We start from the raw sequence: 288,358 nt of genomic DNA, 5'->3' as shown, positions 1-288,358 counted from the left end.
TCTTAAGTGATATGCAGCAGCTCTAATATGAGACTGGGGCATTTTTTTTTGTAACTAACAAATCAACTGCAGCAGCAGCACTTAAATGACATGTCTGTTAGCCAAGGCAGTATAACAGTGTTCCAATTTTCATCTGCTATGGGACTCATTTTAATATTAGTAAGGAGTTCTACTTATTGCTTACTTACCTTAGGTTCCAATTTCTTATTTTGGTATGGAAGAGATTTGTTAACAGGGCAACAATGTTCCAGTGTTTTTAGGTAGCTTAGGCATAAACGATTCTTCATTGAGCTTTGTTTATGTCATTCCCTATTTTATAACTTTCATTCTTTTAAATGCAAGCCTTTCTTGTCAAGCTGACAGGTATTTACAGTGGTGCAAAACGAAATGATGAAGGGATTGAGACAGATCATGGAGCAAAACTTTACATCATAGTTTGAGAAGTGTGGAATGTCTCAATCAATAAGCAGAAGCTTCATTGCTTGTCAATGACAAAGTTTTACTAACATTGAAACTAGGATTTGCTTTTGAAATCATTATCCTAATAAAAATATAGGCTATATATTCCTTATTCATTCATAAAAAGTATGGGAACTGGGAATGAAATAAAGCATAAATATTAGGTACTATATTCAGAATTTTATTCCAGCAAAAAAGCTTTTTTTGATCTGTTGTTATCCACTTTGTTGAACTGCTTGTTACAGGTATACAGAAAAATTATTACAATGTGACTTTTCAGTTAACTGCCTTTTTCACAAGATTGTGGAATTTAAAAATAACACAGTTCTATGTAAAAAAAATATTATATGAAATTGTAACAAAGTCCACATCATTGCTTGTTGAGAATGAAAGAAATGTCTCTGTCTCCTGACTGATACAAATGTAATACTATTTACAATTCCACATACATATGATTTATCATAGTGGTCTTGCATAAACCAGGAAAGTAGTCAAGCAAATAAACATAAGAAAATATGCAATCATTTATAAAATATGTCTTACTACAGATATAAACGTTGCGGGCTGTAGTTTCTGTACAACACATGGGTTACATTTCAATGGATTAGGGGAGAGACTGCTAGAAAATTTAGTGCCCAATGAAGCAGTGAAAAACCAATAATGCCCACCTGCGAACACTACTATCTCTCATTTTTTGAGAGTAAACCACTGTTGGACTAGATCACCAAAAAATATAATTTGTAATGACGCACAAGCTAAAACCATAACATACCACACAATGATAGGAATGTATTTCAATGTGACAAAAATGAGGCAACTCAAGCAATTGCAGAACCAGTACTGCATACTGGTATGGTGGAGTATCAATCACTTGGAAACGCTCTACATATAATGTAATTCCAAATGTTGGTTTGAGGAAGATATATTTGAAAGGTATTACACACACACACATACACACACAAAATTATAATTGTCTGACTCTATCACACACCAGGAACAAATTTTCATAGATACACTGAATATGCTAGTACTAATAGTTTTAAGATACAGACATCACAAACATTTTGTAGCTGGTTATAACAACATAGACATAACGGAAAAGGAAGAATGTGCATCATTTATTAATTACAATAAGGTTAGATTCCCAGTTTGCCTCAATATAATGAGTGCTTTATACAAGATGCCTCACACACTAGACCTCTGTGTACAAATATCAGTTACTGACCTATAAAGAGTACCAGTTTTGTATAGGTTGTCCTGATTTTATTTTCATGCAATACATCACTTATTCTCTTGGCTGCATGTTTTTGCCGTGTCAGGAGGTATCGTGTGGCAATTGCCTTAATCAGCAGTATCATATGATTGTCCAAGGGATGCTGATTTTTCATGTGGTCTGCTAACTCCTTAAACACTGGCTTGAATATGAATTCACTAAGCACCTCAGACACACATTTGGAAAACTGATATTTCAAAGGAATTTTAGAATTACCTGTAGTATAGCACCTGAACACTTTTTCTGCACACACACAGATGTCAACAACATCATTAAATGGTAAAACCAACCATCCCCTACTCTTTCTATGTGAGAGAGAGTAAGCAACATGGCTACCATCCCCTCTCAACACGGATAAACATGGTTCACATTTTAAGGTTTTCTCTAAGTGACACACCACAAATCCAGCTATATATACTACAATATGGACTGCCACTTCAGAGAGATAAATTCCAGTAGCAAAGTAATCGTGGTCGTTGCCAGTTGACGCTGCACTATTTTCCGTGCTTAGTAACTGCCACCGTTCCGAAGTGTTATTTATGTGATCTTCAACATCGGAACTGCTGAAAGTAAGAATGGGAATATCTTCCAAAGTTATACAATTTCCTCTTTCTGATCCACGGATCTCACTATGAATTAGTAGCCTCTTGTATGCTGCAACAAACTGGCGAGCAGTGGGGTTGTTATTCCAACCACCACGACTTCGGATGGCATTAAAAAACATTTCCAAGTGGTCCTGAGAACATTTGTAAAGAGGCAGAAACTTCAATAGAGGAGCATGAGTTTGTGTCCCCACTACTTTGCTATACATGTGTAAAACACTGGATATACACACCAGGAATCCAATAAACCCTGTCTTTCTATTTGAGTCAACAACTCTCATTGCTTGAGGATTTGGACCAACAGTGAGTTCCTTGATGTACCTCTGTGCCTTTAAAAAAAATTCCTCTACAGCACTAAAATTTGCTGTATTTAATGCCTACTTGAAACCACTTTGTAAAAGTGTTCTGGAATTGCAGACATCAAAGAGACAGTTGAAAATGCGTATAAATTTTACTGTTGCAGATGCCTGTTCAAAACCTGGGAGTTTCATATCACAACAGTACTGTATGGCATCTGCCACAGAATTGCTAAGCAGCTGAGTAGCCAGTTTCACCTTCATTTTATTTTTTAAAAAATTAAGGTGACTGGCAGTGATCTTGTTGCCTATGTGGAGCCCTTCCTTGACCTGTAATTTATGTAACAGTTCCAAAAAGTGCCAAGAAATGACACCACCTTGCTCATCCCAAAGAAATTTTTTATCTCCTAAAGCGTTGCGCACAAGTTTCAACATATGTGGAGGGTCTAGGAAAAATGACATTTCATGATCATTCCCTTCAACTGAAAACTGTTGTGTTCAGCAGACAACTTGAAATGCCTCCCATGTGCAAAGCTACAATTAATACACACTTATTGAAAAAATATAAACTTTGAACATGTAAAATATTTCTGCTGGGGTGTCTTGTTTAACTATCACACTGTATCGCTATGGGTGCTGTCAGTTAACAAGTTACTGGTCCAACAGTTAATGATATATAATTGTGTGTTATATCTAATTTTGCATTAGTGGTTGGTGCATATTCAATGTTCCACAGTTGTGGATAATGTTAACAAGAAGGTACTGCCAAAGCTTTTTAATCAATGATATCTTTCAATGGAGAATGTCAATGAATAGTGCATCAAACAAAAGAAATGTTCATTTGCTGTGCTTAACCCAAATACAGAGTTATATTTAACACAGCCCAAGTGTTGATTTCTGTGACTTCACTAAATAATTATACCAGACAAACTTGTTAGCTTCAGTAGTCTCATAATCTAAACAGCGAACCTGAATTTTCTTCTCAAATATTCTCTTGTGTGCAGAGGCTGATGCTCATCAAAAAGGAGTTTCATAAATTTGTTTCTACATGACAATGTGGAGAACCAGATTATCTCCTTATAACATACTGTGTAGCTGCAGAAACACTTCAGTGTTCCAGCACCTCCCCTCTTGAATCATTCCTAGGCAAAAGCTATGTGTAAGGACCTAATCAGGTGGAAAGTGAAATTAATGTATTCAAATGACCTGAAGGAATCCTCCCAAAATCAACATATATAAGTAAAACTAGAGCTGTATCAATTACTCCTAAAACATAACTGCCATTAACTAGCAAAGACAGTGCAATAAAAATGTTGTACAACACAGTAGACCAGACAAAGTGAGATGTTCACAAACTACTGCCTTAAATATTCACATAACTGATATAATTTACTTCACACGTGTATTCCATTACTTTCAGAGCTAGAGCTAAATAATAGAAACTGAAAACTAAGTTAGCTATACCCTCCCTCCAAAGCCCCATAAATACATTTTGTTTGTAATATGTACTGGGACATTTCAGTTACGTTACTCTACTGGGAAACATTGTTCATTACCACCAATATTTACTGAAATACGGTACATAGAATGGCAAATCTACACAGTGTACTGTTTAGGCCTATACTTTACGCCAGTTAATGTAGTGTTAGCTTTTAATTTGGTACATGATGAAGACAAAGTGAGTTACTCAACACTTCGATTATCGACGATACGTACGTATTATACTGAAATGTGAAGTTGAAAACTAAGAATTTAATTCTTTGAATTAACATACCTTTTGCAAATGTTTTGGGTGTGTAGGGAAAACTGATGGTACAGCATTTTCTCGGAGCCTTACTGTTGAAAGGGAAGTTCGGTCTATGTCCTCTTCTCGGAAATGCTGAGAACATATAGTGCTCCATTTAGACGCACGCCAATTCTTCCTCCTCATGGCATTCTCCCACAGAGCTTTCCGACTTTCATTTTTAGGAAATCTACAATCATACAGGAGAAAAACACGCTATAGTACAAGTACCGATGTAGCACACGTTCATTCACAATGAAGTTGTAAAATCACACTTAACGAGACAACTTACACATTAAATGTTATTCCCTTCGATTTCGCATCACAATCAGAACGATTCGTACATCCGAACACCACACAAGTCACCATAACAACGCAAAATTCTTCCAAAAGCGAGCGACAAGCCTATGCACACAAGCTTACAGCAGCAATGTTTTGGTCGGACTGAGATGGCTACCCTCGGCTTCACATAGCTTCACAGCTGTGACGTCACGGCGTCTCCCTCTATTCTTACCTCCATGGTTTGCCCACTCTCTGCTGCACCCGCCCCCCCCCCCCCCCCTCGCCAGTATTTTACCGGTCCGCCATCATGCGCGAAAGCGCTGTCCTAGGTGATACGGGCTTTACTTCACAATTCACCCGTCCAGGGGGAGCCATGAGCAAAATCTACATCTACATCTATACTCCGCGAGCCACCTTACGGTGTGTGGCGGAGGGTACTTATTGTACCATATGCCAGAAGTTTTCTTGGACTCTCTGATTCAGAGAACAAAGGATGGGCAAGACCCAGCTTGGAACAAAGGCGTCCGCTGAAATGATGTTTCTGACCCTGACCAGATTGCCTCCTGCAGTGCTTTCTATGGCCATCTCCAGACTCACAAGAATATTAGGAACCAGCTACATGTTTATCAGTGTAACTACAGTTAAACATTAGGATTTCTGCCACAGTCTGACACTGGGAAATGTACTGGAAATGCTCTGGATGACCATGGTTCTTGAACGAATCTCAATATCTATAGCTCACATAATTTTCCACGTAAGAAAAATCTTTCATTCCCCTTACGGCTATCGATATGCCGAATATATGCCTCCCTCATAACAGGAAACACAGTAGCGACCACCAGACACTCATACACATACCGCGAAGACTTTTGTACAAAGGCTGAGTCGGTTCTCGTCGGCACAAAGGCGTCACTGTTTCTAGCCCCCACCTCCTTGCTTGCTTTCTACACCCTTCTCCAGACTCTGAGATTACAAGAACACATGTGTTTTCATATGTTTTAGCAGAATATCATACCACTTACGCGATACTTCTCGATATCAAGCACATGTAATACCGGCTGCATGGCTGTATCGCTTGTACCATATAATTCTGGAGATAGAGACTGGAAATTATTTCTCCAGAAACATGAGAGGTGCCTCATACTGTAAACCACTGAATAACCAGAAACTTATCCCATCGTTCAAGATCTATCCGCGAAAACCCGTAAAAATGGAGGAAACCGATATTTCCTCTCGCGAATACCGATGTCGGTGATATAGCAGTTTCCAAATCATCCTTATTATTTACCAAGTCAACTAAGGTGTTTCTCATGTCTAGAGAACAAGCAAATATGTCTTCCACCCATCTTTCACGTGCTTTGCACACACACAATTGATGTTCTCTCAACCAAATAAAGGAAGGAAATGTGCAGAAGCAGTCAATTAACACACATCCATACTGAATCTTCCCAAGTATCCACGCGATCACGAAAGCAGTCCAACACACATGCTAAGTATTAGTTCGCTATTCAGTCATCTAGGGGACGACACGGTTAAGTCAGCTACATTCCTGCATCCCAACAGGCCTTTCCATTATGATGGCTCCTGCTGTTAGTGGGCATTGTGAATCATTCCCGCCGCAGGCCACCGGCGCCGCGCGCCACGCACTCCTAGAATGAATCGACGTAGGAAACCGGCCACATACGAGGGCAGTTCAATAAGTAATGCAACACATTTTTTTTTCTGAAACAGGGGTTGTTGTATTCAGCATTGAAATACACCAGGTTATTCCCCAATCTTTTAGCTACACAACACTATTTTTCAACGTAATCTCCATTCAATGCTACGGCCTTACGCCACCTTGAAATGAGAGCCTGTATGCCTGCACGGTACCATTCCACTGGTCGATGTCGGAGCCAACGTCGTACTGCATCAATAACTTCTTCATCATCCGCGTAGTGCCTCCCACGGATTGCGTCCTTCATTGGGCCAACCATATGGAAATCCGACGGTGCGAGATCGGGGCTGTAGGGTGCATGAGGAAGAACAGTCCACTGAAGTTTTGTGAGCTCCTCTCAGGTGTGAAGACTTGTGTGAGGTCTCGCGTTGTCATGAAGAAGGAGAAGTTCGTTCAGATTTTTGTGCCTACGAACACGCTGAAGTCGTTTCTTCAATTTCTGAAGAGTAGCACAATACACTTCAGAGTTGATCGTTTGACCATGAGGAAGGTCATTGAACAGAATAACCCCTTCAGCGTCCCAGAAGACTGTAACCATGACTTTACCGGCTGAGGGTATGGCTTTAAACTTTTTCTTGGTAGGGGAGTGGGTGCGGCGCCACTCCATTGATTGCCGTTTTGTTTCAGGTTCGAAGTGGTGAACCCATGTTTCATCGCCTGTAACAATCTTTGACAAGAAATTGTCACCCTCAGCCACATGACGAGCAAGCAATTCCGCACAGATGGTTCTCCTTTGCTCTTTATGGTGTTCGGTTAGACAACGAGGGACCCAGCGGGAACAAACCTTTGAATATCCCAACTGGTGAACAATTGTGACAGCACTACCAACAGAGATGTCAAGTTGAGCACTGAGTTGTTTGATGGTGATCCGTCGATCATCTCGAACGAGTGTGTTCGCACGCTCCGCCATTGCAGGAGTCACAGCTGTGCATGGCCGGCCCGCACGCGGGAGATCAGACAGTCTTGCTTGACCTTGCGGCGATGATGACACACGCTTTGCCCAACGACTCACCGTGCTTTTGTCCACTGCCAGATCACCGTAGACATTCTGCAAGCGCCTATAAATATCTGAGATGCCCTGGTTTTCTGCCAAAAGAAACTCGATCACTGCCCGTTGTTTGCAACGCACATCCGTTACAGACGCCATTTTAACAGCTCCGCACAGCGCTGCCACCTGTCGGAAGTCAATGAAACTATACGAGACGAAGCGGGAATGTTTGAAAATATTCCACAAGAAATTTCCGGTTTTTTCAACCAAAATTAGCCGAGAAAAAAAAATGTGTTGCATTACTTATTAAACTGCTCTCGTACATATTTGATCACTGTACCTACAATTGAACATTACGATCACAGTCTCTTATATTACATTCGACAATGGGCAAAGTATCGGAAATACGCCCTACTGACGGCAGTGGCTCTCAAATAGGTATCTGTATCATTATTATGACTTGATATACACTCCTGGAAATTGAAATAAGAACACCGTGAATTCATTGTCCCAGGAAGGGGAAACTTTATTGACACATTCATGGGGTCAGATACATCACATGATCACACTGACAGACCCACAGGCACATAGACACAGGCAACAGAGCATGCACAATGTCGGCACTAGTACAGTGTATATCCACCTTTCGCAGCAATGCAGGCTGCTATTCTCCCATGGAGACGATCGTAGAGATGCTGGATGTAGTCCTGTGGAACGGCTTGCCATGCCATTTCCACCTGGCGCCTCAGTTGGACCAGCGTTCGTACTGGACGTGCAGACCGCGTGAGACGACGCTTCATCCAGTCCCAAACATGCTCAATGGGGGAAAGATCCGGAGATCTTGCTGGCCAGGGTAGTTGACTTACACCTTCTAGAGCACGTTGGGTGGCATGGGACACATGCGGACGTGCATTGTCCTGTTGGAACAGCAAGTTCCCTTGCCGGTCTAGGAATGGTAGAACGATGGGTTCGATGACGGTTTGGATGTACCGTGCACTATTCAGTGTCCCCTCGACGATCAGTGGTGTACGGCCAGTGTAGGAGATCACTCCCCACACCATGATGCCGGGTGTTGGCCCTGTGTGCCTTGGTTGTATGCAGTCCTGATTGTGGCGCTCACCTGCACGGCGCCAAACACGCATACGACCATCATTGGCACCAAGGCAGAAGCGACTCTCATCGCTGAAGACGACACGTCTCCATTCGTCCCTCCATTCACGCCTGTCGCGACACCACTGGAGGCGGGCTGCACGATGTTGGGGCGTGAGCGGAAGACGGCCTAACGGTGTGCGGGACCGTAGCCCAGCTTCATGGAGACGGTTGCGAATGGTCCTCGCCGATACCCCAGGAGCAACAGCGTCCCTAATTTGCTGGGAAGTGGCGGTGCGGTCCCCTACGGCACTGCGTAGGATCCTACGGTCTTGGCGTGCATCCGTGCGTCGCTGCAGTCCGGTCCCAGGTCGACGGGCACGTGCACCTTCCGCCGACCACTGGCGACAACATCGATGTACTGTGGAGACCTCACGCCCCACGTGTGGAGCAATTCGGCGGTACGTCCACCCGGCCTCCCGCATGCCCACTATACGCCCTCGCTCAAAGTCCGTCAACTGCACATACGGTTCACGTCCACGCTGTCGCGGCATGCTACCAGTGTTAAAGACTGCGATGGAGCTCCGTATGCCACGGCAAACTGGCTGACACTGACGGCGGCGGTGCACAAATGCTGCGCAGCTAGCGCCATTCGACGGCCAACACCGCGGTTCCTGGTGTGTCCGCTGTGCCGTGCGTGTGATCATTGCTTGTACAGCCCTCTCGCAGTATCCGGAGCAAGTATGGTGGGTCTGACACACCGGTGTCAATGTGTTCTTTTTTCCATTTCCAGGAGTGTACTTTTACCTTTGCTGTCACAGTATTCCACGTCAAATCCCCAACTTCCTTACGATGGACGTAGTCATTTCCTTTATACGTGTTGAAATACACACACACACACACAAACACACACACATACTTCACAAACCTGATGCTCAAGGCGAACCTATCACGCATCCCCTACTACTAAGTACAATACTTCGCCAGTAACTGATTGCTGGCGCTACGAAACAATAATGGGCGAAAATCTGCGATGGGTGGACATGTCTCATAATTTTTTCCTGTGAGTGATACTACTGTGTCTTAGAAAGAGAGGTGTAGTCATCTCACAAAGATGTTAAAAAAACACGATCGCAACGACCATATTACTATCACAATCGGTCTTGGTTCTAGATTTGCACACAAGTATCCATGTTGAAAGCTATATTGGCTTTTTAAATCGAAGTACTGCATTACCTCCGAATGAAGTGTCTTTTCCATACAAATACCGTAACACTGAATATAGACGGTGATAAGCGGTGGTGTATATTATCAGACCAACAGTGCGATTACACGTCGCCAACAGTGCAACCTCGGAATGAAATTACCGAATTTAGAAAGTGATTCGGCTAAGAAATGTGGTATGAAGTCAGTATTTGCAACTCCCTCACGCCGCCGCTAGATATTTCTCCAGTATTTGTAACGCATTCTGTCTGTATGCCACCTCAGAGGTTCGGTGATATATCCACTGGGTTATAGGCGGTGGCTGATTGAGAAGGCTCTGCCTCGTGATGACTGGGTATTGTGTGCTGTCCTTAGGTTGGTTAGGTTTAAGTAGTTCTAAGTTCTAGGGGACTGATGACCATAGATGTTAAGTTCCATAGTGCTCAGAGCCATTTGAACCATCTGTGATTGAGAAGGATTGCAAACAGTAAACAGTGTGCTGATTGATGCCATAAGAAATGTACACTAGCTCGGTGGATATGGGAAAATGTTGTCGTAGCGCTGCCAACGATGTTCGATGTATAATGTCAGCCCCAAATGAAGCCTGTTCCTGCAACACAAGGTAGTATAAAAGACGGTGTCGGAAATGGGAGGAGGACGAAGATTTTGCTACTGCATTGTGGTGCGTCCTCAAATTTGATACAGCTACTGCAGTCCGAAGCAGATCCATGTCCCTCAGGGCCCACTCACGTCTGTCACCCCAACATGCTATTGCTAACTTAGAATCATCTTACTTACGAAGCAGAAGTCATGATTTTATACACAAGATGCGACAGGGGAGTCACATACATCGCATAAATCTTCGTTCTTTTAGAGGACTGTAACGAAACAGGATGGTTATGTTTCATCACACATGAGATGGAAGTCCTCTGATGACCGACAGGTTTGCTGATAATGATCACAAGTAGACAGTGCTCTAAGTCGCATACAGAATGCAGGCTATGTCACGTCACTGATTCATCTTGACAGAACAGCGGAAAAAATGGTCAAATGACCTGCAACAATATCGCCCTTCCTCTCTAGAATGCATCATCAGTCTGCCATTAAATCGCACTTCGTTACAGCTCCATCTCACTCGATTACTCCGTCCACTCTCTGTTATCCTTTAACGCAGATTCATGTACACTCCTGGAAATTGAAATAAGAACACCTTGAATTCATTGTCCCAGGAAGGGGAAACTTTATTGACACATTCATGGGGTCAGATACATCACATGATCACACTGACAGACCCACAGGCACATAGACACAGGCAACAGAGCATGCACAATGTCGGCACTAGTACAGTGTATATCCACCTTTCGCAGCAATGCAGGCTGCTATTCTCCCATGGAGACGATCGTAGAGATGCTGGATGTAGTCCTGTGGAACGGCTTGCCATGCCATTTCCACCTGGCGCCTCAGTTGGACCAGCGTGCGTGCTGGACGTGCAGACCGCGTGAGACGACGCTTCATCCAGTCCCAAACATGCTCAATGGGGGACAGATCCGGAGATCTTGCTGGCCAGGGTAGTTGACTTACACCTTCTAGAGCACGTTGGGTGGCACGGGATACATGCGGACGTGCATTGTCCTGTTGGAACAGCAAGTTCCCTTGCCGGTCTAGGAATGGTAGAACGATGGGTTCGATGACGGTTTGGATGTACCGTGCACTATTCAGTGTCCCCTCGACGATCACCAGTGGTGTACGGCCAGTGTAGGAGATCGCTCCCCACACCATGATGCCGGGTGTTGGCCCTGTGTGCCTCGGTCGTATGCAGACCTGATTGTGGCGCTCACCTGCACGGTGCCAAACACGCATACGACCATCATTGGCACCAAGGTAGAAGCGACTCTCATCACTGAAGACGACACATCTCCATTCGTCCCTCCATTCACGCCTGTCGCGACACCACTGGAGGCGGGCTGCACGATGTTGGGGCGTGAGCGGAAGACGGCCTAACGGTGTGCGGGACCGTTGCCCAGCTTCATGGAGACGGTTGCGAATGGTCCTCGCCGATACCCCAGGAGCAACAGTGTCCCTAATTTGCTGGGAAGTGGCGGTGCGGTCCCCTACGGCACTGCGTAGGATCCTACGGTCTTGGCGTGCATCCGTGCGTCGCTGCGGTCCGGTCCCAGGTCGACGGGCACGTGCACCTTCCGCCGACCACTGGCGACAACATCGATGTACTGTGGAGACCTCACGCCCCACGTGTTGAGCAATTCGGCGGTACGTCCACCCGGCCTCCCGCATGCCCACTATACGCCCTCGCTCAAAGTCCGTCAACTGCACATACGGTTCACGTCCACGCTGTCGCGGCATGCTACCAGTGTTAAAGACTGCGATGGAGCTCCGTATGCCACGGCAAACTGGCTGACACTGACGGCGGCGGTGCACAAATGCTGCGCAGCTAGCGCCATTCGACGGCCAACACCGCGGTTCCTGGTGTGTCCGCTGTGCTGTGCGTGTGATCATTGCTTGTACAGCCCGCTCGCAGTGTCCGGAGCAAGTATGGTGGGTCTGACACACCGGTGTCAATGTGTTCTTTTTTCCATTTCCAGGAGTGTAAGTTTAGAGGCAGATCGTTCTCAGTTTTCCTGAAAAGTGTCAAATACAATAGTCAACTCGCGTGTATCACATTTACCTAAATTGACATACAGTAGAATGGTGCCTGAACGGATATAGAAGTGACTGTTTCCATGGTTCCCTCCGCTTCCACGTCGACATTTTCTCGGATTCCTCTTGCTGTCGCATACTTGTTCCCATGCACAAATTGTTCTGCGCCAACCAGAAGACACGCAAGTACTTCCTCAATTTCCCCATATTTCCGTGTATATTCCTTCAATTTATACGTATATTCCGCCATTTTTCGCAATTCTATCGATTTTATGTCAGTTCTGCCCATGCGATCATGATATCAATTCTCTCTCAGTGTTCTAAAATTGCTTCTAAATATAGTACAGCTGCCAACAACTAGCTCAAGTGCACTATTTTTCTGATCAGGAGGCATAGTACAACACTGCATTCGATTGCATCCAGTCGCCTCCTCCCCACATATTCCACATTTGTAGTTCTTTTGCCCTGTTTCCTGTATGCCTGTGGATGGCTCCCAGGATCTGGTTCTCCCGCTGGTGGACCCAACTTCGAACATAGAAAAGACCTTCAGACATAACGCGTCTTTGGTCCACCTGCGAGTCCTATCTAAGACTGATGTGTGGTAGATCTGCCTCTGAACATCGGTCTGGATATATAGTTCACAGCAGATCCACACTCAAACACTAACTCGGGTCTACTGCAGGTCATGGGAGCCATCCGCGACACTTGCACATACACAGAATCGACATTTTAAGGAAGCAGTTTTTTTCTATTTTACAGTTTGTTACCTTAGTTTATCGTAGAGAAACCTACAAGAAGGATGTATGTCATGCTCTGGAAATATATTTCTTACGTTGGAATGTTAACCACACTGCATTCCACATGACTGATACGTCGGAAACTGAAGAGATCTAACATTATGGCCTGATTTTAGTGCAGAACCATGTAACGTTAGGAGTATGTGTGTATATGTTCTCTCTTATCGATACCCTCCTGGTACTGATCCCAGACACTAGAATAACACTTTTAAATTGATAGTGTAGTTGATTTATGAAAAATGCTTTGACCTCTATACGTCCGGGGCTCAATAAAAACCACCTGTTTCTTAATCTTCTGAACCGTCTGCTATTACATCACAACACTTTCAAATCTACTACTATACACCGATAATTGGTGCTAACCTCTTCGACATGGGCGCATCTAGAGAAATCTTGTGCACTTGGGTGGGTGAGGACCCCGCAAGCTCCATTCATTCACGAGACGGGGAATGTAGCGGTCTACTTCTGGTCAGCTGCAGATCAAATTCGTAACAGTACTGCAGGGTGGATCGGTCACAGACAGTGTAAGAGGGTCTTTAAGTCTTTAATTTTATCCTAAGACTGCGAGAATTTACTGTGACTCCCATCCACATAGAGATAGATCGTAAATTATGCACTATGCTCAATGCGTTACAAATATGGAGAGCACGGTCTAGTATACTTTGATGATGTATATGTTCGACAATTAACAATGAATGGATGTACTGCACAGTCATCTATCTACATTATCAATGATACTCGCAAAGTAGAGAAGGGGCGGTTTAGTAATTATACTGAAATTGGGAAACATGCTGTCGCATCATTGTTCAGTGTTGAAATTACTGTAAAATTGCTAAAATTGTTGCACTATCAACTGTAATTCTTATTTTTACAGTACATTGCGGTGTCTTTTCCATCCCATCCATCCACTGGTGTGCTGTTGGTTACCATATAACGATTAATTGACATCGCTTGTGTGAGATGGAGAAAGAGTTTTGTTGGAGGGGCAACACCTTCTGGGGATGGCTACCACCAAAACAGTGATAATGTTCATGACGGCATATGAGGAATCAGTCGAAACGGAATGCAGAGCCATCAGCTATTCTGTCACTGTGACAGATGAGTTTAAATGTAGAGGTTGTCAATCACCTTCGGACACCAGTTTGGAAACGCTCCACATCGCTGCCAAACTCTTCCAGTTTCCTTATGTCGTAACTGTCTTTCACTTAAAATCATCCAATGTGTGTGGTGTGTTATGGTAGCAGCAGCAACAACATGATTTACATCATGCAACATCTAGTTTCCTGTGAGAATCAATGGATCAGAACGTTTTAATGTCAGTTTAGAACCTGACACAGACCTCGAAGTCATGGTAGAAAAAACAAAACAACGACAGTGTCACAGGATGTGTCTCTTGCGACTTATAGTATAGTTTGCGGGATATGGTTATCCTCCGGCAGTACAGGCGATGCTACTTTACACTGGTCTGTGCAATGGGTCAATACCTGTATATTTAGTAGGATGGTCACATGTGCTTGATGCCAGCATGCAGATGGTATTTGTTTTCGATATATGGGAGGAGAGATATGGGGTAAAAATCTTATCAAGTTCTCTATCAGATGAGGTTAGTGGAGCTTTTACAATTTGTAATTTGGTACAGAACAACGATGATAGCATGTTGGGGTGATAGACTTGAATGGGCCCTGAGGGACGTGGATCTGCTTCGGACTGCAGTAGCTGTATCTAGTTTGAGGACGCACCACAATGCAGTAGCAAAATCTTCGTCCTCCTCCCAGTTCCCACACCGTCTTTTATACTATCTTGTGTTGCAGGAACAGGCTTCATTTGAGACAGACATAACACATCGTACATTGTTGACAGCGCTACGACAACGTGTTTCCATATCCACAAAGCTAATGTACATTTCTTATGGCATCAATCAGTACACCGTTTACTGTTTGCAATCCTTCTCAATCAGCCATCGCCTATAACCCAGGAGATATATCACCGAACCGCTGAGGTGGCATCCAGACAGAATACGTTACATATACTGGAGAAATATCTAGCGGCGGCGTGAGGGAGTTGCAAATACTGGCTTCATACCACATTTCTTAGCCGAATCACTTTCTAAATTCGGTAATTTCATTCCGAGGTTGCACTGTTGGCGACGTGTAATCGCACTGTTGGTATGATAATATACACCACAGCTTATCACCGTCTATATTCAGTGTTACGGTATTTGTATGGAAAAGACACTTCATTCGGAGGTAATGCAGTACTTCGATTTACAAAGCCAGTATAGCTTTCAACATGGATACTTGTGTGCACATCTAGAACCAAGACCGATTGTGATAGTAATATGGTCGTTGCGATGGTGTTTTTTTTAACATCTTTGTAAGATGTCCACCCATCGCAGATTTTCGCTCATTATTGTTTCGTAGCGCCAGCAATCAGTTACTGGCAAAGTATTGTACTTAGTAGTAGGGGATGCGTGATAGGTTCGCCTTGAGTATCAGGTTTGTGAAGTATGTGTGTGTGTGTGTGTGTGTGTGTGTGTGTGTGTGTGTGTGTGTGTATTCCAATTATGTATAAAGGAAATGACTACGTCCATTGTAAGGAAGTTGTGGATTTGACGTGGAATACTGTGACAGCAAAGGTAAAAGTATATCAAGTCATAATAATGATACAGATACCTATTTGAGAGCCACTGCCGTCAGTAGGACGTATTTCCGATACTTTGCCCATTGTCGAATGTAATATAAGAGACTGTGATCGTAATATTTAATTGTAAGTACAGTGATCAAATATGTATGTGGCCGGTTTCCTAGGTCGATTCATTCTAGGAGTGCGTGGCGCGCGGCGCCGGTGGCCTGTGGCGGGAATGATTCACAATGCCCACTAACAGCAGGAGCCATCATAATGGAAAGGCCTGTTGGGATGCAGGAATGTAGCTGACTTAACCGTGTCGTCCTCTAGATGGCTGAATAGCGAAATAATACTTAGCATGTGTGTTGGACTGCTTTCGTGATCGCGTGGATACTTGGGAAGATTCAGTATGGATGTGTGTTAATTGACTGCTTCTGCACATTTCCCTCCTTTATTTGGTTGAGAGAACATCGATTGTGGGTGTGCAAAGCACGTGAAAGATGGGTGGAAGACATATTTGCTTGTTCTCTAGACATGAGAAACACCTTAGTTGACTTGGTAAATAACAAGGATGATTTGGAAACTGCTATATCACCGACATCGGTATTCGCGAGAGGAAATATCGGTTTCCTCCATTTTTACGGGTTTTCACGGATAGATCTTGAACGATGGGATAAGTTTCTGGTTATTCAGTGGTTTACAGTATGAGGCACCTCTCATGTTTCTGGAGAAATAATTTCCAGTCTATATCTCCAGAATTATATGGTACAAGCGATACAGCCATGCAGCCGATATTACATGTGCTTGATATCGAGAAGTATCGCGTAAGTGGTATGATATTCTGCCAAAACATATGAATGAAAACACATGTGTTCTTGTAATCTCAGAGTCTGGGGAAAGGTGTAGAAAGCAAGCAAGGATGTGAGACCAGAAACAGTGACGCCTTTATGCCGACGGGAACTGACACAGCCTTTGTACAACAGTCTTTGCGAAGTGTGTACGAGTGTCTGGTAGTCGCTACTGTGTGTCCTGTCGTAAGGGAGGTGTAGATTCAGCATGTCGATAGCCGTAAAGGGAATGAATGATATTTCTTACGTGGAAAATTATGTGTGCTATAGATATTGAGGTTTGTTCCAGAACCATGGCCATCAAGAGGAGACATTTGCAGTACATTGCTCGGTGTCAAACTGTGGCAGTAATCCTTATATTTAATTGTAGTTCCACTGATAAATATGTACCTGGTTCCCAGTATTGTTGTAAGTTTGGAGATGGCTGCAGAAAGCGCAGCAGCAAGAAAGCAGGTCTTTGTGGGAAACCGCATCTCAGTGGACGCGTCCCTTCCGAGCTTGTGCTTGTCCATCCCTTGTACATCGGTTTAGTGAGTCCGAAAAAGCTTCTGTTTTATGATAATTTGGCTCGCAGCATACCCTGGATGGATGAATAGTGAACTAATACCAATGTTGCGTTGATTCTTCATTGGGACATCGTGTGTCGTGTGTATACTCTGCGGAAATTTGCGAAGATTCAGTACGACGAATGTTTAAACTGGCAGTACTGACAGCATTTGAACTCATACCACTCAGCTGCTCCTGGGGTGTGGGATCGTCCACGGTCGGCTAGCCCCTCTCTGGCTGGCGCGCTTTTCCGCAGCTGGAGCCATGCGCCGCGTTTACGGTTGCAGTTTCCTATTTCGACGCTGCAGTGGCACGGTGAGTATTTGACGATCTGTAGACCAGTTTTGCGGAGTTTAACTATCAGCGCAATATGGCGGTCTGTACAAAATAGTTTTGTCGCTGAAAGTCTGCAGAAAAAAAGTGGCAGACAGTGCTCCCACCCTGGCAGCATCAGTAATTTGGCGAGTAAATTCAGTAAGAGCCAATCGGAATACTCCATTGATTCACAAGACATCCTTTGTACTAGGTCATAGGAGCCTCTACAGAATGGTTCGAACAAGATGGAGGCAAGGTACCTACGGAAAGTTCCGAGAAAGCAAATGTTCAAAGACAAGTTGAAAGAGACCATCCATCTCTGGCGGGATGCTGTCATTCATCCGCCACTGTGGCATTAGGACATCTCCAGACCAGTAGCTGTAGAGCACAGAAAATTCCCGCCATTTCTCTCTTCTGTGAGACAGTGCTTCGAATTCTGTTTGCGTAATTATTCTGATTTGCCCTGTCTGTGCTTAGACAGTGGTCTCTTTCCAAACAACAAGAATGCTTTCATGATTAACGGTGTTTTCGTGAGCGTTCACAGACATGGTGAAGGCTATTAGCGGTGAGAACGTTTACCGTTTCTAAGACGTTTGTTGAAATAGGACTTCACGATTTCCAGGAAGGAAACACGTGATATCTCGTTAGGACCATAAGAAAGAATGTAATAGGTGTTATTCTAGGCTATTTTCGTAAACAGATTCTGTTAGGCAAGAATTTCAATGTAGACAAGCTGAGACATCACGAAAGCTCCTACACCAACTATAAAAGCGACTGCTAACTATTTCTCCTCCACTTTAAGATTTCCGAGAGGAAGACTTGGCTCTTATCTACATAGACATGTGACATCAGTGAACACTTACAACCTAATAGGTGCACTTGCGAGGGTGATCCGCTATGTAAACATCTCTCTCTGCTGTGTGTCATTGCGCTAGCAACGGTACCTAGGTGAACATATATTTCGACAGGTATTTGTCAGGTGTCACGTATGAAAGAGATGCCGCCGCCTCATCCTTGTGGGTCCCGAACTGACATCTGCCCGTGGTTCGGCAGATTACGGCCGCATCGTAGCTTCGCAGGAGCCGCCAGTGCATCCCCACTCCTGGGAGAGTGTGTGGTAGCGTCCTGTGCAGTCTAGTGGACAGGGGACAGTGGGCAGTGCGTGCTTTGTGATCGGAAGATTTTTAACTGTGTAAGTACGTGTGATGTGTGTTTCATGACGGTATTCCTTGCGCAATCGGAATAAAAACAGAAAAGCAATCGGTGTAATTACTTCTCACAAGACATGCATGTTTCCAAACAGCAGAGAATGAAGAGCAAGAGAAATCCAAGCCCCGCAAACTGATTTTTTTAAAATAAAAAAAAGCATTATACCCTTGAATTTCCCTTCGTGTGATCCTTCCTCTCCACCACAAAGCTGCCAATTTCCAGGTAGCGGAGTGTGGAGAGGGGAGGAGGCGAGGGGGCTGTGATGGGGTGGCAGGGGGGGGGGGAGATCAATTTCCTGAAATATTCTTCAAATAAATAAATAAACTATATTCCATATACTGCCTTGAATCCCCTAAATTGTTTAAATAAACAATATTCCACAATTTGTCTAAATTGTTTAAACAGTATTCCATACATAGCAATCGATTTCTGGACAAGTTCTTTAACTAAAAAAAAACTATATTCGATACACTGCCATAAATAATCAAACAATAGTTCATGCATTGTCTAAACTGTTTAAACAATATTCGAAACACTGCAATTGAATTCCCTCCAAATGACCGATCAACTGAGTCTTTTTCCCACCAATATCTGGAAAGGAGGGTGGGAGGGGAGGGTTCTTACCAGAGAGGGAGAGGTTAATTAACTGATCAATTTAATTAATTAGTCAATCAAATTGATAAGAATGAGAGGGGTATTCCAATAATTCTGACCTGAAAGGGTATCTGTAGCAGCGAGTGGGAGGGGTAATCAGTTGGAGGGTTCCTCAGGGGGGAGGGGAGTGGGAGAGGGTGGGGGAACAATAGGTTAAGGACAAGTCAATCAAAGGAGAACATTAGGTTAATGACCTGTCAATCAAAGGAGAACAATAGGTTTGCCCATGATTGCATATCTGCCCCTGATGTAGGCAACCCGCACTAAAAAAACGCACCAGAATGAACTTTGTCCTACTACTTATGTCTAGTCGTCAGGGAAGGATAGATTTGACGTGGTGAACTGTAATTTCAATGCACTGCGGAGTATATCCAAATGTATTGGATGATAGATTCATTTTGTAAACAGCTGAAGTACATAGCAATACAAGAGTTCAACTGGACCTGGTACAGTGTACAAACAGGATGGACAATATGGCTGTAACAAAAGTACCGCCATCAGCAGCCCTAAGTGTATACTACCATTTCCCTTGTTGTACTATTGACAGTGATGTTGATTACAGTACATCAACCTGTATCGGTAATGTCTTTCCAACCCTTTCGCCTGTGGGAGCATTGTTTATTACCACATAGTGCCGCATGCCTGTGCTTTGTAACACTTGTTTGAGAGAGTCTTGGCAGGGTGGATCACCTTCCGGAACTGCTGACATGAAAACTTAAATATCAGATAATTTTAGAGAACTGAAGAGAATCGTGTCACATAGCTGGTGTGAGTTAAGGCGCACCATAATATGTTCGGATGCTGTACACATGTAAACGATAACTGCACTGCTTGTCTGAAATGTGTATACATGTAGAAATTGACTGTGCATCCTGTCGTGAGGGAGGTAAGAATTTGACATCGAAAACTGCGATAGCCATAAGCGGAATGAAGGATTTTTTTTTTGTGTGGAAAGTTATCTGAGCTATGGATGTTGAGATCCGCCCCAGAACCGCTGACATCAAGGGGACACATTTCCACTACATTGCTCAGTGTCAGACTGCAGCAGCAATCCTATTTAATTGTAGTTACACTGATAAATATGTTCCTAGTTCCCAATATTCTAGTGAGTCCGGAGATTTTTTTAAAAAAAAAGCAATCTTTTTTCATCAAAACCAATATTATACATAATGACCCACCACCTAAAACATTAGTGGGTCCTAGTTACATACAAAGTACTGATTACCAAGCAACATTTACTATTCTTTTATCTTCTTAATATTAGTATTAACTACAGGATGGAAAGTTAGCTACTCTATGGGCAAGCCTACTATTTAACCTACTATACTATCTACTCTGGTAAGCTACATCCTGCAGCGTTACAAGTGTGCCAGCAGAATACAAACCTACTATCTCTTGGCCGTGATCACTGAGCTAATCCCAGTGGGCATGCCCATGGCACTGGGCTGGCCTTAACTGGAAATTGCTGCAGGTCTTTCAAGAGTATCCTAAGGGCTATATTCTACTAATGAATTCTAACTACTGGGTCATAATTAGTGTGTGGTGTCTAAGTTGGGTAAGTTCACACCCTCCCCATAATCCAGGACATGGTGGATCCCAATCGTCACAGCAGTCGGCCAGTCCATGCCCCAGCGGAATGGGATAGATGTGTAATGTCGTTTTATTGCAAGTCATTTATCTCCCTTTGGTATTCTCACAGGACCTTGACGGATACCTCGCTGGCAAGTCTGTCGATGATGTTAAAGGTAACCGGATTCCTGATCAAGTGAAAGGTGTCTGTGTTTGGTAGTTGGTTCCTTAAATCCGTGGCAACAGCATCAAACATGGGGTAATCATAGACCACGTGGTCCGGTATACCTATCCTGGCATCACAGTCACACGAGGGAGTGGCCCTTTTCCTGAACCGGCAAAGATATGACGGATATGGACCATGCTCAGTGAGGAAGTGCAGCAGTCCCTTACTAGGTTGAAAATATGTCATTTGTAGACGTTCCTGGATGTTTGGAAGTAACTGGTAGGTTTTTCTGCCTGTCTCGTCCCGATCCCAGAACTCTTACCATAATTCCTTCTCCCTTCTTCTAATCGATGGTTTATCCCCTACTCACACCCCCAAGATGCCCTGAGGTTTTTTCAATCTGTCCCCTTTTTGCCCAATACCATGCAGCCTGCTCCCTGACTTTTTCATCTAAGGGGCACAGCCCCATGAGAGTCAGCAGTGCTCCCCCTATGGATGTGCGGTAGGCTCCAATCGAATGCAATAGCATGTTGCGCTGCACCCTCCTCATAGCCACAGCAGGAACGATCCTCGTGAGCCTGTGAGCCCAGACTCCGGACCCGTAGCCCATGATGGAAGCGAGGATGGTGTTATGATACAATTTAATAAGTTGTGGAGGAAGATGAAACCGCCTATGCCCAATCATAATGAGATTGTTCAGGACCTCTAACGACCTGTGTGTTGCCACTTCAATATGCCGAGCGAAGCTCAATTTCTCATCCAGTGTAACTCCCAGGTATCATGCCTCTCGATGGCGTGTGACCAGTGTGCCCTCTATCCTAATGGTTGTGTTTCTTGCCAATTGGCCTTTTAAGAGCAAATAAGTTGACTTGTTTGGTGCAACTTTAAGTTTGGTCCTGTGGCACCATTGTGACAATATCGTCATAGTTCTTTCGATTTTAGGTTCAAGTTCCTCTCGACTACGGCCGCCAATCGACAGGAGGAGGTCGTAGGCGTAGGCTATCACCTCTAGCACATCAGCACTGTTCTCCAAGTTGTCTAGGAGAGGCTCCATATTAATACCCCAAAAGAGTGTCCCCAGGACAGAGCCCTGTGCACACCCAATCATTATCCTCTTGCCCACTCTTGCGGTAGGGGATGATAGCCAGACCTCTCTATCCATGCAATAGCTTCTAAGACATCCATATAGTGGCCCTGGACACTCTTTCTCCTGAGAGTGGGAGAAGAGCTCAGACCACCACAGGTTGTTGAAGGCGCCAATGATATCTACCATGATGTCAACTATGTACTTGTGTGGGGATGACCCGCAGACCTCAGCCGCCATGGCGATTTCGTCAGACACAGATCGCCCTGGCTTGAAGCCGAATTGCCTGCTGCTCATCCCACAGAGCACCCGGTGTGCCAGCAGCCTGTCAGCTAGCAACTGCTCCAGCAATTCCCCAAGCAGATCCAATAGACATATCGGTCTGTAGGACTTGACTTCTTTAGGATCTTTATCCTGCCCTTTCTTGATAATTACTACGTTGGTTTATTTCCAGATGGAGGGAAACGTTCTGAGGCTCAGGGCCTCATTGTATATTCTTGCTAGAGGTGTTACCAGTTGAGAAGCGAGGTATTGCACCACCTCCGCTATGATGCCATCTGGTCCCGGGGGTTTACGTCTTAATGTGCATCGCCACCTCGTTCTCAGAGAATGGGTAAACGACATTGTTATTTTGATATTCTTCCCGAAAAGCCCGCCTAATTAGGCCTTGTTCTTCAGTATCCTCCTCTTCCTTGCCGTTCGAGAGTAGGGACCGGAGGAGCACCTCGGCAGTTTCCTGCCAAGACCCTGTCATCCGGTTCCCATCCCTAACAGCTGAAAGTACCATTGGCGACCATATCTTTCCCCTAACTATTTTGTAGGGTATGCCCCAGGGGTCAATAGCCAGTTGGCTTTGGACATATTTTTCGGAGCTTTGGAGTCTGATGTTTTTGAGTTCCCTTTGGAGTTCTTCCTTGGTGTCCCTGTAAATTTGCAGCCATCGCTGTTTCTCTTCCCAGACGACACTTCGCTGGTAGTACCTCCTTGCCTTCCTGACAGACTGACGCATCTGCCCTAGTTCAGCGGACGATGGTGACGGAGAGGCCGCCGCGGCCCCCCTCCTGGTTGGTACTGCTGCCTTCACTGCTCTAGTAATCGCTCCGACTAGCTCTTCGGCATGCTTATCGACGTCTTCATCACCATCTGGCCATGTCGGGATAACAAACTCTCTTGCTAGGCGCTCCCAGTTAGTTTTGTTGTAGATGAACTGAACTTCCCACCCTATGTCCCAGTGACACACTCTGTCAGTAAGTGCGAAGGTGATTAGTTTATGATCACTGGTAGTGACTTGGTCTCTTACTATCCAGTTTTGCAGGTGGCAGCCAATATTTGGTGACACTAATGTTATGTCTATGTTTGTGCCTTCGCCTCCCCCACAAATATAGGTAGGGGGATTTCCAGCTGCCAGCCGGAGTGGCCGAGCAGTTCTAGGCGCTACAGTCTGGAACCACGCGACCGCTACGATCGCAAGTTCGAATCCTGCCTCGGGCATGGATGTGTGTGATGCCCTTAGGTTAGTTAGGTTTAACTAGTTTTAAGTTCTAGGGGACTGATGACCTCAGAAGTTAAGTCCCATAGCGCTCACAGCCATCTGAACCATTTCCAGCTCTGTTGGCAACAAGGTACTGCAGAGACATGATCGTTTCCTTCATTTTCTCCCCTCTTCCATCCCGAGTGCCACTGTGCCACAGGGGGGATTTCTTATTTACGTCTGCCACCACCACTATCCTTCGACCTCGTAGCGCCATGGTTACTTGTACAAGTTGGTTGAGGTACACTTCTGTATCATCACCATACTGGAAGTACATGTTCACCAGGTGTATGACTCTCACGGGCGTCTGGAGTACAGCAACAGTACAATGACTGTCTGAGAGATGTGCAAGCACCATGTCTCTTAAGGCTTTGTTTGTTATGATGATGGTGGCCTTTGGATCATTGTCAAAGCTTACTATTTGCCAGTTTACTGCAGCGAAAGCTATATTTCCCGCAAGAGAGTATGGCTCCTGTAGACAGAGTACGTCAAGACTCATCTTCTCCACCACCCTCCCGAGCTCCTGCATGTCCAGTTGAAAGGTGGCTACACTGAGCCACAGCGCCAGAGATTGCGCCAAAGAGTATTATTCCGCCGCCTCCACTGACAGTGCTTGTCGAGAACTCGTAGTAGTCAGTGCTTGCTGAGATGTCGTAGTGGAGAGTGCTTGTTGAGAGGTGGTAGCGAGTCGGTGTTGAGATGTTATAGTAGGGAGTGCTTGTTCCATGTTTTATGCAGTTGTTTGATGGGATAGACAGCAGATGTTGTTCTAATGTCACTTGTTGGTGTCTGCACCAACTCAACATTGCTGGGTGCCACTAATGGAACTGCTTCTACTGAAATGTTGTCACTTGTTGGTGTCTGCACCTGTTCAACAATGCTGGGTGCCACTGATGGACTGCTTCTATTGAAAAGATGTCACCTGTTGGTGTCTGCACTTGTTCAATATTGCTGGGTGCCACTGATGGACTGCATCTATTGACATAATGTCACTTGTTGGTGTCTGCACCTACTCAACATTGCTGGGTGCCACTAATGGAACTGGTTCTACTGAAATGTTGTCACTTGTTGGTGTCTGCACCTGTTCAACATTACTGGGTGCCACTGATGGACTGCTTCTACTGAAAAGATGTCACTTATTGGTGTCTGCACCTACTTAACATTACTGGGTGCCACTGATGAACTGCTTCTACTGAGATAATGTCACTTGTTGGTGTCTGCACCTGTTCAACATTGCTGGGTGCCACTGATGAACTGCTTCTACTGAAATAATGTCACTTGTTGGTGTCTGCGCCTACTCAACATTGCTGAGTGCCACTAATGGAACTGTTTCTGCTGAATGATGTCACTTGTTGGTGTCTGCACCTGTTCAACATTGCTGGGTGCCACTGTTGAAACTGTTTCTACTGAAATGATGTTACTTCTTGCTGTTTGCACCTGTTGACCATTGCTGGGTGATACTGCTGGAACTATCAACTACTTGTTTTTTTTTTTTTTTTTTTTTTTTTTGAATAATTAAAAGCATTTTATGTGAACATTTGTATAAACTGTTTTTTTTGTGTATTGTGTAAACTATTATGTAAAGTCACATGTATGAAAGAATTTGTATTGCTTACTGTATTTTATATATTAGGTTATTGAAAGGTCAGTGCAAAGCCAAAATTTTATCTAATTATGTGATATTTACGTATTAATATTATGTTTCATTTTTGTCTGTATTTTTGTGGACGAATTTGGTGGTATTTTCACCACCAATGCTGGCAAAAATACCATCAAATTCTGGCCCGTGGAGGAGGGGCATATGAAAGGTGGCTACACTGAGCCACAGAGCCAGAGATTGCGCCAAAGAGTATTATTCCGCCGATTCCACTGGCAGTGCTTGTCGAGAACTCGTAGTAGTCGGTGCTTGCTGAGATGTCGTAGTGGAGAGTGCTTGTTGAGAGGTGGTAGCGAGTCGGTGTTGAGATGTTGTAGTAGGGAGTGCTTGTTCCATGTCTTATGCAGTTGTTTGATGGGATAGACAGCAGATGTTGTTCTAATGGAGATGTTGTAATGATCAGAGTGCTTTTCGTCAATATATATGAAGGTAAAATATTCCCTGTTTTTTCATTATTTCAGTGTCTTAAATAATGCGTCATTACAGGTTCAGTCAACAAAGCATCTGGCTCGTGTTCTTGTATTAGAGTGTAATTCTGGTTTTCTTGCGCAATTACAGTATTTCTATTTTTTAATTACTTCAGTATAAATGATATTTAAAATTTCTTGTCTTATTGAAGAAGAACCGTGCCAGATGTGTACGTTGAATCACACTTCCACACACAGAACAGTTACACTTGTGCTTTGTTGTTGCGTTGGTTTTATAGCTGCTGGGGACTTAATTAATTAACTGTGTTAACGAAAATTTTCTTTCATTCTTTGTTGTTATTCTATGCAGTCAGATTGCGTACTAAAACTAGTCAGGGCCAACCGTTTACGAGACTTCGTAATCGGACATACAGCTACGAAAAATAAAAACTATTTTTATTTATATAATTAAGCCCCCATGCACAGTCTACTGTTATATGCGTTCAGTTGCCCCAGCTGAATCGTAGCAGTCATGGAAAATCCGTATGAACGTATGAATCTGGGAAGGTCTTCCTCCAGTCATATGCTATCCTACCGTTAGCTAGGACAGCCTGATTGTAGAGTTCATCAAGGTCAAATTTCCTTCTTTGAAATACCTTTTTGACGAGATCACACAGGGTGCCAAAGTCGGTGGGGAGATTGATGGTCTTCAACTGTATTCTATCAACAGCCACCATGGCCGAGAAGGTGACCTTACGTCCGTACTGATGCCCTACCCGCGCTATGTGCCTTAGTGCTGTGGTCAGGACAGCCAAGTCCTCCAGATGGGATAATTACAAAGCATATTCTAAATTGGGATAAATTCTTATGGGGTCAACCTCCAGACGTTTGACCAAGGGCTGATCTGGGATAGCTGTGGCATTTGTGCTACTAACTGCATTCGCATGCACTGGTTCTTCAGCTGTGGAGCTACTTTTCACAGATATTAGTTTGCCCAACACAGCAGGACACCTAGCTTGAAGTGCCCGATCTTCTGGCAGTCTCAGGTTCCAGGGGGAGGGAGAGGGGAGGCCACCTGTTCCCAGGGATCTGTCTGGACGCACACGTCCGCCATTCCCTTTCTCCGCGTTTTACCTTCTGCAACAAAGGTCAAGAATTGTTTGAATTTAACAGCCCTTGCCGCATCCCTGCGCCTCTTATCCGGGGACTTTCTTTTTGGCATCCTGCACACTAATGTGGCTTCAGCCATAATCGGTTCTTGAAATCAATCTTTGCTCCATCATCCTGTAGGTTGGGTAATTTCTCCCAGTGGCGTTGCATGTCTTCTTGCCTCTTTTAACGCAAGGAGTGCAAATTCCGGATCTCATGCAGTTTTTCTTGACATGGTCCTCTGCTCCACGTCTGGAGCAAGCCGGCTTCCAATCACAGTATTTGTGAATATGATCCAGGTCTACACAGATATGACAGCGAGGCACCACCAAGTAATCCCGCACGTTAACGGCATGGAATCTGACATATATCCTGCCCATGGATGTGAGCTTTTTCTACATAGATCCCGACACCTCTGCAACATGATTTACAACACTTCTCTCTCTCGGACCTGTCCTAAATCTTAGTCTAAATTCGCTTTTGAATTCTTCATCAGCCATATAATCAAAATTTTGCCTTTTTATTGTTTCGCAGAGTTCGTTGCTATCCATTGTGACAGGTAAATCGCACATAATCACAAGTGGGTTCCTGTTTTGGAAGGTTCGCACTTAACTGCTTTGCGTAAGTTCTGGTTGTTCAGAATTTTATTCCTACCTTCTTCTGTAGCAACGTCTCCGATAACAAGGTTTCTAGTTGTCTTTATCTTGTTTACCTTTATTTTCTCCTTAGTTGGATTGACCATTGTAGTGAAAATTTCCTGCACTTTCTTCCTGTCCTGACCGGGCAGAGGTCTTAGGAAGTCCACTGTGTCCGGTTTCTGTGACACTTTCGCGATGGTCTCTCTCGTGGTTTGAGTCTTGGGTGCAGCCTCAGCTACACCTGCCCATGCCTTGATCAGTTGTCTTCGTAGTCTAAAATTCTCTCTTTGAAGTTCTACAACTCGCCCCTCAAGCCTCGCGAGAGCAATAGCCCAGGAGGCGAGTTCGTTTTTCAGTGCTAATATCGCAGTTTGGCTAATCTTGCCATTTTTGACGTTGGACCACAATAACTGTGTGATTCTAGTATGCCTATCGCTAACGCTCTCCTCGATCTGCTCCATGCCCCCGATGGGTCGGGAGCAGGAGGCATTGAAGCCCTTGCAGACACACACGAGTCGCTTGTCTCTACATCAGCGATGATTAAACAAGCGAAAAAAGGGGATTGGGAGCCCGTCTCTAACCTCGGACCGGCTCCCCTGGCATGGGGGGGACTAACTGCAGCTCACCCACCAACCTCGTCCCTAGGTCAAGGGCACCCCTGAGCTGCTGGGTTCAGCACACCGTTGCCAATGTATTGGTACCCTTCAGTGGCCCCGTCATCGACGATTTCACTCAGTGTTCACCGGCAAGTGCACCCTGCAGTCTGGAAAAGCGGATGCACTCCTTGTCCTTCGCCACCCACTTGCCCGAGCTTCCACCTAACGGCCAAGGACCCGCTCCTGCTCAGGTGGCGGGCCGGTCACCCAGTCGTTCGACGATCTGGACGCAGCTAACCTGGCCCAGGCGATATCACCACCTCCTGGGTTTGACAGAACACGCCCCAGTTACCCACGAAGCACCCTTGCAGACTCGCGCCGAGGTCCCACGCCGACAAATGTGGTACCCGGCATGCAGAGCACCTGCTGGTCTGTGCTCTGCACGAAGAGAGGGAGGGAAGAGGCAACAGTCCAGCGCAGAGGGGTCGCACACGAAGTGAGTGATGTCCCCCGCAACCAAACAGCCCCACCCAACCCTCCCCCCAGGGACAGATCTTCAGTCCCAGGACACATCTGCCCCTGTGCCATGCACCCTTTGCTTTCACCTTGGGTTGGGGGCGTTTAACGTCGTACCTTGACGGGAGTTTAACGTCCTTCCTTGACACATGACAACCCTCACCGTTCCACAGCCCGGAGATGCTATGAAATTGTGATGATGTGATGATTGTGATGTTATGGCCCGGGTCTTATGTTGTGGAATTTGACATCATCGAGACGGTGTGGCACTCAGGGCCTCCACACATATCGGGGGATCATAGCCGACCATGTCTCACCCCCCACTTTTGATAATTCATGGTGAACCAGTTAAGGGCTAGCCTTTTAACGTCATGCATGGATGGCCCTTCCCGTGTTAGCTTCACCCCATCTGAGGGGGTTACATAGCTCTGGGGCCTCGTCAAGGCAATGGGATAAGACATTACGGTCCCTACCCCACTCAGGTTCCTCTGACCCTCAAGAGCGCTTCAGAGCAATCTGAAGATTTCCGGGTATCAGAGCGTCTCCTGGCGGTTTTAACCCAGTTGCAGAAGGCAAAACACCTGCCCCAGGTGGCGCCATGCAGACCGCTTTCCCGTGCGTGAGTCTGAAGATTGTGATAGAAAACGTAGCATCGCCCACCGTTTGTACACCAGTTCAGAGAGTCTGAGGAAGCTTCTCTCTTTATGACACTTTGGCTCACGGCTTTCTATGGAGGGGTAAATAGTGAACTGATACCCAGTTTACGTTGAATTGCCTTCGGGACCACATGTGTCCCGTGTATACTCTGCATTTGAGAAGATTCAATACTATGAGTGTTTGCGTTGGGGATATTGATAGCATTCGAACTGCTACCACTCTGGTCCTCCTGGGATGGGAGGTTGTTCACAGCCGGCTGGCCTCTCTGGCTGTCACACGCTTCCGGGGCTGTGGTCATAAGTCGCGTTTATGGCAGCAGTTTCCTCTGTCGGTACTGCACTGTGGCATGGTGAGTACGCTACATGTATTGACGACCTGTGGACCACTTTTGCAGGTTTAACTGTTAGTTCAATATGGCAACCTGTACAAAACATTTTTGCCACTGAAAGTCTCATCTGCAGGAAAAAACTGCGGGCAGTGCACCCACACTGGAAGCACTTTGGCGGGTAAATTCCATAAGAGCCAATCAGAAAGCTCCATTCATTCACAAGACATCCTTTGTGCTGGGACATAAGAGCCTCTACAGACTGGTTCGAACAAGATGGGGGCAAGGTAACTATGGAAACTCTTCCTTGTTGAAGTGTTCAAAGACAAGTTGAAGCAGACCATCCATCTCTGGCGTGATGCTGTCCCACATCTGCCATTGTTGCATTAGGACATCTCCAGACCAGCAGCTATAGACAACGAAAATTCCAGCCATTTTTCTCTTCTGTAGGACATTGCTTCGAATTCTGTGTACGTAATTGTTCTGATTTTCCCGTCTGTGCTTAGACAGTGCTCTCTTTCCACACAACAAGAATACTTTCATGATTAATGGTGTTTTTGCAAGCATACACAGTCCTGATGAAGGCTTTTAGCTGTAAGAACATGAGCTAACGTTAACCGAGATCTATGTTGAATGCAGGAAGTTACGATTTCTGAGAAGGGACTGATATGTAATAAAAGGGTTGTTCCGTTATGATCGCTAGGAAGAATGCAAACTATGTTATTCTGGGATATTTTCGTAAACACTTTCTGAAAGCATTGCAACAGATTTCTATAGTGAATTCACAGGAAGACTTGGTTGTTATTTACATATATATGAGACATTAGTATAAGACTGACAACCTTTTAGCTACAGCTGTGAGGGTGAGCCGCTCTGCAAACATCTCGCTTGGCTCTGGAGCCGCAAGTATGAAGGCTATGCATCAGCTGTGGGATTTTCTCAGGTGTCAAGTATGAAAGGGATCCAGCCCACTCAAGCTCACAGGATCTGATGGACACCTGCACATGGCTCGGCAGCTAACGTTCACATTGTCGCTTTGTGGGGTCCACCAGCTGGTGCCCCCCAATTCATGGCAGCGTGTGTGGTGGTGTTCTGTGCGGCATGCTTCGTGATCGAACTATTTTTAACTGTAAATTATGTCTGAGAGGTGTTTCGTGACAGTATTCCTTGTGCGATCTGAATGAAAAAAAGGCGTTCGACTCATTTACTTCTTAAAAGACCTGCCCTTTAGAAACAGCAGACAATGAATAGATAGAGAAATCCAACCCCTGCAAACCGATGTTTTTAGAAATAAACAATATACCCTTGAATTTCCCTTCATGAGATCCTTACTCTCCACCATGGAGCCACCAATTTCCTGGTATGGGTGGGTAGGGAGAGGGGTGGGTGAGGGATGGGGGGTATACCAGAGAAGGAGGGGTTGACTAACTGATCAATTTAATTAATTAGTCAATTAAATTTATAATGGTGGGAAGGGGCTATTCGAGTACCTCAGACCTAAAAGTATACCTGTATCTGCGATGGGGAGGCTTTGGGTTGGACATTTCCTGAGGGAATAGGGAAGAGGAGGAGGAGGAGGGTGGAGTAGGGGAGCAATAGGTTAAGAACCTGTCGATCAAAGGAGAACAACAGGTTTGCGCTGAGTGCATACCTGCCCCTGATGTAGGTTTAGCGGTTCATCTCACGCGATAATAAAAGATGCATGGTCGAACAAAATATTATGCGTACTTGCGCCCAACTGACTGTGAGAAGGCAGTATAATCGCTGACGCTCTCTCTATTCCTTGAACTAAGGGAGTTTTGGTTCGATGTTAACTATTGTGAAAAGATATACTCTAGTTACTGTTCTTAATGAGAAAAAACGAATGTATTACGGCTTAGAGAGAAGGCATTGTTGTGAGACCGCCATCTTTAATTGAAAGGCCTTTTCTGATTTTGTGCGAGAATAATAAGCCAATAAACCAATTTCTTAGCAGCATAAACAAGGTGTGTATCGCGTAAATTGTTCTCCGTCTTATGGTTTCACATTTTCAAATATTTGTGCATGTTTACGAGACATTTCTTTGGACTGTGGAAGCTCGAACATGCAAACACTATACAGTCATTAATTTAAAGACTTTTAAACCAATCCACTTCAATGGGCAGTCTTCCATAGAAAGGACAATTGGACCATAGTAAATGTAGACTAAGATTCCTGCAGATTCAGCACACAGTTTGATGACTGGCAAAATCAGTGAGTGCAGCATACAGTCTACATGCAGCAGCAGATCTCTGGTCTACCATGTGCAATCCCCTGAACATAAATGTCGTCTAGTGAGATCTGTTTAGTTATTTGTTCACTTCCAAGACCTTAACTGTTTTCATAGAGAGACCAGATACTAAAGAAATAAATCATTGAGTCAGTAATAATAATAATTAAATCAAAGTAGTAATTAATTTAATAATAATAATAATAATAATAATAATAATAGGCCTCCAGTATGTTCTGCCAGTCGTAAAAGGCGACGAAAAGAACAAACCACTAATAGGGTTAACCCCCCTTTTAGTGTGATTAGTTGGTTCAGGACAGAACTAATGTAGCCTCGGACAAGCGCTGTCATGGTCGGGAGCGACGCTTGAACCCTATGCCCGTCCACAATGGTAATGACACTGCTAGCCACACGGAAAACGATTTAAATCCAAATAGAGGTGTTTTGCAGGATATGCTTCCTGCAACCACTGTAGAAGGAAAACAAAGACAGAGGATGAGATGGTCAGATGAAGTTAACTGACACCTCATGTTCTGTTATTACGAAGCAACAAACTTAGGAACCAACACAACTGGATACAGATCACAAGTATACACAACATTTTTTGCCAGACACCCAGAATTAAAATTTTTAACAGAACAACAGCTGTCTGATCAGATTCGCGTAATAATAAAAAATAACGGGATACCCCAGTCAGAATTAGAAAACATCAAACAACAAGTACAACAAATACTGGAACAAAATAATGTGCAATCAGAAGAAGAAGAAAATACAGTAATAGACTCAAACATCCCAGAGCAAACAAACAAAGAACAACACGTGTCAATTAAACAATCAGAGGAAAACGAAATCTTAAGACAGCCAAGATGATACCACAAATGCCTGAAGTGATAATTTTGCAGCATGAAGTCACCCAAGCAATTAATTCTATGCACAATTGGAAAGCCCCTGGAAATGATAAAATAGCAAATTTCTGGCTAAAGAAGTTCACCTCAACACATTCACATCTAGCTAAACTGTTTAACAATTACATTGCAGACCCATACACAGTCCCTGATACACTTACACAAGGAATAACTTATCTGAAACCTAAAGATCAAGCAGACACAGCAAACCTAGCAAAATATCGCCCCATAACATGCCTACCAACAATCTACAAAATATTAACTTCAGTCATTACACAGAAATTAATGACACATACAACACAGAACAAAATTATAAATGAAGCACAAAAAGGTTGCTGCAAAGGAGCACGAGGATGTAAAGAGCAACTGATAATAGATACAGAGGTGACATATCAAGCTAAAACTAAACAAAGGTCGCTGCACTATGCATACATTGACTATTAAAAAGCTGTTGCTGTGTACCCCACTCATGGTTACTACAGATACTGGAAATATACAAAGTAGATCCTAAATTAATACAGTTCCTAAACATAGTAATGAAAAATTGGAAAACCACACTTAATATCCAAACAAATTCAAATAATATCACATCACAGCCAATACAGATTAAGCGTGGAATATACCAAGGAGACTCATTAAGTCCTTTCTGGTTCTGCCTTGCTCTGAACCCACTATCCAACATGCTAAATAATACAAATTATGGCTATAATATTACTGGAACATACCCACACAAAATCACACATTTTCTATACATGGATGAGCTAAAACTACTGGCAGCAACAAATCAACAACTCAACCAATTACTAAAGAAAACAGAAGCATTCAGCAATGATATAAATATGGCTTTTGGAACAGACAAATGTAAGAAAAATAGCATAGTCAAGGGAAAATACACTAAACAAGAAGATTACATATTGGATAACCACAGCGACTGCATAGAAGCGATGGAAGAAAACAGATGCCTATCAATATCTAGGATACAGACAAAACATAGGAATAGATAGTACAAATACTAAAGAAGAACTAAAAGAAAAATATAGACAAAGACTAACAAAAATACTGAAAACAGAATTGACAGCAAGAAACAAGACAAAGGTTATAAATACTTATGCTATACCATTATTGACCTACTCATTTGGAGTAGTGAAATGGAGTAACACAGACCTAGAAGCACTCAATACACTTACACGATCACAATGCCACAAATATAGAATACATCACATACATTCAGCAACAGAAAGATTCACATTAAGCAGAAAGGAAGGAGGAAGGGGATTTATCGACATAAAAAGCCTACATTATGGACAGGTAGACAATTTAAGAAAATTCTTTATAGAACGTGCAGAAACTACCAAAATACACAAAACAATCACTCATATAAATACATCGGCTACACCATTGCAATTTCATAACCACTTTACATCCTTTTAGATCACATAACATCAACAGATATGAAGAAAGTAAAATGGAAAAAGAAAACACTACATGGTAAGCACCCGTATCATCTAACACAGCCACACATCGATCAAGACGCATCCAACACATGGCTAAGAAAAGGCAATATATACAGTGAGACAGAAGGATTCATGATTGCAATACAGGATCAAACAATAAACACCAGATATTACAACAAACATATTATTAAAGATCCCAATACCACAATAGATAAATGCAGACTTTGCAAACAACAAATATAAATAGTAGACCACATCACAAGCGGATGTACAATACTAGCAAATACAGAATACCCCAGAAGACATGACAATGTAGCAAAAATAATACATCAACAGCTTGCCATACAACATAAACTAATAAAACAACATGTTCCCACATACAAGTATGCACCACAAAATGTACTGGAGAATGATGAATACAAATTATACTGGAACAGAACCATTATAACAGATAAAACAACACCACATAACAAACCCTTACATCATACTCACCAATAAAAAGAAGAAATTAACACAACTAATCGAAATATCCATACCCAATATAACAAATATACAGAAGAAAACAGGAGAAAAAATTGAAAAATACATCCAATTGGCTGAGGAAGTCAAGGACATGTGGCATCAGGATAAATTTGACATTATACCAATTATACTCCCCCCATGAACCATGGACCTTGCCGTTGGTGGGGAGGCTTGCGTGCCTCAGCGATACAGATAGCCGTACCGTAGGTGCAACCACAACGGAGGGGTATCTGTTGAGAGGCCAGACAAACGTGTGGTTCCTGAAGAGGGGCAGCAGCCTTTTCAGTAGTTGCAAGGGCAACAGTCTGGATGATTGACTGATCTGGCCTTGTAACAATAACCAAAACGGCCTTGCTGTGCTGGTACTGCGAACGGCTGAAAGCAAGGGGAAACTACAGCCGTAATTTTTCCCGAGGGCATGCAGCTTTACTGTATGATTACATGATGATGGCGTCCTCTTGGGTAAAATATTCCGGAGGTAAAATAGTCCCCCATTCGGATCTCCGGGCGGGGACTACTCAAGAGGATGTCGTTATCAGGAGAAAGAAAACTGGCGTTCTACGGATCGGAGCGTGGAATGTCAGATCCCTTAATCGGGCAGGTAGGTTAGAAAATTTAAAAAGGGAAATGGATAGGTTGAAGTTAGATATAGTGGGAATTAGTGAAGTTCGGTGGCAGGAGGAACAAGACTTCTGGTCAGGTGACTACAGGGTTATAAACACAAAATCAAATAGGGGTAATGCAGGTGTAGGTTTAATAATGAATAGGAAAATAGGAATGCGGGTAAGCTACTACAAACAGCATAGTGAACGCATTATTGTGGCCAAGATAGATACGAAGCCCACACCTACTACAGTAGTACAAGTTTATATGCCAACTAGCTCTGCGGATGACGAAGAAATTGAAGAAATGTATGATGAAATAAAAGAAATTATTCAGATTGTGAAGGGAGACGAAAATTTAATAGTCATGGGTGACTGGAATTCGAGTGTAGGAAAAGGGAGAGAAGGAAACATAGTAGGTGAATATGGATTGGGGGACAGAAATGAAAGAGGAAGCCGCCTGGTAGAATTTTGCACAGAGCACAACATAATAATAACTAACACTTGGTTTAAGAATCATGAAAGAAGGTTGTATACATGGAAGAACCCTGGAGATACTAAAAGGTATCAGATAGATTATATAATGGTAAGACAGAGATTTAGGAACCAGGTTCTAAATTGTAAGACATTTCCAGGGGCAGATGTGGACTCTGACCACAATCTATTGGTTATGACCTGTAGATTAAAACTGAAGAAACTGCAAAAAGGTGGGAATTTAAGGAGATGGGACCTGGATAAACTAAAAGAACCAGAGGTTGTACAGAGATTCAGGGAGAGCATAAGGGAGCAATTGACAGGAATGGGGGAAATAAGTACAGTAGAAGAAGAATGGGTAGCTTTGAGGGATGAAGTAGTGAAGGCAGCAGAGGATCAAGTAGGTAAAAAGACGAGGGCTAGTAGAAATCCTTGGGTAACAGAAGAAATATTGAATTTAATTGATGAAAGGAGAAAATACAAAAATGCAGTAAGTGAAACAGGCAAAAAGGAATACAAACGTCTCAAAAATGAGATCGACAGGAAGTGCAAAATGGCTAAGCAGGGATGGCTAGAGGACAAATGTAAGGATGTAGAGGCCTATCTCACTAGGGGTAAGATAGATACCGCCTACAGGAAAATTAAAGAGACCTTTGGAGATAAGAGAACGACTTGTATGAATATCAAGGGCTCAGATGGAAACCCAGTTCTAAGCAAAGAAGGGAAAGCAGAAAGGTGGAAGGAGTATATAGAGGGTCTATACAAGGGTGATGTACTTGAGGACAATATTATGGAAATGGAAGAGGATGTAGATGAAGATGAAATGGGAGATACGATACTGCGTGAAGAGTTTGACAGAGCACTGAAAGACCTGAGTCGAAACAAGGCCCCCGGAGTAGACAATATTCCATTGGAACTACTGACGGCCGTGGGAGAGCCAGTCCTGACAAAACTCTACCATCTGGTGAGCAAGATGTATGAAACAGGCGAAATACCCTCAGACTTCAAGAAGAATATAATAATTCCAATCCCAAAGAAAGCAGGTGTTGACAGATGTGAAAATTACCGAACTATCAGCTTAATAAGTCACAGCTGCAAAATACTAACACGAATTCTTTACAGACGAATGGAAAAACTAGTAGAAGCCAACCTCGGGGAAGATCAGTTTGGATTCCGTAGAAACACTGGAACACGTGAGGCAATACTGACCTTACGACTTATCTTAGAAGAAAGATTAAGGAAAGGCAAACCTACGTTTCTAGCATTTGTAGACTTAGAGAAAGCTTTTGACAATGTTGACTGGAATACTCTCTTTCAAATTCTAAAGGTGGCAGGGGTAAAATACAGGGAGCGAAAGGCTATTTACAATTTGTACAGAAACCAGATGGCAGTTATAAGAGTCGAGGGACATGAAAGGGAAGCAGTGGTTGGGAAGGGAGTAAGACAGGGTTGTAGCCTGTCCCCGATGTTGTTCAATCTGTATATTGAGCAAGCAGTAAAGGAAACAAAAGAAAAATTTGGAGTAGGTATTAAAATTCATGGAGAAGAAATAAAAACTTTGAGGTTCGCCGATGACATTGTAATTCTGTCAGAGACAGCAAAGGACTTGGAAGAGCAGTTGAATGGAATGGACAGTGTCTTGAAAGGAGGATATAAGATGAACATCAACAAAAGCAAAACAAGGATAATGGAATGTAGTCTAATTAAGTCGGGTGATGCAGAGGGAATTAGATTAGGAAATGAGGCACTTAAAGTAGTAAAGGAGTTTTGCTATTTGGGGAGCAAAATAACTGATGATGGTCGCAGTAGAGAGGATATAAAATGTAGACTGGCAATGGCAAGGAAAGCGTTTCTGAAGAAGAGAAATTTGTTAACATCCAGTATTGATTTAAGTGTCAGGAAGTCATTTCTGAAAGTATTTGTATGGAGTGTAGCCATGTATGGAAGTGAAACATGGACGATAAATAGTTTGGACAAGAAGAGAATAGAAGCTTTCGAAATGTGGTGCTACAGAAGAATGCTGAAGATTAGATGGGTAGATCACGTAACTAATGAGGAAGTATTGAATAGGATTGGGGAGAAGAGAAGTTTGTGGCACAACTTGACCAGAAGAAGGGATCGGTTGGTAGGACATGTTCTGAGGCATCAAGGGATCACCAATTTAGTATTGGAGGGCAGCGTGGAGGGTAAAAATCGTAGGGGGAGACCAAGAGATGACTACACTAAGCAGATTCAGAAGGATGTAGGTTGCAGTAGGTACTGGGAGATGAAAAAGCTTGCACAGGATAGAGTAGCATGGAGAGCTGCATCAAACCAGTCTCAGGACTGAAGACCACAACAACAACAACCAATTATACTATCAACTACAGGAGTCATACCACACAATATCCACCAGTACATCAACGCAATACAGCTACATCCAAATGTATATATACAACTACAGAAATCTGTAATTATTGATACATGCTCAATTACCCGAAAGTTCCTAAATGCAATGTAACATATACCGTACAGTTAAAAGGAAGTCACGCTTGATCAAGGTCCATGTCACTTTCCATTTTTAACCAGACATAACGTCTGAGAAAGGAAATAATAATAATAATGGTAAATGCATTTCATTGAAGTTACGTTTTGTCTCTGAAAGGAAATTTCGAACACAGATCTCCACACAATAACTGGGCTCACGGTGAAATAATTACTCCTCTCATGAATCATTACAACTTATTAAATTTATAACAATTTAACTTTCATATGAGAAGGAGTTACAATAGCCCCCTTTGTAACAGGACGTCTAGAAGTGGTGTGAGAACTGAAAAATTACTGAATTTTGACTTGTGGTAACTTTCTTCTTCTGAGTGACAAGAAGTAATCATGACGAAGATAAACTTGAAAGCTAATCAGATTAAATGACAAAAGTATTAGTATATGTGTCTTACGTTAAGTTTCTTTCATTTGTGCATGCATTACTATTATAATAGACTAATGAATGTGTGATTTGTTTCATGTCCTCCCACTACCAATATTTCCAGTTGGAGCAGGCAATATTCTTTGACTTTTCCCATCTTCACTTCTCATTGAAAGGCAAGATCAAAAAAAGACTTTGGCAATTCTCTTTCTGTGCGTTATCATAACAATCTTTAACTGACAGAATTTTTAGAACTGTAGACTTTCATTGGTCGAGGACAATAATTTCCTAGTACTTTGAAGTAGAACAGTACTTATTTATTTGAGATGTACTTGTGAGTTTCTATGAACATATTTTCAAAGTGAATAATTCGTTTGTAGAGATTATTGCATTGCATGTGTCTAAAGTTTACCTAAGGTGTCCAGTGCTTCTGTGCAAATATATGGTGTATTCTTTTTAATATTTGTGTGTATGTGTAATCGTGAAAGCCCATAGCAGTACAAAATGGAACAACAAAAGGATTAAGACAATTTTGAGACAGAATCGACTCAGAATGTGGTAGCTGTACATGGAGATGCAAGACCTGTCCATCGTGGACAGAATTCTGACTGAAGTGAACACTTCAATCGAAACAGAAAATGTACTGATGAGGGCAGTAGAAGATACTATCGCCTGAATGCTAATAGATTTTCAAAAATTACTGGTGTAAGGTATGAAGAACATGGAAGAAAATAACAGAAAAGAATTTAAAGAAGTATTGTCACAAATAAAGAATTTGGAAGAAGCTAATAGAAGAGAACTGAAAGAGGTATCATCACATCTGAAGAGTTTGAAGGAAGAAATAAAAGCAGAATTAAAGATTGTATCAAACAAAGTTCAAATCTAAAAGACTCAACAAGAAGATTTTGTCACACAAACGCAATCTTTATCAATAAATAATGAAACTATTACGAAAGAAGTCCAAGACTTGTACAAAACCGTTGCTGAAGCGAAACAGAAGCAAGAACAGCTACCTGTGAAGGATATACATCAGATGAGAAAAGAAATTAATGATATCACTGAAAAACAACAATAAGTACATGAAAAATTAGATACTTTGTCAACAGTAGTAACCGAAATTGCTTCAGGGTGTGAGAAATTCATTGCACACAAAATCAACGATAAACATACTGCTTATGAACAAAAATTAGGACAGTGGATACAAGGCAAAAAAGTTTCAGTAGGCACTGTAGTTGAAAAGAAAATAGAGGAAGGAATTAATTCTGGTATGGTCTACATCCCTCAGATCCAAAGAATAGTAACTAAAGGAATGGAAACAACGCAAAACAAATTTTTGGGTGAGCTTAACACTGTGAAAAACGACTTTTCGCACATGTCAGACGAGTTGAAGGAGATGGGCACATGTCATCTATGAATAATAGGCAGGAAAATGTATCGAAAATCCTTGGACAAATGTCACCACCAGCCCAGAAAGTAACAACAGATCCGCTTGCGTTCAGGAAGTCAGCAGAAAACGAGCACTTAATTTTGGACAAACTGCAACATATAATGAAGAGAGTAGGCCTACATGTAGTGAAGAAAAGCTACTAAAATACCATCAATTCCAAACATTATGTCCAGAAGAGAAGAGAATACATCTGGTGGTGTTCATAAGGACTTTTACTGACTTGTTAACAAGAGGTTGGAGCGAGTACCGAAAGACGCAGCATGTAGCAGGATACATGCACGGAGAAAGCAAAATGTGGGTCCTTGATGCCATAAAAACATGCACTATTTATGAACAGTTCGAGCGAGCATTCCTGTCGAAGTATTGGTCGTGGTGCACAAGAGAGGCTAATGAAAGAAGTACTAACCCAGAACCATTTACAGAGACGTCTGGAGGATTGTGTAAATATTTCGAAAAATATCTGAACAAAGCAAAGTACTGGGATAATCCGATGAGGAACGAAGATATCACCCAGATATTAAAATCAAAATTACCCACCACCACCAGAGAAAAGCTCATGACAGTCCCATAACATGACACTGAAGAATTTTTGGCAACATTGGGCACGTATGACAAATCCAAGAGGACGACAAAAAGCGTGCAGAGAATAATGGACAGACGACACTGAAGTATGTCAACGGCTTTAGACAAATGATCGGCGCGCAGTCCGTGGCAACAAATGAGGTGGGAGTGCAGCCACAGATGATAATGAATGGAAATAACCAAATACAATATGGCAGGGCGTCGCAGAAAGCTATGCACAGAAAGCAACGTGTTTTCTCAACTGTGCGCATGACGTCACGGTGGAAGCAGCTTTGCCAAACAGTACACAGTTCGAATTGTGTGTGGTTGTTTTTATTGTGTTGTTTTGTGTTTGAAGGGGTATTTTGATTGAGTTCTTTCTTCTGAGGTACTCAAGTCAACAGCGGAAACATTCGGAATTCGGGAGTGTTAACGGTTTTTGCTGTAATTGATATTTGATTCGGAACTGAAATAGTTAGCGATAGTGGACAGCGGGATCAACATTGTGTTCGCCAGCTCTATAAGCTCTATAATTTATGGTTCGTCCTGTGAAATTCTTATTGGAGAATCTACAAGTGAGTGAGAAAATTAAGTTCTACAATGCCAGGCTGTGCTGTTACGGGCTGCTTTTCCTACAACCGGAGCACAAAGGGAACTGACGTAATGTATCACAGTTTCCAGCCTAATGAAACATTACAAAAACTATGGTTGTAGAAATTTTGTAGGAAAGACAGTGTAGATGTTGCGCGTGCACGAATATGTTCTCGCCATTTCCCAGAAACAGATTACTTAAGGGATTTACAGTCTGAATTGCTTAATTTGCCCCGAAAAAGAATGCTCAAGCCAGATGCAGTTCCTTCGTGCAATTTGCCGTGCAGTGGTGCGACTGTCAATGTGTCACCCGCTACAGAAGACAGAACCAAACGGTATAAGAAACGAGAACTACATAAGAGATCTCTGGAAACTCTGGAAAAGCTGTCACCAAATAAGAAACATCATAATAAGAGCACATTTACAGATGACAGTTTTTTTCAGACACAGATAAAGTTACTTTGATGAATACTATAGCGGCTTTAGAAAGAAGGAATGCTGTTCTTACAAACAAGTGTGTGCAACTTCGAGCTCTTAAGTAAATTAATTTCAATGCGATTAAATGAATAGTTTCTGATTTATTTGGGCCGAGGTTTCGAATTTCAAGTGTGTGTCAGTGTGGTTGTGGTCTGATATTTTACCGATGCGTGAGGCATAAGCTGCGAAAGAATATAACTCATCAGTTTTAACTGTAATATTTTAGCAGCAGAATAGCAGTTTAGACGTGTCAATTCTGGTATAAACAAAATCTTCCGCCAAAAACTTGACGTAAACGCGCGTGCCGTGTCGTCTGCTTGTGAGCGCTTGCTTCCACACTGTTGTCACTAGCCCGGCCAATGGTAGAGCAAAGCGCTTACTGCCAAGCCTTATTATTTAGTAACCTTGCAATATGGTTACAAGCCAAATTATAGGCAGAACCGAGGTAGAAACGGAAGACCTGACACGAGATACGGGCCATGTTATGTATGGTACAACAGTGGAAATCAAACCTGGAACAATAACCAAGTAAACGTACAGGAACCAAGTACCAGTGTACCATAGAATGCGAATTCGACAGACTGGCGTCAGAATACGACTGTAATAACAGAAACGCGCGAAGATATAAACAGTAATACCAACAAAAATCAGGAAAACGCCTAAGATCCTGCACCAGCCCCAGTGTTGGGGTCGGAAAGAATTGGAGGGGCAGTGGTAGCAACTTGGCTCTGCTACGACACAACGGCGGGCATTTATTAAGAGATGAGTTACTCTCAGACCAGACAAGGTGTGGAGTTGAGGAGAGGCTGCCTCTAGTATAGGCAGTTAAGGGCAGAATTGAAAATAGTGAAGTAAAGATCAGTAAATGCGGTTTCAGCCAGTTTGTTTGACAAACTGAGCCAGGAAGCAAAGTTTCCGGTATACACAGTTAGTAATTGCAAGCTTATAGGTGCTTTAGGACCCAAGTCCAATCTCGTTAGGAGGCAGGCGCTTGTAATAGTTTATATGGGGAACCGAGCCTATAAGGGCGCATTTCTAATTGTTGAGGGATTAATTGTGGACTGCATCCTACGCTGAATTTTTTTAGGGAAACACTCGCAACCATAGATTTTGCACCTGGTATTTTGAGAATGGAGAGTATAGCATGAGATACTGAGGTACCGCTTTTGCAGACAGGAAATATACATGGAAATACTGTGAGGGAGCTCAAATACAGCTGGTAACAAGCTACAGATCCAAGCATGTCCAGAAGAAGAAAAAGTAACAGATGTGAATGAGTTATTTAACCATTTACAACAAAAAATTAATGAATCGCCCCAGCTGAGTCCTGAACAGACACACCAACTGAACAGATTGTTGTCTAGATCTACCAATGTTTTTAAGGAAAGACCCAGTGGAGTAAGTGGCTATGGGAGTAAATTAGATGTCAAACCGCACAAGACATAGTGCCAAAGTTATTACCCTGTCCCATGGAGGCTACAAGGACCTGTACCTCAAGGGTCAAGAGATACAAACAATGTTAAAGTGGGATATGATTGAACATTCCACAAGTCCATATTGCAGCCCTCTTTTGATAGTTCCCAAATTGGGAGGAAACGTTTGTCTTGCACTGGGTGCACGTGCAATCAGTACTACAGTATTACCAGTGTGAATGCATCTGGAGAGTAACGACAAATTAATTCAACAGTTCAAAGGAGTAACTTATTTTACCAACATTAACTTACAGGCCTCATACCGGCAAATAAAACTTCATGAAAGCTTGAGGAAGTACACCGCATCCATGTATGTCCGGTGAAGTTATCAATTTAAAGTTTTGCCCATTGGACTCAATGTAAGTGCATGAGTCTTTATTGCAGCTTTTGATTATGTCCTAGGACCTGAACTGAGAAGCAACCTAACTTTGTTTGTTGATGACATTTTAACTGCTATTAGATCATGGGATGGGCATATAAAAACTTTGGAAAGATTACTTATAAAATTTCTAAGAATCAGGAATCCCAGCTAATGTGCAGAAATCTCACTTCGGTTTGAATCGAATTCAATTTTTAGGCAATTTAATTGATGATAAGGCTGTTTTAACAGATGTGAATAAGATCATTGCAATAAAGGCTTTCCCTGTGGCACTTACAAAGAGACAGTTGAAAAGTTTTATGGGCCTAGTGTCATTTTTCTGCAAATTTGTATTTACTGAGGAAAAATGCACATTGGCAATGGACCATAGAATGTCAGAGAGACTTTGAGAAAATCAGAGAATCTTTGGTAAATGCACAATTATTGTATCATACTGATATGAATGTGGAATTTGGATTAATAACACATGCATCGAATATTGGTTGGGCGAATGCCAATTCCAAGTCGGAAAAACTGAAGGGCCCACAACATTCTGTATGATAGCATTTGCTAGTAGGACCTTAAGCAATTGTGAAAGAGCTTATACCACCACTCAGAAAGAAACATTGGCAATAATATGGGCATTTAAAAAATTTCACTATTACCTATACAATCTCAGACTAAAAAATTCTGTGATCATCAGGGATTACATTTCCTACAAACATGCAAGATACTACACACAATATTGAGTCTTTGGACAATGTTTCTCCAAGAGTACAATTTTATCCATTGAATTATTAATCGCGAAGATAACTTGATTGAGGATGTGTTGTCCAGGATGCTGGAATACTTTGAAGAGGATGTATGTGTAGGGAAAGCAGAACATGAACTTCAGATTTTGTTAATAAATGACATGGCACACAGAAGGTATTATTTAAAATTTGTGTAAGAGCATAGTGGCATTACAAGAGTAGGATCCATGTTGGAGTAAGATCAAATGGCTGCTGGAACAAAAGGGCGCCACCAATCTGGGACAATATTTCAAGCTAGTAGATGGAGTATTGTTTCACAGGGATAGTGAAAAGTCTGAGAAGTGGTGTGTGTGTATACCCAACGATAGAGTAGAAAATCTGATATGGTATATGCATTTAGCATGGGGCCATTTCGGTGCCTCTAAGTGTCCATTGAGGATTAGGCGATATTTCTACATACCTAACGGTAAAAGGAAAATAGCCAGGCTATTGAGGTCATGTGATTGGTGCCAAAAATCGAAGGATAATCATGAAGGCAGATAAGTGTGGTTGTATTTGATTTCACCTGATAGACCACTTTTTTTGGTATCAGTTGATGTTTGTGGCCCTCTTCTGAACTCGAGGGGTGGCTGTAAATATGTTGCTGCTTTTCTAGATGTATTTATGAAGTACGTGAAATTATACCTGATAAAGGCCACAGCGAGTTCAACCATAGTGAGAAAGCTAATATGAGAATACATTCCAAGTGTAGGAAAACCAGAGGCCATTATGTCTGACAATGCTTCTACCTTCACAAGTTTTACCCGTCAGAGAGCATTGTCAGAAGCAAAAATTACCCTGGTCCTTACTTTGTGCTACAATCCACAAGGGAGTCCAGTGGAGAGAATATTTAAAGAATTAAATCGTTTCATGTGGACATACTGTCTGGGAAAACAGTCAAGATGGATTGATTATTTGGATGTATTCGAGAGTATTTTAAACAACTTACTGCACATGACAACAGTTTTACACTGGCTGAATTAATGTTCAGTAACCTAGTGAAGAATGAGTGACTAAACTGTTTGCCAAGACATGCTGCAAAAGAGCAAGAATTGCAATAAAAACTGCGAGATGTGATAGTGAACATTACTGAAAAGACAAGGAAAAGGAAAATGAACTTTGACAAGAATTTAAAGAGAGTGTTTGAACACAAGATCGGAAACAAAGTTTTCTTGAGGACATACCCCCCAATCTTCATTATTAAAGAAAAAGAACAGGAAGTGGCAAAGACTGTATACAGGGCAATATAATTTAGCAAAGTACCAAATTGTGGTGTGTACATATTACAGAATGTAGGATAAGGGAAAGTAAAGGGGATGTCCTCCCATCAATATCTAACGCGTTATCATGAGTAGCAATTGATCAAGCAACACAGGAAAAAAAGGGGACTCCAACGTAAATGTCAATGTGAAATGTTGGGTATGAGTAATATGATAATTATTCAAAGTTAAAGATGGAGATGGTTTTTGATTTAGTCAATGAACATGTGATTTTTCAATGAAATTTATTTAGTTGTAAGTAATTACTAGTGTAATTACTAGTAGTATGTATTTGATGATCACTAGTATTTTCATGCATAGGAGGTCAAAAAATTAGCTAGTGGTAGAGAGGTTTACTTTGAATTTTCCCTTTTGATATTACTATTAACGGTAATTGTTAGTTGACACTAAAATAAATTGATTTACTGTCGAGTCAGGATTCAAAATAGATGGTTAGGTACTCCGAAAATTTGGTTAGAAAAAAATAAGGCTGTTGTTGTTGTGATCTTCAGTCCTGAGACTGGTTTGATGCAGCTCTCCATGCTACTCTATCCTGTGCAAGTTTCTTCATCTCCCAGTACCTACTGCAACCTACATCCTTCTGTATCTGCTTATTGTATTCATATCTTTGTCTCCCTCTACGATTTTTACCCTCCACGCTCCCCTCCAATACGAAATTGGTGATCCCTTGATGCCTCAGAACATGTCTTACCAACCGATCCCTTCTTCTGGTCAAGTTGTACCACAAACTTTTCTTCTCACCAATCCTATTCAATACTTCCTCATTAGTTATGTGATCTACCCATCTAATCTTCAGTATTCTTCTGTAGCACCACATTTCAAAAGCTTCTATTCTCTTCTTGTCCAAACTATTTATCGTCCATGTTTCACTTCCGTACATGGCTACACTCCATACAAATGCTTTCAGAAACGACTTTCTGACACTTAAATCAATACTTGATGTTAACAAATTTCTCTTCTTCAGAAACGCTTTCCTTGCCATTGCCAGTCTACATTTTATATCCTCTCTACTTCGACCATCATCAGTTATTTTGCTCCCCAAATAGCAAAACTCCTTTACTACTTTAAGTGTCTCATTTCCTAATCTCGTAATTCCCTCAGCATCACTCGACTTAATTCGACTACATTCCATTATTCTCGTTTTGCTTTTGTTGATGTTCATCTTATATCCTCCTTTCAAGACACTATCCATTCCGTTCAACAGCTCTTCCAAGTCCTTTGCTGTATCTGACAGAATTACAATGTCATCGGCAAACCTCAAAGTTTTTATTTCTTCTCTATGGATTTTAATACCTACTCTGAACATTTCTTTTGTTTCCTTTACTGGTTGCTCAATATATAGATTGAATAACACTGGAGAGAGACCACACCCCTGTCTCGCTCCCTTCCCAACCACTGTTTCCCTTGCATGTCCATCGACTCTTATAACTGCCATCTGGTTTCTGGACAAATTGTAAATAGCTTTTCGGTCCCTGTATTTTACCCCTGCCACCTTCAGAATTTGAAAGAGAGTATTCCAGTCAACATTGTCAAAAGCTTTCTCTAAGTCTACAAATGCTAGAAACGTAGGTTTGCCCCTCCTTAATCTAGCTTCTAAGATAAGTCATAAGGTCAGTATTGCCTGACGTGTTCCAACATTTCTATGGAATCCAAACTGATCTTCCCCGAGGTCGGCTTCTACCAGTTTTTCCATTCGTCTGTAAAGAATTCGCGTTAGTATTTTGCAGCTGTGACTTATTAAACTGCTAGTTCGGTAATTTTCACATCTGTCAACACCTGCTTTCTTTGGGATTGGAATAATTATATTCTTCTCGAAGTCTGAGGGTATTGCACCTGTTTCATACATCTTGTTCACCAGATGGTATATTTTTGTCAGGACTGGCTCTCCCAAGGCCGTCAGAAGTTACAATGGAATGTTGTCTACTCCGGGGGCCATGTTTCGACGCAGGTCTTTCAATGCTCTGTGAAACTCTTCACGCAGTATTGTATCTCCCATTTCATCTTCATCTACATCCTCTTCCATTTCCATAATACTGTCCTTAAGTACATCGGCCTTGTATAGACCCTCTATATACTCCTTCCACCTTTCTGCTTTTCCTTCTTTGCTTAGAACTGGGTTTCCATCTGAGTTCTTGATGTTCATACAAGTGGTTCTCTTTTCTCCAAAGGTCTCTTTAATTTTCCTGTAGGCAGTATCTATCTTACCCCTAGTGAGATAAGCCTCTACATCCTTACATTTGTCCTCTAGCCATCCCTGCTTAGCCATTTTGCACTTCCTGTCGATCTCATTTTCAGGGCGTTTGTATTCCTTTTTGCCTGCTTCCTTTACTGCATTTTTATAGTTTCTCCGTTCATCAGTTAAATTCAATATTTCTTCTGTTACCCAAGGATTTCTACTAGCCCTCGTCTTTTACCTACTTGATCCGCTGCTGCCTTCACAACTTCATCCCTCAAAGCTACCCATTGATCTTCTACTGTATTTCTTTCACCCATTCCTGTCAATTGTTCCCTTATGCTCTCCCTGAAACTCTGTACAACCTCTGGTTTAGTCAGTTTATCCAGGTTCCATCTCCTTAAATTCCCACCTTTTTGCAGTTTCTTCAGTTTTAATCTGCAGGTCATAACCAATAGATTGTGGTCAGAGTCCACATCTCCCCCTGGAAATTTCTTACAATTTAAAACCTGGTTTCTAAATCTCTGTCTTACCATTATATAATCTATCTGAAACCTGTCAGTATCTTCAGGCTTCTTCCATGTATACAACCTTCTTTTAAGATTCTTGAACCAAGTGTTAGCTATGATTAAGTTGTGCTCTGTGCAAAGTTCTACCAGGCAGCTTCCACTTTCATTTCTTAGCCCCAACCCATGTTCACCTACTACGTTTCCTTCTCTCCCTTTCCCTACTACCGAATTCCAGTCACCCATGACTATTAAATTTTCGTCACCCTTCACTATCTGAATAATTTCTTTTATTTCATCGTACATTTCTTCAATTTCTTCGTCATCTGCAGAGCTAGTTGGCATATTAACTTGTACTACTGTAGTAGGTGTGGGCTTCTTATTTATTTTGGCCACAATAATGCGTTCACTATGCTGTTTGTAGTAGCTCACCCGCTTTCCTATTTTCCTATTCATTATTAAACCTACTCCTGCATTACCCCTATTTGATTTTGTGTTTATAACCTTGTAGTCACCTGACCAGAAGTCTTGTTCCTCCTGCCACCGAACTTCACTAATTACCACTATATCTAACTTTAACCTATCCATTTCTCTTTTTAAATTTTCTAACCTACCTGCTCGATTAAGGGATCTGACATTCCACGCTCCAATCTGTAGAACGCCAGTTTTCTTTCTCCTGATAACGACGTCCTCCTGAGTAGTCCCCGCCCAGAGATCCGAATGGGGGACTATTTTACCTCCAGAATATTTTACCCAAGAGGATGTCATCATCATTTAACCATACAGTAAAGCTGCTTGCCCTCAGGAAAAATTACGGCCGTAGTTTCCCCATGCTTTCAGCCGTTCGCAGTACCAGCACAGCAAGGCCGTTTTGGTTAGTGTTACAAGGTCAGATCAGTCAATCATCCAGACTGTTGCCAACAGATACCCCTCCGTTGTGGTTGCACCTACGGTACAGCTATCTATATCACTGAGGCATGCAAGCCTCCCCACCAACGGCAAGGTCCATGGTTCATGAGGGGGAAAAATAAGGTACAGATTGAGATTGCTCAAGCTTTCTCTTGATAATTAGGACCTGTAACGTATTCTGTATAGTTACAATTTTTAGAAGGGTGGAGAGGAGTGGAGTAATGTGGAATAATGTGAGTTGGCAAGGGTATAGTACACTGGATATAATGAATGAATGAAGAACAAAGGTTTGTAAGTGAACATTAAACTGGAGACAATGTATGAGACAGTGACCATATGAGTAAACACGAGTGACTCTATGTGGAGCCTTAGTATGATAATATAAATCCATTCAAGTGACGGCAAGAAATTTCAATTTGAAGTATTGTGCATTCTTGGTGGATAGAACCGTGAAGGTAGTGAACATAGTAGATTGAATGATACGAGGAACTTAAGATGGGAGTCTTGTTAGTGCTCTCAGAATAACAGAACCTCACTGGTGAAGGAAAGAATTATGGGAGCTACAAAAGAATGACAGTGATTTTTTTCTTTTCCAATAAAATCATCATGGATGACAGTTGTTGGCAAGGTGTATTATTGCATTCAATTCTGAGGAAGATGCGAATCTGTGAAACGATATCATGAGTAGCAATTGATCAAACAACACATGAAAAAAAAAGAGGACTCGGATGAAAATATCAGTGTGAAATTTTGGCAATGAGTATTATTGTGTTCAATTCTGATGAAAATGTGGTTCTGTGAATAATCAATAATATCATCATGGATGACAGTTGTTGACATGGTGAATTATTGAGTTACTGTGAACTGAAATGTGTCCTTTTGGTAGCAGCAATAACAACATCATGGACAACAATAGTTGACTTGGTGTGTTATGGTTCACATATAAATCCGAAAGTGATGCTGGAATCTTTTTAATTGGAACCATACCATACCATATCAAAAGTGCTGCATCGTTACTAATGATGTGATTAATCAGTTCTTTTTAGCTTTGGTAAATCATTAATGCCCATTGACTTATGTTTCATGTAATCGTGATGAGGGCAGTACTTGAGGTCGAAATAATGGTTTCGAGAGAGGTCTACTGTTACCCACACATTCCATTCTCCTGCTGAGGGTTGTACATCTTCCTGCCTCTCCAACCACCTTCTGCTCCTGTAACCTCATAGCTCCACCACAAAGAACCTCATCTCCAACCATCTCTTCTCTAACAAGATTGTGCAAACAAAATTGTTTCTCGGTTGTGCATTCACAAAATGAACATTCAATTTTCGATAGTAACATTCAGATATTAAGTTAATTTCAATGAGTTACTTGTAAATTCAAAACACATGTCAATTTTTGTGCAACTGATGTATGTAAATTTTGTGAAGTTCTGTGAGATTTTTGTGAAACGTAGAAATGTAGGCAAGCTTAACTAAACACCGCGCCTTGCGTTTTCCCAGGTTTTCGTGGGGCCAGGAGCATCAACGAGGCGGCGAAAATTGCGAATATCCCAGGCTACATGAACTGATTCAACATACAGAGGCACTTTATTATAGACTAACCTTGTTCCCCAGTAGCATGCCAGCTAAGCTACTTGTCTTAAGATCATATAGTAACTGCAGTGTCCCTTGCAAAATTAAGAAATTTTTTTGACCAGGAGCGTTGCAGCAGTTCATGTCATCTGTGAGTAAAAGATAGAAGGCCAAACAAGATATTATTTGAAGTGTAGTCTCGCTCAATTGACTGTGAGATAGCAGCATTATCGGTAATGCTCTCTCTATTCCTTGAACTGAGAGGGCTTTGGTTCAATGTTAATTATTGTGAAAAGATATAGTCTAGCTTCTGATCTTAGTGAGTATGGACGAATGTGTTACGGCTTAAGAGAGAAGTCATTGTTGTGAGGCCGCCATCTTTAATTGAAAGGTCATTTCTGATTTTGTGCGAGAATAGTAAGCCAATAAACCAATTTCTTAGCAGCATAAACAAAATGTGTATTGCATAAATTGTTCTCCATCATATGGTTTCACATTTTCAAATAACTTTGCATGCCTATGAGACATTTCTTTGGACTGTGGAAGCTCGAACCTGCAAACTCTATATGGTCATTAATTTAAAGACATTTAAACAAATCCACTTCGATGGATAATCTTCCACAGAAAGGAGAATCGGACCATAGTTAACATAGACTAAGATTCCTACTGATTCAACACACAGTTCGACGACCGGCAGAGACTTCGAGTACAGCTTACAGTCAGTGTGCAGCAGCAGATCTCTAGTCTACCATGGACAATCCCCTGAACATAAACGTTGTCTAGTGAGATCTGTTTGCTTATTTGTTCATTTCAAAGACTTAAACTCTTTTCTTAGAGAGACCAAATACTAAAGAACTAATTCCTTGATCAGTAATGATAATAATAATTAAATCAAAGTAGTAATTAAATAAATAATAATAATAATAATAATGAAAGCATTTCATTGAATTACTTTTTGTCTCTGAAAGGAATTTTTTTAACACAGATCCCGATACAATAACTGGGTTCAGGATGAAATAGTGACTCCTCTCATGAATCATTACATCTCAGTAAAGCTATGAAAATTTACTTTTCACTTGAGAGGGAGTTACATAGGTAATCCGCACTAACAAAGTGCGCTGGTACTGTGATTGTCCACCTACTTACCCTGCAGTGAGAAAAGTCATGGGATGCTTCGTAATATCTCGTCGACTTCATGTTGCCCAGTGTAGTGCAACAACTCGACATGGTATGGACTCAACAAATCATTAGAAGTCCTCTGCAGAAACACTGAGCTGTGCTACCTTTATAGCAGTCCATAATTGCAAGTGTTGCTGGTGCAAGATTTTATGCACAAAATGATCTCTCGATTGTGTCCACGAATGATCTATGGGATTCATGCTAGTAGATAGGGGTGGCCAAATAATTCACTCGAATTCTCCAGAATGTACTTCAAATCAGTCGTGAACGATTGTGGCCCAGTGGGATAGTGTATTCTCATCCATAAAAATTCCACTGCTGTTTGGGAACATGAAGTCCATGAATGGCTGCAAATGGTCTCCAAGTAGCCAAACATAAGCATTTTCAGTCAATGATCGGTTCAGTTTGACCAGAGCAGCCAGTCCATTCCATGTAAACACAGCCCACATCATTCTGGGTGCACACCATTTTGCACAGTGCCTCGTTGACAACTTGGGTCCATTGACTTCTTGGGGTCTGTGCTACATTTGAACACTACCGTTGCTCTTACCAACTGAAATCGGGACTCATCTGACCAGGCCACGGTTTTCCGGTCACCTAGGGTCCAACTAATATGGTCAGGAGCCCAGGAGAGGCACTGCAGGCGATGCCATGCTGTCAGTAAAGGTACTCATGTCAGTCGTCTCCTGCTACAGCCCACCAAATTTCGCCACACTGTCCTAACGGATACGTTCGTCGTGCGTAGCACATTTCTGCGGTAATTTCATGCAGTGTTACTTGTCTGTTAGCGCAACAACTCTAAGCAAACGATGCTGCTCTCAGTCATTAAGAGAAGGCGACTGGTCACTGTTTAGTGCATGGTGAGAGGTAATGCCTGAAACTTGGTATTTCTGGCACACTCTTGACATTGTAAGTCTCAGAATGTTGAATTCCCTAACGATTTCCGGAATAGAATGTTCCATGTGTCTACTTCTAACTACTATTCAGCTTTCAAAGTATGTTAATTCTCTTTGTGCGGCCATAATCATGTCGGAAACCTGTTTGTATGTGTGGTGTCACCGCCAGACTCCACACTTGCTAGGTGGTAGCCTTTAAATCGGCCGCGGTCCGTTAGTGTACGTCGGACCCGCGTGTCGCCACTGTCAGTGATCGCAGACCGAGCGCCACCACACGGCAGGTCTAAAGAGACTTCCTAGCACTCGCCCCAGTTGTACAGCCGACTTTGCTAGGAAAGGTTCACTGACAAATACGCTCTCATTTGCCGAGACGATAGTTAGCATAGCCTTCAGCTACGTCATTTGCTACGACCTAGCAAGGCGCCATTACCAGTTTATATTGAGATTATAAAACATGTATAAACAAGAGCGATGTACACCAGTTATGGATTAAAGTTAAGTATTACATCAACTACGTACTTTATTTGCTACTATTAATTCCCTTAACTGTTCCAGACCTCACTCAAGTTTGCGTGAGCTTAAATGCGTGCCTTTCGGCTACCTCCGAGTGGCTTGGCTGTCTGGCCAAGTAACTACAGTATGAATCACCTGAGTACAAATGACAGCTTTGCCAATGCACTGCCCTTTTATACTTTATGTACGCGATACTACCACCATTATCTATGTGCATATTGCTATCCTATGACTTTCGTCACTTCAGTGTATACTCTACACCACAGACACCTGCATACTATATTCTTACTTGCTTGGTCATGAAATGAATTGTCATTATTGCCCAAGAGTGATAAAGCCTGTCTGTTAGACACATCAACATGTTCACAGACTACCTGGTGAATGGATACAGGTAGCATTACTTCTCAAGACCCATATCTCTCCAGCTCCTGGAATCATGGTGTTGGGAACTATTGGACAAGACAACAGAAATGTTCCTGAATGTAGGTGGAAACGACTGGAACAAGCAGGTTTTTCTCACTTACCCGGAGGAAGAATGGAACAGTCATATTTCTAGTTTGAATGGAACAGTCATATTTCTAGTTTAGTCTTTTGTAAACTTCTAGCTCAACAGCGAGATTGTAATCAATAAGGAACATGTTCTGAAGGTCGTAAGAGCATTAAAGGTATCAGAATAAAAGAAAATATCTTTCCTTACTGTCATCAACTGTATTCCACAGCATTTAACTTCGCTAATGTCTTATCATTGTGCACTGTGATGGTCTGCTGGCGAATCCTTGAGGTTCTATTTAAAAAAAAACAATGAAAAAAACACCCTCTCTTGACCTATCTGTATACATGAAGTCAAAATACTAATATATAAAATATTATATCTGAAAACTATGTTTTGATGCTTAGTTTAATCAAATTGCTCAACTTTAAAACACCTTTGGATGTCTTAAGAATCTATGATGACGCTTCTTTTGCCAATGATGTAAAACATTAATACTCACCACCTACTTCCAAAGCCTTGAAGAAAATAAATACCGACAACCGGAATCTTATTAATCATTATATTTGATTATCAGTTTCAGTGATTCACTGGCACCATTTTCAGGCCCATGTACACATAGCTAGATAAGTCATGCACATGTCTGTGCTATTATAGGAACCACTAATTTCAGCTAGTTTCCATAGAATTATAAACCTTCTTTGTAGATGTGGACTCTCCACAACTCTAACGACAACTCAAAAATGGTTAAAACTAAAAATATGCATGTGTCAGTGGCATCAGTTGCGAGTGTGGTATGCAGTACATTGGCCAGACAAAGCGTTACATCTCACAGGACTGTTCAGAATATGTGAGGAGCATTTGCCTCTGTCAGACTGACAAGTCTGCAGTGGAAAAGCACAGTATCAACCAAGGCCATGTGTTTGTTTTTGAACAGACAAAGGTGACGCTCCTTGCCAATTCATTATAGGATTCAGCTATCAAAATGGCATTGAAAGTAAGTGTATATGGCGATCTTGTCAATTGGGCCACCAGCTGAGCGCCACATGGGATGCGACATTACCAATAACTATGTCAGGAACGTTCCAATGTGAAAGCAACAGAATCAGTGGGCACAACAGACATGATACCTGAGTACCCCTCCACCCCGATAGGGCAAGTTACCACTGGCTGTGACATCCCTTCCATTGGCACGCAATTTGTCCAGCCATTGGGACGTGGGCGGAGTAGTCTGCAGTCCAACAGCTATAAGGAAACAGACATGAACCCAACACTTCACGTGAAGATGACGAGTGGGAAACTCGTCGAAACTTTGCGGCAGTGTGATGCTACGACTCCTCTGACCAGGAAGATCGCATCAAAAGGTATAACGTTCATGTAAACTTTATGCATAAAAAATGTTCCTCATAGATTTTAGAAACTCACATAAAATTAGGGGGTACAAAGATTACAATGCTTTTGGCACACATCATGTAATAAATACAGATATAGACGCGCAAGAAAAAAGCATATGCCGTCCTTTAGAAGCCTAAAAAACTTCAGTCTTACGCTTTGCTCTTCATAGTAGATGGCGCGGTGTTCGGCTGGATTTTTTAACGCTCTTACCAATAAAGCCAGTATATTTTATGAGTAAAGGGCTGTCGACCGTGTGTATTTCGGTTTTTATATTTCATTTTTATATTTACCATAAATAAAAGCTTAAAAACCAAAACACAGACAGTCGATGGACTTTTATTCACAAAATATATATCTTTCACTGTGTCTGGGAGCCAAATGAAGCCATTATGGAGTCTAAAAATTATATTTGTTTCGTCATGTATCGACTTTTGGTTTCTTAGGACATTGCCAGGTGACTTCTGTAAGATGTGACATGGCCATTAGCCTTAACTTTATTGTTACTACTTTTTCCCCCCTTAGGTCTTCATTTCATTTTTTGTTACTGATGTGGTGAATTCGGAATAGTTTAAGTATTTTTGAAAAATGATGGATAATAACATCCTCTTTTTCTGTCATGCTTGTGCGTCATGTTGTTGCAATGAATGACAGCAGAGTTACGCTTGCTCTTCTGTCTTTCACTGGCAATCCAGTTTTCACTAGAAAAGTAGCAACAACAACCTAAACCACAATGATGTACATGAGCCCATTACTGCTTAGAGATTGTATCTAGCGACAATGTCTAAGCTGTTGCCGTATCCCCCAGTGACGTCACAGCAGCCAGCCTTGACAGAAAAAGTTCCCCAAGGGAAGCCCGGATACAGCCCCCTGGAGGGTCAGCCGTTATGTGGTCAGACTCATCCAACCACCCTACAATCAAATCTATTTGTCAGTCGCCCACCAAGCCAACACACACATAATTTTTTGGTCGTTCCGCCAATAAATCGGAGTGTGAATATGGACCTTTAAACGAGAAAAAGTTGCATTTGAATGGAGAGCTCCAAAATAGTGGCTTGGAACTTTTCTCTGTTTGCCATCGTTGTTGCGAATGCATTTGTCTACATATACGTCCATACTCTGCAAACCACTATGAAGTGCATGTCAGAGGCTACTTCCCATTGTCCTAGTTATTAGTGCCTTAACCTGTTCCATTCACATGTGGAGTGCAGGAAGAATGTCTTTCTAAATGTCTCTGTTCACACTGCAATTTATCTACACTTGTTTTCGCGATCTCTGTGGGACTGATATTTCGGGGATTGTTCTATATTCCTAGAGTATTTATTGAAAGCCTGTTTTTGAAACTCTGTAAGTAGGCTATCTTTTGATAGTGTGCATCTATCTTCAAGTGTCTCCCAGTTCGGTTTTTTCAACATCTCTCTGACATTCTCCTATAGGTCAAAAAATAGTGACCATTCCCCTTCTTTGTATGTGTTCAATACCCCTTGTAGATTTGATTACGATGTCTGTAGCTGCTTGGTGGGATGTAAATGACAGATTTTGTCTGACACCATTTCCCCTACCAGCAGACAATAACGACCTTATATGCTGATCTTCTGTTTTCTGGACTGTGGAGACATCAGACTACGTTACTACGTTACGTAGAGAATTCTTTTGTCTAGGTAAATGACTTGATTAATGATGGGAACAATGGGAAACTATGGACCAGTAACAAGCAGACAACAGTAACTCGTCCAGATCCTAGAGAGAGTGGTAAATGGAAAAACAGATTAATTCTGAGAACTGAGAACGAGTGCAGTTAGCCATGAGGAGTCACATAATATGAGCACACAGACAGGTGCAGCATGATAAAGCTTGCCACTCCAACATCAGTGGGACAGTAATTGTGGACCAAATTGCCATGGATATCCTACCACACTACGTCTTGACTAAAGCTAACTGAATTTACACACAGTTGCTTCCAAGATGATGGAAGCCAAAATATATCAAAAATGGCGGAAACTACAGCACTAATGCTAGTCACGAAATGGGCTGACTAAGAGCTGCAATGAAGTGAGACAGAGACAGCGTCTCTCAATAGTTTTGCAATTTCTGTCTCCTCTGATGGAAAAAGGTCTCTTTAGCCAACTTGACTGGGGGAGGCAATGCATACCGTTCTCACTGCGTTTTCCAAGGGTGCCACTCAGCCATCTGACTCTCAGGTTGGTGACCCTGAGGTGGCGCCAGTTTTCTCACTGTGGGCAGGGTCAGTATTCCTACATGCCGACATTGTTGTGGCTTGAATTTCAAAGTAATGGCCCTGGAACTTCTGCCGATTTTCTCCACCTTGTTTATTTTAGGAATTAAGTGATTGGCTACTTTGAAAACTGACCAACTCCCACCATTCAACAGTCCTCTACCCACAGAAGCTATGGGTGGTTTCAGTTGGCTCTGGAAAATTTATTTTGATTCACAAATAGACATACTAATTTCTTTAATTGATTTATAGGCCCATGCCCATTGCCAATGAACTCATAAGGGGACTGGACACATACTGGAATTTCTCGTCATTCTCTATATGTCTCAGAAAGGTTTCACAATTACACCGTATTAGTCTTATTTTTTATATGTCCCACACACCTGAGCAATATTCTAAGATGTTGAAAAATGATTGTGAATAGTCTCCTTTGTAGACTGATTGCATTTCCCTAGTATTATGCCACTAAACAGAAATCTGCCACCTGTTTTACTTATTGGTAATCCTATGTTATCGTTCCATTTCATATCCCTACAAAGTGCTACAATCAAAAACACTTGGAATGTAGGAAAACAGAAAATATTAGTAAAGCATGTCTCCAGTTTCCCACTGTGTCATTGTTACAGCTGACATACCAATTGGATGAATCATGGATGAGAGTGCAAAAGTTAAATACATTGAGAAAGAATGCCAGTGTCATGATGCTTTGATTGACTAGGAGACTTAAAGAACAGTAATAAATATTGGTTTGAAAAGTAATTATGAAGGGTTATCAGGAACTGAGCACCATCACCGGTGGGGACTGGATGATAGCCTGACCAAGAAAAGTGACACAACTGAAGAATTTACAAGTTCTACTTCAGATGTTACGCAGCTACAATTTGTGGGTGAAATGTTTATACATTCCATTCACTTTGATTTTTTAAAATTGTTTAATTTCCTGTCATTTCACTGTAAAATAAAAGTTTTATACTGATTTGGACACCAACAAAATGTCTTATGCCTGTAGCACTGTAGTATAGAGTGTTCTGTCAGTGCTCATTCTCTCATGCACCCACACGTTTCAATAACCAGATATCAACATGCTCACATATAAATCGTAATGAGTCACATAATGAATAGCATATTATAGCCTAATTGCCTAAACGACTGTCAATGGCACTTTGGGAGTCTTTTGTTCAGCAAATGTTTGAATCACAGCATCAAGGTTGAATTGTCTCACCAAACTGGATTCAACTGCCAAAACTGTGAGACACTGTTGATGCAAAGTTAATCTGAGACAATTTTTGACTTGAGCCACAGCGCTGAATGAACTCTCTGCTGTCTCTAGGTCACTGGAAGATTGTAAAAGATATGCATAGCTACGTATATATCTGGAAATAAGCTTGAAACTTTAAGCTTGTACATCTTATTCAAAAGTTCTATGGTTCCAAAGTAATGTATTCGAGTCTGAAGTTAGAACTGTTTTCTAATATTTAACTTCTTCTAAATCTATTATGACGCGATTATGAAATTTCCTCGTAAATAACCTGCATGCTTCAGTGACCGGGTCATCAGACATCTTTGATTATTTCCATAAAACCCAAAATATTTTGCCTAAAATCTTCAGTGTTCCATATGGCGTTTCCAGGTTAGACATTAGATTGACAATAATGATGTAAAAAATTAATCTTGAGTAATTCTTATGTTTTCACATTTGTCACTTCATTTCTGGTTTCATCATGAAATGGTTTCCTCTCCTTAGAGCGCACCTTTATAAATTCAGGGCTAATATTACTCACACTGGCAACAACTTTGGATTCAGGGAGAATGATGTCCGAATTTTAACCCAAATGTTTTAAGTTATTTAATAAGCTGTCAAAGTGTCTTAAGCTGGGTTCACACAAGCGACAAAAGTATCGCCACAGTTAGTGGCATACTGCAGTTCCTTGTGTGAACTCCGAGTTTTCAGTGGCGCAACTTAAGAGACGCAACTTTCTTCATACCACAAAAAGTTCAGTTTGGTTGTACTTCGTTGCGTCACTTTCCTTCCTCCACTGCTCCCTCGTGATAGTATTTCGAAACACGAGCATATTGTGGCAGTTATTGTGGGGTTGTTGCTGCTGCACTGCATTCAGTTTCAGTGTGTTATCATTTTATTATTAAAAAAAATGAAAACAGTGGTCGCCAAATACACTTGTGCAGCTTCTGGAACTGCAAGAACAGCAACCTATGATTTATTTTGTGCATCAGTCATTAAGTGAGTGAGTGGGTCTGTGTGTGTGTGTGTGTGTGTGTGTGTGTGTGTGTGTGTGTGTGTGTGTGTGTGTGCAATATTTTCAAATCAATGACGTATCCCATAATATTAAAAGATTTTTAAATAATTAAATTTAATACATGTAACCAAAAAAGCGAGTTGTATAACCTTTGTGACTTGTGGGGTGAAACATTGAACAAATTGCGGATTTATACCCCAGAAATAGCTCCCGAGTGTGATATGACAGCTGTTATACTAAAAATTAGTTATTTGAAATGCCTATATCAATGAATACGATAAAATTCTAATATCTTGAATGGATGGCGTGTCTGTAGGTAATATTTACATGCCATCGGCTGGTTAGTTTGCACTGAAGATAGTAGTTTCACCTCAGAGTGTTATTTCTTTCATCATTGTGTTTGTGTCCCATGATTTATCCCTGTGCGAAATTATTTTCAGATCCAACATCTCGGTTTCGTCTTCCGTCATTCAGTAAACAGGGGGAGTCACTAACTATTGCCACCAAAAATAACTCTGAAGTATGACAGAAGCTGAAAATTTTGTGGGACAAAAGTTGCATGGAACAATGGGAGCCATAATACGATGTTAGTTTTTTGTTGCTAGGTGGGGTCGCGTCAGAAATATGAAGGTCAACTTTGTTTTTTTTTTTTTAAATGGGATGCTGTAGTTTGGTTAGCCGGCCGAAGTGGCCATGCGGTTAAAGGCGCTGTAGTCTGGAACCGCAAGACCGCTACGGTTGCAGGTTCGAATCCTGCCGCGGGCATGGATGTTTGTGATGTCCTTAGGTTAGTTAGGTTTAACTAGTTCTAAGTTCTAGGGGACTAATGACCTCAGCAGTTGAGTCCCATAGTGCTCAGAGCCATTTTTTTTTTTTGTAGTTTGGTTCTTATTTTCTGATAGCGGCTATCGAGACAAATCCAGTGGTGTGTAACAGTATGGTCTTTGAAGGTCAACGAAGGTCACAAAGGTGGCATGAACGTCCATTTACAGAAAGTGTTCGAAGTGATGACCATTGGTATCAATGTAGTGCTGCTATCTTGTTATCATAGATTGAGTGGTATCCTTCATCACTTCGGCACTCATCGAAGCACATGCTCTGACAGTTCTCTCTCGTATAGCGTGCAAGTAGTAAATATTCATATCTCTGATGCGACCCCACATAGCAAGAAAAAATCGACGTCATATTATGGCCCCTGTTGTCCCATGCAACTTTTGTTGAACAAAGTTTTCAGCTACTATCATCCTTTCGGAGCTATTCTCGATGGCAATAGTTAGCGACTCACCCTGTATATTCAAATGTCATACATTGGCAAATGTAATCAGCTTCCTCATTCACTGCCTCACGCTAGAATAGTTACATTGTGGTGCGACTGTTGCTTTTACTGTATATCTCTTTAATCTAAATTGAAAGTTCACAGTAGCAATATGTCACATTAACTGTGACTCTTGCATGTCTTCAGAGTCATGCGTATGCGATTTTCCAAATACATTGGATGGTTGTTCAAAGAAACAACAAACAGAATTACTAAGCTGTTCATAAAAATGGTTTGAGTTTAAAGTAAATCTAACTACAGCAAAACGAAAGTATTTTTCTGTATGCTGCACTATTTTAGACACTGCTACAGATGGGTGAAGCAGACCGCCTCTATAAACCTTCATAGTAAAGGCCACTGGGTTTTTCACAGGAGTTTTGCAGTAAGTGTAATCATTTGAGCACATGTAAGGAATGGTAATAATTTCTTTACACTCAACACAACTTAACACTTTCATAATCTTTCGGCACTACATGCCCTGATATATAATAAATAATATTCTCCTGGTATTCACTGAGTAGTTTAATAAAGTAACTAGTATCTCCACTATCATCAGTGGATTTCCACTTTGCTTCTTATGGCATATGAATTCATGAACTCTGAGAGAGTTCATTTTCTCACTGTCCTCTACATTACTCTTGTTACTCACAGCAACATTGTTCTTGAGCAACATTGTTCTCAGAGCAGACAGGAACTGTAATGTGATGGGATTATTGTTCCAACCAAACCTAGACCTGATGCAACAAAAAGGAGTTCTAGACAATCTTGTGAGAGTTTGTATGTTACAAATACTTTACAGTTTCAGTATCCCAAAACAGAAACTCCTGGGAGAGGCTTCTTGCACAATGTATGCACATTAAAAGTCCCAGCACATACGTTTTTCGTGGATGTACTAATGAACACACATCATCAATTCTTAATATTTGAAGGATGTTTTCTGTGCGACAAATAAATTCAGTAAAATAATTTACATTTTCAGTTCTCAGTGCAGTGGTTGTTTAAAGCCCTTAGCATGAATATTCCTAGAGTTGTACATATCAAACAGTTAATCAATAACTCTGACGAATTCTACAGGGACAGAGGTATCCTGAAAATCTGGTTGCTGGGAACGCCCTAGGAATTCAATGATGTCAGCAACACTGGAGCTCATTTCCTGGGCTGCTGAAGAGGTATTCATTTTCTCATTATAGAAATTCACATGTGAACCAGAGAGTGAACTGGCAAATTTTAAAGATTCATGTTCCTGCAGATAATGTAACGTCAATATTAAGTCCCACTTCACATCTCCACGGTTAACAATTTTTTCTTCAGATAAAGTATTATGAACTAATTTCAGCATATGGCATGGACCAAAAATTCCCTGAACATTACTGTCATTGGTAGGATGCTTGAAGTAACGAGCAAAATTTTCCAGATTCAGTGAGCACCCAAGATTTTTCAGTGACTGAATGTTGACAGCAACACCATCACATGTCACTGACCTCACAAGAAGACCTACAGAAAACAGTTTCAGTGTACAAAATCTCACAATTTCAGTAATTAGATGTGATGACAGTTTTATTCACAAAGAAATATGCAACTGGACATTTAAACTTTTCAGTATATAACATTATCTGAAAAACTAAAGCATCTATATTCACAATGTTGCCCAAACCAACAAAGCCTGCATACACTTTCTTGTCGTTGTTCCATACAAGCTGCTTCCTAATTGACGTACAGTCAAAAATAAGTACATACTCTTTAAGGCATTGTTTGCCACAGGTATTACGTTTTAGACTGCAAAACTAAAATTTAAAAAAAAACTCTTAAAGTTTCGCCTTTCTATTCTGTAGAAGAATATCTGTCACTGTAATGCATAAAAGATGGTGGTTAGGAATTACTAACTCACATCTGTATACTTTTTCTTATTTTTGTATAAAAGATACAAACTTAGCAATTTTCAGAATGTGACTAAATGTGCAAATTAATTTGCGATGTGAATGTAAAATGACTTGTTCCTCATATTTACGATCTATCGTGAAAAACGATCCATGGAACGTGTAAGTTACTAACTAACATCGACTGAGAAAGCTAATTTTGAGGGAAATAACGGTCAGTGGCCAATTTTGATCAGAAAACGTACATATAAAAGATTTGGTCTTATCACCTCTAAGTAAGTGAGAAATCATCTCCCACACAAATTTTTACTAAATGGTGAGCAAAACTTGTCCTTTTCTTTCAGTTTCAGGATTTATAATTGACAGGGTTGTGGCGAAGGTGGGTGATCGTTGTATATGATAAAGTTTCTTGCATCCAGTCAGGTGTGGAAGTACTTTACTGTAGCATACATGGCGAATAACTTGCGATCATACGTACTCCATCTTTGCTGCCCTGTCGTCATTTTACGTGTAAAGAACGCAAGAGGCTGCCATGTGTCACCGACAAATTGTTGAAGTGCTGCTCCGACTGTTTAACTGATATCTACAGCCAATGCCATGGGCACGTCTGTGGTAGGGTGTGCCAGGTGCGCAGCATCGGCATGAGTCTTCTTGGCTGCCTCTAATATATAGCTCACTGTTGGTGTCCAATTGCAGTAATGCTTTGCGCTTCACCTTGGGATCGAACAGTGCAGTCGTGAGTGGTTCCTGCACTTCAGCAGCATGTGGTAGTTGGCACCAATAAAAACTGAGCACGGCAAGAAATCTGAACAAGTGGTTTGCTGTAGCCAGTAATGGCATGTTTGCTAAAGCCTCGACTTTATCTAGTAATGGGCAAGAGCCTTCTGATGAAATATGATGTCCCAAGAAAGTCATCTCTGGTTTACCAAACACACATTATTACTCCTTTAGAACGATACCATAAATAGTGAGATGTCTGAAAACCTGAGTAAGGTGCCGCTGGGGTGATTCTGGCATTTATGAGAAGATAAGGACATCTTCGAGGTAAGCAAAACAATCTGACAATCCTTGGAGTACAGAATCAATGAACCTTTACCAGCTTTGTGTCGCATTCCTGAGCCCAAAAGTCATAATCATAAACCAATAGGTGTAGTTATTGCCATCTTGGGAATGTCTTTCTTGGGCACAGAAATCTGTGTATATGCTTTGGTGCAGTCAAGGACACTGAGCACTTCTTTCCTACTCAATGCACGGTTGTAATCTTTCAAGTGTGACACTGGGTAATGATGTGGTATAGTCCTAGTGTTCAAAGCGTGGTTGTCCGCGCATGACCACCATGCATCGTTCTTTTTGGGTACCGGGTGCAGTGATCTTGACCTTGCACCGCTGGATGAACATATTATCCCTTCTGCCAGCATAGTGCCATACTCAGCCTCCACTCTGGCATATCTGTCTGGGACCAACCGCCTGGACTTACACAAAATGGCATTCCTGCTGTGGGCCCCTGGAGGCCTGGTGAATATCAGGAACTGGTCAAGTAGCTTGGCAAACTCACCTGCCATCGATGGACGACTTGACATCACCGTTGTCCACACGACGTCGATATCCTGTCGCTGACAACCTGGTGGCCAGGCATTGGCAATGTCAGGCAGCAGGTGGTAGTGAGCTAGAAGATCCGCCTCGATGATCGGTTCCACGCGTCGATGACGACGAAAATTTTCATGTTGTTGCACGACACAGTCCCAGGTGTAACTCCACGTACTGTGTGCCGTATGTTCAAATATCGGAATCGTTGGCCGCTGTCAGCGTGAAGGTGGTGATCAGGCGATACATATGTTCCTTGTCGTGTGGCAGAAAATTAAATCTCAGTCTGTATCTATAAAGAATCTGCGTCCCAACTTTTTGTCGGTGAGATACAGGCGGGTAGAGGGACAGAGAGGCGCGTCGACTTCTCCTTAGTGTTTAACATTTCCGTGTTTACATGGCACATTAGACATATGGGCTTGATCCCCGAATCTCTGATGGTACCAGTAATTTAGCCAGCTGGAATATGTAATGCAGTTCTCGACCGACAGTGGGTCTGCTCTTCCATAGCATGAAAATGAAGCAAGATTATACAGCACATACATGTGCCCACTGACAATGTTCTGAAGGTCACTGAGAGATTCACCCACATCCACATGGACATAGTGAGACCCTTGTCACCATTAGAAGCACAGCGATACCTGTTAACACTTATCGACAGATTCACGCTTTGGCCTGAAGAAATCATGGTGGTCAGTACCTCTGCTAAGACACTGGCAGCATCATTTATGGCACAATGGGCCGCGCCATTTGGTTGTCCTCTACGTATAACACAGATGGAGGCCGCCAGTTTGAAACTGAACTTTTCACGCAGATATGAAAATTACGTGGCGCAACACACCATCTGACCACAAACTACCACCCAGCTTGCAATGGGATAATGGAGCACTGGCAACACTCCTTGAAAGCAGCACTCATGTGCTGCGATATGAATTGTAACATGGCCTTACTCCTCCCATGTGATGCGTCGCCAGCGGAGCTCTTGCATGGAAAGACACTTCGTCTACCAGAGGAAATTGTGCAGTCAAGAGCGGCTTTGGGAGACCTTTCACCTCAACCACAATTAATAACTCGACTCAGAGAAAACATCCCTCAAATGTGACCTCAACCAGCGTCACTACATGGTCCACGTCCTTCATTAGTGCATAAAGAATTAACAAACAGCACTCATGCCATGCTTCGACGAGATGGAGTTAAAGCACCTCCCACACTGTCTTATACCGGAGCTCATAGTGTCCTCACCTGCATGGATAAAACAATGGACATTCTGCTAAGAGTAAACGCAGCACCGTCTCCATCTATTGTGTCAAGCCCGCGTTTGTGTTGGATGACTCGTTTGAAGCAACCCCACCTTCTCCGACCAACCAACCGTATTCCCTGCCTTCTTCGATCTAACCGCCGTCTGATGAACCGCCGGTGCCTGAGCTGCCGCGCCAAACGCGGTCGGGCCAGCACGTGCATTTTCCGTCACAATTTCTCAACGGCGTCAGGGCTTATGGAAACAGACGACGCTCCGCTGCTCTGCGGGGAGCTGTGTGGAGACAGCGGAGATTGCGAGTCCCGCAGCGCAATTGCCAAGTTACGTCAACGAAGTTCGCAATCTCGCCACTTTTGGCGCCTATGTGCACGCTTATTCCATGCCTAAGAACAGACGCTATTGAACTCTCTGGTTTTAGTTTTTAATATAATTATTCCGTAGTTATTTATCACAGCGAAAAGTTTACTTTTCCGATAAATGCTCCTGTTTTCAACGTACATGACTTTCCTTTACGTAGTTGAGAGTGGAGAGTTTCTTTAAATACGGAAGAAAGAATAATGTTCACATTTGACGCGATCTGTATGCCCACATATAACATCCAATGTAGTGACCGTCTTACAGCTCTATAAAATTAGCTTCATGGTTACAAAATTGTGCCCATGATTTAGTTGAAAGCACTATATAGTCACAGTCTAACATAACAGTCGCGACACCATGGAGGTAGAATAAGGGGAGATGGCGCTACAGACTTGCGCTGTACGTTGTTTTGAAGCCAGTGGGCGGGGCCTGCCGCCATCTTGGATCCCCCAAAACATTAGCAGACGAGTGTTTACAATTGCTTCTTGTTCGTTATTTATGTCGTGTGCACGTGATATTTGTTTTATATAGTAAATGTTACTCGGTTTTAGCGAACAACACAGCATAAGGAACGCAACTTCAAACGTTTTTCTGGTCTTAAATGCGTATTCGATACAGTAATACGTAAAAATATTACGCTTCTTGCCTCAGTACTGTAATTCCTTTTTGTTTATACACTTAGAATAACCGAGAAGAGACGTATGTGCTATGAAAAGCGTGCTTTTGTAATCCATTTCTATTCACTTTCATTGTGTTTGTGTCGATAATTGATAAAGCCAGAACTCCAAAAACAATGATTGATAGTTTAGAGGCACCGATTTGTATTCGTTGCATTTTCAAGTCAAATGCAAATTTTAAATGTTCACGTTTGCAAGAAACTTACCTTATTTCCTTTGGTGTCCCATAGGTGTTTGCAGGGATGATATAAACAAGCCAGCTGTCATGTCAACAAAGTGAAAAATACGTTAAATTACGAAGGAACAGAACTGAATTTAAGATTGTCAGGCCCATTGCAATTTCTACATCTGCTTTCTTTTTAAATTGTACCTACCAAATGACATTCAGCGTGGTAAAGAACAGAAATTTACAGGGTAATACGACAACACAGTGATTAATGTAATGATCTAAGCCTGGACTTCGATAGGGAACTTTGCTTTAACAAATATGTAACCATTTAAGTACTTATAATTTAACCACTGTAACAGGTGTTCCACACATTTTACTGAAGATTTAATTAACTACATGTAGTTACATTAGTTTTATATTAAATTATTGCATTTTAAAACATTAGTCCCCATTTCCAGGATATTTCTTGCCAGGACTTTTCAGTTACTTCAGAATAACCACACAGTGAAAACCAAGTGTAATGCTCACTTCCAGACAGCTCTTCGCCTTGGATTGATAGAAATCTAAAGTTAAATCACAGAAATAAAACCATACTGTAAAACTTTACAGTGCATCAGAATTTCAAGTATATATAAGAAAATAGCGCTTAAATAAGTTCACTTACGAATGAAATGTGATTTGTTTAAACTTTAGACTACAATCAGAACGATTAGTACACCCGTGAGCGACGCAAGCCCGACATTTTTTTTATCAAAACACTTCACGACTACACGGAATCAAACCACCAGAAGCGAATGTTTTGGGGTAGCTAACATGGCGGACCTTCTCTTGGGTCGGCTTCAAGTTTGTGACGTCATGACAACTCCTCTTTTTTTTTCCTCCATGCGCGACACTCACTGCTGTGAAAGTTGTTGCCGTTTGACAGATGGAGAGACACTAGCGCTCCAAGCGGCAGGTAAGGTGAACGTCAGACGTGTTGTAAGCATAATGTTTGTTTACATCAATTTCCTACGTAATTTCCGAATTATTCGAGTTATTTTCTTGCCTCCAAGAGTTTGTTTAGTATCGGAAGGCATATATGTTTCTGTTAATGATTCTAAAGTAAGCGCAAGTGTGGACAAAAACCATGAATAGAGTGGCAAGCTACAACACATTCGTGAAGAAACACTTGTGACATTGGACAGAATTGCAGCTTACCACGTTGATATCAAAAGAATATAAACACACAGATTCACATGTAAGAAGCACAGACATGTACCTCTACATGCAAAAGCGATTGACAGCTCGTTTATCGCTCTGTTGGCCTACTGTGTGTGTCATTGTTGCCTGTTGCCACAAGCACGACCTTAATCTTTATATTATTCAAAGTGAGTAAAGCAACTGCCAAATAGTGGCAGAAATATGCTGAAAACATTATAATGAGCTGATTACATTATATTTCACGAAAAACCAAACATTTGAATAATTTTCAAACAATCTGTTTGTAGGCACTTTGCTTGTCCCGTAATAGTTTCGCTCGATCTGCACATTCTGACACTTCACACGCTTTTGTAAGACATGAACAGCTGCACTTAATCTAACTACTTTATCGTCAAAGCACGTCTGTGGTGACGATTCCCACGAATCTGGCACTGATAGATGGAGAGCTGAACTGGCTGCTTCTGTGTCATATGACTGTTTTACAGCTTTAGATTGACTGTCGAATCTTTGTGGCAGTTTCCTCTTCATCGTCAGTTGAGGTGGCTTATTTAATATGTCAAACAGTGTGGGTACTGCATTCCACACGAGTTTGTTATTGTCTGCGTTCATGAACTGGTTTCCTTCGAAATGTAGCGGACAAAACCTAATATTATTATACAGGTAAACTGGGTCTTTCTTCATAAGGTCTTCTCGTCTGCTATTAACAAGCCATTTTCTGCTCCTAAAACGATACATTCATCATTTATACACATATAGTTTGCAAGTGAATCCTGACGATACAGTTTAGTAACATGATGGTATATACCTCTCAGGATCCTTAGGAAACCTAAAACGAGACACCTGTGGTGTCTTCTTCCTGTTGTTGCTGCAATTTATTGCACTACAAACGCTCCCGATGGTAGAAACCATTGTATAAATCAAAATAATCAATCACTATTCGCTTCCACGATCGCGCCGCACTCACAGTTCAACCTACCAGCCGCTTGGGGCGCTGCTGGCGCTGTAGGCAACAAAATCGAGGCGAAGTGTCGCGACTGTTATGTTGGACTGTGATATAGTTATATAACGAATAATCGATACCACGAGCTCGATCGCTCAATCTATCGATTCCGGTTCGTAAATTCGAATCGTAGCAGCAATGTTGTAAATGTAAATTAAATTGTGTTTTTTGTTTGAAAAGTGAGGACATTGATATTAGTGATGCAGCCCGAAACTGAAAACGAAGAATGTGTTATATTTCAGCAATTGGACCTATTTTCTCAAGGGTTTCCTATTATGGAAGAAATTCGGCGGCAGGGTAAATTATGCGACGTGACGTTAAAGGTAGCGTAATTGTTTTGATGAGTAAACGGATGACAGCTAATGGGATAAATTGCTGCCGAAAAGCCATGGAAGTAGACAGATCCTAATAGTTATATTCTACAAATACAGGCGCACTTCACCTTTGCTGCTTTCGCATAAAAGGATCCACATTGTTTGATGACTTCAATGGTTAAGGGGAAAATATGTCAACTAATCAGTCTTTAATGAACCATTACAACTGACTTTACATATGTATGCAACAGTACACTGTTTTTATGCCATGCATTTCCCAATTTCTATACTTGATTTTTTTTCTGTTGAGGAAAAGACAGGAAAATCATAACTTTTCTTGCAGTGAGATTTTCATAATTGTAGCCTCTGCACGCACACTGCATAAAAACCTGGTAACTTATGGCGTGATTATTTGTCACCTTTTCTGTTCTCAATTTCCTGTGTTCTGAAACCTGTCAAAATTTAGCACAGATTTTCATGACAACTGCTTTAATATTCGTGAAGCCTCAGAAGCTGCTGATCCGTGTGGCTTCTATTATTCTACCTTGTTTTCATATTAATATAAAATAATGTGTTTTATATTAAGCTAATAATAATCTGACACTACCACTACCACTCATCGTATACAAATCAACAAATTTTCAGTGCAGGTCATAAGTGTAAGCTTTGACTGCTTTATCAAATGTTTAAAATACCTACTATGGAATGACGTACATATTTTTTCTTACTGTGTCAAATCCTAAATTGCATCTATTGAATAGAATTACATGTCACTCAGATATTCTTTTGTCTTTAAGTGCTGGTTTGCTGTGTCAGACTTTTAATGCTATTTGATAAATGACAAAAGAAGAACATCTTTAATAAGGAAAATGTCACAGAATTTCTTGACAGTTATGAATTAGCTTAGTGAGACAATAACGACCTGCATATTTTTGAGTTCTTTACTTGCTGAAGTGAATGGCACAGCTGAATGTGAACCAAGAAAACCAGAAAAAAATCAAACTGTTTTCAACTGTCATGAGACGTCTGCACCAGAAAAGCAAGCACAAGTGAAGGAAGCTTCACACTTGAAGATGTCTGCCTTAAAAAAACTGGGATAAGAAAAAAGGTAGAAATCATCGTTTACGAGGACACAGGGAAAGAAACTGAGTTGAACAGGAAACTTTCAAATGTTGGAGCAAAGTGGGCAAGTTTACGGAAAGTGCAGTCTGAGAAAACTTATGTGAATTAAATGTGAGGCTGGAAGAAAAGTTATATTTGATGAATCTTCTGGCTGATGTTATTTTAGATGACGAGTCTGATTGTGAGAAGAAATGTTATGGTAATTTTTTTTTTTTTGCTGTAATATAATGTTTGCTATATTGACAGGTGTGACATTAGGGTGGAATTCCAGAGCCAACAAATCTGTTGGATCTTCTCTAGCCATATTCACAACTACAGCCTTAGGCCTATATATAAAATTTCATTCAGTTACAGAGGGGAAAATGTAAAATTTAAACCAGAACATAGATCATTACTTCTAAGACAGTATTCTTTGGCTTTTGGTATACATGCTAAATTGATTAAAGAACTTCTGTTTACATTGTTTTGAATTTTACATCACTAATTTTTCTACATATATCCATACACATATTGTATGGGCATATTATACCAATTTTATATGGTTGCTGACTTTTTTTAGTAGTGGATATTCTTTTGAAAAACTCCCCACACTAAGGGTATGCCTCAACAGAAGCATGCGCCAACTGTAACATGTGTCATAGGAATAAATTATTATAGTCTGAAATTTGTTAAAATCTGCCCCCGGATATCAGCTGAGTGACAACGTTTTCTAGCAGGGAGATCCCATGGTGACTCGTGTTACATATTGAAATCTGTGTTTTATTATGTTGAATCTATAAACCCATATTTTCTTTTGTAAATCATCATCATCATATATTGTGCTATTGAGGCAAAGGTCTTAAGCAGGGAAGAGCATTAAAATTACAGAAAAGGAATGTAATTTATGTTGTGACTTATGTTACAAATTTGATAAAATCTATTCCTAATTTAAATTTTAGGTCAAAAGTGCCCTCAAACATTAGGAGTATGTATCTGGTTTTTATCACAGAAAATGCATATTAGGTTGGCATTCAAATGACACAGTTACAGATTTCTAAAAATATTTATGTCACTTTGAAATATTGTAATACATTGGGAAAAAAAAGCATGTGATCAATGTTACATGCGTCATGTTAATTGCTACTTATTGTTGGAAAAACTTTTTTCCTCCAAGCAGAGAAAAGAAAATATGACATTATGTACCAAGTAAGAGGAACTTAAAATCAACATTTCACTTTTTAAACATAACAAAAAATTATAGGAATTACACCTGGAAGATAAACTGTAAATTCAGGTAAAAGTCAGAGAATTGAAAATACCCTCTTGCATTGACAACATTAGGTGGTTTAATTTTCTGTATAATTTTGTCCTCTGTGTACAGTACTTCATCACATTTTACAGGTCATTTCCAGTAGTAACCAGCAAGCTCCATTGCACTGATTAGGTAAGAATTTTCAAAAAGTGCATGTACATCTCCAGCATTGAATTTAGAGTCATATTCTACTTTGTACCAGTCTCCGATTTTCACACTTTCTATAGTTTCTTTAGTATAATGATCTGCAGCAGAGAAATTCTTTGGAGACAGCAGATATGTACTCCTTCCTTGTAATGAAAGCGTTGAGTGCTTTTTATATTTGCTACTGAATATGCTGAAGAAAATATTTGAACCAGATTAAGTTTCACATTGATTCCTTGATTTTTTTTCATTTATTTACTGCATCCCACACTTGCCGTTCTGCAACTGCATGAATTTCATCTACGACTCCATTACCATGGAACATGGCAAATAACTTCCAGCAGATTTCCACGTTATGCAATGATTGAAACTGAAATACAGCAGCAGTAATATATTTGTTTTAAAATTGTGAGGAGGGTCTATCTGATCAGATTGTGAAACTACCTTAACATTTTAAGGTATAGCTGACAGTACTTTGCTAATGAATGCAATAGCAGTATCCTTGGAATGGGTTAAGTTGTCTGAAAGAAAACAGTTGGGTGGTGAGAACATGAATGTCACATTGACTCTGTGAAAATACTAACTTCTGCCCAATGTGCACTTTGCACCTCATCTTGATAAAACACAGATGTAATTTTCAACAAAATCAATGTGTAGCAGTGCAGAGCCCTTGGAACCTTGGCTCAGAACCATTTCTTTTTTATAATGCAGATTGAGCTGTCTTTGTATAACAATGAAGAGGAAACTGAGGAATTGTAGAAACTATGTATTTCACTTATCAGCTGTGGAGCCTTCTTCTTTGTTTTTAATCATTTTAGAGCCATTTTCTTCTATCTTCCAAACATACCATAATAAATTCACAATTTCTTGCGCATCAATTTGTAGGCTTTGTTGAAACCTCTAACATTCTGACACGTGTTACATTCATTCTGCCAACAAAAGCGCACTTCGTGGCTGACATATGATGGTTGATACAAATGTGATGCCATAATCTGGAATATTATCATGTGTCTTGTGAACGCTGCTGATGGCATTTATGAAATTTTAATGATATTTCACAATCATACGTTATGAGATAGTTAGCTGCTTAATCGAACATGTGGTGGGCGTACTTGCGCTAGCCTAGATTTGAGCTTCAGGGTGTTCCTTTGTGAATGCCTCACATGTTTCCATGATGGACATGACTAACTGATGAATATGAACTGTCTTTTTCTCATTATTTTCTCTAATTACTATTGTGTCGTTCCTGCTCGATGACTGTTGACTTAACATTGTGACGACAGTAGGAACCAACTATCAAGTCTCTAGTTTCAGAACTAAGATCTCAGTTTTGTGGATTACTCCCATGACTGGGTCTTTTGGACTTTCCACTTGATGAATTTCCACATAAGTTACTGAACAATTTACAGACAACTACGACTTTACTTCGTGGTGAAGATGGCAAGAATTGATTGGTTTGCACCGTAGCTTTATTCAGAGAACTATGTGACTTATACAGTGACAGACCAGCTTTACTAGGTTGCTGATCTTGCATCTTATGTTGCCCATGTTTTCTAACTCTCTCCCAAGTTTGAGCTCTTCTTTCTTCAAATAACAGTTGTTGCTTATGTTGACTCAATAGTAGGAACTTTTCTTTCTGCTCCTTTTTCTAGCTTTGTCCAGATGCTGCTTCTTAGTTTCTTAATATTTTCCTTCACTGTTTAACATTTCCCTCCTTCTGCTCTGTCTTTGCTGCTATTAAGGGCATCCTCTTCTTCTAACCTTAAAATAATACATCTGTGACTCAGATGATGTAACACATTTAACTTTTTGTTTTTACAATATTGGTTGAGATTGGGAAATCTTTAGTAGTGATATTAGTTACACATTCACACAAAGAAGTAAATTATTGAACAAGATAAAGTTAACTGTAGCATCCCTCTTGATATAAAAACTTAATTACATGAAAGTGTTTCATGCTACATGAAAGTTCATGATGATGTATTATATTATTTATCCTAACCGTTAATTAACCAGATTCATTATTGTACTCTTTATGCAATACATTTGGGTATGTAACTTTAATATAAATACTGATATGCTAATTCTTACCTGCCAATTAATTGATGTGAATGAACAAAATCTCCAATAATTCACTCTCTCATCACATGAAAAACATATGGCCTTATAAAAATGGCTACAAGTTATGGAGGGAAAGCAGTAATGGGGTAAAAAGTCCAGCCTTTTCAAACAATGTACAAAAGTACCAAATTTTAAACTTTTAAAAATCCTGAGTGTGTACTACTTTACATGGAATATCCAAGCAATGTTTAGAGTTTCCTACTCATCCTAACTGAGAAATTGCTTTGTGGGAATGCTGTTTCCTCAGCAAATTTCGTTCGTAAAATCTTCTCAGGATCAGTTGCAGGCCAGCATTGTATTCTGACAATGTTCCAATGAAATAATAATTTTGGTCACTCTCCTAGAGCTTCTGCTGAAGGAACTTTTCAGGAGTGTGGAATAGGTCCAGGAGTAATTAGGTATAGGCTACACATACTTCCTACCTGCTGCCTCTACCAGCTTATTTCACGAGCACTGAGTGTTTAGTTTTTTTGTCTTTTTTATTTATATGTTTGTATTCCCCCCCCCCCCCCCCCCCCCCAGTCTGGTAAAATGCATTTTATTAAGCTAATAAGAAGAAACTGAATGGTGAACATTACATTACCTTGCAGGTCATCCTTTCTCGTGTTCTTGTCAGTGTTTTCTGTATGTTCCTTTCTTTGTCAGTTCTGCAGAGAACCTCCTCATTACTTATAATCTTATCAGTACATCTGATTTCCAACATTCTTCTGTAGCACCACATCTCAGACACTTCAATTCTTTTCCATTCTGGTTTTCCCACTGCCCACGATTCACTACTATATGTTCTGTGCTCCAAAACTACAGCCTGAGAAATTTCTTCCTCAAATTAAGGGATATGTTTGATACCAGTAGACTTCTCTTGGCCAGGAAAGCCCCTTTTGCCAGTTTGCTAGTATGCTTCTTATGTCCTCCATAATGTGTTATTTTTCTTCCAAAGTAGAAGAAGTCATTTACTTCATCTACTTTGTGAACACCAGTTCTAATTTCTGTGGCTTCATGTTACTTGTGTCTTTTCCCAGTTTACTCTCAGCCCATATTCTGTACTCAGTTCGTTTAACACATCCAGTAATTCTTCTTCACTTCCACTCTGGATAGCAATGTCTTCAGCAAATCTTGTCATTGATATCCTTTCACCTTGAATTTTATTCTCACTTTTGATCCTCTTTTTTATTTCCACGATTGCTTCTGCGAGGTATGTATTAAACATAAGGGGGTGAAAGACTACAACCCTATCTTATAACCTATGGAACAGTCATTAGTGGGCAGCCTCTGGGGAAACTGCTGTACGTCAATCATGCAAGTGGGACTCTGTTAGAATGGACTGCTCATGTGTTCGAGATGGAACCTCAAAATTTTCTCTTCCACCTCCCAGTGGAATGAGGGCTGCTGGTAGGTGCCAACACCCCATTGCTCAAGAGGCATTTTATGATGAGTCCTCCAGATCCTGGACTTGTTCAGAGTAGTTCCATTTTTAGTAACAATGCATGCTGCAAGTCAGAATGGGTTTTAAAAGAAGAGAAGAAAGCTTTGTGAAAGTTTCCCCTTTCTACATTTAAAAGGGGTTAGAGGGTATAGCAAGAACATTAAAATATTAAAATTTGTTATCAGATACGCAGTGAGATACTATTAATAGAAACCTCTCTTTCTCAACAAGCAACAGACCTGCAGAAAGTGAAAAGCCTTGGAGAACATTAAAACTGAGCTCCACACCATCGTGAACTGTAACAAAAATGTCGTAATAGATGGGAATCTGGTGGACATTTCCAAAGATGAGCTGAAAATTGAATGGACTCAAGGAGGTACTGTTGATGTGCAGAATATCATGAAAAAGGTAGAAGGCGACCTGATCAAATATAATCAGACAATGGAAAATCCAGGATGGAATGTAACAATATTATGAAAAGGAAAGTTGCGACTCACCATATAGCGGAGATGCTGAGTTGTAGATAGGGACAACAAAAAGACTGTCACACACTTTCACACAAATGCAACTCACACACACATGACTGCAGTCTCAAGAGTGTGGCTACAGTTGCCTGAGACTGCAGTCGCGTGTGTGTGTGAGTTGCGTGCGTGCGTGTGTGTGTGTGTGTGTGTGTGTGTGTGTCTGTGTGTGTGTGTGTGTGTGTGTGTGTGTGTCATCTATTTTTGACAAAGGCCTTACAGGCTGAAAGCTTTCTTTGTGACAGTTATTTTGTTGTACCTCTCTGCAACTCAGCATCTCTGCTATATGGTGAGTGGCAGTTTTCCTTTTCATAATATTGTTACTGATCAAATATAACCCACTCATTCTCACTTTCGGTAGCACAAAGCCCTCGGAAGTTTGTCAGTGCAGGTTTTCTTCATTTTAATGTTCAGTCTTATGTCCCCAACCCAATGTGCTGTTTGAAACACCAGCACTTTGGACACACTAGTTTTGGATGTAAGGGAGAAGCCACTTCGGGCAAATGTGGTAAGGCCACCCGCAAAGGAGTCGTTTGTTCTCCTCCTTCAAAGTGTGTAAATTTCTCTGGGGATCACCTCATTTGGAGTAGGTCGTTTGTTCTCCTCCTTCAAAGTGTGTAAATTTCTCTGGGGATCACCTCATTTGGAGTAGGGACTGAAGCATATATTTTGAAGAATGAGAGATAAACAGAGGTTAAACTTATGAAGTACATATTGTATGATGTGGCCAAAAAGATTTACAAGGCCATGCTGCCCCCAACCTCCATTCCACGTTTGCTGCCTCCAAGGGGTAATTACTGTGTTTGTCAATAATGCCCATTACTCATCTGCACCCCCCCCCCCCCCCCCCCCTGCCTCCCATTCGGCTACTGACATTCAAAATGTTGCAGTTGAAATTCATATGTGTCAGAGGACCACTGTTTGCTCACTGTATTCACCTCCATCTCTCGCAGATCTTGTAGAACAACTCCCCCAACCATTTCTCCTGCTGGGAGACCTCAGGGCCTATCATGTATTGTGGGACTTGACCTCTTCTTGCCCTCAGGGTTGGGTTTTGTAGCCTGAACACAGCACTTCCACTCATTTATGTGCTGTGGCTGGGTCATCCTCAGCCAACAAGCCCTCTTTCTGCTCTCCAGCCCTGGTGAGCTCTGTTTAGTGGGAAGTCGCTGATGACCTTCATTCTGGTGATTTACATCCCACTCTGGATTCACCTACTGGATGGAACTCTCCCAGAAAGGACACAGCCACAATGGATGCTCAGCAGAGAAAGCTGGATGCTGTTCAGCCAGCTGACTGTGTTTGACAGCATCCAGCTTTCTCTGCTGAGCATCCATTGTGGCTGTGTCCTTTCTAGGAGAGTTCCATCCAATAGTCAGAGTGGGATGCAGGTCACCAGAATGAAGGTCATCAGCTGTTCAGCCAGCTGGCTGTGTTTGACAGCATCCAGGAGAGGGTGGACCACATCACACGAATTAATCCACCATCACACTGACTTCTCCACCCCAAAGTCATGAGGTCATCTTGAGAGGCATTCTGTCCCTTGGTGGACTGATTGAGTGGTGTTGACTAATCCAGATCGAATGTGCGGCTCTGCAAAGGTTTAAAGGATTGCCACAGGTTCTAGGAATCAGGAAATTTCAAACGTCAGGGAAATTTGAAAAAAACACTGGAAAAATCTCGATTTTTGTCTCATTAGATGAAATGATTTGTTTACTGATGTGTCATGCATGGTCACTGGCTGGATAAAACTGTGTACATGCACAGCTTCCATACTCCTTCATTACTACTACTTCTCCCCTTCCTACCACTCCCGTCAGCTTGCTGTCAGTGCTGCCACCACGTCTTGCCTCTAGCCTAGCAGCTGCCAACGAGAGGCTGGGAGGTGTGAGGAGTCATTTGTTTGGATCTGATTCTCAGAGACTGTAGACAGAGCAGCTGGAGACAGCAGTCATGTGTGTGTGAGATGTGTCTGAGTGATTGTGTGAATGTGTGTATGCTCTTGCTTTCTGATAAAAGCTATGGGTAAAAATTTAGTTGTAAGAATGATTGTGTTTCCTGCGTGCCGGTCTGTGGGTCAGTGGTCATCTTTACAGTGAGTTGCTACCTATCCTCATTATTATTGATTCTCAGAGTATTTGAAGAAGTTATCTGTTGTTGAATGGTTTGATCAACATGGTGTCGTTTCAACAACATGCTGTCTGTGACTCATGAATAGCTGGCCACACAAGTGGATTTCTGCGATGGGCCAAAACCGCAGGCAGTTTCTGCGGGTACCTCTAATGAATCGGGCCTGCGGGTCTGAAGCCCTTCTGTTCCCACTAATGTGCAGGTCCTGCCCATTAATCTAGTCTCACCGATCTGCCCACAGGCTGGATCTGTTTGTGTGTGGTGTAATTCAGCAGATTCTTGTGGGTCATCCATGGACCCAGAACGCGTTGCTCCTCAACGGGACAGAGGCCATGAACAATGGATTTCATCACAATACCTGTGAAATAATAGGTATAACACAGTGGGTAATAACTGAGAATAACAAACATTGTAGAACCAACATTTTATTGGTGGTCACCTACGGTGTCTGGTTACACAATTCTTTCGTGCCTTATACACTTCTTTCAAGAGGCCTACTTTTTTCTGAGGTTTATTTGTGAAATCAGTGAAGGTACTTTAAATCTGTCCTGCGACTCCAGGGTAATGTGTTTTGTTTTATTGAAATAAAATAACATCAGTGGTCTTAATGAAACACATACACCATTTGGCTTGCTTTCTCCATCTAAAAACAGTTCATTACAAAAGGTGTTGATGTTAATACTTCAGACTTTTGCGCACATCAGGAAACGCCGTCTGCATGCAAGGTTTTTTAGGTATTTCTTTGTTTGCACTATTGTTTTTTTTTTTGTACCATAGCTGCAAAGATGGATTGTCAACTTACGTCTTACCTTATCCTGGAGACCTCAAAATTTGTCAGGGAAAAATGCTAAAACTTACCTGGAAATCAGAGAAATATAAGAGAATTTCACTTGGGGAAACTATTGGCAATCCTGTTTAAGTGCTGTCCAATGATAGGAAACCTTGCAGCTTTTCCGTTGGCAAGGCCAAGGCTGCAACACATCATCAAGAAGATCAGAAAAGGTCGTGACAAGCATTCCTGGCCTCTGTCAGTCGTTCTGCTTGTTCAACAACAGTATGGGAAGATGTCAAGAGGATTTCCGGTAAAGGCAGTCAATTACCTATGGTGGCATCGTTGAAACAGGTGTGTCTCCAAACACCTGGACAATGGCAGAGCATTTTGCATTGACTGCCACCACTGCCTGCCAAGTATCTAGTGGTTGGTCGTTACTGTACCACCATGAAGGGGATCAAGTTGGACTTCCAGTCCATGAGTTTTGAGCCGTATAACTACCCCTTCTCCATGTGGACCTGTATCGGCACCGTCTGATGTTCATGTTACAGCATCCAATCTCGGTCAAGTCCAGTACAGCATGGTGCAGCACTTGCAACCAGTGTCAAAGGAAACCCTTTTACAGTGTTTTAATTCAATATAGCTGATAGATCAGTTTTCCGACTCTTGGTGACTTTGTAAGCATCTCACTTTTTTTATTGATTGTTATTATTATTATTATTATTATTATTATTGTTACTATTACTGTTACTATTAAATCCTTCTGAAAAATATGCATGTGCTGAAATGGTGTGTTGTCTGCTTGAATTTCAGGTTGATTCACAGTCCTACAGTGCCCACCGAATTGTTCTTGCGGCTACTATTCCCTATTTCAATGCGATGTTTACACATGATATGGTGGAAAGCAAGCAAAGAGAAATAACTATTCAAGGCATTGACTCATCGTAAGGCAACATTAAACTACAAAATTTTTGAAGTTTTTTACAGCATATGTTATGTATTTTTGTAATGTTGTTGTAAGATTACTGATTCAGCATATGCAATATCTCGCCTAGCTTATAACCATGTACAAGGTTTTTGTGTTGGTCTGATTTCATACTGATTTCAAGTGCCCTTCTTTAGCTGCAGAAGTTCGCTTAACTTAAGCACAAAAATAAAGATGGGCCATTATTCAAAAGTTGGGTGATGAGTGGTATGTACAGTGTGTGTTCCATAAGTAATTTGATCAGTTATTTTCTGACACAATGGTCCACCACAGTGTGTTGTAACCAGCTGGGCTAAGTGGAGGGGGAGTTAGCTTCAAAACACTCTTTGGCTTATTCGGCTGTGTGCTGCTGGAGAGTCAGGACATGCGTTTCCGTCAACCCCCTTTTGAGTTTATGTAACACGGCACAATGGATCATTCTGTAGAGCAATGGTACACTATCAAATTTTGCGTTAAACTTGGGAATTCCACCACCGAAACATTTCCATTACTTCAGCATGCCTTTGGGAATGATTGCTTGTCCAAATCACAAGTTTTCCTATGGCACAAGTCGTTCATGGAGGGCCGAGAGGAGATCACCAACGAACCTCGCAGTGGACGGCCATCAACCGCACGAGTTGACGAAAATGTGACGCGTGTGCGCGATTGTTTGAACTCTGACAGACGGCTGATCCTTCAATTGATAGCACAAACTCTAAACATGTCGAAAACAACCATTTTCCGCATTGTGACCGAAGATTTGAACATGAGAAAAGTGTGTGCCAAAATCATCCCAAAAGTGTTAACCGACGAACACAAGCACATAAGAGTGCTTCGGTGTCGAGAAATGCTGGAATGCCTCCCTACAAACCCTGTGTTCTCCCTTCTGGTACCTAGAGGTCTGGTCTTGTTATCCCTCGCTCCATGAAGGACATGGCTACGCAGACACGCAACCTAAAATTCACCTCTGAGGTTGTCAAATTGCCCAGTGTCAATGTAGCATCACCATTCTCCCATCCAGCTGTGCAACAAGCCATCAAACTCCCACTTCAAGGGGCGCGGCCACCAGCTACACAACTGGTAGGCCGGAAAGGACAGAAGGAGTACTCTCGTGAAGACTTCCTCCATCCCTCAAGTCAAACACCACCCGAGTCTTCCTCTAACTGGTTGGGCTCAAAAAAGTCCACCAAAGGCAAACAGTCTCGTCCTTTGCCAACACAGAGATCCTCATCGTCAGCGTCACCACGTGGTACCCTAACCTGGCCGGCCTCTGTATCGTCGGTGCGCACCACCAACCGTTTTTCAGTGTTGGACTCCACAGACTGATCGTACAAGCATGCCGATGCTTCTGTGGACCCCATGGAGCAGGATCCTCCTGCTCCTGTGCCCTGTAGTAGCATCTCTACACCGGCTGTCACTCAGCGGCCGCCGAGTTGACACCTTTACATCTCTTCCTCATCATTACTGTCCTCCAATGGAACATTGACGGCTTTCGGTCCCACAAAGAGGATTTACAGCTCCTTTTAGCATCACAGCATCCCGTTGTACTCTGCCTTCAGGAAACAAAATTGGACCTTCATGATTGCTTTGAGCTTTCACATTACTTCCCAATTCGTTTTGACCTTCACCCTGAGGTCGGCATTCCATCTCATGGGGGCATCGTGCTGCTCACACAGGATGACATCCAAAGTCAGCCCATCTCCCTGACTACCAATCTTCAAGCTGTTGCAGCTCACCTTTTCCTTCCCCACCTGACTTTTTCCCTCTGTACCATTTATGTCCCTCCATCATTCGATGTCACCCGGGCAGACTTCTTTCAGCTTATAGGGCAGCTGCCTTCCCCATTTTTGCTACTAGGTGACTTTAAAGCGCGTAATCCCCTTTGGGGTTCTCACAGGACCTGTCAGAGAGGTGCCCTCTTGGCTGACCTTCTTAACCAATTTAACCTCTTCTGCCTTAAGACTGGAGCACCCACTTTCCTTTCTGATTCCTCCCACACTTAGTCCCATGTGGACCCATTCTTTTGCACCGTCCAGCTTGCCCATCATCTTGAGTGGTCCGTTCTTTCTGACACCTACTTGTGCGGCCATTTCCTGTGTTCTATCCATTTGATGGCTCCTACCCCATCCCTGTTCATGCCCAAATGGCAGCTTACTAAGGCTGATTGGCAGCTTTACTCCTCCCTGGAGACCTTCGAAGAACAAGATTTCCTCAGTTGTGATGACCAGGTGGACTATCTCACCAATGTTATCCTTACTGCTGCAGAATATTCCATGCCTTGCACTTCCACTTTACCACGTCGTTTCCCCATCCCTTGGTGGACTGAGGCATGCCGCAATGCCATTCGCACAAGGAGATGTGCTCTCCGCATTTTTAACGGTCATCCTATGGTGGCAAACTGCATTCATTATAAACAGATGCGAGCAAAGCATCGCCGTGTTCTTTGGGATAGCAAACAAGCTTTCAGTATTTCATTCACAAGTTCTTTTAACAGTTCTATTCCTTCCTCTGACGTGTGGGGCAACCTCCGATGGCTGTCTGGTACCAAGATCCATTCTCCCGTTTCCGGCCTCAGTAGCTGACGATGTTATCGTGGACCCTGTTGCTATCTCCAACACCTTGGGCCATCATTATGCGAAAGTTTCGAGCTCTTCCCACTATCACCCTGCTTTCCTCCATCGGAAATGAGTGGAGGAGGCTCAGGCGATACCCCTCTCTTCTCAGAATCATGAGTACTACAATGCCGCTTTTACTATGAGGGAGCTCGATCATGCTCTCAGTTCATCCCGATCCTCCACCCTAGGGCTTGACACCATCCACATTCAGATGTTCCAGCACCTTTCTCTTGCGGGCAAGCACTTTCTGCTTGACACATACAACCGCATCTGGGCATAGGGCACATTTCCCCGGATGCTGGCGTGAAGCCCCCTTTATACCTACACATAGGCCCGGTAAGGACAAAAATCTTCCTTCTAGCTACTGCTCCATCTGTGTTACCAGCTGCATTTGCAAGGTGATGGCACGCATGATTCATGCCCAGCTGGTATGGTGGCTCAAGTCTTGAGAATTTAATGACTAATGCACAGTGAGGATTTCGAGCGCAGTGTTCTGCAGTTGACCATCTCATTTCTTTGTTGACCCATGTCATGAATGGTTTTTTGCGGCTGTGTGTTTCGATTTGGGGAAGGCCTGTGACACCCACTGGAGAACTGGTACCCTCCGTACTCTTTACACATGGGTCTTCCGTGGCCGTTTGCCCTGTTTCCTTCAGGCATTTTTACAAGATCGAGTTTTCAAGGTATTTGGGGTTCTGCCTTGTCGGACATCTTTATCCAGGAAAACGGGGTGCCTCAGGGTTCCGTCCTGAGTGCCGTCCTCTTTGCTATCACCATTAACCCTATCAAGGCCTGTCTCCCACCAGGCTTCATTTTTGTTGATGATTTTGCCATCTATTGCAGTTCTCCATGGACCTGTCTCATTGCGCAGCGCCTTCAGCAGTGTCTTGATCGTCTTTACTCCTGAGCGTCAACAATCGCTTTTGCTTTTCCACTGACAAAACCGTCTGTGTGAATATCTGGTGACACAAGTGGTTTCTTCCACCATCTTTACATCTTGGGCTTCTTGCCCTTCTGTTCATTGAAACTATGAAATTCCTGGGACTCATGCTTCATAGGAAACACTCTTGCTCCTCCCATGTGTCTTACCTGGCAGCCTTTTGTACATGGTTCTTCAGTGTCCTACGTATCCTCAATGGTACTTTCCAGATTGCTGATCAAACCACCCCCCTCCATTTGTACTGGTCCATTGTATGTTTGAAACTAAACTATGGGTGCTTTGTTTATGTATCTGCACACCCATCCTTCTTATGCCGTCTCAACACTAATCCACCATCGTGGCATTCGTTTGCCCATGGGCGCCTTTTACATCAGCCTAATTGAGAGTCTGTATGCTGAAGCTACTGAACTACCACTGTCCTACTACCGTGACTTTCTCCTCAGCAGGAATGCACACCGTTTGTCTGCCATGCGTGGCCACCGATTGTATGCCTTCTTCTTTGAAGATTCCTTTGATCGTCAGTATGGGGCTCATCCTTCTTATCTGTTACCTCCTGGAGTCTGCTTTCGGCACCTGCTAGAGCGGCTTAACTTTGCACTACCTGCATCTTTCCCTGTGGGTGTGAACTCTTTGCCACCTTGGCTTCGTGAAGTGGCCCATGCTAACCTTGGCCTTCATTCACTTCTTAAGGACACTACTCCAGCCTTGGTCTATCACCTTCAGTTTCACAACCTTTGCATGGAACTTCACAATAATACCTTTGTATACATTGATGGCTCTCGTACTGACCTTGGGGTCGGGTTCTTTCATCATTGCACCCAGATATAGGTTTCCGGCACACTCCTCAGTATTTACAGCTGAGCTCTTCGCTCTGTATCAGGCCACAGAGTACATTCAGCGACGCAGCCTTTTCAGTTGTGTCCTCTGCTCAGACTCAGTGCCTTACACAGTCTATGTGCACTATACACTGCCCATTCCTTAGTGCAGCGGGTCCAGGAAAACTGTCAACTGCTCACTCTTGGTGGAGCCAGTGTGATGTTTCTATGGGTTCCTGGTCATGTCAGTCTGCCAAGAAACGAGGCTACTGACACTGCTGCCAAAGCTGCAGTCTAGTACCTCAGCCCCCGAGTACCTATATTCCTTCTGATGATCTCTCTGTTGCCATCTGCCAAGAGATGGTGTTCCTTTAGCATCGCCAATGGTCCTCCCTTTATGGGAACAAGCTCTGGCTTATCAAGCCTGCTCAGTGGCGTGGAAGACTTCCTCTTGGCCCCTCCCGCCGGGAGGATGTTATTGTAACTCGGCTGCGTATTGGGTACTGCCCATTTAGCCATCGTCATTTGCTATGTGGTGCTACCGCACCACTTTGTACACATTGCACCCAAGTATTAACTGTCTGCCACTTCCTAATGGAATCTCCATTTTTTGACCTTCTACGTTCCTGTTTGGCTTTACCATCTGAGTTATTGGCCGTTTTAGCGAATGACATGTGGGCTGTTGACTGCGTTTTACTTTTTATCTGCCAAAGCAATATGGCGAAGGCCACATAAGTTTTATTTTTGGACCTCCGTTTCTTTATGGTGTCTTTTTTAGAACTTCTTCACATGCCTGTTTTGAGCTGTCTTCTGTTATGTCAGTTAGGATTGATGTATAGTCATTTTTTAATTCCTCTCTTTCTTAGAGTTCTATGGTTTTGACTTGGGCACGTATGACTGCAGTTGTTTTTGCACACCATTTCTGGTATCACATTTGAAGTTTCCCCACATCCTTTTCCTCAGTTAACTTCTTCCTCCATTAGTCATTCAAGTTTAGGTACAGTTGAACGTCGTAAGCAATGTGAAGGTGATTCTGCTGTGTTCAGTCACCTCATATTTATTCTTGTTCCCCATTTTAGAAATTCCTGTAGTGCTGCTGAGAATAATGTTGGTGCTGTGGGATCTCTTGCCTGACCTCTCTTCCCTATCTTAATATTCCACTACCATCCTTTTAAGGCTCATAGAAGCTGTTGCATTCATGTATACATCATTAATGGAGTACTGCCCTGATAACTTATCTTAGAAAGGGCAAAGAAAGGCAAACGCCCAGCTACTGTATTAGTAGACTTAGAAGAAGTTTCTACAATGTTGACTGAAATATACTTCTTGGAATTATAAAGTTATTGGGGATAAAACACAGGAAGCAAAAGATCAGATAGAATGTGCACAAAAACCAGAATCCAATAGAGGCAAAACAATACGCGATACAATGTGTTGCAGTGGAGAGCATATGATGCAACTGTTAGCTGTGTAACACTTGTGTTCCTGCAGAAATGATACAATAAGGAGTGAGACACAGCAGACACCAGTAGCCATGCATGTAGTACGTTGCTGCCAGCCTCATTGTGGACAACTTCAAAATATGTCGACTTAAAAGAGACTGGAGAGAAGTATGACCGTCCTTCCAGCGTTGAAAATGAATTCAATGTGTTAGCTCCATTTTAATACACAGCATTGTTTGACCTAAAATGCACCAAATGTAAACTGACCAGCGGCTGCATTCTTATTGCAGACTTTTCAAGATAGGCACCTTGTTTTATTTAATTTCGAAGTAGCACAAGAACCATGGACAACGGCAAAAAGAAAAGCAGTTCATTATCGAGCTGTGATATCAGATGATAAGATTTAAAAACAAAATCTTTTTTTTTTTTTTTAACTGAGTAATTTCTTCATAATCGAATTCCATAACAATAGTTGTTAATTTTTTTATATGAAAAATAAAAGTTTTCTGTGAATCTAATTGCAAAGAAGGCAGTAACATTACTTTATCTACCTCTTTATTTATTTTTACCAATGTGAGTTGGTTCAGTGTTGTATTGTTAGTTGTATAGCATATCATATTGCCTCAGTGTGATCTGGCCTAAGAGTCAGAGGACATGAAAGGGTGTCAGTAAATGAGAAGGGAGTGATAAGTTTGTAGCATATGCACCATGTTGTTCATTCTGTGCTCTGAGATACCAGTAACAGAAACAAAGGAGAAATTGAAAAAAAAAAAAAAAAAAGGAGAATTACAGTCCAGGGAGAAGAAATAAGAACATAACGGTTTTCTGACGATGTAGTAATTGTGTCAGAGATGCAAAGGACTTGGTAAAGCAGTTTAATGAAGGGGTAGTATCTTGGAAACAGGTTATAAGATGAATCTAAATTAAAATAAAGTAAATGTAATTGAGTGCAGTCAAATTAAATCAGATGATGATGAGAGAATAAGAATAGAAAATGATATGTTGAGAGTAGTAGAAAACTTAGACCACTTGAGTAGCAAAATAACTGATGACAGTTAAGCTAAGCAAGTAATCAGTTATAAACCAGTAAGAAAGAGAGACGTAGAGTGAGTGAGAAACAGAATGCTGTAGTGAAGCTGTAGACCTATTCCATGAAGTTAAGAAGAGCAGAAGAAGAAATTGATTACAGCAGAAGTAAAAAGTACGTAATTGTAGACTCAGAATAACAATAAATTTTTCCATAAAAAAGCTAAATATGTTAACGTCGAATAAAAATTTAAGTTTTAGGAAGTATTTTCTGAAAGTATTTGTTGGGAATGAGGTCTTGTTCAGAAGTGAAACTTGGACAATAAACAATACAGACAAGCCAATAATACATATTTTTGAAGTGCCACTGAACAATGCTGAAGATTAGATGGGTGGATAGAGTAACTGAAGAGGTATCTAATTGCATTGGACCAAGCAATGTGGTACCCATGTGTAGGGTTTCCGTGATGTGATTTCCCAAAATTGTTCCAGGCAAATACCAGGAAGGTTCCTTTGAAAGGGCACCATGATTTCTTTCCAATCCTTGAAATGATCCAAGGTTTTGCTCCGTCTCTAATGACCTTGATGTTGACATGTTGTTAAACTTGAATCTTCCTTCCTTCTTTCTTTAATCACTTGGGGGATAAAAGAGCTTTATGGCACAACCAGGCTATAAGAAATGGGGGATAAAATAAACAATGGAAAATCTGGGAGAAACATAATGACTAGGGGCACAAAATGAAACTGGGGGGGGGGTATTCTGTCATGTGTCATATTGTTACTAGAAAAGGAAGACAGGTTGAAAAGACACATCACCAAGGTACAAAGGAATAGTTGATTTGATAGTTGAAAATAGGGGGAAAATTGTAAAGGGAGACAAAGTGTTGAATACAATAAGCAGGTTGAAATGGATGTAGGCTGGAGAGCTGCACCAAAGCCTTGTTCAGACTAATGACTGCAACAGTAACAAACTGAAGCACTGCCTTGTGTAGTGTCTTTATGAAATAATTACAAATTACATTATAATCAAAATGAAAACTGACAATTAGGGCTTATAGTGGTCAAATCAGAGCATCAGTGTTATACGATACATGAGAGAATGTTGTATCTGTGACTCTTTGAATTACAAGCACTGAGAGCTATTACAAGTAAATGAAAAAGAGCATTCCTCTTACTCTTAATCATCAAAGAAATTGCAGGGAGAGACATCATGGCTAAGGGTGCATCAAATGGAACAATGGGGTATTCTGTGATATGTCCTATCCTAATGCTGTGACTGACAATCTGAGGGGAATGTGGAATTTGAATCATCTACAGTTTTGTGAATTAAACATCTCACTATCGTTGTGGCAGCCTTTCATGTAAATTGATTTGATGTAATGTGAGTAGATACTCAGAACTAAGGATAAGCAATGATGACAATTCATAAATGCTGATTTACGCTGAAGTGCCAAAGAAACTGGTATGGGCACGCATATTCAAATACAGAAACATGTAAACAGGCAGCATATGATGCAGCGGTTGGCAATGCCTATATAAGACAACAAGTGTCAGGCACAGTTATTAGATTGGTTACTGCTACTACAATGGTAGATTATCAAGATTTGAGCGAGTTTGAACGTGGTGTTATACTCAGCGCACAAGCAGTGGGACACATGATCTCTGAGGTAGTGATAAAGTGGGAATGTTCCCTTATGACCACTTCACAAGTATACCGTGAATATCAAGAATCCAGTAAAACATAAAATCTCTGACATCGCTGTGGCTGGAAAAAGATCCTGCAAGAACGGAACCAATGACGATGGAAGAGAATCTTTCAACGTAACGGAAATGCAACTCTTCCACAAATTGCTGCAGACTTCAGTGTTGGACCATCAACAAGTGTCAGCATGTGAGCCATTCAACAAACCATCATCAATATGGGCTTTTGTAGCCAAAGGCCCACTCGTGTACCCTTGATGACTGCACGACACAAAGCTTTACGCCCCGTCTAGGCCTGTCAACACCAACATTGGACTGTTGATGACTGGAAACGTGTTGCTTGGTCAGACAAGTCTCATTTCAAATTGTATCAAGAGGATGGACATGTATGGATATGGACCCTGTGTGTCAACAGGGGACTGTTCGAGCTGGTGGAAGCTCTGTAATGGTGTGGGGTGTGTGCAGTTGGAGTGTTATGGGATCCCTGACAAGTCTAGATACGACTCTGACAGGTGACACGTATGTAAGCATCCTGTCTGATCATCTGCATCCATTCATGTCCATTGTGCATTCCGATGGACTTGGGCAATTCCAGAAGGACAGTGTGACACCCCCTAAGTCCTGAACTGCTACAGAGTGGCTCCAGGAACACTCTTCTGAGTTTAAACACCTCCGCTGTCCTCTAGACACCCCAGATATGAACATTATTGAGCATATCTGGAATGCCTTGCAATGTGCTGTTCAGAAGAGTTCTCCACCTCCTCGTACTCTTGCAGATTTATGGGCAGCCCTGCAGGATTCATGCCTTCAGTTCCCTCCAATATTACTTCAGACGTTAGTCTTGTCCGTGTTTGCAGCACTTGTGCATGCTTGCGAGGTCCCTATATGATAGTAAGCAGTTGTACCAGTTTCTTTGGCTTTTCAGTGTAGATTTCATTATCAGCACTTAAACACTGATGGCCAGTAATAATCAAACACCAAACATTGACGCTTTTAATGCTGATGTTACATGATGAATTTATAGAGTGGCGTAAAAAGCAATATACAAATACATGTAATATTATATGTATTAATCGAATCGAACAATAATCAGTATTTCATATCCCACATCTTTTCATCTACAGACTATAAAAGTAACATTTTTGACTATAGTTTCCCCTTCAGTCGATTGTGTTGTGGACAGGGTGCTTATCCTGCTTTTGAAAACACTCAGAGAAGCTGACACTGTGGCTGTACAGCTCTAGTATTTACATACAAGTTATTGTAGCTTTGCAAATTATTCTTTTCTTTTGCTATTTTATAATGTTCAGTCCATAAAGCAAAGTTGGTTTTTCGTTTTCCCATAATATATCACCTTGTTGCCTACACTACTTAATGCCATGAAAATGTGGACTGAATGAACAATGAAAGGCATCAGCCAATGTTCCTGCCTAAGTTCATTCAAAAATGTCAAGCCCTTCCGCTTTTCCTCTGACCATGTTCTACAAGCTGCACTGCAAGCTTTTTCTAAAGATGCGTTCTTGCGCTTAGCTGGAAAATGCCTGATATGAGGTGTGACACACAGGAAGAGGACTTAATGATGCAGATCGATGCATTTACCTGCTGGCTGCATCCAAATTGGACAAAGTTGAGTTTACAATGATTCTACATTAGTTAATTGTATTTCTTATAACATTTGTTCCTCTTGTTTTTCATGAGGTTCCACTGGAGCTCTGCCATTTCTGCCTCCCAGTATAACACAGGGACAGGCATGTAGAAAATTGCTCATCTACTGCCTCTGAGCTGATCAGTTTTGAAGAAACTTTTCATAATGTAAGGACACAACTGAAAGTCAAGAAACAATCATGTATTGTTCTGCAATAAGAAATAGTCTTGTTGTAATGCAAACATTCTAGTTTGTTTTATATCAAGGCATATATTAGGCCAGTGCTATAGTCACATTGCAGTTAGTTTTGTGACTTAATGCTTTGCCACACAGGACATGGTGTGTGTGTGCCTGCCGTGATACATTTGTACAATGCATCACTGCATTACCCCTGTCACACGTGGGGCGGTACGTCACAGTGAAATGGTTTTGATTGCGGCGGTAGACGACATGTTTGTACAAAATCACAAAGTATCGTGTGGTCCAGGCAATTTACATCAGCTCGACAAGGGGTTTTTTCAAGTGGGAGATGAAACAGAATGGTTCATAGAACATGTGAGAAAGTACACATACTTGTACAACACACCAGCTGTACAAAAATGTAGTGAAAACAGCAGAAACATGGGCCGTGATTGCAGAGGAGCTGAATGTTACTAGTAAGTACGAATATGTTTTTATTTCACAAAATTATTTTATTATGTAGTTATTATTTATTATTAGGTACCCCATACAAGTATTACAAATAATGTCTGTTGAAGTTATTTCCGACTGACAAAATAACCAGTAAAAGTTCCGCAGACGTGAATTGCAGCATGGGTTGACCTCGGATTGGTAGCATATGTTGTTAACAGCATTTGCATAGGCTGCATGACTTCTTCACTTTGATCATTAGCTGAATGTTCACTGTCATTCTTCATTGTATTGAAGTTATGAAACAGCAAGCTGCTTTAACTATGCAGTCTGCTACTGACTTACCTGTATCTATGGTTCTCAGAAATACATGCCATTTCATAGCTAATATACTGAATGCGTTTTCAATGACACGACGTGCTCAAGAGAGCTGTGTACTGAAATTTTTTTTTTTTTTTTTTTTTTTTTTTTTTTTTTTTGTCTGGGATCAGAGATCATTCTGGCTTTTGGATATGGTCTCGTTAGGTGTGTTTGAAGTGCAAAGCCTTCGTCACCAACGATAATATGAGGAATGGGGACATGTGTGCCAGGCAGAGAGATTGGAGGTAGAACTGTTCTTCCAGCAATATATTGTTGGTAGAATGCTGAATTTTCAAAAATAGTACTGTCGCTATTTCGTCCATAACTTCACATGTCAACGACTGTAAACTTGTAGATTGGGTCCACCAATGCTAAATGAGTGAAAAATTGTTTTTATAATAATATTTCTCAGATCCATTATCCTTCAGACATTTTAATTTGATGTGTTTGCCATCTGTGCTCCCAAAAGAGTTTGGAAAAGCCCATCATGCTGATTCCGCATCTGTGACATGGGAGGAGACAAACAGATTGGCCATAAAATATTCCATATTTTTCTACAAACTTCACTCACTATCTTGGAAACAGTTGGAACGCCGCAAGCGGAAAGAAAAAGTGATGGTCTGGACACTGTTGCCTGTAACCAAATACCTGCAAAGATACTGAAATTTACAATCTATTAGACAGATGAAGAAAAAGGAAGAAGTGGAAAAAGGTGGCTACATATGTTGGTATATATTGTATACATTTTTTCACATTCAACATGAAAATATTTTGTTATATTAAAACATTTTTAAAGTTAAATCTGTGAAACCTGGTTTTTGGCTTCATGTTTAGGAATAAAGAAATATGTGTTAGGGAATGAAAGATTCTATGGAAATATCACCACTTAACCTCACAGGCATGGTTAACAAAAACCTTGATGGATTGTAAAATCTGTGTATTAATTTCCATCCTTTCTTTTTTTTAAAAAATCTTTATTATTGTAATTGTACATATCACTTGTTTCTGACCCATGCAATGGCTTAATAATAATAATCATATAATTTACATTCAAGTTTGTTTTAGATGATGAAGCCAAATTGAAATGGAAAAATTTATGAGACAGTTATTTGAGACACAATAAAAGCTTAAAAGGTGTAACAGGACAGGTCAGAAAGTATCACAAGTGGCCAAGGAGTGAAAGTATGCAATTTTTGAAAGATACACTTTGATCCCATTCTACAATCAGCAATATACCAAATGTCGATATTGAAGATTCTCGATCACTTGATAACGAAATTCCTGAATCTGAAAGTGAAAGTCAGCTATGTAAAATGCAAGTGGCTCCAGCCTTCCCCCCAAATGCCACCCCTGACTCCTGGGAAAAAAATGAAAGCTGGATCTACAGCCCCAGATGATCCATCCCAAAACTCTGCAGTTGACAAAGTCATAGTTTGATGGCATAGATCACTTGTTTCTCAGTTGTGCTGACATGTTCAGAAAATTCCAGCCAACAACACAAGCAATGCTGAAGATGGTGCTAGCTACACTCTTCCCAAGGACAGGAAGGAGAGAGCTTGACACACCAGTTCACTCAACTGGAGTATCAACACTCCACTCTCCCTTGCAGTTTGATAATTCTTCCTGTTCCTCAACGAACAATAACATGACCTTTGGCTCAGTAGATACCTCACCAGTTAATCACAGTATGAATCCCATTGCCTCATCAACCAATGATTTGTTTGAAAATGCACATCACTTCTATGACAATTACAGGTCCCATTATCAGTCACATTAGGTAATAGTATTTGTAGATAAATAACTACACTTTGTAATGTATATTACTTATTATTAAGTTTGTAATGTTATTTGACGTATTGAAATAGATTACTGTTCATACAGCATTGGTGAAAGTATATTTATGATTAACTTACCTCAAAGAAATGGCTAATCTTTCCCCAGTTTCAGTATGTCTTCGTCTGTTTGAGAAGATGACCATAATGTTCGTTTTGGTAAGTCATGTAGTTTCTTGAAACTTTGTCTTGACAAACAGTAATATATTAAACTGATTAGCTCAGAGGCAGTAGATGAGCAATTTTCTACATGCCTGTCCCTGTGTTATACTGGGAGGCAGAAATGGCAGAGCTCCAGTGGAACCTCATGAAAAACAAGAGGAACAAACGTTATAAGAAATGCAATTAACTAATGCAGAATCATTGTAAACTCAACTTTGTCCAATTTGGATGCAGTCAGTAGGTAAATGCATCGATCTGCATCATCAGGTCCTCTTCCTGTGTGTCACACCTCATATCAGACATTTTCCAGCTAAGCGCAAGGACGCATCTTAAGAAAAAGCTTGCAGTGCAACTTATCGAACATGGTCAGGGGAAAAGTAGAAGGGCTTAATATTTTTGAATGAACTTAGGCTGGAACATTGGCTGATGCCTTTCATTGTTCATTCAGTCCACATTTTCATGGCATTAAGCAGTGTGGGCAACAAGGTGATATATTATGGGAAAACGAAAAACCAAATTTGCTTTATGGATGGTGTGGCGGAGACTAGAGATGGGCAAACTTGTTCATCCTTGGGAACTAGTTCACTGGTGATCACCTTTTTTTGGGAACCATTCATTTTTACTTGTTCACCGTTCATTTGTGCATGGTATAAGGTTGTTATGAAAAATTGAAAATTAGTGACATAGGTGACTGAAGGATGGAACATGCCAAGAGGGGCACTTGCCTCCCACCTGGAGTACAGAGTTTTTATTCATTACAGAATTCTCACACACTTGTAGAAGCAATTTCCATGATTCTGCAAAACCTCTCATTTAGCCAACTGTAGCGTTATGTGACTGATTGTAGTGAAATAATATAAGGTGGCGGACGAAAAACTGGCCCCGAGTACAGACTGCTTGCCAATTACGCAGGATTTTTTGACCGCTATGAGCAGAATAGATAAACATGTAATAATTAGGCAGTGAAGAAATAAAAAATAAGCTAATGCAAACAACTACTTCAAAACAATAGATGACGATTGGTGGGTGACAGTGTGCAGTCTAGTACTCATGCCGGTTTTTCGTGTGCCACCCTTTACCACCGAAATAATACTGTTGAAGTTATCATATTCTCTTTACAAAATTGGAGACCAGACACTTGATTATCGAGTGGCGGCTTCATTTGGTTTTAAGTCGGTCTGCCTTCTATATCAATGAACATGCTGTTTTATCTTGGATCAAAAGGGGTGGAAAATGGCCACTCATGTGTGGCGTGTCTACTTCCTTTCCAATTGTAATAACAAAAAAACCTTGGCTTTTTATAACTATGTCTTCTGCTGTTTATCGAAGTAATGAAGTGAGCTGACATGCCATTTTGTTACCTGAAAAGATGCATGTATTACATACACCATAATTTTTACATAATTATAAAATACATTTTAATTACCTGTCGTGGATGCTGAATACAATACAGAAATAACCAAAAGTCCAGAGTTCAAGAAAGTTTTGAAACAGATCTAGAATGGGCGTGCACAGTGAATGAAACAAACGACTCGATACTGAACTAATTAGGAGCAGTTGGCAGTGGAACTGCGACAAGTGGCCACACAAAGAAGGGTGAGTCCGGCCAAGGGAGACCGAGACTTAGACAGATGGGAACGGGACTGAGGCTGGAACGAGGTCGACCAACATGCCAATGTGGGAACAAGATCGACCGTTTCCCGTTCCTGGGAACTATAAGTAGAAACCCGTGACCAAAGTGAACTATGAAAGACGTTTCTTAGAATACGTTCCTCGCTCCTTCCATTCATCTTGGTGAACCGTTCTTTTGGACCTGTTAGTTTGTGAATGACCCATCTCAAGCAGAGACACGTCGCTTTGTGATCGGCACCATGTCCATTTGTCACCACAAGTGGCACTCCAAAGGGACGCGTGACTCAGATGTCAAGTGGCCCACTGTTGTTTTCATTAATTTGAAGACATTTGATGTGCCTCTTAAAAAGTTGTTTTATATAGATGAAGCAAAGCTACATCCATCTCAAGCCACTATTTTGGGATTTGCTTGTGTTCTTCCCTATACAGTCTTTCTCCTTCAATTTTGGGGAACTTATTCGAGAAAAGAAATTGATTTTTCATTATTTTGTAGTCTGACATCACGGCTTGGTAGTAAACTGGTTTTATTTTCTTAATTGTCCACAGTTATTTTAATATTATGAAAAGTTTGCAGTGAAGTTGTTTATATGTACTTGTGGTGGGTATTAAGACATGGTTGCCGCATATGAAATACAGCGAACATATTGAAATTGTTTTTAGTGGTGGAAGGAGAGCAATATCTCTTCTCAGTCCTGAGTAAATAGGTGGTACACACCGTTTTGACATTTGGCCTCAGTGAACTATGACATGCAACAATCCTTGTTAGAGCTGCGCACTAAGCAGATTTGTGGTTCGTGTTTCTCTTTTGAGCATGGTTTATGAAGTCAGTTACCTAAGTTAATATTGCATTATGAGTTATTTTCATTTTAAAACTAGAGGTAGACAATCACAGGTCCAGTGGCAGAGTTACTATATACTGTATACGTAAATTTATCTTGTTTACACTAACAGTTTCATTCATGACACATTCAATAACTATTTTCTTTTGGATATTGTTAAACAAATGTTGTGTGTCCCAGCAAGCAATGAATGAGAAATGGGATTTTGCTGTTGATATAAGTAAAACATTGTGTTCTGGATGCTTTATGCTTACCTGTTTATCTACCTGTTTTTTTACTTACCCTTCCCCTCTTAATGCTGTCAGGTTATATGAAGTAAAACTCCATTTCACATATTTTTGCAATAATTATTACATAACTGTTTGTGTTATCTTTGAAAAAAACATATCTTTTTTTATTTTCCTGGACAAACAATGTTGAAACTGTGCGGTTACAATTGTGAGGTGCTGAAACCCACTGGTTTTTATGTGCAGAAATAGAAACCTTATATTGCAAAAATACAACAATACAAATCACTACATACAATGTTTACTGCAATACAAATCTGCACAACCAGCAGAAGATGTGGAAAACTTTTGACACCATTCCTCTCGCCATTATGCTAAACATGTACACCCAGCATTACATTTTGTGTCCTCATCAATGGGTTTTGCCAGACAGACGTGCATATTCAGTGTTCACTAGGTACTTGCTCATATAAACTCTGTTTTTCAGCTGGGATATACTGCCACATGTGAAGTACAGCTTTCTGCTTGGTACTTTTAACTGACAGAATTTTATCACACAAGTTAGGAAAACCTTTAATGTTATCTAGCAAAAGATTTCTTTTCCCAGCACCTCTCAGCTTCTTTGCAATGATTTGACAAATCCCCAGTTGCTGGATGTTATGAGTTTTTCTAGGTATTAGTGTAGTAGTGTTGTCAGATGGAATATGTAGACAGGTATGCTCAGTTATTTCGACTGAACTTCTGTGCAACTCAAGGTCTTTTGTGCTAAGATCCCTGAAATCCTTTGGGTCCACCTTGCACAGAAGGAGTCTGTTGTCCTTGGCATTGGCAATGATTTGAATCCAGTTTACTGGGTGAAAAGGTATTTTGTTCTTCTCTGTAAGGGCAAAATCTCTATTACAGTAGGAAACAATGCCCTATAATGAGTAATTTCTGCTTAACAGCAGCGAAATATTTATGGATAGTTAGATTATGGAGAAGAGTCACAATATTTTGAACATCTCTCACAAAATCAGCAATGTTTAGACTTACATTCAAATGAAAATCATATGAAAAATGGAAACAAGACACAAAGGAATTACAGACATTGGTTGGGAGTATGATTTAACTCAGTGAGAAAAGTTGAAAATTTGGGCCAGACCTGGATTCAAACCTGGTCTCCTGCTCTCTAGGCAGATGCTCTGATCACCAAGTCATCCAGACACAGTGGTTATCACAACTCCACAGACCACCCTAGCATGTCTCCCGTCTGACCCAAATTTTCAGCTTATCCACACACTACAGATCTAGTGTCCCTTGCCCATTATACTCATTACTCACGGCATTTCGTCAGTTTCCATAGGAGTTCAAGCCTGTTGTGCATCTGCATTGAAGAGATCATTGGCTGTTCTCACTTTAATTATATACACTGATAAGTCCTGCCCAATGTGATGTTGGATGCCACCTGGTATTGTTGTGGGTATGTGATGCGTCAACAAAAGTATATGAGGGGAGCAGACATGGATGGGAATCACCCTAATGAAGAAATGGGCTGCAGATGGGGAAATCCATTGAGATAAGCATCTTTGAGAAAGTACAGATTATTATTATGAAGAGCTTGTGAATGAGTGTCTTGAGAATGGCGAAGTTGATCAAATGTTAATGTGCTAACATCTTGAGCATGTATGGAAAGAGGTAGAAGGACAGTGAAACTACCACTGGGTACTAAATGGTTGGACGTCCTCAACTCTTCATAGAATGTGGGGTTGGGAGGTTTGTCTGCTCTGTAAAGTAGGATGGATGGTGATCTTTGGCAAGTAAGCTGAAAGAGAACAATGCTGGTGCACACGCAAGTGTTTCAGAGCACACCGTTCATTGTACATTGTTGAATGTAGTGCTCCACAATAAACCATCCCTACGTGTTCACATATTGACCTAATGACATCACAATTATGATTGCAATGGGCACAGGATCATTGGGATTCGACTGTTGATCATTGGAAATGTGTCGGCTCTTCAGGTGATCACAGTTTTGCTGCATTAGGTCCCTGGTTGTCTCCACAAATGCCATCGTCAAGATGAACGGTGGCTTGAAACGTGCAGCGTGCCAAGGATGCCAGCTGGTGGGAGCAGGATTACGCTATGGGAGACACTCTGCTCTGGTTGTGTGGAACTTGTGGCGGTAATCGAAGACACGGTGACAGCTGTGAACCACATGCATCTCTTCATGGATGTTGTCTTCCCCAACAATTATGTTATCTTTCACCAGTATAATTGTCCATCTCTCGGAGCCAGAATCATGCTACAGTGTTTTGAGCAGCATTGTAGTGAACTCATGTTTATGTCTCGGCAACTAAATTAGCCTGATGTAAATCATATGTAACCCATCTGGAGCGCTATCGGACACTATCACCACATACACACATCTTCAGCCTGTTATTTATGCGAACTACACAACTTGTGCCAGAATGAGATTTTCCCTCTGCAGCAGTGTGTGCGCTGATATGAAACTTCCTGACAGATTAAAACTGTGTACCGGACCGAGACTCGAACTCGGGACCTTTACACAACTTGTGCAAAGACATCTAATGCTACATACCTCCACAAACCTACCAACAAACTGTCGTCTCTCTGATCTGCAGACTCTGTGATGTATTTAATTCCAAAGATGGACAAACAAGTTGTGAAGCAGGTGGTCATAATGTTTTGGCTCATCAGTGTCTATGTGGTGTTAGTTCTTTCGGACATCTCCAAAAGAACAGACACCACATATATGTAAAAATGGGAATTATGGTCAAAACATTCAATTTCATTGCTTTTTTTCTGCAAACTATCCTTCACTTTGTGTAACGCAATACTGAAACTCCTCTGAGACATTCTGTAAAAACGCTGGAAATTATCGGGATACATGTTCTTTCATTATGTTGAATGTGACATATTTCTTTTTGAAACATAACAAATGTATCCAATATATTCTTTGCTGCTCAACATCTAAGAGTTATAAAAGATCCGTTGCATCTTTGCTTGATGAAAATGACATATTCTGACCCATTCATAGCATGACTGTCCCACGTCTCTCTGACAGTGCCATTTCAGTATGTGAATTTCTCATGTCCCATGTGTGCCACGTCCCTGACTTGACACTGCCAGTGTCTCCACCAGGCCATTTCTGTGTGTATTGGACATTAAGCATTCATGTTGTTTGCAGAACTGTAAATCTCTATTCCTTCTCTTCCTTTTCCATTAGCTAGAATGTTATTACAATCTACGATGTGCCTGCTGTGTGGAGCAGTTTCAATGAAAGACACAGGTTGTAAGGGCTAACAGTTAGAGCTAACATTGACTACCAGCTGTCACTACAGGGAGTTGCAACAAAATAGTACCTTAAATGAGAGTATTCCTAATCTGATAGAAAGTGATTTATTGACATAAGGTCCTGCATGATGATTTCTTCCCTTAACTACTATTACTACCTATTGCTTATCTAGATAAGCCACTTGTGAAGACTCACATATTATAGAAATATCTTGGTGACTAAAAGTCATCATTGGCTACATAGTACTTACACAGCCAGTGTTGACTTTCAGTCATAATGAAGTTGCTGAGATTCATGTGGGCTACAGAATACTGCATGTATAAAACATTCAAATGTTTTTATCAAAGAAACTGAACAGAGAGTTCTTTTCATTGCAAATGGTATTGTGCTGTTCCTGTCTGATAATTTATATGAGCTTCTTACAATGTAATGATACAGTATGTTAAGTTAGTGTTCAAAATCTTTGACGTATGTGTGATGACATTATCACTGATCCTCTATTTTGACCAATATACATCCTTAATTGTCAGTTCCCATTTTGATTATAGTGTAATTTGTAATTAATTCCTAATACACATAGTGTGTTTCAATCTGTTGTTGTTGCAGATATTAGCCTCAGATGGGTTTGGTGCAGCTCTCCACCCCCTACATACATTTGAACCTGCTTACTGTATTTTTTCACATTAAAGAGGGCTTTGACCTCTGATTTTTTATGTGGTGAAATGTCCCCTCTTTTACCCATTTTTGAAGGTTACAATTAGTAAAATCTGTCTGTTAAACAATCTGTTGTGAAGTTGATATTACGAAATTGATAATCAAAGCTTACTCGCGAGAACGCCACTGAACAGGTCCTTTCCTGTATGCTGTACTCTGCACATTGATACCTACGATAAGTGAACAATCCAGTGTCACGTAGCAACGATAGATACAAAATTCAACAACTTAATAAGTGACCTGAATAACTGTCAAAAATTTTCTGATTAATCACATTAAATATAGCACTCAACATGTAGTTGTTACCATGAACCATGGACGTTGGTGGGGAGGCTTGCGTGCCTCAATGATACAGGTAGCCGTACTGTAGGTGCAACCACAATGGAGGGGTATCTGTTAAGAGACCAGAAAAATGGGTGGTTCCTGAAGAGAGGCAGCAGCCTTTTCAGTAGTTGCAGGGGCAACAGTCTGGATGATTGACTGATCTGGCCTTGTAACACTAACCAAAACGGCCGTGCTGTGCTGGTACTTTGAATGGCTGAAAGCAAAGGGAAACTACAGCCATAATTTTTCCCAAGGGTATGCAACTTTATTGTATGGTTAAATGATTATGACATCCTCTTGGTTAAAATATTCTGGAGGTAAAATAGTCCCCCATTTGGATCTCTGGGTGGGGACTACTCAAGAGGACGTTGTTATCAGGAGAAAGAAAACTGCCATTCTAGGGGTCGGAGCATGGAATATCAGATCCCTTAATTGGGTAGGTAGGTTAGAAAATTTAAAAAGGCGAATACAGGGTTACAAAAACAATATCAAATAGGGGTAATGCAGGAGTACGTTTAATAATAATAATAATAATAATAATAATAATAATAACAAAAAGCGAATGCGGGTAAGCTACTACAAACAGCATAGTGAACGCATTATTGTGGCCAAGATAGATACGAAGCCCACGCCTACCACAGTAGCACAAGTTTATATGCCAACTAGCTCCCCAGATGATGAAAAGATTGATGAAATATATAATGAGATAAAAGAAATGATTCAGATAGTGAAGGGAGACAAAAATTTAATAGTCATGGGTGACTGGAATTCGATAGTAGGAAAAGAAAGAGAAGGAAACGTAGTAGGTGAATATGGAATGGAGATAAGGAATGAAAGAGGAAGCCGCCTGGTAGAATACTGCACAGAGCATAACTTCATCATAGCTAACACTTAGCTCAAGAATCATAAAAGAAGGTTGTATACATGGAAGAAGCCTGGAGATACTGAAAGGCTTCAGATAGATTATATAATGGTAAGACAGAGATTTAGGAACCTGGTTTTAAATTGTAAGACATTTCCAGGGGCAGATGTGGTCTCTGACAACAATCTATTGGTTATGAACTGTAGATTAAAACTAAAGAAACTGCAAAAAGGTGGGAATTTAAGGAGATGGGATCTGGATAAACTGACAGAACCAGAGGTTGTGGAGTGTTTCAGGGAGAGCATTAGGGAACGATTGACAAGAATGGGGGAAAGAAATACAGTAGAAGAACATTGGGTAGCTTTGAGAGATGAAGTAGTGAAGGCAGCAGAGGATATCAAGTAGGTAAAAAGATGACGGTTAATAGGAATCCTTGGGTAACAGAAGAGATACTGAATTTAATTGATGAAAGGAGAGAATACAAAAATGCAGTAAAGGAAGCAGGCAAAAAGGAATACAAATGTCTCAAAAATGAGATCAACAGGAAGTGCAAAATGGCTAAGCAGGGATGTCTAGGGGACAAATGTAAGGATGTAGAGGCATATATCACTAGGGGTAAGAGAGATACTGCCTACAGGAAAATTATATAGATATTTGGAGAAAAGAGAGCCACTTGCATGAAAATCAAGAGCTCAGATGGAAACCCAGTTCTAAGCAAAGAAGGGAAAGCAGAAAGGTGGAAGGAGTATATAGAGGGTCTATACAAGGGCGATGTTCTTGAGGATAATATTATGGAAATGGAAGAGGATGTAGATGAAGATGAAATGGGAGATATGATACTACATGAAGAGTTTGACAGAGCACTGAAAGACTTAAGTCGAAACAAGGCCCCGGGAGTAGACAACATTGCATTAGAACTGCTGACAGCCTTGGAAGAGCCATCACTGACAAAACTCTACCATCTGGTGAGCAAGATGTATGAGACAGGCGAAATACCCTCTGACTTCAAGAAGAATATAATAATTCCAATCCCAAAGAAAGCAGGTGTTGACAGATTTGAAAATTACCGAACTATCAGTTTAATAAGCCACGGCTGCAAAATACTAACACGAATTCTTTACAGACGAATGGAAAAACTGGTAGAAGCCAACCTCGGGGAAGATCAGTTTGGATTTCGTAGAAATGTTGGAACATGTGATGCAATACTGACCCTACAACTTATCTTAGAAAATAGATTAAGGAAAGGCGAACCTACATTTCTAGCATTTATAGACTTAGAGAAAACTTTTTGACAGTGTTGACTGGAATACTCTCTTTCAAATTCTGAAGGTGGCAGGGGTAAAATACAGGGAGCAAAAGGCTATTTACAATTTGTACAGAAACCAGATGGCCGGTCCAAGAGTCGAAGGGCATGAAAGGGAAGCAGTGGTTGGGAAGGGAGTGAGACAGGGTTGTAGCCTCTCCCTGATGTTATTCAATCTGTATATTGAGCAAGCAGTAAAGGAAACAAAAGAAAAATTCAGAGTAGGAATTAAAATCCAGGGAGAAGAAATAAAAACCTTGAGGTTTGCCGATGACATTGTAATTCTGTCAGATACAGCAAAGGACCTGGAAGAGAAGCTGAACGGAATGGACAGTGTCTTGAAAGGAGGATATAAGATGAACATCAACAAAAGCAAAACAAGGATAACGGAATGTAGTCGAATTAAATCGGGTGATGCTAAGGGTATTAGATTAGCAAATGAGACACTTAAAGTAGTAAAGGAGTTTTGCTATTTGGGGAGCAAAATAACTGATGACGGTGGAAGTAGAAAGGATATAAAATGTAGACTGGCAATGGCAAGGAAAGTGTTTCTGAAGAAGAGAAATTTGTTAACATCGAGTATAGATTTAAGTGTCAGGAAGTCTTTTCTGAAAGTATTTGTATGGAATATAGCCATGTATGGAAGTGAAACGTGGACGATAAATAGTTTAGACAAAAAGAGAATAGAAGCTTTTGAAATGTGGTGCTACAGAAGAATGCTGAAGATTAGATGGGTAGATCACGTAACTAATGAGGAGGTATTGAATAGGATTGGGGAGAAGAGAAGTTTGTGGCACAACTTGGCTAGAAGAAGGGATCGGTTGCTAGGACATATTCTGAGGCATCAAGGGATCACCAATTTAATATTGGAGGGCAGCGCGGAGTGTAAAAATCGTAGAGGGAGACCAAGAGATGAATACACTAAACAGATTCAGAAGGATGTAGGTTGCCAAAGGTACTGGGAGATGATGAAGCTTGCACAGGTTAGAGTAGCGTGGAGAGATGCGTTAAACCAGTCTCTGGACTGAAGACCACAACAACAACATTAAAAATGTGCAGTGCGTGTAATAATTTGGCCACGTACTGTAGTAGCATTTTTCATTTGGTTAAAGACTACGATCTGGTGGATACATTTTGTGCATAACCCCAAACATTGGTCTGCAATTTATCAACAATGTTTTTATGTCATACATTACCATACACTCAGCTCATAGAAGTCTTTATTAACTGGAAACCTTATGATGTCAAAAAGCATATTAAATTTACATTTACATGTACTGAGTGTTGTACACTAAGGTTGTGTAATACTTGAAGTGAAGTGACACCTTTAAATGCTACTTGTATATGTACAAATACCAAATGAATCTCTGTTGTTGGTATCCTGTTAATGTGGACTAGCCTTTCTATGGCAAGAAAATGAATATAAGTTTGCAGAGGGTCTGATTGTATTACTGTCTGAATAGTCAGAATTCACGATTCCATGGATTCTTTTACGTAGCAGAAGTGTTGGAATGAAAGTGTTATAATCTGCTGTGGATGACAGTACTTCCATTTGACTATCAAGATATGTTCAAAGCAATTAAAAAGTCTCATTTGATGGCATGACATAACAACTTTTCTGTGTACTGTGGCATATATTTGAAAAAAAGGAAAGTTGGTTACAAGTATTACACCCCATCAGCTAGGAATTCATCGTAGATGGAACATTAAAATGTCTTGGACAAGAATGAGGGAGTGGATTGGTTGTGACCTCAGCGAAGGAACTGCCAAAGGCCTTGCCACAGAAGTAACACTGGTTCCTTTCAGATCACCAAAGATAAGTGCTGTAAGGCTTGGCTGGTACTTGGATGGGTCACCATTTGGGTCTGCCAAGTGCTGTTGGCAAGTGGGGTGCACTGGGCTCTTGCGAGGCCAATTGAGGAGCTACTTGATTGAGAAGTTGTGTCACTTGTCACAAAAACTAACAACAGCTGGGAGAGTGGGTGCTGACCATATGACACTCCATGTCCTTATCAGATGATGCCTAAGGTCTGAGGATGACATGGCATATGATCAGTACCATTAGGCCTTCAAAGTCTGCTGAGATGTTGTTTCTTTTGTTTTAATGAATTAAGTATTAAGTATCAGCGAACTTACGTGCAACGATTTATGAAAAATGATAGGGTGACACTATGGGAGTTAGAACCTACCTGCTCTTAAGTATGACTTAACTGCTGTAACATCAGGCCTGATGATCTGTTGGTATAGAAGGTTCCTGGAAACCACGCACCACAGATTTTTTTCAGCCAGCCCTTAACCTAGTCTTCCCCTCGCAGCTATGCGAAGATTCACTAGAAATAACAAGTGGATCAGATTTCATTTCACTCTGTATGTCTCTTTTCGCCAGGGGATGGCTGCAGTATGTCAGGGTCACACAAGTTCCTCCCCCACCCCCTCTTCCTCCCCCACCCCCTCTTCCTCCCCCACCCCCTCTTCCTCCCCCGCCCCCTCTTCCTCCCCCGCCCCCTCTTCCTCCCCCGCCCCCTCTTCCTCCCCCGCCCCCTCTTCCTCCCCCGCCCCCTCTTCCTCCCCCGCCCCCTCTTCCTCCCCCGCCCCCTCTTCCTCCCCCGCCCCCTCTTCCTCCCCCGCCCCCTCTTCCTCCCCCGCCCCCTCTTCCTCCCCCGCCCCCTCTTCCTCCCCCGCCCCCTCTTCCTCCCCCGCCCCCTCTTCCTCCCCCGCCCCCTCTTCCTCCCCCGCCCCCTCTTCCTCCCCCGCCCCCTCTTCCTCCCCCGCCCCCTCTTCCTCCCCCGCCCCCTCTTCCTCCCCCGCCCCCTCTTCCTCCCCCGCCCCCTCATCTCCCCCCCCCCCCCCCGCCCCCTCATCACCCCCCGCACCCTCATCTCACCCCCCCGCCCACTCATCACCCCCCCCGCCCCCTCATCACCCCCCGCCCCTCTTCACACCCCCGCCCCTCTTCACCCCCCCCGCCCCTCTTCCTCCCCTTCCCCTCTTCCTCCCCCCGCCCCTCTTCCTCCCCCCGCCCCTCTTCCTCCCCCCGCCCCTCTTCCTCCCCCCGCCCCTCTTCCTCCCCCCGCCCCTCTTCATCCCCCCGCCCCTCTTCCTCCCCCCGCCCCTCTTCCTCCCCCCGCCCCTCTTCATCCCCCCGCCCCTCTTCCTCCCCCCGTCCCTCTCCCTCCCCCTGCCCCTCTCCCTCCCTTGCCCCTCTCCCTTCTCCCTGCCCCTCTCCTTGGCCCTCTGCCTGGCCCTCTCCCTCTCCCTCTGCTTTTCCCTCCCGCTCCCTCTCCCCCTCCCCTTCCCCCTCCCTGTCTACCCTCTCTCTATCCCCTCCCCTCAGCCTCGCCCTCTGCCTCTCCCCCTCCTACCTCCCTGTGCATACATGTGTTATCGATTTTTTCTTATGCTTGAAATGTGTTCTTTGCTTATAAAAGAATTGACAGTATTTATCTATTAATGATAGTTCCCTCTTTCAGGGCACTCGAGGCACTGGTTAATTTTGCATATAGTGGAAGAGTTGTCATTGACAGCAACAATGTGCAGTCTTTAATGGTTGGTGCATCTTTCCTTGCCCTGCACAAAGTCAGAGATGCATGTGCTGACTTCTTAAAACGGCGGTAAGTATTTATGTGAATGTGTGTTCATGTGGCGTACCTGTAGAAATAAGAAAATGGCAATACAGATATTGTCAATTCTGAAAATTGCTTTACAACTCATTTTTTTCTTTCTTCAAGTATATTTTGTATTGTATTCCATTAGAGCACCTATAAAGCAACATGTAGAATACTGGGTAAATAAGATGGCACCTGACCATTTCTCTGTGTTCTTGCAAATCTAATTCCTGTTTCATAACTTTTATAGAAAATCCATTCATACAAATCTATACTGGGAAGCTGTCCACCACTGTTCTTTGGTCTGGCACACACTTCCTGAAAACTTGAAAATTCAGTGTGAAATTTTGCACTGAATATTGAAACATAATATAGAAATGGCTTCAACCCTCCACAGATGTGTCAAGAAATCTCTGAATGACCTATAGAAAGAACGCACCATTGACCATCAAAAGGTGCATTAAAGATCAAAAGGTGCAAACCTGACTTTCCTAGCAAATTACTCAATATGTTGTTTGTGATAAGTAGCTGGTAAGTTCAAATTTGTGACAACGTGATTAATAAAGAAGAAATCAAGATTGAATTCTTTCAAGGAGTACTAGGAAACAAAGCAGTTGGAAGAGCATCTGTAAATTTAGATATTAATGAATGTAGATACGGAACTGCTGATTCTTTAGCTACAAGAAGTGTTCGAACAGTCACAGAAATAAAAGGGAATATATTTCATAACTTTGAACTGAAACTTTAGGTAATATATTGACTTCTTGAAAAGTTCAGGGGAATGCCTCTAGGTATAATTGTCAGTGACAGCTGATGTTTTACATACAAACTCTAACCATTCTAGAAGCACAATGATTATACCTTGTGAGTTTCTCAAACGTACTTCATAAATTCCTTGCCTGACTTTCATTTTGGGTTGTGCACAGTATCACTTTTTATCTGTAAAAGAATGAAAAGGAAATTGTTGACGAGCATTTAAAGAAGAAACATTAGCTACAAAACCCCTTTTTGAGAAATGCGTGTTGTAGGAAAAATATATGAAGGGAAACTACTCCATTTGTGCTGTTGTGTAAGGGAAATGGGAAAAATCTTTTATTGTAAAGAAACCGATGTATTGCATGCAGTACAAAAATCTCTTTTGAGTGTGTTTAACTTTTTTACTGCACATTCCACGAAACAATTTCAGTGGCTGTTACATCTAGAGAAGAGTATGTGGACAAGTTTAATCAGTAAGCATCAAAGAATGGGCTGTTACTGTCTCCTGGAAATGCTGCTGTTGTGAAATTGTTTGCTTTGCTTTGGCAGAAAAGTTTTACCTAGTCACCAAATCATGATTTCATTTCCAAATTACAGGAGATAAGTGTTGTTATTGTCAGTTGTAGTCTGTAAGAAAAGCTGTTGTCTGTTTAAATCTAATAGACTACTGGTTGCAGATAATTTCACCCTTCAGACAGATGTTTCAATAAGATAGACTTTTAAACGGTGGAACAGACATCAGTAACTAACATCCAAACTCTAACTACTCAAATACTAAACATTAAACTAAACATTAGCAATGCATTTTGTTTGGATTATTGAGGTCTGCTAAGCAGGTAAGGTGACAAGAATTTTTAACTGCAAGGAGAGGAAAAGCCAAAGGGTGTGGGAGATGTTAAAAGAGAGAGATAAATGTTACCTTGCATTAGTCTTCTTCCATCGATCCTGAGGAAAGGGATCTCTGGGCTGTGAAAAAGAAATCACATTAAGTGACATTAAACCTGGTCAGCAGCTGGCTGCCTCAGAGGGTAAGTCAGCACTGATTGTAACATGGAGCAAATAACATGGCCACTACTCTGTCTGGCTATCTGCAGAAAGTGGCAACATTGTATACTGTGGTAGTTCCTGGAGAAATCCCTTTCCCCTTTTTGCGTTTTCGTGCTATGTCTATGCCCCTGTTCTAGTGGTAAACAGCGTATCATCCGAGTGGAATGTCTTGCGGTCAGAACAGCTAGGTACCGAATTTTTTAGAGCACTTTTTGTCTGAGTGCTGTGAAGCCCTGAGTGTAGTGGTTTGCATAGCTACAATATCTTTCACTTTCTGTCACACCGATAATAACAGCTTGGTCCTATAACATTTTTGTGACAGATTTCTTAGCAGATCATCCGGTTTGAATGGCACATGTCAGACCTCTCTGGGATCCAAGAGCTGGCACCCAGCAGCGGATGAGGTAAGGGCACCGAGCGCCCCAGCCCTATATCCAAAGTGTCATCTACTACTCATCACTTTGGAAAGTATAAAATGCTGTACTGTTAAGTGATGCTCCACAAAGAATATCCATGATCTGCGTTTTACTGTCAGTGGGAACAGAGGCAGACAGCCTGTTGTTATATGTTGAGTATTCTATTACACTAATACGCAAGACATGAGTAGGGCTAAAAACTAATTTTATAATTTGTGATCCAATCAGAATATCTGATTGTGTCGCTAATGTTATTATTAATACTTCATATCTTGTTGCCTTTCAGTTTAGAAATGATTCTTCATGCAATTTTTCTTCAGGAATTCATAAGTTTTTGTCAAGTCATGATGAGTAACTGCGATGTAATAGATTTTCCTGTCATTTGATTTCTTGTTGTAAATGTACATGATATATAGTGTGAATACTTTGCTGTGCATTTTCTATAGCAACACAAGCATGCTGCACATTTTGATGTCCACGTATGGATTCGTGGAAGTTGCTAATGGCGATGTCCCCAAACATCTACTACTAGGGTGCCTAATTGCTGTTGCAGAGATTTAGCACAGAGGAACTACATCCACTTTGTAACTATTCCCCTGACATACGGATCCTATGTGATGAAAAAAACGCAAATTTGTGTCATTGGCATTCGAGTCAAAGTTCTTTGGAGATGTTTGCATGGGAAGAAGCTTGGTATTCACATTGCAGACATCTGTGACCATTCATTAACCCAGTTTATTGAATCTGGCTTCTGAGAAGAATTAATATGTAATGGTTGTCTTCAAATTTCGTTAAAGGATTCCTTGTACTAATTTGCAGCTCCGTTAAATAAAATGGATAGCATGAACCTAGAGTGCACTGGTCTGCATTGTGACTGGAACTGAAAACTCACACCGCCCTTGCATCATAAAACACATGTGGTACCACTGAGCTGACGAGATGCTGCTGGGAGCTGGTCTGTCTGACCACAATAATGGTTGCTGAGCCTTGTAATGCAACGTAATAGATAAGGACAGTTGTTACTTTTGTGAAGCATGGCATTCATGGATTGCAAAAATTAAATTGTCTCACATAAGGGTTATGCAGTGTAACTCATTGAAGTGGTAAGGGAACACCAAGTGATTTTAGCAGAACAATTCAGAACTCCATGCAAAGTAAATGCACTGTCACAGGGTTGCCAAATATTTGAAAGTGTGTTGCCAGGTCTTACCTGTGCTAGGGGCAGCTATGTAGCAAAATGCTTGTGCTCATCTTATACGGTCTCTCAGAGGGGAGATGCAAATGTATTTGGCTATGCTGCATTACCTTCTGATACTTTCAGGTACATCTGTATGTAAGGCATTCAATTATAGTTAATTTAGTGTTCTTCATTTTTTAAGCCATCCGATATGGATGGGGGTTGTTAATGCCGGTGTTGTATAATTTCAGCACAGTGGTAGCAAAGCAAGTGGTATTAGTTTCTACTTGTGCAGTATATTGCATGTGGAATATTGAGGTGCATAATACAACCCCACTTAGACAGCTTCCAACAAAAACTTATTTCAGTGGAATAAAAGGTAATTGGAAATCAACCTTCCCCCACATGCCATGAAACAGTAAGATCTAAAACACTTTGCACCTCAAAATTGATTGTGTCTACATGCAGTCTTATGCCACATACAAATAGAATTTCACAACTAGCACAAGAAGGCAGAAGCTTGTTGGTGGAGATGGAAGAAAGAAGAAATGAAGTTAACTAATTATTCAATGCCATGCAGTAATGAATTCATTTGAGAATTTAGAAGATAAGAAACTGAGAATTATGCTTATTAATACTGAAACTAAACTGTAGATGTGGGCAATGTGAAATTCTGTGCTTTCCTATGTTTTTCACCTTGAGATCTATAAATATAATGTATTTAACTAGCCTGTTCACTGTTTTGTAACATTCCTTTCTTGTCTGGTCCCTAAATTACTAAAAGAATTCAGATCCATGTCACTGAAGGTTCCTTTGTATCTTTCTAGTGACATTTTTTTGTGTGTCGTTGTGTGGTACCCGCAAAACAGACCACTATGCCTGCTCCCACGAGTATTGGATTGAGAGTACCAGAAGGTTTACAAATTGTATTCGAAATTGAATGTCAGAAGTGGGACACAGACTTGTAAACTCAGAATTTCCATGTTAGTTTACATAGCTGCGTAGATAAAAGCAAGAAGAAACTCTAATTTATCCATTGGTACAATTCATTAAAACAGTAGCAGAACAGTATTGTGAGACGTAATCTTCCATTTACAGTTGTAACACTATAACCAGTAGCTGAGCAAATGTTAAACCATGATTGTGGTCACAAATTTGTAGCTATCTGTACCAGTGGCAGGGTCCATACTATATATTCAATTGTTGAGTAATATACTGTGACATAAATTTATCTGTCTTCACAGTGTTAAATCAACAGAAATTGTTGCATGGTTCTGCCTGCATCACCGGCCTCCCATTGTCATTATTGGGCTTTTCCTGCTACCCTGGAAATGAGACGCCATTGTAAATGAGCTTCTTCTGCATGATGAAACATCCAGCATTCTATTCCTCTTGACTGACTGGTCATGTGCATTGGTACCAGGTAGGGATAGGAATGCTTTTGTGAGTGAATAAATAACAGTAATAATATTAACAATAACAGTCTAATAATGAATGGAATTTATTGCATTACAGGAGGAGGCTGGAGATTAAAAATAAATAAAAATAGGCTGATTGTCCAGTTGGCACAATGCAAAGGATTTTCCTCGCATTTTATTACTGAATTCCATTCTGGTTATTTGCAGAGAAAAAAGAAAAAAAATTGAAGCAATACACATTGGTAGCCCAACAAGATCTGAATCAGCAAACTACCCTTCTCTTAGGTCATGAGATCAGCATGACACCATGGAGGGGAAAGTGGGGAATGGAAAATGAGGGGAGCAATGAAGGGGAAAAGACCAGTTGGTGTGTTGGCAGAGTGTGACACACAATGATGGTTAGGGGACACAAAGTAAGAGGATGTGATAGGACAGAGGGGGCGGAAACTGTTTGTCAGAGGGTGTAGGGACAGTAGGTTACTGTAGCTTGGGGCCAGAATGATTCAGGGAGCAAAAAATGTGTTGTAAGGATAACTCCCATCTATGCATTTCAGGAAAGGTGTGGATAGAGGAGAGAATCCAGATGGATGAGTTTTGAGGCAGCCGTTGAACTCAGGCATGTTGTGATCAGCTGCATGTCGTGTCACAGAATGATCCACTGTACTCTTGGCCACTGTTCCCCAGTGGCCACTCGTCCTGGTGCATTACTGGTTGGTGGCCATACCAGTACAAAAGCTTGTGAAATGACTTTAGCAGAACTGGTATGTGGCATGGCTCTTTTCTCTGTTCGCTCAATCTCTTATAGGGAAGGATGAGCCTGTGACAAGACTGGGAAAGGAAGTGCTGCATGGGTGGATTGGGCATGTCTTGCACCTGGGTCTTCAATGGGGAAACGTTCCCTGTGGCAAGGGGCTGAGATTGGTAGTGGTGTGGGGATCAACCAGGATATTGTGTAGTCAGGTGGGCGACAGAACACCACTTTTGGAGGGGTGTGATGGATCTTTGGTAGGATGTCCCTAATTCCAGAGTTGATGATAGATAATCAAAGTTCCCGAGTTCGAGTCTCGGTCCAGCACACAGTTTTATTCTGTCAGGAAGTTTCATAGATAATCAAAACCCTGACAAAAGATATAGTTCAGTTATTCCAGTCCAGGTTGGTATCAGGTGATGAAGGGGTGCTCATTTGTAGCTGGTTCTTGGGGATGGTGGGAGGATTGGGGGTGTGTGGGGGATATGGCCCAGGAAATCTATTGGCAGACTAGATCTGGAGGATAGTGCTTGTCTGCGAAGGCCTTGTGAGACCTTCAGCATTCTGGGCGAGGATGTGTCTGTCACTGCAGATATGCCATCCCTGTGTGTAAAGGCTGTATGGGAGGGGTTTTTGGTGTGGAAGTGATGGAAACTATCAAAATGCAGGTACTGTTGTTGGTTGGTGCTCTTAATGGGGACAGAGGTGTGGATAGAGCATTCAGACAGGAGGCTGGATTGAGGAGGACCAGCTGAACCAGAGGGGAGAGAAGGCATTGAGGTTGTGAAGGAAAGAGGATAGGGCATCTTGGTTCTGAGTCCAGGTTACGAATGTACACTATGTGATCAAAAGTATCCGAACACTGCCAAAAACATATGTTTCTCATATTAGGTGCGTTGTGCTGCCACCTACTGCCAGGTATTCTATATCAGCGACCCCAGTAGTCATTAGACATTGTGAGAGAGTAGAATGGGATTAAACTAAACTAAACTCCGCAGGACTCACAGACTTCGAATGTGGTCAGGTGATCGGGTGTCACTTGTGTCATACGTCTGTACATGAGATTTCCACACTCCTAACATTCCTAGGTCCACTGTTTCTGATGTGATAGTGAAGTGGGAATGTGAAGGGACCCGTACAGCACAAAAGTGTACAGGCCGACTTCATCTGTTGATAGTCACGAGACAGCCGACAGTTGAAGAGGGTCGTAATGTGTAATAGGCACACAGCTATCCAGACCGTTACACAGGAATTCCAAACTGCACCAGGATCCAAGTCCTATGACAATTAGGCGAGAGGTAAGAAAACTTGGATTTCACGGTCGAGCGGCTACTCATAAGCTACACATCACGGCGGTAAATGCCAAATGACTCCTTGGTTGGTGTAAGCAGTGTAAACATTGGACGATTGAACAGTGGAAAAACCTTGTGTGGAGTGATGAAACACGGTACCCAATGGGGCTATCCGATGGCAGGATGTGGGTGTGGCGAACACCCGGTGAATGTCATCTGCCAGTGTGTGCAGTGCCAACAGTAAAATTCAGAGGCAATGGTGGTATGGTGTGGTTGTGTTTTTCATGGAGGTTGCTTGCAGCCCTTGTTCTTCCGCGTGACACTATCACAGCACGGCCCTACATTGATGTTTTAAGCACCTTCTTGTTTCCCCACTGTTGAAGAGCAATTCGGGGATGGCAGTTGCATCTTTCGACACAATTAAGCTCCTGTTAGTAATGCACGGCCTGTAGCGGAGTGGTTACATGACAATAACATCCTTGTAATGGACTGGCCCGCACAGATTTCTGACCTGAATCCTGTAGAACACCTGTGGGATGTTTTGGAACGCCGATTTCATGCCAGGCCTCACCGACCGACATCAGTACCTCTCCTCAGTGCAGCACTCGGTGAAGAATGCGCTACCATTCCCCAAGAAACTTTCCAGCACCTGATTTGAACGTATGCCTGTGAGAGTGGAAGCTGTCATCAAGGCAAAGGGTGGGCCAACACCGTATAGAATCCCATCATTATTCATGGAGGGCGCCATGAACTAGTGAGTCATTTTCAGCCAGGTGTCCGGATACTTTTGATCACGTGGTGTATCTTAAGTGAACATGAACCAGACCAGGGGTTTGGGGTTTTGGAAGGCCAGGAAGATTTCCTCTATACAGATCATAAACAGTCGTGTCATTTACCCACTCTACTGCAGTTATTGCACAGGTTTTTGTGTTGTTATCACCACCATCCAGCTCTCCACCATGATGAATGGTCACTGCCAAACGGTGGCTAAGAGCAAGGTGGACCAACCTGTGGCTCAACATGCAGCTAAATATAATATGTTTGATTTCAGTGGCTGTTAAACAACCTGGGCTATCTGGAACCTCCTCTCCATCATCAGCTTTTCTAACTGCACAGCCAGGAGTTATCCTTATAACACATTCACCACTCCTGAAATCATCCTGGCCTCAACTTATGGTACACCCTCACCCAACAGGTTCACCCTCTGTGTCCTGTCATCTCCCTCGTTGTGTGCTGCTCTCTGCCATTGCCTTCACCAGTCTGTTCCCCTTCCATGCTCATCTCCTTTTCTGCTCCCTGTTCCTCCCTCCCCACTCCCTCCCCCACAGTCTCACGACTCTGCACCTGCCAGCCATGTTCTGCCACCATGTAGTCCTGCACACTCAGCCAGACTGTGGTAACTGCCCCCCCCCCCCCCCCCCCCCACACACACACCTATACTCTAGCTGCCCTTCCCCCTTTGCCATCCTCTTCCAGATTCCTGCTTCCATACAACGTGACACAGTTGCTTCCTGGCAGAGTGGCCAGAGACAGCAGTCAAGTGTTCCCGTGGTGTGTTTGCTTTTAGAAATATGTGTTTTTCTGAAAAAGTCTTTGGCTGAAAGCTCAATGTGTAACAGTCTTTTCATTGTGCCCGTCTGCAACTCAATGTGTCATGTTTACAGTGAGCAGTAATCTTATTCATAATATTGTTTATATTCCATCCTGGATTTCCATTATTTAGACTAATAAATTAAGGATGCTTATTGGATTACAAAAGAAGGTAGACAAATAAATGAATGAAAATCGGCTTATTGTCCAGCTGGCACATTGCAAAGGTTTTCTTAGCTTTTTGTCACTTAATTCCATTCTGGCTATTTGCAGAGAAAATAGAAAAAAATCTGAAGTGATGAACATTGGCAGCCCAATGATATATGAACCGACAACTTCCCTTGCTTTACATTACGGACAAGCATGGGCTATTAAGCAAACGGGACACTGTTTTGTTTAGCTCTCACCATTGCACAGGCGGTAGTTAACACAGTTCACAACATGAAATACAAACCAGCTGAAATTTAAGTGTAGAATTATCTCTGTAAGGCCGAAGAATTAAATTTATGAACTGAATGACTATTCAGATTATTTCATCAGTATGAAAAGAGAACATTACAAAAATTTTGCAGGATCACTCAGCACTAGTCCAAAAGTGAGTGAATGATCACAAGGTGCCAAACATTGTCAGCAAAACTGCCAAGTGTCAGCTACACTAGCAATATGAAAACCTTCATGGACAGCTCACAGTCCCCTAACTGCAATCCACAACCTACTCCAAACAGCCTTGTGTGGGCTGATCTAAGGGATGGCTTCAGACAGACAGTACATTATGCCACTGAAAAAATACGAAGGAGTTGCACAGTTATCCTGTTTGGCTTGTGATGAAAGCTTTTTTGAACAAAACAAAAAAATCTGCAAATTGATATTTTCAGGAAGCTGTAAGGTACTGCGCACTATTGACCTCAAACTAACTATCTCTATGTACAGTCTTGTGTCACGCACAACTGAGATACCAGGAATACAGCCAAAATTAGGAGATACTATGGATAAAAGACTAATACATCAGTTACACAGAGTAATAAATCAAATTGTGGGTTCACGAGGAAATAATTAAATGTATGATTATTGAAGCAGAAACAAAACAGAAGAAACAGTCAAATCTGCAGTGGTGCACATTCATACACTTTTCATTTCTGGAACTGCTTTATGCAGTGCATAGTCACAGGCCTGTTCATTGCTTCTGTGATTTATCCTGTATTGTTTCATATTGACATAATGAAAAAAATGGATTCTTGTCACTGACAGTTGCTTCGAATTTGTTAAGAGACTTGCTCATGTTTTGTTGGTGATGTAAGTTTGTATTTGTGAAGCAAATGACTACGGCTGATCCTGTGAGGTTGCCATTAGATATACAACATGGAGGGTCAAGATTCGTCACTTACTTATGGCAGTTAGCAGCTCCGTTTAAGTAGTAGTAAAAGGAAGTGATAAGATACAGCTTTTGTAGCAAAAATGAAACTGATTTCGAAATCAGCAACTGTTTTAGAAAGTGTGCACTTTACAACTATGTAGACAAGGCACTGCTGCAGTAAATACTCTGTCATTACCAAGGTAGTTGAGGTAGCTAGCACACTACATGAAAGGTGAGGGTGGAGGTATCTCATATATGAAACATCCTTTTGGAATCAAGAAAGTTTATTATACTAACCCAACGTGTTTCCTTAACTGTGAATTACTGAGAATATTCTATCGAGTTGATGAGAAAAAGTCAAGAGAATGAGCAGTATCAATCAGTCCCACACTCACAAATCACTCTTATGAAAACAGAATCAGCAAGCAATGTGTATGATGTTGCAAAGTCTTGACTATGCTGGAGGCAAGAAGAATGCATTTTCATAGATGGAATCGTACATGATCAGATCTGGTGGGGTGTATTTTTCCCTCTTCTCCTGCTGATGTATATTTTGTAGGGTTTGTGGTGGGTCTTATACCAGCACTAGCGGGAAGTTACATCCCTGGCCGATATAACTGGGCAATATTTTGCCGACTCTAATACACCGCCAGATGAAATTAGTATTAACTTTATCCTCTCTTCTCAGATTAGTTTGTTGGTGATCTGGATCCTTCCGTGCCACCTCTCTGTCAATCCATCTGCGGTGAAGATTCCTGAAATGCTTCCGCAAGTTGTCTTTATTGTGCTACTAAATAAATAGCCACACTTCTCACAAACAGGGATATATTTTGCCCAACATTTTCACTATTTCTTTTACCAACACAACAAACAATTGCTACAGTAATAACACTCGCTTGAGTACGTTAAAAAACATCCATACATGCGTACTTTAGGACTTGAGAGAGCAAACAAAACACAGATAAAAAAACTACTGCTGTTCAAATGTTCATTACGCCCTTGCTGGTGCGTTGTTTACTCCATGGCTCTCGTATTCGGGCACATGCTGCACCATGGCCCAAATGACTCCCGGATGACCAGTGGTTGCAATACCTTTTTTACTGGTCCCCTTCTCACCGGCTCCACCACTGCTCCACATTAACTGCATACAAGAAAGGAAAACACACAGTTTTCCTTTCCCACTATGTTTATCCTTATTCAACTTACGAGCATCTCTTGTCAACGGGTTTCCAATGGTGTGTTGGAATGTTAACAAATATCTTGAAACACTACATATCCTGCCACTCAGACAAGAGATCTTGTGTTAAAGTCTCTAGCTACACAAACAATTTTTATTATTATCCTATTCTTACATCTTAAAGCTGCCTTTACATAATCTCTCCAACATAACTTTTTATAATCGATAATGATCACTCGTGACTATGTCCACTTAATTACTTAACTACTCTGTACCTGTTTGGCAGATTCATTCATTTTTTTCACACTTGTAATATTATTTCTCATATCTTATTATTTTCTTTAAAACTATGGCTAGCTTTTCGAGATCACCCGAAGTATCTGAGGAACATGCATGGCAATACAAACATATTACTTGTCACTATTGTTGTTCTTAAGTTCCTTTTAATTTGTGATCCTCTTGACCTCATAATCAATTAACCATTTTCGTTTTTGATTTAAGACAATTTTACGATCTATCTACTGAAGACTTGTGAGACATTTATTCTGATACTTGACATCATAGCAAAGCAATATTAACCTTCTTTACACAGATAGCTCATCTTTCATTATTATACTGATTATAAACTTTCTGAGTTTCCATTATATTAATATCTAACTCTTCTCTTTTTAGATAACTTAACTCCTTTAATATCCCACCTTCTAAGAGTACGGACTCGTATTGCAAAGCCTTTGCGTACAATAATGTGGAGGTATAAATTGTCTCCACCACTGCACTGAAATCCTTTCACCTCTCTACTATAAACCATTTGGAGAAACCTCTTGTTATTTATTACCAATTTTAAGAATAATCTATGAATTATCCTTTGAACAAAACTTATTCCCCCTTCCACCAAAGACCACTTCTGCGTCTCAGTACATTAAAATATATGTGCTTCATTCAGTGTGGTAGTGCCCCATATTAATTCCTATTCTACTATGGTACAGGTTAATCCCCTTCTTGGTGCACCTGCCCGCACGGTATAGGTTAGTCTTTCTTAGGTCCGACTATCTGCCTTTTATTTATCATTCCTAATTAGAGAGTATGATGCACATTTCAGATATACTTATATCTCCCATTACTGTTTCTTCTACTTTCTTCCATAATACTTTGAGGTTCTCTTTTGATTTCCATGTCTGCACTCTATTTCAGTTGTTAGGTCTTTTGATCACTACCTTCTCCATATCTTAACTCATTTATTGACAACACTGCATGTCTAAGTATTCTTAATTGCACTGTATTCTTTCTTTTGTTCTCTCTTTTCTTAAAACTAGAGCTCCAGTTAGATTACCAATTCAAAAACTTACTGTTTCTACTGCCATCTTCTGTTAATCCATTTTCTGTACCTGTACCCTATCTTTCTATTTGTCATCCTATTATTATAGTCATGTCAAATACTATTTAGTACTTGGTTGCTTGTCCTCTCACCTCTCCTAATTTATGACGTGACTAAATAGATAGATATATAAAACCTTTCTCATGACCAGTATGTGGGTCACTTAAATAGTATGCTTTCAGGTTTGGACTATCCATGATCTTAAATGGTCCTGCATATTTTGGAAAAAATTTCTGCTTTTCCATTTTAGATTTGAACTATGATGTTCTTCTTTTACCAACAGAAGATTGTTTATTTCAAATGTTGGGTTTATTGTTGACGTATTATAACTTTGTAATCTTTTATTATCTTATCTACACAATTGATTTTGTACTACTTTGTCTAAGTTAGCACATTCTTCCTGTTCTACCTCTGGCCATTTGAAGAATTTTAATAGTGGTTCCCCTATAAATTTTCTTCGTAGTATTTTTATGGTAGACAATCCCGTAGACATATGGGGTAGTTAATTCAAAACCGTTTGAAATTCTGGCACTAATTTGGTCCAAGTTGTATGTCTCAGTGAACAGTAAGTTCTGCATAAACGTTCTATCTCCTTCATAACTCTTTCACACAGATTTGATTTTGGATTATATTTTGATATTGTGACATGCCTTACATTCTCCTAAGCTAGAAACTCTTTAAATGATTGACTCACAAACTGTGAACAATTATCTGTTAATAATCTCTTAGGTTTTCCTACCTTTACAAAATATTTATGCATACAGTTTATAACTATCTCCGTGTTAGCTTGTTTAATTGGATATAATGTAATATATTTAGACCAACACTCTAATAGAATGTAAATATATCTGACACTTCCGTGACTTGATGGTAATTGTCAATAAAAATCTGAAGCTGTTAAATCATGTAAAGCTCTAGGTATTGTAGGATACATTGTGTAATGTGTTCCTTTATTATTTTCCTTCACCTTTTGACAGACTTGACATGTCTGTAGTAATCTGACAACTTTCTTACCTAGGTGTTTAAAATGGTAAAACTTTTATCATATGTTTCATACACTTCCTTATACCAAAATGCCCATAACCAGAACTGTGTGGTGGTTGTAGAACAGCCAAATCTGGCACTGAAGTTGAAGCCTACGTCTGCTCTCGTGCTGTGCGCTGCCGCTGACTGGAAAATACAGCACTCTGTACTCGCGCAACTGCTTGCCACTCTGCGTTGATAACTCTCGCCGGATCAATGTTTGCCATATGTGTCATCCCATCGAAACAATTTTTTCAAGTTTTGAACTTACTCTGTGCACTCACTGCTTGTAGTATGGGTGCACTTTCTGCTGCCACTGTCTTCTTCTTCTTCTTCTTCTTCTTCTTCTGTTTCAGATATCCAACAGTAAATTATAGTTTCCATTCATTGTGTGTTTACTAATCTTTCTCAGACAATTCATTCAAAAAAAGCTCTGAATTATTTCTCATTTCTTGTTACGTGCATTATAAGGCACTGTTGTTGATCGCTGGTTGTCAGGGGCAACTTCTTTGTCTTCTATTCTTTGGAGTTGTAATTCTAACTCAAATAAATTTTCTACACTTACTTGCTGCTGTTCGTGTTTTCCAAGGTCGCCACATGGGGTGTATTTTTCCCTCTTCTCCTGCTGATGTATATTTTGTAGGGTTTGTGGTGAGTCTTATACCAGCACTAGCGGGAAGTTGCATCCCTGGCCGATATAACTTGGCAGTATTTTGCCAACCCTAATACACTGCCAGATAAAAGTAGTATTACCTTTATCTCCTCTTCTCAGAGGAGTTTTTTGGTGGTCCAGATCTTTCCTTGCCACCTCTCTGTCAATCCAACTGCGGTGAAGATTTCTGGAATGCTTCTGCAAGTTCGCTCTACTGCGCTACTAAATAAATAGCCACACTTCTCACATACAGGGGTATATTTCTTTTAACAACACAACAAACAATTGCTACGGTAATACTACTCTCTTGAGTACATTCAAAAACATCTGTACATGCGTACTTTAGGACCTGAGAGGACAGGTAAAAAAACTAGTGCTGTTCAAATGTTCATTACGCCTTACTGGTGCGTTGTTTACTCCATGGCTCTCATATTCAGGCACATGCTGCACCATGACCCAAATGACTCCCACAATCAGTGGTTGCAATACCATTTTTACTGGTCCCCTTCTCCCCGGCTCCACCACTGCTCCACATTCACTGCATACAAGAAAGGAAAACACACAGTTTTCCTTTCCCACTACATTTATCCTTATTCAACTTACTCACGAGCATCTCTTGTTGACAGCTTTCCAATGGTGTGTTGGGATGCTTACGAATATCCCAAAAGACTACACTGGACATCCACTGTAGCACAATGTCTTGCACTATATTGGATGTTCGAATCCAATCATGCTCGATTGCGTCTATGCAAATCAATTCTTCTAGCACTGAAGTAGCCAAGACTTTGCCGTGTCATAGGCATTGTTTGCCAACTCCGTTGTCATAACAGTGATTTGAGGGTGTGGGAGTGATTGATCCTACTAAATTCGCTTGGCTTTTCCTTTAAGCTCAATAAAATATTCTCAATAATTTCCACCAAAGCTATCACACAGTGTTAGTAAAGTAAACTTTTATAATTCTAAAAAGATCATATCGGGCATAAACTACACCTACTCTCACCTTTCACATTGCAAGCTATTTACCTCAGATATAATTTTTATGGCAATCGGAGAGTATGTGCTGCAGAATTGCCTTGTCCGGATCGTTGTAGAGTGCTTACTTTCTAAAATGGTAGCTGATTCCTAAACCAGTTCCAACTTTGTTACAAAAGCTGTATCTTATCACTTCCTGTCGGTAGTACTTTAAGTGAGCTGGTAGCTCTCAAAGTAAGCAGTGAATCTTAAACCTCCTTGTCATATGTCTCCTGCCAACCTTGCAGAAATAGCCATAGTCACCTGCTTCACCAAACACCAAACTACATCATCAGCAAAACAAGAGAAAGTCTCTGATCAGACTCAAAGCAGCTGTCAGTGAGAGGAATCTATATTTTCTATTTTTTGTTTATCATCTCAGTATCAAACAAGACATGATGATGAATCGTGGAAGCAATGAATGAGCAAGTTACTGTGTATTGCATACGGTAGAAGGTGCATCATTTTAGAAGACAAAAATAAAATTTGATGATTTTTGTGAGTGAGGTGGTCCAAAAATGTGCCTCTTGATGTGTAATATCCTAATTTATAAGGTTTTTCTTAATTGATAAACATTTAGCTTGGTAAATTTGCACTTGATTATAATGCATATTTAAATTTTCAAGATAAGGGCTTAATTTAATATAAACTAAAGCAAAATTCGCTAAAAAATGGTAACAAACTCAAACAATTTTCCTTATCTTCTGTCTTTATTGTCAAACACTGAAAACACATTGTAAAAATGTAAAAAGCTTCAGTCAACAATATTCATCAAATCTTGCTTCAATTCATTCCTAGAAATCATTCTTCTGTGTGCTTCCTGGCTTTTAATATATTCTTCTCATTTCTCAGGAGTACACACTCTGCTGGTAGCCTTTGTTCCTTGTTGCACACACCTCTTTATGGACTGTCCATGAAGTGGCTGCTTTTGAATGGGGTACTGGCTCTTGAACAAACTTTTTTTTTTTGAACAAGAAAGTGAAGGTTCTTATACTTTCTCTGACCAGTCTAGTTGATAAGTTCCAAAAGTGAAGTTGTGTATGGTTTTACTATAGGTATCTTCCTAAGGGGAACATATAGCTCTTCTGATGTATCATTATCTTCATTCCTCAATTCAGTTATCCTCTGGATCCTAGGTTCTCTTTCTTCTTGGTCTTCTGTGCATAAAAGTGTCTGAAGCACCATTTCAGTACATGCGAACCATTATGAATGTTGGGTTGTTTGCAAAACTATATCTGCTACTGCCTTCTTCTGGGATTTCAGGAGCTTCAGTTGATACAGAATGCTGTGAGTTCCTTCCCTTCAACAGAATTTTGATATGATCATAAACCGCCAGGGATAGTAAACAGCAACAGTGTATTCCACAAGCAGTTGTAATGTCATGAAGTTGTTGCCTTTAAGGTCATGTTTCCAAAGCCGTGTGTGACAAATCCTATTTGCAGTTGTTAACCACTGAGAGCAGCTTACAGAACCAATCTCTGATACTGTCATTTAGTTGGAAGTGCACCTTTCCTTGGGGCCTGAGTTGTCACCTAACCATAAGCCTGATATGTAGAGAGATCCTTGAAAACAGTGTCGCTTATTGGAACCAGAAGCTCTGGAAAGGAAATTCTGAGAAACAAGAGATTGATTTCAAATTCTGCTGCACTATCAAGCACGTTGCCAAACTTACCACTCCACTTGCTGTGAGACAAAGTTTTTCCATCTAGCAGTTTGATTAAGTAGCTCAAAGAAGAGCACGAACCAACCAGATGAGTTTATGATTCAGTTTGTCTCAACCCAATGCATGACTACTCCTTTGCAACCAGTGTCAAAATTCATTCAGTCACCACCAATAGTCTGCAAGCTTTTACCAACGCTGTTTTTTCTTTAAAAATTCCACAAGATGGTTATCAATAACTTCAGCAGGTTTCCTTTCTGTTAAATCGTTCTCTGAAGTAAAGTTGCAAAGACACCCCTCGAGTAAAGTAGTGAAGATACCTTCCACCTGGCTGACTGTAAACTGTGTAATGTTCTTGTTTCACAGTACTTGGAAACTGATAACTTGTAACAGAACTTCAGTGGAATCTTGGGGTCCATCAAAGAAGATACATTCAATCTTAGCTATCCTGCATTGGTCGTGAAATTATTCATCAAGTAATTATGATACTCTCTTGGGCCCATTTTACTTTATTGTGACCAACTACAAGCCTCCAGTCACCTTCAGTAATTAATCCAGCATCCAGTATGTAGCTGTTGTAATGGCAGCTGTAGCATGTAGAATGAAACCATACCTAATACTTCGCAACGCATTGTTGCACAGTTATAATGTGTTATAATAACTTATACTTCAAACAGAGGGTACATCAGGATCATCACGATATCTGCCAAGGGTCTTCAGAATCTTCATTTTTAACATCAGCTGCCTCTTCACCTTTTTTTGGAGAAAAGAATTTCATCTAACTTTAATGTTAAGCATACCTTCATTTTCTGCTTATATTAAAAAATTCTTCTTAATTCATTTTGTTGCCTCTTCTGCTTTTTAATTTGTCTTCTGTGCTGGGGTAGATCTGGTAACCCCATGCGATGCCGTCCAACAGACCCATCTTTCTCTCTTTGACCTATAATAAACACCAGTTCTTTGACAGGGATCATCATGTCCTTAGAACAATAGAAAGAGATGTGCACCCCATGTTTAAAGTTAGCATCGCCTGGACATTGACCCTCAAGTTCTGAACATAGCTTAATCTCACACTTGCAAATAAGGATGTCAAGGTGCTTGTGTAAATTGCTGTGAAAGTCTCTTTCACTTACACATTTCCTCTGCCCAAGTGATTTGTTTTGGCCTTTTCCAAATTTTCTTCTACCCTCTTCAGGACTGTGACTCTAGAATTTAAACTGGGCACCACAAAAAACAATCTGCCAGCCACTACTTTTCAAGCATGTGTGGATAAATATACTTTACAAGAGAGGCTGCTGGGTGATTTCTGACATTTGGTCCACTCTGCTCTCTTAACGCAAGCGCATATCTTAGAGCATCATGCAGAGTTGGGAGCTCAGAAAGCAACATTTCTTGACCAGTTCCAATAAGCTACTCATATGGATGGTAGTTGCCAGCCTTGTCTTCTTTCTACTAACCATGGCTACGAATTTTCAGATTTGAAAGTGGAAGAAACTATTTGTGCTTGTAAAGAAAAATTCAAGAAATATCATGATTTGTGTGATATTAAGAAAAAGGTGCTCTGCCGCAAATGAGGATATTACAGATTTTTTTAGTGAATTCTAATCCTTAGAGCAGAATTACAGACAGAAATAATGATAAAAAGGCACTTTGGAAAGAAGACAGTTTGACTGAATTTTACATGAAATGTCAAAATGTCACAAAATTGAAGTAATTATTTACCAAGCAAAACAAGTAACTCACATTTCCTTTAAATATAATTGGGAATTGCTAAACAAAACACAACTTTATGACCCCTCTCATTTTTTGAAAAACGAAGTAAAAATATTTGACATGCCCTAGTATGGTAGATCTGGAAGTGAAAAATGTATGGAAGTAAACAAGTGCATGTTTGCCTATTTCTTCTGTTTTGTTTCTGATTCAGTAGTGACACATTTGATTTTTCCCTGTGTTTGATTTATTACTCTGTGTCGTTGATACATTAGTCTATTATCTGTAAGATCTCCACATTTTGGTGGTATTCTAGTTGTGTATGACACAATACAAAACATAGATACAATCTGGTTGAGGTCAATGATGCATAGTATCTTAGTGATTCTTGTCATGTTGGACAGTGTCATTTTGCACAGATTTTTACTTTTGTTAAAATAGTCATCTGATGCAAATCAGACAGCATAAATGTGCTACTCACTTGTATTATGGGATCGAAGCCGTCCCTAAGACTGGCATGTGGTACTGACCTCTGCTCGTACGTTCAGTGAAATGCTCTGAAAAATTCTCACTGTAGGTATCACACTGTGTTAGTAAAGTAAATTTTCTTCTTTCAAAAAAGGTCTTTTGTGCACGGACTACATCTACCGATGGCTGGTTGTGGAGCAGGCAGTGGATAGCAGTGAGAAAATTCTTTGAGTTGTCCATGAAATTCTTCACATTACTAGTGCAGTTGAGACTTCACAGTACTTCTAACAATGTTTTACATCTCTTGAATATTCACTTACTTTTATGGTTGGTGCTGAGTGATCATGCTACATTCTCATAATGTTCTGTTTTCATGTTGCTGTATGAATCTGAGTAGTCGTAGAGTTTATATGACAATGAGATTTTAAGTTTTTCTTTTTAATACTAGGAAGGTAATTATGATCTTAAATTTCAACTGGTTTTGTGTTCCATATTGTGAACTGTCTGCATTAACTAACATCAGAGCAATGTTATAGGGCTAAACGAAACAATATTTGCTCCTTGGTGCCACACTAATCTTGTGGTCTAAGGTAAGGGTAGTTGCTGGTTCAGATCTCATTGGGCTATTGATGTGTATCACTTCAGTTTCTCTCTCTCTCTCTCTCTCTCTCTCTCTCTCTCTCTCTCTCTCTCTCTTCCTCTCTCTCTCTTCAAGTAATCAGAATGGAATTCAGTAATAAAATGCTAAGAAAACTTTTGCATTGTGCCAACTGAACGATCAGCCTATTTTTATTTATTTTTAATCTTCAGCCTCCTTCTATAATGCAATAAATTTCATTAATTATTAGTTTATTATTGTTAATATTATTATTGTTACCGATTCACTCGCATAAACTTTCCTTTCCCTATTTGGTTCTGGTGCACGTGCCCAGTCCATCTGGAAGAATGTAATGTTGGATATTTTGCCAAGCAGGATACGCACATTTACCTTGGTATCTCGTTTCCAGGGCAGCAGGAAAAGCCCAATTACAAAAGAAGACAATGGGAGGCCGGTGATGCAGGCAGAGCTGTGGAACAGTTTCTGTTGATTTATCACCAGAAGGACTGGTAAATTTGTGTCACGGTATATTAGACAACAATCAAATTTGTAGTATGGACCTTGTCACTGGTACAGAACAATCTGAATTTCTGACCACAACCATGGTCTACCATTTGCTCGCCTGCCAGTACAGTATTATAACTTTAAATGGAAGATTATGTCTGACAATTTTGTTCTGCTGCTGTTTGAACGAGTTATACCAACAGATAAATTAGAGTTTCTTCTTGCTGTTATTCACATGGCTACGGAAACTGACATGGAAATTCCAGGTCTACAAGTCTATGTTCCACTTGTGACAATCAATTTCGAATACAATTTGTCTGCTCATGGGAGCAGACATAGTGGTCTGTTTTGCGAAGACCAAACGACGACATGCAAGAAAAGTCACTGGAAAGATTAAAAGGGACATTCAGTGACATTTATTTGAATTCTTTTAATCATTTAGGGACAAAACAAAAAGGGAACATTACAAAAGCAGTGAACATGCTAATTAATATGCATTATATTTATAGATCTCATAGTGAAAAACATATGAAGGCACAGAATTGCACATGGCCCGCATTTACAGTTAAGTTTCAGTGTTAATGAAGATAATTCTCAGTTTCTTCTCTTCTGAATTCTCAAATGAATTCTCTGCTGTGTGGTATCAAATAAGCAGTGAACTGTGGTACTTCCTGCTTTCATCCCCACCACCATACTTATGGATTCTCGTGCTGGTCATGCAATTCTTTGTATGTGCACAAGACATTACTGAGACACAGTTGATTTTGAGGTGCTGTAACACACCCCATAAAAAGAGTGAGAAGGTAATATGTTTTAGAATTTTTAAGAATTGAGAAAATTGCTTAGCTAGCATTTTTCTGAAACCTAATTGTTTGGACATTGGGATGTATCACAGTGAAAACCACAGAAATTAAATATGAAAAGCACGATTGAGTATAGTAATAACAGTGCACTATAACTTCTATTGCAAATTGTCTGATATAATCAAATGGATTACTTCTATCTTACTGATTCAGTTATCGGCGAGAGTGGCAGCCAGGTGCACCTTGGAAATATTGTGTGCAGATGACAGTTTGATCCAGCTGAAGACCCGACAAGAACTTCATGCCTAAATTGCTGCAGGCAAATTCTGGGATGATTCCTTTGAAAAGCATGACCACTTTCCTTCTCCATCCTTGACACTATCCGAACTTGTGCTCCGTCTTTAATTACCTTTATGTTGATGGAACATTAAACGCAATCTTCCTTCCTTCCTTTTCATAGACATTTGCTGATACCAGTGTTAGCAGCTTCCTTCCATTCTGTGTGGCTTCAGAAATGGGCAATTTTGTTGGTTTAATTTTAATTCAGTACCTTTAATTTCACTTTCAGTCAAAGTTAAGTTCTTTATGAATCCATATGTGGACCTCAAAATGTGGAGTGACAGTAAAACTCATTCCACCGCAGTTACTTACAGTTACTTGACAAAAACATATGAATTCCCGAAGAAAGATTGCATGAAGAATAGTTTTAAAATGAAGAGAAAGAAGGTGTAAAGTATTAATAACAACACTAAATTGTGTAATGAGATATTTGGATTGTATCACAAACTTTAATTTTGAGCCGTACTTGTGTCTTGCATATTAGTGTAATAGAACGCTCGACATATAAAAACGGGTTGTCTGTCTCCATGCTGTTGAGTGTGAAATGCAAATCATAGGAATTCTTTGTGTAGGGTCACGAAACAACAGTAAACCATTTTATAGTCTCCAAAGCAATGAGTGGTAGGTGATGCATGTGGTATTCAAAGACAGGCAGTCTACCTAGAAATTTGTCGCAAAAATGTTATAGGAGCGAACTATTATTATTGGTGTGCTAGAAAGTGAAATATATTGTAGATGCGCAACCATTACAGTCAGGGCTTCAGCATTCAGAGGAAAGGCATTGTAAAAAATGAGTAATGGGCGATTTCGACAGCGAGACGTTGCATTCAGGTAACATGCTGTTTACTGCAAGAGCATGGGCATAGAGGTTGCATGACAGTTCAAAAGTAAGACTAGGCTTCTACTAGGAACTGCTGTGGCCTAGAATATTGCCAGTTTGTGCAGATAGCTGGACTTACAGTTTTGTCAGCATGGCCACATTATTTGTCCCGTGTCACAGTCAATGAGGTTTTGGACTCCGAGGTAGCCGACCGCTTACTAAGTTTTATGTCGAAGAGTGTACATGCTATTGTTTTAAAAATTATGATAACACTTAATATCCTGGAAATAACCTAAAGGTAAAACTAAAAATGTTCTGTGGTGTTCAGCTACAGTAATGACTTTGGAACCATTTGCCACTCAAAATTATTCCCAGTGTCTTAGGTAAACTTCATGGTAAAAGGTGGTTATATTTAATATTGCCCTGAAACTTTCATGGCAGATAAGTGTCAAAAATTTCTTCAAAACTTGTGAATTGAATGCAGAATTTTATTTTTATTGTGCCTTTCACATGAATTTGAAAGTTGGACTCTTTAAATTTTCACTAAACAGTATTTGTGTTACTTCGCAGCTGAATATTGCCAGTTATAATTATAGACACAAGAAAACACTATCAAAATGCAGGAGGCATGATTTTTGCCAGTGATATACTGACCTCCTTTTGCAAGACATCGAAGAAAAGGCTGCTTTTATTTTCTGTACGAGTTTTTACTTTCTATCGTTTGTCTTGTGTATGTATATGGTGATTTTTCTTGAGTTCCTAAATTCACCATTGTGGTTTTTAGAAAAAATAAAATAAATTTTTATTGTTCATTTTTTGTAATACATATTTTCCTTCTAATTGAATCCACCTATTTTTAAATAGTTTTACAGTGTGAACAAACTGGTTTATACTATATCTGATCAGGCTGAAAACCTTTATGATCTGTAGATATGTTACACACTCTTGTGATTCTATCTTGGCAGATTTTGCTGTATTAATTCTGCCTTATAGTCTGTGAACTCTTGGGAATGATGATGATTAGCACAGGAAGCTTCCTTTCAGAAAATTAAATCTTTAAGTGCAGCAATATCACAATGGACAAGTGGTGAACATTATGGAATAAATTTGAAGGGGGCGTGAGGGGTATGTGTGCAACTGCTGACCTGGAAGTACAACTTTGAGAAGATGTGCTTTAGATAATGATCATCAGATTGTATTCAATAACACTTGTAGTCTCACATGAACAAACAAATTATGTGCTGTCTTGATTCAAAATCTATGAACTACACTGTGTAACAATTACAGGATTACTTTTTCAAAGCCCTATAAATGCCTCCAATTCCAAAGCATAAGTTTAAAATTTGCCGCAAAGACGCCTACAATGTTGCACTGTAATGGTGCAAAAGCACGGTGCTCTGCATCACCCTCGGGCTTGACAATTCTTCAAACAGCAAAGTGTTGTTACATGTGAAAAAAAGGCCAGAGCTCAGAAGTTCGTGTAATGTGTAAAGCGGGTTGATGATGTCACATTGTCACTAAATTTCACCACACTTCTGCCCAGTGCCACTGTGGACGTGTCACATGATGGCCTACAATCTTGCACTGTAATGGTGCAAAAGCACGGTGCTCTGCATCACCCTCGGGCTTGACAATTCTTCAAACAGCAAAGCGTCGTTACATGTGAAAAAAGGGTCAGAGCTCAGAAGTTCATGTAATGTGTGAAGCAGGTTGATAACGTCACATTGTCACTAAATTTCACCACACTTCTGCCCAGTGCCACTGTGGACGTGTCACATGATGGGAAGGTCATCACAGATCCACCTTTCCCATATTTCACCACTTCGTTTGGTGCATGTGTGATGGAGGTCAAAACTGTGACATTGTTGGGCTGCATTCCCATTGAAAATTATCACACCTCATTGGAGTGCTGTCATGTACTGGTTGGAATCACTAGTGCCATTCAAAACCATTTGATGAAATTTGAATGTGATCCAAGGCAGCAGAGGGTCCTTATGGTTTTTCATAGCTCAGCTTCATGCTCTCATGTGGCGTGATAATGGAGGGGTGCGACATTGACACATGCAAAAATAAAATAGCAAAGGATACCTCTAAGATTCCAAGATTCAGCAAAACCCTTGGTGGCACCTGCCTACATTTCTTTAGAATTTTAAAAATATATCTTTACAGAGAGAACCTGTTAAGTTGCCCTAAATGCCTCCCAGTGGGCAACCACTTGACACACCTCTGAGGCCATCTGCCTGCTTGCAAGTGCCTAGAATATTTCACAGGCTTTCACATGAAAGTCACAGTTTTAAGAGACTCATTAAATGTGAACGGGTGCCACCATGGATCTTAGAGGGAACCTTCGGTGTTTCATTCAAGGATGTGTTGATGTTGCACCCCTCCATGATCATGCCACAAGAGAGAATGAAACAGAAGCACTGAAACAGCATAAGGACCCTTTGCTGTTTCAGATCATGTTTGAATTTCATGAAATGGTCTTGAATGGTCCCTAGTGGTCCCACCCTGTACACCAGAGCAAAAATTTTGGTTACACTGCACTCCAAAGGGCCTCGATAGCATTCAGTGTGGTTTCAACCGCATGATGTCCATCAAGAAGGTATGAATTGCCCAGGAGGTGTCAACAGTGGCAAAAGTTGTCAAGGACATTGTCCTTTTGCTCATCACATTGCAAACTGTCGTTTTCGGCTGTGGAATGTGTGGGAATCAACATCCCAAGGTAATGAGATGGTTTCATTGACACCATTTATACCACTCCCCGAGGCCTTTTCATTTTGATTCTGAGTGGCAGTGTACCTGAAATGATTTCCATGGCCACCCATAAGAAAACCACATTCTTTTAATACTTTGCATCACAATTCTCATCTCCATCAGACAGGCATTAAAAGAAGGAATGAAAGATGGGTAAGAGGGTCTGTAAAGATCTTCCTAATGTGTGACAATTCCACAGTTGCATTGGGCAGAATTGTGGTGACATTTGATCCCAATGTGACGTCATGAACCTGCTTTACACACCAAACTTTTGAAATCTAGCCTTTTTTCTGCATGTGTCAACACCTTGTTGTTTGAAGCATCATCGAGCCCGACGGTGATTTCACAGGGTTCCATGCTTTTGCACCATTACAGAGGACAGTTGTAGGCACCTTAGAGCCAAATTTTAAACTTATGCTTCAGAATGGGAGACAATTGTGGGGTTTCAAAAAAGTGATCCTTTGATTATTTGTAGATCTGTGTAGCATGTCTTATCCTCTCACTATTCTTTCCCTCCCCCTATCCCCCCCCCCCCCCCCCTCCCCTCCCCTCCCTGGGGAACATGTCTGGGGTCTTTTTGGGAATGTTCTGCATTCTCTGTAGCTGAAATAAGAACAGTATCACCAGTGTTATTCATTCCTTCTTCCTTTCTTCATTCACCTTCTCCTATCCTTCATCCACTTCAGCATTTGAGGCCCTTCTTTTTTCTTCTTCCTCCTTGTGCACTCCTGAAGGCCAGCCCACCCGTCTGACGCATAACAGATGACTGGGTAATGCGTAATTCTCAGCCGCGGGTTGACAGGTAGGGTTTGCATGTGCCCACTGGTATAGGCCAGGTCCAGGGAGGGGTGAGTGCCCGAGCTGCTACCTTCCCAAATTGCCGATTGGTCCCTCTGTCAGGTGCTCGGGAGGTGTGACCTGAGGTGTGAACAGTCACCTAAGGCAAGTGCGCCTCCTTGTGAAGGGAGCTCTTAGTTGAAAGGAGCGCACCATTGGAGATGCTGGAAATCATGGGGGATTTTCTCACAAAGAGCCAATCATCATTTTCACAGTCCACGTCTAACAAACCTAAATGGAATGAAGCTCCCAACTCAGAGACCCTCCCAGCTGCACCACAGTTCTTCGTGCTTCTGTCCAAGATCAAAGCAGGCTATGAAGTTATCACATTCCAACCGTACATTCTGAACCTAATGGACTGCTACCAGTGCCATCATTTCAACCACGCTTAAGTGTCATGTTGACACTCGGCAAAATGTGTAATCTGTGGTAGGAATGCATACGAGGGTGATTGTCCGCCTCCTTCTCCCCGCTGTATCAACTGCAATGGCAGCCATGCCGCCTACTCTGAAGATTGTCGCATGTATCTCGATGAGCGGGCTATCCAGGAGATCTGGGTAAAGGGAAAAGCACCTTACCCAGCCACTCGCAAGTTATTGGCTAATCATAAACTCTGTGTTCTACCATCTGGCACTTACTGTAATGTCCTTGCTACACCCCTCTCCATGAAGGACTTGGCCACGCAGACATACCACCTCAATTTCAGCTCTGAGGTTGTGAAATCGCCCAGTGTCATGGTAGCATCACCGTCTCCTCATTCAGCTGTCCAACAAACCATCAGACTCTTGCCTCACAGGGCGATGTCATCAGCTACACAACTGGCAGGCTGGAAAGGACAAAAGGAATACTCCCAAGAAGACTTTCTACGTCCCTCCAGCCAACCGACACCTGAGTCTGCTAACCAGAAAGGCTCGAAGAAGTCAAAGGCAAACAGTCTTCTCCTTTGCTAACTCGAAGATCCTCTTCGACTGTGTCGCCATGTGATACCTTTGCCCGGCTGGCCTCTGTGTCGCCGGAGTGCTCCACCAACCATTTTTCTGCACTGGACTCCGCAGGCCGACAGCAAAAGAAAGTGGACATTTCTGTGGACCTCAAGGAGCAGGATTGTGCTGCCTCTGTGCCCTACAGCAGTGTGTCTTTGCAGGCTGGCACTCAGCAGCTGCCGAGGTGATACTCCTTTATTTTTTCCTCATCGTGACTCCCATCCAATGGAATATTCGTAGCCTCCGATCCAACAAAGAGGATTTATGGCTGCTTTTATAATCACAGCATCCAGTTGTTCTCTGCCTTCAAGAAACAAAATTGTGTCCTCGTGACTGCTTTGAGCTTTCATGTTTCTTCCCGTTCCATTTTGACCTTCCCCCTCGAGGTCGGCTTTCCGTCTCACAGGGGAGTCATGCTTCTCATGTGGGATGATGTTCATAGTCAACCCATCTCCCTGACTACCCATCTTCAAGCTGCTGTGGTTTGCCTTTTCCTTTCTCACTTACTTGATCTTTTTCCTTTGTACCGTTTACTCCCCTCCGCCATTCAATGTCAGCAGGGTAGGCTTCTTCCAGCTTATTGGGCAGCTACCTCAGCCCTTTTTGCTGCTTGGTGACTTTAATGCATGCCATCCCCTTTGGGGTTCTCCCAGAATCTATCTGAGAGGTGCCCTCTTGGCTGACCTTCTTAATCAACTTAACCTCTTCCGCCATAACACTGGAGCACCCATATTCCTTTCAGATTCCTAACACACCTATTGCCATTTGGACCTGTCCTTCTGCACTGTCCAGCTTTCCCATCATCTCAAGTGGTTCGTTCTCTCATGACACATACTCAAGTGACCATTTCCCGTGTGCTGTCCATTTGCTGACTCCTACCCCACCTACTTGCACATCCAAGTGGCCCTTACTAAGGCCGACTGGAAGCCTTACTCCTCCCTGGCGACCTTCGACAAACAAGATTTCTGCAGTTGTGATGACCAGGTGGAATATCTTACAAATGTTATCTTTACCACTGCTGAATGTTCCATTCCTTGCACTTCCTCTTTACCAATCCGTGTCCCGGTCCCTTGGTGGATTGAGGCATGCCGCGATGCAGTTCATGTGTGTAGACGTGCTCGCTGCATTTTTAACCATCATGCTACAATGGCAAACTGCATTCATTATAAGCAGGTGCGTGCACAGTGTCGTCACTTTCTTTGTAATAGCAGAAATGCTATCTGGATTTCATTTACTAGTTCTTTTAAGAGTTCCATTCCCTCTTCCGTCATTTGGGCCAACCTCTGATGGCTCTCTGGGACCGAGATCCATTCCCCCATTTTCCAGCCGGACAGTAGCAGACAGTTTCATCATGGACCCTATTGCTATCTCCAACATCTTGGGCTGCCATTTTGCGGAGATTTCAAGCTCCTCCCACTGTCACCCTGCCTTCCTCTATTGGAAATGAGCGGAGGAGGTTCGCGCGACACCCTTCTCTTTTCAGAATCGTGAGTGCTATGATGCTGCCTTTACCATGAGGGAACTAGATCATGCTCTCACTTCATCCCAATCCTCCACCCCAGGGCCAGACGCTGTTCGTTTGGATGTTGCAGCACCTTTCTCTTGTGGCCAATCACTTTCTGCTTAATACATACAACTGCATCTGGGCAGAGGGCACATTTCGCAAACGCTGACATGAAGCCATTGTCATACCCATACCTAAGCCTGGTAAGGATAAACATCTTCCTTGTAGCTAACGCCCCATTTCTCTCACCAGCTATGTTTGCAAGATTATGGAACGTATGATTCATGCCCAGATGGTATGGTGGCTCGAGTCTCACCATTTACTAACCACAGCATAATGTGGATTTCAAGCACACCATTCTGCAGTTGACCATCTCATCACTTTGTCCACCCATGTCACGAGTGGTTTCCTTTGGAAATCTCAGACTGTTTCCAGGTTTCTCAATTTGGAGAAAGCCTATGACACCTGCTGGAGGACTGGTATCGTCAATACTCTCTACACGTGGGGCTTCCATGGTCGCCTGCCCCTTTTCCTTCAGGAATTTTTAAAAGACTGAGTTTCCGGGGTGCGTGTGCGTTCTGCTTTGTCGGACACCTTTATCCAGGAAAATGGTGTGCCTCAGGGTTCTTTTCTAAGCGTCGTTCTCTTTTCTATCACCATTAATCCTATAATGGCCCGTCTTCCGCCATGCATCTCCAACTCCCTTTCTGTTGACGATTTTGCCATCTGTTGTAAGTCTCCACAGACTTGTCTCGTTGAGTAGCATCTTTAGCGGTGTCTCTACTCAAAGAGCATTAACAATGGCTTTCGTCTTTCTTCTGGCAAAAGTTTTTGTATGAATTTCTGCTGGCACAATTCGTTTCTTTCACAGTCTTTACATCTTGGGCCGGTTGCTCTTCCATTTGTCGAAACTACAAATTTCCTGGGGCTCATGCTCAATAGGAAACTTTCTTGGTCCTCCCACATGTCTTACGTGGCTTACTGTTTATGCAGTCCCTCAGTGTTCCATATGTCCTCAATGGTACTTCCTGGAGTGCAGATCGAACCACCTTTCTCTGTCTGTACCAGTCGCTTACCTGTTTGAAACTAGACTATAGGCATTTCGTTTATGCATCTGCAAATCTGTCTTTCTTATGCTGTCTCAGTACTGTCCACCATCATGGCATCCGTTTGGCCTCTGGTGCCTTTTACACTAGCCCGGTTGAGAGTCTGTGTGCAGAAGCTGCTGATGCTGAACTACCGCTGTGACTTTCTCCTCAGCAGGTGGCCACCCATCCTGTGCCTCCTTCTTCGATGACTCCTTTGATTGCCATATGGGGCGCATCCCTCTTCTGTGTTACTTCATGGAGTTCACTTTCGGCTCGTGTTCCAGCAGCTTAACTTCATAATCCCTGCAACTTTCCAATTGGGTGTGAACCCTTCAACACCTTAGCTTCATGCAGCAGTCTTTGTCCACCTTGGCCTTCATTCGCTTCCTAAGGACACTACTCCAGCCTCGTTCTCTTCAGTTTCAGGCTCTTCACATGGGGCTTCGCAGTAGTATCTTTGTATACCGTATTTACTCGAATCTAAGCCACACTATTTTTCCGGTTTTTGTAATCTAAAAATCCGCCTGCGGTTTAGAATCGAGTGCAAAGTAATCTGAAGTTCTGAAAAATGTTGGTAGGTGCCGCCACAACTAACTCCTGCCATCAAATATACGTAGCGCTACGCAGGCATGCTTTGCAGGCACAAAGATAAATACTGGCGCCGAAACCTCTGCTTCAGTAAATAAATTAAAAAAAAAGGTGGAAGACGAGCTTTTTTCTCCGCCTCGATTTTTGACCACTGCATTTTCATACATTATCCAACGAAGTAAATACAAATTCTGTATTGTTCATCTTCGAATGTAGCAGCATTTCAATGTACTACGAAAATCCGACTGGCAAGACTGTTTGGGATGTTTGTTAATATGGCCAACTCTATGTTCTTAATTTTTTCATAGCTGTGAGAAGAGATGGTTGCTAGTAGAAACTTTTATGAATTGTGAATCACATGCAGTATTCTCTTCACCATAAGAATAATATGAATATAAACATTTTGCCATGTAATCTTTCGTGTTGGTTGCTATCTCATTTAAATCCTGTCTGCCAAATAAACTACGAAACTAGAGTGAGACAACAGCAAACGCGGAAGAATATACATATCATGTCATGTTTATATTCGCGTTATTCTTATGCCTAATAGTGATACAGTCAGAAATGAAGCACGGCAATTCACTAGATCTTTAAATCTGAGATGACTCTAATTTCTGTGCAGAATGTAATGTAGTAAAGAGGCGTCTGCAAAGATTTTCAAACGGAGAAAAATTTTCGCTAAACTCTCATTCAGAACATCTATCATACGCAATCTATTATTTGGTTGTTGTTGATCATTATCAAAGAAAGCAGCAGTGTAAGTAACAACAAATAGCAGTCTCTTGCCATTGTTTCGCTAATAAGACTATTCATTTTTTTTTTTTTTTTTTTTTTTTTTTAAAAGCGGCGGTAACGCGCACAACAGCAAGCCATGCCGCGACCGGCGACAGGTTGTAAACACTCATTATCAGAATGCGACAAACAATGCATGACACAGTACAGCAATGCATTTTCAGCTTAGAGTGACGTAAACACCTATAACAAAGAGAACGGCACTTATCTGATCAAAGAAAAATAAGCAATCAATTCAAACCAGACGAAGCACGTGAAAAAGGAAGGGTACCCGTATAAATACAGACGGAGCACCTGACGCATAGCAATGGCTACCTGGTAAAGCTTAACTGCTAAGCTTATGACTCGAACCAAACTACTGTAGCTGTATCGTCATTCATTTGACCTAAATTATGTCTCATATTACAATGGACCAACTTTGTTTCGATTTGGAGATGCGGCCTAAAACTTTTCTCTCCCCTTGAATTTCGAGTCTCAAATTTCAGGTGCGGCTTAGATTCAGGAAAATTTTTTTTCCTTGATTTCGAGTCTCATTTTTCAGTTGTGGCTTAGATTCAAGTGTGGCGTAGATTCGAGTAAATACGGTACACTGATGGTTCTCAGACAGACCGTGGTGTCACATGTGCCTTCGTCATTGGCACCCATGTTTTTCGATATTGGCTTTGGAACACTGCTCAGTATTTACAGTAGAGCTCTTCATCCTGTATCAGACCATGCAGTACATCCGGCGACACACGCTTTTCAATTGCATCATCTGCTCCGACTCTCTCAGCGTGCTTCAATGTCTCTGTGTGCTATCACAATCCATCCCCTAGTGCAATGGGTCCTGGGAAGCTGTCACTTGCTCACTCTTGATGGAACCAATATGATGTTTATGTGGGTTCCTGGTCACATCAGTCTGACAGGAAATGAGGCTGATGACACTGCTGCCAAGGCTGCAGTCATTGTACCTCAGCCTGTTAGTTCTTACATTCCCTCTGATGATCTCAGTGTTGCCGTTTGTCAGCAGATGGTGTCACTTTGGCATCACCACTGGTCCTCCCTTTATGGGAACAAGCTCCAGTTTATTAAGCCTCTCCCAGCAGCTTGGACGACCTCCACTCGGCCCTCTTGCCGCAAGGAGGTCATTTTAACTAGGTTGCGTATTGGGCACTGCCTTTTTAGCCATTACCATTTGTTAAGTGGTGTTTCCCCATCACTTTGTGCACATTGCACCCAACTTTTAACTGTCCACCATTATCCGACAGAATGCCCTTTTTTTTTTTTACCGTTTGTGGTTGCTGTCTCAGTTATCAGTTTTTGCAAGTTGTCGACCGCGTTTTACTTTTTATCCGTCGTAGCAAAATGGCGAAGGCCATTTAATTTTTAGTTCAGGATCTCTGTTTCTCTATGACCTATTTTACAGACCTTTCTCCACATCCCTGTTTTTAGCTGTCTTATCTTCTGTCAGTTGGGATTAAGGTTTAGTCATTTTTAACTCCTCTCTTTGTCTTCATGTTTCTACAGTTTTGACAAGGGCGCATAGCCAGTTGGTATTATAATCCCTACCCACTCTGCCAGACAGCACTCCTCTCTCTCCCCATCCATACACTGCTATCTGCTATCCCTTCTTCATCCCTCCCCCTCATCCCACCCCCCTCTCCAATTGCTACTTCAACCCACGTGATGGTGGCATTCTGGCCTGAGCTGCCAGAATTGGCATTCAAGTGTGCATGAAGTGTACTTACTTGTGTGAATGAATGGTCTGGTTTCTCTTTTTCTTATGAAGGCTGTGTCCGAAAACTTACATGTAAGTGTCTTTTTGTTGCGCCTGTATGCAACTTAATGTGTCTTCTAGACAGTAAGTAACAATCTGACGTTTCCTGCATTGTTGATATTCCTAACTGGAGTTTACATTTTTTGTTTATAGCTATAATTACTTTACTCCATTGAAGTGTACCTTCACAGGTAATTTTTTAATTTTCCAGGCTGTAGCAGATACATATTATTGTATTGTGTTTCTTGATTTTAAATCATTGTATTGTATTCCATGTTAAATAAAAATTTACAGATTTGGACTCCTTTTCACATCTTAAAGAATCTTCTCTGTTGGATCCAAAAAATAAAATCCCTTTAATGTTAGAGTTGCAGCAACTGTATGCAGTGGCTGTAACATTGGACGGTGGTATACAGAATCCAACAGAATACTTGCCAGTGTTTAACTGCCTGTTTCACTGTTGTTAATTTGTGCTTTATGTGACTCCATTCACAAAACTTAAGATTTTGTTTTAAAGATGTGCCTCTAAGTTAGGATTGAATGTACTATCTCTAAACTTTTTTTATTAAACATTCAACTACTTGGTTCTGTATGAGTGGAAGTCTGAAAACTTTCTGTCATTATTTAGTTTCTAGCTATTGCCAACTTATGCAGACTGTAGTTGTCTAATAGAATTCTAATAGTCATTAAGAAGTCAAGCCAGAGCAACCTATCCCAGTTAGGTGACAAAATTATCATCCTGTCTATGGTTAAAATTATAAAGAAAAACAAATTTATATTAAAGGAGTTAAAACTAGCTGCTACTACATATTTCATTAATTTTGAATACAGCTTAAATTTTGTACTATATTGGCCGGGTAATAAAGTAATGGGAACATTGACTTGTACTTCCCGTGGTGTGAGAGCAACAGTATTTATTTTGTTATTCTTATTTTAAATTACAGTTTATTTTATTTCTTCACAGAGAAACCACACCCAGAGAGACAAATAATATTTTTTGAAGACACACGTAAATGTGTGTACTTTGCTTGCATGAAATAACTTTTTTAAAATTTATCAGTGTTGTTGTTCTAAATAATTTAGAAATAAAGTTGACCACTCACAAATAGCAGAAGTGTTGAGTTGTCAACAAGGACACACACATAAAAAGAAAGAAAACTTGCTAGAAGTGTGTGTGTGTGTGTGTGTGTGTGTGTGTGTGTTTGGGCACGCGCATGAGCACGTTTATGTACATGTGTGTAGTCCAACTCAGCGAAGGATTTATTTCAAAAGCTAGCAGGTTTTCTTCCTCTTCTGTGTGTGTCTGTCAATGACTCCACACATCTGCTACATGGTGAGTGGTCTCCTTTACCCCTAAATTATTTGTATTCCACCAGAACTTTCCTACTATGTTGTTGATTTATAATTGTTTCATTAAATGCATCTGAAACTCAATAAGTTCCACCTATAGCTCCTCTGCCACATGAACTTCATCAGCATCCACCAAACAAGCAAATATAGAGAATGTGAAAGGTATAAGTCTGCATCAATTGAAGCAGCCTTGGGTGTTCTTGAATTTAGCATGTTAATATTCAATCCAAAGTATTGTCCAAAAATATTCCTGGCCTGAGAAACAAGAGTACCAAAGTGGCACCTTGGTTAACATTTTTTAGTTGAAAACTTTGTACAACTCTGTAATGGTTGCTTTTATGTAGTTTCAAAGATAGTAATTTTCTTATAAATTCTATCATTTGGAAATATGTGCCCCAAATCCTTTTGCTGAAGTTGTCACATTTTTTGAATTGAAACTTTGTGTTTGGAAATGTGTGCCCCAAATCCTGTTACTGTAGCTATTTCATTCAATTAAATTGAGAAGACAATTTGAATAGTCAAGGTGGATACACCTTTCTGCAAGAATCCTTGCTATATCTATTTCACTCACTGTTTTTAGTCATAAAATCTGTGTAATATAAACAGTGGCTGGAGTAAATATAGATTGTTCTCCCACAGTTCAGCTGTGTTGCTGGAGCTCCTTGTTCGTCACCTCAGCTGCCCTATTTGTCTCCCCAACAATCAGCATGGAGTGAGAACAAGTGAACAGAGCCTAGTTTCTCGTTGTACAACAAAGTGATCTAGGGAATATATGAAAATTCTAATAAACAGTATCAGAGCTTTATCAGGGTGGAGTCCCCGTATGAGTTTTCTTAAGACCATCTCTCACAAAGGACTACTAGATTAGTTTTTGTAACAGTATGCATTAAAGTAGAACAGTAATCCATTTGTAGATGCAAAAATACCACATTTGTCAAACAGATGTAATTGATTAGATAAAAAATAAATTACTCACCAAGTGACAACAGCAAAACACACATATAAAGAAGGGTTTCGTTTATGCAGGCTTTCGGAGCCAGTGGCTCCATCTTCTGGTAGAAGGGTTGAAGGGGAATGAAGAGGGGTGAAGAGAAAGGAACTGGAGAGGTGTAGGAAAAGGAGTAGAGTTTGGAAAAGTCATCCTGAACCTTGGATCATGGAAGACTTACCCGAAAGGATGAGATGGAAAGACTGACTGTTGGGAGTTTAAAGTTCAAAGACAGGGTAATATGCAAGACAGAGATTACTGCTAAAACGTTATGCATGAGTTAATAAGAGTGAGAAGCTAAGTGCATGGTACAGCACGGATGTTGGAGGGGGACGGTGAAAAATAGACATGTCAGAAAATGAAAGATGTAGAAAACTAAAATTGAGTGAGTTATGAGAGACTGGTGTCAATGGGAAGAATTCAGATGGTGCGGATGGTAAAACAGGCACAGTTTTGCAGCACAGACAATAACGGGTAGGTGTTATAGGTTAGCGAGATAGATGCAGAAGGAGCATAGCATCTTGACAAGAATATTGCGGAGATTTGGATGTGATTTTAGGAAATCATGGCCTTGTCGAAGTAGCTGATTAATACATTCAAGACCAGGATAATACTGAATGACAAGTGGTGTGCTCTGAAGTTGTTTTTTGAAGAGATTGGCACTACCAGGATTGTATGTGATGGCCCAGGATATCTGCTTTTGAACTAGGGTGGTGAGGTAATTACGTCCAGTGAAAGCTGTGGTGAGAATGGTGGTGTGTTGCTGTAAAGTGTCTTCATCTGAACGAATATGTTTGCCTTGAATGACAAGGCCGCGTGGGAGGGAATGTTTGACGTGGAAAGAATGACAACTGTTAAAATGTAGGTCCTGTTCTTTGCAAGTAGATGTAATGTGCCCAGAAATTTGTAGCTGGTTTTCTGTGAGGATGAGATCGACATCGAGGAACACTTTCCTTGATGTTGATCTCATCCTCATAGAAAACCAGGATTAGGAATAGGACCATGTGAAATTTAATTAGGACAAGGTACTTAGTAATCCCAGGAATTTTAATTGGTCAGCCTCCCCATGAGTCCATATGGCAAAGATGTCATCAATGTATCAAAACTAGACTAGGGTCTGAAAGCTTACGGATCCCCAGAAAGCCCCCTCCAAGTGATCCCTGAAAAGATTATCATAGGAAGGAGGCATCTTGGTTCTCATGGCTGTACCCCTGATCTGTTTGTATGTCTGCCCCTCGAAGGTGAAGTAGTTGTTGGTTGGATTAAAGGTGATTAAGGTGAGAAGGAAGGATGTCAGAGGTTTGGAATTACATGGTTACTTGCTGAGGAGGAAATATTCAGCAACAGAAAGAGCATGTATATGGCGGGTTGTTGGTATAGAGCAGTGGTTCCCAATCCTTCTTAGACCATTACCCCTGAGTGCAATCAGACATTACTGAGTACTCCGCCCCCCCTCCCCCCACCCCCTCTCCCATCGTCTGTTACCCCCTCCCCAACGTTATCACCAACTTTAGCTCTTTAACAATCAACATTGATTGTAGGCACTTGTTATAAAACATTCTTCCCCTGCATTACTCTCCTCCATTGCGGCACTTGCAACTTCATTTAAAATCAACCAGGTTAAAATGTGTACTATTCATAAATTACTTGATTGCTGCACTCTGTACTTCTGAATTGGCAGAAGTTGGAAGACTTCAGGATGTTAATGCTTTGTATCTGACCACAGCCACTAATAGTAGTAATACTGTGAACAGTCTTATGTAGTTACTGCTGTATTGTGCTGTCAATTAATTCATTTATCTGCCTCAAAGCAAGTAGTAGAACAATTTCTGGAATACTACAAGTACCATCTACAACTTGTAGAAGACATTTTCTTGAGATATTTAGCATTTGTTACATGTATTATGTCTCATGTTTATCATCAGCAAAGTACAGGACAAAGTACAACTTATGTTTAGTGGGTGGACTATGTGAGGGACCTTTAACCTCCGTCACATTGTAACTGTAGTAATTGAGAAAAAGTAATTATCGATAACTTACATTATCAATATTAGAGTCTTGAAAAATTGTGATAATAGTAATGGATCTTTTGAAAATAATTTTGTTTTGTGACTGAAACAGAATCAAATCATTTAGTTTGGTTTTTACCCCTCAGAAAATTTCATTTTACCCCTCAGCAGAAAATTTCATTTTACCCCTCAGGGGTAAATACACCCAGGTTGGAAACCACTGGTATAAAGGGAGAGGGCATCAATAGTGACAAGCAAGGTGTGTGGTGAAAGTGTTACATACAGTGCACTTGGCTTTTCACTCTTATTGACTCATCCACAGTGTTTTAGTAGTAATCTCTGGCTTAAATATTACCCTGACTTCCACATTTAAGCTCTCAGGTTTTTAAATGTCATTTGGTGCAATCCCCAGCAATCAGTCTTTCCTTCTCATCCTGTCCGGTAAGTCTTCCCTGGCCCAGGGTTCTTTTTGAGTTTTTCGTTTTCCGAACTCTACCCCTTTTCCTAAACCTCACCAGTTCCTTTCCCTTCACACCTCTTCCTTCCCCTTCAACCTTTCTGCTGGAAGAAGGAGCCACTGGCTCTGAAAGCTTGCATAAGTAAAACCTGTTTTTATATGTGTGTTTCCTTGCTGCCATGGTGAGTAGATTTTCTATCTATCCAATTACATTACATTGTCAAAAATTGGTTATTTTGATTGTCACACATTTATCAACCATAAGGATAAAGAACATGCAGTCCTTTGGTAATACTTGTACTAATTGTACTAAACAGATGTTCAGTATTTGTTTATGTGACCAAATGATCCATGATAAGTTTGAGAATGAGTTTTAGACTCTAGAAACTGCTCATGGGAAAAAATATCCAAGTGGTGGTTGTGGAAAAATGATTATATTTCTTACAGAATTATTTCTGCCATTGTACCCTCATAAGCATTATTATGGTAAACTAAACCTTGCGTCTGTAGTTTTGTTGATCTTTCACGAACCATTCATATAGATTTCCTCCATGAACCAACCACTGCAGCGATTTCTATTTACATGATTCTGTAGGGAGATTAGTGCATCTTCAACAAGTAGGGCTGAGAATTTTTTCTGAGTGAGTTAGCTTTTCTTCCTGATCCTATAGCTTCTGCTTCACAGATAGTTACTATAAAGTACACCACGCAGATGTGTTCTAGAGGAAACGTGGTGTACTGATATAAATTCTCCCACTGTACTATTCTGATTGCAGATGGTTCATAGGAGGAATAATCTGTTTACCCATCTATATGAACTGAATGTCTCTAAATGTTAGTGCAATATTCATTATGCACAATGTTGATTGAGGCAAGTACAAGGAGTGTTCAGTAGTTAATGGAACACACTTTTTTCTCAGCCGGTTTCACTTGGAAAAATGTGGAACTTGTTGTGGGACATTGTGGAATATTCTCTCTTCAGCCCCAGTAGTTTCATGAAGTTCTGATAGGTGGGAATGCTAAATGTAGCCCCAAGAATGGTATCTGTAATGGAGGTACATTCCATGCAGAGTGCTATCATTCAACTTCTTTTGGCGTAAAACCAGAGCAACGCAGATACTCATAGCTGCTTGCAGAATGTCTGTGGAGACCTGGAAATTGGTAAAAAAAACAGTGAGCCATTGGGGAGGCGTCTGCATCATTGCAACGAGATCGTGCAAACCCATCCAGTCTTCTGCATGCCGACTGGCTGCACACAGCTATGATTCCTGAAATGTTGGAACATTCAGACACTCTTATTCGAGGTGATCAACAGTTCACAATCTCAAATATTCTGACTTCCACCTGTTCCGCCCAATGAATGATGCTCTCCATGTGAAGCAGGACGTGGATGATGGGGAGGTTACTGATACAGCAGGACATTGGCTCTGATGTCGACCAGTAGAGTGATACCATGCAGGTATACAGGCTGTCCAAGTAAAGTAGCATAAGGCTGTCACAGTGAATAGAGACCGTTGTAAAATAGGGTTTTGTAGCCAAAAGAGGGGATAGTAGTATGGTGTATTGGGATCCTGAATAAAACCAACCTGTTCTCAGAAAAAAAGTGTCTTATTACTTATTGAATGCTGGGTAACTTATTTCTTGTAACGTCTCCTACCGCAATTTTTTGAGCATTTCTGTGTTCTGTCACACTGACTGAATGGATTTCTGATTAATTGTGTAGCTTCCCTTTCAATCTTTTTCATCCGTTCTGTTAATCCTATGTGATAAGTATCCAAGATTGATATACTGTACTCAAGAATTGTTCAAGTGAGGGTTCTATAAGCAAATTCTCTAATGCGGAAGTAGGAGTCTTCCAGTAGACCTGAGCCTGTGATGGTCCTCCCTTACATAGATTAATGTGGTTGTTCCGCCTTAAACAGCTCCAGACAGAAACTCCCAGATACTTGAAGGTTATGATTAATTTCAGTGACTGAAACTTCCTGGCAGATTAAAACTGTCTGTTGGATTGAGACTCGAACTCGGGACCTTTGCCTTTCGTGGGCATGTGCTCTACTGACTGATCTACCCAAGCATGACTCATGACCCATACTCACAGCTTCACTTCTGCCAGTGCCTCTTCACCTACCTTCCAAACTTCACAGAAACTCTCATGTGAACTTTGGAAGACTAGCACTCCTGGAAAAAAGGGTATTGTGGAGACATGGCTTAGCCACAGCCTGGGGATGTTTCCAGAATGAAATTTTACTCTACAGTGGAGTTCTACCGTATCTTCCTTCGCCGTCGGCGTTGTCGTGGTTACCGTGAGAGACCGTTATACCAAGAGGAAAGGCGTGTCGATCTTAGAGCATGAGATATGATGACCTTAAGCCATAGACAACACACAACGGTCATGGTAGCACCTGATTACAGAATAGCTGCAGTAGTTAAGATCTACGAACTATCCCCTGTTGACCAGGTCCCCAAAACTTAACTCGTAACGAGATCCCTTCAAAGCAAATTGTCATAACGATCGTCTATAAAGGCTTCGTACAACGAGAATAAATGTTACGGTTTATGGAATAATAACAGATACGACCAAACTGTCTTGTCTCTTATGCTTTATTTGACATGACTTCATTCACAGTTTCATTTCGCATTCACCACTCATTCACCGAAACCCTTTGATGAACAGTTTTGGTTGCTTAACACCAACAGTCAATGATAATGATACAGCTTTTCTCCTTTTTATAAATTGAAGCCCGCTCTCCGTGATATAATAAAAAAAAAAACGGTCTCAATACCGCGTGCCTCGTGAGACGCGAATAGACTTATCCTGGAATTGACCGCCCTGTAGGTGTACTCAATTTAATGACCACACTTCACTGTCGGCTATTTCACGCAACTGAATGTCCATTTGTTAATCTGATTATACACTGTAGCTATTTAAAATTCGCCCCTATATTTTTCACAACGCACAATTAGCACTTCGTTACTTGTTTTCTTTTTTTTCTTCTAAGAGTAATCGGAAAAAAAAGACGCCGTATCATCGGCTTAGTCGATATAAAGCAAAACACCTTAATATGCCCAATTTTACCTCTTTTTATAGGATCGGCTACCTTACTCATTAATTTATTACATATTATTTCCAATAACGCTAAACAGGTATCGCCGTTATATTTTAATTGTATTCAAAAGCATGTTACTACTATTATGACCGACCAAATCATAACAAATCGCGCGGCGTGCGTTTTTAACGATAACTTTACGCTATTCAAGTTCCGTTACAGCTGTCTTGACTCGTAATGTTACATGGCCCCCCAGACTGTGATGTCTTGAAGAGGGTTCCAGACAGAACAGGCTTATTTTTTTTTGTGTACTGTGACAGGAGAGGGTATTTGTTTCGGCGAATACACTCACTCTCAGATTCACTCAACAAGTCAGTACATACATTCTACAATATTTAAGTTGAGTTAATGGGCCTAGACAAAATGCCCTTAACTAAATTCCACATTTGTTTATAGGTTGTCTTAGAAGCACTTCGCACTAATCACTTCATATTCACACCACATTTTTTTTTCTTGGATGAAGCCCTCAGTTCTTCAACCGACTGTGCAAGGCAGGGATCACAGCCGGGTTCGACGATTGGCATCCTAGGCCAAAACCCTTATCAGGCCACTTGTTTGACCAGAGAGGATTTGGTCCTTTTCTTTTCCTCTTAATTCCACTTTTAAATCATCCATCCTCGCTGTTCAGCGTCGTCATTGTTGCTGATACCAAGAAGGTATCTCATGGAAATCGTCGGTACATTCTTTAATTTTCTTTGTAAGTTAGTATAAGTACGTATTTATCCATTGGTGCTTTTATTTAGTCCACTGAGTGTAGTCTTGGTATCATTCAGTGTTTCTTGAATCTATATTTTGCTCATTATTGATAATACTTCTTCAGGTCTATGTGAGCGAACAAGCCTTTAATTACATCAGTATCGCAATCTGCCAGGAGGTAGCTCCCTTCATGAGGTATTTTCATTATTTTATGTGGACCTGTATATAAATATTGCCATTTCTTATTCAGTCTTTTCCTGGTTGATGCTTTTGGGTGATTTCTCAATAAAATTTTTTCCCCTACATCATATGGGACTACTTTCTTCACATTTTTATCAAAACGGGTTTTTCTCAATTGTGCTAGATGCTTCAGGTTTTCGTAGACCTTCTTCACCACATCTTCTTTCTTGGTAATCTTTTGTTCTATTGCAGGTAATTTCTTCATTCATTCTAGCACAATACTTTCACCAAATACTATTTGGTTAGGTGAATAACCTGTCGATAAGTGTGGTAAGTCATTATACACTTTCTCAAATTCATAAATCCAATCGATCTATTTATAATGTTGTTTGGGTATGTACGTCCGTAAAAATCAGTTCAACTCTCGGAAGATTCTTTCAACCGGATTTCCACAAGGGTAAAATCTTGAGATGTAAATGTGCTGGATTCCTTGTTCTTTCATAGTGTCTCTCCATACTTTGCTTGTATAATAAGCAGCGTTGTCTGTCAAGATCATTATAGGTTTGCCAAGCTCAGTTATATAGTTGTTGATAAATTTGCGTAACATGGGTCGAACGTGGAGATTTTTCAAAGGGTATAATTTCACATATTTTGAAAAGAGATCATAGAAAGCCAATACATATTTGATCCGTCCACGTGTCATGGGACATGGCCCACAGACATCACATGACACCAACATTAAAGGTTGTTGTGGGATGATAGGATGTAATTCTATCTTCTGACAATAGTTTATGGGTTTCGCCTTCTGACATATTTTGCACTTCTTAATAATATTTGTAGCTATACGTCCCAAATTTGGATGATAGCAGTATTGTGCTATTTTGGCTGTACATTTAGCGGCACCAAAATGACCCCAATTCAAGTGAGTGTACCATACTAGTGATTCTAAATATTTATTTGGAACACAAACTTTCCAAACATCTTCTTCATCCTTCCTCCGATACAATATTCCGGATTTTAATTGATACTGTTCTTGAGAGTGACTTAGCGTTTTGCTTTCAACAGCATGCCTAATGGCTTTCCACAACTTATCATCTTCTTGCAGTTGTGGAAGACTTTGAGATAGCTGTGAAATCTGCCTCTCACAATATTGCCTTGATAAATTCATGACTTTAAAGTCAATAGTCCGTTCTTCACACTCGTCAGCATTCTTTCTTTTCGGTAATCTTGAAAGAGCATCGGCTATGATGTTGTCTTTCCTTCTGATGTATTTGAGCATAATATCATATTCTTGCAGTAGCAAGGCCCACCGGGTTAAACGTGAATGGAACATCCTTCCTGTTAAAATAAAAGATAAAGCTTTGTGGTCGCAGAATACAATGATCTTCTTTCCATATACAAAATAACGAAACTTTCTAAGTGACCAGACCACGGCCAGTACTTCCAATTCAGTAGTACAATATGCACGTTCACAGCTAGAGAGTGTTCTGCTGGCAAACCCAATTATCTTGATGGTACTGATATCTTCTGGATTGTCCATCTGGAAAAGAGTGGCACCCAATCCTGTTTCAGAAGCATCCGCAGCAATATAAAAATCTTGATCAAGTCTCGGATGATGTAACAGTGGAGCATTAGTCAAAGCATTGCGGATGTTATCAAAAGCTTGCGTGCATTTGGAATTCCACTCCCGCATGACATTTTTTCTTAACAGCCGTAACAAACAGTCTTGGCTTCCTAACTGATTGGGTAAAAATCGTCGAAAAAATGAAACTAAGCCGATAAATGACTTTAATTCCGCTCTATTCTTTGGATAAGCACATCTGTTAATCGCATCCATCTTTTTAGGATTTGGTTTTATCCCTTCAGGAGTGATTATGTGTCCAAGAAATTTCAATTGGTTATGAGCAAACTTGGATTTGCTCAAATTTATAGTAACTCCGTATTCCAAAAATTTCGCAAAAACTCTTCTTAATAAGTCCAAATGTTCCTCCCAAGTTTCAGAAGCAATTAGCAAATCATCCACATATAAAGTAACTTCATTCAAAAGGTCTCTGCCCAGTACGGTATCTAATGCCGATATGAAAACACCACCGCTTATTTTCAACCCAAATGGCATGACAGTAAACTGGTAACTTTGACCCAGAAAAACGAATGCAGTATATTTTCTAGATTCTTTCGATATTCTAGTTTGCCAATATGAACTACACATATCCAAAGAAGTTAAGAAGCGGGCACCATAAAACTTTTGTACTAACTCTTCTAGGTCCTCCGGTCGCGTTTGTACAGGTATAATGATCTTATTGATCTCTCTGGCATCCAACACCAATCTGATGTCACCATTGGGTTTAATTACCGCCACAAGAGGGTTACAATATTCAGAATCTGAGGGCTCAATAATACCCCATTCTAACATTTTATTGATTTCCTTTCTGACTACTTCTTTCTTTGTCCATGGGATAGAATAGGAAGTACGACAAAAGGGTTTATGTGCATACGTCTTTATATGGTATTCAAAGTCTTTTATTATACCCAGACGTTTACTAAAAATTGACTGATATGCTTCCAACATTCACCGAAACCCTTTGATGAACAGTTTTGGTTGCTTAACACCAACAGTCAATGATAATGATACAGCTTTTCTCCTTTTTATAAATTGAAGCCCGCTCTCCGTGATATAATAAAAAAAAAAACGGTCTCAATACCGCGTGCCTCGTGAGACGCGAATAGACTTATCCTGGAATTGACCGCCCTGTAGGTGTACTCAATTTAATGACCACACTTCACTGTCGGCTATTTCGCGTAACTGAATGTCCATTTGTTAATCTGATTATACACTGTAGCTATTTAAAATTCGCCCCTATATTTTTCACAACGCACAATTAGCACTTCGTTACTTGTTTTCTTTTATTTCTTCTAAGAGTAAACAGAAAAAAAAGACGCCGTATCATCGGCTTAGTCGATATAAAGCAAAACACCTTAATATGCCCAATTTTACCTCTTCTTATAGGATCGGCTACCTTACTCATTAATTTATTACATATTATTTCCAATAACGCTAAACAGGTATCGCCGTTATATTTTAATTGTATTCAAAAGCATGTTACTACTATTATGACCGACCAAATCATAACAAATCGCGCGGCGTGCGTTTTTAACGATAACTTTACGCTATTCAAGTTCCATTACAGCTGTCTTGACTCGTAATGTTACAGAGTGAGAACTAAGTATGGGTCATGAGTCAGTAGAACACTTGCCTGCGAAAGGCAAAAGTACCTAATTCGATTCTCAGCCCGGCACACAGTTTTAATCTGCCAGGAAGTTTCATTCAGCACACACTCAACTGCAGAGTGGAAATATTCTGGAAACATCCCCCAGGATGTCGCTAAGCCATGTTTCTGCAATATCCTTTCTTCCAGGAGTTCTAGACTTGCAAGGTTCACAGCAGAGCTTCTGGGGTACTGGTGGACGCAAAGCGTTAAGAATGGGTCGTGAGTCGTGCTTGGGTAGCTTAGTCAATAGAGCACTTGCCCGCAAAAGGCAAAGGTCCTGATTTCGAGTATCGGTCTGGCACACAGTTTTAATCAGCCAGAAAGTTTAATATCAGCACACACTCAACCCCAGACTGAAAATTTCATTCTATAATGACTGTTTGTCAGTAATGTAATCAAGCATTAAACACTCATATGGGTTCTGTCATCTTTGGGCACTAAAGCTTTAGCATCCAGAGATGGCACTGGTCGTCTCAGTTTGCTAAGGCCTTAGTGCCTGAGACAACAGTGCCAATATGAAATGTGTGTGTTTTGTCCATATCTGATGAAGGATTTAGTTCGATAGTTAAATGATGTTTAACACTCAATAGTCAGTGTGCCCATCTGCTGTACAGTACCTCCTCCATGTTCTGAGTAGTGCTCCTTCCTTTTCATGTTGTTATACCATCCTGGCTTTTCCATTGTTTGCTTGTTCTCACTTTTTAAACCTGTGGTTTATCAGCATTGATCAGTTATACTGTAACATCCATGTAGTTGCTGATTTCAGTCTCTAAATTAATTGAATCAAAACATTTCAGCCTGCTTGTTGTCAACAGAACCAACATGCTCTCCTCTTTGCAGACTGCTTCACTAACCGCGCAAAACAATTATCGGAAATGCATGCTGTTACTGTTAATGAGTGACAGCAACTCTGGAATCTGAACTGTTGGTTACTCCACTTTGTAATAGCTACAGATGACCTGCATATTGCTGCTACTATGCATGAGGAAAAGCATCTCTTTGCAACATCCCTCTCCCCATTACTGTGCTGTTTGCCTAATTTACTTCCTCCAATTTCCACATTCCTGTCTGTATTGACAATTAAGAGGAAAATTAAAAGTGATACACCTACTTTAGCAAATAAAACAAAAAATTAAATTGAGTAGGGTATATTTTCATTTGCTAAGCCGCAGTAAATACATGCATGAACCAAAATATTTACTTTCAAGTAACTTTCTATCAAACTTCCTGAAAGATTAAAACTGTGTCCCGAACCAAGACTCGAACTCAGGACCTTTGCCTTTCACTGGCAAGTGCTCTACTAACTGAGCTACCCAAGCACGACTCACGACCCATCCTCACAGCCTCAATTCTGCCAGTACCTCGTCTCCTACCTTCCAAACTTCACAGAAGCTCTTCTGCAAACCTTGCAGAACTAGCATTCCGGGAAGAAAGGATATTGCATAGACGTGGCTTAGCCACAGCCTAGGGTATGTTTCCAGAATGAGATTTTCACTGTGCAGCGGAGTGTGCTCTGATATGAAACTTTCTGATAGATTAAAACTGTGTGCCGGACCGAGACTTGAACTTTCTATAGTAGCTAATCAGACGTATAAGGAATTTCTTTCTCTAATTCTCTTTCTAAACTCATCTAAGGTTCTTCTCGCTGTACAATCAATCCTGACTATAGGGATATGAAAGAGACTGTCTTAACAACTGCCTAGGACCATTCCATAATGAGTGGCTGTGTCCTAGTCTGGCACATAGTTTGTAATCTCTCAGAAAAATTCCTTATTTTGCAACAATATACGAAGTGATTATAATTAAAGTTAAACTTTCAAACCACTGTAGAAATAACACTACTGGTCATAATGATGTCAAATTGCAACAGAATATTATCAGGGAAGGGGGAAAATGGGCGGCAGAAGAAAAATAAATAGTTACAAAATGTAGCAATAGATGGCACTGTAAGCATCATAATTTAATAGTGGTCAAATACAAATGAATCATACAACAGTGCCAAAGGTGTAAATTTGATGTTAAACAATATGTACTACTCAGTATGCATGGGTAAACAGGTGTGATACTGGTTGTTATGTAAGCCCATCAACCACGGCAAGGTCATATCACGTCGGATGGGCAAAATCGGTTTTTAATTGTCCTGTGGCAAAAAACCTCATAAATAGCATCAATCATCAGTTGTTAATTGTCCTGAGGCCAGAAACTGCATAAAAATCATAAATCAAAATCAAATCGGATTATTAATTTGCATGTGACTGGCACAAAACGTGTTCAGTATGCTGTCCACTGTTTCCTGCAACAGGTTGAAATCAAGAAACAGCATCTTCCACAACTGATCGAAGTGTTTCTGGGGTCATGTTCAGAATGGGTTGTGCAATACGTGCCTTCAATGCAGCTAAGTTTGCAATCAGAACTCTGAACACAGCACCTTTCAGATAATCCCACAGCCAGAAGTCACACGGATTAAGATCAGGTGATCGGGATGGCCAAGCTGTAGAGAAATGGCTGCTGATAATTCTAGCGTTTCCGGAATGCCGCTTCATCAGCTGCATAGCTGGATTTGCAATGTGTGGAGGTGCGCCATCTTGTAGAAGAATGATCCCATCCACACTGTTGGAGAGCTGGAATGACTTGGTTGCGCAAAAGACACTCACAGCACTTAACCGGTGAAGGTACAAGTAACAGTATGGCTCTATGGTAAATGATGCTGTTAACCCGCAACACACAGTGACCTTTTCAGGATGAAGTGGTGCTGGTTGATTTGCATGTGGATTTTCCGTTGTCCATACTTGACAGTTTTGTGTATTAACCTATCCTGTCAGATGGAAGTGGGCTTCGTCTGTCCACAAAATCTTCCACGGCCAATTGTTGTCCACTTCCATGCGAGCAAGAAATTCTAAAGCGAAGGTCTCTCTTGCTGGCAGGTCAACAGGAAGGAACTCGTGCACATGGGTAATTTTGAATGGATAGCAAAGAAGGATGCTTCGTAGGATTTTACGGACCATGCTCATGGGTATGTCCAATGTTCAGGAAATTCTCCATGCACTACATGCTTGCACACCACCACTTGTCTCCTCCTTCATTGCTGTGGCCACTGCCTCCACTGATGTCGAATCAATTCTTTTCCTCCCTCTACTGGGTTGCACACCAAAAGAACCCATCTTTTCAAATTTCTGAATCATTTTCTCCAGACCCACGGCAGTTATTGGACCATCCAACGCCTTTTTTCAAGCCCCATTGGTGCCCGGAACTTCTGCAGGGTGATGTATGCAGAGTCTTCTTTCTTGTAATACAGATTTACATGCAAAGCGCAATCCTGCATTGAAACAGTCATGGCAAATGTCACTGACACAGGAGGAGGAAAAGCCGTTGTTTATAAATATACCTGTTGATGAGACAGGAGACATCATCAAAAATGGCGAATGTGAGGGAAAAAAAATGTGAAAATTAATTCTCGCCCATAATAATCTAACATTTAACAAGAAAATTTAGTAACTGAGAGAGATCCTATGTTTTTGTAACACTGTTTCAGCATACTGATAAATGAACTGTGTTGGTCTGAATATAAACCACACTTTTCCTTATATTTTGCCATGCACAAATAGGATGTAACTTATTTGCCTGACCAAAAAAATACTGAATTTTTTTTTCTGCATAGTAGAAACTTCAGTTTTAGTGTTCATTCATTAATTCAGACTAGAGCTACAGTGTGGTTAGAGTTTTGAAATTGCTTTGTATTGAGGAACAGAGTAACTGTCTTAAGTTGTTGTTTAATTTAGGTAGTGACCATTATCATGCTTACAGCTCCAGTATTTTACAAAACAAGATGGGTACAGTATTCCTCCAACTAAAGAGTAAAATTAGTCTTTACCAGTGAATAATAATGATGAAAGGAAATTACAACAAACTTCAGAATTCAGCACAGTTATAATGCAGATTTCAAACCCCTCAGCTATTATGTGATGAGCACATATAATACAGGAGCTGGAAAAAACTATGAATTGGATTGTCTAATGTGTCTGTGTGGCACTGGATTGCTTTGCAGAATAAGCTGCAAACTGTTGTTTTATCAAGAAAATCCTGCAGATGGCCAAAACCTGGGAAGTATCCTGAACTTGAAACTAAGGTTCTTTCCTTTGTTCAAGATAAAACAAAATATTGAATACTAGTGCCAATAATAATTTTGGTCATTGGAATTGTGAATGCATTAACATACAGCAACAATATAAGGAAAAGATAGTGTGCTACTTACTTTAAAGATGACACGTCAAGTTGCAGTCAAGCACAATATAAAGACATTTACACATTAGCTTTCACCTAAAGCCTTAATCAGAAAAGCAAAACACACACACACACACACACACACACACACACACACATGCGACAGCCATTTCTGGCAGCTCGGATCAGAATGGGCATTCCGGTCCGAACTGCTGGATATGGTGGTCATGTGTGCAGGAAGTGTACTTGCTTGTATGAATAAATATGAATGTGTGTGTGTTTCCTTTTCTGACAAAGGCTTTTGCCAAAAGCTTATGTGTGTCTTTTCATTGTGCCTGTTTGCAACTTAATGTGTCACCTTAACAGCGTAGCAATCTACCTTTTCCTTATATTGTTGATATTCCAACTTGGAGATTCCATTGTTAAACATACAGAGACAGAATTCCGTGGAAATATTGGTTTGTGCTGCTGGTTTAAATGCAGAAGTGCCACCTCTATCTGACTATGTACTTCACTACCACAGAGACTACCCGGAGGTTTTACTGAGAAACTCCAGAGGCACACAGTCCATATGCGGCAGTGACACTCTTACCCTCTATATCAATTTGGTAATGCTGATGAAATGCCTGCCTTTCGGGACATGCCTAGTAATAAAACAGTAGGCCATAAAGGGGCAAAAAGTAACATTAAGAACAAATGGAAACAAAAAAATAAAGAATTACTCTGCTCTTAGCAGTTGCAATTGAGGGAGAAAAGTTTCCTCTCCCTTCTCCCTTCACCCATATTTTTCTGGAATGTGAAACTTTTCTCAAAGAAATTTTCACTGAGTGGTCCGTGATTGTTACAAAGCAAAAGGTTAGATGAGAACAGCTACTAAGTGTTGCTTGGAATCAGACCTGGTGCCCCCCTCATTAAGAGAGCAGTTCTAGTCCATCTGAAGTGAAGAGTACAGTTGCTACATTGAAGTTATCCTAGTCGTTATGCCTGAAGGCATAGCTTCAGGGGCTTTTTGTTGTGGTAAACAAGCCATTTAAAGACCATCTTCGAAAACACTATTCTGGTGGGTTTTTAGAAAGGGCATGCAATCACTCCATTTGGCAAGATTAGCACCTTAACATAAAGTTTTGAGTTAGCTAGTTCTTATTATTTTGACGGAAACTTAAAATCCTAAGTATACTCAGGAAACTGAAGAACAGACGTTGCAAAAGTAAAACCTTGTTTAAATTTGTTTCAGCATGGATAGTTAAATTTTCAATCACTAGAGAGCATCCAGTTGTACATTTGCTGTCGCATTTTGGTTGAGGCAGTTGCCTGTAGTTTTTGCCTTTACTGCGTTCAGCTGCAGATACGCAGTAGTAAAATGTGCACTTTTTGCCTCTGTCCTACATTACGGCCTAGGTAATGTTTCTGGGAATGGATGACTGTCCTGATCGTAATTTTGACATTGAATTTAGTGCCTGAGAAAGTGAAGAAGAATGTGATGTTACTTTATCATAGACTGGAAAGTGACGACAACTCATCATGTGACTGACAAGTGCTGTGTTCCAGCCAGCTTCAAGTTTTCCACTCACAGGAAACCATTGTGAAATACATGGTTCAACTTCAAATCTACACAGAAACTAAAAAATTAATTTTTGGGGTACTTAAGTCAAAGTCCAGGCATGAATATACTTAGGCTTTAGAAGGTATGTGTCATTAATATATATAGACGCGCGCATACACACACACACACACACACACACACACACACACACACTAAGGAGATATGTAAGTGCCTGTGTTAGGAGATATGTAAGTGCCTGTGTTGTTTGGAGTGTGGTGACTACAACCATTATGATTTCATAATATATTTGCAGTTGCAGCTGTATAATGGAAAGATGACAATGAAATTTTGTGCTGGGTAAGGACTTGAACCCAGATTTCCCACTTATCAAGAGTTTGGCTATCCAAGCATGACTCATGGACTCAAATTTCCACATGTCGTCAATCATGTGTATACATCCTCTACTTGTGCATCAGTTATGTATATTCCTGTATGGGGGTGGCATTTTACTTGAAAGTCACTTGCCCGGTGTCAGCGCATAAATATGATACTGCAGTTCCTGTGTTATTCGGAATTACATGCAGTGTACCTTCGGACAGACATGTGGTCTGGCACAAATTTTCGTTCTCGTCATTCAGTTGTACAGCTGATGATTGTCCATATTGACAACTGCAAATAAGTTTCACAGCGGCTGCAGTCGTCGCAGTGCCTGTTCCTTTGGACATGCATATCCGAAAATACATTGCATCATAATTCCGAATAACACAGGCACTACAATGTTGTACTTAACTGCCAACACTGGGTGAGCAACTTTCAAGTAAAATGTCTTCCTTGTACCGGAATATACATAATGGATGTATGAGTACAGGTTGTATACACATAGTTGATGACATTTGGAAGTTTGGGTCTGGCTAATGAGTTGTGCTTGGCGAGCCAAATGGTAAAGTGACCACTTGCAGTATGTAGGAAATCTGGGTTGGAATCCTGGTCTGGCACAAATTCTCATTTTCATCATTCCATTATACAGCTGCAAATACATTTCAGTATGTTACGGGGTTAAAAGCCATTAGTTAGCCTCATGTGTGAGTGGATTCTTACCAGGTGCACAATATCACCAGATTCTGTCATCAGAGGATTCAAGAAGTGCCGAATGTCCAATCCCCTGGTTGGTAGTGGTGACAGTTTAGTTTGCCAGGAGAGTGGCAGTGATGAGAGAAATTCAGTAACATCTTCTAAAACAGTGCAAGTATCTCTTTGTAATTTATCTGCGTTACCACATAAAAAAAAAAAACTGATTAAGAGTGACCATATTGTGTGCAATTTTTGTAAATGAGTGATGGGACAAATTATTCTCCACTGAGTTTCTTTCTACCTCATCCTCAAAATTAAGGGTCCAGCTCATATTTGGGCCAATACAGTAGACCTAGATATTAAGGGGTGATTCTTTTTCGGTATAAAAGTGGACTTGCTGAAAAGATCCACATTTAGAAAATATGTGACTATGTTTTGTTGTTATTGTTCTTAGCAGAAATGCTGTAAATTGGAGAAACTAATCAAAACATTTCACTCTCTCCTCAAAGAACTTAAGTTTACTATGGAACATGAAGAACTTACTGTGGCTACATTGTTTACAGTATGCTACACTGACCTAACACATAAAAACATGTTACATTTTGGACCATGCTGTAGAGAGTGCATGCATTACCATTAACAGACCACTTGCCGATAAGAAGTAAATGTTGTCAAAGACTAATTGTTACACAACATAAATTGCTAATCTATTGAAATCAACTCAGAAAAATGTCAGAAATAATAACTATGTGAGATACGGCCTAGTAATCCGCATTCACACCATTTTCACATGTTATTCCTCAAAAAGTTTCTAATTTTCTCTGAATATGAAAAGTGCATTTTTTTCCTCCATCAGCAATCGACTACATATGATTTTTGAAGTTTTCTTTGCATGGCTGACTTTATAGTATGTTTCTGGGTTTCCAGTTTTGTCAACAGTTTCATTCTTGTGCACATTATTTAAATGTTCGACTTAAGTTATACTACTGCTTGGAGCATCTGTAGAAGATGATATAAGTCAGCATAATCTTATGGGGGGAAAAAAAGGTAACTGCCACCTTAGCTGAAAATTCAGAAACGTACCATTGACGCATTATCTTGAAGAACGCACGTTTGAATTGCACACTTGTAACTGACCATAACAACATGTACTTGGTAAACTGCAGGTAGTGTTGTAAATACTCCATCAGTCAAACTAGAACTTTAGGCTTAAAGATAAAGAAACTTCTACCACAGCATAACTTACAAATACTTGAGTCATGCTTCACATAGAAAAAGAATGGGAAATTTGAATTCTTAGTTCTTAATTCTTAGTTATTAGGTGAAGGAGTAAAAAATTACAGTTCCTCTTATTAATTAAAACTACCTTCAGTGTACAATAGAATACATGATTCCAGCAACTGAAAAACAATGATCCAATGATCACTACTTAAAAAATATAGGAAAATGAAAATGTAAACACAGCTGAACATATATTTGATTACTAGTCATGTTGATCAAGGCATGAATAAAAGACAGGAAACAGAGATGAAGTGCAAGGGAATCATCGCAACAGGATTTCAGCTAGTACATATTGCACAGCAGAGAAAAATTATTAAAGACACGTAATAGCTACAGAAGAGAGAACAATGGGTATAGTTTTAATTGATAAACTATTATATGGCTCCATCTCATGAAAGAACACGGTATACCAGTTTTCAGGAACGGTCTCGATGAAGACATTGACAGTCATTTGTGGGTGGAGAGTAAAGGCTTACCGACAGCTTACAATTGACCATTGTAGAATTTTAGTCACTATAGATAAAAATCAAATGAGAGTGATATTTTGGGTTCTCCAGTTACATGTTTACGTTTCAAAACCATGGAAAAAATTAATTACGCTGAAAATGAACACAATTCTGATGTAGGAATATTTTCAAATTATTGAGTTCGTGAAATACATCCTTTCTTTCACATGATGCGCAATATTACACAACGGTGGATCCTGGCTTGTGCTTTTTTTAGAAGGGTATAGAATCAATATATTTTGTGGTTTCAGTACTACACTCCTGGAAATGGAAAAAAGAACACATTGACACCGGTGTGTCAGACCCACCATACTTGCTCCGGACACTGCGAGAGGGCTGTACAAGCAATGATCACACGCACGGCACAGCGGACACACCAGGAACCGCGGTGTTGGCCGTCGAATGGCGCTAGCTGCGCAGCATTTGTGCACCGCCGCCGTCAGTGTCAGCCAGTTTGCCGTGGCATACGGAGCTCCATCGCAGTCTTTAACACTGGTAGCATGCCGCGACAGTGTGGACGTGAACCGTATGTGCAGTTGACGGACATTGAGCGAGGGCGTATAGTGGGCATGCGGGAGGCCGGGTGGACGTACCGCCGAATTGCTCAACACGTGGGACGTGAGGTCTCCACAGTACATCGATGTTGTCGCCAGTGGTCGGCGGAAGGTGCACGTGCCCGTCGACCTGGGACCGGACCGCAGCGACGCACGGATGCACGCCAAGACCGTAGGATCCTACGCAGTGCCGTAGGGGACCGCACCGCCACTTCCCAGCAAATTAGGGACACTGTTGCTCCTGGGGTATCGGCGAGGACCATTCGCAACCGTCTCCATGAAGCTGGGCTATGGTCCCGCACACCGTTAGGCCGTCTTCCGCTCACGCCCCAACATCGTGCAGCCCGCCTCCAGTGGTGTCGCGACAGGCGTGAATGGAGGGACGAATGGAGACGTGTCGTCTTCAGCGATGAGAGTCGCTTCTGCCTTGGTGCCAATGATGGTCGTATGCGTGTTTGGCGCCGTGCAGGTGAGCGCCACAATCAGGACTGCATACGACCGAGGCACACAGGGCCAACACCCGGCATCATGGTGTGGGGAGCGAACTCCTACACTGGCCGTACACCACTGGTGATCGTCGAGGGGACACTGAATAGTGCACGGTACATCCAAACCGTCATCGAACCCATCGTTCTACCATTCCTAGACCGGCAAGGGAACTTGCTGTTCCAACAGGACAATGCACGTCCGCATGTATCCCGTGCCACCCAACGTGCTCTAGAAGGTGTAAGTCAACTACCCTGGCCAGCAAGATCTCCGGATCTGTCCCCCATTGAGCATGTTTGGGACTGGATGAAGCGTCGTCTCACGCGGTCTGCACGTCCAGCACGAACGCTGGTCCAACTGAGGCGCCAGGTGGAAATGGCATGGCAAGCCGTTCCACAGGACTACATCCAGCATCTCTACGATCGTCTCCATGGGAGAATAGCAGCCTGCATTGCTGCGAAAGGTGGATATGCACTGTACTAGTGCCGACATTGTGCATGCTCTGTTGCCTGTGTCTATGTGCCTGTAGTTCTGTCAGTGTGATCATGTGATGTATCTGACCGCAGGAATGTGTCAATAAAGTTTCCCCTTCCTGGGACAATGAATTCACGGTGTTCTTATTTCAATTTCCAGGAGTGTATATTCGAGGCCAGCAACATGTTCAAAATATCATATATCATGTTCTTTCCAATATTTTTGGCAAACAAATGGGTAGTTGCTACTCACCATATAGCGGAAATGCTGAGTCGCAGATAGACACAACAAAAAGACTAAAAGACTGTCAGAAAGTGAGCCTTTGGCCAACAAGGCCTCTTTAAAAAAAAACCACACACACACACACACACACACACACACACACACACACACACACACACACACACACACACGGGCACACAGCTATTTCTGAAGCAGGCCTCATTGGCTGAATCTCACTTTCTGACAGTCATTTTGGTGTGCCTATTTACGACTCAGCATCTCTGCTTTATGGTGAGTAGCAACTATCCTTTTCATAACATTGTTACATTCCATCCTGGATTTTCCATTGTTTGGCAATCAAAAGTTATAAAAACAATTCCATTAACAATATCAAAGCAATTTTTGACTAAGATAATCAGCTAAAAGGCTCTCATGTCAAAATCCACTTTTCTTCTTCTCCATCTCTACTACTATAGAATTTACACAAGATAAAAGTTGCCTGGATATGTTCTCCCATAAAAAGAGTATTTGATTTTTGTTGTGTGCTGATTTTTCTTTCTGATCCTGAATAAATCAGTATTATCATTTTCTTTTTATAATATTACTGGTGTTTCTCTTCTCATTGGTGATAAGTGCATGTTTGTGTTCTGGTAGTTATAAGGGGCAATCAAAATGTTTCTGTTCCCGGGCCGTACAGTCCAGAATTGGTACACCAATCAGGCAAAATTGCCGTGAGTATTGAGGCAATCATTAAGCCGACACACTAGGTTGAATATACCTGTTTGGTAAAACACCGTGTCCTGTGGCGTGAAGAAGTTCGTAACTGCCTGCTGCACATTCTCGTCCGCCAAGAATTGTCAACCCTTCAAGGCCCATTTTAAGAGACCGAAGGTGTGATAACCACATGGGGAGAGATCAGGACTATAGGGCGGTTGTTCCAGTGTTCCTACTTGAGATGACGTAACTTCTGTGTTGAGACGTTAGCGATATGGGGTCATGCGTTATCGTGAAGCTGCAGCACGCAGAACTTGGTGCACCATTCCACCATGGTGGTTTTCAACAGGCATGTTGCATCATGCAGATTCTTCATTCTCTGATGGAGGTCTACCTGTGTCTGTCTTCTGTTAGCGAACAAAAGAATGACAGCACGTTGGTCTTGTTTGGATGTGTTTGGTAATTATGTCGCCATAGTTCACTTTTCCGCATTTATCGCACACATTTCGGAAAGGCACAAATGGCACACTAATCCCTTGTTTACATGTCGGGGCTTATATACCTGAATTGGACTTGGATTAAGTTGCATATACACTTCAGCAACACTCTCAAACAGAAAATTTTTGTTTGACCTTTATATGTGACATTACAAATGCTACTCAGTGCAGTAATAAATTTAAGACTTAGTAATACCAAGTTTTTTACATTGTATAAGACACATGCATTGTCAGATTGAAAGTTTCCAAAAAGGTGTTAATGATAGTTGTATCCACATTTTGCCTTTATGATGGCTTTAACTCTGCTGGGGTCTCTTTCAATAAAGTGTGTGGATGTCTGGAGTAATTACAGCCTGTTCTTTCTTAAGAGCCGAAACCAGAGAAAGTACTGATGTTAGATGCCAGGGTCTGGAGCAAAATCATCATTCTAACTCATCCCAAAGGTGTTCCATTGGGTTCAGGTCAGGAGTCAGGTCTGGCCAGTCCATTTCAGGAATGTTATTGTCCACAACCATTGCCTCACAGATGCTTCTTTATGGCTGGATGTAGTCATGCTGATACGAACAATTATCATCTCTGAACTGTTCCTCTGCTGTATGCATTGCACAAGGTTGTAAAATGTATTCAAATCCTTCTGCATTGAAAAGTGTATTTGTAAGCAAAATAAGGGACCACAACCTGACAACAAAAAACACCCCCATATCGCAACACAGCATCCTCCGTACATCATTAATTGCACCACACATGATGGCAGGTAATGTTCTCCAGACTCTTGTCAAATCCTTCGATTGGATTGCCACAGGTTATAGCATGATTCATCACTGTAAATCACTTGTTTCCAGTCACCCAGAGTCTAGTGGCGTTACTCTTTATGCTATCCTAAGTGTTGCTTTGCACTGACTATAAAAATGTGTGGCTTTTGAGGAGCCGCTTGACCATTGTATCTCCCCCCCCCCCCCCTCCCGCCCCCCCCCCCCACCTCTCCCTCGTCCCACAGTCAAAGTACCAACTGGACTGCGGCTATCTCTTTGGAACTTGCATGTTATTATTCCATCCACTGATTTCTCGCAATTTTTTGCAACCACTCTCTGCAATGCTCAATTGTACCTTGTCCGTTAGAACATAAGGTCTCTCTGGGCTTGGTTTAGCTGTAATTGTTCCTTCACATTTCCACTTCACAATGACATTGCCAAAACTCGAATAGGGCAGCATTTGAAGGGTTGAACTGTTCCTGTTGGATTTGTTACTCAGGTGACATCCAATGAATAGTACACATTATGCACCACCACCCTTTATACTGGCGTTCTATCTTGTGTGACATGTCCTTCTCAATTCCATTTTTCCCAGGGTTGATTGAATACTTTGGATGAGAAAGTCTACTTTTCCATACTGAATTTGTTTAGTTATAACAGCAACGATAAATCACATTGTGTTAATTTTGATGTAGCCTGTCTTGTCAGATCCTCAGAATTTATATGCTAAAAAAAATAAATGCACAGTTTATAGTGGGCAAACTTTCTGTTATGTGTAAAATCAAAATAATGCATTAGTCTGATCATGAGAAGTTAATGCCTATTGGTCCCAAACATAATATTGGGAAACCATGCAATTTTAGAGGAATTTTTTTGATGATATGGATGAGGCTACAAGATTGTAAAAATAGTACTCACTGAACAATGATTGTACAAATGATAGAAATGAAGAGTTAAGAGCTATTTTCTCAAATAACTATAATTGATATTTATCAATAATGTGCTTATTGATTTGTATTTCGACAGGTTTCATCCAAATAATGTTCTTGGTATAAGATCATTTGCAGACACATTATGCTGCTCGCCACTTGTTGAAGCTGCAGACAAGTATGTGCAACAGTATTTCAATGATGTTTCTTTGTGTGATGAATTTCTATCGTTATCACAGAATGAACTGATTGATATTGTTAGAAGAGATGAACTACATGTTATCTCAGAGGAACAGGTAAATCATTTTTGCCACGTCTCCTTGTAGTTATGCTTCAATCTTTGTTGTAATTCATGTTTCTGAATTTGTGCTGTTCATGCAACACTTATTATTTTGTTTGTTGTTTCACTCAATATTGTGTGTATGTATAAAGCAGAATCCCAGATTAAAATGTCAGTTTGCACCAACCTGTTTCCACAGGTCTTTGAGGCTGTTATGAGGTGGGTTAAGAGAGATCCTGAAGGCCGCAAGAAAAATTTGCCACAACTTCTTGCCAAAGTTCGTTTACCTCTTTTGCCTCCACACTACTTGGCTGACCGGGTGGCCACAGAAGAATTAATCAGATCGTCTCATGAATGTCGGTATGTGACAGTTTTTTTTTAGACTACTCGTTAATGGGGACATTGCATATCCTATGCCGCCAATGTTAAATTATCGAATTTTGTGACCCATTATCTTGGAAACTTTCTACGACACCAACTTACAATTTTCCATAATTATTCAATGCACCTTTGTAGATACACTGAACTAGAATTATTACTAACATTGTATTGTGGGGCATGTTATCTTTTTTTTCAAACACTCAATTTTTTGACAGAATTTTGTAAATAATTGAACATAAAAACAAAACAACTCAGGATATTTTAATTATTCTAGTTCCATGTGCATTGAATCTCACACTTGGCAGGTGGTGAAAATTTCATGTCTCTACCATCAGTACTTGTTTAGAAAACGGGTCATTTATTGCAAAAAATGTAGTTCAGAGATATTGTGGTTCAAAACTTTTTTATTACAAATTCTTGTACAGACCTACATTTCTGTGTCTTTTATGCACTAGAATTGCCCTGGCCCATAGTCTGTCTCCTTCAGTGTCACAACAGCCCAGTGCTTGCCCCCTCCTTTTCTTTCTTGCTTCTTTTATCACTTGCTGAGCAGCTAACTCTGCTTCACGTACACAAAGCTAATTCAGTTCCCGCAGTCCTTTAACTGTGTTCTGTCCAAATCTTACCCCTAACTTCTCCAGAACCTTAAATCTTTCATAGTTCCCACCATTAAAAGTTATTACAACATCAGACACTGCTAACTTTAGAGTCATAAGGTGAACAAATATATTTTTAGACACAAGGCGCCACACAACATTATTGAAGGACTCACTCACATTCTGAGTCTTCCTATGTAAACACTTCTTTAGTAGCTCAGGAACTGCCAAATCTCTGTAAATAGGTTTGACTGCTTCCATTACTGCCAAAGGAAGAGAATGTTTATGAGTAAATTGATGCAGGGTGCCACAAAATCCAGTTTGCCTATATTTACACCAAGTGTTTGTTGGAGGTGGACACAAAACATGACATGGCTTTTCATCAGCTGGTATTCGATGAAAGAAAGTGCTCCACACAGCTCTTTTCATCGTCTCTAAATTCTCAGTTATTTTTATGCTAAGTCATTTTATTTACATATAAAAAGCAATAGAAGTAAACTTACTACAAAAATAGCTGATTAGCATACTGCTTTCAGCGAAAACCGGTATCAGAAACAAATGACTGATTTGTTTATTTGTAATGCCAACTTCTGAGACGTAGCAGTAGGCACAAAACAAAGCAGTTCACAGCTTTCTGGAGTGTGTAGTTCCCAAGATATGACTGCTCAACTTTGGCAGTATATGTATAGCCACGAAATTTGACAGTCACACATCAACATTCGAAATATTATTTGAAGGTCTCACAATTGACTGATTTTAATGTATTATATACCGAAATCTTCAGGAAAGTCCAAAGTACATTGTGGAGTAGAAAACAGAAAATGTCTAATTTCAACGAATTTCACGTCCAATGTCCCTTAATACTTAAAATTAGGACACTCAAATGGTGAAAGTTTTTGTAGGCCTACCTTTGATATTATAGTGCAGTATTGTGAGTGAAATAAAGAGAATGGAGTCCGGAAATGTAACCACTAACTGTTGTGGGGTTTTAAGCAGCAGATAGTTAACTAAACAATAAATGTGACGTGGTTGCTCAGCTTGTGAAATTGGATTCTTCTTCAGAGCACATATATGTACACAATTACGATACGATTAGTATGATAATGTAGCTGTACATGTCTCTCTCCTTGGTCTACTGCTTATACTGTTACTTGGATCAGGCTTGTAGTTAATCATCATTACCTTCATATAACAATTCTGGCCTAGATTTTCCATTGTGTGATTATGTTCATATGAAATCAATGTGATATGCTGCCTACTCAATTTTTATGCCATTGTGTATTTTAGGAGTAGTTTTTGCTATTACAGATTTTATGTGGTTGTTTTACGATCTGATTGTTCTGTGTTACTATTAAACTTAATGATGACCAAAAATATACAGACTGGGTGTTGAACAAGTGTTCACTGATGTATACGCACATGGTGTTTGCAGTTGTTGGCCAACATTGTATCAAATAATTGTTTTTGCAGGATCTTTTAATTACTCAAAAAGCATGTCTAGTATTTTAGAATGATTCCTGAGGAAAGAGCTGCAGTGATTTATAATAAATTTAGTTATTGTGCTGGAAACTTGAATTCTTAATGTGGATATCTGCTTCATTACTACTTTATCCGTGCAGATATGTTTTATGTAAAGTTAGCTTAACACTCACTGCTTCACTTGCATAGACTGTATGGTCTGCACGGATTGTTCCCAAATTGCAAAACCCTCTAAACGTTTCACGCTATTAATGCCATAGAACCATGGACTTTCCTTAATGTACTTCTGACCATAAAGCAATTCTGGTAGCTGGAGTCCAATGTTTCCGTTAATCATGTCTTTTGGGTACGTATGGAGACATTTCTATAGTAAATTTCATGTCCTAACACTCATTTCTTTATATCTAACTGAGGAGTGAAATACCTATTTTCATAGATTTAGATTTAAAATTTTTTAGTGTAACAAAATATTTTCGTAAAATTTTTCATCCCCCATTTCACCACATTAGGGGTTGAATTTCCAAAAACTTCTAACAGAGAAGTGAAATACAGATCTTTGTGGGTGGAGCATTGCAGGTGCTTTTATAATGAAATAATTTCTTAAAACTTTTCATCCCCTGTTTCGTCCCCTTTAGAGGGTGAATTTTCAAAAATACTGTAACACATATTTTTGTTTTTTATTTCCAACCAAGATGTTAAATACCAATTTCCAAATATATAGCTATAAAATGTGTTAGTATTTCTTTAATAATTGTTTATTTTCAAAAAAAACTTTGACCCATTAATTTACCCCCTTAATGGCTGAATTTCCATAAATTCTTGTAACACACGTTTTTTATTTCTCACTGGAAGGCCAAGTACCAGTTTTCGTAGTTCTGGCTCCAAAATTGCTTTAATAGCGACATATTTTCGAAAAGTCTTTCATTCCCTATTTCACCCCCTTAGGAGTGGGATTATGAACAGTCCCTTCATAAATGATAAGATTGACGCCCTTTCTGAATTTCATGTTTCTCCCCATTGAGGTTTGACCCAGGCTGATGATGAGTCATTGAATCACTTTGACCATATTCCACCCCCTTTAGGCCTTGAATTTCCAAAAACTGTGAAACCTGTGTTTTTTCATTTCTAACCGAGAAACCAAACACCAGCTTTCAAAGATTTAGCTTTGAAAATGCTTTCACAAAGAAATATTTTCATAAAACATTTAACTCTCGATTTCACCATGTTAAGGGTTGAATTTCCAAAAAGAGTGAAATAAGTTTTTTTTATTGTTTCCAACTGAGAAGCCAACTTCCAATTTTCAGAGATTTAGATTTAGACATGCTTTCAAATGAAATATTTTTATAAAACATTTCATCCCCTACTTCACCCTCTTAGAGGTTGAATTTCCAAAAATACTGAAACGTATTTTTTTTTTTTATTTGTAACAGAGAAGTCAAATACCAATTTTGCTAGATGTAGTTTTTAAAATATATTATTACTTCGTCCATAATAATTTATTTCCAATAATAACTTTCACCTCTCTTTAACCTCGTAGGCGTTGAATTCACAAAAATGCTGAAACACACATTTCTTTATTTATGACCGAGAAGCCAATTACCAATTTTCATAGGTCTAGCTACAAAATTGCTTTAATGATGACATATTTAAAAAAGAAAACTTTTCATCCCCATTTTCACCTCTTAGGGGTGGAATTTTGAAAACTCTCTTATGAAGTAACGCTTACATTATAAGATCAACACCCTCCCCAGATATCAAGTTTCTATACTTGGCGGTTTGGGCTGGGTAGTGATGAGTCAGTCAGTCAGGTCACTGACTTGTATACACATTATATAGATTTGAGCATCTTTCCATAATTTCTTCATTGTTGAGAACATAAACTCCATTTCAATTCAGCAAGGAGTATTTAAAGTCGGAAAAGATGTAAAAATGCTATCACGTTATATGGTCTCTTTGCATTCTTATTGATTGTCCATATATCATATGGACTGTTATGACAAGCATGATAAAATATTAACATTCTTTAAGGATGAAGAGCCTTTGCTGCCTCCTGTACTTTCGTAATTATATCACTGCTGGTGCCAAAGATTTTTTGCATCAAGGACAATGTTTCAGGAAGTTGGCCTTATTGTGTACTGTTTTCAACAATGAGAATTACTTATTATAGAGATCTACTTACCAGGAACTAGCAAACCTTGGGAGGAGACTGACTGACTTCCCTGTCTCCCTCCCCCTTCTTTCTTTCATTTGTAAGATAAAGGAACCTTTGATTGGGAAATCTTGAATTTTTTCACTTTTCATTTTTTAGTACAGCTGGTACTTTGTGGAAAATATTTACTTTTTTCTTTCTTTGTGAAACTGTACTTTTGTTATCATGATAATTTTCTTTATGTATGTAATTAATTACTACTTCATTTGATAGATACTTCTCAAAATGACCTGGGTCAATTGATCTCATTTCATTATTGATAATTATATGCATAATTTAAGTGCACTAATTAGAGTCAAGAAAATTCATTGTGTTTTTTATGTCTGTGTCTATTCTCACTCTTACAGTGATCTTCTGGATGAAGCAAGAGATTATCATCTTATGCCTGAGAGGAGATCTCTTCTGCAAAGTTTTAGAATAAAGCCACGTTGCTGCAACTATGTTATGGGCCACATATTTGCTGTTGGTGGTTTAACAAAAACAGGTAGGTTGACAGGAATGTATAGGGTTTTTGAAAAGTCATCATATCATTGATGTGAAACCTGTGCATTGAAAAGCTTACTAAACTGACTTTGAATGCACTAGCTCAAAGTATTGGCAGCTCACAGATTTGAGAGGAGGACCAGAACTTAACAGTAAATGATCCAGTTTAGGAAATGTGTGCTACCTTTGAGTCCCTGTTTTGATTGCCATTAGTATTACAGTTTAAATACTGTGCCTTATCAACATATCATAGCATTGAAAGTCTCTTCAGGTTTGCTGACTCAAGTTGATTTTAGGATCCGGCAGCAAACCCGAAGAGACTTTCAAGACTTATTACGCCGGGAAAGCCTACGTAGTCATTATCATAGCATTGTCTGTGTGTGTACAGTATTTTATGTGTAGTTGTACAATCTAGAATTAAGTAACAAATGCATTCTGTTGTAGGGGATTCTCTAAGCACTGTCGAAGTATTTGATCCAATTGTTGGCCGTTGGCAGCTAGCTGAAGCCATGAGTATGTTGCGTAGTAGAGTGGGTGTTGCTGTGATGCGCAACAGGCTTTATGCGTTTGGTGGGTACAATGGCAGTGAACGATTATCCACTGTTGAAGTATTTGATCCGCAGAAACGTGTCTGGAATAAAGTTTCACCAATGCACTGCAGACGAAGGTAAGAGACCATAAACTATTATTTTATGAACCTTCACAGTATGAAAATTGGTTAAAATTTGTTTCTCTGGAAACGCAATTTAAGCAACATAACAATTTATTGCTGGATGCTGTCGAGTTCAATAATGTCGGAGTGATGACTGTAGATAACATACATGCTCTTGAAATGCAATAAAATCCAGGTTTTTCACTCTCGAATAGGTTACTGTGGCTCCTATACTGCAAGATGTCCAAGATGCTGTTTGTGTTACTACGTTTCACGTGCCCTGATGTTGCATAAAATCCGACCCATTTTGTCATGTAGCACAAACTCTAACCAATAGACAGCCCAAGTTGCTCTTTATGTATAACAACAGGCTACGTGCTTAGACATATGTGAGTGATCATGTGTCCTCCTATTATGGTTTCTGCTTGAGTGAAGGTGGTAAGCATAAGGAATGTAAGTGACAGTCATATAGCAAAGTTGAAGTACAGAGTGGTCCTTCAGTGGGTGTAAAACCACACTCCTAAAACAAGCACACAGGTGACTAAACAAATTTAAAGTCAGATAGTATGAGGTGACTATATTATTGCAGATAGTTATATTACTGGCAGTCATTTTGGAAGTTGCCGTCTCGGATGGAACTCATAATTTCCTATGGAAAGGGATCCACATTATGTATCAAAGAAATAGATAAATACTTGAGGTAAACATTGGTGTCTCTTCTTTCATTTTCAGATAATGACACATTTTGTACCGAACAAGGCAAATGCTAGTAATTGCACATAAAGGCTACAGTATGTACTCTATGTGTTGTCCAGTGTGTTGTACAGCTATTTATAATTGATTCACCCACTCCTAATAGATTTTCACAAACACATGTAGTGGAATGGGACCATAAGCATCAACAATCTGTAGGTGTCGATGTACAGCTGACAACAATTTTCTGCGAGATGCAGTGAGTACTGGACTCTGGATCGTACTGAATGATGCTATAACACTTGATGATGTTGGTTCATCCGTGGCTGTTTCTGATCGTCCAGCTTTCACTTTGCCTGAAACAGAGCCAGCTTCAGAAACTTTTGAGAGAAGATTCACCACCACACTGTTGTCTGTCTGTAGCATTGACTGAAATCCTTATGATAAAATGAGTGTTCCTCTCTCCAAATATCAGGATGATCTCAGTGTGTTCAGCTTGTGTTAATGCTGTCAGCCTTACATCACATGTAAGAAAGAAACATCAGTCATAACTTGAAAAAGAATAAAGCTATGCTCAAACAAAAGACTGCTGTTTTCCTCGTGTAATTCTCTATCTGGTGTACCAAGTGACCCATCTAAAATCGCAGCTTCCGAAATTGCTGCTACTTTGATAATAGAACCTCAGATGCTTTGCTGCCTCTCCCATCTTATACTACTTGACTTTAAATTTGTTTATCTACCTTTTTCTGTTTTAGAAAGATGGTGTCACACCTACTGACCACCCTGTAGAGCATAATGGTGAGAGATTAGAAAGCATCTCTTCCTTTATGCAATGATATATTTCTCAAGGAATCTGAAATTAATAGTGAGAGTGAGAAAGTATCTCTTCTTCAAGCAGTTACATGCAGCTGAAAAGTTTATCAAGATGGAGATGGTGATCTTAATTAAGGTCTTATACTCTTTCTATGATTACAGGGATTCATATTTCTTCATAGTTCTCAGCCAACCACGTAACTTGAATATTTTGATCTTTTGTCTGTGGATGACTTCGTTCATAAAACTATGACTGCATCAAATTGTACATAGCAGAGATGATGACTGAAATGACAAAACAGTCATGGAAAGATGTTTCACTAAGGAAATGAATCCATTTCTTGGTGTAATGCTGTATATGGCCGTGAATTTAAAGGTGAATTTGCACCAAAGACTGGCTAGACCAAACTCAGTTCCTCAAAAATGTTTTCTTTTTCTTTGAATTTCCCAGGTGTTTTTGGATGCTGGGTTGGTGATTATAACTAAAGTATAGCTACTCACAGAATTCCAGCATGGGATGTAATTATCATATGATAGCAAAACGTTTTATATATGCTAATGCATTAATGCGGAATACCTTTATGGTGACAAAAATTAGTTCTAATTTTTACCACCAGATACAAACCTGACACTGTACAGCATCTTATCAATGCCTCAGGTGCTCGTATGAAACCAACTGTCTGTAAGTGGTGGTTAATAATAAAAACAACATTACGCCTTTCTCACTTGTTTGATCTTTTCTGCCCCTGTCCCATTTCTAATCCAGTACATATGGAAAGATTTTTATATGTCTGTCTTGCATTTGCATTGGCAAATTTGCACCTGGTGACCAAAATTGGAATTAATTTTTTTCCAACATAAATCGGGTCCACATTAATGCATTAGAATATCTACCAAGTTTTGCTGTCACACAGTAATTACAGCCCTCACTGGACCTCTGTGGGTAGTTGCACAACAGTTATAATCACTTGATACTTTCACCTGTTGCCTATCAAAGTAATATGAGTACCAAAAGCACCAAAGTGGAGTTTGTTAGTAAATGTATTAATAACAAATGGGAAGAACTCCACACACTATGTAGAAATGTCAATGTAAACGAGAGTACAGTGGGTTTCAAAGTGGAATTCACTTTATGTGCAACAACCCAAAAGTATCTATGAAGTGAAATATATATATAAAAAAAAATTCTCTCTGATTCACAAAACGGTTACTTTTTATCTGACATTCCGTATTATGACAAAAGGACAATGGAAAGTTTTATATTTCGTAATTTGCCATTTACATCTAAAATACTGTTTCATTTAGAACAAGCCCTGCAAGCACACACTGTTGATTCAGGCTGTCACATGTACCATGACTGACTCTGTATGAACTTTCTCAGAAATTGTGTAAAATGGAAATGCTTACACCAGGGACAGTTATGGCACATCAAAAGGGTTTTCTAACTGATTTGAAAGAGAAGAAACTTCAACAGCATAAATTGAGTGGCTGTCAAGATTTGCAAATAATGTGTTTATTATTCCATAACAAGAGCTCAGTGACAATGCCGAGTACATTCTTTGGTTCTCAATCACAGCTGATTTCTGGTTATAGAAACAAGCAGCCTGTTCAGTGTGAAAAAATGAACAGTTGTTCTCAAAGTACACATAGTTTATAGGAGGAGTGGCCAGAGCTGATCAGTACTGTTGCTGTTATGGATTCGCAAGGTGGTCATATAAATTGTTGGAAAAGCTATGCCTGTAGCTTATAACTGTTACAGTTGTGAACAACTGCCTCCTTTACTTGTTTGGTGAGGAGAGTGGTGAAAAATAATGGACATATCTTTTTTGTAAGAGAAATCTCATCACTCTACTTGGGGATAATGTTAGGAACAGAAGTTCAAGAATGAGTGGAAGATCGTCATCTTCTGATCCTAAGGAAATTCTGAATGGGAAGATACATTTTGTATTTCCAAATCAAAAGAAATCATTGAAGGATTGTGTGATTTGTTGCAGAAGAAATGTGGGTGTATAAGATTAAGCAAGCACTTCATTTTGGAAATTGCTTCAAGAAGTCCCATGCAGAAAAAAATTAAAAAGAAAAGAACAAACAGTTATTATTACATAAAATTTCATGCGGTTAGCAGAAAAATAGAAGTGGAAAAGATTTTCTTTTATTCATTTCTATAGCCCCCAAAAAGTAATTTGAAAATTATTGTTGGTATCATGGAGGAGTAGTAGTTTTAGCATTGTCTTCATTGATTAGATCTTGCAGGTCTGTATTTTTAATAGATTTTACAAACTATTTAATTTAATGCTTCTCATGTAGGTTTATGCTTAGAGTCATTGCAAACTGTGTTTTTGAACCCCCCTCCCTTTTTTTACTGTTGTGCTGTTTTTATATCACAAAACTGAAATAAAAATAAACACTTGGTTAAAATGGTTTTACTCATTAATACCCAGATGTTTTCTTTGATGTCATTTGCTTCAAAGACTAATGTCGACTGTACTTAACAGTATAGCCAATTCTTCATAGTCCGTGTTCTTGGATGACACCCTGGTACCCAAAAAGAAGATTAGGATCATTTGAGACAGAACACAAGTGTGGATTGGAGGGTAGTGGGTAAGAAATTGGCTACGTCCTTTACAGAGAAACCACCCTGACATTCATCTTAACTGCTCTATGGAAACCATAAAAATTTGATCCTGGGTGAACATAATGGATCATTTGGTAACTGTCCAAAATAAGAGTACCGGTGGCTTAACAATTGTGCCACCTCACTTGGTTGAACATTCTGTGCCATGTGTCTACTTGTGGTTAAATTATATTCATCCACTTTTGTTAGATGCTGATGGTGGCAGCAAACAAACAGATGATGAATATGACCATTATCGTTTTTGTGATACCCATTTCCAGTTCTGGACCATCATAAACTGTTATTTGTCACTCATTTCACATGTAGTTGACTGAAGAATTCTTTCATATTTTGGCATTTGGGACATATAATTTGTATCATGTCTAACAGCATCCACATCACGTAGACATCCTAATTCTCATGTTAGTTATATTGCCCTTGAAGAACCATATATTTAAATTCATCTTTTATATTTAAGCTTATCTTTCTTTTAGATTTTTGTAAACAATATATTTTATAATGTGTGAATAGAAATTCAAAAATTACTACTCCTTGTTTTACATACAGTGCTGTTGGTGCAGCTGCATTGAATGACTGCTTATATGTTTGTGGAGGCTATGATGGTGTTACTTCACTGAATACTGTGGAGTGTTATTCCCCAGACAAAGATGAGTGGACGATGGTGCCAAATATGATCAGACATCGCAGTGCTGGTGGTGTAGTTGCATTTGAGGGCTATATCTATGCCCTTGGTGGTCATGATGGTCTCTCAATATTTGATTCGGTAAGCTATTATGAATCTGTATCTTTCCGTTTTCCGTTTCAAATTTGGTGTCTCCCTCATCATTCCTGCAGGCTTCTGTTGAGGTATTTCTGTTTATCTCACATTTTCAGTTGTCCCTATATAAAATATGTATGGAACAATGGCCAGTTTTTATCTTCAGAAAATGCAGTTCATAGTACAGGAAAGAGAAGAACTGAAAGTAAAAAGTAATAATTCTGTCTTTCAGAACAATACATTTCTTACTGAATACAACTGAAATTTATTTGATATAATTAAAAGAAATATGAAACAGTGGAAACTTTAAGATGGAATAACAATAATATGGAATATATAGATTGAAACTTCCTGGCAGATTAAAACTGTGTGCCGGACCGAGACTCGAACTCGGGACCTTTGCCTTTCGCAGGCAAGTGCTCTACCAACTGAGCTACCCAAGCACGACTCACGCCCCGTCCTCACAGCTTTACTTCTGCCAGTACATTGTCTCCTACCTTACAAACTTTACAGAAGCTCTCCTGCAAACCTTGCAGAAGTAGCACTCCTGAAAGAAAGGATGTAGCGGAGACATGGCTTAGCCACAGCCTGGGGGATGTTTCCAGAATGAGATTTTCACTCTGCAGTGGAGTGTGCGCTGATATGAAAGTTTGGAAGGTGGGAGATGATGTACTGGCAGAAGTAGAGCTGTGAGGAAGGGTCGTGACTCGTGCTTGGGTAGCTCAGTTGGTAGAGCACTTGCCCGCGAAAGGCAAAGGTCCCGAGTTCGAGTCTCGGTCTGGCACACAGTTTCAATTTGCCAGGAAGTTTCATATCAGCGCACACTCCGCTGCAGAGTGAAAATCTCATTCTGGAATATATAGATTGCTACTCACCACATAGAGGAGGGAGGCTCTGAATCACAGACAGGCAAAAAAAAAAAAAAAAAAAAAAAAAAAAAATATTTTCAGCTTCTGGACTAAGTTCTTCTCCAGAAGCAGAACTTTCACAAATCCATACAACAAAAACTTGCATGCAAATGGCCATTGGCACCTCGCAGTCAGGCCCAGTCGTAGTTAGGCCTCAGCATACAGTGACAGTGGCAATGAATAAAGAAGAATGTTGTCCAAAAGCTGAAAATATTTCTTGTCAGTCTCTCTCTCTCTCTCTCTCTCTCTCTCTCTCTCTCTCTCTCTCTCTCTCTCTCTTATTTTTCTTTTCATTGTGCCTGCTTTTGACTAAGTGCTTCATCTACATGGTGAGTAGTATATTGTTGTTAAAAGAAGTATGAGTATTACAAATTCACTTCATTTACTCACCAAGTGGCAGCAGAACACCCACAAAATTGGCAAGCTTTTGGAGCCAGTGGCTCCTCCTCCATTCAGAAGGGTGGAAGGGGGAGGAAAGAGGGCTGAAGGAAAAGGATTGGAGTGATCCAGAAAAAGGGGTAGATTTCGGGAAAGTTACCCAGAACCGCAGACCGGGGAAGACTTATCACATGGGAGGAGAAGGAAAGACTGATTGTCGGGGACTGCATCAGACAGATTTGAAAACCTGAGAGCTTAAAGATGGAAGACAGGGTAATATGCAGACAGAGAGTACTGCTTAATCATCATGCATGAGTTAATAAGAGTGAAAAGCTAACCACATTGTACGTAACAGAGGTGGGAGGGGGTGGTGAAAAATAGACAGGTACGACAACGAAAAATATAGAAAACTAAAATGGAGTGAAGCAAAGAGTAGTTACTGTGAAGAAATGCTGAGATGGAGAAATTTACATAAATTAAGGCCAGGTGTGTGGCGAGAACCAAAGACATGTTATAGTGCTAGTTCTTACCTGTGGAGTTGTGAGAAACTGGTGTCTGGGGGGAAGAATCCAGATGGCACATATGACAAAACAGGCACCGAGGCCACAATTATCATGTTGTAAAGCATGCTCTGCAACAAGATATTGCGAGTTGCCCGTATACACTGTCTACCTGTGCCCATTAATCCTAATTGATAATCTGGTGGTAGTTACGTTAGGCCTTCTGAATCAGCATGACTACCATGTTTAAGCAGTAATCTCTGTTTGCATATTACTCTGTCTTCCATCTTTAAGCTCTCAGGTTTTAAAATCTCGTCCGATGTAGTCCCCAACAATCAGTTATTCGTTCTCATCCTGTGTGGTAAGTCTCCCCTGATATGCAGTTCTGGGTGACTTTCTTGAAATCTACCCCTTTTCCTATACCTCTCCAGTCCTTTTCCTTCATCCCTCTTCCTTCCCCTTCAACTCTTCTGCCGGGAGGAGGAGCCACTGGCTCTGAAAGCTTGCCAATTGCAATTGTCTTTTACGTATGTGTTCTGCTGCTGCTTGGTGAGTAGAATTTTATCTATCCATTTAAACTATTTTGTCAATAAGTGATTGTTTTTGTTGTAATATCACTTTATTGTATGTTATGAACTTCCACTTCAATTACATTCTGGCTTGAACACTAATAATTAAATAGTTTATTATCCTGCTTTGAAAGTATGTAATACATATTCATTGCCTTTTAGAATATTCTAAGTATGTAAACTAAAAGAAGCATTTGTGAAGTTTCATTTTTCCTTGTGTATTTTACGTATATCTGTTTTACTAGTTTAAATGCTTAATTATGTGCTTTGGAATATGAAATTGAGTGAAATTGGTTCATGATTGTCAGTATGGACACATTTCATCATCATCAGCCATTTGACATTCCTCCTGCAATCCTTTTGATGCCTCGTGGGTTTCATCTGTATCCACATTACTCCTACATTTTCCTCTTGATATGATCTACCCATCTATCATTTGGTGATTATCTCAGTTCTCTCTTATCCATGGGAATGCAGCGAAGATCCTTCTTCGTCTGTCTACCACCTGTTTGTATGGCTGGAAGACCTGCCATCTCCATTATGATTCTGAATTACATCTTCTTCTCCAGTCTATCCTTTGATTTGTTTGTCTGTTTTCTTGTCTCTGCTACTAATTCTTGATCACCTTCTCTCTGTTCCTCACTGAAAAACCCTCAGTCTTGCAATGGTTTTGGCATTGAAAATTAATGTGTTATGGCGGTATGTCAAAGTGGCAATATTTACTCTTTTGAAAACTCTATTTAGTTTCTCAAAAGCACACCAGGTTATTTTTACTCTCCTGTTTATTTTATATCATCATGAAAATAAATAGAAATATTGGGCCTATTCATACATTAGTATTGGTCAATTCAAAATAAGTTATCCCAAATTCTGAATCAGCTGAAAACAAGAAATCTTTGCAAACTAACTGTAGACATTGAATGTGTAAATTTGGAAACTTCAGTTAATAACTATTCAGAAACAACTGTGTTCCATCATTTTTGTGGATATGGACCTGGGGCATCACTATATCTTCATCCAGTATTTTGGCTGAGAACCTTTCATTCATGTCAAGATGGTTTGTCTAAAGGCCCCTACAGACAGCACAGTTTATGAAAACTGATATTATTGTGCTGACATCAGATTGATTGCCCAGAAGTTATTTTTTCATCATTAGTGTATTGTTTCTTAGCCTCAAATCAAACAATGGAAAATCCGGGCTGGACTGTTACAACATTATGAGAAGGAAGGTTGCTACTCACCGTATAGCGGAGATGCTGTGTTGCAGATAGGCACAACAAAAAGATTTCACAATTAAAGCTTTCAGCCAGGGGCAGTCAAATGAAAATGAGACAGACAGGAAAAATAAATAAATAAGTATATTGTTTATTATTTCAAAAGTAATCACCATAACTGTCAATACATATATCCCACTTGAGACAAGTCAGTGCCTTCGGGGAAAACTGGTTGTGCTTACCCGCGCAACAATGATCGTATCCAGGTGTGTGCCTCTTCATCCGAAGCAGATTGATGACCACTAATGACTTTCTTCAGGGCTCCAGAAACATGGAAGTCACATGGGGAGAGATTGGAGTTTTATGGAATATGTGTAAGGGCTTGCCAATGAAACTTCTGCAGTGTAGTCCAAAAACCCTTCCCCTCAGGGACTCATAATTCATTTGCTGATGACAGATTTGGTGACCCTAGAGTTCCTGAGCTGGGGACTGGCAAGTGCCGTCAGCTCGCTCTCTCCATAACCTCTGGGCATGATTTAGTGATCACCGTGCGGCGCAGCGGTGGAATGCTGTGTATTTTAGAGAATGGGGGTCTTGGCTTCACCACCTGGACCGTGAGGAAGGTGCAAACATATATATATATATATATATATATATATATATATATATATATATATATATATATAAAAGCATGCAGGGCTCTGCCTGGGTCAATGGTTGTTTCCCTAGCATTTCGTGGGATCCCTCTGTAACGGTTTCATTGAACTACTACTGACGGGACGGGTGTACCGTCAGGTCGTAACTACACCCACTCATCAAAGAGGGCTTGGTTGGCCAGTCCTCCTGAAAAGAAATCTTAGAATAATAGTAACAGCATTAGTGTGCCATGACACTTTCATTGTAATCAAGCAAACAGAGGGAACATTTGAGAAGATACTCCTTTCTTTATTCACAAGGCATTGGAAGATATTTCTGGGCCTCTGAATAAAAAGTGTCAAATGACTTCATAATGGGCCATACCTAATTGAAACTGCTAATTCAGTCAAAATAGCTAAGGTCTCGGGATGTAAGACCTTACTCGACTATCCAGTCAAGTCTGAGTTGCATAACACCCTTAACTTTAGTAAGGGTGTGGTTACCTGCTCCGATCTAATGAAGATGGACCCCACGGAGTCCATAAAGAATGAATGGGTGTTACGGAAAAGCAGAACTATATGAGGAGAGTCAATGGTAAATTGGAAAAGTTGGCAGCATTTATTCTAATGTTTAGTACCCTGGAATTACCTGAACATATCTTTGCAGGTTATATCTGTCTTAAGGTTCACCTGTTTGTCCATAACTCAGTGTGATGCTACAGATGTCAAAGATTTGGCCATACCACTATGGGATTTAATGGTAGGGCTACATGTGGCGATTGTGGAGGTTCAGCTCCTGAATCAGGAAATCCTTGTAAACTTCCTCCGAAATGTGTAAACTGCTCTGGGGATAACCCAGTGTGGAGCAGAAAGTGTGAGGTTTACAATGAGGAAAGGAAAATTCAGGAGTTGAAAGTCAAGAGTCGCATACCCTAAGTTGAAGCTAAAAAAGCTTTCAAAGCTATGCAACTGCCGGTTTTTGCAACTTCTCTTGCAACAGCCCTTAAGACATCAATTGCTAAGTGTGAGCCTCCACACAAACTCCCGGATCACAGATTCAAGTACGAGCACATGCACTTGTCAGTGTACCTGTGGGGGAACACTACGCTTAAAGCTGAAGCCATTCAGAAGCTGTCAGCAGTGGGCTTACCACCTAAGCCACATGCTACTACTCACCATCTGAAGTCAACTAAGCTGTCCCCGCAACCCAGACAACCACCTCCTCCCATCAGTAAAGAGAAACGTCATTCGAACAGTAGTTCCAAGTCCAAGAAAGCGGTAGTTAATCCTTCAGATTGGCTAGCTCTCTTACTCTCTGATGGGGACTATGCTCTTGAGGGTATAGTCTTACAATCGGAGGAATCGAAGAGGAGGGAACCGGCTAATGTTCCCACTGACGTCCCCGGTAAATCACCACCTCCAAGGGTAGAAATAAAAGAGCAAGCATTGCTAAACAATGGCTTCCACAGGGTCTTCTGTGTTACAGTGGAATTTGAATAGACATCGCTCACATTTGGAAGGAGAAACCGTTCTGCATCTGCTTACAAGAAACACATTTTAAAGTCACCGACACACATGCATTATGAGGTTACCACCCATACAGGAAGGATGAAACTACTGGAGACAAGGCTAAAGATGGAGTGGCTGTTTTCGTTGATGACAGATGCCACTCTCCTCCTGTCCCTCTTACCACGACCATGCAAGCAATTGGCATGAAAGTTCTCACGCCCTTTAATATCACAGTGTATTCTTTGTACTTTCCCCCTAATGATGCTTTGGATGCAGACACACTGGCAAAAGTCTTCTGCGTACTCCCACTCCCATTCCTCCTTGTGGGGGGACTTCAATGCACACAATGTGCTGTGGGGCTCAGCGACCACTTGCTCCAAGGGTCAGCTGATTGAGTGACTTGACCATTCTGAGAATATCTACCTTCTGAACGCAGGTCAGATGATGCACTTCTCCACAGCTACGGGGTCTTTTTCAGCCATTGACTTTTGTTTTTGTTCTCCAGCTATTGCAGACTCAGTACAGTGGGAAGTAGCTAGAGATTTACCTTCTAGTGATCACTTCCCAGTGCGAATCCGTCTGCCAACTAGGAAGGTGGCAGACAGGAGACCACGCTGATGGATGGTACAAATGGCAAATTGGTTACAGTACAATTGACAGGCCATTTTTAAACAAAAGGGTTGCGCACAGGAGGCGGTGGCCCATATCACTTGTCACATCCAGTGGGCTGCCGCAGAGTCCATCTGCCAGTCTAGTAAACACCTTGGTGCATAAGCCCTCAGGGACTCAGCATTGATTTGCTGGATATGGGCTTGGTGACCCCAGGGTTCCTGAGCTGGGGACTAGTAAGCACTGCCAATCCCCTGTCAGCATGAGCTCTGGGTATGCTTCAGCGACCACCACACAGCGCAGTGGTGGAATGTGTGTCTCAGGGTGTGGGTATCTTGGCTTGATCACCCGGATCCCAAGGACAAGATAAACCTCTGTAAAAAAAACCTCAATCTCAAGGTGTGCTTCACGCTGATGGAATGCATGGCTGTGAGGTGGAACAGTCGTTAGCGAGCAACCTCTGGGGAACCTGCCGTACCTCAGTTGTATATGGCTCTGAGTGGACCCTTACTTTGCTAGCTGCTTGTGAGACTGAGATGGAACCCTTGAAATCATCATCTTCTCCTTCCAGCGGGAAGGGTGTACCACCTTGGAGTACTCACACCCATTCATCCAAAAGAATGAGAGAGGCTAGTCTTCTTCATAATAAGAATACTTTGGACTGCAGTAACAGGGTTCATAGAGTTGTAAATAACTGTGTGTTTCTGGTGATGAAGAGGAAAGAGGGGACATTTGAAAAAGTGTCCCCCTTTTATATCCATAAGGGTTTGGAAACCTTGCTGGAACATTAAAATACGTAAAACAATTGCATAATGGCTCATTGTTGGTCAAAACTAACAGGTCAAAGAAGGTAGATCATCTTAAGAAATTGCAGAAACTGGGTGTTTTGATTTGATTTTGACAGGGAAGCTAAAACATCTTGGGTCTAATCCGCCACTGCCTGCACTAAAACCGAGTTTATTGAGCAGCATCACTCCCTGTATATCTAATAAAACCAACCAATGTCCATAAATAGTGCAAGGAGTCCCTTTACCAGTTTTTTGTTAGACACAATTTCTTCAGGTCCTTGTCTCGAAGATTCTGTAGCTTTTGCTCTCCAATGCCATGTGTCCAAATATTTGGTGCGATGCACTTTCTTCACCCTCATAACAATTCCTACATTGAGGGTCATATTCCATTATACCCATTGTGTGTAGGTATTCTTTGAAAGTCCCATGGCTGGTCATCAGACCAGTCATGAGTTTGATCTCTTTCCTGTTCAATCCCAGGATTACAGAGCTTCTTTTCAAGCATGGCTTGGGCATCATTACCTTACCATGTTTTTGTTATGGTCCTTGGTCCAATATTCTGCTTGCTGTTTCCTGAGCCAGTTCCGTACTTCTGGTTTGATAATAGCCTTGGTGATTGTCAGGACAGGTTCCGGTCCAGTAAATGGAGTCGTTGCCCCCATCCTGGCAAATCTGTCGGCTTGTTCATTATCACAGATCCCCGAGTGGCTAGGGACCCACACCAGGTTTGCTCTAGTGCTTCCCCCTAGCTCCACCAGAGCCCTGTGGCATTCTGCAACATTCTTAGATCTCTTTGCAGGAGCTGCCAGTGATTTCAGGGCTGCCTGGCTGTCTCAATAGGTTTAGATGCTATGGTCCTTGTAGCACCTACACATATTCTCCTCCACACATGCTCTGTTTGTGGTAATTTCAGTTTGGAATACCGAGCCTTGGTCTGATTTCGAGCCATTGGTGAACCAAACAGTGTCCCCCATACGGTGTCGAACTGTTTTTTCCCACTGCTTCCTGCTTCCAATTATTATATATTGTATGGCTTGTTGAAGCAGTTGGGAGTAATTATATAGTTGGCTGGCATTTCCCCAGCCATTCCTATATTTACCTCACTCACTGTCTTTGTGTGTGATTCTGGATATCCCGAAGAGATCCAGTTTTTCCAGTTTTAATTCTGTATGACCCAGCTGCTGCCTCCATCTTGACCCAGAGGTGTAGTGGAGGCATGTCCAGCATAGCATCCATCCCAGCGTTTGATGTGCTGCTAATTCCACCTGTTACGGCTAAGCAGGCAAGTCTCTGCACCTCACACTACAGCCCCATAGGAAATCCTACGTGTAACCACTGTGGTGTATATCAAGTTCGTACCTGTGGGGCTTAGGTCCCAGTTTTTACCAAAAGCCCTTCTGGTACTCACTAGAGTACTTTTCACCTTGGAGCAGACTTTCTTAATGTGAGGGGTCCATGTTGGTTTCTCATCTAAGGTTACCCCTAGATATTTCACTATCCCCTTCACAGGTAGAGTTCCATTGAAGAGCTTTAGATTCCAACTTGAGTGTTGGATATGCCTCTTCGTGAGTGGCACCACAGCAGTCTTCTTAGGATTAACCCTTAGATCCTGTTTACTGCACCAGTCTTGCACAATGTCCAATCCTCCTTGTGCCATATTTCTAACTGTGTCTGACAAGGTCATGTGCGTATCCTTTTCAGAAGCATTGTCTGGAATTTAGTTCCTCAATAAGTTCGTTCACCACTAGATTCACAATAAAGGCGACAGAACTACTACTTGTAGGCAACCTTTACCTTCCTTCCACTAAGTATGCCCTGGTCCACCTACATATAGTGGTCCCTATCATGTACCTCTGCTGCCCTTACCATGGAATTGAAAGTCGTGTTACTGAAGGCCCGCCCGGTATTCAGGAAGATGCAGAGGGCGATTTCTTGGAAATGAAGTGCTTTCTCCACCCTCCCAATGAGTTGATGGAGAGCTGCCTCACATGATTTACCTGGTTGATATGCGTGTTGGTTTGAATGTAGAGGGGCCCTAATTAGCCTCCTCTCCCCAACGTATACATTAACCAGTTTTTCCATTGTTTTTAGAATGGAGGAGGACAGACTGATTGGTCTCATATCCTTGGCCTTGGTATGATCAGTTCTCCCCGGCTTTGGAATGAAGACAACCTTCACTGCCCTCCAAGCATTGGGAATGATTCCTACTGCTAGGATAACCCTGAATAACCTGCATTAGACTCTTATGAGATTCTCTCCTGCCTGTTGCAGGAGAGCTGGATAGAGTCCATCCGGGCCAGTTGATTTGAACGGTTGGAATGTTCCCACCATCCATTGGCTTTTATTGAAGTCCACACACTCCTTGACCGACTCCCAATTCTCTCTTCAAGTGCCTGAGAACCATTCTGTCTCCGGGGTAACATTCTGGTCTGTGTTGTCTGGTAGAGAGTATTGGTAAAAGTGAGTTTTGAGGAGCAGTTCCAGCATCTCATGTGCTGTCTTTGTATTTATCCCATCCTCCTTCCTCAACGTGCCTTCTAGATTGGTTGATACTCCAGTGAGGATTGTGTGAAATCTGGCTTGAGCAGCCGTGCTCTCTACTTCCTCACAGAATGCCTTCCAGGATGCTTCTTTTGCATGTGTGATTGCAAGGTTGTAGTTGACAAGGGCCTCACAATATTTTGCCCATTGTCCTTTATGTCTCGCGAGGTTAAACAGTCTCCATACCTGTTTTCTTTGCGTTTTCAAGTTATTATTCCTCCTGTTTGTGCACTTCTTGGTGATTGTGCAGTTGTCCTGATATAAGGTCTCTATGGCAGAGATAACAGCCTCTGCTACTTTCTCAAACTCTACTGGATTCCATATCGAGGTTTTAATTTCTGATAAGCCCAAGTCAAGGCCCCTCCTATATGTCTCCCAGTTTGTTTTCCTGGGATTCCTGTAGGTCATGGTCTGTCTGATTCCTATTTCAACCTTGAATTTGATGTACATGTGGTCTAATGAGAATGGCTCTAATGCCACGTGCCATTGTTTGACATAGCTGCCCATCGTCATTGAACCAAAGGTTATGTCAGTTACAACTTCCCTTCTGCTATTCCTGAATGTAAGTTCATTGCCCCTATTCAGGACTTCCAAGTTGTTAGCTAAAAGAAATTCAAGAACATACTCACCTCTACTGTTGGTGTCCTTGCTGCTCCACACTGGGTTGCGTGCATTGGCGTCACATCCCATCAACAGTTGGTCACCTTGCTGATGGCAAGCTTCTACCAGTCTCCTTACCTCCAAGGAGGAGGAAAGCTGTCTTCGTAAGGAAGTTATGCTGAGGTCAAATCAATTTCCCTCACGATACCTTCCTCACATTGCTGAATTCTAATGTTCACCAGGTCTCTGGATCAGAAATCCATCATTGGCATAAAAGAAATTCCATTTCTTACATAGATGCGTGTTCTGAAGTTTCTAGATTTCTAGCGTAAATCAGCTTACCTCTAGTGCCACAGAGGCCCGATACTCCCCATTACATAATTAGGGTTCTTGTATCAGGGCACGTCCACTTCCTGCCTCCCCAGGCAGCGTCTCAGGGCAGCAGAGGCCTCTTTACTGTGCTGCAGATTAATCTGCAGCACCTCCAGTCTCCGTCTTTCTGTTATCATTGCTTTTGAGGTCTTTGATAACCCTGACAGTGACCTGCGACAACGCTAGAAACAATATCAGGTCTTGCTCTTGCATCGCCTTCAGTGACTTCTCTCTGACCTCCACCACCAGGGTTTGTCCTACTGGTACAACCTTCTGGTTGATCACTCTCCAGTCTTCTGTTGAGATGTTTGGGTTCTGGGCCCCTATTTTCTCAGAGTCTGAGGGGAGACATAATTAAGGATCCATATTGGTACCTTTGTGTCTTAAGAAGCTCCACTGCCGTCTTGACCAGCAGCTTCACACCCTTTCCACGAGGATATCATCGGCACCTTGTCTTTAAGCCATTTCACCGTGTGCCCCCCCCCCCCCGCCCCCCCCCCCCCCCCCACCCCCCCGTCACAGACAAAAATGAGGGCACCACAATCTGGATAGACCCTCCTGAAGTTGGGTCCTGGACCAGTGTCCCCCCTCAATCTTTCCAGAGGGCCATCTGTACATGTTCCTCCTGCTGCGAGGTGATGGCTACTAGTGGACAGCCTTCCTGGATAACTGCCATCTTAAAAACTGAGGCTGCAGTACTATAGGTCTGTTTCCCTATTTCTTGCCATGGTTTTTCCTGGGCTCGCTTATTCAGGGAGGAGCGAGTCTTAGATTCCTCCCTTATCCTCTTGCTGCCTGTCTTCAACACGTTGTGGGGGGTCTGCATATCGCCTTCAACCTGAGACAGTTTTTTCTTGGCGGTCTTAGGTTCAAGCCCCCTTTAATTCCCTTCACTTGTCTTTAGGTAGCCATTCTTTGCCTTCCATTTTTCTCTGTTCCCTGAGTAGTTTCCTCCTCTGGGCCCCAGACAAGGCTTTAATCTTGATCTGGCCCAACTTCTCAGTTACAGTTCCCACTTCTGGCTGAGGTGCAGACCCTGATTCAGTAGTGTGAATGCTTTCCATCGGCCGTGACCCCAATGTTTAGGTGTCTGAGGTCTCAGTTTGCCCCTCAGTTTGTTTTAATTTGTTTTCTTTAGTTGTGTCCATATTGGTCCCACAAGATTTGGGGATCTACACAGTCCACACCACAAATACTGTGCCCGTTGTAAGGCTACTTACTCAGAGAGGTAGCCCAGTATCCCTGAGGCTCAGTTTGTGAGACATTTTCCCATGTGCCACGCACCACTCAGCACGGATCGCATCACACCTTGGGTTGGGAAACGGTATTGGGTAAGGTCAGAGTTGGTAGGGAAGATGGCATGTTGTGGGACACTCTTAGTCTGATCAATCAGCTGAGGCCTTTCCGGCAGTAGGTCCTCTACCTTCGGTATAGCCCTCAGCTTCACGCAGATACGCAAGCCTCTCCACCCGCACAGACAGTGCTTCGTCAAGGTGATGTCCCCCCAGAGAGGAGAAACTGGGTGACAATGATATCATCGTTGAGATGCACACCTCTCTCAATTCCAGTAAGTGTGTTGTCACATGCTGAGATATCATAGACATGGACATAGCAGAACTGAAGCAAGAATGGGCATCCCAGGGAATAGCCAATGTGGAGCAACGAACATTCAGAAATAACGGAGAAACTGAAAGACTGTCACTTTCATTGTCACATTCAATTCTCTGACACTGCCTGAAGATCTTTTTGCGGGATCCCTTCGACTTAATTTTCGGCCTTACATTCCAAACCCTATATGGTGCTATAAATGCCAGCGTTTCGGCCATACAACCATGAGTTGTGGAGGTGAAGCCATCTGCGGGAACTGCGGAAAAGCCACTCATGACACTTGGACTGACTGCCTGTCTCCGGTGATCTGCAACAACTGCTCTGGGAACCATCCAATCTGGAACCAAGACTGCCTTGGTTTTGCTGAAGAACGCAAAATACATGAGATAAAAGTGACCAAGCAGATCCCCTATTCCAAAGCCAAAAAAGAATCTAAGGAGACAAAACCCTGTCTTTGCCACCTAATATTCTTCTGTGGTGCAAAAACCTATTCCCAAGGCAGACACTGTGACACAGACAGTGCCTAGTGTGCTTGTATCCACCACAAGCACCTGTACTTGCACGTGTACATGTAAGGGAAAAAGAGTAAGGACAAAGCAATCCAGGCAGCTGCACCAGGAAAGACTAACAACAGTTCCGTAGTGAGCATTCAGAAGGTACAAGAAAAGCAGAGTGTCTCTCAATGCCCCCTTTCCCTTCCATCCTCGAAGGGACTGGGTGCAGGAAAAGGCTCACGACATTCGGGTCAAAGCTCTACCGAGTGCCGTCAGACATCATTCTTTACCGTGTGACTGATGAGGAGGATATCATGGAGTTAGATGCCTTGGATACAGGCAGCCCCTCCCATCCCCCTTGCTCATCAAATGCTTCACCTCCCCAGTGCAAAGGAAGGAGTAAATTAAATCCGCACCAATGACATGGCTTCCATACTACAGTGGAACATAAATAGGTTCAGGACTCATGTGGAGGAACTGAAACTCCTAGCACAAGCATACCCCTTGTGCTTTTGCTTGCAAGAAACACATTTTAAAGATACAGATGTCCCTGTGCTGCAGGGATGCTATACTGCATGCCATACTGCAAGGATGACCTATCGGGAAAGGGCCAAAGGAGGTGTCACAGTGTTTGTCACTAATGCACACCAATTCTCTGTTCTCCTCTTGGCTATTGACCTGCAAGCAGTTGCAGTTCAAATTCATAAGTGTCAAAGAATCACTGTTTGCTCACTGTATTTACCTCCGCAAGATGCAATAGACTCTGAGGCTCTCATGTATCTTATCACACAACTCCCGTGACCATTCCTCCTCCAGGGAGACTTCAATGCCCATCATGTCCTGTGGGGCTCGGCTCGACCAACACTTGCCCTTGGGGTTAGGTTTTGGAGGGCCTCATGACGTCTCACGAGCTGTACATCCTCAACACAGGTACTCACACACATTTCTCCACTGCTACTGGGTCATTCTTAGCCATCAACCTCTCTTTTTGTTCTCCCGCCTTCACTGACTGTTCAGTGGGAGGTCATTGACGACCTTCATTCCAGTGATCACTTCCCAATCTGCCTTCATCTACTAAATGGTTCACCATCTGAAGTTAAGCCACCAAAATGGATGGATGGTCAGCAGGGCTAACTGGAAGCGTTTCAGCCAGCTGGCTGTGTTCAAACACTGCGACAGCATCCAAGGGTGGCTGAACCACATCACATGAGTGATCCATCGTGCCGCTGACCTCTCCACCCCACAGTCCTCAGATCATCTTAGGAGGCAACCAGTACATTGGTGGACAGATGAGTGCCGTTCCATCACCTGGGGAGAGGTGTGCGGCTCTTCAAGGTTTTAAATATCAACTGACAGCAGTCAACCTTAGGGCCTTTCAAGTCACGAGGGCCAAGGCTTGACGCATCATTAGGGAGAGTAAGAAAGGTCATGGCAAGCATTCCTGGACTCCGTCAATCGTTCCTCTTCTTCTATAATAGTATGGGAAGCCATCCGGAGGATTTGCAGTAAATGCAGCTGTTTACTGATAGTGGCAGTGCTGAAACGGAGGTGCCACGAGACAACACCCAGGGACATTGCTCAGACATTGGCCGAATATTTTGCACAAATTACTGCCAATGGAAGCCAGGATCCGGTGTTTCGTCGCTATTGTACGACTGTAGAGAGGGAAAAGTTGGACTTCAGGTCCAACAGTTCTGAGGCCTACAACTCCCCCTTTCTCCATGTGGGTGCTTGAATCAGCACTGAATGAGATTCGTGGCACTGCACCCAGTCATGACTAAATCCGGTAGTGCATGCTTCGACATTTGCCAGCAGCATCAAAGGAAATCCTCCTCAAATGTTTTAATCTAATATGGCAGACAGGCAACTTCCCCAACTCGCAGAGGGAGGCAGTTCTGATCCCTCTCCTCAAATCTGGGAAGAACTGCACCTGTCCCAGTAGTTATCAGAGTATTGCCTTACAAGCTGTGTAGGAAAGACCCTGGAGCAAATGATTAACCATCGTTTGGTCTGGTTGTTAGAGACCAGGCAACTCCTTAGCCACTGTCACTGTGGATTCCGAAGATTTCGGTCTACTATCAACAATCTGACCCTCCTAGAGGCTTTCCTCCACAGGCATCACTGTATCAGCATATTCTTTGATAAAAGTACGGCATACAATACTACTTGGAGACACTATATTTTGGCACAACTGCATCAATTTGGCTTTCGTGGCCACCTCCCCTTCTTCATACAGTCTTTCCTGCCTCAGTGGTTTTTAGGTCCCTAGTTGGTGACATGCTGTCTGATCGATTTGAGCAGGAGAATGGTGTTCCTCAGGGCAGTGTTTTAAGTGTTACCCTCTTTACCATAGCCATCAATAATATCACGTCTACAATAAGGAGACCTGTACAGTGCTCCTTATTTGTAGGCACTTTTGCTGTTTTCTGTTCCTCCTCCAGTGTTGCAATAGCAAGTTGTCAGTTGCAACTTCCAGTGTGAGCTGTGAAGATGGGTTTCAAGTTGTGTGTCGATAAGTGGGTGGGTGTTCATTTTAATCATTCTCGTCATCTTTTTAATTTGCCTGCCTTGAATATGGGTTACACTATCCTACATTTTAGAGACACAGTGTGCTTTCTGGGCCTCATTTTTGACTCCCGATTGTCGTGGTTACCACACCTGCGAGACCTGTAAGCCAGAACCCTGAAGGCACTGAACATCATCAAGTGCCTTTGCCACAGGTCTTTGTCAAGTGCGTTAGCCACAGGTTTTTGGGAGTAGACATGACACATCTCCTTCAGTTTTATCAGGCTTTATGCATTCATGGGGTTGCATGATGTATGGATCAGCTAGGCTCTCATACTTGCGGATCATTGATGCTGTCCATCATGAGGGGATTTGGCTGGCCACAGGTGCTTATTGGACCAGTCCCATACCTAGCATCCATGCTGAGGCAGGAGAACTGCCACTTACCATCCAGCGCGAGCTCCTCATTGGTCATGTGTGGAAGTTTCTTGCAGCTTCAACTTCACCCACACACCATACTGTTGTTCGCCCACCTCTGGAACGTTTTTTTCCCAACTGGCCAAGAGCCACAATGTCATTTGGGATCCATGTGCAGTGTGTGCTGGAGCCACTCGGTGTGAAGCCTTTACGACCCCAAATCTGTTGTTTTAACCGTCTGCCACCCTGGTTCCTGGAAAGGCCCAGAGTGATTTTAGATTTGGTGCAGCACAGGAGAGAGAGCACTCCTGCTTCTGTTTTTAATGCGATGTGCTCTGATATTTTGTCTGAGTACCATGACAATGTAGCTGTTTTTATGGATAGGCCTAAGCAGAGTCTCTCTGTTGCTTGCTCTGTCATATTCCCAGATCGTGTCCTCAAAGTCAGACTGCCTCCAGAATTTACCGTCTTCAACACAGAATTATCTTGCAATACTCTCTCCAATGTTTGTACCCAGCAGATATAGTAACCCAGAATATGCAGGATGCCCTCCTACAACTACAACGACTGCTGGGTACCTGGACACATTGGAATTGCGGGAATGAAAGGGCAGATCGAGCAGCCAAGGAGGCATGCTGTGATCCTCTGGTATTTCGGTGTGATATCCCCCTTCATGCTATCACCTTGCTGTCGAGGTACAAAGTCATGTGTCGATGGGAAGACAAGTGGCTGGCAGTGACTAATAACAAAATCTGTGTCATCAGGCCCACAACTCGACCGTGGAGTACTTTCTTCCAGCCACGTCGGCAGGATGCGGTCCTTCTTACTCATCTTCGCATATGTCACAGCCCTGTGACCCAGGGATTCTTACACCAGTGAGAGGACCCTCCAACGTGTGATGCTTATGGCGTACAGATCAAGGCGCGCCATATTTTATTGGACTGCATTTTATTTGCCGACCAGCAGACTGTGGCAGATTTGCCAGCAGATCTACCGTCTATTTTATGTAATGATCAAACAAATGTGTTTTGGATTTTAAAGTTTTGTGAATTGTCCAACAATTTTAACAAGATTTTAGGGAGATGGTCTTAATGTGTCAAAGAGTGGTTGGCTCACCCTAGTTTTTTGTAAGAGGTCAGCTAGCACATTTCCCTGTGCTTTTCTTTTAGTTCTCCAGTGTTTTGTTTTCTCTTTGTTTTAATTTTTTGATTAGCTCTCTTCCCTGGTAATTGCTTTTAGTGCATGTGATACAGAGTGACTGTGTGGTCATTTCGAGGTCATGCTTGTACAACACCTTTAGTTAATCTCCACATTTGTTTGCTTTCATAAGTGTAAGGGTGCTGATGACCCGCCGTGGGGTGCCCATTAGATCCAAATACACACACACACTCCACTGCGCAAGTTTGGGAATCGATAAGATGGATTTCTGGCAAGGGTAGTACATGTCCCCTTACAGCCTTACCAAGTAATGGGGTCTTAGTGGACACACCAGGAGACATGGCTCAGCTTCTAGTGGAACACTTCTTTACTTTTACTACGTCATTGAGACAAGCTCCTGCTTTTAAGGTGTTCCATAGGTCTACAGAAATGAGAAAGCTCAATTTCTTCTTGCATAATGAGGAAGTCTCCAACCTTCTGTTCACCACGTCAGCTTTGTCTGAAGCCAGAGACTGTTCTCCAGGATCTGATGAATGAGATCCATTATGCCATGCTTCACCATCTTTGCCCCGCAGCGAAAGGACAGCTCCTCTCATGTTTCAATCAAATCTTGTTTGATGGACAGTACCCCTTGATTTGGAAGGAGACAATATGAATTCCGTTCTGGAAAGCAGACAAGGACACCCCCTGACAGTTACCGGAGTGTAGCCCTTACCTGTTGTATGAATAAGACCCTTAAAAACATAGTCAACCACCATCTCATCTGCCTGCTCGAATCCCAAGTTCACCTGAGCCGCTTCCAGTGCGGTTTTAGGTGCTACAGTTCCACCCTTGACAACTTAACTGTACTGGAGATAGTGATACGGGAGTCCTTCTTATGCCGAAACCATTTGGATTGTGTGTTTTTGGCCCTCAAGAAAGTGTGTGACTTCTTGGAGATACAACATCCTTCTTCAACTTCATGAATGAGGACTACATGGGGATCTTGTCATTTCTTATCCAATCCTTTCTTGAGGACCAGTGTTTTCGATATCTTGTTGGCAATGCCATGTCTGACCTATTTTCAAGAGAATGGGGTCCCTCAAGGCAGTGTCCTCAGTGTCACATTGTTTGCCATAGCTATCAGTGGCATTTCCTCTGCAGTCAGGAGCCCTGTCAAATGCTCTTTGTTTGTGGATGACTTCGCAATTTTCTACTCTTCCTCTGATTTTATGATGATGGCAAGGCAGCTACAGCTGACCATTAGGAGGCTGGAAACCTGGGCCAGACAACTGGTTTTCAGTTCTCACCCGAGAAGACTACATGTGCCAATTCTAACCATGCTTGTTGAAGTTTTAACCGAACAGCACTCACAATGGGGGACAATATTTTACATTTTCAAGATACTGTGTGCTTTTTGGGTTTATTATTTGACTCAAAATTAAATTGGCTCCCACATGAAAGACCTACGAACAAAGGGCTTCCAGTCATTGAATATTTTGAAATGCCTTCGTGAAAACACATGAGGAGCTGACAGGTCCCACCTCTTGCAGTTTTATAGGGCATTTGTTCAGTCATGTTTAGATTATGGCAGCATGGTTCATGGATCAGTTCGTCCTTCCTACTTCAAGATGATAGATGCTGTCCACCATGAGGGCATTCGGATATCGACTGGAACCTTCGGACCAACCCATTTCAGAGCCTGTGGGCAGAGGCTGGTGAACCACCACTCTGGATTCGGCGATATATCCTGTTGGCTTGATAGGTGCTGAAAATCTCTGTCGGCTCAGTCATTGACATTTAGTTCAATAGCCCAACCCGCCGTTGAACGGCAGTTCAGGAATCGGCCCCTTGCAACCAAGCCATTTGGAATACATGCTACAGACTGTCTCAAGCTTCTGGATCAATCAGGCATCAAAATACACAACCAGGGATGGAACATGTTGCTGCCATGGTGTCTTCAGAGGCCCAAAGCGCTTTCAAGCTTGTACTCCAGAAAACTTGTACTCCAGATTTTGTTTTTACAACTTCATTTTCGCCCATTTTAAGAATGTACCACCACAGTTTTATCTTTGTTTATACAACTGGGTCCCAGCAAGAAAATGTCCTCGATTGTTCTGCTGTTTTCCCTGATAGGATTTTTAAAGTGTGTCTTCCACAACAATTTACAAATTATGGTGCAGAATTATATGGCATTCTGATGGCACTGGAGAGGGTTCACAGACATGACCGTACAAGGTTTCGTGTCTTGTCCCGCTTAGTGCACTGCAAGCACTTCACCAAATGTATCCAGTAGACCCACTGATTCAGCTCATACACAATTCCTTACAGCAGCTCCAACATTGGCAAGAGGTGGTCTTTTGCTGGGTACCTGGCCACATTGGGATACAGGGCAACAATACGGCCGACAAAACCGGCAAGGAAGCATGTTGGGATGCTGCTGTCCATCAGTGTCCCATCCTGTTGCACGCCATCATCTCATTTTCTGACATACACATTATGGATCAGTGTGAGAATTAATGGCTGCAGGTGACAAAAAAGAAACTGCAGTCGCTCAAATTGACCACTGAGGCTTGGCGGACTTCATGAAAGCCTCGCTGCTGACAGGAAGTTCCGCTTACCAGACTGTACATCGGGCATAGCCCTTTAACACATGGCTTCCTCCTACAGTGGGAGGATCCACGACTCTGTGAAATTTGTGATGTGCCACTTTCAGTTCAGCATATTGTGACTACGTGTGTCCTATACACTGATATTAGGGCAACCCTCAATCTCGATAGACATCTGCCCACCATCCCTGCACATGCGGATTACAGTGCTACAAGACTGGTGAAATATTGTGAACTGTAGGGCCTCATCCCTAACTTGGTGGAGCAGGGAGGCTGACTTTAATGCATTATAAACTGCGCTCCATGTGGGGATGTCCTTCATCCCCAGCTATGAGATTAGCATGCTGACTTTTCGTCAGAGTGCTGATGATCATGATGTCGAGTGTCCCTCACCTGAAATCATCAACATTCCTGAGCTTTTGGACTTGATGGTGTACTTCAGTTTTTGAAAAGTGTCCATGTACCACTGCATTAATTGTGGCACTGTGTGCCAGAAGATTAAGTAGCAGTGGGCCCTTTGCAGTCAAAGGAAAAGGTCATCATGAATTTCCCAGAGCTGTCAAAAGCAGCTTTGGATTTTTTCGCTACGGTTGAATCCTTGTGCTTCCATTTTTGGTGCTGATACTTCCTTTTTAGATCACAATGATGACAACATGTTTCATCTCCGATGACAATGCGGGACAGAAAATGATAGTCTTCATCATGATACCTTTCCAGGTGCTGCAGTGATGTCGACATTCTGTTCAGTGTCTGCTCCTCCATCAATTTGTGGGGAACCTACTATGCACAGATTTTCTGGAACTTCAGATTCTCTGTCATGATGACATGAGCAGCATGAGACTGGTGCCTAATATGAGCCACATGTCTTCCACTATCGACCAGTTCTGATCGCAGCATCCACTACAATAATTACAGAAGGGGTAATGACAACAAGGCATATTATGTTCACCATATAAAACAGATATTCAGGCAAGAATTTCAATCCCTGACATGTCTTCCACAGTTAAAAACTACACTTCGCTTCACTGTTCCTCTTTCCCAACCTCCAGAGTCTAGTTGAACACACACATGACTCACTGACCTCTCGTCGAGCAAATCTAACAGACAAATGGTGTAGCGGTGAACGTTCACACTTTCCTTCCTGACTCCCAATTGAGGGCATTTCTATACAAACACTACCTGTTTTATCAATGTCCACACCATGTTTGTTACACACTGAAGAACCAATGAAACTATACAACTGCCTAAAATTGTGCAGAGCCCCTGCGAGCACTCAGAAGTGCCGCAACAATACTTAGCACAGACTCAACTAATGTCTGAAGTAGTGCTGGAGGGAATTGACACCATGAATCCTGCAGAACTGTAAGTCCATAAGAGTACGAGGGGGTGGAGATCTCTTCTGAACAGCACGTTTCAAGGCATCCCAGATCTGCTCAATAATGTTCATGTCTGGGGAGTTTGGTGACCAGCAGAAGCATTTAAACTCAGAAGAGTGTTCCTGGAGCCACTCTGTAGCAATTCTGGAAATGTGGGGTGTCATATTGTCCTGCTGGAATTGCACAAGTCTGTCAGAATGCACAATGGACATAAATGGATGCAGGTGGTCAGACAGGATGCTTACGTACATATCACCTGTCAGAGTTGTTTCTAGATATGTCAGGGGTCCCATATCACTCCAGCTGCACATGCCCCACACCATTACAGAGCCTTCACCAGCTTGAACAGTCCCCTGCTGACATGCAGGGTCTGCGGATCCATGAGGTTGTCTCCATACCTTTACACGCCCATCCACGCGATACAATTTGAAGCGAGACTTGTCCAACAAGGCAACATGTTTCCAGTCATCAACAATCCAGTGTCGGTGTTGAAGGGCCCAGGCGAGGCGTAAAGCTTTGTGTCATGCAGTCATCAAGGAACATGAGTGGGCCTTCAGCTCCAAAAGCCCTTATCAATGATGTTTTGTCGAATGGTTCGCACACTGGCACTTGTTAATGGCCCAGCTTTGTAATTTGGAGTTGCCCTTCTGTCACGTTGAACAATTCTCTTCAGTTGTTGTTGGTCCTGTTCTTACAGGATCTTTTTCTGGCTGCAGCAATGTTGGAGAATTGATGTTTTATTGGATTCCTGATATTCATGGTACATTTGTGAAATGGTTGTATGGGAAATCTCCACTTCATCACTACCTCGGAGATGCAGTGTCCCATCGCTCGTGCGGCGACTATAACGCCATGTGCAAACTGATTTAAATCTTGACAACCTGCCATTGTAGCAGCAGTAACCAATCTAACAACTGCGCCAGACCTTGTCGTCTTATATAGGCATTGTTGACCACAGCACCGTATTCTGCCTGTTTACAAATAACTGTATTTGAAATTGCATGCCTGTATCAGTTTCTTTGGCGCTTCAGTGTATATCTCTCTCTTTGAACAAAAAACTGTGTCCGGTAGTTGGAAGAAGTGCAGTTCATTCCTTTCTACAAGAAGTGATCCACAAAACTACCATCCAATATCTTTGACGTCCATGTGTTGCAGTGTCTTGGAACATATTCTGAGCTCAAACATAATGGGGTGTTTCAAACAGAATGACCTCCTCCAAGCTAATCAGCACGACTTCTGAAAACATCGACCATGTGAACCACAACTCTCACTTTTCTCGCATGATATACTGATAGCTGAGTATTGAGGCAGTCATATAGATGCAATATGTCTTGGTTTCTGAAAAGCATACAAGCAATACAACACCTAAGCTTAATATTTGGGGGGGGGGGGGGGGGTTATCAAGTGAAATTCGTGAGTAAATTGAGGATTGTTTTGGTAGGGAGGATTCTGCGATTTACTGTGGAGGCAGAGTCATCAACAGTGTGGAAGCGACTTTGGGTATGCTACAGGGAAGTGTGTTGGGACCTGCTATTCATGTTGTATACTAATGATCTTGCAGGCAATATTTATGGTAACCAAAGACTTCTCACAGATGGAGTTATCTATACTGAAGTACTGTCTGAAAAAATCTGCACAGATATTTAATCAGATCTTGATAAGATTTCAAAGTGGTGCAAAGATTGATAACTTGCTTTAAGTGTTCAGAAATGCACTTCACTAAATGAGAAAATGTAATATCCCATGATTGCAATGTCAGTGAGTCACAGTTGGAATCGGTCAGCTCATACAAATATCTAGTAGTATTAATTGACATGGATATGAAATTGAATGGTCACATGATCTCAGTTGGAGGTAAATCAGGTGGCAGACTGTGATTTGTTGGTAGAATATTAGGGAAACGCAATCAGTCTACAAAGGAGACCGCATAAAAGACACTTGTGTGACCCATTCGAGAATATTGCGCAAGTGTGTGGGGCCATACCAAATACAACTAACAGGGGATATTGAATGGATACGAAGGATTGGTATCTCAAATGTCCCAGGTTTGTTTAACACATGGGAGAGCTTCACAAAGTTTCTGAAAGAGCTGAAGAACTTGCAGACATATGAAGAAAGATGCAAACTATCCCAAGAAAACCCGTTTAGAAAGTTTGCAGAACCAACTTTAAGGGATGAATCTAGGAATATGGTACAATTTCCTATGTAATGCTCGCGTGGAGATCTTGAAGACATGATTAGACTAATTACAGCTCACACAGATGCAGTGCACTTATCGTTCTTCCTGTGCTCCATACTTGAGTGGAATGGGAAGAAACCCTGACAATTAGTATAACTGGATGTACGCTCTTCCATGCAGTTCACAGTGGTTTGCAGAACAGGGATGTAGATGTAGATTGGTCTATATATTGGGTCTGAGAAATAGTACAGGCTGTAGATGCCATAATCATCTGGAAGGTTCTCAGACAAATACGTAAAGAGGAAATGGTGATGTCTAAGACTCATATCTGCTGGAATCATCTGTCCTCTGTGGATTTTTCATGAATCACATGAAACAACTGAGTTATGGGCTTCAGACAGTAACACATTTTGAGATATGTGACGGACAGAAATTCCTTGGCATTGTTTGTACATGTAAATTTTAGCTGTAGCAGTAGCACTGCACAGATGCAAAATTCAGTTTCATATAAATTGCAGATGAACTAATACTCCATACTTTGGCAATGGATGCAAAATACCAGACTTGTTCTGGTGTGTAAATCATATTTTTTAGGTAACAATCTATGTCATAATCGTGTCTGTAACACGATTACAGCTATCCTCTTCTACGGAAATCCAGAGTTTGAAAACTGGCTTGTACAATTTGTTCTTTTTCAGCTTACTAGAAGGCACCAAGAATTCTTCGTCTTGTTTTAGAGAGTACTGTTATGCTCTAATATTGAGAAAAAGGCACTGGATTGCTTTTGATGACCCATGGTGCTGGAGAGAGAGAGAGAGAGAGAGAGAGAAAGAGAGAGAGAGAGAGAGAATTGTACATCTATGTATTTACTTCTTAATCCACTGTGCAGCACATAGTGGAAGGTACCTTGTACCATTTCCAGGCATTCCATTACCTGAACCTCTCGCGAATGGTGCAAGGGAAATTTTATTGCATGTGTACCTCTGTGTGGGCCTTAATCTCCCTTATTTTGTCCTTGCAATTCTTATGTGAGGTGAATGTTGGAGGCAGTAGAATTGCTCTGTAGTCTTTTGCAAATGCTGGTTATCTACACTAATTCAGCAGCGTTTCATGAAAAGGTCTTTCCTCCAAGGATTCCCATATAAGCTCATGAGTCAGTTCGGTAACACTCTCTTAGTGATAGACCTAACCAAGTGGGTCTGTGAATTGATTTGGTGCTTTCCTTCAGTCCTACTTGATGGGGACCCCACATTCGATATTCAAGAGTTGGCTGCACAAGCATTATGTAAGTAGTGTCCTTTACAGGTGCACTTACTTTACAAAAGCACTCCTAATAAGCGATAACTAGCCATTGATCCTCCCAGAACTGACATGATGTGTGTGTTTCTTTTTGTTATTTGCCAATATTTCATGTAGGTAATTAATTGAAGTGATGAGTCAAACAGCATAACTTTTATGCTGTATTTGAACAATACAGGAATGTTTTCTTTACACATCTACATCAACTTACATTTCCTGTCAGTTAAAGCAAACTGCCATTCATTGCACCAAATAGAAATAATGTTGAAGTCATCTTGAAATCCTTTAGAGCCACTCAACAACAATGCTTTCCTGTTCACAACAGTGCTGATAGTAAACAATCTGAGACTGTTGCCCATCTTGTCCAAGAGATCATTTATGTATACCTAAAAACAAAGATGATGTGACTTACCAAACGAAAGCGCTGGCACGTCGATAGACACACAAACAAACACAAACATACACACAAAATTCAAGCTTTCGCAACAAACTGTTGCCTCATCAGGAAAGAGGGAAGGAGAGGGAAAGACGAAAGGATGTGGGTTTTAAGGGAGAGGGTAAGGAGTCATTCCAATCCCTGAGGCAACAGTTTGTTGCAAAAGCTTGAATTTTGTGTGTATGTTTGTGTTTGTTTGTGTGTCTATCGACGTGCCAGCGCTTTCGTTTGGTAAGTCACATCATCTTTGTTTTTAGGTATATTTTTCCCATGTGGAATGTTTCCCTCTATTAGATCATTTATGTATATAGAGAACAGGAGCAATCATATCACACTTACTTAAAGGCACTTCTGACTACATTTGTGTCTTATGAACATTTTCAGTCTACAACAACATTCTGTGATTTAACACTCAGAAAGTCACTGAGCCAGCCACAGTTTTGAGATTTCTTGATTTGTAGGAGACTGCCCAACATTGAGGAGTCGTCTGAATTTTTCAGTGCTCAAATAAGGAGAGGAAGGGCAGTCAGGGAGATGAAACTGCCCAGATACTTCAAAATTTACATTCATAAAAAGAAAACTTGAGGCTTTATTCTCATTGAAGAAAGTGAACTGCCAAACAGATCACTTCTGCAGACACTCCTGAACTACATAATAGACTAAAAAGAGCAATAATTAGATGTACTCACTTACTGACTTTCTTTATTTGTCAATAAATTTAATTGCAATATGCTATCAGTATAAGCAGCCGTATTCAGTTCTCTCCTATCCATGTAAAAATCATGTCACCATTGTATCAGTTTTTTTGTAGTATTTGCTCTGTTTATTTAGATTCTCTGCTAGTATAATTTTCTCCATTTCAGTCTTCGTTTAGTAGATTACTTTGAAACTATAATGGTTTGAAAAAAAGTTGTACTACTTTTTCGACAGAGCTTTTTAACCCTTTCTATATTTTCAGCAGAGTCTTAAGGTTAAGAATATGACAGTGATGTTTTAACTACTTTCTTGTAAGATGCATTACAATGAGTTTCACCTATGAGTAAGCCACTTGCAAAACCTGCTATTTGACAGAAAATTTGATTTCAGGATTTTCATCCTGCATCCTCCTTTACTTTATGAACACAGAGTTCATTATAATCTGAGTTTTACAACACACTACAAGTGTTCTACATAGAGCAAATAAAAATGCACTGGGTTGCAAAGTGTGCTTTGTTCATCAGTCGTACACTTGCAAAGCCAGCTATAGTCCTGTGGTGGTGCAAAAGCTGTTATATCCAATGCAGCTGGTATGGCCGCCATCACTGAGTTTACAGATGCAAAATTAGTTAAATTTTCCAACCTCTGTGTTGATTTTTTTCTCTCGGAATAAAAATTAATGTTTATGCTGCAGTCAGGAAGGAAAGTAAGCAATGACTGAAGATGATATTTTTCTTTATACTGTGAAAGAAACAGCTTTGCTGCTTCTTATTAGTTTTCTGCTGAACCTGCCAATACATGCAGCTGAAATACAACCATTCTACTCTGCTATTTATATTATTTTATTTGCTTAAGATATGTTGAATGATAGAATGAAAAGCAACTTGCTGGAAGCAGAAGAACTTAAAAGAAGAAGAAAACCAGTATTCGAAAGGGTGCAGTCAGATTGCTTCAGGAATATATCACAGACTATGCAACTAGGCTTTAGAGGATCTTTCAACAGTACTTTTATTTTCTGATGTTTATGGTTTGTGGTGGTCAGAGGAATAATAAAGGAGTGTTGGGAATGTTGTCTCACTGGATGCTTTTTGAAGCTCTCCAAAATGTTAAAACTGTTGAGATGTAGTTCCCCATTGTCAGACACTCATTCATTCCACCTGACAGCATTTATGGTAAACTAGAGAGAGAGTTCTGACATGGGATGCGATTGAGAGCCCAGAAGAGTGCACAAATCTGATGCGAAGATATGCTTTGGTAATCCACTTGGGACAAAGCTTTGCAGTTGAGAACTGGAAATCCCATTCTGATGGTATCCTCAAACAGCCAGGCCAAGGGCATTTCATATTCCAGAAGTCAAAAAACATTACAGGCAGGTGTAGCAAGAACAATGTGATTTTACTTCATGGTGATCCATTTTACAACATTAACATAAGTGAACCTAAGAGGTGTGCAAGAAGGCATAAAACTTAAACCAGAGCAGCTACATTGAAGAAATTAAAAAAGGGGTTCAAATGAAGGCACTAAAACCGAAGGATATCAGGTAACTTTTATGTCTCCACCTTGGTTAGCAATATTTTGATGTAACAGTATTGTTTGATTTTTCAACTAGTACTTGTGAACTGCTGGTAGTTTACCTATATAAGAATGTTAAACCAATGGGAACATTTCATTAAAATAATAATAATTTTTAAAGAGGTTAGTATCTTTATTAACTCACTTCCGTCCTTTCCAAATTCTTTTCATAAAAACAGCAGATTTTACAAACTCACAGAAAAACAGAGAGGCTTTCTATTGTCTTGCAAAACTCACCAAACACATTACGCAGTTGCAAACCCCGCAATGTGTTCAAGAAGTATTTAAATAGCTGATTACCAGGGTACATATGATTAAGGTCTACTGTATACATTTGTTAAGCTATTTTTTAGAATTTTTTTATAAAAAGGAATCAACTATGTCATGTTTCTGATAGTTTGTGCAGGTTTTTGATCAATACCCACAATTTTCTTTTAGTGCATGTACGGTGGAATTTTGATTTCATGTTCTCCAATATTACATTTTTCGCAATTGTACACCATAAATTTGTAGCTCCTGTGAAAATCCCGTAAGATCAATGCTAAAATTTTCCAATTTTACATTCCTTCCTAGTAAGGCTGACCTTGTGTCCTCGTAGTCTTTTGCGACGGCATACATGAATAAAACGCTCTCGGTTTTCCAACCGCGTCAATTCAAATAAAATGCTCGAGCTTTCGATGGCCATCTCCGCCATCGTCGTCAGGAGTTCAGTCAGTGAACTCCTGATGATGATGGAGGAGATGGCCATCAAAACCTCGAGCATTTTATTTGAATTGACGCGGCTGGAAAACCGAGAACGTTTTATTCAAGGCTGACCTTGGTTCTACTTCTTATTTGTTGTCTCAATTTCTATTTATATTTGATGTGACTGAACGAGTTATAAGTGGCACAAATGGTAGACAGTTTGCACAGTGGGTGTAGGCATAGTTAAAGGAATATTATAGGCCTTTGGGGAGAGAGGAGTTTGAGAGAGGAAGTACTTATATAATCCACGATCGTAGTTGCCATCACAACTTGTAGTGTGTAGCTTCACCATGCAATTATGATTCAACTACTGCTAGGTTGCAGCAGCAATGGAAAAACAGGACATTTGAGGATAAGTGTTCCAGATTGAGCCAATATGTGACAGAGGGGGCCCAGCTGCCATCTTTTCTTGTACCACTTATAACTCAGTCTCATCTTTTTACATGTATTCCCGATGTGTTGAATTCAGCAACAGTATTGATTGTCAATATTTTAAATTGAAACACTGAATCTTTAGGAATATGCTCATTCAAAATCAAGAAAACGTTGGCCGTTTCCAGCTAGTTGGCTGTTATTGATTGGCGACTTATTATGTCACGCAACGACCAGCGCAGCCATCACACCACACTAAAACACATAATAAGTTTACAGGCCTTATCCTACAAAAAATTCGAAATTCCTGAAGTACTCAAAATGAGCACAGAAGCTATAAATAGAAGTTGGTGCTAGAATTTCATTCTTTTCCTCGAAGGTAGTGATTTTACCACCACTCATAACGTCAACTGACATAACCAGATCACAAATCCATAAACAAACAAGGAAGAAATTTCAAAATTTTACATCACATAATAGACCCATCAGGAAAAAAATTTGGGTTTTGCTATTAGTAATACTGTAGTGTATGTAATTGAAAAGACTATCACTTTTACTAATGATGTATGAGGTAACTGAGCCATTTCGCAATGCACTACTGCCACAAATTACACCTTAAAACACACAACTTTGAGAGCTCTTTCATTTTATGTTCACCTAAAAAATAGCTAAAATTTATAGCCTTTGTGAAAAACAGTGAAAACTGCCAGATTACATCACCTAAGATGTTTGTTTTCCACCTGCAGCCAATATCTGCATAGCATGGTGAAGCCATGCTAATGCAGTGGCTTCTAGCATATAGAGTGATAAACAGAAGCTTATTTGGTAGCTTGTTCCAAAGTACGGCTGATATTATTGGTGTATAGCAAATTGAGTGACCTCAGCTTCCACGTAGGTTTAATTTATACCTTGTACACCCTTCACTACTGTGTGTTAATTTTACTTACAGCAGTTCTGCTCAGAGCCTGTCGATAGAATTTGGAACATATCATGCCTCTACTGAATGCAGCCAAAGTAGGCTGCTCCATTTGCTATGTGCTCCACCACAATTAACAGGATGTTTTCAGTGAACAGTTGTGTGATGGCTTGTTCATCTTTGTTGCAGTCCTCAATGGTGTTTAATGCATTTTGATGGCAGACAGAGTGTTAGAAATGTAACACTGAAGTCACAAGAGGCTCAACTTTATTTTGTATTCATCGGTATAAAGTGTGAAGGATAACTTGCACGTGTATACACGCTTTCATGAAACCTGCTGTGTTTACATTACAGCAAGCAACAAGTTCAAAGTGCAAATGGCCTACATTGGCTATACTGCAGAAGGCTCGACTTTGACTACTCAGCACAATGAACAAGGAAAAGTTGATAAGCAATACATAATAGGTCACTGTGCTCGCATCACCAGAGAGTATGGTGTACTGCCATTGGCTACAGAAAGACAACCCTGCCCCACCCCACACACACACACACACACACACACACACACACACACACACACACACATGTTAAACCCTGTTTCTGTTGGAAACATTGCTTCCTGCAGGGTTTCACATCTGTTTCAGAACTTGTTTCTTATCTCTGTTTGTGTGTCTACATGGGCAGCAAACATTTCTCAGTGTATTTGCATCATGTGCAACGCTACTTGTTGAATTGTTTTCAGATTGTCTGTCACATCATGTCTAGAGATGAGGAAACTGTAATATGTGTTGCATTATTAATACTTGAAGGTTCACACAAACAAAATGAAAGATGTTGTCATTGTTCTTTCATTTTTTATTTATTTATTGTGACTTGTGGCCTGAAGACCATAAGTATCTCTCAGAGTTTTGTAGTTGTACAGAATAAGGTTGCGTTTTTCAAAGAATTTATTTAAAACTACTGCATTATTTTGATGGAGAGTTTGTATAGCAGTTGGTAATGGTTGATAACATCAGATTAGTTACATGAAATCGATTTGTTGGTTTGCATAGTCATTATCTTTGATGATGAGCAAAAACAAACTCTAGAGAAACTTGCTACATATGGGAACTGATTATGGGAGACAGCTCTAGTTTCTGTAATTTCACTCAGATATCATCTAACAGTTGTGAATTTCTGGCAAATATGGTATCACCATTTCTTAAAAACTAGAAATTTCAGGAAAGCAGCTACAACCAGACTTGCTATTTGTTGTAGTTTTTTTGCAGTGGAGGATTTATTCCAGAGCCTTGAGTATTTACTTCACATTTTGAAGCATGCTACGACAAATTACCCTATTTTCTTTTCTACGTCTTTTTTAGTATTCTGCCAAACGTAGCAGCAGTTTTCTGCAGAGCATTTTGTGTTTTATTACTATTCTTGTTCTGCTTGCTTCATATATTCCACAAGCAGCCCTCAGCCTGGTACAAAAATTACAACTCGACAGTCTGCTGCCTTTTCCATTGCATTCCCTCCCCCGAACCCCCCAGAAAAACTTAATACAACAGGGGAAAACAAAACACCCAACAACTCTATACAATAGATGTCACAGTGTGTTATATAAACATACACTTGCGCCACGCAGTGGTGATATGCAGTAGCTGGCCTGAAACATTGCTTCCTTTGACCTGTACTGACACTGCTGTGAATAGATGTTTCCATGTATCAGAACATATTTTGAAAGATCTTTCCAAATGTTGTCCACATAAAATAGCCAGAAACATGTTTCGAGCTTGGTGCTTATGCAGCTTTAGATTCTGACAATTTTCACTATATTTTGTAGTTTTTTATTTAAGTCACCATTTTCATCAATTTTTGCTTTTTTTCTGGGTGAGCGCAAAATAAAGATCTGACGTTTAACTTGTGGTCGTATCATGTTGGGAAAAACATGATTACCTTGTACCCAGATACCAATCTCAATTTTTTTTTACAACTTTTTGCTTTCTGTTATACATCTTTGATTTTTTAAGAACTGATGAAATTCATTACTCACAGTAGACTCTCTAAAAGCAATATTTAACAATGCAAACTCCTGATTCAAGTATCAACAATATAAGCAAAAGATAAAGGTGATATGTTGAGTTTCTGACAAGCACAACGAAAAACCAGTTACGTGTTTAGCTTTCAGCCAAAGACTTCTTTCAGAAGAGGAAGCACAAAACACGCGCACAGCCACACACACACACACACACACACACACACACACACACACACACACACACATTCATTCATCCATTCATTCATTCACAGAAGCAAGCACACCTCAGACACATGTGTTTGTCCAGTGGTCATGTATGCATGTGCTCGCTTGAGTGAATGAATGTGTATATGTGTGTGTGTGTGTGTGTGTGTGTGTGTGTGTGTGTGTGTGTGTGTGAGTGTGTTTTATAATACTTTGCTGCACTTTAGTCCATTCTTATAGAGAAAATAATGCAAATTCTCTGATCTATTTTTAAACCAAATAAATAATCACTGATATTGCCGAAACATATGCAGCCTTTTTGACAGCTGACAACAGTCTAAATATTCGTTGTGGCTTACACTGTACAGATACTTTTCAGACATCTTTATCAATACAAAAATGATAAAGATGTATGGAAATGATAGATTGTTACTCATCATACAATGGAGATGTTGAGTTGCAGACATGTCACACACACGTGTTTGTATGTTGTCTTTCAGAAGGCCTTTTGGCCAAAAGCTTACTGTTTAGCAGTCTTTTGGTTCTGCCAGTCTGCAACTCAAGTTCTCCACTGTATGGTGAGTCTATCTGTTTCATAATATATTTATTATTCCATCCTGTATTTTCCATTATTTGATAAAAAATGTATGATTCCCACTAATACAAGATTCAAAATAACAGAATTCCCATCACTTTTTGAACACACCTCATATGTGCAATATCATGAGAAGCCTCAAACTTCTGTGCCAAGAGATATCTGTTGTATCAAGTAGAAAAAATCTGTTAGTTAGTTAAAGCCACTCAGAAATTTCTTAGTTATTACTATTATTTTGTAACATCCCAGTATCAACAATATAAATTTGAGCAGTGATCAAGCATTAGGACTAACACTCACAACACTAAAATTGTGAAATGTAGCCATGTGGCAATCAACAGGAATATTAGAACCAATGCTGCTTCATAAAAGTTCTTCAAACTTGTCCAATTGCTGTGAAACTAAAATTCTTACGATGTAGATCATAGCCTTTCAGCATAATGGCATCAGGTGATAAATGCTTCTGTTGAAGACACTCTTAAGCAGATCTCTTCTTGGCTATTTAGCCATTACTCCAAATTTTTATTTCTTCATTTACATGTACATACATACTTCCCAAGCCACCATATGGTGTATTGGCAGATTAGCCTACCTTGTACCATTAACTAGTCATTCCTTTTCCTGTTCCACTCACAAATGGAGGGAGAGAAAAATGACTGGCTATATGCTGCCGTATGAGCCCTAATTTCTCTTATATCGTCATTGTGGTCCTTATGTGAAATGTACACTGATGGCAGCCACAAATACTGGTTCTGTAAATCTTCTCAGTATTGCACTAGTCATGTGCTGGGCGAACCTACAGGTAACAAATCTAACAGCATGCCTCTTGAACTGTTTACATGTCTTCCTTTAATCCAACCTAGGGGGCTGAGCAAGTGATTGGCAGTAAACCCAAGCTAAGTGCAGGACCAGTGCTGACAAGTAATCTCTGTAAAACCAAATTGGGATTCCATCCAGACCTGGCATTGTATTTGTTTCTAATCTTTTCAGTTCCTTCTCAAAGCCATGAATGCCTGCTACTGTGTCCTCATACAGGAATCTGTGTGACTACCAAACAGTTGTATGTCCTTATGATTCTTCTCTGTGTGTGTGTGTGTGTGTTGTGTGTGTGTGTGTGTGTGTGTGGTTTTTTTAAATGTGAAGTTTAAAACTTAAAGCTTTAATTTTCCTCTTGCTCTCTTCTTTCAATTTTCCCCTTGTTTTCTTCTTTTGCTGTAGCAATCTCGTTGATGAGTGACTGAATAGAAGCTTTTGACCCACTTGGTGATTTTACATAGAACCAGACTTTTCTCAGACAGTTGACAAGGTCTTTCACTAAGATATGGTGGAAGTTGTTACATGCTTCACACACCCATTGTTCTATAGATGCCTGAATCTCTAATAAGTTTTGCCTGTCAACATATCCACTTTTTTTCTTTTTATAACCGAGAGTGAAACAATCTCTGCTCCCTCTGTTTTTTCTGAATCTTGTTATTAAACCATGGTGGGTTTTTCCCATCCTTAGTCCCCTTACTTCGCAAGTACCTCTCCAAAGTGTGGTTTATATTCAGTTTAAACTTATCCCATAATTCCTCTGTATCTGTTGTATTGGAACTAAATGATGTCCATTCATGGTCTTAGTAGGAGGCTTATCTTCTTTTAGCAACATAAAAACTCTCCAAGCCCCCAGGATGGATTTATTAACTGTGGTAACCATCATGATATTGTATTTGAACATAAATTTCATTGTTGTTGTCTCAGATTAATAATTGATAATGTACTTGCTGGCTGGATTTGAGTTGAATGTAAGCTGATTTCTCTGGTTGATCTGGCTCATTTATGGAAAACTGAGATGGGCAGTTTGGAATTCCTCAACCAACATATTTTATTTTCTAGTCACAGGCTGTTTAGTTGGATGTAACTATTTTATTTTTGGGTTTGCTTGGTAGTTATTTGATGATTTAACATAGTGTGATGGTTAACATAGTGTGTATATTTTGTGGTGGGTTAATTAGTCGGCAACATTGTATTTAGACAACATTAAAAGTCAAATATGGCAGTTATCATCAGTTGGCAGTAGTGATCTTCTTGTTTGTAGCAAAACTTTCAATTGAATTGTTCTCTGTATCCTTGAGGCAGTGCTTGCAAACAAGTTTATTGCTGCACAGTAAACTAGTTTTATGTGTACTGGCACTATGACATTTTTATATCTTTGTAGATGTTTGTTTTGTTAGACAGTCCAGTATTCTGCATTTACTTAAGTGCCAGTAACAGAATAAATTTTTTGACACTGTAGGTTTTGCACCTTTTCACTTGAAGACTCCATCTTACTGCATCTGGACTGGAAAGTTCAAGTAGGTAGGTCGGTCAGCCTTCTGTTTCCATTAGAAGTTTGTGATACATTTAGATACAAAAATATTCAGTAGCTATATTGTTAGTGTGCGTCAGAAGGATAAGAAATTCAGAGAAGAAGAAAATTGTTTAAAATCTGCTATCGTATGACAGCACATGAATAAAGAATATAAATTTTTAATAGTGAAGAATGTATGAAATTGGCTTTAGACTGATATGACAAAAATCATGGTATAGCAATATACACATATACAGATGGTGGCAATATTGTGTACAGAAGGTATAAAAGGGCAGTGCATTGGCGGAGCTGTCAGCTATACTTGGTGATTCATGTGGAAAGATTTCCATTGTGATTATGGCCGCATGATGGAAATTAACAGACTTTGAATGCAGAATGGTAGTTGGAGATAGATGCATGGGATATTCCATTTTGGAAATCGTTAAGGAATTCAATATTCTGAGATGCATAGTGTCAAGAGTGTGCCAAGAATACCAAATTTTAGGCATTGCTTCTCACCACAGATGACACAGTGGCTGACGACCTTCGCTTAATGACTGAGAGCAGCAGCATTTGTGAAATAACTGCAGAAATCAATGTGGCACTAACAATGAATGTATCTGTAAGGACAGTGTGACAAAATTCTGCAATATTGGGCTATGGCAGCAGATAACCAACATGAGTGCCTTTGCTAACAGCAAGACTTTGCGCGCAGTGCCACTCCTGAGCTCATGACAATATCGTTTGGCACATAATGACTCTAAAACGTGGCCTGGTCAGATGAATCCCAATTTCAGTTGGTAAGAGCTGGTAGTAGGGTTAAAGTGTGGCACAGTCCCTTCAAAGCCATGGACCCAAGTTATCAATAAGGCACTGTGCATGCTGGTGGTGGCCCCATAATGGTGTGGGCTGTGTTCACATGGAATGGACTGAGATCTCTGATCCAGCTGAACCAATTATTGACTGAAAATGGTTATGTTTGGCTACTTGGAGACCATTTTCAGCCACTCATGGAAATGCACCATGTTAGCAGTCCACAGCAGTCCATGAACAAAATCCTGCACTGCCAACACTTTTGCAATTACGGACGTCTATAGAGGAAGCATGGCTCAGTATTTTTGCAGAGGACCTGCAACAACTTGGTGAGTCGGTGCCGTGTTAAGTTGCTGCACTACGCTGGGTGAACGAGGTCCAACACAATATTAGGAGGTATCCCGTGACTTTTGTCATCTCAGTGTATATTTAGCAAGATGTAAATAGATTTTATTTTATGGGAGACTGCTGAAACTGTTAGAAGGGTATGGAAAGGTGTGACAGATAGCAATTGAATTTAAAGTAACAGGAATATTGTTAGCTTTTACAAGGAAATCAGGAAAAATAAATTATGAGTGATGGATACTGCTAAATCTACAGAGAAACAACCAACTGGTTTTGCCAACTTAGTTATTATGGAAACTACAATAAACCACCAACAGTAACACACTCTTCAAAACAATAGGGATCCCTCCTGCAGAGCAAGCAAATAATTACTGATTCCTACAATCAGAGTGCCCTTAGACTCTGTACCTGTACAAATGTCCCACGTCGAAGTTGGCTGCTAGCAGCTGGTAGATAGCATACCATGCCAGAAGCAACGTAGCGCAATTGTTGTGGAAGAGAGGATGGTCAAGGTGGCACACTGCTGGACCAGCCAATCTTCTCCATACTCAGCAAGTCAAGACCTGCCTGTTGAATGGCTGGGCGCTGGCTTATCTAGCCCAGGGTGGTAAGATATTTCTGGGACTACTTGCATACGCATAATCACCAGGAAATAGTTTTTAGATTGTCACGCCCCCTTCCTCTGCTGCTGGTTGCTGCCCTCTGAAGGATGTTGACTCCACCTACATGTTCAGTGTCAACTGTGATACTTGGTTGTAAACATTTTTGCATTTGCCAGACTTCGCACCGGAGTCGGCAACCCGCATCACTGGTCTGTCTGCTGTGTCGTCGCTGCAGTAGGTGTCTGTGGCGACTGCAGCAGATAGACTTTTCTGTGTAACAAGGGGGAAAATTTTGACCCTGACCTGTTATATTATGGGAGAACATTTTACTGAACTTGTGGTGCAATAATTGTCATTTCCTTTGGGTGAGGTGTAAGGGGATCTTTTTAAAAACAACTGCTACACAACTGAAGGTAAAGCTGCTCTTTTGCTGAAGGTTGATTTGAACAGGACAGTGCTTTATTATGTACAGTCCTGTTGCCTCTGAGATACTTGTGTCTTCTTCTGACTTTGCAACAGTTTATCATGCATTCCATACCACAGTGAAATTTTGCCATTTTCATATTAGCTATTCGTAGCCGAAGATGAAAGAAGAAATAAGTATAAAAAAAAAATCCCAGGACTGGCATGGATTCAAACCCTGGACCTTCAATTTTGAAGTGTAGATCTTACCACATTGACTTGTGAGCCACACCTCTTTCTTTTATATGAACATATTTTGTCATCACAAGTGCTGTAGTATACTCAGAGAAAGAGCTTCTTTAAGTAGAACATAGAGTACACCACAACAAACAGTGTAAAGTCTTCTGAAATTTTCCCGGTGTATTTCTTCTTCTAATAATTTCCGGGTATGCAGCCGGATCCCGTCGACATTCTGCCACGATATTTCGGCCCAGAGACATCTGGCCATCATCAGGTGAGTACACAACTACTGAAGAGCCCAGGTGCAGTCGCGGTATTTATGCCGAATCTCGCACATGCGAAATGTACTGGTATCCTACAGCGCATGCGTCAGGTGTTGACATGCGTGGCATAGCCGAGTTGTACGTGCTGCCCTCGGTGGCGAAAATAAAAGATTATTTAGTCATTGAGTATCGAATGACGCTGTCGATTCTGCTGTGACTGTATAATTTTAATAACAGGATTCCAATTTTTATCCAGCTGAAAGCCGTTGTCACGATTTATAAGATTATCAGCAAGACGTATTTCCACTGATTCCTTGATTACAGAATCCCAAAATCCGGAAACCGGAGCTAAAATTTTTGTTCCATTGTATTCCATTGAATGTCCCAATTAAATACAGTGCTCTGCTACTGCCGATTTTGACGGTTGCTGCATACGGGTGTATCTTTCATGTTCTGTACATCGTTCATGTACAGTTCTTGTCATCTGGCCAATATATGCAGAGTCACATTCACAGGGAATTTTGTAGACACCTGCTTTCTTCAGTTGTAAATCGTCTTTAACGGATCCAACCAGGGCCCGGTTCTTTGCTGGTTTACGGAAGATAACCTTGATTTTATTTTTTCTTCAGTAATCGGCCTATTTTCGATGACACATTCCCGGCGTTTGGAAGGAACGCAGTTGATTTAAAGTCGTCATCAGCGTCCTCAGTGCGTTGCTTCTTGTTATGCCAGTTGCGCATGGCCTTCCTTATTTGGCGTGAAGTGCAGCCATTCTCTTTAAAAACCTTCCCCAAGTGTTCTAATTCTGCGTGGACATTTTCATCATCCGATATTACATGCGCTCGATGTATTAAGGTACTGAGAAAACCGGCTGTTTGTGCTGGATGATGGCAGCTTGACGCCTGGAGATACAGATATGTGTGAGTCGGTTTCCTGTACACAGAATGTCCTAATGACCCATCATTTTTACGGCGTACTAGCACATTTAGAAATGGTAAAGTGGCATCTTTTTCAATCTCCATCGTGAATTTGATGTTCTCATGTAATGAGTTTAAGTGATGAAGGAATTTCTCCAGTTCCTGTTTGCCATGAGGCCATACAGCAAGAGTATCATCTACGTACCGCCAGAAGACCGTAGGCTTTAAAACAGCAGACTCGAGTGCTTTCTTCTCAAAGTCCTCCATAAAGAGATTAGCGACCACAGGGGACAAAGGGCTCCCCATGGCGATGCCGTCTGTTTGTTCAAAGAATTCGTCATTGAATAAAAAGTACGTTGAGGAGAGTATATGTTCAAACAAGGCCATCATTTCTGCACTGAATAATTTACCAATAAGATGTAACGATTCCATTAAAGGGACTTTGGTAAAAAGTGAGACCACATCAAAGCTGACTAATAAATCTGAGCTGCTAAGCTTAACTTCCTTTAAGCGACTGACAAAATCCTCGGAATTACGTATATGGTGGCGACACTTACCCACATGCGGCTTTAGTAGTGAGGCCAGATATTTTGCTGTAGAATAGGTCGCAGCACCAATATTACTCACTATTAATCGTAGTGGGGCACCATCCTTGTATATCTTAGGAAGACCGTAGAGTCTTGGTGGTACTGCATTGTGTGGTCTCAATCTCTTGATAACTTGTTCAGGTAGAGAACAGTCGTTCAAAATGGTAGCAGTTTTCCTTGATATTCGGCTTGTTGGGTCCTTTTCAATTCTGCGGTACGTAGAATCATTTAGCTGACAATATATCTTCTCGTTGTAGGCTTCTCGTGTCAGAAGAACTGTGGCGTTACCCTTATCCGCAGGCAGTACGACTGTGCTAGTATCTTCTCTGAGGCTGCGGAGAGCAGCTCTTTCAGCTGGCGAGATGTTACTCCGTTGTGGCGCACATTTCAGCAACGTTTGGCAAGATTCACGTCGAATTTCGTCTGCTGAATCCACAGGGATACGTCTAATGGAACTGATGAAATCCGTTAAAGGCAGTGAAGTGTAGGACCGAAGTTTAAACCTTTCGCAAGCACTGACATTGTCGCATCGTCAAAAAATTTCTCCGGCTCCGGAGCTAAAATCTCTGGACGATCCGTGGTGAACCTCACATACCGCAGAATTGAAAAGCACATGTAATATCGGATGATGAAAACGTCCTCGCAGAATTAGAACACTTGGGGAAGGTTTTTAAAGAGAATGGCTCCACTTCACGCCAAATAAGGAAGGCCATGCGCAACTGGCATAACAAGAAGCAACGCACTGAGGACGCTGATGATGACTTTAAATCAACTGCATTCCTTCCATACGCCGGGAATGTGTCGTCGAAAATAGGCCGATTACTGTACAAAAATAAAATCGAGGTTATCGTCTGTCTACCAGCAAAGAACCGGGCCCTGGTTGGATCCGTTAAAGACAATTTACAACTGAAGAAAGCAGGTGTCTACAAAATTCCCTGTGAATGTGGCTCTGCATATATTGGCCAGACAACAAGAACTGTCCATGAACGATGTACAGAACATGAAAGATACACCCGTCTGCAGCAACCGTCAAAATCGGCAGTAGCAGAGCACTGTATTTAATTGGGACATTCAATGGAATACAATGGAACAAAAATTTTAGCTCTGGTTTCCGGATTTTGGGATTTCGTAATCAAGGAATCAGTGGAAATACGTCTTGCCGATAATCTTATAAATCGTGACAACGGCTTTCAGCTGGATAAAAATTGGAATCCTGTTATTAAAATTATACAGGCACAGCGGAATCGGCAGCGTCATTCGATACTCAATGACTAAATGATCTTTTATTTTCACCACCGAGGGCAGCACGTACAACTCGGCTATGCCACGCATGTCAACACCTGACACATGCGCTGTAGGATGCCAGTACATTTCGCATGCGCGAGATTCAACATAAATACCGCGACTGCACCTGGGCTCTTCAGTAGTTGTGTACTCACCTGATGATGGCCGGACGTCTCTGGGCCGAAATATCGTGGCAGAATGTCGACGGGATCCGGCTGCATACCCGGAAATTATTAGAAGAGTGTAAAGTCTGTTCACCCATTTCTCTCAGATGAACATGAATATTTCTACTTTTATTCAATGATACATATTTAAGCACATTTTGCATTAATTGGCCAACTCTCCTCTGGTCAAATGACCACCTGTTCCATTTGCTTGCGCCCATCTCTAACTCATCCCTTTCTAAGTTAATTCCAGTGATAACCAGAGAGGGCATACTATGTGGGAAGTCCAACTTACTCACTGAATAACAGATCTGCTGACCAACTGTAATACAGTTAAATGTGGCAGCTCTACATCCTATAAAAATATTTTCACTTTTTGCATATCAAACCATTTTCCCTTAATGACTCCCACATGTACTTTTGTTTTGTTCTCTAGTTTCCAGGTATCCTTATTCCTCTTCCTTGAAACTGTCACTTCTGATTGGGCAGTGTCATGTCATTCACTGATCACAATGAAAAATTGATCTGCGCATGATGTGAGCCTGTGAAGTCTGAATTGTTTTAACATGACACATCTGGAGAGTGAAGTAATTCTCAGTTTCAGATGTTTAAAATGGTAATTATTTTATTACTTCAGTGATCCCATACATGAACAGTAACTACTGTTGCCATCTGGCTGCTATTGAGCATTTATATATGAACACAGGTGGAGAGGTACGATCCACGAACTGGCCAGTGGACTTCTGTTTTACCAATGCTTACAAGGCGTTGTCGGCTTGGAGTAGCAACACTAAATGGAAAGCTTTATGTGTGCGGTGGCTATGATGGCTCAACATTTCTGCAGTCAGTGGAAATGTATGATCCCATTTTGAATCAGTAAGTGACCTAAACATATTTCTTTAAATATATCATACATAATGTATTAAATGGCTGCAATATATTTAATATGAGGTATTATAGAAATATATGTAGTGTTTAGAAGTTAAATGAATAGTAGTGTGCTTTATTTGTAGTCACTATTGAAAAAGCAGTAGTTTTGCCTGCTATCGTAAGTCACTGTTTTACCTTTGCTTATCAGTCTCTTTCACTGTTGGACTTCATATTTATTTATTTATTTATTTACTAGCTTTTTACCTGCAGTTTTTCTCACCTTTATAAATATAAATTGCACTATCATATGCCTGATCTCTCCCCTAATCTAAATTCCTCCTCCTATTTATCTCTCCCCTCTTCCATCTGATTCAACATTCTCTGTCCCTCTTCCACCTGCCTCCTCACACTCTCTTCCTTTTTCATCTGCCCTCTACCAGCCTCCTACACCTCCTCATCCCCCCCCCCCCCCCCCCCCACTTTCACAGTCTATCTTCTCTCTCTCTCTCTCTCTCTCTCTCTCTCTCTCTCTCTCTCTCTCTCTCTCTCTCTCTGTTTTCTCCTCCCATTTCCCTCTATCTCCTCCACCCACTCTCTGACCATCTCCTCCCCCCCCCTCTCTGACCGCCTCCTCTCCCCACTCTCTCTCACCATCCCACCACCTCTCCCTGTACATCTCCTCTCCCTGTCTAACCTCTCCCCATCCGTCTTGTCCTCCTCCTCTCTGTCCATCCTATCCTTCCTCCTCCCTGTCCATGTTCTCCCCCTCCCTTCTCTCTGTTCATCCCCCATCTCATCCTCTTTCTTTGTGTTCATCCCCTCTTTCTGTCCATGTTTTCTTCCCCCTCCAACTCTGTCCATCTCCTCCTCTATTCTCTTTGTCCACCTTCTGCCCTCTCTCTTCCATCACCCCCTCCTCTCCCCATACTCTGTCCATCTCATCCTCCATCATTTACTGTTCGTCTCCTAACCCTTCTCTATGCTCATCCATTCTGATTTTACCTGCACAACACCAGAGTTGTTCAGGGTACCTCCCAAGTTGTGCATGGTAGCCTAGATGTGATGCATTACCAACCCTTCTCACACCTATCCCCCACCCCCATGGGAGCTAGGTGGTTATTACCCTCACAGTGCTTCTTTTCAGATAATAAGCATTACATGTGCCAAGTTTAATTGAAAATGATAAAGTGGTTCAGGAGTAGGGGTTGAATGTACCCACACTCACACATATATCCATTGTTATGTATAAAACTAGCCTTTTAGTGTGTCTTTGCCAGCATATGAACACATCACATGTATTGCACACATCCTCCTTGCCCCTTTTGTCTTATCATCTCCTCCTCCTCCTCTTCCTCTCCCTCCCCCTCCCCCTCCCACCCATCCATTCTCTCTGACCTCCTCCTTCTTCTTCTGCCCCATCTCTCTTTCAGTCTCCTTCTTCCCACATTTCCCTGTCCATTTCCTTTCTCTCTATGCCTGTCCATCTTCTCTCTGTCCATCTCCTTCATCTTCCTGTCTTTGTCCATCTCCTCCTCCCCTTCTCTCTGTCCGTCTCCTCCATTCCATTCCATCTTTCTGTCCACCACCTCCACCTCCTATTACCCCTCTCTCTACCCATCTGCTCACATTGCCTCTGTCCATCTCCTTTGCCTCTATGTATGTCCGTGTCCTTCCATATTTCTATGTCCATCTCCATCTCCCTCTTTCTGACCAATTCCTCCTCTCCTACTCCTTGCACATGTCCTCCTCCCCTCTCTCTGGCCTCCTCCTTCTCCCCACTCTCTCTGTCCATCATCCCCCCCTCCCTCTCATGATCTCTTCCCCCCTTTCCATCATTCCCCCCTCCCTCTCATGATCTCTTCCCCCCTTTCCATCATTCCCCCCTCCCTCTCATTATCTCTTCCCCCCATTCCATCTCTCCTTTTCCATCTCCTCTCCCCCTCCCCCTCCCCCCCCCATCCACCTCCTCTCCCTCTCCATCTCCTCCCCCTTTCCCTGTCCATTTCCTTCTCCTCTCCTTCTCCCTCTCCATCTCCATCTCCTCCCCCTTTCCCTGTCCATTTCCTTCTCCTCTCCTTCTCCCTCTCCATCTCCATCTCCTCCCCCTTTCCCTGTCCATTTCCTTCTCCTCTCCTTCTTCATTTTCCTCCTGTGTACTAATCATTTCCATGTTCCACTGCTGCCTGCACCTCTCCCCCCTCTATCTAGTTCTCCCCCTCTTTCTGACCATTCTCCTCCTCCCCATCCCCTCTGTCCACCTGCTCCTCCTCACTCTCTCTGTCCATTTCCTCCTCCTCAACTGTGTCCGTCCATATCCACCTCCTGCTCCCCCTCTTACTCCATGTCCTCCTCCCAATTTCTCTGTCCATTTCCTATGTTACCCAGTTTTCACTCCCACCCCCACCCCAATATATCAGCAATAAATGAATAGTGGAAAAGGAAAAGATTCTAATTGCCAAATCTCATATTTGTCAGGAGAATCTCTTTGTACATAATATATTTGTATCCAATAAATGGAAAAGGTATTATGAAACCACGGAATTATGCTGTCCACCTCATCGCTGCAGAAATAATGAAGCAAATGAGAAAATAAATAATTGATTAAGAATGTTGCAAGTGCCATGTCAGGAAACTGACTGGTTGTAAGTGCAAGCAAATAAAGTATTCTTTTTCCCCGAGTGCCTCTAACACAGATGCAAGATGTTTTGTTTGTGATAATAAAAGTACAGAAATACAGCAACAATATTTTAACAAGTAGAACTATAGCCAACAAAAAACCATTTCACATTTCTTTTAAATTAGTGACAAGAAAATAACTTACTCAAACAATGGAAAATCTATGGTGGAATGTAACAATATTATGAAAAGGATAATTGCTACTCACTAGCAGTCTGTGGCAGCTGAAGCCACACCTTATCTGTCTGTAGTCGTGTGCATGAGAGTTGCGTCTGCATGTCTGTCTGTGTGTGTGTGTGTGTGTGTGTGTGTGTGTGTGTGTGTGTGTGTGTGTTTGACAAAGGCCTTGTGGGCTGAAAGATTATTTTGTGACAGTCTTTTTGTTGTGCCTATCGGCGGCTCAGCATCTCCACTATTTGGTGAGTAACAAGTATCCTTTTCATAATATTGTTGAAAATAACTTATTTAAATTCAAGAATAAGTCTCTCAGTATCGACTTTCCTTTCTTACACAGCTCCATTCCTGAGATGCTGCAAAATTTACTGTTTAACTGCTCCTGCTTCTGAGGAAGAAATGGCAACATTGTCAGTGGGTTTTTCTGTTTTGCAACTTATAAGTGTGGCTGGTCTTTCAGATAAAGTGCAGCATGACATACATCTGCCAGGAATATGATCACATATTTCTGTTGTTATCTTTCAGAATAAGAATTTTTATGTAGCTATTTGAAGTGACAAGTATGAGAGACTTTCGTCATACTGCGTTTGGAGCTCTTATACACCTGCTCTGACAACAGTGTTTTACAGGATCTATATCATCAAATATGCCAGCTGTATACATTGGAATTACATGAAAGAGGTTGATAGCTTTAATGGACTCAATAGTCTTGTGCAAATCTTGTGTGGAACAAAGACCTTGCTTACTATTTTCAGTTCTCTATAATATCAAGATTTTCCGTAGCCGCTCGAAAAGCTGTGCCCACTTACCAAAAACTTGTATGTTATCTCTTAAAACCATCCAAGGTGAAATAGAGGAAAACTTGCTGCATGGGACTTGAAACTACATTGGAAATCACTGCTTAGTACAAAAAGCATGCACCGGTAGTAATGAACATTTGGAAAATTTTCTCCGTGATTTGTCATTTGGAACAAGTCCATAGATGTAACAGAGTACCCAGAACACAATAGCAATGAAAAAACACTTTGCAAGAAAAATGGCACTTAGATGATTTTCCATTTTCGCTCTTCAGATGCTTGAAGAGAGTACAGATGGTTATTATAAATATTTACTCATATAGGATAATGATAAGTCATATGTAGAATACTTTCAAAAAGTACTATTTTTGCAAACACTTTTCCATTGTTGTAATTTTTGGATGAATAAAGACATAATACTTAAATTCGAAACATGTATAATAAAAATTACAGTCATAGAAATACACTCCTGGAAATTGAAATAAGAACACCGTGAATTCATTGTCCCAGGAAGGGGAAACTTTATTGACACATTCCTGGGGTCAGATACATCACATGATCACACTGACAGAACCACAGGCACATAGACACAGGCAACAGAGCATGCACAATGTCGGCACTAGTACAGTGTATATCCACCTTTCGCAGCAATGCAGGCTGCTATTCTCCCATGGAGACGATCGTAGAGATGCTGGATGTAGTCCTGTGGAACGGCTTGCCATGCCATTTCCACCTGGCGCCTCAGTTGGACCAGCGTTCGTGCTGGACGTGCAGACCGCGTGAGACGACGCTTCATCCAGTCCCAAACATGCTCAATGGGGGACAGATCCGGAGATCTTGCTGGCCAGGGTAGATGACGTACACCTTCTAGAGCACGTTGGGTGGCACGGGATACATGCGGACGTGCATTGTCCTGTTGGAACAGCAAGTTCCCTTGCCGGTCTAGGAATGGTAGAACGATGGGTTCGATGACGGTTTGGATGTACCGTGCACTATTCAGTGTCCCCTCGACGATCACCAGTGGTGTACGGCCAGTGTAGGAGATCGCTCCCCACACCATGATGCCGGGTGTTGGCCCTGTGTGCCTCGGTCGTATGCAGTCGTGATTGCGGCGCTCACCTGCACGGCGCCAAACACGCATACGACCATCATTGGCACCTAGGCAGAAGCGACTCTCATCGCTGAAGACGACACGTCTCCATTCGTCCCTCCATTCACGCCTGTCGCGACACCACTGGAGGCGGGCTGCACGATGTTGGGGCGTGAGCGGAAGACGGCCTAACGATGTGCGGGACCGCAGCCCAGCTTCATGGAGACGGTTGCGAATGGTCCTCGCCGATACCCCAGGAGCAACAGTGTCCCTAATTTGCTGGGAAGTGGCGGTGCGGTCCCCTACGGCACTGCGTAGGATCCTACGGTCTTGGCGTGCATCCGTGCGTCGCTGCGGTCCGGTCCCAGGTCGACGGGCACGTGCACCTTCCGCCGACCACTGGCGACAACATCGATGTACTGTGGAGACCTCACGCCCCACGTGTTGAGCAATTCGGCGGTACGTCCACCCGGCCTCCCGCATGCCCACTATACGCCCTCGCTCAAAGTCCGTCAACTGCACATACGGTTCACGTCCACGCTGTCGCGGCATGCTACCAGTGTTAAAGACTGCGATGGAGCTCCGTATGCCACGGCAAACTGGCTGACACTGACGGCGGTGGTGCACAAATGCTGCGCAGCTAGCGCCATTCGACGGCCAACACCGCGGTTCCTGGTGTGTCCGCTGTGCCGTGCGTGTGATCATTGCTTGTACAGCCCTCTCGCAGTGTCCGGAGCAAGTATGGTGGGTCTGACACACCGGTGTGAATGTGTTCTTTTTTCCATTTCCAGGAGTGTATATAGTGGTCCTTCATAATGAGTGAATAACACATGTATAATAAAAATTACAGCCATAGAAATACGTAGTGGTCCTTCTTAATGAATGAATAACTGATATAAATACAGCGTGCATTGTGCACTTAGAGTCATTTAAGTTCTCTGACAATCTTTCATGATTTTTCTAACTGTGCATCAATATGATGATGGAAAATTATTGCTAGACTACAAACAGTGATGAATAACAATTTCTGTTGCTTGAGTTTAGGCACACAATAGTGCAGTTAGTGGTGACCAGAAACAGACAGCCATTCAGCAGATGGAAGAGGTGTGTGAATAGGTACATGAACTGTGAGTGTTCATTTGGAAAGGGTGAGGGAGAAGCGTCACAGTAAGGTTTTATTCTACCGCTTATGGCTTGTTATGTCTTGCATCAAACTGACAACAGAAATAATGGATTTTGCAGTTCATGTGTAAATTAGCATTATTTTAAGGAAGAATTTCTGACTGAAATTGTAGTCTCACTGTAATATGTGTATTTCTAGTTCTGCTGCCTCCCTAGTAAGTAATAGCTACAGTAGCAAGGACAACACACAAAACATTGCCTTCAAAAATACCATTGTCCAATGAATATCTGTGTGAGTGGGGACTGCTATCTCTAAATCTGAGATATCAGTCACTTTAGAACAATACAGTATAAAGAGGGGAAGATTGTGGAAATCTCGTTCATATAACTTCCAGAGCAAGAGGCTGTTGCAGCATCAATAGATTACAATTAAAAAATGTTGCTGTAAAATGCTGACTAGAAAAATTCTCCTGAACCATCATTGGCACAACATCCCGTTGAGAATGAGGTCATTAAGGATAGATTACAAGCTCAGATTGTTTCAAGGATGGGGAAGGAAATCGGTTGAGTCCTTTCAAATGCACCATCCCAGCCTTTGCCTGGAGCAACTTAGGGAAATTATGAAAAACCTAAATCAGAGTGTTTGGACCTGGATTTGAACTATCATCTTCTTCGACTAGAATGTACTGTGCTAACCTTTGCACCACCTCGCTCGGTACCCTACAGATAGTGTGGATCATGATCTCTATGGATTTGCCTATTCATCTGGCGAGGTTCACTTACGAAAGAGCAAGATTAGGGTTAAATGTTCTGGTAATGAAGTCATTAGAGATTGAGCACAAGCTGGGATTGGTGAAGGAAATCACAGTGTCCGCTGAAAGAAAACGTCTCAACATTTGCCTTACTTGATTTTGGGACACCATAGAAAAACTAAATCTGGATGACTGCACATTGGATTAAACATAGTTCACCACCTCTTTGAGACACTGCATTTGAGTAAGATCATGATGATCTCCATCCAGTAGTCATAATTTATCTGTCAAACTATATTCTGTTCAAATTTGGAAAGATGTCTTTCTCAGAACCAGGATTTAGGTGTTCTAACATACTATACTGCAATCTGATCCATTGCTATTCTATGAGTTACCGGTAATACCAATAAAGTTGTGCAGGGTGTATATGACCCGGGACAACCGGGAGATCTGGGAAAAACCCAGGAATTATTTCATGCGGGAAAAAACATGGGAATTTTTTAGAAGTACAGGAATTTTTCATTGTTTTAGTTTTCATTTAAATTTTTGTAATTTTGACTGGTAAGAACCAATACTCTAACAAAGGATATTACTGTATCTCACTACTGCAGAATAATACTGCAGCAATAAAACATGAAGAAGAGGTGGAGGGGAAAAACCTCAAGTTACAATGCGCTGTATACAACAACGAAACACAGTGCTCATACAAGTGCCTGCCAACAACAAAATGTGACTCTGATGCGCATGACGTCACTACAATTTACATTAGATTTGTATGATCAGTTGCAAGTGAGCTCATCCATATGCGCAGTTGAGTCGCATATGAGTAGTACCTTGTTCCACTTCTGGCTATAGAAGTGGGGCTGTTCACTGTATAAGCAGTAGCAGCAACCAACCAGATGCTACCTGGAAAAAGTTTACCGGCACATCTGTCAGATTCACACCTCGCGACAGGCCTGGGTCTAGGCAGGGGCGGGGATGGGGATGGGATTCATGAGTAAAAAAGCCTTGTTTCACAAAGTGCCAAGCATGCAGCGCACGTTACTCTATTGATGATTCATATGATTTTGAAATGCATCCATATTGGTATTTGAACATTTTTGCTCACATTCTAAGTTGGTTTCTAAATGAATCATTAGTTGATTGTTGAATCCGTGCCTTCTAGAAATCTAGAAATAAACTTTCCTGCAGACAAAAGGAGACGTGGCTATATAAGCTGAGCGGAATAAAACTGAATGGGTGAATGCCAATCACTGTTTGTTTCTGTGGTTAACTGGGTTTTTGAATCATCACCGTTGTTATAATTACCAATGAAATACGTAGATTCAGACTACCAGAGTGGAAATAAGTGATCAAAAGAAACAACAGGTTAGAAAGATTACGTATTATCTTCTCGGTGTATCCAAGAAAATGAAATTTTGACAGATAATTTTTGGCCAGACCGCTACACTAGTAAGGATCAGTTGTACAGTACCCAGCTAGCAGCCGCTGAAGTTCTATTCTGGGAGTAGTGTGGAAAATATGTTGTATGAACACATAATAACGCCTAACCGGAGAATAAACATGGGATAACTAAGCCGGTGATTGTGGCAGGGTTACTGGAATTAACCGAAGAATAAGTTTTGATACTGGCAAGAATAGTTACAGAATTAGTGATGACAAGATTGTTTGTTAGGATGAGGAAGGAGAAGAAACGGGGTCATCACACAAATTATGTAAGAATATGATGATTCCAAATTTATAAAATAATTTCGTACTACTACTTTTTGACCTCATGCTTGAGAAGCTGGAGCGTATGAATGAAATCTGAAACTATTTCCTAACATAAAGCTTTTTGCTTGTAATAGGCCTAATATGCATTTGATATTGGTACTTCATGAATTATATTCTGTCATGTTATAAAAATGATCATTTGTGTCAAAATAGTGTCATTTATTTGGTGTGTGTTAAAGTGCTGCAATATTAGACAGGCCTATTTCTTTTATCTAGCAGACAGTGGCAAAATACACCTAATCAGATCGAGAAATCACACCAGTCTTGGGTACTATTTGTATTAACAGGTTTTTCAGTATTTGAAGAAGACATTTTGTTTTTTCATGTAGCAGAACGTTTGACGAACTTTAATGAGGTAATGCAGAAAGGAAGGCATGCCATGTAAAGCTGTAGCAAGATTAGAGAGAAAACAATGCTAGGACATGAGTATTGAAGAATTATGTACTATTTTGTCGTTACTGGTTTTATGTATCCTGTATGTAATTTTATGTCACACGAAACAGCAACTTATTAGCTAATAGACAATAAAGAGTCCAAATTTCCTGAAGAGTTCTTGTTCTTCCGGTTACAAATAATCCCATCCAGTATTAATCATGAGATTTTTTTGAAGAGGAGCAGTCCTGCCAACTGGGAGCAGGAGAGGTACCACAGGACATTTTAATTTCCACTGTCCTGAATATAGTTTGATGGCATCCATTACAAAATATACACTTAGAATTCCACAGAGCGAAATAGTGACGTGCGATAGAAGAAGGCTGTGTGAAGAGGTGTGGCAGTGCACCATTGCACGCTGAAGACCAAGTAACATGCCTTAAATTTTCTTGAACACATATGTGTTGTGTATAAAACTCTTCAGAAAGATGTTTACTACAAAATGAACATATTTTTGAAATTTTTTACATCCTACCTCAAATGCTCACGGGAGTGTGTGTGTGTGTGGGAGGGGGGTGTTTAATACCACACGGTTGGCTAGTTTCAACAGTGTGCTGCATTTCAAGTGCACATTTTCATCTTCTAACATGTGTGGCATTATGCCATAATAAAGAACCAAACATGAAATAATACAGTAGTGGTACTCCAAGAAAATTTACATCCAAACCTGGACATACGAATGTGCACTTTAAGATGAATTATGCATTTTGGTATGGTTCACGAAATTCCGATGCCCTTGGGGTATCTAATGCCTTGTTTCTTTTATGACTTAATGTAATATCTTTTAATGTTTAACACATACGGACATATGGACTTCCTGCGTCATCATATCTGTGCGAGCGTGACGATGCCTGTTATCTGCCGCTCTCTGGCAACTACTGAAACGAACCTATTTCTAATAGGTTGCGGAAAAATTTTGCGAATGGTGGTTTGAAAAGTGTTACTTTCAAAGTAAATTTCCTTTCATACAAGATGAGCTGTGTGCAAGAATGTACGATGAATTTCTTAAATCACAGAGTGTCTGACTCTCATTTAAAAATCAACTCCTCGAGGATGGCCATTTAGGAGAATTTCGAGCCCAGAAGATCAGACATTTATGTCATTATTAAAAATTTTACCGACACATTTGTATGATGTATCTTAAAGTGTAACATGTGCAAAAAAGATCGACATTATATGTGAAAGCTTAGCTTCTCCTGCAGCTTATTAATCTTAGAGACCAATATTACATGTTAAAGCTTTGCTTTCCATGTAGCAACACTGTGTATATTAATTTAAACCATTAACTTTTTGTATTTGTGTGTTCGTGCTACTTAACAGTAATGTTGCTATTGGCTGACTACATCACATGTCGTAGGCTCTAAATATCTGCTGTCATTGTCTGATGAGATCACATGACATGAGGTATGACTGGCTTACAAAAGAGCAGCGCTATCTTGATTTCAATACTTCGGAAAGTAACATGCCGTGTTTCGCAGAATTCAAATTTATACTTTCATAATACGAAAATATGCTGCATAGGTGTGTGTGTTTTTTTTTATAAAGTGCAGGGAAATTCTACGCCGGTGTATAAAACCATAACCATTCAAAGGATTGATAAGTTTTACAGTTCCGAGGAAAAGTACACTGTCACTTAACATGGAAAAAGTGTATTTTCACCCAGGGGAAAGTTTATTTTTAACCAGGAAATCCAGGATTTTTTTCCCTTGTCTGCTTGTACACCTTGTTGTGCCACACACACACTTACGAGCCATTGAACTAAAGACATGTACCAAGTGGTGTGCAGCAACCCACTTTTGCCCTGAAGATGGCAGCAGTGTATGTTGGGATGTGACACTAAAACCACTGTGGAGCAATCTTCATCCATGACCACTGACTGTCGTTTGTAATTCGAGAACATTGGTAAGACCGGTGCTTAGGTGTGCATATATCACTCTGTCTAGTGTCAGATGTGCTCAGCAGGCTAAAGATTTTCCTCAAACCATTCTGACATTAGAATTGAGATGGTGGTGTACTGTGTGCAGGACACCGGTGGCGAACAGATGTACTTGACTGAACAGTAGGTCTTTGTTTCATCCACCAATGGGAGATGATGGCAGTTGCAGCAGGAGCCCCACTTCATGTGGTGTTAATAAATTGCGAATGGAATACCATTACTGTCTGTCTTCGATGCCATTTTATGTGGTTTTCAGTGTCGTGGGCCTCTATCATCAGTATGTGCACAAAATGTACCACGATTCATATGGCAGTCGATGTATTTTCAGTCGTTTGGCTATTTGGTGTTTCAGCAGCAGTGCTAATCTCATTGTCCTATAAAAGCCACTGACAGAAGTAACAAGGTTGCTGGCTTCTGTACAGCATATTGAGGAAATGGCTCTTAATGATATGGCTAATCACTAGATATTGTTGTCATGGTCTAAATTGACAAATAATTTGCTTCAGTACGACTCACCTGCCCACCTGTTACAATGTTTAATAGTTGTCAGATACTACAGACATCAACATGTGGCCCTTGGCAGCTGGCTCCAATGGCTGTAGTTACCCTCTAAGTGAGGTACTCATTGTACACCACTGACACAATGGGAATGAGTGTCCACGTTGACCACCCAATGTACAGAATGAAATGCACCAATATTGCATGTTCTTCACATCCTATAATTGATTACTGTTCTAGTGACCACTTACAAAGTCTGATGCCATTAGAGTTGTCTAACACACTGAACTGTTACATTTGTCTTGATGACATTATAACAGTGTCCCTCACACAACAGCTAAATCTAATTCAGTTGCATCTATCACACACTATTCTTAGCTCAAATGGAATAAACTGTTATAAAAGAAAAAAAAGTTGACAGTTGTAGTAAAAAAAGCAAATATTCTGAATGATCACAGCAAGTTTTCAGCAAACCAGCACCAACATACACAATCTTGAGAGAGAGAGAGAGAGAGAGAGAGAGAGAGAGAGCAATATTCTAAGAGGTTAAATACCAAACATAAAATCATTATTGGAAAACTGAGGGCTCTGTAAAAAATAAACCAAAAGATGAGGTAGTAGTAATGTAAATGTGAGCTCAAATTTTCAGAACATAATCGCAATCTTTTTAACATGCAACTTGCCGCTCACTCCAAGAAGCTCCCTTAACTGTAACTCTCTCCGTTGCTGTGATTCGCTCATACCTACCCAGCCACTCCCACTTGCCCATCCTCATTCACTCATTCAACCCAACTCATTGTCATTTTCTCTTTGTGTGTCTCTGTCACTGTCTTATGTCTCTCAGTCACAATCTCCTTCATTCTGACCTACTACTTCTAGTACTACTGCTACTGTCTCTTCTCACTGTCGCCCCTGGCTCCCCTTGCTTTCTCATACTGCTACTATCTCATTCACTCCTTCCCATGCTGCATTATCTTCTCATTGTCACTAACTCTCTCTTCCTTATTGTCATTGTCATAGACTCAGTCTCTCATTATCGCTGGGTTTCACCCACTTCCACTTTCTCCTTCTATTTATTTCTCTCTCATTGTTACTGTCTTCTTTGCTCTTTTCCTATCACTGTCAGCTATGTTCCACTGCCACTGTGTCCCTCTCCTCCTATCATACTGCCCATGTCTCTTTCACTCTTTCTATACCATAACCACTGTTCTACTAACTTCCATGCTGGAATATCAGCGGTGTAAGGAATACATAGATTGCCACTTACAGTAAAGATGATAAGTTAAAATGGAGACAGGTACAACTAAAAGACACACACACATTAGCTTTCAGTCACAACCTTCGTCAGAAAAACTCTCTCTCTCTCTCTCTCTCTCTCTCTCTCTCTCTCTCTCTCTCTCTCTCTCTCCACAAGCAAGCACACCACATGTGCACACATGACTGCCATTGGCATTCTGATCCAAGCTGCCAGAGGTGGCAGTCATGTGTGCGTGAGGTGTGCTTGCTTGTGCGAGTACATGTGTGTGGGTGTCTTTTTCTGATGAGGGCTATGGACGAAAGATGACATGTAAGTGTCCTCTAGTTGTGCCTTTCTGCAACTTAACATGTCATATTTATGGTAAGAGTAATTTATCTTTGCCTTACATTGTTGATCTTCCAGTACTTATTACTTGACCATCTCTTCCCCACTGCCACTGTCTCCTCTCTGAGCACAAAAATGTCTCCTCCTCTCTGAGCAGAAAAAAAAGCACGAATATGTTAGCATGCTAAATTTTTGGAAATATTTTTAAAGATGCTAAAAATGGTAGAATATGATGTACCCCACTTTCCAGTCAAGAGTCTTTTTAAACAAGAGCATATTAGTCTTTTTTGTGCTCCAATAGGAGCATTTTTCTGTTAGTTCCCTTCTTTTCCCTGCCATAGCAGGGCATGTCATTCATATGGATAGAACTTCAAGGATTATTAAATTTGTGATAGTTTACTTATATAAACTGAAATAACGCAAAACCACTTTTACACCTCAGTCTGGATTTTACAGGCACAAAAATTTTGCTTGTGTTTCAGTACTACAGTAAGTCCTTCTCAGAATCCTTTGGATGGCAGCGGAGACACTTTACAGCATATTTCTCCATGCTATGTCACCTCATAAACTTTGTTTTCACCTCACATCAGAGTTTACATGTACAAGCAGAATAACTTTGAACCTCTGTAGCTTGGAAACGGATAAAGATATCAAGAAAATGTTAAAGGTTGTTCGAAATCAGAGATTTTGGGAATGTATTGGAAAAGTTTCAGCCATTTGCTGCACATAGCCATCTTGAAATCCGCAACTTGGTGTTGGTATGAAAAAATGGTAGAAAAAGCTTTTTTGGGTTTTCTAAGGAACTGCACATGAACCAATAACGATTTTTGAAAATGGGAAGATGGAACTTCTACTTAAATCCCCGGAGAACATACTGTTCAAATCTGAGCAGTTTGCTCTCGTTACTTATTGTTTCAATTTTGCCTCTCACTGGATTTTATGTGTGTATTTTAGATGTACATGTAAGGTAGCTTTTAACCTCTGTATCTTGGAACCTGATAAAGATATCAAGAAAATTTTCAAGGATGTTCGAGATTGGGATCTTGGGAATATATCACAGAAATTTCAGCCATTTGCTGTGCATAGGTATCAAGGAATCTGCAGTTTGATTTTGATAGATTTTTTCCCCCCAGAGGGGTGGGGGGGGGGGGGGGGGGGGGGGGGGAAGGGTTGAGAACCACCCATGAACTACTGGTACCTCCATAAGCCACTTAAGGCCCACCGTTGGTCACATTGAATGCAAAAATTACCAACTGATTTCCTTCATTTGCCTAAGCAGAAGGAAGTGTATAATATTCATACTTTTATCCTGTACTGTAGGATAGTGACCTAAAATGAGCCTTGTGTTGGATATACAAATGACCCCTAGCGCAAGGACCATCCAAAACACTTGACCCTAACTTTCTGTCACCGGCAGAACCGGAGGTATGAGTCCCAAAAGAATCCTCTTTTTATGGACAGCATTTTGGAATAAATTAGTTAGTGCTAGCTGTTGTGTGCATAGGAATAAGAAGTTTGCAATACTGGAAAATAAAAGATGGATACTAACAAAAATTAGGAAAGGCAACACTTACTTGTAGCTGATTGATATGTGGAACTCAGCGCACGCGTGCGCCCACACACACACACACACACACACACACACACACACACACACTCCATTTCCATTGCACCCACCAGCAGCACGTAATGACATTGATGCATGTGTTCTTTTTGTCAAGTGGATATACTTCAAGTAGAAAAAGAGCAGTAACTGAAAAGCAAGTGAAGTGTATGGTATTTCATATGATCTATATGCCACACATTAATCGTGTGTGTGATAAGTGATTACTGTTATAACCTCAAGTTGAACAAATATATTTCAAGGAAGATGCAATACATGAAAGTCACAGATCAAGTTAACAGAGTAAGACGTGTGTACACTTTAACAGTCAAATCATAACTGAGTCCGAGTCTAGCGGCCGCTGCCTGGCTCGCCGCTGAGGTGGCGCTGCTGCTGCTGCATGGCTGGCAGACAGCGTCGCATGTAGAGGACACGCGTAACTGCGCGGCGGCACTTTGAAAGATCAGCGAGTCACAACACTTTTCCCCCCTTTGAAGTTTTTGCACAGATCTTGATGGAGGTGGCCTGTAGATTGCTAACGTCCATAGGTGTTGTTTGACTGGCCGTAAAGTCTCGAGGAGGAGGCTTCTCGTATGGACCAGAAACTGCCGGGAAGCAGCGTCGAGAGGAAGTTGATGATACGCTTCTGACAGGTCAAGTTTAGAAAAATACTGGCCTCCAGCAAGTTTAGTGAACAATTCTTCAAGTTGAGGCATAGGGTAAGTGTCGATAAGGCATTGAGCATTTACAGTGGCTTTGAAATCGTCACAGAGACGAATATCACCATTTGGCTTAGCAACGACGACGACATGAGAGGACCACTCACTGGAAGTGACAGGAAGCAAGATCCCTGAAGCAGTGAGACGATCCAGCTCCCATTTGACCTGATCACGAATGGCCACAGGAATGGGCTGAGCCCGAAAAAACTTAGGCCGAGCAGTGGGTTTGAGCGTGATATGAGCTTCAAAGTCGTTTTCACGGCCTAACCCAGGAAAAAAAGGGACGAAAATGTCGTTGACAAGGAATCCAATTGAGCATAAGGAATAGCATCAGAGACGATATTGACAGAGTCATCTATGAAGAACCCAAAAACGCGAAAGGCATCAAAACCAAAAAGATTCTCCATGTTACTATGGTCGACCACAAATATGGGAACAGTGCGAACGACAGATTTGTAAGATACCCCAGCATCAAATTGTCCCAAGTGAGAAATCTGTTTATTGTAAGTCTGTAATTGGCTAGTGACAGGTGACAAGATTGGAGAACTCAACTGAAGATACATCTGAGAATTGATGATAGTGGAAGCAGAACCATTATCCACCTGAATGCGATCATCTCGACCAAGTATTTGGACATTGAGGAATAACTTCCCTGAAAGGGAAGAAGTATAATTGACAGAAAACACAGACTCAGAATCAGTGTCATGTTCATGAACATCATGTATGCAGTCGGATTTGCAAATGGATGACACAGACCCTTTTTTTGCACACGGCCCAACGTTGTGGACAATCTTCTCGTGAATGTTTTGTAAAACACCGCGGATATGAAGGAAGTCGCTGTGGGTTTTGCTGCAATTTCTTAGAGGTTTGCTTACAGTTAGGCCGAGGCTGCGCTTGGGAGTGTACTGCGGCCACATTGGCCGGCGGGGACACGCCACATGCTTTGTCAACATCGTACACAGGTTGTATTTCCCCGACGTCGCCCCATGCCTCTGTTTGCGCTCCAGCGGCGCGAGAAATTTCAAAAGACTGAGCGATGGAGAGGACTTCATCTAGAGTCGGATTTGGCAACTGAAGGGCACATTGCCTAACTTCTTTGTTGGGCGCCGATCGGATAATAGCATCCCGTACCATGGAATCAGCGTAGGATTCTTTGTGAACTTCAGTAACAAATTGACACTTTCTACTGAGGCCGTGAAGTTCAGAAGCCCAAGCACAATAGGATTGATTTGGTTGTTTTTGTCAACGATAGAAGGCAACACCAGAGGCTACCACATGCATTTGCTTTTGAAAATAGACGGACAGAAGTGAGCACATTTCAGCAAAGGACAAAGACGCATGATCTTTCAAAGGAGCCAATTGTGACAACAACCGATACATTTGAGGTGAAATCCAAGAAAGGAACAGAGACTTACATGTTTGTTCGTCCACAACATGAGATGCCAAGCAGTGCTGTCAAAGACGTTTTTTGTACTCAGACCAGTCTTCTGCCGTCTCGTCGTTAGGAGGAAATGGAGGTAGAGACAATGACAAGAGACGCCCCGCGTTTGATGCCGCGACGAAATCACAAATCCCATTTGTGAGAAGCGTTTGCTGTTCTATGAGACCTTGCAATAGTTGCTCTAAAGTAGCCATGGAAACATGTGGGTCAACGATGGAAAAGAAAAATCACTACCTCGTCGATAATTGTTATAACTTCAAGTTGAACAAATATATTTCAAGGAAGACGCAATTCATAAAATTCACAGATAAAGTAAACCGAGTAAGACGTGTGTACACTTTAACAGTCAAATTATAACTGAGTCCGAGTCTAGCGGCCGATGCCTGGCTGGCCGCTTAGGTGGCGCTGCTGTTGCAGATGGTTGGCAGACAGCGTCGCATGTAGAGGACGCGCGTAACTACACGGCGGCACTTTGAAAGATCGGCGAGTCACAACAATTACATTTACTCTGTTACTGAAGAAGCATCTGCAGAATGCTACCTTTAGAAAGTATTAAGTCTACCGAAAAGTAGCATTCCAGAACATCAGATGAGAAAGGAGAGGTGAAAGAAATACCAATTAAAAATCTTGAAACTTGTTTGTCAATGAGACTTTTAAACGCATAATAAATGACAAAATCACAGAAATGTTTTTCAGAGATGTTATTTCCTATTCTTCCTATAAAAATCATTTAAAAAGACTTAGAAAGGGTAATTTCCATGGTGTTAACTAATGCAGTGTATACAACTAATGTAGTTTCTTATCTTCTCATAGCCAGTACCTATTTTTGTATCGATAATGAGTTGTTATATTTTCAAGAATCAACAAAATTTACAATAGTAAAGAGTTTGTAGCCTTCCCCTGATACTTCATTTGCTGTCTTTGCAAAGTGTGCTAGTAATATGTTATTGTTTCTGTTAATGGTGCATGGAATTATGGAATTTTGTGCTAAGTTCCTATGTAACCAAATTGCTGGGGTCATTGGTCCCAAGGCTTACACACTACTTAATCTAACTTAAACTAAGGACAACAAACACACCCATGCCCAAGGGGAGACTCGAACCTCCAACAGAGAGGGGGAGGGGGGAGCTGCACAAACCGTGCAGTTTCCCCGCACAGCTGTTAATGGTGCAATTTTAGTGTAGTGTGGTATGCTTTTGTTGTTGAAAGGATTATTTACTTACTGAATTTGATCTGCATTGCTGGAGAGAAAGTCACATAATAAAACTACATGTACGTAGACATGAAATGTGTTCATCATTGATTACATTATTGATTTCATTTTAATACAGTAATCTCTTGTCTGCCATGTTATTTTGATGTCATGGAAACTGATTTGCTTTGAAGAAACCATTCTTGTGTTATGTTGAAACACGATTTTTTTTGTAGGTGGAAGTTTGTTGCACCAATGAATGTAATGCGTAGTCGAGTTGCGTTGGTTGCGAACATGGGTAAGCTGTGGGCAATTGGAGGATACGATGGTGTTTCAAATTTATCTACAGTTGAAGTCTATGACCCAAATACAGATTCATGGTCATTTGTAGCATCAATGTGTGCCCATGAAGGAGGAGTCGGTGTGGGTGTCATACCTATATGTAAAGACTGACAGCTGAGTGTCAAAATTTACAGTTAATTTGTTGAAATGTTTATTGTGGATGGTGATTGTGGCTTGGCTGACTTTTATTTCATCACACACGTTTCATAACTGTTTTTTTGTAAATAATTTATATTCTTGTTGCATTTTATTTTTTGTTCTATATTTAAAGAAATGTCATTCTTGATCTGATATGGATATTTGCTTTCACAGCGAACGATCTCAGATTTCAAAACTGTTAAGAACTATATCTGAAATAATAGTCCAGTGATAAAATGAATATGATTGTCATATTTAATTGGTTGATATGCCAAGAGAATGAATGTGAAACAATTAAAAATTGAGATTATTTTTAAATGTTTGTTGTTATTCTTATTGCCATGCAAAGTTTGCATTTTTAATGATCATATTATTATCTACTTAATATTTTCTTCTTTTAAGTGGTACTGTGATAAAACTATAAAAACCACTCTAATAGTAAATTTTTAGCAGTTTTTTTAACTGCTACACTAATAGTACTAAAGGAGGTCTTGATTATGGGATTATAGTTTGCAGAATTAAATTCATTAAAATGATTTAATTTCTTTGTAATGGTAAGCTATAGGGTAATGTAAATTATGCTACTATTCACTGCTAATATGGAACTCAGACTTTCCTGACTTAGTTTTCTGGAAGAGTATGCTGTTACGTGGCATCATTTCTCATGTATTGACATAAGACCTGCAGATTCAAGCTGTGGCCAGAAGAAAATTTTGGCTCTTGTTCTTTACTAAAATTGATTAACTTCTGCTGTTTGCAGTTCCACCATTTACAAGCAAACATACAAACAATTATGAAAAATAAAAATATGCCATTATCTGTTGTTTGTAATTTTCATTAATGGGATTAAGCCAAACTAACTGTACAAGCAGTCTGATACAGTTGTCTTATAACAGTCAATCTGTCTGGTAGTAACAGAAGCACTGTGTTGATAATAAGCTGTGGTTCTGAGATAAACTGTTCCTCTCTCATGAATTTAGTCATCATCAACACTAATACTGGCCATTTATGAACCTCTCCAATTCAGAATTTCCTCAGCTGTCTCATTACGCTTACAATCACAGAAATTTCAGTACCCCAATTACATTCCCTTACCACAGCACATCTTAAGGAGTATGTTAAGAGAAATCTGTCACAATTATTGATAGCATTAATTAATACCCTCCTCCAACCTCTCCCTCTCAGTGGGAGTGCCTGTGTGCAACTGTATATGCCCAAATTTCTCTCTTTTTACTGCTTTTTGTATTATGATTTGTTTTATTCTTCCTTTGGAGTTTATTGAACATTTCTGTAATATCTTTGTACCTTTACATTAAATGGAGCACCAGTTGTACAGGCTCATCGTTGAACTTTTAGTTTTTGTACTCATCTTGTTCATTAAGGCTGGTAAGTGATGCTAAAGTAGAGGCTTCTCAATTTTCTTTAAAGCTTCTTACATACAAAAGCTTCTTCTCCTTAGTACACACCAAATGAAACAATCCTTTTAACTACTTCTCTACTGCTGGGTTCACATGGCCAGGGTTTTTCAGTCGTCATGCACATAAATTTGAAGAATTGTGGCTCAACTTTGATGCCCTGCATAAGCAATGAAGAAATATTTCATTACTTTCCAGTAATATTAAGAATGAACTGCCAGTTAGTGCTCCAAGAACTAATTTTTCACAAATAATTCTGAGTATCACAACAGTTTCCGTAAGTGATCACTTCTTAATTATAACCTTGTTTCATGAATGATGGCGGTTCACATAGGTCAAGGCACAGATGAGTATTCCAGTGTTGTCAGTTCCAAACAGCATTTGCAGTACTCGCATACACGTGCTTTGTACTTGAAGAAAGCATGAATCTTGCAAATTATGTCTCTCACTTGCTCGTGCAGACTTTCTCACTTATGCAGACTTTCTCACTTATGCAGACTTTCTCACTTATGCAGACTTTCTCACTTATGCAGACTTTCTCACTTATGCAGACTTTCTCACTTATGCAGACTTTCTCACTTATGCAGACTTTCTCACTTATGCAGACTTTCTCACTTGTTGCCAACATCTGCAATGACAGCTCGCAACAAATGGAATAAAAATTCACTAAACAATTCACTACGATAACATTTGATGCTTGCATTGCTTAGACATTCACAGCAGAGTGCTCAGAACAACACTGTATGTTCATTGGCTGTTGGAGAATACATGAAGGAGATGTGCAGAAATAGCCTAAACTCAACTGCCATCATTTGTAAAGCCATCTGTAGTTTCATCATTTGCAAACAGTGTTGAAAAACTAAATAAAAGTGGTTCAGCAAACACACCAGAGGTGTGTTGAATTTCTGATGTTGATTCCATAATAATGGGCTATATCTGAGAAAAGTAATCTTTTCAGTTGCATATTCCTCTGAATATTTTTGAGCACGTAATTATATTAAATATTAAAGTTTCAAGGTCAGAAGAAATCTGGATGTCAAGGGGTACAGCACCTATAATACTGCTCTTATCTGTAACCTTTCACATGTTGTGTTTTTATTATGCAACATGGAGCCATTTGGATTGAAGTGTATAGTGTGTTCACAAGGAGATGAATGAATTATGAGGGGGAGGGGGGTGAGAGAGGGGTCATGGGAAGCAAGCCCCACCCACCAACTCCCAGCAATTGGCTGACAAGGGAGAGGGGTTGGGTGGCGGGAACAAGCCACACTTACATCTCACAGTGCTAACACTACACTTCTGCTCATGTGTCAGTTTATGCTCCAAGCGATTGGACGGAAGCTCTTTATTTTTGCTCTTCTGTCCCTTCCCCTTTTCAGAGGAGTGGAAAGAGTATCTGGTGCTGCTCATGATGGGCCAGGAACCACTAATCACTCTTTAAAAAATCTATTAATTTGTATGTAATACAACACAGCACAACAATCACTTTGCAAGGTTCTGTATTAGATTGCTGTGGCTGAACACGAAACATGAGCAGGCCAAACTCAACCGATTTCTGCCAATTCAGAAGTGGGTAGTCCTCATTCATCTCTTTGTGAGCAAACTGTATCATTAAACTATGCCCAGCTCTGTATTCTGCAAGTCATTTTGAAATGTACGACTGAGAAATAACTCCACTGTTACTGTGTTTAGAGTCATGTGTCAGTTCCTGTTGTAATGCTTGTATGCTTGAACTATAATTTAATTATCCCCTTGTGTTCATTATTTGCATGTATGATGTGATGGCAGTTGGCAGCTGAGTAGCCTTACGTTACTTATAAATTATTGATTGTTAGAATTTTTAAGGTAACATAATGTAATATTTAATTTTAATTTTCTGGTTCGCGTATTGTCATGATTTTGAAGCTTTTGCACTTATTGCAGTTTTCTCTGTACACCGTCTCTGATATACTGCAGTAACTGCACTCCTTTGTTTTCTTTTTACTGACTTTTATCTTGAACTCCAGACATTGGAAGGGATGAGAAGAACACATTTTGTTGCTCTTTCCTTCCGTTCCCTTCCTTAACATACCTGAAATTTTTGAAAATATTGTGCCTCTTATTGAGTCACTGACTGTCACAGTCATAAAGCATCATTTTATGTAACGTGCTATAGATACCCATAAGTGCAGAGCACTTTGGGCGGGAATTACCGAGGCATAAATGGAAAACTGGTAAGTGCTTGATTCTGTCCACAGTTTATTGCTCCATCTTCAAGAGAAACTGTGCTCTCCATTTCTTGTTATGGCAATTAGTGCATTCTGCATCTGCTCTTTTCTTTAACCAGTGACATTTCTTGACTAGCATTGTAGTGCTTCCTTTATAACATGATTAACATGTAAAGGAACTGGCAGTGATTCAGGCCTTAAAAAACTGGAGGAGTTGGTATGATATAGAGCTGATGTGATGTCATTATAATTTTTTCATTTGTCTTACCTAGAATTATTGGTAGGAAGAGGATTTGTTATTTCTAAGAATGTCCACTATTGTGATTCAGGAGGGTAGTTTAGCAATGTAATGTTGAGACTCTTTGTATGATTTCCTGTAATGTTAAGAACATGGCTGTGAGTAGCTGCTTCAGTAATTTTTAGTTAGTGCACATTATTTACCCTGTACATGAAGCAGATGTGAACTAAAAGATCATTTCTTTGAAAGGATGCAAGTGTTTCAATACTGTATTATATGAATGGTTCTTAAAAAGTGCAATCTGTTTTTACCACTTTTGATGTTAAATATTGGAATACAAATTTGTTTTATCCTGTTCATCAAGAAGCATACTAAATATTGTAAGAAAATTATTTACCTTAGAACTGAAAAAAATGCTTTCTGTTGTAAAAACAAGAAAGAATATGAAAGAGGAAACATTGAAAGACAAATCAAATGTATTGTAAGCTGTCAGAATTGTAAATATATTTATGTAAATAAAAATATTAAATGAATTTTATTTTCTCCTGTTAATAATTGCTTTCATATGAAAGTTACACTGTTTGCCACCTTGAAGCACTCACATCTAGTAGTAGTAGTTGTAGTTGTAGCTCACTCATATTTCGTTTTTACACATTTCAGTGATTGTAGAACATAAATTCAGTATGATTTGTTGATATAGACAAGTTGGTGACATGGAAGATATCAGTTGGGGGGCTGGCAGTGGGGGAAGGATTTATGATGCTCTAGGAAGCAGTTGTCTTGGCTGTAAGATGGGATGCTCCAGGAGATAAGTTGGAGGTGTTAGTATAACACAACAGAGGTGGATGTGGTTGGTACTTCAAAGACTACCACAATGGGACCGTCACGATGATTGTCTTTTCTGTATTTTAGACAACCGCTAGAACATACGCGTAGGGTTCTGTAGATCAAGTAGTTCTGTTGAAGCAGAAGTGAAACCTTGTGAGAGGACTTAGGGTATTTTGCAATTCATTCTTAATTTAAAGAATTTGAATTATGAGGATCAGTTTTGTATAATATATCACAGTGGTCAAGGATCGATGTAGTTCCTCTGTCATGTATACCTTTCCTAAGGAGGAGTAGGACACTGATGATGATGATGATGATGATGATGATGATAGAGCTGTCTGTATCCATATCATGGCTATACTTGACTCTGCAAGGTTAAGGACTGAGGTTTCAGATATGACTCAGAGGAAGGTTTGGGAGATCATGCTGTAAGGTGCAAGAGTTCTTGGAATATCTAACAAGAATGTCTTTAGGAGAAAGGAGAAGTTTCTTCATGTGGTTGTGCTGGAACTTTTCATTTGTAGGTTTAAAATAGATTATGAAGGTAGATCTCCATTTGAGATACTGGATCCATGAAAGGATAATGTGGTTTGTAATGTATGGGGGGGAAGAGGGGGGTTAACTAGTAGTTACATGGCTAGACAGTGAAGTGAGAGGTATTGTGAATGGTGGTTGCAGGAAAGGAAGAAGATCCCTGTGGCAGTTTCTTTTTTTCTTTGAGGCATTGCACCAGTATGGTGAATAGCTTCCGCAAATGATGTTTGGCTTTTTATTCAGGTTGGTTGGTTTAAAAGAGGGGGGAAGGGAACAAACTGTTAGGTCATCGGCCCTTGTTTTGAATAAAACAATGCCACATGGGTGAGAATAAAAAAATGAGACTTACAAAACAAAATGGAATAAAGGAAAAACCACAAGAATGACGGAAGGGCATCAAACACTTAAATGGACAAAAGAGGACAAGAGAAAGAAATGCAAGAAACAGGTAGAAGATATTAAATGACAAAGCAGATTACCATGGCTGGCTGAACATGAGAATAAAATGGAGAAGCCAGCCACTCTGCAACACATTAAAACCTCCACCCTAAAAGAACTAGGGTGGAGGACACAGAGGGACAAAGGACATGTTCTAGAACTTAGATCAAATGATAAAACCCACCCTCACGAATAAAACATAAAACTAAATCAGCCAATGAGGCGCTGTCAGATAAAATTAGCAGCAACGAGTCTGGCAACCCAATATTTTGTCACAGGGGACTCAAAGTGGGACAGTGCACCAGAATATCGGCCACTGTCAACCGGGCGCACCGACACTGAGGCGGGTCTTAACGGCACAGGAGGTAGCCATGGGTTGCCCAAGTGTGGCCAATGCGGAGCCGGCAGAGAAACACAGAACCCCTGCGAGAGGCCCGCATGGAGGACTTTCACACTTTTGGAGCCTCCTTAATGGCACGCAGATTGTTGTACATACAGAGACTATGCCATTCTGTCTCCCAAAGCCAAAAAACCTTGCTGCGTAAAAACAAATGCAGGTCAGTTATTGGAATGCCGATCTCCATAAATGGTTTATGTGTAGCCTGTTTGGCCAGCCTGTCAGCAAGTTTGTTGCCTGGGATTCCAACGTGACCTGAGATCCAGACAAACATCACTGGACCGTTCCAGGGCGTAGATGGACTCCTGGATGGTCGCTACCAAAGGATGATGAGGGTAGCACTGGTTGATAGCTTATGTGCTGCTCAAGGAGTCAGTAGACAGAAGAAATGACTCCCCAGGGCATGAATGGATGTGCTCAAGAGTGCGAGATATAGCCACCAGCTCTGCAGTGAAAACATTGCAGCCATTGGGCAAGGAATGCAGTTCAATATGTCCTCCATCGACATACGCGAAGCCAACGTGACCATCAGCCATCGAGCCATCAGTGTAAACCACTTCATGGCCTCGGTATATGTCAAGAAGTGAGAGGAATTGGCAGCAGAGAGCTGCGGGGTTAACTGAGTCTTTAGGGCCATGTGGAAGGTCCAGGCAAAGCCACAGCCTAGGTGTACACCATGGAGGTGTACTTGAATGGACCTCTAGTATAGGTGGTAAAGGCAAGGACTCCAGTTCGGATAGAAGGGATCAGATGTGAACTGCAATTGTAAGCCATGACACAGGCCGTCGATGCAGGAGATGAACCGCCGTGGGTGGAAAAAGGAGATGGTAATTCAGATGTGCAATGTAACTGGCGAGCAGTTGTGCATGCCTAACCTTCAATGGAGCGATTCCAGCCTCCACCAGGACGCTTGTCACCGGACTCATCCTAAAAGCTCCTGTCACTAGTCGAACGCCACAGTGGTCCACTGGGTCCAGTAAACGCAGTACTGAGGGCGCCGCCCAACCCTTAAACCACAAGTAAAGCTGCAGCAGCTTAGAGTGATCTGCACCTCAGTTGGTGTTGCTCAGGCAGCAGAGGCCATTGAGATGCTGCCAGCACTTCTGCATAAGCTGACGAAGGTGAGGAAGCCAAGTCAATCGGGTATCAAAAACCAGTCCTAAGAATTGAAATGTCTCAGTGGCTCTGGTTCCAGATGAGCAGTACAATGCCAACAGAAGTGCATAACACACAGCTTTGCAACCGAAAACTGGAAACAGTGGGCTAGAGCCCATGATTGCGCCTTTTTGGTTGGCTCCCTGTAGGTGCCGCTCAGCAACACCAGTACTTGTGGAGCAGAACGAAATGCAGAAGTCATCTGTATGTAGAGAAGGTGAGACGGATGGCCCTACAGCTGCTGCTAGACTGTTAATGGCCACTAAAATTAGAGATACACGATGTCCCGCAGTCGATTCAGACAAATTTTGTCAGTTCTACATTTTTCCGACAATAATAATAAACCGGATAATGCCGCCTGGCTTTTCAAAGTTCAATTCGTAATTTATTATTTTTCCAAAAGTTTAAAGGAACTTTTAATCAAAGTTAAAACATCTCATTTGATGAAGGAATGAAACTGTGACGTGGATGATTAAATTTTAAGGTTTACAATCCGTCGAAAATTATGAAATATGGCATACTCATTCGGATGCTGTGTGATTTGAGCACGGGATACATTTCCGCACTCAAGATATATTCCGGCCCGGACAGCCTTTAGCAAACAGTGATGGAACTATTGACATCTTCTTATCACCTCTACATGGATACTTATTATAAGAGTGTGAACTTGCATAAAAGTTACTTGAAAAGAAAATTCAAGTTTGTGGGATGATACAATAAAATAGAGGATTTCTGGAAAAATTAAAGTGCGCAAAAGTCAGTGTGTTTGAAGCTTGTCATCAACGGAAAGGCGAAGTATTCGTACAGGTATGGAGAGCTTCAAAAACTAAAATGATATGAATGATCTCTACAATACATAATGCCACTTTGACTGACACTCAAAGAAAACATAGAAAAACCAATTACACAATAAAAAAAAACCTGAATGTGTATTAGACTACATCAAATACATGAAAGGAGTGGATCGGGCAGACCAATATTTGAGTTGTTATCCTATGTACAGAAAAACTACAAAATGGACAAAAAAGGTTTGCATGTACCTCTTTAATTGTGCATTATTTAATGCATTCCATACAAGTCAGTATTTCAATACAGAACATAAGAGTCTCCGATTTCACGATTTTTTATTGAAAGTCTGATTCGTGGATAAAAGACCATGTACTGAGCAAAACTTGGAGGTTGCCACTACATCACGTACGTCTTATCACAGACTTTCCAGTCACATGAGGCAACATCAACTAACACTTATTTCCAAAACAAATAAATGAAAGAAAAAAAAATAAATGTGCAAGTCTTGCTGCGTATCATATGAAAGAGAAATACTAAGTACCAAAGACAATGCAAATAAACAAATACGTGAAACAAACAAATTTTGTATTTATTTACGTATGTGTATGTATGAATATATCTAAAATCAAAGATGATGTGACTTACCAAACGAAAGCGCTGGCAGGTCGATAGACACACAAACATACACACAAAATTCTAGCTTTCGCAACCACCGGTTGCTTCGCCAGTAAAGAGGGAAGGAGAGGGAAAGACGAAAGGATGTGGGTTTTAAGGGAGAGGGTAAGGAGTCATTCCAATCCCGGGAGCAGAAAGACTTACCTTAGGGGGAAAAAAGGACGGGTATACACTCGCGCACACACACACATATCCATCCACACATATACAGACACAAGCAGACATATTTAAAGACAAAGAGTTTGGGCAGAGATGTCAGTCGATGTGGAAGTGCTGAGGCAAAGATGTTGTTGAATGACAGGTGAGGTATGAGTGGCGGCAACTTGAAATAAGCGGAGATTGAGGCCTGGTGGGTAACAGGAAGAGAGGATATATTGAAGAGCAAGTTCCCATCTCCGGAGTTCGGATAGGTTGGTGTTGGTGGGAAGTATCCAGATAACCCGGACGGTGTAACACTGTGCCAAGATGTGCTGGCCGTGCACCAAGGCATGTTTAGCCACAGGGTGATCCTCATTACCAACAAACACTGTCTGTCTGTGTCCATTCATGCGAATGGACAGTTTGTTGCTGGTCATTCCCACATAGAATGCATCACAGTGTAGGCAGGTCAGTTGGTAAATCACGTGGGTGCTTTCACACGTGGCTCTGCCTTTGATCGTGTACACCTTCCGGGTTACAGGACTGGAGTAGGTGGTGGTGGGAGGGTGCATGGGACAGGTTTTACACCGGGGGCGGTTACAAGGATAGGAGCCAGAGGGTAGGGAAGGTGGTTTGGGGATTTCATAGGGATGAACTAACAGGTTACGAAGGTTAGGTGGACGGCGGAAAGACACTCTTGGTGGAGTGGGGAGAATTTCATGAAGGACGGATCTCATTTCAGGGCAGGATTTGAGGAAGTCGTATCCCTGCTGGAGAGCCACACTCAGAGTCTGGTCCAGTCCCGGAAAGTATCCTGTCACAAGTGGGGCACTTTTGTGGTTCTTCTGTGGGAGGTTCTGGGTTCCCCCTAAGGTAAGTCTTTCCGCTCCCGGGATTGGAATGACTCCTTACCCTCTCCCTTAAAACCCACATCCTTTCGTCTTTCCCTCTCCTTCCCTCTTTCCTGACGAAGCAACCGGTGGTTGCGAAAGCTAGAATTTTGTGTGTATGTTTGTGTTTGTTTGTGTTTCTATCGACCTGCCAGCGCTTTCGTTTGGTAAGTCACATCATCTTTGTTTTTAGATACATTTTTCCCACGTGGAATGTTTCCCTCTATTATATTAATATGTGTATATATGAAATTTCATGAAAGTAGGGGAACAAGGTTCAGAACTGATGAGAACTAATGATGAGATTAGTGGAACTTCACAATTTATTATCTCCCGATACTGTCAAGAACGGCTGGTGACAAGCCAAGTAATCCGACTTAGCGCTGCCAGCGCCAAGCGAATGGATTTGTACAAGACATGCGGATGACAGTGTCTTAAGTACCATACATGCACAAAGAAAAGGTTGATTTCTAGTTTAGCTTTTGGACAAAGATCGAATTCAAAGAGGACTATCCAGTAAAGAAGGGGGCAAAGAGAGATAAGCTCTCACATTTAATACTGTATCTGGATGCCTCTTTGCAAAACAGCAGTCAATCAAGGCAGATTGGACAAATGCATAACCCAAAAATACGGTAGCTCATTTATGTCAACTTAGGGGTAGGTCACATATGCTTACACATGTACCCTACAACTGTTCTAGCTGCAATAACAGGCTTTATTCATGATTGTGCAGTTATACCGGTCGTAACTCAGGATCATTTGCATATTAAATAACAGTTAAATGTCTGTGAATTAGGAGGCTCAGTGATGGTTGGCAACATAAAAATCTATGGATTAATTAAAATCCATTATTTATTCTTATTCATTCAAATACTACTTGAAATGGTGGCCCCTCAGTGATTCAAAGAGTGCATAAGTACTGTGTGCCATCTAAGCACATGAAATATTTCACGTGGAATAAACCTCTATTTAAATAAATAAATAAGCAAGATATGCTATATGCTCATGGATTTGGGTGGCCGTTTAACTGAAACAGCAGTTATTACCTGGAAATCATTGGGTCATTTGCTGTACCCTAGGGAAGCAGGGCTCTGAATATATTTTTACATCCCTAGGTGCTTAGGTAAACACCATGACATCTTTTAATTCTCAAAAAAGTCACCCCATCGGTCCAGGTGGTTCATTAAGCAATAAAAACACTCAGTCAACAGATAGAGTACTGGAGGTTTGTCCTCCTAGTAGGCATCCAGAAAAATGAATAGGAGTGTATCGTAACAGGGCATGCCCGGCATGTCAAAAAGTTTTTGTGATCTTAAGAAGGTACTTTTGAGAAGATGTCACTCTTGTATATTCAAAAATGACTCATAAAGGCTTGGAGGGTTCCCTAAAATATTTTAAGAGACTGTGTAATTTTTCTTAACTAATTTCACAACCATTCCTACTTGGAGATTTCAGTGCACATGATGTGCCATGGGGATTAACAGCAACATGCCATGGAGATCAAGTCCTTCAAAACCTCATTGTGTCAGAAGACCTACCTCTTCTAGATATTGGTACTAACATGTGTTTTAGACTGTGACAGGATCATTCTGCACCATATACTTCACTTTCTGCTCCCCTGCTCTCGCAGGTGCTACTCAGTGGGAAGTGGCTGGCGACTTGCATTCAGGTGGGTCCACCTCTCAGGCAGAGCAATCCCTGAAAGAAAGCTCAATGATAGATTCTCAGCAAACTAAACTGGATTCTGTACAACTGACTGACTGTTTTTGAGCACCAAGACTGGGTGGATTACATTACAAGTGTGACCCACCTTGCTGCTGATGAATGTGTTCCAGAGCCCTCTGACCGACTTCAGAGGCAACATTTCCCATGATGGAAGACAAATATTACTTCACAGTTAGGTTCAGATGTATGGTTTTGTCACAGTTCATAGGTCAATCACCTGTGGAGAACCTTGGAGAAATTCAGGTTGCGAGGCCTAATGCATGGGTAATAATCAAAGAGAACAAGAAAAGTTCATGGCAAGTATTTCTGAATTCAATAAACTGTACCACTAGCTCTTCAGTGACATGAAAAACTGTATGGAGGATATTTGGCAAAGATGTCATGGCACCAGTACCTAGTGTGCTTCAGGGGATTTCCAGTCTGCACCTAGAGACATCGAACAGGCAATAGCAGAGTGCTTCAGTTCAATCACTGTCACTGAAAAATGTTACAATCTACTGTTGGCCTCCCAATCAGCAGCATTCCATACCATTGCTCATCATTCAACAAAATGAATATCTGTAAATATACCATGAGCAATTGGGTCATTTGGAAGTCACATTAAGCAGGACTTGCTGCATCTCAACTAAACCAATTAACAATTCTTAATCGAGGATGACGTAATTCACCACTCGGTTAATGAGAAGATGTAGATTTACTTTAGATTTATCAGGATACATTGAGATCTACATTTTGAAATCCATGTTTTACAGGGTACATTGAGAATTGCTGGCTGAACTACACTTTTAAGTCCATGTTATATAGAATTTTATCCAAGGGCTGCAATTATGTTGTAGTTTACTCCCAAGGGCTTAAGCAGGGAGACTCCATCAGCTGCACGGTGCTACCTCCTGAATATAATTGCACTAATTCCTTACCTATTGATTTCACATTGTTCCGTGTTGAACTATGAGGGGTAGGCTGAAAAGTAATGCACACGTGCTTGTAAAATGGAAACATATTCTATTGCTATGTCAACATGAGTTAAACAGCATACTGGGATTGACTTTTTAACTGCTGAAAAAGTGACTCCTAGTGAGATTCATAGTCGTTTAAAGCCTGTTTGTGGTGATGATGCCTTTCATAGGTCAACTGTAAATCAAGGCATAATAAAATTTTGTGGTTGCGAGCCTAGAAAAGCCATAACACAGTGAAAATTTGATTGCTGCCACAGATGATAAACATCATGAATTCATTGACAATTTGATTCAAAATGAAAGGTGAATCACTCAGAAGCATATCACAGATCATATTGAAATATTCAAGGAAGTGCCCAATTCATTATTGAACAATAATCTTGCAATGTGACAATACTTGTCCATACATCTTGCGCACAACTAAAAAGCCTCTGCAAAACCTGAAGTCTGAAGCCATTCTGCACCCTCTTTACTCCCCCAGCCTCTCATCTTGCCATTTTCATTTTTCCTCTACTGCAAGAGACCTCAGGGTAATCACTACACCTTAGATGATGAGATGAAGGCACCTGTCACATCCTGGATTGGAGAAAAGTTGGAAGAATTTTTCAGTGATGGAATAAGAAAAAACTTGATACACATTGGGAGAAATGTGTTACTTTTAATAGTATTATATGATCTTGCTACCAATTTCCTCGTATGCTCTTGACTTCCTGATTGCCCTTCAGGCCATCCATTGCATGTACCCAGCAGACAAATAAGTTCAGATGATCCACAGCTCCCTTTTCCTTCTGCACGGGTAGGGAATGGTGGTATTCTGCTATGTCCCAGTGCACATAGGAAATCAAGGCAATGAAACAGCTACAGGAAACTGCATAGCTATTGCAGTTTCTCTATGTGATGATGTCCCTATACATGCAGTTACATCCCAGTTGAGATACAGGGTCATGTGTCAGTTGGAGGAGGACTGACTAGGGTTAAGTAATACCAAACTGCTGTTGGTAAAAACAAATAATATAGCCATGGCATTTCTGCTTCCTCCTGCTGAGGTGCTAAGAAGTAATTTTAATCTGCCTCCAGAGAGACCACTGTCATATTAAAAGAAAGTATTTTATATCAAGACATGAAGGTTACATGCACCGCATACCAACTGAATTGCTGTCTATTTTAGGAGACATGTTGTACAGGTTTTAAGGTCATGTGCATTGTCTGACCACCAACATTGGCCAATAGGTAGAAGATATTAATTTCTTTTTAACGTGTCTACATCTAAATTTGTCTCAGTGATTTGACAGACACAGTTCCCTAGTACACTATTGTAGCTACTGTATAGTTCCAGGATGCGTACTGTAACAATGGATTTTGCAAAATAGCCGTAGACTGAGAGCTATGTATTTTGTGCTCCTCTGTGATATACGAGAGCAAGTGAGTGAGAAGAGATGAGAGTGGATAAGTCCCAACAGTTGTTCAGAGTCGTATGGCATGTAGAAAGTTTATGTATTGGCTCATGGCCAAATTCTGTCAGTGAAACAACAGCAAACTATTCCAAATCCTGAGCCGATCAAAAAATCTTAAAAGTATGATTTTTGTTACTGTCAACAAGAGTTTACAGGAAACTGTGCCAGTCACTTATCTTTCACAATGCAACTCGGAAATTTCAGGGCCTAAACGCTCTGGCTATTCTCACCAACCTGTACCTCACCTTACACAAAATGATGACTGCAATGACCACACCCTCCACATTTACAATTCTCAGCTACTACCAGTTGAGCTAAGCAGTGGGCATTGCCTTAAAAGACCCCCATTTTGTACTGTTCTTACATTGCTAACTGCAGTAGAACTGGTTATCAAGTTTTGATATGACACATCTTAACTTCTACCTGTGCCAAATCTGTGTATATATTTGTGGCAAATGAACCGGCATATATTTTAAACATGCAATATATATAAAAATAATCTTACTCTCACTCATCATAAAAAGCAAACAAATTATAATGTAAATAAATAAATATAGTGCACAAAATTTCATTAGTGTGTATAAAATGTTTTTTTTAAGTGAAATTATTATTTATGACTGTAGCTCCATTTTAAGTGGTCTTTGACCTTAAACTAAACAATATTTTTATCATAAATTAGAACTTGAGATTAAACTTAACAAACATACAATCACATTATAAATAGGGTGGCTCAGGAGGAATGGTCAATATTCAGGGATTTGACAGGAATGATCATTCAAAGCAGTAACAGTCTAGTAAACATGGGCTAACCTTAAGAGCTGTGAGCATTTCTTCACCTTCAATACTGTCTTATCCGTGAATACTGACCATTCCTCCTGAGATACCCTGTATAATGTATCATGGATATGTGCACAAAGTAAAAATAGCAATAATGTTTTACCATTCAGTGGCATTTAGAGGAGATTTGTAGCCTGCATTCTAGAGTTGGTTGCTCGCGCTGTTCGATCACCAGGTGATCTTTTTGGATTATGGCCAAAGAAATCAAGTAAACATACAGAATGAGGCAGCAAAGGCAGGCCATTGCAAATATATCTATCAAGATGCAGTCATCACAAATTTGTAGTGGATAACAGGGGTGGCTTCTGAGGTAGCGCTGCTGTGCCTTGGCACCACTTGTATGATAAAGAAAGAAAGAGAAATCTATGCAAATTGCATATAAAATATTGTTTTGGTGTATGTATTCTCTGAGTTGAAGAGGCATGTTTTGCCATGCACATGCACAAGGTAGTTTTCTGAAGCTTGGAGCCAACTGCTGACTGGCACCGTCTACCCTCACAAGCACTGTGTGAAAGGCTCAACCATTGGTTTCTACATGCTTCTTAAGATGGAGGTGGAGTCACAACTGCTCTGACTCAGAGCTTTACGTTCCTTCCGCCAGAAGCAGTAAATTTCAGAACCTGTCGAAGCACAATCTGCCATCTAGCCGTGTTAGAATACATCGGGGCTCAAATGTTTTGCAATCCAGTGTTACACCTTTCTGCAAGTTAATGCTAATACTTAATTAAATCGAATACAGAAATGATACGCTTAAATAGAGTTATAAACAGCTACGTATAGTTTGAATATAATTATGCCCTTAGATTTTGAAACTAACAAGCATTATTTTAATATTTGCATATTTCACAAAAGCAGGGCTATTGGCACAGAACAAAAATAACTAACGTATTCACCATCTCTTGAGTATCTGTTTTCCAAACAACAGTGTAGTATTTCTGTTTATACTCGTTATGTTCGTGTAATACAGTTCTGTACAAACACATTGTAGTAATTGTATGGTCAGACAACTGACTGTATATCGCTGCGTGCACAGTGTTACCTGTAAGTGAAAATTCAGTTGACTGTGGAAGTAGCAGACATGAACAAAATAAGAGAGATATTGAAAACGACATCTAGTGACAGGACTCTCACTGAAAATGTTCAAGATAAAAACCATAGGTAGGCCATTCATGAATCACAATGTGCAGCGGCACACAAAAAGTCGATTCTGTAAGTTCAATCTGAAAATTTATCAAAAGAACAAATGAATTTGTGGCTGTGAAGAAAAAAATGCATTTTTTTTTTGTTTTCCTTGTGTGTTATTTGGAGGAGATGTTCATTGGTGTCAGACCAGAATAACTGATATTAGGCATATATGGACTAAACTGAAGGTACATGAAATGTCAAAGCAACACATGAATAATGTACCGAATCTTTCATTTCTAGGCAAAGCCAACATTCAGCAGAAATTAGATTCACAATATAAACAAACAATTGACAGCCACAACAGACATATAGAAAAAAGTAGATATTCAGTTAATTTAATTGTAAACTGTATTCGGTTCTGTGGTGCTTTGGAACTGGTTCTCAGGGGCAACGATGAAACTGATGCCTCTCAAAATAAGGCAGTTTTTCGTGAGCTACCTCAGTTCAGTGCAGAACTGGATAAAGATCTTAAAGTTCATCTCAGTCTAACATCAGTGTTCAAAGGCATTTCTAAGACTGTTTAGTACGAAGTACCGCAATGCATGTTGGAAGTGTACCATGATGAAGCTCGTAAAAAAATAAAATGTGCCAATTAGTTGCAATAATCATGGATGAAACGACAGATGTATCCTGCAAATTACTGTTCGTTATTGTATTTGCATTATGTTGTTGATGGAAAACACATTGAAAGATTTTGGAACTTTGTCAATCCAGAAATTCAGAATGCTTATACTATATGTGAGAGTATTCTGAAAGAAATTGAACCATTAATTGGCAATGTCCAAGCAGCAAAACTGATAGCTCAGATTTACAACAGTGCAAATGTTATGAGTGGCAAGTTGAATGGCGTTCAGAAATTAATTAAAGACAAACACCCAAATGTAAACTACATCCATTGTTATGTGCATCAGTTCAACCTTACTATGTCTATGCCAGCCTCTGTTAATAGCAAAGCTCGCATCCTCTTTGCACAGCTTTCAGGTATTTCTTCTTTCTTTTCTAAATCACCACAGAGATCAGAACTGGTGTACAGCATTACTAAAAAAAAGTGGTGTACAGCATTATTCAAAAAGCTTGCCCCATGTGTGTGTGTGTCACAAGAAGGAATTACTATTTGTGAATAGTAAAGGATGTACATGAAAACAGGGAAAATCCTATTTCTGTTATGGAAGTCATTGAAACATATTAGAGCATAAAACCATCTTCTACTATTGAGAAAGCTGGTTCATACAAAAAAAGGCTGCCAAATAATGGATTAATTTTCTGGCTACTACTTTCCTATAAGATAATGCCTCATGCAGACGTACTTTTGACTCAGCTTCAGAAGAAGATAACTGAACTGACCAAAGCAAAACAAGACATACAGAACTTTGAAGTGGTAATTCCATCGTGAATGAGATTAGTTTCGAAAATGAAACAATGCCCACCAAGAAGCCACGAATTATTGATGAGTCACTGGACACCTCATTGCAGCCAACTTATTTAACATAAATCAATTTGACAAATACATCCCAAATTTTCCAGACAAATACCTTGTAATTACAGAGACATATACATATACATTTCTGGAGACCGAGCGAGGTGGCGCAGTGGTTAGACACTGGACTCGCATTCGGGAGGACGACGGTTCAATCCCGCGTCTGGCCATCCTGATTTAGGTTTTCCGTGATTTCCCTAAATCACTCCAGGCAAATGCCGGGATGGTTCCTCTGAAAGAGCACGGCCGACTTCCTTCCCCATCCTTCCCTAATCCGATGAGACCGATGACCACGCTGTCTGGTCTCCTTCCCCAAACCAACCAACCAACCAACATTTCTGGAAAAAAGAAAGTTGAAGGGTGAGTTTCAAGTCTTCTCTGCTAGGCCAGAGTTGTGAACAATTTCTGGCACAGTTCATTTCTTTCACTGATTCTAGAGGATGAGCTTTGTGACACATTCAAAGAGTCTGTTAAAGTTTTGAAACTGGTAATCACGTGGCCTATCTCGACATGAGAAGCTGAGCGGTGCTTTTTGATGCTCAAGAGAATTAAAACGTTTCTATGAAACACCATGAAAGAAGAACAACTGAGTGTCTTAGGGATGCTATCCTATGAAAAGTCATTTGGATATAAAATTGAAGCTTTCAATTCAAGTGTGATAGATTTATTTGCCAGTCATACGCAACCATACTTCAAAACACCCCCTACTTACGACTGCCACGTAAAAGTGTCCGCACATATCCTGTAAGCAGTGAAGAATTCTGCTGTCAATATGTGTTTGCGTGCTTACATTTGTATGTGCGAGAGAGATTTTGAGAGTTTGTGTTACGATTTATATCTCATGCAGACTTGCAAAAAAGATAGGTAAAGCAGCCACTTTCTGTCTCTCTCTCTTTCTAAATATTAAACACTTGTTATCATGTTCTCCAGGAATATATCAAACTCTTACTGTGCGTAAGAAGGGTGCTATTGTAATAATTAGTTTGCTTCTGTTTCCCTATATGTTTTGTTTCGAATAATATGTTATGAAATATATGAATTATTGACAAAATTTTGTAATATGTTTGATGGTTCAAAACAAATTTGCCTCTTTTTTTTTTTTTCTTTTCTTCCCCCCCCCCCCCCCCCCCCCCCCCCCCCCCCACCTCCCGCCCACTGCCAATGGAATCTCTTAGCGGCCACCACTGGTGGGCAGTGTGCTGAATCTTTTGACAAATGCAAGTAATTTTTGATATCTATGGCTGTAAATTGTTCCACTGTTTTTTTAGTGTAACTGTATAATTTTTAAACTGAATAATTTTTTAAGGAGGTCTTCAGTGACGTAACATGTGGAACTTTATGAAATAGTAATCACTGGCCCACTATCAAGATAAGAGATCCCACATCATCTGTCCTTCTGTACCAAACTTCAAACTAACTTTAAGGTTGATGGTCACCGAACTGCATAATCTTATAAAAAGTGTGATTATGAGCTTCAGTCTGTCACTTTAATTTTAATATTTAATAAGCCAGTTGTTGCTTTAGCACTGGTTATATTTACTTCAGCATGTAACCTTAAATTCAAAATATGATGCCAAGATTTCAGTTGCTAAGTATTTGGTCATACCATCACAGATGGTAAAGGCAATTTAATCTCTGGAAAATGTTAGCAATGTGCTCACAAGCCAGAAACCTAATGCTTGTCCTCACAGTTGTGTATTAATTACTTAGGAAGTCATGCTCTTTAGAATGATGTCTGTGTGGTGTTCACTAAAAGGAAAAGGGGAAGATGAAGGTAAAAAGACATACACTATACTATACCCAAAATCCAAAAGAGGCTAAAAAGCACTGCAGCCAATAAAGTAAATGACGTCTTTTGGCCACTAAGAAAAAGGAGCTGTTGCCAAGGGCCTATATGTGTAGAGACATCTATGGAAGCAAAGAAAACATTTGGTGCAAGCGCACCCGCAGAACATATTTCAGATAACCTGCAGTTTTTAAATAATCAGTGTTTCAGAATTTCAGGTGTTTCACAACAAACACAATAGTATTAATAATTTTTTCATAATGCGGGACCACAGTCATAATATATTTCTTTAAAGTCAGTACCGCCATTAGACTGTTGTTTATTTACAGTGATGCATTTACACTTACACAATCATGATTTCGGCTTCAAAGTGCCATTATCAAGTGTTTTAAGTGTTATGAATTGCCTAAGATGGAATACTGCCGTATTAAAATACACTATTATCAAGTGTTTTAAGTGTTATAAATTGCATCGATGGCATATTGCCGTAGTGTATTTTAATACGGCAGTATTCCATCTTAGGCAATTTATAACACTTAAAACACTTTATAATGGCACTTAGAAGCCGAAATCATGATTGTGTAAGTGTAAATGTAACACTGTAAATAAACAACGGTCTAATCGCAGTACTGACTTTAAAGAAAACAATAGTATTAGAAGCACTGCCAGACACAGGAATCTCTTCCACATTTACCAAAGAAAAAGAAAAAATTATAAAACAAATTTAGAGGGGAGAAATATAAGGTCAAACAGCCAACCCTCTATCGCCAATGGTTAATACATGTGAAAAGGGCCAGATACTGTTGATTACCTTTATGTAGTGATCAGTTTCTGTTCTACAAATACTACTGATTACTTTCCCTAGAGATATTCTGTTCTATGCTCATCTCCCAGAATGGTACTCAATAGGAAACTAAAACTAGCTACTCACAAAGACTTACTGAATTTTTATTTATTTATTTCCTATTTATTTAGTCTGTTATCTAGATGTAAGAAGAGACCAAATGTTGCACATGAATTGGCGTGAATATAGCATGTATTATTTTAGCATAATTTCAAGTGTGTTAGTATAACAAAGCATTTTGCCGTTTAAGGGGAAAACAATCTACATAAAATATCTAATTAAAAAAATAATTTTCAAAAGAAATAAAAAACAATTCTATGTACTACCCTTTTGCTCATCTTGTACACAGGTATATATTCATCCGGAATCCAGAAGGCACATGCTACTGTTCTACTGTATTGTACTGCATTGGTGAATCACAAATTTTGTAATTATGATTTGTAATTGTGATTTTGGTATACACTACTATACAACATAACACTACATTACTGTACTTGGAATCAGAACCGAGCTAGATTTCTCGTTTGTCCGGATAGTTAGCCCCTGGAATGCTGAGGTACAACTCAGGATTCATAGAGACCATGCTTCTGCGCCACCCAGTGTGTAGAGACTTGGAGATGGCTGTCAGGGTCTCCAGAAATCTCCCAGGACTCATCTCATCACTGCTTCCAGAAGGTTGTTATAGGTAGATGTTCTGCTGGGTCGTGCCTCTCTTTATCACGATGAATGGCCATTTCTTGGTTGTTTCTCAGCCATGTAGGCTTGCTGTTCATAAGCTGATATTTTAGCTGCCAGCGAGTTCAGCTTATGCCACAGTTCCTCATTCTTTATTGTGTTGTAGACTGCTGTATTACCAAATATGTCTGTGTCCTGGTCTGTAATATCTTGTCTAATGCCACACTTCCAGACAAGTGGTCCAGGGTGCCATTTGCTCCACATTTATAAGTGTCTGTGGTGTGTCTTATTTTCAGTAAGAAGCTGGGATATGGACCATACCCTGCATGTATGATATATCTCCCCTGGTTGAAAGAAAGTATGTTATTCTGGATATTTCCTTTATGTTAGGAAGGAACTTGTAATCTTACCCTCCCACACATCACTAGTAAAGTTCTCTGTCTATAAAAGTTTCAAAAGCTTCAAGAGACATGAGATATACAAAAGAAAAACTTTTTACTTATCTTCATTTTCTCTTCTTGTTGGCTCCAATTATTGTGTCTAAGGGGACATTCTTGCAGCTGAAACTTTGATTTAATGAAGAATTATTTATTGCTATGACTTTCTTTTATTTTATCCCATTCTTCTAAATCACACCGATTTTACGATTTTCACTTCTATGACACCACAAATTACATTATTGGTGACAATCAAAAACACATCTGATTCCATCAGAGGGATGCTCACTGCTCTCAACATTCTGCGGTACTCACAATATTCCAAAGAATTTACAAAGCAAAAGAATGTACAAACTTTCTTGACCAAAGAAGAATCTTTGCTAAAATATATGATTATTTTGTAAATGAATCTAGAAATAAATTTAATAATTAGTGTTAGATTGTGCAATTAATAATATGAATTTTATGTATGCCAGAAATTTCTTATTTCAATTATTTTTAAAAGAAGAGTAATTTGACCCATACAGACAGAGTGTAACCAATTAATTTCTTTTTATACATTTTATGCTGAAATATAGTGCATCATATGCAAAATCAAATGAAATTCATTCAGTTAAACAGCTGACATAATGTTCACTAATATATATAAAAAGAGGTAATACTAATTAGAGGAGGGTGTCCCATTACAATATCCCCCTCACAAAATTTGGAAACAGGTGTTTACAATATTTTGTGACAAACTGAAGGTTTGCCAAACAGTGAACAAAATGATGCCCACAATTGCATATAGATGTATAGAAGCACCAGCTACATAACATATTACAGAAAACGTAAGAAAAATAACTACTATACAAATCATAATCTATACAGTACATATATATGGATATGCCATTCAGATTTTCAGATCTGTGAAACATACTGTCACAAGATAAATAATACAAGGTCAAAACTACAATATTACACCATTAAACTATGCAAATAAATACAGTGACAGTGTAAATTACTAGTATTACAATTTTAAAGTTAATATCCATACAATCAAACTTTCAAAATGGAAGAGAAACATTTCAGAGCCTAAGTGTACGATGAGTGGACCAACTCGAAAAACTCATGACGACAGGTACAGACGAGAAGAGTATACTCAACTATGAGCAGGAATCAATCGGCCACATAAACCAGAGTATTCAAGGATATGTTGACTCATGAAGGAACAAAATAATGGAAAAAATATTAGGGCTTAAGCTTACGATATGAGGATCGGCCCATGAATCCAAACCACACCGGGTACAAACCAGCAAAAAAGTTTCGATACAACAAAATGCATAAAGATAATAATCATATCACTAAGTTCAATTATATGCAAAGAGTAACTGTTAGAAGCAGCTAGCCTTAGTCAATGGTTATACGCTCTCCTTGAGTACATACGCAGTTTCGATGACCAGGGATACCAAAAAAAAGAGCTAAGCATGAGTCTGTCCATGACTCAAGATCCAATCAAATACAATATTGCAATACTCAGGATAGATTCAAGTAAACATAACCATAAATAACTTTGAATCAGGACATAATCCATTAACCTGAGAACCAAAATCAGAGTATGAAAGCAGATTAGAAAATGTCTTCCACACTATTTGTTAATTGTCCATACAAACTAACCTACATGTATAAAGACCTAGAAGATTCACTTACAAATGATAAAAAAAATACATACTGACTTAAAGTTACATAATGTATTGTACTTGAAAAAATATGCATTTATGCTGAATAACACTGTCTTTAGCAGTCTTGGCTAACAATTCACAAATGTCTATCATAACGCTGATTTAGTTGACAGATGCTTAAGTGCGTCACCCAGCACCCATGATCTCTTGCAAGTTGAATGGTTCAGCAGGGTACAGCAGTGTGGAGAGTGGATCCGCCTACACCTTTCAGTTTCCTCCTTAGAGTTCTCATCACACGCTCCAATGGATAGGTAACTTCCTGTCTAGCATTCACATCAAATCATGAAACATTGTTTTGTGCACTAAACATGCTGTGCAGTATCTTCTTCAAATTACACGAGATATGTTCACCTTAGTAATGTTTCAAAGACAATTATATGGGCTTTATGTCAGGTGAAATTAAAAAGTCTTCACATAAAAAACATTAATAAACAGAGTTAAATGCAATAAAAAAAATGGACTATTAAGGTACTCTAATGGTTTGGATGACTTAAAGTGTTGAAGTATGGTATGCAAACTTCCACTTCTTTAATGAGACGACTTACTTGAGATGTTCAGCCAAACTTCCCAGCTGGCTGGCCTGCTGCTGCAAACTCTATTTCACTTCTTCTCTGACGTATGCTGCTAAGTACAGGAATTTCTTAAGACTCTTTCTACTTATAAAAATAAGTAGACATACCAAGTTTCATTTGCTTCAATTAACAATGTATATTTTAACTTCTGACTTTTTACAAATTCCGCACTTCACATAAATAAATACTGTTTCGTAAGCCTCTCATGTCTCCAAGCATCAGAAACAAAATAAGTTACATGAGAGAAAGTTGGCTTAAAAGTACAAGTACTCCTCGGTGCAGTTCGATCACCGCGTCTACATTCTGCTCGTTGGCTAAGACAAAAGTTTTTAATGGTTTTTTTCAACTGTTCATGTTACTATAACAATGGTCAAAACACAATTAGAACAGAGTAGCATAAATATTCCAAGGTTCTTCTGTCTATTTTCACTAAATTTCCATGGATCGACCAACAAGTACTTGTTGGTGCAGTTTGACCGCCGCGTCTTCATTCTGATCGCGACTCATTTCCAACCTGCACACACAAACATGTGACACACAGTAGGTGGGATTCCACTTTCTTGCACTCATATCTAAAATATCGTGTGTACGAGACGGTAGAAGGCCAAGTGGTTCTAGAATTTATGCAGGAATTCCCGAATTACTACAATATTACACACAGATATGCTCAGATACTATTCCTACTTTTTGCAGTACAGTTTATGAACATTGTCTCATTTCAAAATTGTAAATGGATTGACTCATTTAGTCTCATGGCATATATATGTATATCAAATTCTAAAGTACAAATCTATTACAGAACACAACTCTATAGTGTATCATAGATTTTAACTGAGTCAATAGATAAGACAAAACTTAAGAAATCACATCATCTGACATACTAAATTCCTGACAAACAAAACACAATTATATAATTTTATGAATCTACGAATGGATTTAAACTCGGTCAATGGATAAGATAGAACTCTAGAAATCACTTCATCTTCCATACTAAATTCATGATCAAGGAAAAACAAACAAACAAAAATTAGATATTTGTGGATCATGTCTGTATGCTTTCAATTCAGTGATACTGCGTAATCCAAACAACTTCTTAGATTTTGGATACACAAGTCTGTATGCATTAGGATGTGGATTTTCATGAATTTCAGGTGGTCCAATATAAATATTGAAAAATTTCTTTATCTCAGATGTCAACACTTTAGATTTCTCTTTGACTTTCACCAACACAAGATCTCCTACTTCAAACTTATTTTACCATAATGTCTCTGCTTTCTCCTGTCCCCCTGTTTCTTCATTATCTCCCTAACACTCTCTTCCCTCTCTTGTGGAGACAGACTTTTACATGGTGGAAACTCAACATTTTCAGAAATAAAGTTAGCTGGCCTGTGATTAAATATTATTTCAAATGGTGAAAAACCTTTTGAAGAATGTTGTAAGCTTTTCATAATATCCTCAAAATCACTGACATAATGTATCCAACTGGTATGATTCTTTCTACAATGTAACAATATTAGAGAAGGGAAGTTGCTACTCACCATACAGTGGAGGTGCTGAGTCGCGATGGGCACAACAAAAAGACTCACACAATTATAGCTTTCAGCCATTAAAGCCTTTGTCAGCAATAGACACACACACACACACACACACACACACACACACACACACACATGCAAGGGCAACTTGCACACGTCTGCAGACTGAAACCCTCAGTTGACTGAGACTGCAGACATGTGTGCAAGTTGCATTTGTATGAGTGTGTGTATGCATGTGTGTACGTGTGTCTATTGCTGACAAAGGCCTTAATAGCCAAAGCTCTAATTGTGTGAATCTTTCTGTTGTGCCTAACGCGACTCAACATCTCCGCTATATGATGAGCAGCAACTTTCCTTCTCTCATATTGTTACATTCCATCCTGGATTTTCCAATGTTTGATCTTTCTACAATATGTTTTAACAGTCTTCCAATCTCTCTCATGTCTCTTTCTGCAGGGTCACTTAATTATTCTTAAACTCCACAAATGCCTGATACTCATCATCATCATCATCATCGTCATCATCATCATCATATTCTTCCAAAATTAGTTCAACATCATCATTACCATCAAAGTCACACACTTCACCTACAATCATTTCCAATAAGCTACTAGTCTCAGACTTACCAACCTCAGTCATTTCACAGCTCTCATTCACATGTACATAAAAAATACCACCTAATTCAGATCCAATACAGTCATCACCTGTTTTGCATACATCAATAACACTGTTATCAGACCAAGAGAAGAAATCATTAGTACACACTACACCAAAATTCCAATTACCCTTACATTCTGGTTTGTGATTAGTATCCACATCATCATAATTAAACATAGTATTCCAAAACACTGTGATACCATTGCGATCTCTTATCATTTCGATTGTTATGGTACATGCTTCTTTCTACTGCCCTATCCAGCCTGTCAAAATATTGTAAAGATTGTTGAAGGCAACCATCAGGTCCATGTACTAAATCCCACTGCAACCTTTCTGGTAATCTCCTTTTCAGTATGTCAATCAATGTCATTTTGTTAAATGGTTTGTCAAGGTGTGTCAATTTCTTAAGTTGATTCTTACAAAACTCTTTCAGTGTACCGTCCATATTCCTATGATTTGGACCATTCAGAAATTTACTTTTAATTATCCCTTGTTTGGATTCTGACTAAAATTTATTTTAAATACTTTTTTTGAAACTTTGATATGTTATAAATTTAGATTTACCAATGACAGAGCTTTGCCTTCAAGACGTCTTTTAAAAATTTAATTTTTTGATCGTCACTCATGCCTGACACTATCCCTACAATGGTGTAGAAAATCCACTGAATGTAAATTGTCAGACGGAAAACTTTTGATTGGAATGTTGGACCACGCAATACCATTATTTGAATACAGATTTTTGTGAATACAATTTTTCTGAGCAACTAAAATTTTTTGATCTAAAACATTGACATTAGTTAGCATACTGTTTCGAACATTTAAATTTTTTTCATCTAAACTACTAAAGTTCTGTTCCATTGTTTCCTCTATGACCTTCTGTTGACAGGGTCAATCATTAACATTCTTCTCCTGTTGTGAAAACTTTCCAAAACAATAAATTTACTTTAAGACATCAACTTTTTCATTCACACTTTTTAATCCATCTGAGAACTCATTTTTTTTAGTTCCGAAACCTGATTATTAAGTTGTTCTATTTGGTATTGTACCCTGTCCATTTTATTATTGTTTTCAGACTGTTCTGTTTTCATTTCCTCTAATTTTGCTAAATCAACAGCCAAATATTGGTTTTCACTGTTTCTTTGCTGACTACACTTTCACTTGGTTTAAACATGTCTTGGCCGGATACTACAGCTTTCACATCTACATCAGTGCCCTTGTCTCTATTCATTTTCGTACCAATCACATGAGTCCACGAATAATATTAATTTCACAAATAGTCTGTACTCATTGTGCGGCGACAGGTGGGCCAGCGGTTTGCAGGTGGAACGGAGCAACGATGACGATGTCTCCGAAGGGCGTGGCGAACACAGGAAGCATGTCCAGGTCGACGTCGGGCGAGAGGGGAACACATGTCGGAGGTTGTGTCATGAGCACCGGATGAAGGGAAACACAGGACGAACAGTGTATCATCGCGTAGTATTATAGAGATGTCGTGGATTATGTCCGGGGGAACAGGCACAAACACCTCAAGCGAGGGCACGTTCAAGATAGGGAGGTGTGAGAAACCTTGACAGGGCGAGGCAGGTGACTGGGAAGAGGTCGAAGGGACCATCGAAGGGCCCGGCGGCGAGGGCATGATCTTAGGTAAGCTCGACGTGGGGAGCATGTGGTCACTCGACGGAGTGCGTGAGACTGGAGTAGGGGGCGAGGTAGGAGAAGAGCTCGATTATTGGAGCTGGAAGTCACTCAACTGAGTGTGTAAGTGCGGCGTGGAGGGAGTGATCGGAGCATCACGAGCCACGACAGTGAGTGGTGTGGTCGTGGCCTGAAGGGGGCTAGAAGTGGGCTCGACATGAGCAGGCTTGAGTCTGTTGAGAGAGGCTGAAACAGCTGTATCTTTTATCTGGATGTCATAGGTGCTGGCTGAGCGCCATAGAACTCGGTACAGGCTGGTATATGGAGGTTGGAGGGGAGCACGGACAGTGTCATCTCAGACCATGACATACTCGCAATTGTCCAGAGATTTCGGGGCGTGAAACTTAGGGCAGGAATGGCTGGCGGGCGGAGGGATGTGGAGGTTGACGAAGTGGCGTCTGATGCGGTCCACGAAGGAAGGTAAGTCAGACTGAGGGAGAGAAGCGGAAGGGCTCACAAGTTTGCCAGGGAGAACAATGTTCTGGCCGTATACGAACTCGGGTATTGTGCCTTTGAGGTCTTCCTTATAGATCGCACAAATGCCAAGTAGCACAAGGAGAAGGGCCTCTGCACATAGAGAGTCGTGGCATTGAAGAGCTGCCTTGAAAGTGTGGTGCCGGCACTCAAGTAGCCCGTTACTTTGCGGGTGATATGCTGTGGTATGGATGTGCTGGATGCCGCAAATGTTACAAATCTCATTGAACAGGGCCGACTCAAATTGTCTGCCCTGGTCTGTGGTGATGATAGCTGGACATCCGAAACACGTTACCCATGACTCGATGAAAGCTCGAGCAACAGATTCTGCCATGATATTGGGGAGGGGGACAGCCTCGACCCAGCGAGTTGTTTGGTCGATAGACGAGAGAACATAACAAAAGCTGTTAGAGCGGAGGAGAGGGCCGACAATGTCAATATGAATATGCTGTAAACGCCCAAGAGGGATCGAAAAGGTGCCGAGGGGGGGTGAAGTGTGCTTGTGTACTTTGCAGCATTGGCACGCAACGCAGGAGCGTGTCTATTGCTGGCAGTCCTTGTTGACATTTCTCCACACAAAGCGCTCTGCTAGGCGGGTGCACGAACACCGGGGTGGGCTAAATTATGCAGTGTGTTGAAGACAGCTCGACAGAGCTTGGTTGGGATGAGGGGGCGTAACGTGCCCGTACTGTCATCACACCAGATCTCACCAGAAATGCCAGGGAAGGTGGTGTGGACGAAGTGTAGTGAAGAGGTAGAGGCTGAAATCAGGTTTTGCGTGTCCTCGTCGGTGGGTTGGAGGTTAGGCAGTTCAGAGAGGTCTAACAGCGAATGAACTGTGTCGACTCATGATAGGAAATCAGCAACTATATTGTCAGCACCCTTTATGTGTCTGACATCGGTGGTGAACTGAGATATGAAGTCCATGTATCTGAAGCGGCGAGGAGGCGGGTCAGCTGGCTGGTTTGTAATGGCCGCAGCCAAGGGTTTGTGGTCTGTTAAAACATAGAAAGGGTGTCCCTCAACGTCAGTCTTAAAATGCTTGATCACTTAGTAGACCATGAGCAACTCCCTGTCAAATGTGGAATATTTCCGTTGTGCATTGGTGAGCTTGCGCGAGAAGAACTGCAGAGGCAAAATTTGGCCTTCGACTGTCTGGCTAAGGATAGCGCTGATGGCAGTATCGCTCGCATCTGTGGTGATGAAAAGCTGCGCATTGGAATGAGGATGCGTGATGGTGCAGGCTTCGGCAAGAAGATTTTTGAGGGCAGTGAAAGAGTCAGTCATAGCAGGGTTCCATGGAACGGGCCGAGATCCAGAAGTCTTGGTGCCTGCCAAGGCGTCCGTCAGTGGAGCCTGAATCTCCGCAGCTCGAGGTGGATGTCAGCGATAATAATTAACCATCCCCAGAAAGTGCCAGAGCTCTTTGAATGACGAAGGTCTGGGTAGGTTTAGTATTGTTTGTACTTTCTCAGGGGGCAGTGGAATGCCCTTGGCAGAGACCCGAAAACCAAGAAAAGTGACAGCGGGTTGATGTAGCTGCAATTTGTCCTGGTTGGTCTCGATGCCTGCTGCCGCGAGTGTGTTCATAACAGTTTGCACATGTCGAATATTGTCCTCGACGGAGGAGCTGAACACAAGAATGTCATCAAGGTATGCAAAGCAGAATTTTAGTTCGAATAGCACTTCATTGATGAAGCATTGCCAGGTCTGGGTTGCATTTTTCAGACCGAAGGGCATGAATCAAAACTGAAATAACCCGATTGGGGTGGTGATTGCTGTCTTCTCGATGTCTTCAGGAGCCATGGGGATCTGGTGGTAGGCCCATTTGTCCATAATTGTTCATGCGTTTAGTCGACAGTAGTCTCCGCACATGCCCCAGGACCCGTCTTTCTTGGGTGTCATATGAATGGGTGTAGACCAGCTACTGGCATAGAGTTCAATGATGCTGGAGCTTAGAAGTTCAGAAATCTGCTTTTTAAGGTCGGAGAGGCGCTCAGGACAAAGTCGATGTGGTTTACTGGAGATTGGGAGGCCTGGCATGAGGTGAAGCTTGTGAACCATGCCATTGGTGATGACGGAAATGTTGCTGGCGGCACGGGAGGTGGTTCGTTGACAATGTTTGGCAGGCGGGGCAGGCGAGGTGTGGTCGTGGTGTTCGGAGCCACTCGGCAGATCCAACGGGAGCCGAGGCGGCAAAGTGTCCCAGGAGTTAACGTGACAAGATGGCTGCCGGACCGAAGCAGTGGCACCGTGGTTGGGTGAGCTCGGTAGAGCTCGTGAAGTGTTAGTGAGTTCATTGTCCAAGGGCGTGGCCTGTGGTAGCACGGTCATGGGCGGAACGCTTGGCGTGAGTGCACTGTTTGTGTTGTCAGTGGTGGTCGCACAGCGGCACACAGGAGCCGAAGTTGCATTGTTTGAGGTGCTGTCTCTGAGGGGGAGGCTAGTATCTGTCAGTTCGGGAACATGTGCCACTCATCGCGCATGCACAGTTGTGTCCGGCCGAGTGTCAAACACTGCCGTGTTAAAACGGTGTGGCCCTGTGGAACTGTCAGTACATGTTATGGCAGTCTTGATAGCACAATTGCGAGGGGTAGCATGAGGTAAACACACGGAAGCTCGATTGCTGGGATTGCAAGCAGATTCAGCGCACTTACTGACCTTGCTTTGTCCTTGCTGTAGTGTCTGTAATTCCTTTGCTGCATCGGAGAGCTGGATCTGTGTTTTGTGGAGCCGGAGGGAGAGCTCGAAGTTTTTCTTGCGTAAGTGAGCAGTGTGTTCAAGCTCGACAAAGCACTTATGCGTGGTTTCTTGTAACGTCGTCGACAGAGACAAGCATGTACGGATGAGATGAGCCCGGACCGATGTGTCACATGGTGGGTTGCTCGACGGAGCACAGAGGAAGTGAGTCTTGGACGGATGGTGAAACACAGTATTTCACACTAGGTCCGGTGAAAGTTTGTGGTGTCGCAAGAAGTCAATGCCAAGTATAGGTTCGTCAATTTTGCACACTAAAAAAGTCCACTCGAGTTTGCAGTTTGCGGAGAGTGAGATGACGTGTGAGGTTGAACCCGAGCATTGTAGTGTAGTGGAATTCATGGCTTGCAGTGAAGTATGACGACGGCAGATGTTCGATGACACTAAGGACGTGGGCAGCAGCACCTGTGTCCACTAGGAAAAGGTAACCCGATGAAATGTCTTTAATGTAAAGTCGTACACAATTATCCAGTCGTTCCTGGACAGAATGGAGCACTGGGGGGTGGCTGTCATGTTGTGTGCAGGAAGCGGCACCCAAACCTACTTGCGATTGGCGTTTGAGAAGTAGCAGGGTGGTCTGCAGTTCCGTGCCGCCTTACCAAACCGTGTGTGGAAGTAACATTACGAGTAGTGAGGTTGCGTTTCTGTGGAAATTTCGTTGCCAGTGGCGGTGGCCGAGGTTCAGTGGCCACAGCAGGTTCGGTTGCAGGAGGGGGCGTGACCGCAGGAAAAGCCGGTGACGTCCCAGTTGCTTGTTTACTGCTTCCCGGGGCAAGCGGAACAGTCGGCACAGTACGGCCCCGGCCCCGGCCGTGGCCGGCCACAGGACGATGAGCCTGAACCTGAGACTTGTCAGGTAGGAAGTGGCTGGCGAAATGGAGCAGTGATGCATTATGTAGCTTGTCAGTTCAGCAGGCCTTTGTGCCAGAGCAAAGCGGATGTGAGGAGATAGTTTATCTGACCAGATGGTGAGGAGAGCTGTGTCAGAGAATATATCGGCGCTGACCAGGGCATGTAGCCATCTCCAGAGCTGGGAAGGTTTGTCGTTGCCTAGTTGCTCGATGTGGAGCACTTGCCATATTGCTGCCTCAGTTGAGCATGCAAGCCGACGTAGAACTGTCTCTTTGGCTAGAGTGTACTGGGTAGATGAGTCCCGGGCATCGACCAGGTCAGCAATCAAGTCCTCCTGGCCATGCAGGTGGGTGATGAGACACACAAACCTGGTTGACTCATAGAGTTTGTAATGGTCGAACACTTCATCCACAATTTTGAACCAGTTTGTTGCTCTGTCGGGATTAGACGGCGGCAGCATCGGTAAGCATTGTAGAATGTTCAGAAGAACAGGCTGAGTTGAGTTCGTCGGGGCACTGCCTGAATCGAGCTGTTGTTGCTGTACTATTCCAGGAGAGTGTGGCTCAAGGGGATGTGGCAACGACAGCTGTTCAAGTGGCAGTGTGAAGGTGACACATTGTGGTTGAGTGCGATCCGTCGCGACACAGAAGTCCGACACGGGTGAGACACAGTAATGTGTCAATTATGGTTTCGGAAGCTCAACACATTGCGGTTGTGCTCGAATTGATGCATTGTGTAAGACCAATGCAGATGAGGTGCCAAGATGTGCCGAGAATGGTAGCGGAAGCTCGACTGGAGCCAGCGGGTGGGCGACAGGTGAGAAAAAGGTCAAATTTTTATTCCGCGGAAAGCTCGACGTTTGGTCAGAGCCATGGCCACCTGTGTTGCAGAGAGGCTGCAGAGGTGCGAGCTGTCCAGAAGCACAGTGTGGGAAATGATGTCGAACGTAGGATGGAATGTGCGAATGTTCACTGTTCATAGTCACTCCACTCAAAACGGTGTGTGGATAAGGTGACTGTCATGGCACAAAACATTGAGGTGTATCAGTGGGAGGGAGGTGGAAGTCAGGCACAGATAACAAGTTATTGTTCATGTTGCAGTCCCAGGTGTCGAAGTTGGAAGGCATGTGCTGATGCGGGCACGGGCATGGTCAGATGCTGAGGAGGTTGACCTGTGAATGAAGCAGTTCCGGCCATGTGGCAGGTATCTGCATGGTACAGCACGGATTGCGGCATAGCAAATCATTGTCCTGGTGGTGGTAGGTTGTCCAATGAAGCATTTGCAGAAATTGGCATTGGTCCTGCACTGCACGGAGATCCGTAAGAGGTAACTGCACAGTCGATGAGGGAGGGCACATGCGAAGGGAACAAAGGCATTTGATAGCCGGAGTCATGCCCACTCCTAACCTCACTTATTGTTGCAGGCTCGAAAACGTCCGGCGAAATCGGCGTAATCATCGAGTGAGAGGCATCTTGTTGCAGTCCTGGCGGGTGTACATTGCCCGCAACACGATGCATGTCGATCACAAAATCCAGCGTTTGGCATTGGGCTGAAGTCATTGTTCGAATGTTGTGTTGATGTAATACATGCGAAAATAACTGACGCGGAGGCTGCGGACACAATAAAACGGCGAAAATGGAAAACGTTACAACTCGGGGTCACCAGTGAGGAGGAAGTTCGGGTTGGTTTCACAAAACAACACTCCCATTTTTCAGTTGTTCATTTATTCATCTCTTTACACAAGCAAGGCTTACACAGAACTAACATGGCGGCACTGCATGAAGATAATGTTTAGCTTAGTTCAAAGACAATACTCAGATCGATTCTGGTGTCAACCCCATCGGCACCACAGGTTAAAGACAATATTACAAGCAACACCAGTCAGTAACACAAGTTCCAGTATGAGAGTTACAAGTAAACAACTTAAGACCACGCCAACAGGAAACAAGTCCATATCAAGGAATCCAGTAACTGGTGTGGCAAGGTGGTACAAAAGGCCAATATATCAAACTCAGCATTGCCCAAATGCTTCAGAGCCAACTCCCTTTATCCACATGTCATGGCCTGTAAGAAAAGATGAGAGTAGTACTTGTGGTGGCAGTTAGAGATTCGCACTTGAAGTACACTTGGTGGTGTGAACATAGCTGCAAATTTCACATAGCTGTCAGTGATTTTAACCTACCCTCTTATTGTAAGACAGTGGTTGCAGTGCACCATGAGATAATTATGTTCATCATTGTAACCCACAGAATTAAGCCTACAAGCCATGTAATTGTATATGGTGAACTTCCTCTTGCCATTTGATGGTTTCTTTGATACTGCAATGTAGTTAAAAGATGCTCACCATTTCACAGGGTCCAGCATGTAGCAGTGTTGTGTACATGGCCATCAAGTGTCTGCCACAACCAGTTAATAGGAACAAGATCATTTGGGAATTTCAAAAACAAATAGCTCAGAGACTTGAATGTAGAAACAGTGAAAGTTCTTCCACAAGGCAAGAACAAATTTTTGGCATGTTGTATGGTAAAGGGACAGTAGTATTAGATTTATATTAGGGCCCAAAATATAGTATTATCAATACTCATAATTTTTAACACATTGCATGTGTGTAAAATAACTAAAATGTAACAGTTTCCAGATAATGTAGTTGGCTGAGCATTAAAAGAAATAAATGATGATCCTGCTACTCCGAAAACATAGCCACTGAGACCACACAATATATACATGAAATTAGTACTGTTAAGGCAGTAAAATGAATATCAAAACTGTGGGTGATATTGAGACATAAAAGTAAATCATAGACAGGGCAGTCCATAGTTAAAACTGAATTGGGTGTTAAATCTCTTAAGTTCAGCTTAAAAAATGACACCATTGTAGATCTAGCAAAAAATATCACACTGATTCTTTGAATTTTCTGAAAATGTTGTGAAAACTGAACAGGAGATTACCCATGATAAGTAAGCCCCTTAGGGTCTGATAAAAAATTTGAGAACTGCACAAAATTCTGAAATGTTTTGAAAATGGATATAGAAGATATTTTATTATCACCAACAAACAAAAATTCCACAGGTTAGGGAGGATTACCCACAAATGTAGTCACCATTTATCAGAGTATAAAATAACAGGTAATCCACTTAGCTGCATTAATAAATCAGTCTTTTGAGCAAAGATATATATACCAGCTTCAATGAAGAGTCAAGGAAAGCCGTGGAAAATTATAAACTTATCCCTCCTCTTCCTGTCCTGTCAAAAGTGTTTGAGAAAGTAAATGCTATTCAGATACAGAATCTGAAAATGTGACATTACTGTGAGCAACCAGTTTTTTTCTAGCACAGAAAAAAATTATGCCATAAATAACTTTGTTGACGAGGTTAGTGTTCCACTAGACAAGAATAATGAAAATGGCAGGAATCTTCTGTGACCTCACAAAAGCCTTCAGCTTTGTAGACCTCACCTTCCTAATCTACAAAGTTGGTAAGTATGGGATTAGTGATAGTGCACTACTCTTGCTTGCATGAAACTTATGTCACCAAAGGCAAGTAGTTATGATTTCCTCAGTTGCACCAAATTATCCTTCAAAATGGAGAACAGTGTCACAAGATGCATCTCAAGGTTCTGTTCTCTTTCTGTTCCACATTATTGATTTGACCATTAGTATCACCTTTCCACCAACTCTGTTACCTGATGAGACAGCTGTTTTAACTGAAAATTATGAAGCAAAAAAGAAAAAAAATATGTCACTGCCTGCATACTAATATAATAAATAGCATAGAAACAAGGTTCCAACTCAAATGTTTGACTCAGAACACCTCAAAAACACATGTTACAATGCAGGACCCTACAGTTAAAGTCATAGGAAATTTAAATAAGCTGTAAAAATAAGAATATAGCTGAAGTTCAAACTGTCAAAATTGTAGGACTAAATCCAACAAAGAAAGTAAACTATGAGGGTCACTCCAAAAGAAATGCACACTACTTTTGTAAAAATACAGTTTTCATTCTGCATGTGTGAAAGTTTTACAGTGTATAGATACATCCTTCATGCTTGTTTTCAAACTTAGTTCAACCTGTTTCTGTGAGTGGCGCCATCACAGCATGTCTTCAAGATGGCTGCTGCACTTGACATTCATCAAAAGCAACGTGCTGTCATAGAATTCCTGTGCTGTGAAAACGAGACAGTGCGAAACATCCACAAGAGGTTGAAAAAGGTGTATGGAGATGCTGCTGTCGATCACAGTACAGTTAGTCAGTGGACAAGCAGGTTACATGATGAAAGTGGGAACGGCAATATTGAGGACTGTCCTCGCAGTGGCAGGCCTTGTACTGCGCACACTCCAGACAATGTGCAGAGAGTTAACGAATTGGTGACTACTGACAGACACGTCACAGTGAACGAATTGTCACGCTACGTTGGGATAGGGGAAGGAAATGTTTGCAGAATACTGAAATTGTTGGTGTATAAAAGGTTTTGTGCCAGGTGGGTTCCCAGGATGTTGACAGTGGCTCACAGAGAAACAAGAAAAATGGTATGCAGCGAACTTTTGGAACAGTACGAGAATGGTGGAGATGAATTTCTTGGAAGAATTGTGACAGGTGATGAAACATGGCTCCATCATTTTTCACCAGAGACAAAGAGGCAGTCAGTTGAGTGGCATCATGCAAATTCACTGAAGAAAAAAAAAATTCAAATCCACACCTTCTGCTGGAAAAGTTATGGCTACAGTGTTTTTCGATTCTGAAGGACTCTTGCTTGTGGACATCATGCCAAGTGGAACCACCATAAACTCTGATGCATATGTGACGACACTGAAGAAACTTCAAGCTCAACTGAGTCGTTTTCGACCACATTGGCAAAAGCAGGATGTTTTGCTGTTACACAACAATGCACAGCCACATTTTAGTCAAAAAACCATGGAAGCAATCACAAAACTCGGATGGACAACACTGGAACACCCTCCTTACAATCCTGACTTTGCTCCATGTGACTATCATCTGTTTGGGAAACAGAAAGACTCTCTTCGTGGATCAAGGTTTGAAGAGGATGATTCCCTTGTGCATGCTGCCAAACAGTGGCTCTAACAGGTTGGTCTAAAATTTTGTCGTGCAGGTATACAGGCGCTGGTTCCAAGATGGCGTAAGGCAGTTGAGAGGGATGGAAGTTATGTGGAGAAATGAAAACATTGTTCCTAAAGGATGTATCTACTCACTGTAAAACTTTCAAACATGTAGAATAAAAGATGGATTTTTAAAAAAATAGTGTACATTCCTTTGGGGTGACCCTCGTAGAACATGCATGTTGTGTATCTGTCAGGTAAATTAAACAGTGGAAAGTCCAGGTTGGAATATTAACAATATTAGAAATGGATACATTGCTACTCGCCATAAAGATGACACATTGAGTTGCAGATGGTAACAGTGAAAAGACTGTTACATATAAGCTTCCAGCCAAAGCCTTCTTCAGAAAATAAATGCATGCACATTCACGCAAGCAAGCACACCTTACATATGACCACTACTTTCGACCAGACTGCAACAAAAATGGGTTGGAGCATGGTGGGGAATGGGGAGGGATAGCAGACTACAGGTTGGGCAGAGGAATCAGCACTTCCTGTTGGAGCATGCAGAGACTAAAGGTGCCAGGACAGGGCTGACATGTGCAGTGTCAGGAAGCTGTGCGAAAGGGGGAGGTGGCAGGGGTGGGAAATGGAGAGTGGAATAGAAAAGAGGAAAAGACTGGTGGTGCACTGGCAGTGAGCAGTGCACAATTAGGGTGAGGAGAGACAAATTGTAAGGAAGCGACAGGATAAACAGAGAGGGCGGAAATAGTTGGTTGCAGGATGTGTGGGCAGTAGGTTATCGTAGCTTGAGGCCAGGATGATTTCAGGAGCTGAGACAGTGTTGTAAGGATAATCCTATCTGTGTATTTCAGAAAAGCTGATGGTGAGTGGGAGGATCCAGATGGCCTGAGTTGTGAAGTGGCCATTGAAATCAAGTATGTTATGGCAACTGCATTTTGTGCCATAGGCTGGTCCACTTTGCTCTTGGCTGCACTTTGGTGGTGGCCATTCAACCTGGTGGACAGTGGGTTGGTAGTCACACCACTATAAAAAGATGAACAATGATTGAAGCAGACTTGGTATAAAACATGGCTGCTTTCACAGGTAGCCCAGCCTGTGATGGGGTAGGATAAGCCCATGACAGGACTGGGATATGAAATGCTGGGTGGGTGGATTTAGCAGGTCTTGCACCTGGGTCATCCACTGGGATATGATCCATGTGTCATGGGGCTGGGTTTAGGAGTTGCAAAGGGATAGACTGAGGTGTTCTGGAGGTTGTTTGGTCGACAGAACACTGCTTTTGGAGGGATGGGAAGGATTTTGTGTAGGTTAACCCTAATTTTAGGGCATGATGATAGATAATCAAAGCCCAGACAAAAGATATGGTTCAGTTGCTTGAGTCCAGGGTGGTATGGGGTGATGAGGGGGTGCTCTTTTTGCAGGTTCTTGGAGATGGTGGGAGGATTGGGGGTGTGTTGAGATATGGCACAGGAAATCTGTTTGCAGACTAGGTTCTGGGGGACAGCATCTGACTGGGAAGGCCTTTGTAAGACCTTCGGCATACTGGGCAAGGGAACTCTCATCACTGCAGATACACGATCCATGGGTGGCCAGGCTGTATGGGAGGGATTTTTTTGTGTTGAAGGTATGACAGCTGTTGAAATGCAGGTATTGTTGGTGTTTGGTGGGTTTAATGTGGACAGAGGTGTGGATGGAGCCATCAGAGAGAAGCAGATCAATGTCCAGGAAGGTGGCAAGCTGAATTGAGGAGGACCAATTGAAATGGATAGGAGAGAAGGTGATGAGGTTGTGAAGGAATGACAGTAAGGTGTTCTGACCCTGGGTCGAGACCACAAAGATGCTATCAATGAACCTGAAGCAGACCGGGGGTTTGAGTTTGGGAGGCTAAGAGGGTTTCCTTTGTATGACCCATAAACAGGTTGGCATAGGAGAGTGCCATGTGTAGACCTATGGCTATGCTGAGCTTTGTTTGTGTACCTTCCTTTCAAGGAGAAGTAGTTGTGTGTTTGGATATAGTTAGTGAGGTGTATGAGCAATGAGGTAGTGGGTCCGGAGTCTGATGGACACTGGGAGAGTTAGTGTTCAATGTGCCAAGATAATGGACATGAGGGGTGTTGATTTTAGGAAAGTGGCGTCAAAGGCGATCATTAGGAATCCAGGAGAAAAAGTTTCTTTTGCAGTCTGATCAGAGTGGTCAGAGGTAGCGGCCATGTGTGTGTGTGAGGTGTGCTTGTTTGTGTGAATGTGCGTGTGTTTTCTTTTTTTTCTGAAGAAGGCTTTGGCCAAAAGCTTATCTAAAACTCAATGTGTCATCTTTGGTGTGAGCAGCAATCTATCTTTTTCCAATATTATCAGGTAAACTATGTAGTTTTGCATTTGAAATCAATGCATATGGAGGATGTGGTGAGATAGGATGCAATGAAACACCTGGTGAGGTATGTGGCTTCCTACCCCTCACGTTCCTGCCTTCTACCTATGAGAAGAAGCTTTTCTTATGACCTATGACCATAAATGGATGCTGTTGTCACAGTGTCATTTTGTCAAAGTAGTATCATGAAACAACCATTACTTAACAGATGTCTTATCACTACCATGGTTTGTGTTACAACAGTGCTCTTGTTTCACACAGCTGCTGCCTACACAGCTATTCATGTTCAACAATGTTGTTTGTGATACTTCATGATGGTACTAAAGGATCTCAAAGGTTGGTGAGCAAATGTTGAAGCAAATATGCCATTTGACCAAAGCTTCCAATTTTTGCCAACTGAGGGCTGGAGCAAGATGATACGGTGGAGGAAGCAAGCAAAAGAGGTGGAGGGGATATGTAATTTCTTGTGGTACCAGACTCTACTCCCAAGTTTCAGTTGCTCCCAAGTTTCAGTTGATATGATCTGCTGTGTAAATAAATAAAAATTCATGGATGAGCCTTCTGCAGCTGATTAATAATATTACAGCAGTTGTCAGCCGTTATGCTTGTAGATGGCTATGCTCTGTTCATGTTAAGTTGAACCATCATGCAAATAAACATGCTCTGCCACTGGCCATGGCTGCTTTGCTCAAACATCTGATGCCATAAGACCACTGAAAGTAATATTTACTTGTGTTTTTTGTATTTTGTTGTTATTCTAGTGCAAATGAACACTGATGCATGCTCCAGCATTGAAAATATTAATATTCTTCACTAATGACTTTGATAAAAACTTAACCCATGTAATTAAACAATGGAAAATCCAGGATGGATGGGTCCAGCTGCCACAGACTGTGGTCATGTTTGTGAGTTGTGTTTGTGTCTATGTTTGTGTATGTTGTCTATTTTTTGACAAAGGCCTCGTTGGTCGAAAGCTAATGTTCCGACAGTCTTTTTGTTGTGCCTTTCTGCAACTCAGCATCTCCACTACATGATTTGTAGCCCGTGTAATTCTTGTATCAAATCTCACTGTGCAGTCAGTTTTGTTGTGCTACTTTTTTATGAACCCTACTTACTTTGTTAAATACACACAGAAAAAATTGCAGAAATATGGTATATCAGAGGGAGAGGGAGGCACAGCGTTGGTATAACTGCCAGGGTTGCAGGAGCTGCTCTGTACATTTCTATGTGCTTTGCAAGCATTATCCTGTGTCACTGTCATTAATGCTAGAAAAATTATATACTGCAGTTATTCTGAATTAGTAATAATGTATGGCATTATTTGTTGGGGAAGCTGTAATAACATATCATACATACTGAAGCCCCAGAAGAAAGTAAACAAAGACATGTGCTGCATACCCAAGGGAAACATGCCATCCATTGTTTAATGGCGTGGAGCTTAACTATTCCCTCCCTATACGTTTATGAGAAACCATCTTTCTATATAGCAACTCAGAATACTTCAAGGTAAATAATTTTCGTAATTCCTATAGTACAAGAAATAAAGATAATTTTATGATCCCTGTTCATAAGTTAAAATTATATGCTAAGATTCCCCAATAAATGGGAATGGAAATTTTCAACAAACTAAAAAAAAAGAACATTTTGAACATGAAGTTAGGTCTAGTGGAGCTGTACGATACTATTATTATATACTATATATTACTATTTATTGGAACATTTCATAAGGGACAAACTGACGGTTTCAGCAGGATGTCATTGATTATCAGCTTTATTATACAAATATAACTGTTCATTCCTAGGAAATAAGTTATTAGCTTTAGAAAACCACTCCACGTCATTTTCTATAACTTTGTCTAAGTACATTTAATCATTATCATCATCATCATCATCATCATAATCAGTGTTCTGCCCTAGGGCAGGTCTTCGCATGTAGCTCTCCATGCAGTTCTGTCATTTGCTACCCTTTTTGCTTCCTCATAATTGTTTCCTGTGCTTATACTATCCACCATGTGGTAACTTCTGCATCCTCATCTTCTTCTTCCATTCACTGTTCCTTCCATAGCATCCATTGGTAAACAATTTCTTTTCATCCAATGCCCAAACCAATTTTCTCCCCTCTTCCTGACTACCTTTAAAACTTCTCTTTCTCACCCACTCTTCTCAACACCACCTCATTTCTCTTTTTATCAAACCATTTTATTCCTTCCATCCTCCTCCAAATTCAAATTGCAAATGCTTCAATTCTTCTTTCCTCTTCTTTCTTCCCTCACTCTCCTTCCAAATGTGCTTTCCTCTGTCATCTCATTTTCAATTTGTTCTCATATTTTCTATTATAGATATAGGTTTTTAATCAGCCTCCTATCCCTTTAGTGGATACCATTCTTCTGTAGAATGTCCATTAATTTATTCCACTGTGCTCATCAAAGGTTTTCTCCAAGTCAATGAGAACAGTATAAACTTCTCTTCCTCTTTCATCGTATCTCTCATCTATAATTCCCAGCAGGTCAATTGCATCTCTATTACCGTTCCCTCTTCTACATCCATTCTGTTTCTCTCCAATAATTTTTTCCAGTTTTCTGTGGAGTCTTCTGTGTATAATCATCAATAAAACTTTTGTTGCTTGAGAAACCTAACTTACAATTCTAAAATCCTCACATTTCTTGGCATTCTTTTTTTTCTCAACCAGTATCATTACTGCAAGAGAAAGTCATCTGGCAATTCACCTTTTTCATATAAGGTATTACATAGATACATGTTAATTCTCTCACACGACTACTCCCAAGGCATTTAAACAACTCTGCTGGTAAGTCATCAATTCCATTTGCTTTATGATTCTTCATCTCTCTTAAAGCCCTTTATACATCTCCTTCCAAGATGCAGCATCCTTTGTCCTCTTCTATAATTCTCATCTCCTCTTCTAATTCAATAGCTTTTAGTTTTTGATCAGCTTCATATAGGCACTCTACATATTATTGTCACCTTCCCAACATTTTTCTTTTGATTATGAACCATAGTACCATCACTTATTTCTGTTTATTCTGCCGTGCTTTTCTTTGCTTCAAGGACAAGATCACCATCTAATCTGTACATTTCATATTTTCCTTCCTTTTCTAGTTTCTCTATTTCTTTACATCTCTCTTTCATCCATGTCTCCCTTGCCTGTTCTGCTTCTCTCCTTAATTCATTATTCAGCTTTCTGCATATTCTTTTTCCTTCCTCAGTTGCTACTGTCTTTCATTTTCTTCTTTCTTCCATCTTACCAAACAATGTCTTGGTTCCCATTCTTTCCTTATTATTTTGAGCTTCCTTGCCCTTGCAACTTCTGCAGATTCCTTAATTTTTTGGCTCTTCCTCTTTCATTTCTCATTTTTCATTGGGCCCTCTCTCCTATTTTGAAATAAATGTGTTTTCCAACTCAGCATCCTTACCATCTTCCTTAAGCCTCTCTAGGTCAAATTTCTCTCTTGGTTTTCTTCCTCTCACTCTCTTCAATCATATTTGCAAGTCTGTCACCATCAAATTGTGGTCCCACTATATGTCTGCTCCAGGGTATGCTCTGGAATTCTTTAGGCAGTTTTTGTATGTGATTGTATGTGATATAATCAATTTTGTATCTGTCACTATTCAACATAGATATCCATATCTTCATCTTGTTTGGTGCTCAAACAATGTTTCCGATTAGAAGAGAATTTTCTCTGCAGAAACTAAGCAACCTTTCACCCCTGTCGTTCCTATTTCCCAATCCAAATGTTCCAATCACTCCCACTTCTTTTCCCTTTCCTACCACTGTTTTCGAATCTCCCATTACGATAATGCAGGCATTTTGTAAATCTTTTCGTAATATTCCTCTGCTTCTTCATAAGTGTGTTGACTTGTTGGCATGTATATTTGTATTAAAATGACATGTTTCTTCGCATCTGTTAATCTCATCATCTTCAGTCTTTTCATAATATTCCTCTGCTTCCTCATCAGTGTGTTAACTTGTTGACAAGTATATTTGTATTAAAATGACTTGCTTATTCTCATCTCTTGATCTCATCATCTTTCATCTATGTACTCCACTTTCAATACATTTTTCATCGGCTGCTTTCCTGTCATAATTGCCATGTCATGTTTCATAAAGGCCTTGTCACTATTATTCTGGAGGCTGAGTTGCCACTGTTGTCATGGTAGGTCAAGTTTGTGAGTTTATCAAATGGCTTCTGGTGCAGTACACCACTAAGACAATTTCTCCCTGGCACTATCACACAGCCATGCCACAGGGTCAGGTAAGAGGGTAGGAGAACGAAGATTCTACAACAATCCAACAAATTAGTAACAGAGCCACACAAATGAGTTATCTTTGTGACTTGTCCGAGTAGGCTTCTGTCCGTTGTTGTCCAGTCATTGGTTGATTGTACTCAGCTGGAAATTGGCTGAGGCAAAGTCAATATCTTCATTCTCAGTAATGCCTGTGGTACTGGTGGAACTTGTGCAAGTGGCAAGTCTCTGTGGCAGTGGCACCTGCTCGCATCTTTGCACCTGTGGTGCTTTTGCCCTGGCTGTGTCTTGTTCAGACGACCACAGAACCATGGCTGCTGCTCTTCTCCCTACTTGAGTAAAACAGTTTATACTCTCCACTGTCTGCCATTCCCTTCCCCATCTCACTTCACACAGACCTAATATATCCAGTCTATCCTTCATCATTTCCAGTTCGGTATTTTCCATATTGGCAACCTGCAATCATGGGAGCACATTCCATGTTCCAATCCTTAACTTCCCTTCCCACTTTCAACTCAATTTCCTCTTTCCTTCTTCATCCTCCTCCAGCACTTCTGTATTTGATGTCAATGAAATCCTTTTCCAGAGATCTGATTGAGATGAAGTTTTGCCTCCAGTTTCTTTTACAAAGAGAGCCATACCATGTGTTTCCTGGGGAAAAAATAATGTTTCCTAATCAGATAATCAATAAATGTAAGGTGGGAGACAAATAAATCACTATTGTAATTTTAATTGTAATTTTATTTATCCTGTAGATCATACATTGTGTGCCAAGAATCACATATTGATACAGGACAAGTCGAAAATGGAGATGAGATGATACACGGTTAAAATGATTATGACAGTGATCTTATAATGATACAAATGTTCATTTAATACAAGTGTAATGCCAAGGAACAGAAAAGTGTATAGGTGGATATCTTGTGAAAAATTCAGAGTTGGACACAATTTCTAAATAAGTTCACATTATTAAGGGAAAGAAACATATAAGCAAATAACATGGAAATTCAAAAATAATGTATACTTTTAAAAATCCATTACTAAAGTAAAACATTAAAGGTGACACACTTCTGTAGTATGGTGTCTGGATTTACCTACAAAGTACAGAACATGGACAGAACAAATTTTTATGATTCAAGATATTCATCTATACTGTAACAACACTTTTGCAATAAATATTTATGGAGAGCAATTTTAAATTTTGAAGTGTCTTTTATTGTTTTAATGTTATTAGGTAACTTATTGTGCAGTCTGTTTCCTTTTTGCAGTGGTCCATTCTGTTTTAGTGTTGTTTATGCATGTTGAACATGTACATCCTGCTTTCTCCTTGTGTCACACAGATGGATACTCTGGTTAGCCGATACAAGACTGTTGCTATTTTCTAAGATTTTCCTTACAAATATTATTACTTGTAAGATATATAGACATGGTAGTGGAAGGATATGAAGTTTCTTGAAGAGGGGCTTGCATGAGCTTCTTGCAGCAGCATTTTCTATGGCTCTTACAATTCGCTTTTGGCATATAAAACAACTTTTGCTGGCAGATGCATTTCCCCAAAAGATTATGCCATATCACAGTAAAGATTCTGCCTGTGTGAAGATACATTTTTAGTGTCTCTTTTGATGTGCAAACAGAAATAATTTTGATAGTATAACAAATGCTATTCAATTTATTTGTAATGTATTTTGAATATTGGATCCATCTTAGGTCTTCTTGGATGTATATTCAAAGAAATTTTGTAGAACTTAGATTTTCAAGGGTTCTGGTAAACAACTCTGTGTCTGGTGTTTCACTATGTATAAGTGCATTGTAACTGTTTTTTCTGTGTTTATTATTAATTTGTTTCCAGAAAACTTGTCTGTAATGTGGGTGGTACACTTTTTAATCTCATGCAGTAATTCTTCTCTGGTCCAGTAATTCTTCTCTGGTCCTTCCTTTTATTATCCCGTGTGTGTCATCTGAAACTTTTATGTAATTGTGGTGTGGACTTATCAGTTCCAAATAGTTTACAAAGAGTACAAACAGAATTAGTCCAAGAATGGGGCCTTGTGGTACACGGTACTTAGTGCTCTGCTTTTCTGAGCAGTAGCATTTTATCTTGTTCCTTTCTTGGATAGTATGCTCAACTACTTGCGCGCTATTTTGGAGATATGATTTTATCCATTCATAGGCTGGGCCCCTAATACCTACAGATTCAAGTTTCTTAAGCAAGGTGTTGTGATTGATAACATTGAATGCTTTAGAGAGGTCTAGAAATATGGCTGAAATATGCTCTTTGCTCTCTGTTGCATTTAAGGCTTCGTAGAGGAATGAAAAGATAGCAGTCTCAGTGGATTTAGATTTTTGGAAATCCATGTTGTGTATTTGAGGAGTAATTATTTTTTTCTACAAAATTGATTAGTCTTTTATAATAGAGTTATTCAGTTATTCTGGAAAAACCAGATAGTAACTAAATAGGTTTGTTGTTTGATACTTCTGTTCTTATCCCTTTCTTGAACAGAGGTTTCACTTTTGCTGTCTTCAATTTTTCTGGGAGCACCTTTTCTGGTGGAGGACATTTACAGATGTCGGCAAGTGGCCTGTCCATGAGGGGAGCACATTTCTTCAATGTACTCAGGGATATTGTCAGTACCAACAGAGAATTTGGGCTTAATTTCTTTGATTATAGCAAATGTTTCCTTTTCATTGGTTGGGTATAGAAAAATAGATTTATTTATAGTACATCTGGATTGATTTCTGGAAATACACTGTAAATTTTGATTTATAAGATTTTCATCTATCTGTGTAAAGTAGGAATTAAATTTATTTGTAATTTTTGTAGTTTCAGTTATCGGAGCTCATGTCTCCATTAGGCAGCATTATAGGTTTAGTAATAAGTATCAAATTATGGTAACGTCAGCTGTTCAGACAATCTGTGTAGTAATCGTTTTTTGCTTTAGGATACCAGAATCCCAGAAACGATCCATTTATTTTTTGTTTTCCTTGTGTATATTGTCCTCTGTGTTGGAGGGAAGCGCAATTCAAAATAGCAGGAAAAATTAGTGATAAAGGTATTATATTTTCCATTTGTGAGTTCGCAGTTATAAATCTCTTTCCAGTTTTCTTTGCTCAAGTAACAAAGAAAGTGATTTATATTTTCATTACTGTATTTTCTACTGGTGGTAGTTAGGTAGTGTTTAAATTGCAGCTCAGTTTCTGTACTCAGAGATAGTTTTGGAGCTGTGTGATCCCCAAAGCCTATGTTTAGTGTGTCTATTTTATAGTTCATTTCTACATTTACAAATATCTGATCAATGGTGGTAGATGAAGTCTTTGTGATATGAGTTGCTGTTTCTACAGTAGAGTTCATGTTAAATGTTTGCAATAGATTCGGTAGTTCATTCTTCTCCTTGGTGTACTTTGCAAAGCCAATATTAAAATCATCTCATAGAATAAGTCTTCTGTTTCTTTGTGTTAGCTTGTTAAGTGAATATCGCAAACTTTTTAGGAAAATGTTTATGTCACCGGTTGGAGCTCTGTGCAAACAAATAATGGCTAGTTTAGTGTCCACTATCACAACTCCTGATAGCTCTACATCTTTTTCCTTCATTATTTCAACAGGAAATTTTATATTAAGTTTATACTATTTCTTATGAATATACAACTGCCACACATGTTTAAGAATTTTTCTACAGAAATAGCCACCCAGCTCAAAGTTAGGTAGGGACACAATATGTAACTTATCCTCATCAAGCCAATGTTCTGTGAGACACAATAATGAGGTAGTTTTTAATTCATTTTCTAAGAGGAATTGGATTTCACTTACTTTACTTCTTAGTGACTGCACATTTTGACGAAAGAGAACCAAGTTCCTATTTTTCTGTTTTACCTGTGAGCTTAGAAATAAGATGTTACTGTGAGTTCGCAGGCTGATTTCGCACATTTTTATTTTTTTCCTGGCTTGAAACCATAGAAAATTGTCATTGAGTGACACAGCTGTATTTTGCCTTCAGCTCCTCCTCAAGCTATGCTGTACTGCTGCTCCAGTTGTTGTTTGTTCTGCTACTTCTACTGCTGTTGTTGCTGCTCCTGCTTCTGATTATGGTGTTGCTGGTGTTTAACTTATTAATGATGTTTGCTCTTCCACAACTAATGTGTTGTTCTGTGAGCTGCTTGCATTTGGGGTGTTCACTTGCATTAACAAAGTCTCACATTTGTCTTGGAGGGTTCTAGCCTTGCTGACAGCAGATTTCCCATTTGAGTCTCCGGGTAACACACACTTCTTGTCCATGAGTGGCAAACTCCTGTATCATCAGACTGCACATTTGAGATTTTATTTACTACATCTAAATTATTTTTCACTATAATATTTTTCCCAAGTTTATTTAGATGAAAACTGTGTGTTGTGTGGAATCTTTTCCCCAAATTGTTTATGTTCACAAATGTTACATTTTCAAATCACCTGCAAATATTTTGCATCTCTATATTTGCACTTTCAATTTCTTTGTTTACACAGGGCCACTCTCTCAAGTCGTAATGATGTGGCACTGAAAAAACAATAACATTTGTTCCTCTCAGCTCATATAGTTTTCTTTTTGATGAGATTAAGAGATCCTTTTTTTCATTCCTTGCAACATCATTAGATCCTGCCCGGAGGACAGAAAAGTCCTTTTTGCTCAGTGAGGAATTTTTTTCCTTACTCTTTGACGTAGCTTTATTATGCAGTTAAAATTCTGACTGCTTGTCTGCCCAAATTCAGTGGCTATATTTTGCCCTTGGCTGTCTTCATACAGTTCAATTTTACATGTACTTGCTGTTCAGAGCATACCGATTTTTTGCCTATCTTTTCTGTGTGTGATGTCTTATTGGCACTATTTATTTTGTCTTTCTTGCTAACATAAGTTGATAATGTCCCAGGCGAACAGCTTATTGGTGGCATTTTTTTTGGAGCACTTTCGCATATGATCTTTCACTTAACTGCGACTGAAATATTCCATGTTCTATCTCTTTAAAGAAGTTGTTTTGTTTTCCAAGTGGTACACTCGAACTGTTAAGAACACTATCACTCATCATTGCGTAAAACAGAGGGTATATCCTGAACAAACCTACAAATGCTCTCTTGTTGAAGTGTAAAAACAATTTAGTGAAAATCTGATGTGCTTATGTATTACTGCCACATACATCACAAACTGATGGGTCCTCTCATTGGGCAGTGCCTGATACATAGATGGTGGTGGCAAGTCTTTCATAATACTATTATTATTCACACTTCCATCTACTCATTCTCCCACTTATATATGAATATCCCCCATATCAATTTAGATATTGATTACAAGGGAGCTTACTCAACATTTTAGTGTTGTTCATCCACACAGGCATTTTAGCTGTTATATCTTACATTTTCCCAGATAATTTTATGGCCCGGCATGCAGCAGAGTGAGACTATCCTCCCACATCTTTTGTGATGGGTGCATCTGACTAATGATATGAAGGGCAGATGTGAAATCGGAGCAGATGGTAAACTTCTAGTTTTTATCAAGACTCATATGCTGCAGTTGAAAGATGATAAATTTGAAACAAATAGACTGCACCCACATATTGCTTCAGAAGGAACTGCTTCCATATGAAAAATGGTGGCCAATCAGTCTCTGCACAGTGGAAAAAAGATCCTGCTGGCAAACAAAAAAGGCTGATATATAACCCCTTTAAAAGACTCTGACAGAAAAGGGGGGAATCAGCTGCCAAATCATCATTCTGCACTCCTCACCAAAAATTTTGGTATACAAATATTTTCATGCTCTTAAAATTTCTTTTACCCAGTCTCTCTTTGTGGTTAAGCCCTCATACTCAGCATCTGTCTCTTGCCGCCACTGCTTATGTATGTCTCCTTCCCATGGTATCCTTTTGTCTTCCTTTCCCACTACCATTGTGTCCACCATACCCACCATACCTCAAATATTTGAGGGGGGAGACCAAGTTATTTTCTCCCCTATACACACCTGTTCAAAATTTCAATCTAAAATGCATCTTCTCCTACACCTACATGTCCAGGTTCACCTGTCTTGGAGAGTCCAGATCCCCTCTCCCCCTCCCCTCCTCCACACTCAGATGTATTTTACATTTCCACTGTCTCCTCTCTCTTTTTCTCTCACTGATTCTGTCTCCATCCACCTCTCTCCCCCTTTTGCTGACACATGACACTTTTCCTCACTGACCATCAATATCTTCTCTCTCTCTGGTTCCTAGTGCTATTGTCTTCATCGATCTCTCTTTATCTTTCACTGACACTTTCTCTCTCCCACCATCACTGTCTCCTCTCTCTTGCAACATCTCTGTCTCTCTGCTACTCCACTTCAGCACAAAAAAGCATGAATATGTTTGCATGCCAAAATTTTTATTGAGGAAGGCAGAATGAAGATTGAGACAGCTGATGTCCCACTTTGCTCTCAAAGTCTTTTAAAGAGGAACATATTCACCTTTTTTCCACTGGTTCCCTTCTTTTCCCTGTTTCAGCAGGTATGCAGCTTGTATGCAACGAATTCTATAGGTCAGTAAAGTTGTCACAAGTTGTTTATATACTTTGGCACATTTATGTACTTTGACACATTTATATTCTTTGATACACATCAACAAAAAATAAGTGCACATAATATAAGGTTTAACACAAAATTGTTTGCTTTACATTTTTATGGATACTTTACTCACTCATTGCAGTTCATTGAAAATAGCCAGCTTATGATTTGTATCTTTAAAAAAGTAAAATGTTATTAGAAATATTTTACTAAATATACAGCCTTTCTAGTTCTACATAATTTGTTTTAGTTATTTCAAGTTATTTTCAGGCATGTTAAGATCCTTTTTAGCTCTTTATTTTGTCAGTTCAGTGCCATTTTAAGCATATTTTTATAGGCATGAAATACCCATTATACAAAGATAGCGCATCATAAGGTTTTATTGGTGAATAATGCTGATTAGAAACAGTTTGGTGGTCTCAGAACCCTTTAAATGACCCTAGAACCCTTACCACATGTTCACTACATCAGTTAAAATTACATTTGGATATTAGATTGGATATTACTTGCATATTTTACATGCATAAGTATGTTAACTATGAACACCTAGATCTCAGTAATAGATAAAGATATTGGAAAAAGTTTCAAGGTTCCCTAAGAATGTCATCTCAAGAACACATGATTAAAATTTTGATGGTTAGCCATGAATATAATTTATAGAAGTGACCATCCCCATAATTGGTACTTTTGGTACCCAAAAATCATGTTTTTTTTTTGGGGGGGGGGGGGGGTTCCTCAGGAGCCAGCCCTGAAAAAATGGTGCTTTTATAAGCTGACTGAGGTTCACGCTACACAATACTTAATGCAAAGAGAGCAACTGATCTGCTCAATTTGCTTGGGCTGGAGGAAGTGAGTAAAGTTTAAATTTTGGCCTGTACTGCTTGATAGCCCCAGTACACCAATGCTTCCGATAGGTATGCAACTGATTGCTAGGTCAAGAGCATCCAAAACACTTGACCCCTTACATCTGTGATCAATAGAACCTGAAACATGACCCCCCAGAAAAATCTCATTTTAGGGCATGATGTTTTGTACCATGCAATCTCATGTTCTGTAAAGTCATGTAGTTAATTCACTTCTCACGAAATGACGAGTATTAGGTTTTGTTGAGTCATATTCAACTTATTTACGGTCATGACAGTATCAGAGATTTGATTTTGGAACTGCAAGAAGCATACTCTATCTGCACCTTAGGCTGTTTTGTTTAGAGACTTGAGGATATTAACGAAATGGGCAGCATGGTCAATAATTCAGTGGACTTACATTTGAGAAGACATGGGTCCAAATCTCTGCCTGGGCACATAGAGTTAGTTTTTCTGTGACTGCCCTAAACTGATTACAGTTTTTTTCAGGGACTCAACCAGTTTTCTTTTCCAACTTTGTTATATCTGAGCTTATGCTTAGTCTCTAATGATTTTGTCGTTAATTGTATGACAAACCCTAATCTTCCTTTCTTGAAGATATAAAGTGACTTGAGTGATCCAACTTTCAGCTCTCTCTCTCTCTCTCTCTCTCTCTCTCTCTCTCTCTCTCTCTCTCTCTCCCTCCCTCCCTCCCACCCTCCCTCCCACCCTCCATCCTTCTCCCCCTCCCCCTCTCTCTCTCTTTCTCTTTCTCTCTTATCTCATGCTGCAGTCATCTCAGCTTATCACTGAAAAAATTCATATTTTTTAAAACTTAGAATGGTGTCACAAGTACGTAAGTCTGATAAAATTAATATCTGACAAAATCAAATCCAACATTCCTGAAAATTTGTCAGTGAAAAACTAAAATCAGCATTGTGGCTGTTTCTACAGATTTCTAATTGCCAGCTGTAAATAAGTAGTTCTTGTTAACTGTTGGAAAGGAAGCATGGAATGGAAAGCTATCAATAAACAAATGACATTGCACAGTGCTTCTGGCAATGGATATTATATCATTTATGGTTATTTATGCTTAAAAATATAACCTTGGAGATTACCATTTCTCTGTTCAGTCTGATTAGATTGTAGTTCTTCTCATCATTAACAGAAGATGTCTATGCATAAAAAAGAACTGGTGTATAACTGCCCACGATAGAATTAGATTATGAAATGCGGAGTGACTGACTAACTTCCTGAATTGTGACATTCAGACCTGGTGATGCTCCAGTATCTTCCCCCTACAACTACTATACACAACACTGCAGTAATTAACGGCATGGCATAGACATTGAGAAATGGAATTAAAACTGTTTCCTTCCAAGAACTGACAAATTAGACCTGTTAGTGGTATGATAATATGAAGGAAATGGCAGATTCCCTTGGCATGCCCTCTGACGTTTCACAACATTGTGTTGTAGACTGCACTGCAAGCTGTTCCATGTGGAGTGTCTATATGTAATTACTGGCAGGGACTTCTGGCAAACAGAGACTGTGCATTGCTTATAAAGACAGTACATACAATTATGAAATACTGCCAGACATTGACTAGCAAAGAGGATTTTATTAAGCAAAAGTGATTTAATGGGTTGCAATTCTATTGAGATTCAGGCAAAAGTACAAACATTTGATTATCTTTATGAAATGTGACATTCTGTTTAACCACTAATGACAAAATACACTCTAAGACAAAAAATGCACCATGAAGGAATTTTTGAACGGACAGAAATTGATAGGTATGATGCACAGGTACAAATAAACAAATGACAACAATCAAAAAAAACTGGATGGTTTAGTCAAGAGAAAGACTTTACAAATTGAGCAAATCAATAACATGTTAGTCCATCTCTGGCCGTTATGCAAGCACTTATTCAGCTTGGCACTGATTGATAAAGATGTTGCATGTCTTCTTGGGGGATATCATGCCAAATTCTGTCCAACTGACATGTTAGCTTGTCAAAACCCCAAGATGGTTGGAGAGTTCTGCCTGTAATGCTCCTAACCTTCTGAACTGGAGAGAGATCCAGTGACACTGCTGGCTAAGGTAGGCTGTGGCAAGCATGAAGACAAGCAGTAGAAACTCTCATTGTGTGTGGGCAGGAAATTGTCTTGAGTGATGACTCAGTGAATACAGTGTCACAATAAGGTTGGCTGGTGAGTGTTCTGTGTTGAAAGGCTGGAAGATCAGTACACTCATGCAACATTATGCCTCCTCATACCATAATGCTTGCGCCATCAAAATCATCATATTCAAAAATGCTGGGTGTGTCCTCATATGATGAACCTTAATGTACCCAAGAACATTGTCGAACATGATTGTTACGGTGTGGAGAGGCTTAATGTTGCATGGGCATAATGACCTCCACATCTTTGAACACAACACACCCACTGGTGAACATTATTATGACACTATACTCCATACCCCTGTGCCTCTTTTCAGGGGTGTATTCAGCCCTGGCTTCATTTTTATGACAATGTGCAACAGTGTTGAACAGTGCAGTCAGAGGAGCTCTTGGAACAACAGGATATTTGGTGAATGCATTGGCTGGCCCATTCCTCCAACTTAAATTCCATTGACCATGAATGGTATGTATTAGAGAGATGTATTGCAGTATGTTCATATGCAACAATGGCTATCCAGGAGTTGTCAACTGTGCTGGTGGAGGAATGGAATGTCCTACAACAAGAACTCTGTACTAACCTTGTGGCCAGCATGGGAGCACATTGTAGAGCATGTGTAACCTTCTGTGGTGATTGCACACACTATGAAGAACCATGTCCCACCTTTTGTAATGTCCCAGAGACCATTATGAATCAAGGAGCCATTAGTGAAATAATTGTCTTTGAATAAAGGTGTTGTTTCTGTCCTCAATACTTTTTTTTCAGTTTCCTTATGTACTATGTTGTAGCAATTCTTTCTATGTTTTAGCCAAGTCTCATCAAGTTATATTATTTGGCAGTGACACATAATGTGAAAATTACTTTTGTGCTTAAGTTTTACATATGAGTGCAGTTGATTATAATAAAAAGTTGATCCAACCGTTAACATGATCACTATCACATTTCCCCACAGTTTGGAAAAAATTTTTATGTGTAAAACACAATACTACCAAGGCAAGTTGTTCGTTAAAAACACATAATTCATAAATCAATTACATCTATTTGTATTTCCAAGGATACCATATCAGATTCAACTAAAAATCTAAAATTAAACAATTTAATTTCATTGTCTATGCTAAATAGCCCTTGAAAACACGTTTTGAAACTCTGTCAACAATGCACAATATTACGAAACCACATAGATATATCTGAAGGGTATTACAGCAATAAAAGAGAATGGAAACATGTTGTTTCCCACATGGATCTATCTTACAAATAGCAAGACTGCTTGAATACATTAATCTCATCAGAAATATTTACAACAATTTCTTTATTATTTAACAGTCTTGTTACATCCACTCTTAATTTGCCATCGGTCAGTGACGAGTGTGCCTCATATTTCCAGAAACATGATGATTTCCTCCTGAATTGCAAAGAACATCTTTAGAACTTGGCCACTATTAAGGAACCATACAGTTAAATCTTAAGGTGGTTCCACATCTTGCCAAAACATTCAAATTAGTTGAGATAAATACCATGTCATCATAGTGTCCCATGATCTTCACCATATAGCCAAGTTGCCTGACAACCAGCCTATCAAATGGATACAACCACCACACCACCACCTTTCTCCTCCAGTGAAGTGGCTGATGGAGATGCAAATAGCAGTACGTTATTTTTTACTGTTATTGATTTCTGAGACAGTACTCTGGGCTAAATGCTCCTCAGCATTGCACTTACTTACACTTTTGTTATTAAACTTTGTATGTTAGAAGGACGATTCTTGCAGAGGCTTTTTCTGACAAGTATATTGTTGAGGTCATCAGTATGCTGTACTGTAAATACGTCTTCTTTCCTCTTTTGTAATGGGATTTTTGAGGCAAAGCATAAATAATGTTGTAGATGCTAGGAAATGTATTAATTTACACATTTTCTAAGCATAATTGTAATAAATTTGCTCCATGTATGTCAACTTCTTTCCACAAAACACTACACACTCCTTGTTAGAAATTAAGTCAGCAGATAATGTGTGTGAAATTAAGAACTTTCCCAACCACATAATGTGTGCTTGTTGAGATAAACATGATGAACAGTACTCATGTGTTTTCATGCTGCATTTTCTACAAGCAGCTTGTCGCTTAGAGATGAGTGTGATGTGCCACATTTCATCATATAAAGTTTTGTGTAAATGGCTGCACTTTGAGTTGAGTTTTTCTATCTTTAATGTCTCCTTAAAAAGAAAAATCTCTGTCAGAGATTAATAGAAACACTGCCATTTTTAAATTGCTATTGAATC

General features: G+C 40.8%; 1 protein-coding gene across 1 annotated transcript; it reads left to right on the top strand.

Moving 5' to 3' along the window:
* Positions 1–69,405: 69,405 nt before the first annotated feature.
* On the top strand, positions 69,406–237,806 carry LOC126471930 (kelch-like protein 18). Its single transcript, XM_050099899.1, has 10 exons — positions 69,406–69,606; positions 79,935–80,065; positions 105,920–106,060; positions 163,698–163,896; positions 164,080–164,240; positions 168,893–169,029; positions 169,473–169,695; positions 174,368–174,584; positions 215,030–215,199; positions 233,217–237,806. The coding sequence occupies exons 1-10, from the start codon at positions 69,484–69,486 to the stop codon at positions 233,431–233,433; spliced, it is 1,719 nt and encodes a 572-aa protein (XP_049955856.1). The 5' UTR covers positions 69,406–69,483; the 3' UTR covers positions 233,434–237,806.
* The last annotated feature ends 50,552 nt before the right edge of the window (positions 237,807–288,358 follow it).

The sequence above is a fragment of the Schistocerca serialis genome, chromosome 1 (assembly GCF_023864345.2).
Source record: "Schistocerca serialis cubense isolate TAMUIC-IGC-003099 chromosome 1, iqSchSeri2.2, whole genome shotgun sequence".
In the NCBI taxonomy this organism is placed as follows: domain Eukaryota; kingdom Metazoa; phylum Arthropoda; class Insecta; order Orthoptera; family Acrididae; genus Schistocerca; species Schistocerca serialis.
This window is presented reverse-complemented; position numbering and strand designations above follow the sequence as displayed.

Coding starts and splice junctions, on each gene's coding strand:
- LOC126471930 (XM_050099899.1), top strand. CDS start 69,484: ATGCAGCCCGAAACTGAAAACGAAGAATGTGTTATATTTCAGCAATTG. Junction 106,061..163,697: donor GCTGACTTCTTAAAACGGCG/GTAAGTATTTAT, acceptor GTATTTCGACAG/GTTTCATCCAAATAATGTTC. Junction 169,696..174,367: donor CCAATGCACTGCAGACGAAG/GTAAGAGACCAT, acceptor TTTTACATACAG/TGCTGTTGGTGCAGCTGCAT.